Source organism: Mustela nivalis (genome assembly GCF_964662115.1).
Source record: "Mustela nivalis genome assembly, chromosome: 12".
In the NCBI taxonomy this organism is placed as follows: Eukaryota; Metazoa; Chordata; class Mammalia; order Carnivora; family Mustelidae; genus Mustela; species Mustela nivalis.
The window spans coordinates 27,572,431-27,860,788 of NC_139031.1; the positions used below are offsets into that span (position 1 = coordinate 27,572,431).

The following is a 288,358-nucleotide window of genomic DNA, read 5'->3' on the forward strand; positions in this document are numbered from 1 at the left end:
AAGTGTAGATAGGGAAGGTGGTTATAAGCTCTGCTTGTATATAAAGCAGTTTTAGTCTATTTTTTAACATTAGCTAGTAATGTTGAAGAAGCATATTTTTCTCTTTTGTTTGTTGCCTCTTAGAGTGCTTGTTGAAATTTCCCCAAAGCACAAGGATGAGTAGAGGACATCATTTTGTGATACTTGAATCAGCCCCAACTGTAGCAATCATTGTGGCACAATAGATTGAGATTATGTCAGTCATAATCCAGGAGGCTGGTAAAGTCAGATTTGTGCTTCTAAAAGTTAGCTTTGGCTCCAGGGTTGAGAGGGATTCAGGACAGAGTGAGAGGGTGAGATGTCCAGAGGCCACTCAGTACCTGAAGAAAGAGGTTACTTAAAAAAAAGAAAGAAAAGAAAAGAACATCATGTAGATATTTCTCCAGGCTACTGAATCAGTGTTTAAAAGAGGAAACAGAAACTACCCTAGACATTTTAAAAGAGAAAGACATACAAGGCAGTAGGAGCAAGATCTTACACTCATAGCTGGGGCCCATGTATTGGGAAGCATGAATCAGAAGTATTTGGTCGAGGGGCACCTGGGTGGTTCAGTCAGTTGAGCATGCGACTCTTGATTTCGGCTCAGGTCATGATCTCAGGGTTGTGAGATCAAGCCCCTCATCAGGCTCACACTCATCATGGCATCTGCTTGGGATTCTCTCCCACTTCCTCTGCCTCTACCCATTCCCTGCTCCCCTTGCTCACACTCTCTGTCTCTATCTCTTAAAAAAAGGACTTGGTCGTCCTGTCATGGTTGCTACTGGTTCTCAACTCAATTCACTGGAATTCGGCTGCAGAGAGCCACATCTGTCTCTACAACCTTGCTTACTTTTATCAGCGGGGTCAAAGAACGTAAGAAGATGGCCTCTGCCTTATCTCTATCTTCTAAATCTTGTGATTGTATTTTGAGAGTGGCCAGATAGTCAAGAAGTATGGGCAAATATATAATAAATCAGTTAAAATTACATTACAGTGCATGGTAAACAGTATTGTCTATGTTTCCAGACTTTATGGCTCCCTGAATTTGCTGGAATGTGATTCATACCCACACCCGTAACTGCAATGGAGTCAGGGGACTGTACATGACAGCTTTTTTGGTTTTGAAGTGTAAGAAGTGTTCTAAATACTATCACTGCATAACAAACTACCCCAAAATGTAGTAGCTTAAAACAGCAGTCATTTATTTTATTCATCAGCTTGCGGTTTGGGCATGACTCAGGGGAACAGCTATCTCTGCTCCAGACAGTCTCATCTGGGGTGTGTCGACCAGGAGCTGGGGGATCCCCTGCAAGACAGCTTGTTCCCATAGCTGACAAGGTGGTTCTAGCTGTCAGCCGAAAGCTCGGCTGGGGCAGGGGACCAGGACCTTGGCTTCTTTCCATGTGGATCTTTAGATGCCAGGGTTTTGTCCCAGCATGGTGGCACTGTTCTAAGAGCGAACATACCAAAGGAATTAGGCAGAGCTGCATTGCCCTTTAAGACTTAGCCTCAGAAGTCACATCTCATCACTTTCCTCATCATCACAAGTCCATACACGTTCAAGGGGAGGGACCACAGACCGCCACTGCTCAACGGGATGGGTTTCAAAAAGTCATACATGGGATGGAAGGTACTGTTGAGCTATTTTTGGAAAAGGCCATCTGCCACAGAAAGGCACCCTAGAAGGACAGTGGCATGTGGGGGGATTCTGCAAAGACATGGTAATGATCCCAATTATCAATCTTTCCTCATTGGCCTTAATTATTTTCTAACCATTTTATGTTTTCTCTAACTAGTTCTTCAAATTCTTTTTATGTCTCCCCATGAGCTTAGACCTGGACATACTGTAATGAAAAAAGGTGCAAGCTTTCTCATTTCCTCTCTAAAAAGTCCAGGAAAGGCAGGTTTAACTTCCTGAGTCCATTAAAACATTTACTTGAAGTAAATGTGCCATGAAAGTCTTTTCTAGTTTAACAAGCTTCGTTAGGAACTTTAATGCTATAGTTTTGGGTATATGGCTTCCTTAAACAAATGAGCAGCAAGGAAGACATGTCTTGCATCTGTTCATTTCTCTCTGTGTTTAATTCAGAACTGAGGCGACTCCTCTAGGCTGAAGCAGGACCATAAGAATCTGAGAGATAGGCTGAATGGCACCTCCAGAGTCAGAGAGGAACGTATTGCAAATTAGCACATTTGAGAAGTTTTTCAAAGGTCAGTCTGTGTCTCTTGTGGCCTGCTCAGAATGTGTCACCACGCATGGACTGAGCCAGAACTTATTGTTGTGTACGCGATGAGAAGTTTCCAACTCACACCCACAGCCGTTCTTAACTCCCACTTTCATATCTTGTTTTTCATTTAAAAAATGATTACTGTAAAGAAAACCTGACTATCTCTAATTTAATGCGAAGGATGTCTAATTTCTTCAAGCTGGTGTATTATGTGTCACTTATATGCGTTACCATTTAATACCACCTACTCTAACACTCTAATACTGTACTAATGAAGAGAAGACCTCTGATGCACCAGAATATTTTGCAATTAGCAAGTTAGTGGATGATACTCAGTCATTGTTTATAATAATAATAAAAAATGTGTTTTATTTTGACAAATATGTGGATTTTTCCAATTTTCCCTAAGAAGTTCACTTTAATCCAATAAATTATTAGTACTTCTGATTCTGTGTTCTATCTGCAAGTGGAATTCAATTCTAATGAAATATTTAAAAATAGATCTGCATATAAAGAGATCTTAATTTCCAAGTTCTGAATATTAGAGAAATAGTCTCAGGCATTTTATATGCTAACAAATTAGGGAGTTTTAGATCAGAAATAAGAAAATGAAGAATATTATGCTGGAATAATGAGTAGAATATGTATGTATGAAATGTTTGTATTAATTACATCTGAAGGAGGAGCTGCCATAAATTCTCAGGGAGTGTCACACTGCAACTGTGATGGACCTTCTAGTTCTGGTATATTAATTAGATTTTGTCTATGAAATGTTGACTTACCGTACATGTTACTTGCATAATTGCTTTGGAAGAGATTCTACAAGGCACCTTATTGATAAATAATCATGAAGGCAAAAAATAAATTCCATATCCCCACAAGGGGTATGTGTTCTTGGGACAAAGGCCCAGGGAGAAACAGACAAAATAATTAAGGTGACACATACTCCTGGTTCAGATCAGCTTATGATTAAATATTGTGGCTTGGGGCGCCTGGGTGACTCAATGGGTGAAGCCTCTGTCTTCGGCTCAGGTCATGGTCTCAGGGTCCTGGGATCAAGCCCCGCATCTCTGCTCAGCAGGGAGTCTGCTTCCTCCTCTCTCTGCCTGTCTCTCTGCCTACTTGTGATCTCTGTCAAATAAATAAAATCTTAAAAAAATAAAAAAATAAACATTGTGGCTTATGAGGGAAAGAATAAAAATAGGAGGACTAGGAGATAAGGTCAGAAAAGCAACCAAGAAATCAAAAGTAACTTTGTGGCTTTCCTCCCAGGGAAGGTGAGAAAGCTGCACATTTTGTTTTCTTATGCCTGGTAAAGCCGTGCTTATCAACATTATGTGATTGGTGACACTATTTTTGAGCCTTTTCCTGTTTCACTTCTCTTCATGACTGTTGCTTTAAAAGGAAAGTTAATTAATTTTCGTTCTATTTGAAGGATTTGGTGACCATTTCCTGATAGTGCTTAAGGAAACCGGAGGCTCCCTGAATTGTTGTTATTGAGCAGCGGTTCTGGAACTTTAGCATGCGTTAGATCACTGACCTTCAGCCTCAGGGTTGCTGATATGTTAGGTTTGGGATGGAGCTCTAGGATGTGCATTTCTCCCAAGTTCCCAGGTTGACTGCTCCTGCTGGTCTGGGCACATACTCTGAGAGCCATGAGTTGAAAGGAAACTTGTCCTGACCTCTTGCTCCGGGCATTCTTGAGGCCCAGTGCCCTCCTCATCAGGCAGTGCTATGCGTCCCAGCTGAGGCGAGGGACTGCCTCCCGTCTCCCAGGAGGCCTGTCACTCTGACTCCGTTTTCCTGCATTTTAGCTCCACACAGCTTTTGGATCCCGACAATTTGCCTTAACATAGGGCATCTTACCTTCTTTCCACTTGGGGATTTAAGAGTTCCTGGTCTTTGTCAATTCATCTGGCTTCCAAGTCAGCTTTTTTTTTTTTTTCCCCTGACAAGCAAATCTGCCTAATTCTAAGTCCCAGCTTGGTTCCAGACAAAAGTTTCCCAACATTTCTTGGTACATGGTAAGTAGTTAGGTCCAAATTAGTTAATCATAGTAATTGTGCAGCATCAGTGAGTTTCCTGTGTGCCTCAATGCACAGATTGGGAACATAGCTCTTTCTGCTGCTGCATTCCATCCATCTTTTTTCACTTTCAACATCCAAAGGGGACCAGTGTCTACAATTTTCTGCTACACATGCCCCAGCACAACACACAACAGACAAATGCAAGTCGATAGCAATATTTATATTTATTTTTGCAATGTCTTGGATAAAAACCATTTAAACAATGTTGGGTAAGGTGTTATTCTCATAAAAACATCTTTCAAAACAGATGTATTTCTATTTTCCATAAAAGTTAAAGTCACATGCTAAGACAGAGTTAATTACTGAGATAACATGAAAGGATATCAGGAGACTTGTAGAGTGAGACCAGGTAATGAATTACATCATTATACTAAACAATTACACAGAACTAGAAAACTGACTCAGTAGTAAAATATAAAAATCTACAATTATAAATATAAATTTGGTCCATGGAGACACTAGAGCAGTATTTACAGTAAGTATCAGATTATTTCTACTTTAGGTGAATACTGCAGTTGTAAAACATTGAATATCAGAGGGAACGGAGTGTTTTATTTACAATCTACTATATTAAAAGTTATATTTCTAGCAAACCCGATGATTGCTACAAATACAGCTAAAATTTGACACTAAAAACAAACATGTTTTCTGTAGTTGGGAATTCCTAATATCTATAAATTGAAATTTTCTGTTAAAATCAATACGAAAAAAACCCCCACAATTCCATTCTTAGAAATACTGTAAAATTCAACCATTTTAGTTTAAACACAAGAAGTGAATTACAAGAAGTTTTGCAGAAAGGCACACATTGTTAATGATGTAAATTTGGCAGCAGAATCCTATGTCATGAAAATTACTGTCAGGTGGCGGAAAGTAAACAGATAACAGAAGAACTGCAGTTTTAGAAAGAGGAAAACAATGCTCAGGTAGGGTTCCCCTCACCCCTCTCTGGGCTAAACCAAAGACTCTAAGCTCTCAGCTATATTTCCGTCGGGCAGTGCTGCGCCATTACTGTCCAGAGAGGTGGATGGATTCTCTTCCTGCCTCGTGCCCACAAGACTGAGGACCGCTTTGTAGAGAAACTGATACTGCTCCTGGAGGACAGAGAATGTGAGGTTATAAACAAGCGGCTCACTGAAGACAGACGTTTGTGAAAAGAAGGAATGTTTTCAGTCACGCTTTGGCCCTGTTCAGGGAAGGGCATTGTGTTAAGGGGTCTGTTGCAGGCTGCAGATACATAATCTACATTACTATCTCTTTCAGATGAAATTTAAAGTAGCTTTTCAGGTAGCCAATATTCATTGACCTAGAAAATTGGCCAAGATGCTTTTGGCAAAGGTAAGCGCTCCATTCTTACTCATGTCTGTCATGGACCCAGAAGGTGATGTGACAGATTACTGTTTCTGATTTATCAGCTTGAGTGTAACCCTTTGGTACGAGGCACCTGTAAGCCTTACCCATAAGCCTTACTCACCTATAAGCCTTACTCCTAATAAGCCTTACTCATCATAACTTACTCATTCTCCTTTCTCCAGCTGTGGTGAAATCCACTGGGTTTCTCTGTTTATGGAGAGGTCCCAGAAAGGACTGAACTGTCATCTCAGGGGCTCATGCAGAATTTTTTTCTCTTCTTTTTTTTACCAGACCCTCTTTTTACCAAATATTCTTCACACTCTACCAGCCTCGTCCTATGCCCTGCTGTGAGCAAACGTGAGCGTGCGCCCTGCTCTGGTCTCAGAGTAGAGACACAGAAGAATAAGGAGTTCTCTTACAGGTGCCATTTCGGGTGGTTATGGGGGCCTGGGGGTGGGGACAAAGGCAGTTGCAGAGAATGTGAGGCAGTAGTGGAAAATCATAGTGGAAAATCTATGGGCCCATGTGTGAATCAGTGCATTATTCAATGCATTCATGAGCCAGCTGGAAGTTCAGTCTCTGGAAAACAATTCCACATAGGAGCAGCTTGATATAACTCAACTGGCCTGAATGACTTTTAATAAGTGCTCCTCTGAAGTGCAGTGTGTGCAAGGGTTACCGTGCTTCCTGGCCAACTGGTCTGGACTGAATGAAGCCTTAGAGGTGGGCCCTTATATGTCCACAGACCAGGGAGCCAGAGCTGTGTCTGTGACTACTGTATCCACCTACGGGTCTCCCGCTGGGGTATTTGCATGAGGTTCCCTATGGTCTTTCCAACCCTTCTTTCTACGATATTAAAAACTTCCAAATTATTTTCAGAGTTGAGACTTGTCTTTCTTGATTGTACAAGTTTATCTTTTTTAAAAGTACCCAGTTCGCTAATAGGACATTAAAAAATGAAAAAAAAAAATTCAGTAAAAATAAAAAAATTTTTTTTAAAAAAGTACCCAGGAATTAGCCACATGTTAAGTACCAAAATTGAATTCAGCTTCAGAAAAAAAGTAAACAGTTACAATGTTTAAGTCTTCGAGATCTGTCTTCTGACTGTGCTCAGGCTTTCCAGAACTTGAACCCCGCCTCAAGGTAACTATTTTGGGGAGTAAGTTGGATTAGTCGGTGGTTCTACTGAGGGTATTTGTAGAATTACGGTGAGTCTTGCAAAAAGAGACATGTCAAATTAAAAAAAAATTATCCATCCATTTTCTGGAAGATAAACTTTAAATGTTTATTATTACTCCAGTTCCATAGACTATGGACTGATTAACTTGTAATTCAGCTCAGATACTACCTGGTAATATTTATGAGTCAATATGTGAGTTTTTTGGAAACAAGATAAAATGATTTTGGCAGCCTCTAGAAAGTAAGCAGCACTCTAACAGTGAAAGTTTGGTTCACTGTTCTTTTACTTACAATGTCAGCAAAGACTCCTGGCCTCATCAAATTGATCATCTTGGCTACCTGGTAAACATCCATGGAATTTTCTTTTTCTAGTTGGTGCATAAGGGTTGTCAGAGCACAGAAAGTTCCTGCCGTCACTCCTCCATGCCTTGAAGCAAAGGGAAGGGACAAAGACTCCATTCAGATGCATCAAACATTCACATTTGGAACTCACAAAGCCTTGACCACTTCGTAGTGGGAACACAGAAATTTTTAATGAAAAGTCTCTTTATCTTGTAGAGAACTAAGGTTTAATTTGAAACATTAGCAAGTGTTCATGATATTAGTAACGGGGTCCTTTATAGAAGTTTAATGTTTGCTTATACATTTATTTTCTTTAATATTTTCTTTATTTATTTGTTAGAGATCACAAGTAGGCAGAGAGGCAGGCAGAGAGGAGGAAGCAGGCTCCCTGCTGAGCAGAGAGCCCGATGTGGGGCTTGATCCCAGGACCCTGAGACCATGACCTGAGCTGAAGGCAGAGACTTTAACCCACTGAGCCACCCAGGCACCCCTACATTTATTTTTATACTCTGGAAGGGGCTGGCAATAAATCACAATGATCTGACAAGTTATAACTAATATCTAATATATCTATAACATGAAATCCTAGCATAGGCTTTTATTTTATTTGTTCATAACAGGAGCCTGGAAAGATCTATTGGACAGATTCCTGTTCCTGGTAAATAAAATCTGTATCAATTTTAATCCTATCTGGTACGTCAATAACTTAGAAATGTTTCTCTGGTTAGCACCTGTGAAAATCCAAGTGCCAAAACACTGACTCATCACACAAAGGATTCTCAGCGTAAAAGGGAAGAGCGCATTCCTGTGATCAGGTACCCATCTTCTGCCTTCCACAGGAGCTCCAACAGAAGTGAAAAAACAAAACAAAACAAAACAACGGACTCTATATTAACCTTGTTTTTAAAAAGCTGATCATCTCCCCTGACTGAGTCACCACAATTGGCCTAGAGCATTATGTTAGTACCAAGAAAACAATTATCTGACCACTTGGACAGTGCTCAGGCGTGAAAGAGTTGGCAGAGAGGAACTTACTCATCATGGACAATCACAGGCCCATCCCTGCTGGCAGCTTCCTCTTTGATAATACCTATAAGTTCAAAAGTTTTACTAATGGGGCTATCTGGATTTGGCCATTTGGGGCACTGGAAATGCCTCACTTCAAGTACATAATCATCCTGTAAGAAGAGAGAAAGATCAATATTTTTAGAAGAGTCTTATTGGTGAAACAGTTTATGACGAGTGGAATAACTGGGGAAATCAGGAATGACAGGAAGGTAATAAAACCGAATCACACGCACGGGGGAACAGCAGCGGTTACGGCCCATCCTCCGTCTTGGAGGGAAGAAACTGCTGTGATGCCTCATTTCCCATGTGTAGATGTAATCTCTTTTTCATTCTAAAAATAAGTCTTATTGGTGGGTTCATGATGGTAATCGAACTCTGAAACCATGTACCAAAGATGTCTCTGCGCCACTACTTGATACAAAAAAGACATCCTCAGTGTTCACATTTGTTTTAAAAATAGCATAGATCCCTACAAATACCAGCATCAGTGGAGGGGACAGTGGGATTCTATGACAGGGCGGGGAGATGCTGGCAAGGGGGACGGACATCCAGTCTGCCGGTTCGCGCATCAGGGCCCAGCCCAGGCTGCGTGGCTTTAGAGCCCTCCGACCTCCGACCCCCAGATTCCTAAAGTGGACTCAGTCAGATGCTGCACGGGAAATAAGCGACAGAACCTAAATTCTATACAGTTTGCCACTTTCAGAACTCCAGTATAGTAAAGTGCAACACTGAAATCATCTAAGACATGATTTAACCTTTCTCCGACTGGGGATACTCTGCATCTCACATGCCTTACTCCCTATTATTAGTATCTGTTAGCAATTTGCTGTATAATAAATTATGTACTGTACTAGAATTCTAAAAAGAATTCTTGACAAGGAATTCAGATTGCTGCCTTGTAGATAACCAAGAATTAGCAAAACGATCCTAGTTCGTTATACCACATGTTGTCAGAGCGCTTCTTCACTTATAACACACTGTCTCTTGGTAGAAAGCAGTAAGCTCACTTTGGTAGATAATATTTTTCCCATTTTACTTAGAAGAATTCAAGATAAAAATTTCCCTTAAAACATGAGAATTAGGATTAATGAAATAATTATTATTTTTTTTTACTGAGTTTATTCTCAATTTAAGTTCTGTCAGAACTACTCTGGAGTCAAAGAGAAATCATTGATTTCCCGTGTGTGAATGGTGCAGTTCAGTGGCGATGAATGTTAAATGATTCTATAGGATTTTCAAAATGAAAGTGAAAAGTAAGGTAAAACTGATTATTTGGGTAATCAGTTTTGTAAGAAACTAGGTTCCTTTTTATTTCTAGGGAAGACCCTTAAACCAGCATATATTTAACATACTTGAAAGCTTAAGATGAAAATTTGTCAATTATGGCCATACCTGTGTAGCTTCTAGGATAAAATCTTGAATTATAAGTTTTTCTTCATTAGACAGACATTTGTGTTCTTCAGCCATAAGAGTGACCTTAAAACTCTCACAGTTTATAGGCTCATCTTTATTTGGCCAATAAACAAACTCGTCTTCTGCCTAGAGGATTAAATAACAAAGAAGCAGGATTTTCATCACATGTTTAATAGGTCAGACTGCGAAATGAAAGGAACTGGTTGACACAGAAAATTCAACTCGAATTTTTCTTTGGATCTCAAAACATACCCTTCAAATACTGAGGCTTACACAAGTTTGATGCGGAGAATAAAATATCACACTTAAGAAACCAAACTGGTGCTTTGTTGTGTTGAGCTTAGCCCATCAGTAACAATGGTAAGTTGTTACTTCTGTAAACGATAACTGAGTAGAGAAGATCCAAGTGATTTTAAGAGCTTGGCAGCTTCCCGTGTCATCTGGAATGGTCAGTCTAACTTTAGAGCTAAGAAATAGATCTCCCAGTTAAGTATATGTGCAAAGCCTGAACAAAGTAGGCCTTTTTTTTTTTTTTTTTGTACTTCTATAGATCTCCTTAAACTGAGGGACTCTCCAAATATCCCGAGTTTTATTATTTTTTTTAAATGTAAACAGAAGCATATGGACTGACGGCATGTTGCAATTCTATTTTTTCTTCAGCAGTATCACAGAATACTTAAATGTAAGTTCATTTCAACTTACTGTTTTTAAAAACTGTCATTCAACAATGTCAGACCTGGGAGGTGACATAACCAAATGAGGCCCAATAATAGACAAGGTGCAACTCCAGTGACATTAGTTAATTAGCCGAAAAAAATTACTTAATTTGTTGGTATGCTTGGCCTTCTGGGTGTTGTGACTTGCTACTTCCTATAAGGCAAGTACCAAAAGTCACTGGGGGCGAGGGGCTTACCATGTTTTGACCATCAGGAAGCATAACTACCAGCTGGGCATTATGGTCCCATATCATCCTCCAGAAATCCTTGATGGTATGGAGAAGAGGATGCTGGGTGATGATGAATTCATTGCTCTGATAGTAACCCTACGAAACCAAAAAGAAGATAGAGTCTGGCATATGACTTTAAATGTTCCAAATACGTGTTTAAGCTAATGGACCTTAACTCAAGGGAGTCTTTTCATTTCTAGATTGTGTCGGTAAATAACAACGTGATCATTATAGCTGATGTCTACAAGGCACTCTATATGCCTCTATACACCAGGCACAGGACTAGCGTTTTCTTCCTCCTGAGTCCCCTACGTCTCACAGAAGTACTATGTGACAAAAACTGAGCCTTAAGAAGTTACATGTTGTGCCCAAGTCTACCTAGCTACCACGTCTAGGAGCAGACTTACCAAGATGGCACATGGACCACGTCTCCTACACTAGACAGAATGGAAATCCAGAGGGGGGTTTATATTTCTGTTTCCACAAGTCCCAAGGCAAGATGCCAGATCATACACCTACTGACAACAGAACCCCCTTGGTGTCCAGACACCCTGCCTTCCTCCACCGGAGAGGAATCAGGAGGCACTCTGCAGATTTTGCTGCAGAAACGTGGAACCTGGGGCTATTGGATTGGTCATGATTTCCATGCTGCTGCTCACTAAAACCATGGCTCATTGACCTGCTCTGGGTCTCTGAGTTCCTGTCCCTACTTCCCATGGTCTCATTGGACGTGGCATGTATTCAGATGCCACCACGCCCACACATCCCCCTGTTTTCTGCATGGATAGTCCTAAATAGTCTGTATTTTTAATTTTTTTAATTTTTTAAATTTATTTTTATTTTTTACTTTTTTATTGACATATAATGTATTATTTGCTCCAGGGTACAGGTCTATGCATTGTCAGGCTTACACACTTCACAGCACTCACATGAGCACATATCCTCCCCAGTGTCCATAACCCAACCACCCCATCCCTCCCCGCCCACCGCCCCAGCAACCCTCAGTTTGTTTAATGAGATTAACAGTCTCTTATGGTTTGACTCCCTCCAGATCCCATCTTGTTTCATATTTTCCCTCCCAACCCCCCATGATCCCCTGGTGTGCCTCCCAAATTCCTCGCATCAGAGAGATCATAAGATAACTGTCTTTCTCTAATTGAATAGTGCTATATGTTTTCTTTGCTGGATAAACGAAACAGTGATTTTGGCATGGGAATTACAACCTTTTCATCTGAGGCCAAGCTCTACGACTGAAAGACTGGAAATGGAAACGATGGGCACAAAACAGCCCACTAAACCCACCCACCCCTTCCTCATAGAAAATCTACACACAGAAGGAAAGGATTGTGTCTTTAGAAATCCTGGTCTCCAAATGAGCCCAGTCTGCTGGGTCAATACTTCTGCACCCCTGGGTTATGGTGGGAGACAGGCTTTTCTGAAGCTGCCCTGTCCTGGGTCTGTTCAGGGTAAATGAAATGGAGCCTCTTAGATGGCTAAGTGGACGCATTCTATCTTCTCATCAGTCCTCGATAGGGAGTTTGGTTCCTGCACTTACTGATTTGAATTGCTTGAGGGTTCTCCGGTCCCAGCACACATAAAAACATCAAGGAATGCTGTTGTTCTATCTGCCCGTACAGGTGGTGGTCTGCGGCCATTAGATTTGACTTCCGCCCACCAGTGGTGCTAACCTATATATATCTGCAGCCACTGCTTCAGGAAGCCCATGCTGGTTTGGGTTCTGGTAGCACAAGCTGGTAGGTAGCTTTCCAGTGATTCCTCTGACTTACCATGATATAGGAGGCATTGATGTAGTCTGTGCCTTCCCCACTCAGAGATGAAATGCCAACCCTTGATCTTTCCACTGGAACACAGAACATGCATCATGAACCACCATGCTCACGGCTCCATACCCCTTCCCCCACCCCCCACATTGCAAAGCACAGCTGCATGTCTCAAGTTGAGTGTCTTTGATCTGTAAGGTAGTTTTTCTATGTGTTTTACAATTTTTAGATGGACTTCAGGATTTAAGAGTCCTTTTAAACAGATACATTATCAGGCAAAATTAGAAAAATACTGAGCGAATCAATTCACTTCAAGATGTAAAAATACTGTCATATTGCCTCAAAGCTTCTATTATAAAAAAGACTTTTTCCCCCCCGATTCAGTATAACCCACCAGGGATGATGGAAGAAGTTCTGTTCTTTTCCCTGTTGCATTGCTTCAGGGCTGTAGAATAGTCACTCTGTTGTATATTTGATTGACTCAGGAGCTGAGAAAGGAAGTCAAGGAAAAATATAGATTATTTAAGTCACCCAAACACACACACACATGTGACCCAACCAAGAAACCAAGATAAGATACTGAATATGCCTATATCTGGTTTTGCAAGAATTCCTTGAACTTACTCCCTAGCACATCGATGTTCTCTACATGAGGGGAGCCAGAAGCCACACAGAACGTCCTCTAGTTTGATGTCCAGCCCTAGCAGGATCTTCCCCATGGCTTCCTCTATAGGTGGGCACTCTGCCTTCCACTTACATCTCACACTGCACTTGGGGGTAAATTGCATGAGATGTGTGTAGATGTGTGTGTGTGTATACATATATGTATATATATATATGTGTGTGTGTGTGTGTGTGTGTGTGTGTATAGTTAGATTTCATTCGTTCTTTTCGTACTCCATGTCACAAATAATCTATTTGATGTTTATTCCCCCAACTAGCAAATGTCAGGATTATTTCCAATATTTTGCTTTTCTAAACTTTGTAGCAATGAGCATCTCTTGTATGCTTCGTAACACCCACACATGGCATTAGGAGTCATCAGCATTTAATTTTTGACAGTCTGATAGATGATAAGTGGTAGACCATGGTTTTGATTTGCATTTTCTTCATTACTGTGAAATTGTGAATTGTAGCATTCATTAGCCATTTAGGTTTCTTCTTTGATGATTGCCTTTTTGTATTTCTACTTCACTATCGTTTATTAATTTGTAGAGGGTTTTGATGTCTTGAATGTAAGTCTATAATCTGTTTAAAAAGTTGTTAAGGTCTTTGTTCTCTTTAATCACAGAGACACTCAGAGCCAAATAATTTTTTAAGATTTCTGCAAATTATGTTTTTATTTAAGCAGTCTTTTTCTACCCTGATGTCTTAAAAATACATATTGATCGTGTTCTTAAAATAGTTATAAAACATTGCTATTACTTTTAGGTACTAATCCATCTTGAATAATTTTAGTGTTTGAGGTGTGGTAAGAACTTAATTTTACTTATTTCTACATGGAAACAGTCCCAATTTCCCTTACTGGTTAGTCTGTCTTTCCCGCATTGATTTATGGTGTCCTATCTACCCAATAACCCTTTCCACATATGCATGGTTCCTCTGGCTGATTTGTCTTTCAATGTTAGTGGATCATATCATATCATACCTGCATAACACATTTCTATTTTATTTTTTATTTTTAGTATTGCTTTGGATGTATTTGCTCTTTACTTTTCTAAATGTTAATTTTAAGATCACTTCATGATTTCCCATGAAAAATCTCGAGGAAATGTGACTGGTACGGTACTGATTTTTATACTTAATTTAGGAGAACCAGCATCTTCATAATATTTCCATTCAGGAAAATTGTATCTACATTTGTTGGGTCTAATTCTATGCTCTTCATTTCAGTTTTATAGTTTTTTCATCTACACATTCATTGCATCTTTTGTTAAATTTATTTTTGAGACCATAGAATTTTTGTTTCTCTTTGCTGTGGTTGTTGAATTGGCTCTTTTTGCTCTAACATTTTATCTAACAACTGATAGCTAATGAGTTACAATGCTATTGTTTTTCATATATACTTGTTGACCTGTAATGAGTTGAGTTCTAATAAGAAATATCTCACTTTTGTTTCTCTTGATGTTCTATATAGACAAGTGTATCATCTGCAAATTCTTTTCTACTTCTATACATTGTTTTTGTTTAACCTGATTTCCAGTAGAATGTTGACTAATAATGTCAGCAGCTGGCATTTCTTGTTTTTTTTAACCTATGAAAATTTCCAACTTTAAATTTTGTGTGTGACATGTATATTTTAGCCACTGTAAGATGAAGAAAGCTTCCTTCTATTTCTAACCTACTAAGAGTTTTTGTTATGAATAGCACTTAATTTTATTTACTGTGTATTCTACATCTTTTGAGAGGGCTATACAATTCTCGTAACTAAATTTGTTCATATTTTCTAATGTTAAATCTTCACTTCATTCTTGAAACAAACTCTGTGAACCCTAATTGGTCATAATATTCAAAAAGAAAAACACACTGCTGGATTTGAGTTGCTGATTTTTAAAGAGATTTTATTTATTTATCGAGAGAGAGAGTGTGAGAGAAAGAGCATGGGAAGGGGAGGGGGAGGGACAGGGGAGAAGCAGGCTCCGCACTGAGGAGGGAACCGGATCCCAGGACCCCGGGATCATGACCTGAGCCAAAGGCAAATGCCTAACCCACTGAACCACCCAAACACCCCAATATTTTTAAATAGAATTTTAGTATTTAAGTTCATAAATGAAACTAGCCAATACATTTCCTTATTTATACTATCTTTGTACAGTTTTGGTACCAAAGTTATTCCAGTAAAATAGATGGGTTTGTTTTCTACCTAGATATTTTACCCTAGAGTTTGGAATTTTCTGCCCCTTAAAAGTTTGGTAATTATTTCAGTTCAGATTTTATTTTGGAGGTGAGATTTTTGGCCAATGATACAATTTATTTAATGGTTATTGGTCTAGTTGGAGTTCTCATTTCTTTGTAAGTATATCTTGCTCACTTTTCTTAAAAAAAAATTTATTTCATGTAGGTTTTCAAATGTATTGTCACAAATATGTTCATACTATGCTTTTTAAGTTAGAAAAAACACTTCTAAAATATTTATAATTACATCTCTGTTTTTTTATCTTAATATTTATTTCTGTGTACTCTCTCCTTCATTTTATCATGAATCTGGCCACAGGTTTCTTTGTTTTACAGTCTTGACAGAACTTACATCTGGTTTTGTTTCATCTCTGTTTCTATTTAATTACTTTAACTTTCTATTTAATTTAATTTAATCTATATTAATTTAATTTAATAAAGCTTTAATTTTCTTAAAATTTTTCTGTCTCTCTCTCAGGGTGTACCATGTTTCTCTTCTCATTTTTACATGATGTGCCTATTTCATTTGCTTTTATTTTATTTATTCTCAAATGAATTGTTTAAGGCTATAATTTCTTTCTAGATACAACTTCAGTTGTATTGTACAAGTTGTGCCATGTAATGCTTCTGTTGACCTTAAATTCTAAAGATTTTATAATTGGCTCTATAATAGGTCAATTATTTAAAAGAACATTTTCATTGTCCAAATATCTGAATTCTTTTCTGGGCAGGTTTTCATGATCAATTTCTAATTTGACCGGATTAGGTGCTGAGAATAGGGTTAGCTCTGTACAGATTGCTTGACATTAACTCTTCCGCCTCCAGTAGCTATTTAACATCTTCATTTTAGAATATGTGTACAAACACCCAGGTACACCCCATGCCCATGCACACACACATACCCCCCCACCCCTTCTATGTCACACAGGGAATAGAAGCCGCAGAATTAATATTACCTCAGAATTAATAATTACCTCAGTCTCCAGCTTTGGAGCCCGTACACTTCCTGCTATCCACACCCATTTAGGTGTCCCTGCATTTTTCCCCAATCCCTCATCTTGAATCCTGCCCCTTTGCCTCTTCTCAGGATCTCCTTTCCCTCTAGTAATCTCTCCTCCCCCATGTACCCACGGCCAGGGATCTCTTTCCATTAATTTTTTTTTAAAAGTAATCTCTGTTTTATTCATTTAAAGTCAACTCATCATGTTATATACAACTAATCAATCACTGAACTCTACATCTGAGACTAATCATATACTACATGTTAATTAAATTAAATTTAAGAAAATTTTAAAAATTAAAAAATAAAATGAGGTATAACTGACATATGATATTACATTAATTTCAGTTGTCTACCATAATGATTTGGTATCTGTCTACATTGAAAAATAATCACAATAAGTCTAATAAATATCCTTTACCATGCATAGCTACAAAATCTTTTAAGATCTACACACTTAACAACTTTCAAATATGCAATACAGTATTATTAGCTATAGTCACTATGCTGTACCTTATATCCCTGTGCCTTATTTGCTTTATAACTGGAAGTCTGTACATCTTGACCCTCTTCACAACTGGCCCATCCCCTACCCTCTGCCTCCAGCAACCATCAGTCTTTTCTCTGCATCTATGAACTTTTTTTTTTTATTCCACATATTAATGGTATCATATGGTGTTTGTCTTTCTCTGACTTATTTCCCTGAGTTATTTCTGACTTACCTTACTTGCCATAATGCCCTTGGGGTCTATCCATCTTGTGGCAAATGGCAAGATTTCATTATATTTTATGTCTGAGTAATACACTACATTTTCTTTATCTATTCATCCATCAGTGGGCACTTAGGTTATTCCCATATCTTAGCGACCGTAAATAATGCTGCAGTGACCATAAGAGTGCAGGTATCTTTTTGAGTTAGTGTTTTTGTTTTCTGCAGATAAATACCCAGAAATAAACAGACATGTAACTTACTTCAAGGAACTCTATCTGTGGAGAAACCTGAATGACCAATATCTTATGCTCGCGCGTGCACGCACACACACACACACACACACACTCTGTATTTCCGCAGTTAGGCGTGAAGAGGAAAGAGTCAAATGTCCCTCTCTTAATTAAGCTTCTGGCCTCAGAGTTGATATTTCCATTTTGATCCTGGGTTATCTAACATAAGCCATATAAATTCTTTTATGCAGTTGGGGTAAGTCATGCTAAAAGGAGAATTCTGCTGAAAATGAAAAAAAATTTACATTTTTTAATTTAGAAGAAAGCTATCCTAACAACCTAATGTTTATGTTTTATACTCCTTTATTATTTATTTCTGGAAGCCAAACTTCATACTTTCTCTTTCTTCAGTGTTCCGTTGTCACTCAGATAAGTTTTGCTGAATAAAAACATTTATATCTTCCTGTTGGGAGTTTCAAAGCACAGCATTCACCTCTCATCTATCTTTACTCCTCCAAAGGCACAAGAGGTGCTGACCGATAGACACAAAATCCAAAGGAATTCGTAGTGACTAATATCTTTTATGTTGTAGCGTGGAGAGAAGATGAAAACCACCACCCTGAGATCTCAAGCTTTGTTCACTCTCCTGGGTTTTTCCAGGGTCCTTTGATTTTTTTCTAGATATTCCTTCTTCAGAAACTGGCCCTGTTTCTCTGGGAATCCTGGGAAGGAAGAGGTTAGGATATCCATTCTGTGGGAAAACCACAACTAGGCAAATCCCCCTAAGCACAGCTTAAAATCTACTTTCTGAATTCTTTGCTGACAGATTTCTGGAAGCCAGAGAACTAGGATTGTAGAAGGTATGGTATCGAACAAAATATACTCCCTTCTCTAGCTCACTACCTTGTAACAAGGTAGGTGGGAGAAATTGGGGTTGAAGAGCTATTGTTCTGGGGTGGCCTCTTCTCTAGTCTAGGGCCTTCAAGTGAGACAGAATTTTCCCCATGAGTGGCATGAACAGCCTGAGCCGGATCACTCGTTGTGAAGTGGTCTGGGTTTTTCAAAGGGAAAAGAGCACTTCTGCTCTGTATTAGGAGGTCTGCCTGTCCCTTCTGTTATGCTCTGTGTCCTCCTTTCTTGGACCAAGTTTGCCGTTGCAAACATTAATCTAGAGTTCTTGAGAACTTTTCTTCTTGCTAGTCAAAATTAAGATTCTCCTTGAAATTCACCACGTCACTTTGTTGTCCACTGTAAAGAACACCACAAAGGCACTGCACCAACTGTGCTCTGAACCCACCCACATGGTCTTGTCAACTCAAATAAGAAGATGCAGGAACACTTAATTGAATGGTAGCATCCAAGAGGCTTCCAAGAGAACTCACCTTGAATTGTTTCTCCAGCTTCGTTTTGCCTGTTGGTCCAGGAATGAGGAGCGTGTTGACATAGGCATGAATGTGGCTGTCTGGCACTTCAGTCTCTTTGCTAAGTATGGCCTCAACAAGAGCATCGTGAATGAAGACATACTGTTCCTGGCAAAACAATGACAAAGGGGAACATTATTTCAGGTTTTCTTTAAACATACTGAAGTACAAAACTTGATATTTTTCACTGACGGACAAAAAGAGTCCTACATAATGGCAGGGATGGACCCACAGAAGATTGCTTACTGGACCTGGCAGGTAATCAGATGTAGGAGAGGAAGCAGTCAGAAGACAACACAACTCTTCTCGCCCTTCATTTCTTTCCTTCGTATGTGTTGGCATTGGTGGGAAAGAGAGAAAACAATGCACTCTGCCCAGCCTTCAAACCTGCCACCTACTTCCATGTTTTGCATGAGGACTTTCCTGATTCTGTGTTTCTCATGGGTCTTCTTCTTCTGTCCATTCCAAGTCTCCTTTTAGCCAGTCCTATATAACGTACTGCACTTTTACGTACAGTTTTTTTTTTAAAGATTTTTATTTATTTATTTGACAGAGAGAGGTTACAAGTAGGCAGAGGCAGGCAGAGAGAGAGGAGGAAGCAGGCTCCCTGCTGAGCAGAGAGCCCGATGCGGGACTCGATCCCAGGACCCTGAGATCATGACCTGAGCCGAAGGCAGCGGCTTAACCCACTGAGCCACCCAGGCGCCCTTACGTACAGTTTTTAATAGTTGTCGCTTATTTCCTGTATGGGACTCTTCCCCGGTCTAATCTGACTACAGTGTCATCTCTTCCATGGAATGAAGTTTATTTGGTTTGATTATCACCCACATGGCCATTTGTCTCTGATTGTTCTCAAGCTGCTATACATACTTTCCAACTTAAATTCATTTTTATTTAGAAACAGGAGGAAAAAATACAGATATACAGACTTTTGTCCTGCATCATATACACTATATGGGCTTAAAAAGGGGTATAATTTAAGCATAACTCATACTTCTAAAATATGAAAGTGAATGTACTTACTCACTATATTCAGGAAAAATCTGAGGTTTTGCTATCAGGGAGGGGTGCTACCTGATCCACTGACTCTTTTTTTTTTTTTTTTTTTTAATCTTCTCTGTCATCAGTGTCATTTCAGAGTTATTCCCCATTTGGTCACTAAATAGACAAAATGTAGCTGGTCCATCTAGGACATATACTGCAATTACCTAGTGTCATGGGTTGAATTGTGTCCCCCCAAAAGACATGTTGAAGCCCTAACCACCCCCAACCAGGACCTCAGAATGTGACCGTGTTTGTAAACAAGTTTGCCGCAGATGCAACTAGTCAAGATGAGGTAGTGACTGTCGCTCTTCTAAGAAAAAGGAATTTGGACACACAGACAGAGAAGACAGCCCTGGGAAGATGGAGGCAGAGACGGAAAGGAGGCAGGCTGCTACCGCCCAGAACAGGCAGGGCTACCAGAAACTCAGACCGGGGAGAATCATCCTCTCCAGGTTCCAGACACAGCATGGCTCTGCCAGCACCTTGCCTTTGGACTTTTATCCCCTAGAACTGTAAGGCAGGACGTTTCCGTTGTTGTCAGCACCCCCACCTGGCAGTACTTTCATACAGAAGCCCTATGAGAGGACTCAACCCAGTAAAACAAAGTCTGGTCCATCCAGGCTTAGCGTCTTGTGACACCTCCAGCCCTGCGATAAATAGTGTCCTTCTCGTTGGGGGAGGGGAAGAACAACAACAACAAGAACAAGGATCCTTTTTCTCATACCTCGGTCTGCACCAAATAGTTTCTTTGCGAACGAATGTGCTTTAGGAAGCCAAACACGTTGACGGTTCCTTCCTGCTGAATCTGCTGCAACATACTGTCTAGCACGATGTACGTGCCCGTTCTTCCTACCCCGGCGCTGGAGAGGATGCAAAGCAAGAACCGCTTCAACGTCAAGCATTAGGTACATTTGAAGACAGGTCACTCCTGGCTATCTTGGAAATTAAGATGATTTTCTTCCCCAAGCGACTGAGCCACATAATACATAATTTAGCAATCCCAAACCAAACGGTTTCGTTGTTAAGCACAATGCCTCAAGTAACGAATTGTTTGCTTTCTAATATGGGGCTACAGGTCGAACTGTAAAACAGCCTATTTCTGTGGGAGATTTTTAATTCATTCATTCACTCCTTCGAGAGTCTAAGGTTTTCAGTAATTGCATTTATTAATCATCATATAGGATAGAGAATGCAAACATTCCGTATCAGAGCCCAGCAACTAGACACTTCATCTGAGGAAAATGAAAGCATCAGCTTCACCCAAGTCTGAAAAGAAGACGTCCTGGGTCTGTGTTGCCGGGCAGACATGTTTGTGTAAAGGTTTTCACATTAATTGGAAAAAGAATTTGATAAGGCTTTCAGCTGAAAATATCGTTTCAGGGAGATCGTGAGGAATAAAGCATAACTTCAGTCATTTCTAAAGGGCCATTATCTATGGACTTCTTCAAAGCCTCTACCGGAGGGACGGAATTCAGAGACAGGGAGTCTTTTCAAATCTCCGACAAGTAGGAAGTGCTAGAGTGGAAAATTAGCACCTGCTCCTCACAATACCCTGGTCCTCCTCCATTTGCTAAGAAACAATCCCTGACCTTCAGAGCTCTTCTTCTTGCATTTTCCTCCTTCTCTCAGCTTATCATGAGGCTAACAGATGAAAAAACTCAAGATAGGTCTCTCAAACTTTGAGGATAACTCCTGAGATAGATAATTAGAATGTGTCAGATAAGCTGTTTATCAAAGGAAAACACTTACTTCTGTAAAAACACACGTCGCTTTGATAAAAATAGTGTACATAGAAATCAGCTTGATTTGTGTGGTCAGAAAGCTTGGCACACAATCAGGAAATGTTAACTGTTATTTTCTTTTAAAGATTTTATTTATTTATTTGACAGAGAGAGAAACGGTGAGAGAAAAAAGCAGGGGGAGAGGGAGAGGGAGAAGCAGGCTTCCCACTGAGCAGGGAGCCTGATGCGGGGCTTGATCCCAGAACCCTGGGATCATGACCTGAGCTGAAGGCAGACGCTTAATGACTGAGGCACCAAGGTGCCCTGTTATTTTTATTTTAACTGAAAAATATTTGATTAAAACCTCTGACACATTTTTTTTTTCTCTTTGTCTGAAATATCCTTCTATCTCTTCATCAAATTAGCCTTGGAAATAAAGTAATTGAGTACAGATGAGTTGATAACACCTTAATATATTGGAGAGAACTCAAAAAATGAGAAAAGAATTTTGATCCCAAACTGTTTAAAAACAACTTAAAAGTATTTTGCCAAATTCTTCACCCTCTGTGCCTTTTGGTTTCTCTCATATAAACCTGACATAACAACTCTACAAGAGAATGTCCCAAGCACTTTTATCCTATGACATTATGTCGTAATAAACGTTTCTTTAATGACAAAACATTGTTCCTCCTGCCTCACACATTTAATACGTTAAAATCCAATCCAACAGTTCAACAGAATAATAAACATCATAAAAAAGTATCTGGTGCCTTGAAATGTTCAGCAATCAAACTCTGAGTCTGGCATATCATGTCCTAGCGGTCAAAGCTTTTGAAAATGGGCATGCACTCTCACCGCCCTCACTCCACGAAATCATCCTGATTTTGGTAAAACTTGTGTTCCTCGATTCCCTCTTTGTTAGCAGAAGCCACTCTGTGGGTTTTGAAACGTGGCTCTGAGACTCACCTGCAGTGGACAACGACGGGCCCCACTGCGTGGCGCTTGGCGTGGGACGCCTTTCGCACAAAGGTCAGCACGGGCAGCGAGTCCTCCGGCACCCCCATGTCGGGCCACTGAGTGTAGTGGTACTGTGTAACCACACGCCCGCTGGGTCGTCCCTTCTGGGAGCCCTGCAAGGGTTCAGAGAGCTGGTCACAGGAGCCCACGCGGATGTGCGCGCCCGCAAACACACACATGCACACGCACCGGTCCTTGAACAGCAGCCGGAGTTCGGCGGCACAGAGGGCGGTACAAAAATGCGCGGTCGCTCGTGATGGTTACTTGCACGTGTGAATTGGACTAGCCTATGGTGGTTAGCAGTTTGGCCAAATACCAGTCATGCCAGAGGTTCCCATCAGGATTTCTCTCTTCTTTTTTTTAAGATTTTATTTTATTTATTTTTAAGATTTTATTTATTTATTTGACAGACAGAGATCACAAGCAGGCAGAGAGGCAGGCGGGGGGGCGGGGCAGGCTCCCTGCTGAGCAGGGAGCCCGATTTGGGGCTCCATCCCAGGACCCTGGGATCATGACCTGAGCCAAAGGCAGAGGCTTTAACCCACTGAGCCACCCAGGCGCCCCTAAAGATTTTATTTTTAAAGTCATCTCTACACCCCATGTGGGCGTTCACAACCCTGAAATCAAGACTCGCAGGCTCTACTGACTGAGCCAGCCAAAGGCTCCTCCTTGTCAAGGTACTTTTTAGGTGTGATTAACATTAAATTAATAGGTTTCGAGCACAGCAGGTCACACTCAGTGATGTGGGTAGGCTTTCTCCAACTGACTGAAGGCCTTTAGAATAAAGACTGAGGTTTCCTGAAGAAGGAGTTTTCTTTGTGATTAAAACATAAAAATCTTGTCTGAATTTCTGGTGTGAAGTCAATTCCTTTAAAAATCTCTCTCTCTCTCTCTCTCTCTCTCTCTCAGGATGCTGGGAGGCTCAATTGAGTGTCTGACTCTTGGTCATGATCTCCGGGTCATTTAGCCCAGTGCTGGGCTCCAAGCTCAGCACACAGTCTGCTGGGGATTTTCTCCCTCTTTTCCTCCTCCCACTCACACACACACAGTCTCTCTCTAAAATAAAATAAATAAAACCTTAAAAAAAAATCTCTCTCTTGGGGCTCCTGGGTGGCTCAATGGGTTTAGTCTCTGCCTTCGGCTCAGGTCATGATCTCAGGGTCCTGGGATCGAGCCCCACATCGGGCTCTCTGCTCAGCGGGGAGTCTGCTTCCTCCTTTGTCTGCCTACTTGTGATCTCTCCCTCTGTGTCAAATAAATAAATAAAATCTTAAAAAAATAAAAACCTCTCTCTCAATGTCCATCACATACCACACACACACACATACACACACAACAACACGTTTCTCTGCAGAACTCTGATTTATGTCATTGTTTTTCTTTCCTTCCTTGTTTCCATCTGTGGTATTTTTAGTTGGAGGTGCAGTTCTCACGAGGAGCAGGAACTTTCATTTTTGCCTCACACTGACAGCAACCACCGGCACCACGACCAGTGTGGCTCCAAAGCCATGGTGGGCCCTTAGGACCACGCAGATGCCTCTGAGGATGAGATGTGGCTGTGATAAGAACTCTTAATGCCTTTAATTCTCTACCTTTTCTGCCTGTTTGCTTGTACCACCGGCTCACTTAAAAAAACACCAGATGTATTACTCAACTGATGATGTCCTTCATTTGTGGACTCACCTTTTTTATCTTTGTGTTTCTTAAAGTAAAACTCCTCACAGTATAATAGGCAAGCATTTGAACACTCTTCTGAGTGACCAGAAAGTTCCCATACTCTTCGCTACCATCAGCAGGCCAGTACTGGTCACATTTTCTCTGCAAACGACAAAGTAAAGATGCTATTTCCCTATTCCAGATGCTCGATGTAAGAGCTGTCCCTGAAATCAGCAGAAGTCTAACAGCGGGGCAGGAATGCACTCCCTCGCTCTTCCAAACAGTTTCTTTTCTCTCTATGTGAAAAGAGTTTTAGGGATTTTTAGGGAGACTGGGGAGAGAATTACAGAGCTGAAAGACTTGAAAGGATCTGGTCCAAACTTCCCCTTTCAGATGAGGAAAGGGAGGCCAGATGTACTGAGTCACTATGAAGCAGAACTAGAATCCAGCTGCAGGGAATTAAAATCTATTTCACTCTGCACTGCTTTGCAACCAGCCCCATTTTCTCACTGGATGAAGAATGCATTTAAGTAGCAGACAGCTAGGGGGCGCCTGGGTGGCTCAATCAGTTAGTTAACTGTTGGACTCTGGATTTCCACTCAGGTGGTGATCACATGGTCCTAGCATCAGGCCCTGCATCTGGCTCCATGGTCAGTGGGGAGTCTGCTTAAGGATTCTCTCTCTCTCTCTCCCCCTCTCCCCTACACCCTGCCCCCCCACTCCCTCTTTTTCTAAGAATAAATAAATACTAAAAAAAAATAAATAGCAGATAGCTTGATTTATATGAAACTTGCCATCCTACAACGTTAAGTTTCCTTTCAGCTGCCGTACTTACTAGAAAGGAATCCTGATTAGCCTTCTTAACTTCTGCTGCTTCCTGATGTTGACTCTATTAAAAGCAACTTAAAGCACTTCTGAGTACTATTTGGGGGATGAGATAATAGATTACCTACATACCCTTCCTTTCTCCACGAGGTTGGTTATCATGACGATAACTTCCACGTTGTGCTCCCATATCATTCTCCAGAAATCTTCGGCTGTGGATTTCAGTGGGCCTTGGGCAGCAATGTAAGCTTTTGGTCTGTTGTAACCCTAAAGAAACAAATGACAATCACTTTTTTACTAAATTACTGATTCTCTACCATTTTTGCTGTTCAATATATACGCTTTTAAGGACAGTACATTTTCTTCTATAAAGAGAAACCATAAAAAAGAATCCTGCAATGGTGGAGAAACTTGGTAGTACTAGCAAAGACAGCAACTCTTTAACTACGACCTTTTGGAAAAAAAAAATTTGTCTTTGCTTTGATACAGACACTCTTCTCTACACCTTTAGTCTAAGTACATTTAATCGAAGTCTATCTACTACGCGGGTCTTTAATTGTGATGCTTTGAAAGGCATCTGCGGCTCAGAGTTGGGAAATCCCGTCTCCCTGCTGGTTCTGAGCCGGGCTGATCACTGCCAGCTACCCTCCACCAAGCTCTCACTGGCACCCCAGATGCTTTACAGACATTTACCCAAATCCTTGCAAAATGGAAGCATCACCCTTGATCTGGAGACGGGGAGAAGCTCAGGGGAGTTAAGCGGCTTTCCAAGCTTTCCTGGCCACTCAGGGACAGGGTGGAATGCAAAACTGGTTCTAACCCCCAAAGCCCGTGTTGGATGTGATGCACACACTTCACCCTCCGGAAACAAGGGGGGGGCTGCCTCTACCAAATCTGCTGTATGTTTTTATGTGGTGCTCACTTCGAATTAACTGTTCCACACAGACTGAACTCGAAGGCAGCTAGACTGCGAGGTCAGGGTCAGGAAAATAACTGAGCTCCTCTGACATGCAATTGATCACAGTGAAAAAACCAGTCAACTTAGTCAGTGGTCTGTGGTCCCCGGAGAGCTCTAATAAGTCCCACATAACTTGGTATCCTGAGAAGAGCCAGAGATGATAAGGTCGATAGCTGGTTTAGTGATCACATGTTTGCCTTTTAGCCAGGACTGCCTTGGGAATCTCTCCATCAGGATTTGCTGATCATGTGCTATCGAGACAATATTTGGCTGGGAACCGTGGGACATTCAAAATAAGTGGCTGTCCTATCCCTCACATTTAGGGAGTTTTAAACCTATCCAAACATATATAAACATTCTACCTTGAACATTCATTTCCAACCTGAATGACCTCTCACCCACAAGAGGAAGCAGGGCAAGGTTCAATGGGAAATCCATTACCCATGGAATGTCCTATTGCTGATTTGCATCTTCTATTATCTATCATACAACCCATGCATTAAGCACCATGTAAGTAGAACTCAGTGGTATAGTAAACTCATAGTTCAACACAATTTCATAAATGTTTCAATTGAAGCATGCTTACGTCAACATAATTGGCATTGATGTAATCAGTCAGTTTGCCATCTTTCTCAGCAAGTTGTGCAAGCTTAACCCTACTATGATCATCTGTAATAAGAAAAAGAAAATATTTCACTATACCATGGACTACTTTTCAGCATGAAGGTCATATATGTTTACATAACAATACATCAAATACAATTAAAATAAGTGCAAATATAATTTACTTTTCATAGGCTTTATGGCAATACGGAGATGACAAAGACCAATCCTTCAGCAAGTTGTCTAATCCAGATCATGAGCATGGACTTCTGTCCAGAAAAAAACGCTTGGGCATCAAGGGAGGTGAAAAGCATGAGGGGGGACTTGAAGACAGAGATTGTGTGGCTTTGGGATGATAATAAACATATTCATAAAGGTTGGAAGGTGACATTGGCGTCTTAGATGCGTTTCTAAGGATGGATCTTGGGGCTGTGAACAGCGGAGAGCCACTGAGAGGGAGAGAAGAGTGTCGGAGGGGTGTCTCAGAAAGCTAAGGAAGGATGGCAGCCTATACACTCCCGAACTGGAGGCTGGTGGAGGAAGAGAGAGTCGAGAGGGAAGTAGAAGGGACTTGGGAAGTTTCTGTAAAGGGTTCTAGCCAACAGCTTGTTCAAGAGGACAACCTCAAAGAGCTGCTGCGCACAGTGAGGCAGGAGAATGGCTGTCCGGCGAAAGGACGGTAACTCAGGCGAACTGTGGAAATGAAAATGAGCTGAAATGGGGACTTTGAGATTAACTTCAGTTCTACAGAGAAATTATATGCATTTGGAGGAATGACATGATAAGAAAGGGAAGTGCTTCTGGAAGGAAAATTGGTAGTTTCATGGGGCAGAATTTATTTATTCTTTTCAAGAATGAAGACATGAATTTAAAAAAAAAAAAAAGTGACTACAGTCCAAACTGGGACAGTAGAGAGACATCCTGGGTTATTACTGCTTCTAGGACAACAGCAGCTCGGAGAGCAGGGAACGGCTGCAGCAACCGAGATATGGCAATGGAAAGATAGGTTTGATGCCAGGCTGACCTATTTTTTGGTGTATTTTGGTTCTAGAATTTTTAGAGAGGTATTACTGGGTAAATTTTCTTCATTTCTACAATAGGACTGTGATTATCTATGTGCCAGGTCATTTCAAGGATTAAATGAAATCATGTATTTACAGAGTCAGGTCCATAGAAGGTGTGCAACAAATGTTAGTCTCCATCCCCTTCTGAATTCCGTGGTAGGTGTTTTCTACTTAGCTTGCAGAGGGAAGAGTTCAACAACCTCACCCTGTCCAAGCAGCCGGTGAATTTTTATGTGCAGCCAGGAAAGCTGCTTCCATTGAGGAAGACAAACATGAAGCAGAATGTCCTACCAAACCCTTCTAATAAAAATTTGTGTCATCCCTGTGGAAAGGAAGCAGCAACTATCCAAACTGCTTAAGAAAATGTGATAATAAAATGGGAAGTATTCAAAAAATATAAAGAACAACAACCAACACCAAAAAACACAAAGAATCCAATTAAAAAATGGGCAGAAGACACGAACAGACACTTATCCAAAGAAGACATACAGAAGGCCAACAGACACATGAAAAGATGGTCATTGTCACTGATCATCAGGGAAATGCAAATCAAAACTACAGTGAGATTTCGCCTCACGTCAGAATGGCTAAAATCAATAACACAAGAAACAACAGGTGTTGGAGAGGATGTGGAGAAAGGGGAACCCTCTGGCACTGTTGGTAGGAATGCAAGTTGGTGCAGCCATGCTGGAAAACAGTATGGAGGTTCCTCAGAAAGTTAAAAATAGAACTACCCTATGATCTAGCAATTGCAATACTAGGTATTTACCCAAAGAATACAAAAATACTGATTCAAAGGGATATATGCACCCCAATGGTTTACAGTAGCATTATCTACAATAGCCAAATTATGGAAATAGCCCAAGTGCCCATGGACTGATGAATGGATAAAGAAAAAAATGGTACACACACACACACACACACACACACACACACAGAGGAATATTACTTAGCCAAGAAAAAGAATGAAATCTTGCTGTTTGCAACAACCCGGATGAAACTAAATTATTATGCTAAGTAAAATAAGTCAGAGAAAGACAAATACATACGGTTTCACTCATAAATGGAATATGAGGAAGAAAACAAATGAGGAAAGGGAAGAAAAGAGAGAGAGAGGGGGGCAAACTAAGAAATAGACTCTTAACTATAGGAAACACACTGATGGTACCGGACGGAAGGTGGAGGGGAGATAGCTTAAATGGGTGGTGGGGATTAAGGAGGGCACTTGTGATAAGCACTGGGTGTTGTGTGCGAGTGCTGAATCACTGTATTATACACCTGAAACCAATATCACACTGTGTGTTAACTAACTGGAATTTAAATGAAAACTTAAAAAAAAAAAAGGAGTGCAATTTCACTTTCACTGGCTTCCAGGATGGAACCAGAACTTAAATAAACAAGCTGGTAACACTGTGTTCATGGGATTCAGGGAGGCCCACCATAAGGAAGGAGAGGAGTATGAGTTTTGGGGGAGGGGCTGTAGATGGATTTCTAGAGATGGAGGGGACCATATAGGAAAATAAGAGGGAACATAAGTAAACATGAGATGCTGTAAGATGGAAAAATACGGTAAATTTCATAGGGAAAAAAACAGATAAATTGTATTAAGCGAAAGAGACAGCTGCTCCTAGGGAAAAGAGAGAGAGAGAGAGAACAGCCAAGAAAATAAAGGGAAAGCAGAAATAAAAAAGAACAACTCGCCTTTTATAAGACCCCAGGAAGAATGGCAAGAAAGGGAAGAAAAGGCTAGAAGGGAAAATAAATTCTAAAGAAAATCTATTGGGTTAGTAAATTCACCTAGAAGTAAACAGATCTCAAGTGAAAACAGGACTCGGGAATAGAAAGGACGAGGGAGACCCTAAGAACAGATTTAGAGCCCACGGGGCTTAAAGAAGTGCCTTGACTACAGTTGGAGTTTGTTTTGTTTAAAGGAGACCTGTCGTTAATTGCAGGCTGTAATTCAGTTAGAGGACTCTAATGCCATGTGCTTGCTCACACAAGCCTGATTCCCTGATCCCCAGGTCCGAGAACAGCGCTACCGAGGTCTTCTGGCAGAGGTGAGGACAGCGTGGAAGACCCTGAGTCTGGCAACGCTAACAGAGCCCGGACAGAGCTGAGAAAACACTCACAGGCAACGATATTGATGTACCGGTTCTTGTGCTTGTTGTCAGGGTGATTGGAGCTGTCTGCTGTGATACCTAAGTCCACAGTACAGCTCTGCACTTCCTGTAAAGAAAGGTACGTAGGACATTTGAACACCTACCCTTGCAGACAAAGTGCCTTAAAAATATAACATAGAAGACAACACAAACAAATCAGGCTATCCCCCAAAACACTTTTTTTTTTTTTTTTTACATGTTATAACTATTTCTTGGCTAAAATAAAATGCAGTGAAATAATGCCTTACCTGGTAAAACTCTTTCAGTGTCTAATGAGGGAATGAATGCCAAAAAAGTAAAGAAATCAAATTCCACAGCACACGACAAATGAGAAAAAAAAGCGTTCATATTAGGTTTACAATGGAAAACTATGATCATGCAATATATACATTTGTCAAATCGTAACAAAACGGAATGTTTCAAACAGTTGCATGCAAATCAAAGCTTCTAACAATTGGGAACCTTAAAATTATGTAAAAAGGAAAAACAATAACACTTTTAAAAGGGGACAGTGATATAATAATATGAATATAAAAAATGCAGATGGGAAACACCATATATTTGATGACACATTTTGTTGCATTAATCGGATTTGCTGATATCCAAATACAGTATTATTTGGCCACTATAGCACTATTTGAAACTCTGAATTAGTGACACATTTTTTTATTTATTTTGAGCAATTTTAAAGAGTAAACAGTATCCTATTAGGTGGTTTGTAACAGATTTAGAGCTGTCAGAACATTAAAAATTCTTATAAAAATTTTTAAATTGCATATACTATATCATTTTGAAACAAAATTTAGATACCATTACTTTCAACATATTTAATTAGTAGACCTCTTTTTAATTTAAACTTTGAGGGGTTCAGAAAAATTATTTCTGCCAATTATCTTTTTTAAATGAATAAAAATCCTTTTCAGAGATGTTTTCTATCTAAATACATTATGTAGGAACTTAGAATTATTTAGTATTAAGATAATAACATGAAAGCTTTATAATTTCTGAGAAAGCATATAACCCAAACGTGAATCTGACTCATCGGCAAATGGCCCAGACCTCCTATAGATAAGCTTTTCAGGCCTTTTTTGCAGTTAGCCATTCTGACTCTAGATTTAAATACAACTTAATATTATGAACCACTTAAAAGGCATAGCTTTATTAGTTATTAAGCTAATTATTAAGTTAATGAAATGTTTTCTTGAATTAGACTGTGAGTTAAAAGCAATGGAATTAAGAATAACTTTTGAGTAAAAATGTGGTTATTTTATTAATTTAATTATTGTGAACTGATAAATAATATTGAAAACGATTTTATAGTCATTAAAACTCTGAATTTGCCTTTGTGCATGTGCTATCAGCAACTTTTATTATAAATTGTCTATTTCTCCTTGTGGTTTTTAACATCTGGAAAATGAAACCCCTCCTTGACACATTCTCCCTCTTTCAATTACGATTTGTTTGATGCGAGTCTAACAGTTTTTGTAAGTTAACACGGCATCACCTACCCTCTGGTCTCTATTATGGTAAGAAAAAATAATTTGATGTTTTAAATATGTAATTCTTTATATTATTCCACTTTACTTAGTCATTACCTCATACTGCTTTCTATTTCAATGACTGAGATTTCTTTTAAGATTTAATGAATTGGCTTGGGACGCCTGGGTGGCTCAGTTGTTTAAGCATCTGCCTTCAGCTTAGGTCATGATCCCGTGGTCCTGGGATCGAGTCCTGATCCCTGCTCAGCAGAGCCTGCTGCTCTCCCTGCTTGTGCTCACTTTCTCAGTCTCTCTCTCTGACAAATAAATAAATCAAATCTCTAAAAAAAAAATTATGAATTGGCTTCTATTATTATTAATTTAGTGAAAATGTATCACATTTCACTTCTATTTCTTTTGATTTCTTAAAGTTTTCTAATTTATGGCATTTTCCTTCCCTAAACATATCTTGGCTGTTGTGACTCCTGGGAGGCAGTTGCTGGGTGCAAGGGAGAGAGTGGGACACCCCCTGATCAGGATCAGAGCTCCAAGTGCTTCGAAGAGGGAAGTCCGTAGAACACTTCTAGGTTGTGGGGGTGGTGTGGACAGAAAAGCAATGTGATGTTTCCTAGAGGGGAGGGGCTGGAGGGGAGGCTCAGGATCCCTTGTTTGGTGGAATGGAAAGTATTATGTTTGAAAATCACAGACCCAGGTCTGAATCCCAAGCCCTGCTATTTTTTAAAATTAATTAGTTTTTCATTTAAATTGAAGTAGAGTTAACATGCAGGGTTATATTAGTTTCGGGTGTACAGTATAATGATTCATTGATTCTAGACATCGCTCAAGGCTCATCATGATAAGGGTCCCAGCTCTGTCATTTTGGAGTTGTCAACTGACTTCTATGGAAGCGGATTTTTATCATTAATATGAACAGAAATAAAAATCAACTTCCAGAGCTGGGTGAAGATTGAATATAGAAGCAGTTTAGTGTGGGGACCGGCATATTAGGGAGGGCTCAAAAATGGTAACTTTTTATGTTTGTGCGGTTGTCATTGTTAACTCTGGGTTTATGATTCCTCATTTTGAAATTAACTGATAGTTTAGTGGGCCATGATAAATTTGCAGCAAATTTCTCTGCCTCTTCTAATGAAAAGCATTTTATGGAATATTACTAGAAACATTTTTACTGATTGTGCAGTTCAAATGTGTTTTAGAAATGCATATTTTCTTGAGGATAAGATGGGACTTTACCTTGAATAATATTTATTAGACCTTGCATAATAAATGCTTCTGCATTTATACTGATGTAATATTTACAACTAAGAGTTTAAATGTACTTTGGTTGAAAATCATGAAATTTAGTAGTTTAGTATAATTTATATAGTTTAAAAATTAAAAGGAGTCAGTGTTACTAATTCAGGTTAAAAGAGGAATAGTGGAATTCTGTACTTTATGGGAGGAAATTAGCAATAACAATAACTTGGCTTTTAAAATGGAAAACCAGTTTTCTAAATTATACGGTAACCATAACACATCTAAACACATAAGTGATTACAGAACTAATATTCTTCCTAGAAGTGAAAATAGTCTTTAAGTCAAGAAATAGCCTACTGTTTAATCTTTTAAATTTGCTATTTTCCATATTATTTAAAATAGGCATATTAAAATCATACCTCAAATTCTTCAGTAAACCCACTACTTGCATGTAAGTCTGCAACATGCTTTGGAAAGTGCTTTATTGGAATTGCTCCAACATCATCTAAGTAAATTAAAAAAAAAATTAGTTTGGAAAGGATAATTCAACAGAAAGGAATATGCCCCTCATTTATACAATTTATAAAGTGCCTTCTTCTCAAACAGCTTCAAAGTTCAATTATTCCTACAATCCCAAGGTAATTATAGCTTTCAATGAAACATTAAGCGACAATGATCAATTTTCCTCCAAATTTATTATCCATCATAACTTGCATTTTATAATTCTGATTTGATCTTGAATCTCTTTTCCGTTCACACTCTGAAGAAACAAGAATTAGTTTTTAACGTTAAATAATGAATACCACCAAAGTGTCACATCTTATCAAGGGAGTGCATCTTTTTTTGGGTAACTTTCTTTAACATGAGTAGGAGTTGCATTTTTGTTAACACATTTAACATGAATATGATTTCTGGGTAAAAAAAAATGTAGAAATATTTTCAATTTTACCATGAACTAGACCTAATATATAGTGTAATTTCAGTTTTATAAAATTACATAAGTTAATGTTTTACAGTTAGTCAGATGTTTACATGTGAAAACATTTCTTCCTTCTCTCTATAAATAAAACATTGATATGCAGACTATTCATTAAGGATTATGCCAAAAACCTTTGGGACTTTTAATATGTAAGATTTCAAGAACTCTAACTTGAAAATATGCTATGTAAACAAAGTCATTGGATCTGTTAATTAATTGTGAAGGGGCCAAATTATTTTACTGGTTCTGTTTTTTTCTCCTCCCCCCCTCTGGAAAGACTTTCTTAGATTAAACATATTACTGGTTCACAGTATGCAATTTCACAAGTGATTTCTCTGACAAGGAAATATCAAACACATTTCACTAGAAACACTTATTTACATCAACAGATGTTCAGCATCTAGGCCATTTAATATTTTTAAGCTTCAGTTACCAAGAATTTGTTGATTTTTTTAAAAAGTAGGCTCCATCTGTTCTCTCTCTTAGATAAGCGTACCTGAATACTAAAATTGAATTAGCCAGTTAAGCTTGAGAAACACAAGACAAAGGTGTAATTCTGCTTTCACATCTGCCTAAGGATCTTGCCTGGAAGTAGCTTTTATAATTAGACAAGAAAACAGAAATAACTTGTCACATCTAAATCATTAGCTCTTCTCAAAAGGGTCCTTCAATCCCATAGATGTTATCCTGCACCGTGAACCTCTTTTCACAACCAAACAGACTACTTTTTAGTTACAGTCACGTGGTTTGGTCATTTCTTTCACGAACTGGTCTGCAAGTGAGACTAACATAGCTTTTAGTTTCTGATTCTACATGAAAAGGCAGGTCTCTGGGTGACCTGCAGCCCAGGTGACATGAGGAAATGCCCTTGATCCCAACTCTTATGAGAAGCAAGACAGGGGCTTCTCTTGGAGTTCCTGGCCAAGGTCCTGATTTGGGATTATTTATTGATAATAATTACCGATATGGGACTTGGGGTGATAGCATGTTAATTTGCTTACCCATGCTGACGGCGTCTGTAGACGAGGTATGAAGGGGAAGGGAACCAAAATGCAACAGACACCTGAGAGCTGCCCACCTCAGAATTCTGAAGGTGTTAATGAGAAAGTGTGCTGTACTAGAATAACGGTACAGAGTTTTAAAATATTCTAGAAAAACAGAAATAAGTGGTGGCTAGGCTCAGAGTGCATCAAAGAAATAAGCCAAATACTTCTAATTCCTATGCCCCCCTGAAATTACACAGAAAGTGCTTCTCTCTCTCTTTTTTTAAAATGTTTTTTAAATCATAAGATTTCAGAAGATAACATCCTGTGGAACTTGGGCCTCTACCAATAACATATAGAGTCTCAGTCCATTTAAAAAGACTTCCTTCTGTTTTCCCTGGTTCGGTGGTTTTCTGTGTCTTTGTTTTATCCTCTACCCTCCAGAGCTTCTTCCGTGGTTCACATATTTCTAGGCAGTTCCTTTTTTGTTACTACTTTTCATTCTGAAATGTTATAAAATGTTAATCAAATAAGTGTCTGTGATCTTAGCAGGGTGAACTCGAGGGTCAACGGATGTCTTAGTCAAAATGACCCTGGCTAATTCCTCAATATTGTTAACCAGGTAAGTTCTGCTAAAAATAGACAGTCTTCAAACTGTTTGACATTGTGACTTTCAGAATTTCAGGCAATTACACATTCTTTGTGCGCTCGTGTTTTTCTTCTACTCTCACTATTTTATAATTTTTTTCCCCCTACGGTAGTTAAGGAAACTCTTCTCACATAAATTCAGATGATGGGAAAGAAACTGAGCTTTATCCTTATCTTTGTTATTTTGTCCTATGCAGCCTTACTGCATTGGTTTAGTCTGACTGTCATGGTTCCGGTTTCCACTAAAATACTAGAAATGACTGAAGGTCAGCCTTATTCCTAAATAATATTTTATTGCTATGTTTATGGTTAACAGACTATACCTGAATATTGAGTTATTTTGCTATATCATCTATATGGTTAAGAATGTTCAAAATTAATGAGAATAAGATAGAAACCTTAATGCCTGGTACATGGCAGTAATAAATGCTTTGGGCACCTGAAGTATTTACGCATCTCCTTCAGAGCCATTTGCAAAGTATTTCAGTCAGGACAAACCTTCCTGCATTATCCTTTTCACTCAACATCTAGCCGCTACTGCTACTCGTGGTCACACCTGAAGCTATTACCTGAAATTGGAAAGATAGGTGTTGGAGGTGTGGATATTACTCGAGGAGATGTGCTGTCTTCTAAATAAAAGTGTGCAGTCTGGAAGCATTTCCTGGAAAGAAAAAAAGCAATTTATTTACTAGCTGCCATAAGACACCTTCTGAGCTGCTTGAAAATTATGGCAGAAATTGCCAGAATTAAAACATAAATGGAAAGCTATCTCTATTTTACAAAACACGAAGTATTAAAGACTTTTATGATCTCCAAATGGATCTCAATTCTACATGTGTCAGATGCCACCGTGTGAGGAACTATCAGACATGCTGAAAGCAGAGATGGCAATTGAAGTTGTAGTTGGTTGGCACCCAGTGAGATTTTGCCGGGCTAAGGACACTTCAACACCTTGGTTACTCTCCCACCGTTGTGACCTACCAGTGTGTCCCACCACCTTGGACTGGACTGGAGTGGAAAAAAGCCTAAAGCTTTTTTCATTCACTATTTAAGTGACTCTACCTTTTTGAGCATATTCAGCTGCTAGCAAAAGGTAGCTATGACTATGCAGAGATGTAATTCCACAGTGGTAATCTTTTGATGGAAAAGGAAGACAGCTTTGCACTGTGAGTATGGTAATGCAGTAACGACAGAACAAAGTGAGGAAATAATGAGCCTATAACCAAAAAGAGGCGTGATTTTCTTTCCAACAGATGCTAGCCTTGTTGACGAGGGTTTTGAGAATGAATATATTGGGAATCAACGACAACTATGACCTGCAATGTCACCTGAATCTATTTTCATTCAGATAATAAGAGTAACATCTGGTAAGAGCACACCACACACTATTGAGAAGAGCAAAGAACCAACTGCTGCTTTAAACTAATGCAAACCATACTTAATTAAAAAAATTTAGATAATTAGAACTGCTAATGACACTCTTTGATGTGGGTCATTTAATTTATTTGAAATATTATTCACGAGTGGTTAGGCTTAAATAGAAATATCTGTTTGGGTAAAAATGCCAATCTCCTTTTCCATTTAAGATTCAAGCTACAAGATATTTATTCTAATGCGCTTTAACATAACACTTGTTCTTACAGGACACACCTCAATGGTAAAATTCTTTCAGTAATCAGTTCCCTGCATAAAATTCTTCAGTGGCCTCACCAGGGAATTAGAATGATATTTGATTACTTCAGCGAGGGTTATAAGACCCTCCGTGACTTGGTCCCCCACCTACATCGGGGTGTCCTCTCCTAACACCCCCCACTTCTAGGCCCAGGCCCACACTGGTCCTCTGTTTCTCCGTCTAAGAGGACCCATCAGTTCACGTTAGGGCCTTGGCTCTTGACATTCCTTCTGATCACCTGCCTCCTTCCCATCATTTTTGCACTAGCTCAAATGCCACTTCCCGTGACAGTCCTTCCCTGACCATGTTGCTAAAAGTACCAGCTCATGCCTCCATGTCACTATTATCTTCCCTTTTGTCGGCTTTGTGTCACTTATCGCATTCCAAAATTCCCTACTTATATATTTGTCTGACATGGTTTTAGTTGCCCTCATCAGAATGTAAGCCACACGAAGGCAAGGGGCTTTGTCTAAACGCAGTGTTAGTCTTCAGTGCAAAGAGCAGTGGTAGGTGCCCCCCCCATCTGAAAGTGGTTAGGTGCCCCAAAATATTTGCTCAAGGAGTTCACTGCTATAAGTATGAGTAGTAAAAAATTATGTAGTTTATTTGTAACCTTAATATCACAAGCTAAAACAACAACAACAACAACAACAACAACAACCAAAAGCAATGATGTGTGTTGTAAAAACCAGCCCTCTGCTGTGATCATATAAGCCTTTGAAAGAGGATACAGATAATCAAGAGAACATAGAAACGTCTTCAAGAGAGAACAAGTGGTGTAGGGGGAAGATGAATGGACGTGGCATCAAGTGTCAGAGGGACCTGAGCTAGGTCATCCTGGAAAGTGGAAAGAGTACAGCAGACTATGAAGAACGGGATGGGCCACAGGTCTCATGATAAAGGAACTACCCAGCTGGAAGTCCGCGTTTGAGCATAACTGAGACAGACCGGAGCAGAAACTACAGTTTGGGGGGCGGGGGGCGGGGGACTTGGTTTATCTGTGCAACCTCCGAAGTAGCAGGTCCTGCCACACCGATAGGAAAACACTGGGTTTGATACTTCTCTTAAGATCCCAGTTAAATCTCTTTGATTCCTTTACAATGGGGTCACACAAGCTGGTAAACGGGTTTCTGCTTATTTTTCAATGAATCTTAAAGTGGTAAAATGTCTTAAGGGACCGAGTGCAAGATCACAGATCTAAGAATCTCTCTGACATAGGAAGATTATCGCCGGTGACAAGGACCTCGCTCCTGTATGAGTCATCTTTAGCTGCTAGATATTTCTTTTTCAGACTAACTGAAAACTCGTTCTAAGTACCTCTAAGTGGTACCCAGAGAGAAGGCCTTTTTTATTCCACTGTTATGCCTCTTACTTGTTGATATTTTTTTTGGTATCAAGCCAAAAATCTATCTCCTTATTACATTGATATATTGGCTTAAGTTCTGTACTTGACAGATTTTTAGATACTGGCACCCAAGATCTTTCAGTACTTCCATGCTACCTAGCTATGGCCCTCACCTGTCTTAACTTTCTCCTTGAAGTTTACGCTCCAATAATACAAACAAGTTGTAGATCACTGAACATGCCTTGTCCTGTCCTCACTCAGTATGTTATACCCTGCTTTAAACATGGTTCTCCTGACCAAGACGCTTCACTCGTGAATATGCCAGGCAAACACCATCCCCCTGAGATACCAGCTTGGCGGTATCTTCTCTGTGAATAAGCTTTTCATTTCTAAGTAGCCTCCAGCACTCCGGTTTCTCTCTTTTCACTTCACCCAACACAAACCTCCACTGCTTTACAAAGACTGTTTTGAAAAGTATGGTTAATTAATCCAAGGTTGACCTTTGCTTTCTGAATTCTATTCTGAATTCTATTCTATTCTATTCTATTCTATTAATTTAAAAAAATTTAAATTAATTGTTAGTTAGGGTTATTATTTTGCAATATACTTGTTTTGTGCCTGTATACTCATTATGGTTTTTAAAAGATGGGCCCATGTCTTTTGATTCATGAAAATCAAATAGTGTATGCTCCGTTTACAGTACCAAGAGTACAAGGGGTTAAATGTTGAATGATTAGATGGATTTCCAGGAGTAACTAAACCCCATTAGCCATAGGCTATTCAGCTGCATCCTAGACTTCTTGCCTACTTGGGCCTCAAATGGGATAACGTAAAATCTCAAAACATTTGGAAGGGAGCGGTGAAATATATGTATCCAGAGGAAGATGGATGGACGGATGGATGCATAGAGAGAGGATGGGTCAGAGAAAACGGAAAGAAGGCAGCACCTCACAGAACAGAAAAAGGTAAACTAAAACTTACAGGCATTAGGGTTTAATAGATTTAATATTCATTGTGGGACCTGGGTAAATAGCAGCTCTATTCTTTTTTAGTTATATAAGCAAGTATTTGTTGGTCCAGCAACTAAGTGGTCCGTTGGTGTTACTTGTATTAACAAGCCACCAAAGAATGTTATGAAATCATACCAAAAAATCTGTAAGTGGGAAAAGTTAAAATACGTAGCATAAATTCTTGATGAAGGTAAAAATATATTGCTTCCGTGTATTGTATTGTGCAGTTTCACCTAGGAAGGGACTTTCTAATAGAGACAGCATGGTACTGGTAGGCCTCCATTCTGGGTTGGTGGCTCTCCTTAGAGACTCATAAATTCAAATTTAAGATCAAGAGAGAACTCATATTGCTTGTCTTCCCACTTCCCAAAGCCAATTATTGCAACTGTCCACATAAAGTTTTTTTCAATACTGCTTTTCATAGAGTGCTATTTTGTTGATTATACCTTTGGTGTTTTTTAGGTTCCAACTATTTAAAAAGCTCTCAAAAGTTTGTCCTTTGTCTTCTTTAAAAAGAACTTTTTTGACAATATTCCATATTGAAGTCATTTTGCAACTTAGAAACTTAACGATTTGGCTCATGTAAATTCTACCTTAAAACATCTGGAAAATAATTTCAAGGCATATTATTTAATGTATGACAAGATTCAATATCTATAGTCCATCTGTTCTGTATAAGCAGTGAATGTCTTCACGTCTATGTGCTAAGTGTTGATAACTATGTCTCTTGCTAATTATCACTCAGCCATGATGAAAAAAGTGATGACTGTTTTAAACTTGTAGACATAGGTCCTATCAATCAATGTTAATCTGATTATTTGATTTACACCTTTTCATCACAGTAAGTACTTAAAATTAAAAGCTAGAAATGTGTAATTATAATTCCATTTTTTGTATCCTTATACAATTATAACCATATTTATTCTTTATGCTGCGTTCATCACAGAAATCCTAAAGAAGGGCTGACTGCAATCTTAGACACGATCTAATGAACCCTCCCGTGATATGGTAGAGAGAGGAAAACCAGTTCCTAGGTGGCTAAGTGACGTGCCCACGATCATAGAACTAATGCTGGCAGAACTGGGAAAGGGACTCAGATTTTATCACCTCTCGTTCGTTCTCAAAACTTAGGGGGCCAGCTCGAGTTAGGTAAAGAGACAAAAGACCCATTATATCACCTTTTCTAAGAAATTAGGTTAGAAAAACATTTAAATATATCAGCTCGGGAAAGACTCATAAGGACTGTTTACTCCTAGGACTTCTGTTGGTATGCCATTCTGTTTTGTAACTTTTCCACAGGCTGTTCTTTCCACCAAGGTCTAAAGCATTTTCTTACTGGCTAGCGAAAGCATATGGGTCTACACCAGAATTTGAATATCTCACAAAAACCTTGAAGAATGCACTAACATTGTCATTTTGTGTCACCAAGTAATATCCCTGGTGGATTACTGATCTAAAAAGTTACATTTTGAAGTGAGTTAATTTCAAATGAATGTGCCAAGGGCAGTTATGTTAAATTTTAAATAGATAAGTAAACAAGTGACAGGTTTTATCAAACTGTTTGATAGAGAGATATAAAATATACACATGAAATCATCAGAGTGCTCATATTTTAAGCTAATGCACTGAATTCAAGGTACAGAAAGTGTTATTTGCAAGGAAAAGAGAAATATCTTATTGGCGAAAGTCAACTTAATATTTTCAACCAGTAATTTCTATCCTTTTTTTGCACATAACACAGATGAGGTGACCCATTATGAATAAAATATAAAAACCATTACAGATTTTAATTTTCCATGAAATACCAAATCATATTAAGTAAGACACTTTCAAATTTGCAAAAAATAAACTTGAAATACTAAGTAAAAAAGATTAAAATTTTCATTCTAATTATTGCAACATTATAACGGCAAACCATCTGAAATTGTTATTAGAAATTTATTAGAATACCATTTTTAATGAAGCATAATTTGGGGTTTTTTTCCAACTTATTTTTTAAAATTAACTCTAATTCCAATTAACTTCAAAAATTGGTTTGGCAGGGAAAATCATATGAGATAGAAACCAGAAATCTGAACAAACACAAAATCAGTGTTGGTAAAAAGTTTGGCCAACAAACTTAGTGGGGAGTAGGGAGAAAAGCAATATGAATTCTTGTTGAAAAAGCATTTATGGATTGTGTACGGGGTTCATGCTACTCTGCTGAGCACGGAATCTTCCATAAAAAGAGTCACTGGCAATTATAGGAATCAGTGAAGAAACCAGCTTTGTTTGCATCACGTTCTACACAAAACGGACTCCCAACTCATGTATGATAACAAAAGTATGATCTGTTCTCTGTACTCTGCAGTTTACTCTTTTCTGTCAAGGTAGTCAGAGATGAAATACAGCTGGTCATGGAAACATTCTACCTTCGCCAACCAATGTCCAACCACATGCAATGACATGCTCCAGATCTCACTGTCTCAGACACACCCCGCTGCCCCCTGCTTTCCATCCTTCCGGCCTGCGGTGTTTCTGCCCGGAAGGCTGGTCTCCTTTGTCTCCGCTTTCTGAGTCCTACCCAACTGCGGCTGTCTTCTGGGACTATCAAGATCCCTTGTTCTCTGACTACTGTTCCCATTAGCATTTTCATTGATATAGTATGTTATAAATTTTTCATGGAAAATTTTCAATAGCATAAATTTCCCAGCCATAGTGACTCTCATTCACTCACTCATTCATTCATTCATTCATTTTTTATATTTCCCATAGTAGTCAACATTGTACTGCACACATGGGAAATAGTAAACACGGTAAATATTTTTGAATAAACTGAGGGAATCAATTTTAGGATAACACATAAAGAGTGTCTTATGAACTCATAGAAAGATGTTGCAAAGAAAGGAATTAATTATAAAACTTCTGAACAAAATTCTCTTTTAAAACATAGGAAGAAATTACTAAGCTATGATTCCTTATATTGTCATAAAGTTTTTGTTTTCTTAGAGACAGTTATAATAGTTCTACTGACTTTCATTGTTTCCCCAGTAAACTCCCTAATTTGCAGTGTGTTCTGCTTGTTATGGGAAGGGAAGCTTCTGATGGGTGCAATTTTCTTTGTCCTTTAAATGTCTTAATAGGATATCAATGATAGAAAAGCTGTATTTCATCCCCAAGGCAAATTATAATTAATTTTTAAATTCCATGCATCTTAATAGAGCCATCAACTTTATTTTCTCATTATATTCATATTTTAATTACTTGATTTTCACTTTTATGTAATCATAAAATGTTTTTGGTTATCAGTATGAGGTTTGATGTGATAAAATCCTATTATAAATAAACTATGTTTTTACTATATCAAGAATTATGTTTTCTGAAACAGTAACTTTTGAAATTATTAACAGCTGGAGCATTTAGGCTGAGAAGCTTAGATTTACGTTAAACGTCATGATAATGTCTGAATGTTAATGAGATTAATATGAAAGTATGCTGCCAAAATACTGGATTATATAATAACTGAAGCCAGAGTTCCTCCATTTTAACTTTGTTTCACGGAAGTATGAAGAACAGTCAAATCTTTTATGTCTCTGGATTTACAAAATCACCTTATTCATAGTTAAATTAACAGCGCTCTCAAGTAAAATGAATTCTGAATACGCTTTGAAGAACTTTCAGGTAAAAAACAGGCAAAATCTAAGCTTTATGAAACACAGGTCTAGAACAAGCACTCAACTTACCTCCAGTAGATGAGAATACCCACAAGAACCACTAGACAGATAAAAGTCAGGGCTGACACGATCACAAGGGGTATAACTGCCTTCTTCTCGGATTCCAGCCCCTCAGCTAGACCAATACGAGACTCATGGCTACTATTACTGGCCTCTGTAGTCGGAGAAAATTGAGAGAGTTGATATTTAAGCTTAAGAAAAAGTCACAACATTTTTCAACCGAGCAATTGCAACCTTCATTGCTGTTGCTTACCTTGACAATTTCAAAGCTATGACACAAAGCAAGTCTACAATTACAAGCCAGTTTAAGTAAAACAAAGTATAAAAGGAAGTCAGGCTATCAGAGCAGAGACTGGCATCTAGGTATGGGTGCTGTGGCAAGAAATGAGCATAAAACTGCCTTGAAAAGCTTGCTTAAAGGAAAACAGAACTACTAAAATAAGAAGACTGCCCAGTTTTTAAATAAAATGATCAGGAAAAACAATGCTACTTACTGCACCATATATAGTTTTGGTTTTCCAAACTTAATTTTAATGTTTCTACTCCTCCAATTAAATAAGTAGTTCGGAGCAATTAATAATTTATTAATAATTAATGAATAATTTCACAAAGAGGGAATCTTAGGATAACCCTTCTTACATTAGGATAACCATTCAACCCAGAACACTATTAAAAACTATTAAAAACTTAAACGTGGGTTGCTTTTGCAGAGTCACTTTGAATACCCTTCTTATCAACTATTTTTCTCTATCAAAAATAATACTATTGCATGCGAACTGAAGGAATACATAGATGGAAGGAAGAAATTCTTTCCCAATATGCAAGTGTAAATTATGGAAAAGGTTAAATTCTGTCTTTGGGTAATTTTGAAGAGAACAAATGACTGTTTTTGTGACCAGTTGGACGCATTATCATGCATTATCACACGATATCAATGATTTCAAAATCATTGCAATGGGCGCCATTTTTCCAGGTTGCTCAAAAGAGTTTCAGAACTTCAGATTATCTGTGGCTGGTCACAATGCTTCCCTTCTCCTGTGAAGCGTGGGCAGTGGGGAGCCCAGACAACTGGACATCAGAACGGCTCTGCCACAAGATGCTGACACTGCGACAAAGTGCTCTTAGTGTCTGCAGAAAGTCGGGAAGAACTACCTAGTGCCCCCATGGGAGTCTACACTGCTTTCTAGGCTCCTGGCACATGAGGTGCTTTTATACCAAGCTTCTCACTTTAGTGATAGGAGACAAAGGGAATCGGTTTAATTTAAAGATCTAAGGATACATTTGAGAGTAACAAATTCCTCAACACAACTCTGAAGTATATCTATCGGCAGAGAACTTAAGATTTAAAATGGTAGCTTCCTCCTGAAAAATGAAACAGAAAAGGTCAAGAATTTAATCCACTGATACATTTCTTGTGACAAATGACACCCAAATTTCCCTAGACATTTGTTCTCAATGACGGATGCATTTGCTAGAAAACAGTAGAATCCAAAGCTGTGATTAAAAATCATAAAACTGAATAAAAAATGGGAATATTGTAAATCATCTGCTCCCTGAGTTGTAGTTAGTACTCTCGTGAGAGAGACCAGACTTGAGCTTCTATTCTGTCAGTCAGATGCTCTGGTCATTACGCACTGCGATGAGGCTCATCTAGATGCCTAAAAACTCTGATGGTAAAAGCACTGAAAGTTTCTTTATAAAATTTAGGAAAGCATCTTGTTTCAATACATAACTGTCTTCACATTTTTTCTATTAAAATGATTGTTACCTCAATGGAAATTCTGTGGCTAAACAATGAACTAATTCACTTAGTAAAGTCCCGGGCACCTAGAAATTACAAATGGTGGTTAATATCATTATTCTTGAAATGTGGTTCCCAGAATATTGCCATCGGCATCGCCAGGGACTTGTTAGAATATTGCCATCGGCATTGCCAGGGGCCAATTGGGGCCCCATGCCAACCATCACAAAGCTGCTGAACAGAAACTCTGTGGGTCAGACCCAGCAATCTGTGTTTTAACAAGTCTTCCAGGTGATTTTGATCCACATTCATGTTTGAGAACCAATAATGTACATTAATTTACATACAAAGTGAGCTTATATAGTTACGGTGGTCTTCAGTGACCACAAATATTTATAGAAATATGTATATAGGTATATATGTGTATATATATGCATGCATGCATGGAGACACATATACCATTTGTGTATATGTATGCACATACACATATATGAGATAGGTCTGATCATATATGTGACATATATAACACGTAACATATGTAACAAATTACCATATATATCACACACACTATACACATGCACTATATACACACATGCACACAACATAAACTTGCAACAGACTTTACTCGTAAGTTCTCTGGGACATCTGATTTTAAAATAAACCTTTTCACTGAGGAGTTAGAATGATAAACCCATGGTAATTACATATTAGGAAACCTAGGTTTTTTATTCAAGATGAGATACCACATGAAAGTATAGATAATCAGGGGCCCCTGGCTGGCTCAGTCGGTCGAGTATGCAACTCTTGATGTCGGGGTCATGAGTTCAAGCCCCAGGTTGGGTGCAGAGACTACCTTAAAAAAATAAATAAATAAAAAATAAAATATATCTCCCCAAATTAAAAAATATATATTCATAAAAAAGGAAGTACAATCAACTGGTTGCTTTACATACTGTAATGAGGAACAACTAGTTGTACTGATCTTTAGAGTCATTAGCTGAGACTAAAAGACCTATTTCAATATGGTCCAGTAGCTATGTGGATAAGACAAGAATCTAGTGATAGATGATCAGTAAACAAAGTTAAGATTAATTGTTTAAAATACATTTTTAGAATAAAACAGTATAATTTTGGTATGACAAATTAAGCATTATGTATATTTTATTGTCCTCGGTAACGAAAGCAAAGTCTCAAGAGACAGACACCAATAACACATGATTCCAGTCTCAGTTTTGTGTTACCTGCCTACAGGACCTAAATCAAGTAACTTAGTGTCTCGGGTCTCAGCTTATGCATTCATAAATTGCAGATACCTGTATTTGCCTTATCTATTTTGTTTTAGGGAACATGTATTGTAAATTATCCTACATTCTAGAAGTACATAATAAAATAATAAGTTTCAGAATTAGTCTGTACGCATTTGATAAAGAGCCATATTCCATTACTTTGTAAGAGAGAGTACAGATGATTTTTTGTAGATACAGTTCTAAAAGCAGGCAAGAATTCTTCCCTAATCTTGTCTGATCTTAGTTATGCCGTTAATTATGTTACCTGATGATACTGGAAATTTATATTCCTACTGTTTTTCTCCTCATCGGTGGGAGAACATACTCTTAATAATTAATCAAGTTAGTGCAATGATAAGAGATCACAAAGTTTGAATTCATAATTCTAGGGTTGGCATTTTGCAATATAGTTTCTCCGTAAAAGCATAACGTAGCAAGGATGCAATGATGATATCACTACCTAGTAAGACAGAAAAAAAAGGATGAATTCCTGATATGTCTTTAAAATAAATCTAATAAAAATAAAAAAAAACAGTACTATAATTGAAGCCAGATAATAATTTATGTATATGGCAACACTAATGAATATAGTGACCTGTAGAATCATTACTCGTTCTCACATATCAGAGTGTGTTTAAACTGAAATGCAATGTTAAATAGGATCAAGTCAGAATGTAGAAAAACTTCTCTATCAAAAGGTACAAACTTTTAATTGCTGCTGCACTGACTGAAGGAAAAAAATACATGACTAACAGAAAGGATGGAAATAACAAAGAGAAAAATAATCCTAATGAGACTGATCTCTCTGATCTGGCTTGCACATATCTGCTTTTATGCAATATGATTGCAAGATGTTACCTGAACCTATCTTTTGACTTACTATGTTAAGAATGAAATGTTTTCATTGCTAAAGAATTCCTTAAAATTTAATAAAAGCATATTATAAAATTCTTATGATCAAGTCAATGAAATTATCTAGTATTTCCTATGCCTAATGGCACTGAATTGCCCTTTCCTCCCCATTGGCATTTAAAGCAAACATCTGTAATATATAGGTTGCAAGGAATCTACTCGAAGAAACATCTGGCCAATAAACTAATTTGCATAAGATACATTAACAAATGAAATGCATGTCTACAGAAAATGTTCTAGTGTTTTACATCTTGTCATACAATACCTATACAGACTGCATATTAATGACCATTATCTAACTTCTTAGAAAGGTGTATAAACACAAGTACGAAGTAGAAAGTATCTTGTTAGTTCACACTGCCCTCTTTAGGCAACATTAAGATAATCCAACAAAGACAACCTACAAAAATTAAAACGTTCTTTAAAAAAAAAAATAAAAATTTTACCACTAACTCTCAAAACTCAGCAACAGAGCTTTTTTAAAGGTCCTCAGGCTTAGGTGGATAGGCAAATTATCATACCTTTACTGTGGGGTGGGTCAGAGAGGTGTTTGTGACATATTACTTATCAGAGTTTAATAATCCATTTTATAATTCAATGAAATTAGGTTACAACTTATTTTAGAACATAAGTGACTATAAAAATTAAAACTGTCTCAGAACAGCACACTCCAATCTATCATTTAAAAAGCAGTATATTAAAAATGCGTTACGCACACATAATTGTTCCCGCGTGTAACTAGCATCTTGCAGAATATGAAAAATTGACAATAAATAAAAAGTGTTTAACTAGCCACTAACCAAAACGTGTTGAATATTCACAATGAGTAAAATCACACTTTAAAAAACTGTAAATGGCCTTGTTGAGTGTCTTGATGAAAAAAACAAAGTGATGTGCCACTTTACCAAATTTCTCCTTCCGTGATTTTTCTATTTTGGGGGAAGAAAACCACCACACCGTGGTCTATCCCTGGGATCCGTAACTAACCTGCCTCTGAAATGTTGAATACGTCTGAGTGCCTGCTAGTCACAGTCGGTGTTGAGGACTGTGGGGATCCGGGAGTGATTTCTGAGTCAACTGCTTCCAGGACCCCATCCACATCTCTTTCATTAATGTCTGGAAAACTGAAATCTGTGGAGGTCTCATTATCATTCAGGTTATCTGAGAGAGCTTGCCCTGATCCACTCTCTTCATCACTTGCAACAATGGCCCACGCTTCAGATTCTGGAGTGAAACGAAGCAGGGCATTACCCGTCTGAAGGTCACTGTGCTGTTTTCCATCACTGGGCTTTTGGGGCAGCACCTTTGCTGGTGGTGATTTATCGGGACTCCTGTCCCTCTCGGTCTGACTGGCTGAGAGGACACCTGGGACTTTATTTTCTTCTTCAGAATTTTCAGATAGTGAATATGAGCTTGGATTATTCTGATCCACAAGATTGCTCTCTTGGGTGTCTGAATCATTCATGACCTTTTCCTGCGATTCTCTATAGGAGGAGCACGACATACACTTATTTAGGGATAAGCCGTCTCTAGCTCTGTCATCATAATCATCATCATAATCATCAACATCACCATTGTCACCACCACCCACCGAATCAGCGTCAGATCTGGCACTCTGAATCAGCTCAGAAGTTGTCTGAGAAGGGAACAGCGACTTGGTTGTGGGGACAGAGGCATCTTCGACGGGAGGAACCGCTGGAACGGAAACATACACACTTCCTAAAGGGACAGGACGAGCGGCAGTTACGGGTGTATCAGAGACAACGGCTGGGCTACCAGCTGACACCTCGTCAGTGACAGACCCCTTGGTGGAGGTGAAATCATCATCGGGATACGTGGGCTTATTTATAAGTGTATCTGGTGGCACATCAATCGATAAAACAGGAGTAGCAAACGCATGCCTTCCTTTCGGGAGAAAGGCCTGGTTCATCTCCAGATCGGCAGTTGGGAACAACTCAGGTACCATTTGCTGGGAACTTTTGCCGTCAAGCAAAACTGGTTCAAAGTATCTCTCACTCGCATAAGAAATGGTTAAACCTTGAGGTGAAGCAGCGTGTGCGCTAGAAGCAGACAGTACATGGGCAACAGGCACAGATGTAGCGAGCAGCGTGTTCTCGCTCCAAGCAGAGTTGGAGGCCAGGAGACGCAACACCGTAGAACTAACGGGATCGACCTTGGGGGTCTCGATCGATTGTGGCTCGCTAGGCAAGGGGGGCAGAGCGGTTTTAAGCAACGAGTCAACACCAGAAGCCTGAATGGAGGGCTGCAGCAACACGTCAGCATGGAAAGGAGCCGAGGGCTCATGAAGGAAGAGCTGAGTTGAAGCAGCTAATGTTTCCCTAGAAGCGGGGTCAGAGGAGCCTGGCTCTGAGCTCGCACTGAGCGCAGGTCTAAGCAAAGTGTCACCGAACGCTCGAGAGGCGGCATGGGCAGGTGGAACCGAAAAGGTATTCTCCGGAGCTTGACTAATTTCATGCTCAAAAACCTTAGTGGCAGGAGGAGCGACAGACCCTGGAAACAAGCCCTTTGTGCTAGAAAAGGAAACGGGGGATTCTTGTAAAGACGTGGTCAACTTATTTGGGGTATCATACAGGTCGGGCAGGGCTGTGCTTTCCGGAGGGTACACCAGCTCACTGAAAGAAGAAATCTGCAGTTCAGTCTCATTTCCATACATTATGTCACTTTTCGAAAGCGGCTTATTCTCATCACCAAACACAGATGTTGTGTATGTAAATTCAGCTACAGAAACAGGTGAAGACACGTTAAGGGCTGTCAGGCCATCTGTGTCCGGTAAAAGAAATTCACTATCGGAGGAGGCTGCGGACCACTCCCCATCCCCGGAGGGGCCGGGAGGAGGTGGCAGCAAGGACGCGGTCGCGGTCGGGGTTATGAACGAAGATGGAGGCGCCGGAGCGTGGCTAGGGCTGCTAAACGGGGGAGCCGGGAGAGAGACACCCACAGAACCATGCACGGGGACTGCCGAGCTGCGGGGCACCGTGAAGAAGTGTGGGGAGCCCTCCTGACTAGATAAGGCACGGGAAGGCTCAGGCCCCGAAGAACGTGCATGCACCGCGACATCACTGCTGGGTGGTTCGGCGTGAGAAAACATAAGCGTTTGGTAAAGGACACCAGATTCACTACCGCCAAATTCCAAGGTCTCCGAAGCAGCGTGAGCAGTGGGCTGATGTGACGTCACATCAGAACATTGAGCAAGGCTGGCCTCTAACAGCAAATCACCCTCAGCCACCGGCAGAGAAGCATGCAGGGACAGCTTATCGCTCGCAACAGCTGAAGTAACTCGTGGGAGGAGCTGAGAAACCGTGTACAGGTGCTGAAACAATTCACTACTGAAGGAAGCAGAGGAAAATGGAAGCAAAGGCGCACCATCATAGGAAGACAGGGTGGAGTCAAATGACATACCGACACTGGGAAATACAGGCGTAGCATGCAAGGCCGAATCACTACTTGAAGCAGCGGGGGTAGTGTTGAGGCTCTGATTGTCAAGCAACAAAGGGGTGACTAGAGGAAAGACGTCACTACTGTAGAAAGGTTGAAGAGGTGTCTCACCATTGTACACCGGTTGAGTCGTCTGCGACTGTACCAAGCTGACAGTGGGGACCGAGTCCTGTTGCGCAGAGGATGGAGTAAACGCGTGAGGTGTTACCTCAGTCGGGAAGTAGGCAAAGGTAGAATAAGGTGGCATCTCCAGATCCGTGACCCGGGCACCCTGTGACACCAGCGGGCCCGGAGATGAAGACTCAGCTGTCTTCTCAGGTTCGTCGGTACGTATCTCGGTGTAGTTAGTCTGGAGAAGGCTCTCTCTGCCCGATCCAGCGTCGGCTTGTGTTACCACATCTGTGGTGCTAACAAACCACACGTTTCCGTCAATGGAAGGATCCTTCAGAGATTCTTCCGAACCCGAAGAGGCTGACCCTTCGGAAGCATTTCTTGTAGATTCTGGTAGAAGGACATCGTATGTGATCGCCTCTGGGTTTTCGGAAGAAAACACATACCCGTGGGATATGTTCTCAGAGAGGAACGGCATAGAAGAAGTTGCCGGACTGGAGCCCGAAGAATCGTCAGCTCCTGTATCGAGCTTGAAACTCGTCAATAAACTCTCATCCTCACTGATATCAGTAGATACTTCTTGAGATTCTGTTATAGAAGCTGTATTTAAAGATTCCACGGTCCCAGTCAAGTTCATTTGTGGAACTCTGAGAAGAGTTTTCAAGCTGTCATTTAAAGAGGCTGCACTGCCTTCCAGAGGGTGAGGTGGCATTTTAGTCACAGTCCGAGAAGTCAAAGTAACATCTTTCTCGGGGGCTAATCCAGTGACTGGTTGGGAAGTGGAATCTAAAGATATGTTGGGAATATGACCCTTCCCAGAGAAGTCACTTCCTCTTGTTGGGGACCGGTTAGTCTTGGCCTCATTGTATTTAGTCCCTACGTGATTGTAGTTTGTTGTAGTAGGAATCTGGAGTTCCTTTCTCCTTATTTGGTTTGAGGCACTGTCTCGGCCAGGATTCACAACAGTGTCTTCTCCAATGTCTTTTCCTTCTTCTTCCTCCTTTTGAAAGGCAAACAAGATTTAATGGAACATAAGGAAATAAGAAAAAAAGACTTCTTAATAAAGCTTATACTGCATTATACTGTTCATCTTCACTTGTGGAAACTTCTCCTCATAAAGCACCATCCCACAGAAGCCATGTCTCTATCCTATAACCTTTATCATCCACGTTCTACAGACACTAGTTTTCATTAAACTTAATGAAAACTTCCTATTTATGACTGTCTTTATTTTAATGCTGTGAAAGTAATTAAATTAGTAGGTACCACAGCTTTGAAAGAAAGGTGCATTATAATTTATTTATTGATAGTGTTACTTAAAATGGTACTTATTTTGTATTATGTTTCTCTGTTCAGCTCACCCAGCAACAAATTGAATAGCAATTAGCTTCTCATAATATGAAATGAAACAATTTATTTCAAAGATCTAACGAGCTGCATATTCAGAATATTTCACTGTTTACATTCAGAATAAATCGTTATTTTTAACCCCTCACAATGGGATTAATGTCAAAAGGAAGACTTAAGACTAGAAGAAGTTTTGGTTTTTCATTTTGTTTTAAATATTTTCCACTCTGGGGCTACTGGGTGGCTCAGTCCTTGGATATCTGCCTTCAGCTCATGATATTGGGGTTCTAGGATCTAGCCCTGCACTGGGCTCCTTGCTTGGCGGGAAGCCTGCTTCTCCCTCTCCACTCTCCCTGCTTGCCTTCCCTCTCTTGCTGTGTCTCTCTCTCTGATAAGTAAGTAAGTAAATAAATAAATAAACAAAATCTTTTTAAAACGTAATAAATAAATGTTTCCACTCAAGACATAGGCAGATATTTTATTATAGTTATTTTTTATTTTATTTAAACTCAATGAATTAACATATATTATTTTTTAAAAAAATTTTTATTTATTTATTTGAGAGAGAGGGTGGAGGGGAGGAGCAGAGGGAGAGGAGACAAGCAGATACTGATCTCAGGGAGCTTGATCTCAGGACCCTGAGATCATGTCCTGGGCCAAAACCAAGAGTCGGACGCTTAACTGACTGAGACACCCAGGCGCCCCTGTGGGCAGACATTTTGTTAAAGACAAATTGTCAAAGTATGCTTCTAGCACTAGTTATTTAATTTTGCGTTTTCCTTAGAAACACCATTCAGGTGACCCAGATCTTCTGGGAACACCTTTCCCTGTAATGGCCCAGGAGCGTTCCAGCTAAAGGTCAGTCAAGACCCATGCTTTCTGCTCTTTTTTTTTTCTTTTTTTAACTGTGCATTTTATAATACATCTAATCATATGCTTAGAAAACTAAACTACAGGGGTGCCTGGGTGGCTCAGTGGGTTAAAGCCTCTGCCTTCGGCTCAGGGCATGATCTCAGGGTCCTAGGATCGAGCCCCGCATCAGGCTCGCTGCTCAGCAGGGAGCCTGCTTCCTCCCCTCTCTCTCTGCCTGCCTCTCTCCTACTTGTGATCTCTCTCTGTCAAATATTAAAAAAAAAGAAAGAAAATGAAACTGCAAAAGATACCAAGACATGGCATTTTTAGTCCACGTGGGATATGATTTTGCCAGTTCGCTTGCACTGTCATTGATCAGATCTTTTAAAGTCATGTCTCTTAAAAGAAGAAAGCTGACAGAGTACAAATTAGTAAGAGCTAAACCAGTATCACGGAAAGAATCTGAATCTTAAACCATGTTCAGATAACTCTCAGAATCCGATGAAGATGGGAATGCCTGGTGGCACAGTCGGTTAGGCGCTCAACTCTTGGTTTTGGCTCAGGTTGTAATCTCAGGGTAATGGAATCGAGCCCCACACCATGCTCTATGCTCAGTGGGGAGTCTGCCTAAGACGCTCTTCCTCTGCCCCTCCCCCCCCACCACTCGCGCATGCGCACTCTCCCTCTTTCTCTCTAAAATAAACAAGTCTTAAAAAAAAGAATGTGGTGAAAATGATGCACCATTTATTAATGCTACCTATGAAGTCACGTGACCTCATGTCAACATTTCAAGAAGAACAGATCATTCGTTCTCTATGATTACTTTATACATACCTGAAACCACAAATATTTTAATGTATACTCCCTACATTTTCTTACAGAGTTACTGTGAATCTCTCTTCCACTATGGTTTTGAACTGTGTCACACCCGTTATTCTTCACAGCTTCCACTTAGAAAATTTTACTGTAAGTCCTTGATCATGCTGGAGATACTTTTTCCTTCAAAGTAATGCATTTTTATTTGAAGGCAATCTAAGAAACATCCCCCAAACTATTCACTTCCAAATTCAGTTTTAGCAACCATTACAGATACATTCCAGGAATCTGCCAACCTCCATCATTCACGCCTGCATGAATCAATGGTAGTGACTAGTATTATGGACGAAGCATTTATGCCCTCCCCCCAGTCTGTATGCTGAAATCCTATCCCTCAAGGTGGCAGTAGTAGAACTGGGGCCTTTGGGAAGTAACTGAAATTAAGTGAGGTCTTAAGGGTAGAGACTTCATGAATGGGATTAATGTCCTTATAGTCAGAATCATGAGAGAGCTTGCTTCTTCTGCTCTGTTCTCTGCCATGTGAAGATACTATGAGAAGCTGTCAGTCTGCAACCTGGTGATCATTTCTGGGTAGACACCTATCCACATGCACACACACACACAAAGATACCCTTAGCTGAATTTTGTGAACTCTTGTTGAAGGGTAGATGGCTCACTTTGGTAAAATAATCCTTTGCAGGAGGGAAGTGCCATAAGATATGTAAATTATTGAGACAATTATACATGTGAGAACACAGTCTAACTGCCATTTATTGCCAGATGGAAGCATTAGTTACCACACTCTGTGACCTCATGCACACGTGTACATATGCATACATTCATACGACATTAAGAATAGCACCTGGATTTAACATATAATCTCAGTTAGGATGAACAGTACATTTTGGCTGAGGATGAAACAGAAGGTGCATCCACCATATCTTCTCTATTTTAAAAACTAAGACGATGTTAAAATTTATAAATATTCTTGAATACCTACATATAAGACATTATGCTAGCAGCAGACACTCATCAGATGAATAATCCAAACACAATTATTTATATTGAATGGGCAAAAGAACATATACAACTTGTATTTGTGCTCATATTTATTATCAATCTGTCAATCATTAAAGTATTTATAAATAATCTGTAGAAATATTAAGAACTGGTTAAATATTAGTCTTTCAGAAAAAACTTGAACACTGAAAAAATTCTAAATTATAGATTTAGTTTATAGCTATAATTATCTTTAAAGTTCATTTTTTTCATCATCATCACTTTTTTGTTATTTTTATGATTCTATCAAAGTCTCTTCCAGTTCTTCCAGGGAAGAATCCTGTGTATCAATTACGTGTCCGTCTACAGAGCTCAGCAACTAACCTTACGATGAATAATGCATCACGAACTTTGATTGATGCAACATCTGAAACTTAACCAATAACTGAAAAAAGACTTTTTAATTTTATAACATGTTAATATAAAAATAGCTACAATACCTTGACTATTTCTTCAGTTCCAATTAATTCAGGGAAGAGGTCAAGTTCTATGAAATCAAAAACAAAATTATTAAAATGTTTATCCAACAATTCCAACCCTGCAGGTTTACCTTTGGATGGAAAGGGGAGAGAGAGAGAGGAAAAAAAAAAAAAAAAGCCTTGTTAGCTTTGAAAATACAAAATCTCCAAAAATAAAAATTTCAGATTTTAGGTTTCAATATTATTGAATACTACATAACACACCGTTACACATAGCTATCTGAAACTGCATTCAAAACCTTCATCTCTATCCTCGACTCCAACTCCCTTCTCCTTCCCCCTCCCCTCTGTGTGGGAGTAAAGCTAAGAAGGGAGAGGCAGACAGGCTGATATTACTGAGTATAAAAAACTGAAATAATTTTTCATCAGTGTAGAGCTTCATCCTTAGCAGGGCTGATAGTTCGAGCAATGCCAGGGATTAGGGAGAGAATTGACAGGATTTAGGGGCGCCTGGGTGGCTCAGTCGGTTAAGCATCTGCTTTCGGCTCAGGTCATGATCCCAGGATCCTGGGATCCAGCCCTGCATTGGGCCCCCTGCTTGGTGGGGAGCCTGCTTCTCCCTCTCCCCCTACATGTGTGCTCTTTCTCTCTCTCATTCGCTCACTCTTTCTCTCAAATACATAAATAACAACAACAAAAAAGAATTGACACGATTTATTTTCTTGTTCAGCTACTTATTCCTTCAGTTCCTCTTCTGGTTGAGGGTCACATGAATCTGGGCTCACGCTAATATATATGTACACAGGGTGTCACACCAAATGGACAGGAACGACTGACCAGAGTCACTCCAGGCCCTCCTCCCCAGGGAAACTCAGTAGTGCTGTCTACGCAAACAACGCATTGGCCAGGATCGTTCAAGCCTGCAGTTCCCAATGACCAGAATCAGTCTATCTCCAGGACATGGAGATCTCAGTCCTGAAACAAAACCTGTCAGCAAATGTGAGGAAAGATTAGGAGCTGGTTCTCTCTCCAACGAGGAATCTAGACCCGATGCCAAATTACGGAGGGGCCCACGAGAGAAGCACTGTTTCTCATGCCTCATCCGGGCTGCAATGGCTTCAGCTTGAGCTGAGCATTATTACAAGAAAGCTTCTAAAGCATCTCACTCCATCTCCAAAATTCATGCTCTTCACTATCCCAAGGCTGCTTCTGTTCTAGGCTTTATACCTCTAAGTATCCTCCCGGGAAATGCATAAGCTCTAAAGTTTTCAAAGTGAATTAACATGAAATGTTGATCACATCCAGGCCTGTTTTGTAACACAGGCTTCCTTTCTTTCCTTTATACCCCCCACCCCCCCACAATAGCCAAACTGTGGAAGGAGCCAAGACGTCCTTCAATAGACGAATGGATAAAGAAGATGTGGTTCATATACACAATGGGGTATTACTCGGCGATCAGACAGGATGAATATCCACCATTTGTATCAACATGGACGGGACTGAAGGGGATTATACGGAGTGAAGTCAAGTCAGTCAGAAAGAGACAATTATCATTTGGTTTCACTCAGATGTGGAACATTAGGAATAGGATCACAGGGCAAGGGAGGGAAACCGGAACGGGAAGCCATCAGAGAGGGAGACAAACCATGAGAGACTTTAGACTCCGGGACCCAAACTGAGGGTTATGGGAGGGAAGGCAGTGGGAGGATGGGGTAACTGGGTGATGGGGATTACAGAGGGCACGTGTGGTGATGAGCACGGGGTATTATATGCAGCTAATGAACTGTTGAACACTACATCAAAAACTAATGATGTACTATATGTTGGCTAATGGAACATAATAAAAAAATAAAAAATAAAATAAAATATACATACAGAAAAGTTAAAAAAAAAACCACAGACGTTTTTGAGTTTATTTTTATCAGAAAATTTCTAGGCATTAAGAAATGTAAGACCCTAAAAAAAAAAGAAAGAAAGAAAGAAAGAAAGCAAGAAATATAAGACCATCATGTAGTCCTAAGCATGGATTGTACTTAGAGGAGTCAAGAAAAATTGAGAAGTGATTCACCCTCTCAGGAGAAGTTAGATAAAATTAATACCTTTGACTCTTCAGCTATCTCAAAGTTACTTACCCTGAACAATGTTAATTTAGCCCTGAGTTAAATTTCAATACTCTTATTTTTTTTTCTTTCTTGTTAAAACCAACCATGAAAGAGTCTGGATCCTTTATTTGGATCATTAATGTTCTCCATTTTCTATTTTTCATGCTCTTTATTCTTTATGTTTTAAAATTAAACTGATTTCAATAGTTTTAAACATTTGTGTCTCTATAACCTCCAAGGAAATCAGTACAGGCGAGTTTAAAGACGGGATGGATGCAGTGAAACTGTAAAAGACAAACAAGAACCTTCATATGATTTTCTATAAACTACAATTAGAGAAGTTCATGGACATGAAAGCCTTCAAATTCAGCCTGTAACACAATGCATAATTTTACTGAAATGCTTCTAAATGGAGTCACACCTTTTCATGTACTTTTAAAATATTTTAATATTAATAAGGGCAAGTCTTAACAAATATTTGCTAGTGATACTTATATGATACTGTCAATTTTTCTCTGTGGGAAAATAATTTGTCTTTGTGGGGAAAAAAGTCTCAGTGATAATCCATTCTCTTCAACAGGCTTAAGGAAATGTTTTAAAAATCAAAAACAAGCAAGCATGGGGCACCTGGGTGGCTCAGTGGGTTAAAACCTCTGCCTTCAGCTCAGGTCATGATCCCAGGATTCTGGGATCGAGCCCCACATTGGGCTCTCTGCTCAGCAGGGAGCCTGTTTCCCCCTCCCTCTTTTTCTCTGCCTGCCTCTCTGCCTACTTGTGATCTCTGTCTGTCAAATAAATAAATAAAATCTAAAAAAAAAAAAAAAAATACAACCAACCAACCAAACAAACAAAAAAAAAAACCAAGCAAGCAAACCATGATCTAAGTTTACCTAACTTCATATTTCTAATGGGCAAAAACATTTTCTTACTGATTGTCAAGGCTGGGGTAGGGTATATATAATTACCACACTGAGGACAGACTTCCTTTTCTTTCTATATTCTCAGAGTATGTCATTGCATGAGATCTATTTTTATCCCTTCACCACAGCACAAACTGACTATAAGGATTTGGGTTCTTATAAGTTAGAATATATGATTTTACCCAGTCATTTCCCCTGACGAGTATCAATGAGTTCTACAAAAACTAGCTTTACTGTTCACCCCCATAAGAAGTGAGACAGAGGGGCAGAATGTATGGCTCCAAGCAGTCCTTGGGTCCCTCTTTGCTTCATGGCACTGTCATGGGTAAATACCCCAAGAGTGGATGACTTCATATCTATAAGTATTAACCCACTTTGAAGGATCTTTGTTTTGGTTTCCAATTTGATTATTCAAATTGACCAAAATTCTGGGGTTGCCCTGGAATACTTCTTCCCCATTACAGTCCAAAAATCTGCTCCTGGGCCTCTTCAGAACAATTTGGAAATAAAATAATTTTAGAAAATGTTTCCTCTCTCCCTGGAGATTCTGAGGTCATATTTCTAACTCAGAGAGTTCCCAGCACCCAAGGTGTCGTTTTGGTGATGGGCACAAGATCTCATGGCCGGCTGCTTCCTCACAAAGAATTGGTGTTTCAGTAGCCACTGACCTGATTCAGGCAATACTGATACATTATGTTGTTCAAAATTATACTAGTTTACAGTCTTCTCGTTCACATTCTCAAAACAGACTGCAAACAGGCTATAAAATGTCCAACAGTAAAGATGGTTAATATTTTTTCTTTCTAGTGAACACTTAAAATTCACGTTAAGTGTGATAACTGAACAAAAGCAATTGGTTCATTCTGGTTTTGGAGGCACATGTAATGTTAAGTTTTCTAAAAAGACATGTTAGTCACACAATAATATTCCATAACACAAAAAAGCAACACTGACGTCGGTTGGCAGGCAAGGCTTATTTAATTCAAGGAAGCCAAGTTTCACAGTGCAAAAGGGCAAAGCAATGTAGACTGCAATCTCTTCAAACTGTGATTTCAAATATTATATAATAACACCCACAGCACAGGATGGTACAGCAGAGCAAGGACAAATGTATAGTGATTGAACAAACACAACTATAATATGACTGAAAAGCACACAACAACAGAAAAATGTGTTGATCTAATTCACCATGCATTTAAATTTGACACATACAATTATCAAGGCCCTACAACATGTACTTAAATAATTTCCTCTATAATTGTATAATAACTAACTCAATGCAGAAATGACACAATTATTTTAGTTATAATGAAATAAATATATTTATGAATTACTTATTCATAAATATAATTTTCTACAAAGAATATACATTTCAGTTTAACTTAACAAGATTTCCTGGACAAAATCAAATTGTTTCTTAATATAAATTTATGCATGTATTTGAAAATGGCAATTTGTAGTAATGTTTCATGGCCACTAGTCTTATGGTGACATTGCGGTACACAAGTGTAATTAAAATGCACAAACAACAATCAAATTAGCCCAAGTTAAACTCACAGTTTGGAAGGTTGAGTTTTCTTTCATGGATATGGATTAAAATATTTGAAATCTAACATTGAAAGAATGAGGCACCTATAAAATGACTTCCTTCATTTCTTTTTAACAAAAGCAAAAAACTACATACAGTATTTAGAAGAAAGCTTATCTGAAATAATAATAAATAATTCAATAGGATACATTACAATAGTACTCAATAGTACTAAGTTAATGAACAACATGATTAACGGGATGAAATGGTACTAATAAAAACGATGAAATAAGCAGCAAACTCAAAGGCTACCTATATCTCCATTAGCCACATAAATCATAAAACTCACAAATCTTGTAGGTATCATCACACTAAACCACAAGAGAGTACTTTGGTCGAGATTTTTACTGTGATATATTTACCACAGAAACAATATTTAAGATAATGTAATTTTAATAACAAATTGGAAATATATGAATTGAAATGCCATTACCACCTTTTATATCAGGAAAAATGAGTTCTAAAAGAACAAATGTCTTCTTTATGAAAAATAAGAAGACCCCAAATATTGGGTAAGTTGGCTTTTGACGGAGGGCTTTTTGGTAGAAATAATTAAGGACTAACCTATGTAAGTTTTTAACATTAGCTTGGAAGAGGAATATCATAGTGGAACATCAAATCAAATACCATCTTTTACTAAAACATCATTACTGTACAAAGTGCTTTAAGGGACTGAGATATCCCTGGAGATTAAATGCTATGCCCAAATTCATATCTCATAATAAATCCTCATATCTGAGGACACAACAGTGTCCTCAGCCTTTGAATAAATGGAAATCAAGTTACAATGTTTGTTATTACATATAAATGCTACATATGATACAAGGATGTTGTACTTTGGGCCAATAGAGACTCAGTTGGACAGGAGCACTCAGAAATCACTTCTGCAGAAAATAAACATTCAGTCTGTTTTTCTTTATGCAATAAGCATCTCACCAACATAAAAAGAGAAAAAAATTCCTAAAGTTTAAAATTCTGACAGGGTGGATAGAGTCCGAAAGACATGCCACAAATAGCTAGAAGTAATTATTTTTTGTAAACTCCTGGGAAATTGTTTTATGGGCAGAAATGAGAGTGGTATAATTAAATGACAGTAGCAAATTAAGTGAATGTATTTAACATAATTCATACCCTAAAATACACAACAGCATTCACGGGGATTTTTATACGCCAGATTTCATCAATTCACATATGACATTGGCCCAATATAGTCAACGTTGCTCTGTTAAACACGTCATTTTCTGGGTGGATCCATGTGGGGAACTTTGGGGAGGGAGGACAGCCAGTGGGGGTGCACGGTATGGGATAGCTGCTAACGGGCCAATAAACTGGGTGCTCAAGTTTCCATAAGATTTAGAGCTCACATTCTGTTTAACAATAACCTCTTTCTGAAAATCAATGCTAAATAAAAACAATACATTATACCCAGGTCATGAGGCAGACCCTACGAAATATTAAATAGTGACACTGCCATCATGATAGTCGTAATAGTCAATAGCCATCCACATTTTAATCTGGGAAATATCTGGGCAAGTTTTGCAGCCTACAGTTTAGGAGGATACATAATCTATCATCTAATGCTCTGACAAACATACTTTAGCTTAAAAATTTAACTAGTGAGAACACCTCAGTTGAGGTAATCCATGAACAAGCTTGTAATGGAGTAAAGTCCTTGCTGTATCATAGAGACCACAAAGGCTCATCAGCATACCAGTGTTTTCTTCAATACATCAAACTGGAATAGGCTTTAATTAATATATTACCATCCATTAAAAATGTATAAAAATATCAGTGAGTTGACTCATGGTATGATAGGATGACCACAGAATATTTACATTTGTGTATGCACGTTTGCATGTATTTATGAATATGCATAAGCATGAGGTCTATATGTATATAAATATACACATATACATACATATACATACATACATAATTCCATTCTCTTACCTTAAAACTGTTTATGCTAACAAAAGGAAGGCTTTAATTATATACATTTGTAAATTGTCAAATTATCATGGTCTGCACTTTCTTTAATTATCGCATAAGGTTTTAGATCAAAAGATTTTCCCATAATACTTATAGAAAAATGCATGCAAATAAAATACAATTAGAAGCAACATCTTTGCTTCGCTTTGTGAAACAATCCTGGCAAACCAACTAAGAGGAAAGCACTCTAACCCCTTCACACAGAATTATAGAAAGTGGGTGAAAATACCTAAGATACACATATCATTTAAAAAAAAGAAAGAAAAAAGAAAGGACCCAAGACAAACTATTAGATGTTTTATATAGATATGTCAAAGTACCTCACATGATCTTATGATCACGTATATACTTACTACAAAATGCTTTGGGGGCTGAAAAAGGAAATGAACACAAATGAAATCAATTCTTCATTATCAAAATAGAAGTCTTAACATTTACATGGGTATTTTCACTTGATGACCATTACAGACATAACAACAGATTTTGCTGTTCTTATTTCACAAACAGAAAACGTCAACATTTAGAATAAATTTACTTATTGTCCTGCACCAGATCTTTTGAATGAAAATGGTTTCCATGCTTCAAAAAATTAGCTGATGATCCAGACAAAAAAAAAAAAAAATCATTTTGCCTTCTGGCCAAAACAATACAAATTCAGAGATAAAGCACCATTGTATCCTCTAAATAAACTAGCCTCAATTGATGTAGATATAAAGGCATAACAGGGGACTTACCTGGGTCATCAGAAGGCATGTCAACAATAAGCTGGTCACTGTACTTTCCGTATAAGCCATTAGTGCAAATGGCTACTATCTGAAGCACATAACTCATATTGGGTAGTAAATTATTGAGAATAGCACCCTAAAAGAAAGATGTCAGTAGTTATATTGATGTGTTATTCTCAACAGGACACTTACATAACAGACATCTGAATTTAGAAAACATTTTCTCATCTGTTAATGGAAAATATATTTTATTAATCTAAGAAGAACCACAATGTTGTTAAATTGAACTTGTGATATTTGCGAATTAGGCTTTTGTTTGTTTGTTTTTTTTGAAAAATCAATTTTAGTTTTAGAAAGTTTTATTTTTAACTAGAACTCATCAGATTCTTAAATGAGTACCCTAAACTACAAATTAATATCTTAGACAAATAAACATGTACCATTTGCAAAGGGCAAATGTGAAAAATACAATGAAAAACCAATCTATCTCTTTGTCATAACAATATATAAGCCAAACAGTAATAGAATTATTATTTTCTTAACATCATTATGAAATGAAAAAAATCGCATATTCTCAAAATTGCATGACATGCATAGTTCATAATATCTCTGTTCTAGACACCTGGATTAAAAAGTAATTAGGCATTTTATCAGTTTTTTCCATACGATATTCAACACCATGGTATCAAGGACAGTTTTTGTTTAAATGCAGGTTCCTCGGCCTTGTGGGACTCCAGCTGTGTGAATGCACAGTTCAGTAACGCCTTTGGCCTGCACTGGGGCTCTCCTAGGGCCATACCCAGATAAGGTGTTCTCAACTAGACCCCAATCTATGGCCAATGTTTCCCTATCAAGACAAAGTTTAATACTGAGATAATCAGGTCACAGAAGGAACCTGAACTTTTTAAAAAAGTTTTAATTTTAATTCCAGTTAGTTAATATACAATGTTAGTTTCAGGTGTATAATACAGTGATTCACCTGTTTCATACTGTAGTTTATTTTCTTTAGTGTGTGTGCGTGGGTGGAGAGGAGAAGGGAGTGGATCAGATTCCTTTGGAATCTGCCTCAGATTCCAAAAGTTCCAACTCAATTGACTTCACATCTGTTACTTGGGAATTTGTTGCAAAGAGTCCCCTACTCTATTTTCTCGTGCTGATAGAGTATGGTGGGGCAATGATATATGACAGTATCAGAGCACTGAGATTCCAGGTTCAATTATTTCCACAACTGTGAGATCACAGTCAAGGTATTTAACTGTTCTCTGAGTCCCTTTATTTGTAAAGAGAGACTACCCTAGAGGAACTCTAGGTCCTAAGTCTTGTATAAGTGTCTACTCTATAATGCTGTTGTTGGCAAAGCTGGGACCTTTCTGTAACTGAAGACAGATAAGAACCTAGTGTAATTCCCTGTAAGTTTTGACCTAATTTAGTATAGTTTCTGCTTCCTCTCCTCTGCACTGGAGAGTTTCACACAAAGTTTAGGGCAACAATATGTAATCATTTCTAATTTTTACCTTGAACATTAAATTCTAGTGCTATCAGTACATGATATAATTAAAGTCTTCTAAGTTTTTTCCATGGAAATTAAACCACAATGTTATCAATACACGAAACAACTGATCTTCGTAGTTACCAAGTCTTGATAGCCATCTGTCAAAAATTCATGCTTGGTTTGGTCTTCTCCCTCTAACTGCTGGTACAGAACCGCAAATTTCTCAATCATGGTGTCATAAACTACTCGAGGTCTCTCCCATGTAACAAGGAGGCTGGTATAATTCTCTGGGTCAGCTTGAACATTTTCTGGTTCTGAACTGCAGACTTCAGAGAGAGACAAAAAGTCCAGTTATTATTACAATGTCAGCCTCTAGCCTTTTAACAAGGAAAAACACATATTCTACGAAAATTTGTTGTGTTTTTATTTTAACAGAAGGTGAAAAGTTAACACTTCTCCAATATGGAGCTTTTGCTTATGCCATTTCGTAGATCTGAAACACTTCTTCCTTCCCTCCTTCCTTTATCTGCTTCCTACCTTCCCATTCAGGAAACGTCTAGGTCGAATGTTCCCTCCTGCTACACATGCTCTGATCAATGTGAAGTGAGCTGTGTCATTTTCAACTGTATGTTTTGCTTTAACACTACTATTGCATTAATTGCATGTTCTCTTACATTATTTTTTCCTGAACAGGTCCTGCGTCTTGCAGCAGGTTATAAACAGAAGAGCCACAGCTTTTTATTTCTCTATTGTTTAGAACACTGTCTTGAATACATTTGGCATGCCAATTCAAAGGGTATCTTCAATTCCATGATGTTTTTATTTCTCTTGTTTGGTACCTGACAGGTATCTTTGGCTCAGGATGAAGAGCATTTAAAATTATAACACAGGGTCTATTGCCAAACATTATGTTGTTTCAAAATCCTGGAAATAATGTAAAATTCTCTATCAGAGAAAACCATACGAGAACAACTAAAACTATCCTTTCTGTATGTTTTGAAACTGCGGACAAAAATCCCACTTTGGCATTTTTAAATAGATTAAGCAATTAATTTTAGGAAATTAGGAGATTTGTTTGATCTGAAAAAATACTCTGAAAATCGTTCAGGGACTTCTTACAGCAAATTCAAGCCCATGCTGGGAATCATGCCAAAGATTTAATACCATCAAAAAGAGTATTCTGATACTTTCTGAAATACATTCATACTGTGGTAATTTGGGCTAATTATGAGAATGAAAATTATAAAATTTTATGATATTGTGCTAATGGAGCAAATCAATAAGTATAATCTTTTCATAGGCCAGATAAATTGGCAAAAGAGAGGGAGAAAGTTCTCTAAAGCTAAAGATTGATATGCTCACAGAGTCTAAGCTTTGTTTCCAGGAAATTCCTGAAGTTACAAAGACACTACATGAGACCATGCAATTAACGTAAGTCAACCAATGGTCAACTGCTAAAGACTCAGTGAAAATACTGCAACAGCATCATCAGAATGGGACCGAAAAGCCTTTTGTCTATACTAACTTGTAGTTTCGCTTGTGAACACAAGAGGGCAGCCAAAACTAACAAGTGACCTCGTCAACTGAAACTTAAATTGTATCTACAGTATTTAATAATAGGAATTTTAGCCTATGTATGCTATGCCAGCAATGGTATATAAATGTTCCAGAAAAATATAAATATATATACTTTAAATAATACATGTATAATCTTATATGAATTAGAGACAGGACTATTCACTGTAAAAACTACGGGTTTTTTAGTTTGTTTATTAAGGATTTAGGGTGAGGTGTTTCTTTCGGCGTAAGAGGATAATTCTCCCAAAACATGAATTCTTCAAGAGGCATGAATGTAGAATAAGAAAATGCATTCTAATTTAGGTCTAGACTACATCGTCGTCACTCTGTCCAGTGGCCCTTCTTTGGTGGCCACCAGATGGCAGAAGATCATCGAGCATCTCAAAAGTGAGCTCGCTACTCACGTGAGCTATATCATTGGAGGAACAGGATTGCCTCAATCTTGCTTCTAATGAACCCCGTGCTCATTTTTAGAAGGTTGAAAGCAATTCTGGACAATATCATTTGTAGATTTTGTCCTACAAAAGTCAATCCCTCTTTTTAGTGAGTAGGAAACTATCTTAAACTATCTTAAAATGCATTAAAGTTTTATGCATGCACACAAAGCAAAAATCTCTCGAGAAAATATAAAATTATTAGCTGCAAAAATACCCAAAGAACTGCTGCCTAATTAGCAGAAAATTACTTTGGTGGGATGTCTGTGTTTATTTCGCCTTAATAGTTGAAATCAGCAGATGTTTCAAATTTTAAGAATCAGCATTAATATAAAGTAGGGCTTTAAAAAGAAACTTGTATTTCCTTGTCACTGAGTTATTATTCCTTAGCTTTCTGCTTTATAAATATGTTAGAGCTTACAGGTAATTTGTTTAATAGTTGAGATTTCACATTTTAATGAGAAATTTACTTTTTTAGATGTTTCTTTTGTGATAATCAATAGCTTAGCAACATGTTATAAAATGGCAGCTGAATTTTATCTTTTAGATGCTAGCTGAAATAGGGATCTTCCAGAAAAAAGATAATATACTTCAGAACGTATTCAAGAGAAATACCGGTACTTCTGTATATTGTTTATGATCTTGCCAAAGGGCTGCCTTTCTATAAGGTAGGAATGGATTTTTTAAAATAATAATCTAGTTCATTTCATATACACTACTTGGTGTTCATACAAAAAAGTGGGTAATGACCGTGGAATAAGTTATTAATTTGTACTAAATTTTCCAGGTTTACCTTATATATTTCTTATTAAAATTTGCTTATCATATTAGAAGGATATATACTCTATACATCACATCATCTGGACTGAAAATGAAGGAAGGCTTTTCCAGATCAACATTTACTCAGACACCAAATACAAGCTACTGAGTGATATAATAAGACAGTAACAAAAAAATAATTTCCTTGATTATGGGGAGTTCAGATCCATACTGAGTCTTCATTTCTTTCTTTAAGACTAAATCCCATGCCCTATTCCTTTCCACAAGCTGCACGTGATCTGGGTCACAGTGATGGATTTTTTCAAGAACACTGGCCAAGAAGGAGAATCTGGTTCCTGCAGCCCTTGGCAATGAGCCAGGCTGTGACAAATCTGGGGTCCATGTCAAGTCACACAGAATACAAGTAAGTGCCTCAGTACAAATGCAAAGTCTGTTCACATGGAAAGAACGAGTATGTAGTTTTCTTTTTAAGGGAGCTATAAGTGTTCTGACTTCAAAACCGATTTTTAACATTCAATGCTCATCTCCTTGGTTCCAGGCACTCTGGACATACAAATAAAGATGGCACTGTTCTTGCCTTTAGGAAACTCAGTCCTATGACAGCTGCTAACCTTTAAATTTAGTAAGCTATTAAATGTAATGGGTGCTTTGAGTTTCTATGTCCTAGACCCCATTCTAAAAGAATGCAAAAGAAACTTGTAAAAGAAATATGCCATTGAGACCAAGTTTGGCTGTGCTTTCAAAATTACACGTTTTTGCCACTTAAGAGTTGTAAAAGCTTCACACACTTGCAGCTGATACCAGGTCATGTGTTTTCTCATGACTTCTGCGAGCTTAAATGGAGAGTGAATGCGCCGCACAGAGGAACACGCAAGACCTGCAGAGCGAGTACCAAAGACTGAAGCACTGAGTGTTAAAAGGGAAAAGGAAAACGTGGAAAAAGAAAAGGAAACTAAAGAAGGAGAAATACAGATGAAGAGTATAGACAACTCCAGCTGTGACAAGTCTCTCAGCCAAGCACAAAAGTTGATGCTGATGGCCAAGGGAGACAACAAGGCTCTTTCCACCTTTGCTGTTCTAAGTGCCTGGTTTAGAGGAAGGACAGATTGCCTGATGGAGAAGGTCCAGCCTTAGCTCCACGGACTAAGGGTTAGACTGTGGATGCAGCTGAAAAGACAAAATGGTGATTCTTGGGGAGTGCCAGAGAAAAGGTCACAATTACCTAAGATGTCACTAGATTTTACCCAATTAGTTCCCAATGAGCAGATGTTTGGTGCAGTTCAACACAGCCCAAGACAAAAGAACTCTGTGATACACACTGATAAACCCACCATATCCTCCTTTGAGGCGGACGAGCCTTACTTCAAAAAATACTGAGACAGGTGTTTTGATGACTTCGTTACAAAGAACTTGAAGATTTACAGACTCAGAAGACAACCAATATTAAGGTCGTGATTTCCCCTCAGGCAGCAGCAGATCTTAATGAAACTACATGTAAACATTGCCACAAATGTTAAAAACAATAACTAGAAATGATCCGCCATTGATCTGTACCTCTCAATGACTGCATTACTCACTTTAGACAAGTAGCCAAAAGGAATCTTTCAGACTCTACCTAATTCAGTCAGTCTTTTCTAGGGACACATTGTAACTTCATCAACAAAATATACAACCGTCTAAGAAGTAAATAATCTTCAGGTCGCTTTTCTGCATGTAGTTGAAGCACAGTGTTAACATTCACGTGACCTTAACGAATGCTACTTAAAATTACTGACCTTCAAGAAGGTGAGTCTACTGATGTTTAATTCATCATGACATTTTTCAGGAAAGTACAGAAAATTTCTCGCAGCTCAAATACAATATTAGGCTACAGGGACACTCTTTCATGCAAATCTGTCTTGAAAAGCATTTTATATATTTTTTTTAATTTTTTTTTTTTTTTTAAAGAAAGTTTGCACTGGGGCACCTAGGTGGCTCAGATGGTTAAGTGTCTGCCTTCGACTCGGGTCATGATCCCGGGGTCCTGGAATCGAGTCCCGCATCAGGCTCCCTGTTCAGTGGGAAGCCTGCTTCTTCCCTTCTCTCTCTGTCTCATGAACAAATAAATAATATCTTGAAAAAGGAAAAGAAAATTTGCATTGGATATATTGCAAGGCTAGCAAATGAGATCTGAACTGCATTTATGATTTTATTCAACAAGCAAAAGCCTTAAATATGGAAAACTGAATGACACCCCCAACTTGCTGTGATTGCTTGCCCCCATATGTATGTGCACACACACACACACACACACACACACAAGTGTGTATATACACACATTATATTAATATAGCTCTAAGTCTGGGACACATTATGTTTAAGGGACTGTACTGCTTTGCAAACTTTAGCCCACTTAAACTCCACAACAAAGTGGCCTTTTTAACTCTAATTTTATAGGTGAAGTAACTTGACAATTTTTTAATACTTTATTTATGTATTTGAGTCCGTGTGCCTGAGCAGGGGGGAGGTGCGGTGGGAGAGGGAGAGAGCTTAAGCAGACTCCCTTCTGAGCGCTGAACCCGAAGGGGGGGCCTCAATCTCACGACCCAGAGATCAAGACCACAACCAAAATCAAGAGTCAGATGCTTAACCCACTGAGCCACCCAGGCATCCTATAACTTGACAAATTTTATTTAACAAATAAACACTGGCCAGCAAGGTTTGACATCAGAAGTCTACCAGACTTCAAAACCCAGAGTCTTCCCCGCTGTGCTGCAGGATGTCTTTGCTTCTTAGTGGGAGAGACTTGCTAAGAAGGCAGCAGGAAAGCATCTGGTACCTGGGAAATATGGGATGACCTTGAACTTCACCTACTTTACACTCATGCTGTGTTTTTATGGTGATTCACACATGCTCCTCATTATCTAAAAGACAGTTTTTTACTAACTCCTTTAAGGTTCTGTTAAATTCTGTGATTCTTAGAATGGTCAGTGTCCATTCCATTATGCCAAAAAGAAATGTCTCTAATAAATGGCAGCTCTACATAAAAATGCAAAAATAGGGGCGCCTAGGTGGCTCAGTTGGTTAGGTGACTGCCTTCAGCTCAGGTCATGATCCCAGAGTCCTGGGATCGAGTCCCACATCAGGCTCCCTGCTCCACAGGGAGTCTGCTTCTTCCTCATGCTCTTTCTCACTGTCTCTCTCTCAAATAAATAAATAAAATCTTTTTTAAAAATGCAAAAATAGAGGACTGAAGTGCTGGTAAAATATGCATTCATTTCCAAACACTCATTGAGTTCCTGCTATACAGGAACATTGAGTTCATTGAGTTCCTGCTATACAAAAATGAATAAGGCTTAATCTCTACCCTCAAGAAGCTTACATAGACATACAGACCTCACACGGTTTTTGCAATTATTTGCAATGTTTTTTGCAAAATATATTTTTCCACAATGTATTTACTGAAGGCTGAATTGTGACAATTTTCATGTCACCCCTTCACTCCCAGTCAAAATGAGGATGCTAGATATTTATAAAATCAAACTATATAAATAAAACTTGAGTGTCCTCAAAATTGAGGAACTGGTTTAGTAAATTCTTATGACAATACAATGGAATACTACACAAAATTAAGAATGGTGCATAATATATTTGTATCATCGAGTAAAAAAATCAACAAACATATAGGTAGTAAGTCTCATTTCTGTGAGATAGAAGAATATATTTTTGATTTAAGAGAAAGTCCTAGAAGGATATTCACCAAAATCCTTAGAGTGGCTAGGTCTGAGTGGTGACATTACAGGGAATTTTAATTTTTTCCTGTGTGTTTTTCTGTGTTTCATGCCTTTTTAATAATGTTCATGTAGTAAAAACTTATTTTCATATTAAATTTAATAAAGATTAAATCCTGAACATAAACACAATTCCTTAATTTTTATTCTCAAATTTAGTCCCCAAAAGTAGAAGTGGGATAATGTATCTATTAAGAAGAGAACCATCATAATATACCCATGGCAAAAGATAATAAAGATTTCTTGAATGTAAATCCTCATGATGGGAAAACTAAGAATTCTATCGTTTCAGTTTGTGAAAAAAGCCAATGTCTTTTCTTTTTCTTTTTTTTAAGGTAGGCTTCATGACCAATATGAGCCTTGAACTCAAGTCCCTGAGACTGAGTTGCACGCCCTACCAACTGAGCTACGCAGGCACCCCTGCTATGTTTTTATTATATGAAAATGGATTCTTTCTATCATTCAGTGAGTATTTGGTGAATGAGAGCATTATGTTAGCTCCTCAATGGAGGTTAAAGACTTATTTACTTCTTCCACAGGACTTAGTGTCCGATGGAGGAGATGAGTAAGTAAATGGACAATTGTCATACTGTGGCAAATGCTATGCACTTCAGATGCACAGAACATGACACGACACCAGACGAGCATCACTGACTTTGTCCTCTGTGGCCATGACCTTCATGAGTGCCCATCCCTTTTGATGAGGATGGAGATAGACTCAGAGATGGTCTCAGACAGACTCAGAGATAGACTCGGTGATGCAAAGTTGGCTTGAGTCTCGAAGAACGAGGAGGAGGCAAGCAAGTGGAGACAGGTGGGAAGAACATGCCATGGCAAGGAAATAGCACGTAAGATGCTGGTCATCCATCTTCAGAGGACATCAGACAGTTCATTCGGTACAAGAATAGGAAGCTCGTGGCAGAGAATTAAGCCTGACTAGGAATAGGCCTGAATAGGAAGTGCTCTGCAGGACCAGGCAACGTTGAATGTTTGGATTTCATTCTAGAGTCAGTGGAAAGCCATTGAAGAGTTTTAATGAAATACAATTGACAAAAGTACATAGCAAATAAAAATATTTATTTCAGGGCTCTTGGGTGGCTCAGTAGATTAAGCCTCTGCCTTCGGCCGAGCCGAAGCCGAAGCCAAGCCGAAGGCAGCGGCTTAACCCACTGGGCCAAACAGGCGCCCCAAACAAATTTATTTCATTTGCTACTTGATCTACTGTATTTTCTAAAAGGAGATGATTAAGTGTAGCTGGGTTTTTTTCCCCCCTAAACAATTGTCTATTATTTACCAGACAGAATATTATAGTATTTAGTATTGCTGGTAGAAATACAATGAAATGTCTTCACTTTGAGACAATTCAATTAGAAGTTTATGGTCATGGTAAATGTAGCTTAGTCATCACTGCTATCTTGTGCTCTGTTTTGTTGTTGTTGTTAAAGGATAAATAATTCTCACAAACATTACATTGAAATAATAAAAGCATGCTGTTTTAATGCTAATCTTCAAAAGCAGATGACTATTAGATTAATATTATAAATGGCCAAGAATTCACTGTACAGCTGAGATCAAAGAAGCCCATGTCCTTGGAAATATTTCAAGTCCACAAAGCAAAGGCCACTTCGCCTATTTCTTTCATCAACCAGTACACGCTCTGTGTAAACCAAAAAGGAGAAGTCAGTAGATGCATCTGATCGTGTCCTCTGGACATTTTCAAAGGCTTCTGACTGTGGGTCAACTTCAAAAGACACTGAGGGCAGTGTGGAGACTTGCCCCTCGTGTCCTCTCCAATGCTTGGGCCTAACAAACTTCTTTTCCCCTGAAGAAAAACTGAAAAAAAGACTCCCTTTTTATTCATTAACGATTCAGTGTGTTTGCTCTCAATCACTGCTGCGTGTTATACTCTCCCCTCAGAGCTGCCCACATAAAGATAAGGCTTTAAAACCTCAATCATGCGCCAGAACTCAGCTCAAATGTCGTTCTCTCAGACAGGCTCTTGCCCACCCCAAGCAGAAGTGATCTCCCCAAACTCTGCGCACCTCTGCCCCTTATTCATTCATTTCCTAGAGCTCTTAGCACAAACACCATAACGTGAATTTGGAGGTTGGCATAGGTGGCTTTGCCATCTATTACTATGTGTTTTAAAAAATCACTTTCCTTACTGAATCTCAGTATTTCTCACCTGCAAAATGGGGTTATATGTGTGGGGAAGAACAGCTTTATTTATTCATTCATTCATTCATTCATTCATTCAGAATCTCAAGCAGGCTGCATGAGTGCAGACCCCGCTGTCGGGCTCAGTCTCACGACCCTGAGATTATGACCTGAGCCAAAACAAAAGTGGGAGGCTTAAGTGAGAGAGCCACCCAGGCGCCCCCAAGAACAGTTGTTTTTATTTCTATTTTTTAATGTTTTTTAAGGATTTTGTTTATTTATTTGAGAGAGAGAGAGCAGAGTGAGAAAGAGAGCACGAGCAGTGGGGAGGGTCAGAGGGAGAAGGAGAAGCAGGGAGCTCACTATGAGGGTTGATCCCAGAATGCAGATTTTACTGTCTGGACCCTGGATCAGGACCTGAGCAGAAGGTCACTTTGCGGATCGAGCCACCCAGGTGCCCCAGAACAGCTGTTTTTAAACGTTATTTTATAAATGTGGTAACTGAGATTCAGAGAAGTAAAACAGCTTACCTAAAGCTATAAAGCTAATAATCAAATTTTTCTAAAAATCTGTTTTCTGTATTTTCCATTATTCTGCAATTACTTCCTATAACACTGAATCTATAAAAGTGTTAGAAAAATTATATTTCAATACATACCTGCTTCATGAATCTCTTCCTTTCCAGTATATGAGGAAAACACCTGCCTAGAGAACTTGTACTGTTGTTCTCGAAAATTATTTTGTAAGTAGTCCATCAGCATGACATAACCAGACTGTTGCATTGTAAGAACTTCACAAAAAACAGCCAACTGGAAAAAAGATCATTTAACATACAATTTAACGTATCTGCTTCAAAGGCATCTGTAAGTGCTTTAAAATAGATATTCAGTAGTAAACTTAGAAAATAATTATTTTTAAATTGCTTCAAATTTCTGCATTTGTTTGAAATTCCAAGATTACCTGGCTTTCAGAGATGCTAACTGTATCTTTAAAAATAATCCAGTCAACAGTGTCTGTGCAGGGAGGCGATGTCAATGAGCCATTGTAAGTGTAATACTTGTCGGTTGAGTTTGGTAGAAGGTTCAGCAATATGAAGGGATCTAATGCAGCCTGTTTCCCTACAAAGAAGTAAAAACATATATCTCAGTTGGAATCTCAATACTGGAACTTAGAAGTTCAAAGCTTCTATGAAACAGAGACATCGGTTTTGTTATAAATTTAATAAATGAAATTTTAAGAATATTTTAGATATATTCAAAAATAGTGATAAAACCAACATATTCTGAATTTCCTTATATGTATAGGGTTAAATGTTTCAACTTTACACTAGCAGGAGGCTGGAGAGATTCTTTTCAATACAAAAGATATTCAGAAAAAAAGATATTCAGAAATCATATAACCATCTTAAGAGATACAGTAAAATCATTTGAGAAGACTTAATATTGGTTTGAAGAAAACAAAAATAAAACCTTATTCTGGTGAAGATTATCTTCCAAAGCCTATAATAAATGATATATTTAAAAATGACTTATGGGGCAAGGTTTCCCCCTAGAGATATAGAATGAAACAAAACAAAACAAAACAAAATCCTGCTATCACCATTTCTTTTTTTTTTTTTTTTTTTTAAGATTTTATTTATTTATTTGACAGATCACAAGTAGGCAGAGAGGCAGGAAGAGAGAGGAGGAAGCAGGCTCCCCGCTGAGCAGAGAGCCCAATGTGGGACTCGATCCCAGGACCCTGAGATCATGACCTGAGCCGAAGGCAGCGGCCCAACCCACTGAGCCACCCAGGCGCCCCGCTATCACCATTTCTAATTAACACTGAACTGGAGGACTGGGCCAGCACAATATAGTAAGAAAAAGAAAAAAGTCATAAAGATTGGATATGATGAAATGATACCATTGTATTTTAAAAATACGTGATTGTGCATGTAAAATACTGAAAAGAATTTACAGGCTTAGAATTAGTAAATTTATTTAGTAAAGTCACTGTACATAAGATCAATATACCAAAATTAATTATATCTCTATGTACCAACATCAATCAGTAAAAAATGAAATTTAAAACAATATATCTCATAACAACAAAATATCAAATACAAGTAAATCTAACAAATGATGTGTACAACATCTAGATTGAAAATTACGAAATTTTCTTGAACGAATTAGAAAAAAACCTTAAAATGATAGGAAATGCCAAGTTCATGGATAGGAAGATTTAGTATCATGAAGGTGTTGATTGTCCCCAAACTGATTTATGGAGTCAACAAATCTTATCAAAATCCCAGAGACTTTTGTACATGTACGTATGTGTGTGTATTTATTGACATGCTGATTTTAAAATTTAAATGGTAATGGAAATAAAAGTTAAGACAATCTTGAGCAATAGCAAAGTAACTGGAGAACTTTCATGACAGGTAGGGAGATCTGTTATATAAAACTATAGAGATCATGATAATGAAATATTCATGCAAAGATAGACAAAGAGATTAATGAAAGAGAATAGGGAACCCAGACCCATACCTATATGGTCACTTGATTTAGGACAGGAGAAATTATTATGTAGTTGGAATGGAGGGCCTTTTTAGTAAAGTGATATATCAATTGGATATCCTTATGGAAAAAAGAGAATCATGGTTCCCTACTTCACAAGGTCAAAACAGTGAGTTCTAAATAGATCACAGATCTAAACGTGAACAGAATATTAAAGCTTTTAGAGGAAAACAGAAAATTCTTTTTATAACCATAAGGTAGGCTGAGATTTCTGAAATGGCACACAAAAAGTGTTCATCGTAAAGAGAAAAGTGACAAACTTTAATACATGATAATTAAGATCTGTTTATCAACAGCTACTATTAAGGAAATAAATGGTAAGATAAAGAGTGGAAAGCATCTTCTAGATACAATATATAGGATAATAAATAGATTTTATTTATAGATACAATAATATTTATTTTCTATCTTGTATCCAGAATAGAAAATCCCTATTAAAAAATTAGTAGAGCTTTCCTACGAAGGCCATGTGGCCTTACACTCTGAAACAGTCTTTCTCCTTAAGTCGTCCCGTATTTGCTTTTGGACCTCTCCCGAGGCACTTTTCAAAGCACTGTCCTCTCGCCACTTAGCTTTTTGTGCACCAGCCCTCACTCGTCTCAGCAGCAATCAGCTTGCCAGCGAGATCTGGGTGTAACTCGTTTTCCTGTTCTATCTAGTCCAATGCATGTCCTCTGTTCCCTCCAGGAGACTTAAGTCATTAAGAAGTAGTCTCTGAATCCAATTTAATCTAGCTTTAGCGGGTGGCACCGTGCAGAGCAGTTCTGTTAGAGTGGGCAGTTAGTCCTGACCAGGAGGGGCCTCCTCCGCCCAGGGAACCACCCCATCCCTCGCACACCAACCCCTCGCGCTCTACTGCACAGACGGAGAAGCAGGACACACCTGCTACAGGGACCGCCTCAACTAGGAGCATGCGCACTTCCGAAAGACCGCCTCCGCTAGGAACCCTGACGCTATTATAATATCGTTATAACATCCTTTGCATTGCGGTCCAGGGTTGAGCTTAGGCGCTCAGGGGAAAATGATTAAACGGTGGGGAAAAGTGGGAGCAGAGGAAACCAAGTAGGGTCCACGGGTGGACGGATAATGATGAGATGGGAGGGAGCGAGGAGACCCGATAACCCCCCTAGAAGAACATAGTGAGAAACTCAGCGTGTTTCCACCCATCCTCGGGTCAGCCCGCTCCTCTGCCTCAGGGGTGTACTGTCGATTTTTGCGAAGTGAAAAACAAAACTTTGCTACTTCAAAACTCTCTCGGGTCTCTTGACTGAATTCTTTCCCTCAAGAAGACAAGAACTGCGACATTCCAGAACCCCCTGCAGGTTAACACTTGCATCCCTATTCGAATAATCTGGGGAGATTTAAAAAACAAAACAAAACAAAACAGAACAACAAATCAGTGTTCCAGACCCCACCCCAGACCATATTAATTTAAATCTCCTGCAGTAGGGCCTGGGCATTTACATTTTCAAGAAAGCATCCTCTGTTGATTTAACCTTGCAGCTAGCGTTGTAACCCCAAAGTAGAGGGAAGCCTTTGGGATATGTTAGTCTTTTTGAATCCACTTTCCATATTATATTATTTTAATTTCAGCTCTAAACTCCATGAAGATTGGACATATCCAGAAAGCCTCAAAGAAAAGAAAAATTCCATTTTTCTACAACCCAGAAACTCTTGAAGGAAGGAGGGATGCTGGTAATAATTAAAATTATAGATAACTGCTTTCAGTCTGAATTTAAAAATCTGCTTGGCCGAATTGATAATGTCATGTATATACAACCTAAATCTAATTTTAATCCATTAGAAAATTCAGATTATGCTCCATTTCATGGATTAATTAGTAACTTCCAAAAGTCTGTCCCCCTCTCTTTTTAATCATCCTGAGATGATCAGAATTCAGACTTGGATTCAAGTTCCCTGAAACTGAGAAAAATATTTTTAATACGTGAATGTTTCCCATTTTCAGATTTATGCTTTTAATATGTGAAAAATGTTGTGATTAAATAACCTCTTTAATCATCAGTGTGCTACAATTGTTTCTTTTTTCTGCTGAAGACAAAATTTATCCTACAAATGTTCTGTGGAAATGTGGATGTGGAGAATACTAATTAAGTAAGGACCCAAACATTGACTCACTGCTAAATTAGGCGGGAAATGAAATGACACCAGGAAAGCTAGAGGCCAGAAAAGGGAGAGGTGAGACCTGAATAGGGATGGTGAAATAGAGAATTTTCTTGAAATGCTAACTGTTTTGTATCTTATTTTTAAAATGTCATTTACAGGGGCACCTGGGTGGCTCAGTGGGTTAAAGCCTCTGCCTTCAGCTCAGGTCATGATCTCAGAGTCCTGGGATAGGGCCCCGCCTTGGGCTCTCTACTCTGCGGGGAGCCTGCCTCCCCCCTCTCTCTGCCTGCCTCTCTGCCTACTTGTGATCTCTCTGTCAAATAAATAAATAAAATCTTTTTTTAAAAAAATGAAAATAAAATAACATGTCATTTCCATACATGTCCTAAATGTCTGTCTTCTGACTTGAATAACACAGGACTTTTCAGTTACAGTAGAGCTTTTTGATTAGACTCCCGTCTTCCGTGAAAATTGGAATAAGATGATTTTTTGAATCTGTGTCTAGCAAAAACGTTTGCTTCATCTGAATCACCTCAGTACTGTGAGCGAACACAGGCTAGAATCACACCTGACTCGATGCTGCTGAATTGTGATCATTCAGTCACTGTTCATTTGAACGTACGCTGGTGACTAACCAGTCAGTCAGCGCTCCCCTTTTATAGGTTGCTGAGAGCAGGAGGGGGAAGATGAGTGGGGAGAGAGTCAAGGAGATAAAGACGAAGACCACAACAGGGTCAAGCACCTGGGATGAGCCACTAAATAATTAAAACCAACTTTTACTGTGGAATTTTAAGAAACAAAACAGAGCATCTTAGGGGAAGAGAGGAAAAATAAAACAAGAAGAAACCATAGAGGGAGACAAACCGTAAGAGACTTAATCAGAGGAAACAAACTGAGGGTTGCTGGAGGGGAGGAGGGCGGGAGGGATGGGGTGGCTGGGGGTTGGGCATCAAGGAGGACATGTGATGTCGGGCGCCTGGGTAGCTCAGTGGGTTAAAGCCTCTGCTCGGCTTGGGTCATGATCCCAGGATCCTGGGATCAAGCCCTGAATCAGGCTCTCTGCTCAGCAGGGAGCCTGCTTCCTCCTCTCTCTCTGCCTGCCTCTGCCTACTTGTGATCTCTGTCTGTCAAGTAAATTAAAAAAAAAAAAAAAAACCTTTAAAGGAGAACCTGTGATGTATTGAGCACTGGGTGTTATATAAAACTGATGAATCACAGACCTCAGAAACCAATAATATAGGTTAATTAATTGAATTTAAATTTTAAAAAGTTTTTTTTTAAAAAGACAACTCTTCCTACTTAGGACAATAAGATTTAAGATGGTGCCATGTCAACGCCGTCTGAGAGGGCTTTTCGGTATACAAATTCCTGGGTTGAATTTGTAATTAAGAAACAACCAGAGGGGCGCCTGGGTGGCTCAGTGGGTTAAAGCCTCTGCCTTCGGCTCAGGTCATGATCTCAGGATCCTGGGATCGAGCCCCACATTGGGCTCTTGCTCCACAGGATGCCTGCTTCCTCCTGCCTCTCTGCCTAGTTGTGATTTCTAGGTTGGAGGGAGGGAAGCAACGGGAAATGGGTTTGTCTCTTGGAGAGGAATATAGGAAATGAGTAATCAGCCCACACTGGAACGAGACAGATTTTGTAACCCTGATGATGGCTGAAAGTGTGGTTTGTTGAACAACTCACGTTATATGGAGAATATGAAGCAGGGTTTGGGAGTTTTGCTACAGTTCCGCTGTCCCTGCCTACAGAGAAGCTCTGCCTTCAGTCCCCTTGGCTCCCAGCAGCAATGGCTGAGGGCTGATACTGGGAAGCCTTCCGTTTATTGGGCATGAGCGGATTTTCTAGACTCTGAAATAGATTTAGTCTAAGAGCTGTCAAAATAGAAACATTTACCTTGAGGAGGACTTATTTAGTTTGTCCAGATCGTATCTAACAACCACTCAAATCAAACTGACACTAATACACATCTCCACAATGTGGTGGAACAACTCTGTGGGCAGACCAGGAGCTCGATCTGGGCTCCACTCACACTGACCAGCGGTAGACGCTTAGGTGTCCTCACCAAATATGTCACAATATTAATTATTTAGTGGGTGAGGTGACACACGGGGAGGGTTATTCTATCTTCTGGTGAAAGAGGAGGAAGAAGTTGGTGCACAAGTAGCAGGGTGGGGAGACAGAACACAGAGTGAAGGCAGGCCAGTGAGGGTGTGTTCCCAGGCAGGCGGCGAGACTGTACGTTCTGCTTCGACGTGCAGACCCAGGCTGGAGGCAGAGGCGCGCTGCCGGCCATCCAGATTCTCAGCGAGGCTGTTCAGTGGCAGCAGGGGCTCTGATGAAGTGTCTCTCTCAATGGCTGGCAGAGAGTCAATATTAACAAGTAAACTTTAGCTGAAGAACATGAGCAAAGTGGTTCTTCAGCTCACACGATCCTCAGAGGACCCTTTTAGAGAGCCCCAGGAATCACGGAAGAAGCCTCGAGAAGAAGGGGCCACGCTGCCTCAGCGCCCCAAGTCGGGACTAACGAACCAGTGTTAACACCCCTCTCGTTGGGCCCACGGGCTGATGTGAGGCCCGGGGACATTCAGGCTTCATATTTTACCCCAGTTTCAGTGTAGGAATACAAGCCAGCTGCCTTCTTTCAGTCTTGGCAGAATCCACTTTCTGACTAAACGAGGGAAAGAGTAAGTTGTTTCGGCATTCAGTGCTGAGCCTTACAATCTCATGGACGGAGGGAGAGAACGGCTTCCATCTTGTGTCGCTTGTACCTTTCATAAAAACCCGATGAGAGCAGCGCTGCGTGAGCTCAGAAATTCCTGACTTCTGAAAAGCTCTGTCAGTTAAGGTCCTTACATGTGATCGACAAAGATGAATCAATCCTAGACCCGGCTTTCACTTTCCAAAAGGATCTATATGAATTTGGTTCCCAATTTTAGGAGTTTGCAGCTTCCTGGAGATGAATAATCCTTATTTTGTTAATAACTCAGGGCCACATTAATACTGCGTATGTGGATGCTTATGAAAGATAAAATAACAATAATAACAGGTTTGCTGTCTCTTGCCAATGTTGTTACAAGCATTTGCTGTGGCAAATGACAAGATCCATGACATAGTAGGCAGAACAGTATCAGAGCACATGGCATCTTTTTTCTGTGTAAGTGTTCGCCTTCTTCAAAAAACCCCTGTCATAATGGTAAAGCGAAGGGACTATGGAGGAAACCACCAGGAAATAAGTTTTCACTCGAGTATCAATTCTCCTTTCACTTTAAGACATGATTTTTATAAAATTAACTGGTTTCAGATTATAAATTCGAGTCTTTAACAAATGGATAGTGCAGGCAGAATCGATAAACACATTTAACTTTTTATTTTGTTAAAGATCTACTTATTTGAGAGAGAGCGTGTGCACATGTGCATGTAGGCAAGTGCAAGGGAGGCACAGAGGGAGAGGGAGAGAGAGAATCCTAAGGAGATTCCTCGCTGAGCATGGTGCCTAACGTGGGGCTCTATCCCAAGACCTGAACTCATAACCTGAGCCAAAATCAAGAGTGGACGCTTAACCAACTGAGCCACCCAGGCACCTGACATAGAGAAACATATTTTAAATGCACGATGTAATTAGATTATTTTCAAGAATAAAACTAGAAAACTTCAACTTCCTACTTACATTAACATTTTATGATTTTTTTTTTTTTTTTTTTTAAAGATTGACAGAGAGAGATGACAAGCAGGCAGAGAGGCAGGCAGAGAGAGAGGAGGAAGCAGGCTCCCTGCTCAGCAGAGAGCCCGATGTGGGGCTCAATCCCAGGACCCTGAGAGCATGACCTGAGCTGAAGGCAGCGGCTCAACCCACTGAGCCACCCAGGCGCCCTGACATTTTATGATTTTTACATGACAAAAATTTCGGATAAAATGTTCTTTAGTGAGACATGTATAAATTGTATAAAAAGATGGGTCCTCTTTGAAAAGGTCCTTCCTTCCTCCTTTTGGAATTACTGATTTTTGTAATATAATAAAAATTCATATGCATCTGAAACAGAAATCTGGAAGAAAAAGATTTCTCCAAACAGCTTACCAAAACGACTAACCCTCTCAACTCCATCAATAATTGCTTTGTAATCCAAATTTTCTTCTAATCCAACCTATTAAAGAAAAGAGACACTCTAAGAATGGAATAAAATATTTGATTAACTCTTCAATAAAATGAAAAGATTAGTGAATTCCATTTTAAGTCTCCAAAAGTAAAATCCTCCCAAGGCATACTTTTTTTTTTTTTCCCCACAGCAAGATAAAAACAAATAAAGAAAAAACAGCTACCTTTGAAGTTTTCCACTGCGAAAAATACACTTTAAAAATGCTGATTCCCAGTCTCTGCTCTATATCATTATGATGTTTTGCATGTACACATAAGCAAATCTGCGCACTCCCGGAACCATTTGCTCCAGCTGGAAGTGACGTACCCAATTAATGAATGCAAGGGTCCCCTTTTAAAAACACACCAGCCAAGGAGTGGTTCCGTTTGAAAATGATCACAACTTATTCCACCTGCGAGCACTTGTATTTGTTAAAAAATACGCCTTGTTATGTCACATCGTGTGATTAAAGAAGGAATTAAGTTAGCATTAAATCTATATATAATGATTACCTCGAATAAAATGGATAAAGCTCTTAACTTCCCTTTTCCTTTTACTGCTTCCTCAAAACTTGAAAATCGGTCCGCATCAAAGCAGTAGATCTGCATCTATGAAATATAACAATGATAGCTTTATCATACACAAAGACATCACAAAAGTCACCAAAGAGACAATAAAATAATTTACCAATTCAGTAAATACTATTTGAAAAATTCTGTAAACTGTATAATCCTATATTCTGTAGAGTTTCAAAATATTTTATGAATTCCATGTATGTACAACTGTACTTACTATCACTTATCATCCTCAGTGAGGAGGGAAATGCAAAGTTAGACACATCTGGGAGAGAAATGGTCACTTTGACATTACCAGGGCATACTGGGGTAGTAATACACTAGAACAATTATCTAATGTTATAAATTCTCAAATGTTATTTTAACTATTTTGCTGGAATTCTTTCAAATACGGTTTCATTCTTTGATGGGACACACCTCTCTTGAGGGTCTGAGTTACCTTTTTTGGACATTATCATACTGCATTCGTTTTTGTTTTTTTTTTAAAAGGAATTTTTTTTTTTTTAAAGACTTTATCTACTTATTTGACAGAGAGAGATCACAAGTAGGCAGAGAGGCAGGCAGAGAGAGGAGGAAGCAGGCTCCCTGCTGAGCAGAGAGCCCGCGAGATCATGACCTGAGCCGAAGGCAGCGGCCCAACCCACTGAGCCACCCAGGCGCCCCCGTTTTTTTTTTTAAAGATTGATTTATTTATATATTTGAGAGAGCACGAGGCAGGGCAGAGGGAGAGGGAGTGAGAGCGGATGCACCCCCCAGGTACATGCTATTAATAGTGAAACTCGAAAGGAGTTTCACTTGGTGTCTTTTTAAAAAGATACCAAGAAGAATTTTAAGTTCCTTATTTTAAGTGTCCTCTTCTCCTGCCGGACTATATTCCTTGTTAATTTCTACTTCAGCCCATGTGTCTGTTGACAATGGCTCCTACTCTCGCTTATAATTCGGTGCTCCCCATGTCATGAGCTTGGAAATCAGATAATGTAGCTAGTTAGGAGAATAATTAAGGGGAGAGCAGAAAGCCTCTGTGAAGACCAATGTGTGGCTGGGGGGCTATGACTGCAGAAACAGCAGGTGTTGGGCAGCTGTGAGAATGGCAGTGGCTCCTGCCTTGGGTGATCGCAAAGCCTTTTCAGAGAAAGGACTGCTCAACTAACCCCTAAAGGATAAGCAGCATAAAAACTGAATGATGAAAAAGCAGAAGAGGTGAATGTATGTTCAAGTCAGTGGGGCCAGTAGGCCAGAAAGAAGAACTGTGGGAAGCGGGAAGCAATTGGTTGTGATTGCGGCTGAGCACGTGGGACAGAAGAGGAGACGGGGCTGCAGGGGCCCCGCCAGGAAGCCCATGAGATAGTCCCAACCCTTTGCTCTTGAGAGCAACAGAGAACACTGGATGCACTTCGGTTAACAGGAGCGGGAGGTGGCAGGCCTTTCGGGGAAGAGGGCTCAGAATGGAGGAGAATAAGACTAGAGAGAGAGGGAGACCAGCTGGGGGACATTTAACAATCTAAGTTAGCGACGAAGGTAATTTGAACTTTCTTCTGCCCTCCCACATCATTTAGGAGCAGAACTGAGAAGACCTCCTTGTAGGATGCAGGAGACCAGGAAAAAAAAAAAAGACCAAGTCAAGGATATCCCCGAGTTCTGCTGCTTGCACAATTACATGGAGAGAGTTTAAAAAAGGAGAAGCAACAAACAATCCCTCTTAAGATTCAAGTTCTTGAGAACTTGAGAGGCTTTTTAAATAAGAAAAATATCTGAGGTTTAATGCACAGATTCTGTACCATTTATTTGGCTGGTTTAGGGCTTTTCTTGTTGTTAGGGTTTTTCTTGATTTTTCCTCTTTGCTCTCAATAAGTAGTATTGTGACATAGCAAACTCCCTGAAGTGACAATGTTATATGTTTAATGGATTGACTTCTATTTCTTTGACAAACCAAATTTGATAAATGTGCTTTTCCTTAAGGATATTTAATATATTGAAAAACATAAATTTATAAACTATAAATTTGAATGTGCTTATTCACATCAAAAATTTTTAGTCCTTTAACAGATAATTCACTTGTCTTATTTTTATTATCAGTAACTATTTTGACTATAAAAGTAATACAGTTTCATTATAAATAATTTCAAAAACATGGGAATTTTAAAGGATAGGAGAAAAGGTACCTAAAATGCCATCACCCAGGGAAAAATCACTACTCATGTCTTCTCGGTTTCCCTCAATTATTTTTACAACAGTAATAATTCCCTCTCTCATTTAATCCTCATAATAACTTCATAAGGCAGGTGCTACTCTTATGTCAATTTCACAAGCGAGACACGGAAGCTTAGGTCAATTAAATATTTGTATAACGTTACGTCTATAATACCTAAATGGTGAAGTCAGTATTCAAACCTAGACCATTCAACTTAGACTCTGGACCCTCAGTCACTATTTAATTAGTTTTCACATTTCACAAAATCAGAGTATTAAATACTGTGCATACTATTTTACATCCTGCTTTTAAAAAGCAGTAATATCTTAAAAAAGAAAAACCCATTAATATATTTTGATGAATTTTTGTGTAAATAAATTATTCAAACATATGGTTTTTATAAGACCTGTAATATTCCATCACAATGGAATTTAAAATATATTTTTATTTTTCAGTAATCTCCCAACCCCGAGATCAAGAATAGCAGGGTCTACTGACTGAGCCAGCCAGGAGCCTTTCCATCATAATGTATTTATAATCATTTCCTTTTCTTTCAACTTTTTGTTATTTTTGTAAATAAATCTTGGCACATACATTTTTGAGCATGTCTTATTTTTTAGACTAAATTGTTAAAAGTGGAAATGGTGGGCATTGGGAATGAAACATTTAAAGTTCTGGATAAAAACAAGCAAATTACCAATTTAATACTCTTTCCACACATGTATGAAAGTGTTTGTTTTACTGCATACTCATTATTTATTAGAATTATATACATGTATATAACCAATTTTAAAGTTGAAAAATGTTCTCATTTATTTAGCATTTCTTTGATTCTCCAGTAAATTGATAAAATTTCCCCTTTTTTCCCCTCCTGAGCTGTGGAAGGAATTTCATTTATTTCTTCAGTCATCAGCATTTGCTGGTCAGATGTCTACAGGGTGGCCCTCTGAGTTGCCAGGAAGTGGAAAATCAAGTATGATCGTTATTGAGTTTAGTCTAATGAAAAAGGAAGATGCTAAACAAGAAACAAAATATAACTATAAATTATAAATTGGATTAGAAGTTAATCAAATTATATGCTACATAAAATCTCAATGATTTAGAAAATGAAACAGTGGCCAGTGGAACCAGGGACTTACCTCAAGTGGAAACTTCTGTCCTTCTAAACTATGTTCCGATCCTTCAGAAGACGTGTTGCATTTTCCCCAGTGGAAAGTGATCTTGCTTGCTTTGAACACCACTTCTGAAACTCCTCCACTGAGACGGTAGTCATTAGTGAGATTAATTTCCACTTAAAAGAAAAAACACAAAGTTGTATCTATGCTTCAGAAAATCAAAATTATAAATTTCAACTAAATTTTCTCCTATCAAAGATACACTAAGAACGTCATTTATTTGATAGATAAGTAACATAGTAATAATAAGTAATCATAATAATAAAATAAATACAAAAGAAGTCACCATTTGGAAGCTGAACTTGTAACTCTGCAAAATACATTCTGTGTATCTTATTGCCCCAAATATAAACTAAAACAAACTTTGATTTGACTCTAACAGCAGAAGACGCCAGTCCACCTGCCCTCTTCCATTTGGTGTCCTAAGACTGCCATTACCCCAGAGCTCTGCTTTCCTAAGGCATTTATGGTAGTGAGGGGACACAGCAAAGAGAGAAGGAACAGAATAGTGGAGGAGAAAATCATCTCTTGGGAGTGCCCCCCACTTCTCACTTTCAACCCTTCCTACTCCTTATCAGGCAGGTGTTTTCGTCCCATGTCCTGATCCCTACAAGCAAACATCATCCCAGGCTTCATCAGGTTCTGGAACTTCTGTCCCACACCGTGGCAAAGCAGGTGGGACATCCATTCTCACTGATGGGTCTTGGCCATGTGATGTTTGGCAACTCAGAATCTTAAACTCTCCTATTTGAGTTCCACAGCAGATATTTTGACTTTATTTTACAAATGATCTAAAGATTAATGTTTCTTTTGAGAGCCTTATGCTAGATTTTAATGTCTCTCCATCAGATTTAAATAGTCTTTGTTCTATCAGGCAGGAACCACTTGTTTCATTAGGGACTGAATCCAACACTGCAGCTAGCTAGCTAAAGGTCTAAACTTCCCTCAGTAATAATAACAACAACAAGCACAACAGCAACATTCATGGGTCACTTCCAATGTGCTATACTTCACACAGAGTACTTTACATGTGTTAAAAATTTGATTTTTACAGAACTTCACACAATGAAGGAAGAGATACCATTATAGTCTATGTTAATGATAAGGAAACTGAATCAGAGAGAGCTTAAATAATTTGCTAAAGTTTCCACAATTCATAGTTCCACTTTAAAGTGCCAGTAGTGAACCTAAAAAGCATGTTCTAAGGATAAATTGACCTTGACCACACTCCACTAAGAAAAATAAAGCAGAGGTTACACACTTTACATCTTTGTAACATCCTTCAAAACTGGTAATGAAAATGTCAAGATTTGGGACAACATGCTTTTATGAATTTAATTAACATCTTACAATATATAATAATTTTATTAATTATTCATTCATTGAGAAACAATGAATGTTTATTATGTATCAGGAACTGATATAGAAAAATTCTTAGCCTTATGGGACCTAAAATGAAATTACTACATTCAAATAATTGCATTACCAAAATATCAGTAACAGAGAAAGAGTTCACTAATGATAAAACCACTCAACATAACTCCTATTATAACTTAGAATATTTTTCTTATGAGTTTGTTTTTATTCTATAACTTCCTGATATACATACAATTTTATTTAAAATATGGTATCAGAGAAGGAATGCTCTTTACTTTTCAAGACTATTTTGTCCCTCTACTGTTCACTGGAATTTTTTATGGTATTATAATTTGCATGTTTAGAAAAAAAAAGACAGTCTTTTTAAAAAAAGCAGTTACAGAGTGCTTCCCAAGGACAGTATATAATTTTAAACTTTCTATATAGAAATGCTACTGATTTCTTTGTTAAAATTTAATTATAGATGATTGCCTTTTTTTGTACCCTAGTATTGAATGTAGCATGACTGCTGAGCAACCAGAGCCAATACGTTGTCCAAGAAAAGGAAATTCTGATTAACTAAGTGATTTAACCAGAGATGGAAGATATAAGCTGTATACTGCATTATCTTTACCACACCCTCTGGTGGAGGCATCATTATTGTTTTATTATTGAAGAATACGATGTGATGACTTTGGTCATTTTATTCTTATACACATTTTCAAAATGTTATCGAAACTTCCCATTTACTGTGTTTTATTTGGTTTCTTCTACCTTTAGCTTCTATGCAGTTCATAGAATATCACACAAAGAAAATGAAATGAAATAAAATGAAGGACATGAAAATGAAATGAAACTGACATAAACATACTGTAAGCCCAATGAAAATATTAAAGTCACAAACAAAATGCAAACAGTTTACCTGTTTTCCCAGTGTTATGAATGAATGTGTTTTCCAAAGACGTTTTATCCCAACCCTGAAATTTAAGTTTCTTTAGATTCACATTGACTTGGGTAAGATCTTCATCGATATTGATAGGAGACTGTTTGGGGCTACTACATGTTGGGTATTTCTTTCCCCAGTTTTTTTGATTCAGTGCTCCTAAGGAAAGGAAAGAGTAAGAAGTTAGTTTCTTAAATTACTATGCAAAAGCTACATTTTATATTATAGAGTTGCTCATATGTTCCATAAAAATAGATACAATAGTAGAAAAAAATGGAATCTCTTTGAATCAGTTCATTAAACAAATGTGCATGGGTACGGGTTCTGGGCTCTACTGGGATACACTATAAAAAGAGGACTAAAAGAGAAGCTATGTCAAGTTCAGGGTTCAACAATGGCTTTGCTTAGCCATCAGACTCTTCCAAATCAACAGAAAGCCTAACGGCTGTATCAGGTAGTTTGGATGAGCCCAGGTTCCAGATTGAAATGTGTCCAGATGGCAGGTGTTAAATTCTGACTTCCTTAGCACTCTCAATGGGAGTAGTTTCCTTCAGACCTTCTGTCACCCCTGCCTTTCAATGATCTGGTTTAACTGTCATCTGCTCAGGGACTGATTTATAAAAACATAATTACCATGCTCTCCTTGAAATATCTCCTCCTCCTCTCTCTCACTCTTTTTTTTTTTTTTTTTTTTTGGTCATGAAGTCTACCAGGTTTTATGAAACAGAAAACAAGGTTTCTATAAAGATTTTGCCTATGCTGGGCGCCTGGGTGGCTCAGTGGGTTAAGCCACTGCCTTCGGCTCGGGTCATGATCTCAGGGTCCTGGGATCGAGTCCCGCATCGGGCTTTCTGCTCAGCAGGGGGCCTGCTTCCCTCTCTCTCTCTCTGCCTGCCTCTCTGCCTACTTGTGATCTCTCTCTGTCAAATAAATAAATAAAATCTTTAAAAAAAAAAAAAAGATTTTGCCTATGCTGAAGTAAATTTCCACCTGTTCCACAGAATGCACCGTCCTTTAAAGCAAAGCTGCCCTGTGCTGCCTTTATTTCATGCTACCTGAAATAAAGGTTATGAAATGAAGGTTATCTCTTGTAACCTTGTCATTGGATATGACCTTAGCTAGAGCCCAAGCAACACAAAGAACAGGTATGTTTTATTTAAAAGTCTTAAACTTTTCTCTTTCTACATGTCTCCCGCGATCCCACCCAAGAACAGGGTGGTAGCAGTTTTTGGCTTATCTCCCTTTCAAATGCTTCTCTTTTAGAAAATGGGTCTGGGTGGGGCGCCTGGTTCAGTCAGTTAAGCTTCCACCTTCTGATCTGGCTGTGATCTCAGGGTCCTGGGATCAAGCTCTTCCTCCAGGCACACTGCTCAGCAGGAAGTCTGCTTCTCCCTCTTCCTCTGCCCCTCCCCACCACTCATGCGGTCTCTTTCACTCTCTCTCTCTAATAAATAAAATCTTAAAAAACAATAAACAAAAACCAGAAAATGAGTGTGGGTAAAGCCACGATTTTACATGGTTAATGTTTAGAGAAATTAGAAGTAAGCCTATCTTCCACAAAGCCCTAGACTCTGCCATCTTGTTTTTTTGATAAAGGCTTCAGAGAAGATTTTCACTTCCATGCAAAGTCTCATAATGTGACAAAGTGAACTTTGCATAATTTAGCCCAGGAAAGAAATGTTAATTAGTCATGCCATGAAATGGCCTAGATAGCCAAGAAAAATGAGGTAATTCATCTCCTTGTGAGCATCTACGAAAATCAATAGGTGCTGAAAACTCATTTTATTTTAAAATCTAGCTCTATTCCTAGAGAGAGCTGGAATGTGGTATGCTTTAAATTTGCCCAGGGGTGCATATTTTGGCTTCCAGGAACAGCTTTAATGATTTGAGTAATGATATGTTAATTTCACTGTAAAGAACTCTGGCACGTGGGAAAGAAAACACTGTTTGCTTCACTAATGTCAGTGCAAGAGAAGCGGAGAAACCACACATGCACCAACAAGACCCTTTGTATTGCTTACATTTTTTTAATGCGCTGCAAGAAATTTTCAAGGACCCTTAGGAAGAGTCTCATGGTTGTGGTGCCACAAACACTGTAAAGTGTCTAGTAACACTGCATATGATTAATAAGCCTGCTATTTCCCACATCATTTAGTGTTCATCTCTGTGTGTGTTCGAATCTGGCATATCCCCCACTAAACACCTGGATTTCTGCCCTGAAGTAAACTCCTCCTACGATCTCGGTCATCCTCTGAACATGAAAGTCATCCCCGTGCCTCTGGTTCCTTCCCACCAAGCCCTTTTGGGTTGACTCTCAAATTATATCCTTATCAGCCAGCTTCTCATCCCGACTGTCTCCAGCCTCGTCCAAGCCACAGTCCCCGTGAGCCTGTCTCTGTCTTGCTATCTCACAAGCATAATCATCATCACCTAGGAGATTGTTAGGGAGCGTCAGGCCTCCATCCTAACGTTGCTAAGTCAGAATCTAATTTTAACCGGATCCCCAGAAGATTCATATACACATTAAATTTTGAGAAGCAATGGCTTAGACATCTCCAGTGCCTTCTAATAGGTCTCCAGCTTCTTCTCTGGTCTCCCATCTCCAAATCCGTTCTCCACCTACATGGTAGGCAAAATTCTGAGATGCCCCTGGCCAACTCCCACACTCGGTTGTACAGGTCCTGTCTAATCTCTTCTACTCAAAGGTGGGCAGGCTATGAATATAATGGGATAGTCATTCCTTTAATTGGGTTACGTTATATGACAAAGGTGATGGGAGTCCCTGCTGCGGATAATGTTCTGTTACAGAAGGCTCAGTCACAGCAAATTGGAGACAGGAGAGAAAGATTCAAAGTGTGAGAGATTCTCCTGCTGGCTCTGAAGCAGTAGGCGGCGAGGCTGGAAGAGGGGTACATATAGCTAGGATCTGAGAGCGCCCCCAGGCTGACAGCCCAGAAAAACAAACATATGTCAGTTACCGAAAGACAAATGCTGTGTGAGTCCGTTTATATGAGGTAGCTAAAGTCACCAAATTCATAGAGAGAGAAAGCAGAATAGTTACCAGGAGACAGGGAGGGGAAGCTGTTGAATGGGTACAGAATTTCAGATTTGCAAGATGAAAAGGCACCCCACACAATTTGGGGTGCCTGGGTGGTTCGGTCGGTTAAGCGTCTGACTCTGGATTTCCTTTCAGGTCATGATCTCAGGGTCGTGAGATTGAACCCCGAGTGGAGCCCTGTGTCAGGCTCCATACTCAATGGGGATTCTGCTTAAGTTTCTCTCTCTCTCTCTCTCTGCCCCTCCCCCTGCTTGCACTCTCTAAATAAATAAATGAATAAATAAATAATATCTTTTAAAACAATAAAATAAAAGCCACTGAATTTGTAGGAATTTGTTATGCAGAAAACTAGTACAATTAGTATCTACAGTAAACTTTTAATATATATATCAGATCATGTGTCACTTCCTGATCTGGGTCCCTCTAATACCTTTCATTCCACTCAAAAGAAAATATAAGCTCCTTACCAGGACCAAGAGGTTCTCTAAGATACCATCATTCCTATTCTCTCCCATCTCATTTCCTAGCCCCCAGCATTAATCACTCTGTTCCAGTCACACAGGCTTCTTTTCTTTCCCTGGAGCGTGGGAAGCCATGGTTCTTGGTACTTGCTGTCACTTCTTCCAGGAACACTTCCTGGACTGCTTTGCCCAACCCCCCAATAACCCCCCACCCTCCCCACAAGGCCCACTCACTCACTCTCCCACTTCTATCAGGTCTTTGCTCAAATGCATCTCTTCAGGGAGACTCTGTCTGAACGTCCTGCATAAAAAAACACTTCCCTCCCTTGGTCATTCTCAATCCTCTCTCTTTATTTTTGTTCTCTTAAAATATTATGTTTATTTATTGGTTTTCACACCCCAGAAGCTAGAAATAAAAAAAAGCCTGGGACATAGTACATGTTCCATAAATACTGGCTCAATGCCTAAAATCAGACAAATAAAAAATGATCATTGCTTTTGTTTCCTAAGTGTAAAACCTCAAAGAGATCTAACATGAAATGTCAACAGAAATAAATAAACAATTAAAGAAACATTTCTAAATGTAAGTCATATTTGACCATTCATGACATGACAACTTTGTGGGCTGGTCCTAATAAACTTCAAGGTCTGTAAATTTAGACATTTTATATCCCAATAATGCTAAGTGACTGGATTATGTTTGAAGTGTATCAAACGATTACACTGAGTGTGGACCCAGTTTAACACACCAACTAGATCACGGTGCCAAGGACAGTACACATTCAAGAAGACTCCTGAAGGGCAGCGGGGAAGTGGAAGGGCAGGCGAGGGCAGGTTCGGACCAGGAATCCTGCAGGCTGGGACGAGGCCCCGGGAACCCCACATTCACCTCTGGGTCGCCCCCAACCTCGGCGCACGCCCACCTCCCAGCCCCTCTCCCCAATCAGCCCTCTGTCCTGCCAGCCCCTTCCGCGCTCCGCTGCCCTCTCCCCCCACAGGCGGCCTGCCTCCTTCTGAACCCCTTACCTTTCCATTCTTAGGGCTGCCTTTAAGAACAGGGTCACCCGCCTCATGGCACTGCCCCCACTGGGTCTTGACTGAGTCATCACCCCTCCCACCTGGCTTTCCTCCGACCTTTTCCTTCTCCAGCACTTCCCCTTCCTCCGCCCACTCAAAAACAAAACAAAACAAAACAAAAAAACCCAAACAAACTAAAAAGAAGAAGAAAAAAACAAAGACCTTTGAATTTTTGTGATTAAAAGACCAAAATGAAAAAAAAAAAAAAATCCAGAGTTTTTTCAGCAAAAGTCTGTAACACAGAAAAAGTTCATAAAAATAACTTGAGGTTCTTCTTGCAAAGGACTCTAGAAACAAGGTTGTTTCAAATTGTTATAAGTAGAGAGCTAAACGAGGTAAACTAATGAAGTGTTAAAATTGTGCACAAGAATGAAGCATAGATCAAAGAAACACTAAGTAGATTTTACCTATCTTTAATAATGAAATATTAGATTAATCTTATGCTTAAACATTATTTTTTAAATTTCCAAATTAATAGGTTTAATGTCACAACTGGAAACGTCAGCGGTTAAAGGCAGGTTGATGTACCTGAGGAAGCAGGTGTACAGACAGAATTCATTAGAACTAGATTGTATCCACCTGAGTGTTATTAGCAACTATTGTGAAGGGAGAAATTAGGACTCACTGTGGTTGCAACAGAAGATTATCAGGGTGATTACCCATAAAGAGGACTGCAGAGTATTAAATGTCAGCTCTAGACAATTAAAATAAATTACTCATTCACATACCCATGCATTCTTTCATCCACATATTGCCTCATCTGAATTAGTATCATTCCTATAAATTTCCTGTTGCTTTCCTCTATGGGAGCACTTCACAGACTGTATTTTGTTTGTTAATTTATCTAACTCATGTATATGGTATTGCCAAACTTTGAGTCTGGCACATAGCAGAAATAAATAAAATGCTTGTGATATAGTCCTTGTGCACCAAATGAATATATTCAATATTTACATTCTGTGCCTTCTCTATTCCAAACAGAATGGAAAGTAATTCTAAACTCTGTGGGAGATCTGCAGGAGTTCACGTTTGTTTGATGGTCTGTTTATTCTTGCATTCCAGAAGGTGGGGGCGGGGGGGGCCTGTGAAGTCTGAAGTAGACAAATGCCTAAAGGAGTAGACAGGATGGAAATAAATGTGAGATCAAAAGCACATAATGGAGGCGTTGAGGGAAACATAGAATATTGACAGGCAGAAGGAACCAAGATCAAACCAGGGTGGTAGAAAAGTTCGGGCAGTGCGCAGAAAGAAGTGAACCATCTAGCTTTGTCCAATGAGCAAGCGTGGACATCAAGCAATTCTAGAAGGAGAGGAAAGGCAGATTGATCAATTGTCCCCGGATAGGCCAATGGAAAGCACAGAGACTGAGGAAGAGTCAGGAGCTCAGAGCTGCCTTATCAGAGAGATTAGATTAAGCCAGCAGGAAGGCGGGAAAGGAAAAAACAGAGACACTTCTTAATCTGGGGCAATTTCAAACGCATCTTCTATTGTCTTCATTTGATTCTTACAGAATCCCAGGGCAATGGACTGAATGCCCCAAATTTCGTGTTAAAAATTATAACATGATCCCCAGTGTGATGGTACTCAGAGATGGGGCCTTTAGAAGCCGATCAGATCACAAGGGCAGAGCCCTTCTGAATGGGGTTAGTGCCCTTATGAAAGAGATCCCAGAGAGATCACTCACCCCACCCTGTGAGGTTACTGTGGAAAGACAGTGATCTAAGGAAGCAGCCCTCACTAGCGCCTTCATCTTGAACCTCCAACCTCCAAAACCATAAAAAGTAAACTTACGTTGTTTACAAGTTACTAGTCCCTGGTATTTGTGATAACTGCCTGAGCAGCTAAAACACCTTGTTATACTTATTTGTCTGTCTCTTAATCACACTGTAATTTCAGTACCTTTCTTAGAATCTGGCACTTAGGGATTAAATAATTGTTTCTCGAATGAATCCGTACTTCAGATAAGATCTCTGCAGTTACCTACCCTTTGGTGTTCTTGTACTACACATCTTGACCAATGAGCTCTCTAACTTGAAACACAGTTTTTTTTTTTTTTTTAAAAGATTTTATTTATTTATCAGAGAGAGACAGGGGGAGAGAGCGAGCACAGGCAGACAGAATGGCAGGCAGAGGCAGAGGGAGAAGCAGGCTCCCCACTGAGCAAGGAGCCCGATGTGGGACTCGATCCCAGGACGCTGGGATCATGACCTGAGCCGAAGGCAGCTGCTTAACCAACTGAGCCACCCAGGCGTCCCGAAACACAGTTTTAAATACATTCTGTGTAGAAAAATATTAGTCCACCAGTACCTGGTATAAAAATATCAACTGAAGAAAACCAAAGTTTAAAATAAAGAGGAATGAGTTAAAAACAACAACAACAACAAAAAGCCAATGCAGGTTTTTAATATTTGGAGAAGAAAGTAAAAAAGGGATGAAAATGAAAGGAAATTCAAAGAAAAAACCATTTTGCTTTCTTTGTGCACTATTCCTGTTGAATCCTACCTTCCAGTATCAGAAAAATGGATAAAATAATTTTAATACATATATTTATAATAATTATAGTATTGGGTAAAGTATTGAGCAGAGAGCCACTGAAAATTCCTAGAAATGATAAAAATCCCAACGTTTACTTGTTATTCTTTAAAGATTTATTTATTTGAGAGAGAGAGAGAGTAAGTGAGCAGGGGGGTTGAGGGCAGAGGGTGAGGGAGAGAGGGGAAAGAGAGAATCTTAAAAGACTGTGCTAAGCACAAAGCCTGAGCTGGGGTTTGACCTCAAGACCCTGAGATCAGATCTGAGTTGAAACCAAGAGTTGGACACTTAAATGGGACACTTTAACCCAGGTGCCCCCCAACATTTACTTTTTTTTAAGGTTACCGTAAACTGCTGATGTTTACCAAGATTTGAACAATAGGACACTTAGAACTGATTCTTTAAAGACCACAAAATTGTTAATAAAAATATATACTTCTTTTAATCTTAATGAATTACTTTTCTAGCCCAGTTTTGATGTAAGAAAATGTTTGCATGTCTTCATATTTACATATAAAAATATTAATGAGCCGATAGAAATGTAATATTGAAGTGTGGAGTGTGGTTAGGACTGTAGCATCTATTATTAATTGCCTTGAATTAACTCCACTCGAAATTCCACACACTGTAAGTTGCAGCTTTATAAATTACTAGGGGCTTCCTTCCTATATGCTAAAGAATCTAATAAAAACCAAAATATAAGTCACTGAAATAGTATAAAGCTATTGGTAGTGAATGACTTGGGTCAAATATCAGTTAAATCCAATATAAAAATGAAACAAATCAGTGTTATTATCAATGAAAATTCAGTACAGAACTTAGAACTCCAGCACAAAGGAAAGATGATTTATTTAAGGAGACACTTTTCAGATGCTGCAGTCATCTGCTTGAGAAAGGGGGCTTCCTCAAAGATAAGAAACAAGAACATACCAGTAAATGTCATCACATAAACTAAAAGCAAAGAAGGATGTCTGAGCTAACTTCCCATGGTGGAAGCAAGAATGAGGATGCATTTACATGCACACATTAGCACGGCTGTTTCTGTTCCTGGCCAAACAGAGGTTTTCTGGGGCTCCCAAGAGCAAAGCAGTTGGCGAATATAGATAATGGTTGTTATTAGAACTGGACTGAAAGCAGATCAAATGCAAACAACTTCAGAATGAGAAGCTGTTTAGTCAAGACCTCATTTTCCTTTCTCTTCTGTCCTGATGGGACCCTCACATCAGGATAGCAGAAAATCTTGGCAAGCCTGGTCCTTATATCCAGTTGAGACATGTCAGGGAAGGTAGATACCAAGTGATCTAGAAAAATGCTAGCACAAATGTTCCTTAAGCATTAAAATATTTAAGAAAATAGATCCATGAATACAGAGAACAAGCTGGTGGTTGCCAGAAGGTAAGGAGTGGGGGAGACGGACACAAAGGAGGGAAAGGGAGTAGGAGGTTCAGCCTTCTAGTAATGGAGGAAGAAGTCACGGGTGAAACATACAGCACAGGGAATATAGTCAGTGGTATTATAATAGCACTGTATGGTGACAGATGGTAGCTTGAGCATAGCATAACTTTTTCTTGGAAAAAAAAAAAGAAATTATTAACTGACGTTCAGTATAAATAGAGACAGAAAGATCAGAAACTTCCTTCAGAGTTCTTGTTTAAAATTTTAGGACTTCTTCAAGTTAGAAAAATCCAAAATTCACAAACAAAAAACCCTAAAAAACAATTCACAGTAAAAACTACTGCTCTATAATGCAATGAACAATAAACTTGGGTTTTTGTAGACCACAGGGAAAAGATAAAAATAGAAACTGGAAAGATCTAAGGACACTGACACAGCAAAATACTATTACTCTTAATATAGAAGAGTAAATACTATTACTCTTAATCTGTGGTGGGTGGAAATGAAATCGATAAGTAGAACAAGAGGATGCTGCTCATAAAAGGTCACAATTAACCACTGCTTTAAGCCGAAAATGAAATAAATCCTATAAAGAAGTAAAGAAGAATTTATTTAAGGCAAGAAATTTGTTGGGGGGGGGGAGGTTACAAACTGATGCAATAAACAACTAAAAGCAGGATGTTGTGTTGAGGATTCAGGAATATTTTAAAGGATTCTTATTTGGAAGTGAGCAAAAGAGAAGGGCAAAGGATGACAACTTCCAAAATTCTGACCAGAGCACACTTGGGTGGACAACGGTACCGATGAAGTTCTAGAACCTAGGTGAGGTTTGGTGGGCTGAGGTCTGGAGCCGAAGACCAAGAAAGAATTCTTGAGACATCTTTGGTGCAAAATGGTGGTTTATTAAAGCACGGGGACAGGACCTGTGGGTAGAAAGAGCTGCTGCCCTGGGTTGTGAGGGATGGCAGGTTACGTACCCTGCGGTTGGGGGAAGGGGAGGGAAAGGGAGGTTTCAGCGGAGCTTTTGTATGCTAAAGAGGGCCTACTAGGTGTCCTTATCAGAGGTCTGGAGGCTTGGTCAGTGTTGTCTTTTGGCAAGCCATTCACATCAATCTAGTTGGGAGATTGCTGTCTTACAGGATTGTGATCTCTGCGAGGTAACTATATGGCGGTCAGGCTGAGGAATGTTACACATATTACCGAGGGGAGCGGGTGGAGAGGGGGTGCAAGGTGCCAGCTTTTGCTTTGTCCTCAGTCAGCCTCCTGCTCCCTCATCAGCACCAGTCAATGTGGGTTGTGAGAACGGATGGAAAGAAAGACTTTGCATCTGGTTTTGGGCCTACAGACTTTGCGATGCCCACGGATGTTCATGAGGCAATAAAAAATAGGGGTCTGGGAGCCATTCAGAGGACTAGAGGTAGAGGTTGAGGAACAGCATCATTTTGAATTTTTCTAACTTGAAAAAGTCCTAAAATTTTAAACAGGAACTTTGAACTAAGTTTCTGATCTGTCTGTCTCTATGGTGGTAATTTAATGGATGTGGATAGATTTCATTTTGAGCTGACAGGTGAAGAAAAGGATCAACGATAAGACCCTGGAGAGCGCTAACACTGAAGGAGCAGAAGGGGAGGGGAGAGCAGCAAAAGATATTGAGGATGAATGGCCCGGAAAAGAATTGCGAATTTAGGAGAAAAGGACGTTGGGAAAGTCACAAAGGATCGTTTCAACAATGAGAGATTATCCCGAAGTAGAGATCATAGCACCTGAGAGCCCGAAGGATCATGATTGAAGAGTAACTACTGGATTTGGTGATTTTGTTTAAACTGCAAATCTCATATTCCTGGAACAAAACAACTTCAGTGAAATGATGGGCCTGGAATTCAGACTGCAGTGTGTACAAGAGTGAATTGGAGGTGACAAAGCAGAGTTAAGAAAATGCTTTCTAAAAGCTTCCTGTGGAGGAAAGAACAATCGTCAGGGTGCATCCGGAGATGCAGGGGTGTGTGGAATGGATTTTAACGCAGAAAGAGATTCAAGCATGCAGATGCGTGAAGGGGATACAATGATTACAAGAAAGAGTTTGAAGTTAAGGGAGGTTCGTGATCAAGGTCCACGCAAGGGGAGAAGATGGAGGAGAGGCAAAGAAACAGAAAACAATTACCAAAGAAATACGGATTTGTATCTAAGAGTTTAGAAATGCGAAAAAGAGAAGTCTGATAGTTCATAGCACAGAGCTTCCGCTGTAAAGCATGATCACATCACATGCAAGGAAAAGAAGCGTGGGAGTGGAGCCCGCTTTTTAGAGGCACCACACACCAGTGACCTTACCTGTAACCGGAATCATAATCTCTCACTCTCAGGCTGTGCAAACTGAATGAGATACTATATGTGCACGGACTGGAGGATATATGAATCTCCTTACCCCCTTTCCCTATTTTCTCAAGAAAGCTGTTAGGGAGATAGGATCATCCGCTGTGCGGGGAGAGCCAGGGAGGGGACTGGGCTGGAGGAAAATCGTGGAGAATGCAATAATGGGCAGATAAGACTGATAGAAGGCACCCACTGGCTCTGCTGATGGGGGAGGCCATGAACTTGCAGTAGCACCCCTCGAAAGTGTGTTCCTGTGTGTTTTGTTTTCCCAAGTTCAGTGGTCCTGATGGGCAAGCACAGAGACTAGGGAGCTGCAGTCCTGTAGTGGCCAACAGGAGCATGGGTGAGAAGGAATCCTCAAGGTCAGAGAACCAGAAGCTCCACCCGCCCATCTCAAGTCTGATATGGGGAAAGGTCATTTTTTAAAAGATTTTATTTATTTATTTGACAGAGAGAGAGATCACAAGTAGGCAGGGAGGCAGGCAGAGAGAGGAGGAAGCAGGCTGTCCGTGGAGCGGAGATCCTGATGCGGGGCTCGATTCCAGGACCCTGGGATCATGACCTGAGCCGAAGGCAGAGGCTTTAACCCACTGAGCTACCCAGGCGCCCCAGGAAAGGGTCATTTTTAAAATAAGCTACTTGACAGTTACAATCACAGCATCTTCTGCCATCTTTCATTTTAAGTTAGAAAGTGATAAGAGTGACAAGAAGTCCCATGCTACAGTGTTTCTACTGCGATAGGCTGGTATGGAATATTTAACTAATTAAAATCAGGAAAATCCTTGTTGAAATGTAACACTGACCAAAAACTGTGGGAACTTCTTGTTGCTCCTTCATCGCTTCACAAGCCACCACTTCTCAAAGAAAGAAAAGTCTGAGGGTTTAGGTAACTCTGTGATTAATGCTATGACCTTTATATTTGCCTGATCCTCTCCAAACCAGTCCCCCGTATAACATTCAGGATTGAGACTGAACGCAATGTAGGCTGATTAATTGCACGATTTCTGTGTAGCATTTGTTGTTAACGAACTGACCTCAATGTTGATTGAGGAGAAACTCACAGAGCGAGATTTCTCTGTTGCGATAGTCTGGCTACTACTGATGACATCACAAATGCAGAATCAAAAAAAAAAAAAAGAGCCCCAGAAATTACTCCTTGGTTTGCAATAGAAGATAAAAAACAACAACAACAACAAAAACCACAACTCTTTGTCTTTTTCCTACTTTTGCTGTGAGGACCGGGGGTTCAGAGTTGAAGTCTGAGGCATGGCTATAACCTGATATCCATCTATTTGTGATAGAGCTCCAAACCAATTTTCCTATAGTGTTGTTTCACTCTTTTGGTTAAAGAGCATACTGCCTGTAAGACCAAAGAAGCTGCCTTACTTCCTGTACAAAACCATCAGCTCCTCCTCTCTGTATGCTATCTATCACAAGATACTCTCAGAAGTCAAATCTCCCAGATGTACCATCACAAGCAAGGACTAAGAAAGAACCTGTGGGTAAATACCATAAATCCATTGTTCCCACCAGGAATTATCTCCCGTCAAAACTTCATTCCATTTAATACCGCTCTTATTTGTTCATTTGTTCACTCATTCATCGAATATTTATGGACTGTTTGATGTTAGATAGAAAATAAGTCTGGTAAAAAAAATAACTCAAGAAGAATACCATCATCAAGAACTCATGTTCCAGGAGAGCCTGGGTGGCTCAGTCGGTGAAGCATCACACACTTGGTTTTGTCTCAGGTCATGATTTCAGAGTCATGAGATGGAGCCCCGTGTCGGGCTCTGCACTCAGTCCAGAGTTGGCTTGAGATTCTCTGCTTCTCCCTCTACCTCCTTCCCCTACTCACATGCACGTGCTCTTTCTCTTTCTCAAATAAATAAATAATAAACAAACAAACAAATAAATAAAATCTAAAAAAAAAAAAAAAAAGAACTCCAAGTCCTAGTTAGGACCCAAGGCATTTCAAGTATGAATTAGAATATCTAGTAAGTACAAGAGCAGAGATATGCACAGAATATTCCAGGGACCCAAAAGAGTTGTTCTGAACGAGACAGGACCAAAGACAAAGAAGGCGTCCTGAATGACAAGATGCCTGAGATAAGTCTTAACCATGGGCTAGTATTATCAAATTAAAGGTGGGAAGAAAGTTGAGAAGAGGGAGCAGCATGAGCACAGGAAAAAGAAAGAACGGCTATTTCAGAAGAGCAGTAGGGGGTTCTACGTGCTGACAGGTAAGGCACAAGTTAGGGAAAGGAAAGAGGTTAAGGTCAAGTACATGTAAAGGCTTTGAATGCCAGGACAAGGGGGTTGAACTTTCTCTGCTGGGCTTTGGAAGGGATTTAAGTTGCAGGTGGCATGGTCTTATTCAAGTCGTCTTAAGAGTCTGCTTGCTTTTGGCAAAAATTCCCTTTCCTCAGTCTTGCTATATTGTATCATGGTCCTTCCACAGCAAGGGAAAGGACTCTACAGACAGACACTCTTAAGGATATTATTTAAGGGAAATGACAACTCAAATGTATTTCTTCACAAGCAATTTGTAATAAACAGTCCAAAGGGAGAGCAAACAGAACTTCTGAAATATAAAAGAAATAGATAATGAAAAATATCACCTAAATTAAAAGCCTGAAACAAGAAAACAAAAAGTGTGTAAGTGACAATGAAACCAAACTTCTCTTTTAAGAGCAAATTTATTGCTTGGTTCTTAAAATCTTAAAGTTGAATCATAATTTATAGTGGTTTTTTAAAAACATGGCATCAAGCAGCTTGTGAGACTGACAGAGACTATTGCTATGTTTCCAGCCTTTCTGTTTTCTCAAATCTCCACTTATTTTTTGATTAGTCTCAGTCAGGAAACTCCTGCAAAAGAACAAAAGTCCAAACACCAGCTCTTTCATTTTTTTTTTTTTTAATGTATTTCTTACCGATGATGTTTAAATAAAAAAATTTTTGAATATAAATAATTCCAGTCCATGGCAATTTGTAAATCTGATAAAACAAGCTGGCAACCAATTTACATTGCAAAGAGATTTACTGCAATAGTCGATTAAATTAGCAAGCGTCCCTGTATATGTAAAAAGGCTAAAGAAGAGAAAGGGTTTTAACCTAGAAGGTATGAGTCCCTGCCAAGGGACTATCAATCCCAAATAAAGATAAAATTGTCATGCAAAACAAGTATATTTGATTTTTAATAAATTGATTATTTAAGGTTTTATCTCTTATGCAAAATAAAAGAAAACTGCATGGATTCAAATGTATCTTAACTTGGGCCCAGCCAGTGGAAGATTCCTTAACAACCTTTCCAGTAATGACAGATTCCAGTAGATTTTCTTCTTGGATGAGCAGGTTCCTTGCCCTTGGTTGATTGCATAGTGCTGGACCAAAGGAAGGGAATCAGGCACAGAGACGGGAAACCCCTTGAGAAGGTATAGAAGGCCTATAGAGAGTTTAAGATTTCCAAAGGCAGTGGAAGATGAGGGAATGAAGAGGCAAAATGGCTTTGAGTCAGCATTACCGACATCTCTGAAAGGCTGGAAGGCTCTAGCTGACATCTGTTTTAGACATTTTTAACTATCTGATAATGAAAGACGGCCTAACTTAAGAGCAAGGTGCAAGTCAACAATGCACTCTCAGAGGAGCCAATTCCTGTTTGCTCTGGTTTAGTTCATGCAATACCACATCTTCACAAATGCTGCTACCAAATAATAAACACCAGTTCTAGAAAGTATTCAAGACAGTCACATTTAAGAAGTTCTTCAAATAAGTCACTCTTTCCCACTGCTCAAACACCAAACTTGAAGAAGTTTAGTAATACCAAAAGTACTGCATACAAAGCATTGTTTTTCTTCAGGGGTTGGTGGCAAAGAGGTTATAATCATCCCAACTCTAAGAAGCCACTGCTATTCCGTGTTTATGAAATCTAACTGGGAATTTCAAAGAAGTTGACATTAAGCCATATCTCTATAAAAATTGACAAACAGCCTTAGCATACACATTTATTTTCAACCAGTTCACTGTAATTTCATTTGGTAGAACTCTAGAACACCAAATGAAGAAAGTCTTCCAGATCTAAGACCTAATTCTATCACAACTCATCATGTCTTTTACTGAAACACTTGGATTTTATAATCTTCTAAATGAAAAATGTACTTTGTGATTTAGTCTTCTCTTCAAGGAGCACCATCTAGGACCTTGGTGGGTAATTGGAAAGTGAACGCTGGCCACAAATACATTTCTAACTCCAAGTTGACTTTCTGATCCAATGCTCTGGACCTGTAAGGGCTTGCTACTTACTGTCTGTTACTTTTTCTTAATACTCTAGATCTGAAAACAAAAATACGAATTTTCCTTCACTGAACCTAAGGTCTAGAAGACATATAGATAAATCAATGCATTGAGAATTACAGGTGAATCTAAGAAAGACATTAAATAGCATCTGTTCCCTGGAGTGTCAGGATTGGTTTAGGATATTGAGAGTAGAAAGCCGAGTGTCTGTTCACTAAAACAGGATCACTCCAGCTTTTCAGTCCCCCCAGATCACCAATCCCCTTGATAACCAGAGAAGACAATGGGGTTTCCATATCTAAGTGGAGCCCTCCTGTTTGGGATCTTACTTTGTTTCTTCAGCTGCATCTGGCACTGGAGGTCATCCATGCCCTGCTCTGCCACATCTGACTCTCATGGTTTCTGATCAATCCATCACAGAATCTCAGGATTGGGAAAAACCACCTAAGTTCAATTATCCGATGATTGCCTGAATCCTCTATACAACACTCTTAACAGGTTGTTGTTGTTGTTGTTGTTTTTGGCCTCAGCTTAAATGCCTCTGATGTTGGACTCTCTTGATCTCGCCCAGCATAGCTTATTCCAGTTTTAGATTTTTTTTTTGATGCTAGAAGTCATTTCTTCTATGAAAGTAAGTTCCTCTCCAAAAGTAATTTCTCCCCAAATTGTATCTACTGGGGGAGCCAACAAAATGTTTAGTTATTTTTCCACCCAATGGCCTTGAAAATATATGAATAGTGACAAAGAGACAAATAGTCTCGGGAGCTTCATCTTTTTCATGAGAGTCACACTGCTTCACATGGGTCAAGACTCTTCACTAACTCTTCCAAATACTCTCCGATTTGTCTACATTTCTTTGTAAAGCTTCGCAAATGGAGCAGGACACAACATTCTTTAGGGAATGAAAGATGGAAATATAGATGGGTTTTTTTTAAGCTATAAAAGGTAACTGAACTTTATCATAGTAATACCAATAATGATTTACTTTTGTATGATGCTTTCTTTGGGAAATAGCATAGTTTAAGGCTGAAAGCATGGGGTCTGAAGTCAGACTTTCTGGGTGAAAATCCAGTCCCCAGCACTCACCAGCTGACGAATCCCAGGCAGGTTTCTCTACCATTCTGTTCATCAGTATCACCCACTTAAAAATATGGACCATAATAGGATGAGGCTCATAGGATTACTAGGAGGCTTAAATGAGCTCAGGCAGAGGAAACCATTAGCACAATGCTTGACACAAAATAAGGGGTTATGTACTTTCTCCATTTTACCACACTCCAATCTTCCTCAACCATACACTCTGTTTTTGTCCCAGTGCCTTTGCACTTGCCATGCCCTTGCCTGAAACACGCATTCCCCTGTGCGTCGCTGGCTGGCTCCTCCTTTCTTCAAATCTAAAGCTGAAATATCCCCCTCTTGGAAAGGCCCTCCCACTTCGGCTAAGCTCTTACCTACTTACTTACTTTGCTGTGTTTATTCTTTTCATCATACTTCTCATACTCTGCAATTACCTTGCTTACTTAGTTGTTTTTCTTTCCCTAATAGAATGCAAGCTTAATCAGAGCAGGTACCTTATGTGCTCTGTCAACAGTTCTATTTACAGAGACTACTACCGACTGAACGCACTGATGAGTATCACCTACAATTAGTACTTTTTTTGGTATTTGTGAGCATTTATCATTTCTCTTAGTTCTCAGGAGTGCTCTCTGCAGCAGGCAGATTAACGAATTCTTATTTTAGAATAACTAAAAGGTGCAGCAAAATGCATTTCACAAAGGTAAGGGGAAATGTGGTCACTACAATGAATAAATCCACTAAAACGCTCCAAATATTTCTAAGCAGCTACAGAGAATCCAGATCAATGGAGCATAAAACTCCATTTCATGTGCCCCAGTCAGTCGTATTAGGAAGTTTCCGTATGCAGATGAAAAGAAAACACTTATTTGGAACCCAGAATGATAATGTAACCGTGGCAGATCATTTTAATTTAGTCTGGATTTCGCCTGACAAACAAAATTCTTCGAACAGAGGCTAAATAACAAAGTCTTAAAGAGTTACAAAACAAGTTCTCACTGCAACATCCTGTTTTCATTTATTTCGGTTAGAATCCTTGGCAGATTTGAATAAAGGGCCGCTCACATTAAATGACATATTTTTGAGGCTCCAGTATTATTTCCTAATCCAAACTATTTCTATAGAAAAATCATTAAATTTAATGTAGAATTACCAATTCAATTATCTTTGTTTTTCAATTAAAACTAGACGGTAATTCAATAGTAGAAACTAATTGAATTTCTGCTTTGGTAGGCACACATTTGCAGGCTCTATGATATTATTTTTCCCTTTTTTAATTAAACAATTAAAAGTTGCATGTATTTCAAGTGAAAAGAGCAACACGAGTAAAACAGCAAAAGCCTCCGTTTTAATCTTCCTCACCAGCTACTCCTCTTTTATTTTTTATAATTTATTTTCTTCCTGGTACAAAAAAACGTGGTCTTCTTAAAGTAAGGAGGGACAGGGCCAGGGGGGCAGAAAGGAACTTTTAAGTTGGGAGGGGCAGAGACAAAGGAAGTTTCCAGAAGGATTTTTGTATGTTAAAGGAGACTCGCAGGATCCTAGGGGCCTGGCTATTGTTAAGCGAAGACTGCTTTTTGCTTCCAGCAAAACATTAACATTTAGACAGTTGGGAATCTGGGGAGGAAGGTCGTACTCTGCCTGTTTTAAGTATTTGTGAATGGGCTGCACGTGGTAAGGGAGTTTAATTTTAGCTACTTTTCCTTTTGTCTGTTCTTCTCATCATTCTCCCCTGAACAATTCTGACCTGTACATCTTTAAGGTCCTGGAGACTGGAGAGTCTTAACTTCTATATTTTTCCTGCTGAATAGGGGTCCAGAGATGTCTCTATCTATGGGTCAATGTTGTTCAGCTCAGAAATATATATATATATATATACAATATATATATTATATATATATTTGGAGTCACCAAAGCAAAGGCAGCTGAATCCAAGGTAGACAACACACATGAACTTCTAGCACCTCCACCTATTTTAAAAGTTAAGTCCCATTAACTGGTTGTGGTTGAAAGACCCCTCCCCTAGAAGATAGATAGGATAACTAACCGCTTGTTTGCTTTTCTGTGAACCGCTGGCTTTTAGGCGTAAATTAGGTTATTAATTGCTTATTAATTGCTCTTTTGCCCTTCTGTAACTGCTTGGCTTATAGAAATAATAGAAGACGCCATGATGGCATTCCTACCTTCCCCCTTCTTGTTCCCCCTCCCTGCCTCTCTCCTCCCGAGCGCGGGCCCTCAGAACCAATCAGCTTGTTCCCCCTTCCCGCCTCTCTCTTAGCGCGCACGCGCGCGCGCGTGGGTCCCCAAAGCCAATCAGCAAACTCCACGTATGCCTTTTTCAAAAGTTCTGTCAACCAATCAGTTGCGCCCCACCCAAAACTTGTTTGTACCTGTCTATAAAAACCCGGCACCACCCCAGCCGGGTGTGCTCAGCTAGCAGGAGCTGCAGCAGGCGCCTGCGTAACAATAAAGAACCTCTTGCTGATTGCATCCAGTGGCAGTGTTGGATTCTTGGGTAAGGGGATCCGCGGGTCTTTCAGTGGTATAACCTTTTTTTTCTTTTTCTTTCTTTTTTTTGGAAATAATTTTAAACTTAACAGAAAAGGTTCTAGTACAGAAAGCATTTTCTTTTTCTTGAACCATCTGCAAGGATGGTGCCTCTGTGGAGATGCCTTTGCCTCCATTGTCAGGTTCTGACACCCACGCAGGGCTCCCCTCGCCCTCACGCCCTTCTAAACGTGACCTTGCTCTGACATTCCACCACAAGCCACCCTTAGTGTGGACATCCGCCTCCCTCCGTGTCATGGAATATCCCATTAATGCCAAGCCACCACTCAAGATGACACCTTCCTCACCCTATGTGGGTTCCCACACCCCACCCCAAGTAGCCTTCCTATATTATACTCCGCCCTGGCCAGTCCTCCTTCGTGGGAGCCTTCTTCATCATGCCTGGAGTCTGGCACCTGGCTCTGGGCCACCATTGCCCATTCCTCCGCCAAAGGCATTTGTTTTGCCTGGCTTCTCCTGATGGCTTTAAGACAGAAGTAGTCACATGGAAGAAAAATGAAGGAAAGAAGAGAGGAGTAGCTCCAGATCTTTGCCCATGCACTTATATTGCAATAGGTGTGTATATACCTATAATCATTTTTCTAGATAAATGAGATCATGTTAAGTATGTCAATATGATGTACTTGTTGTCTCTCAGTACTAATGTCTCTGAGATCACTGCCACATTTTTTTTAAAGTGGCTGCATGGTTTCCACAGGAAGAATCTGCTGTAATTTATCTTACAAACACACACACGCACATACACACACACACACGCACACAGTATGGTCACCCCCTCTTCTAGTCTTCGACATTTTGACTGATTCCAATTTTCCTCATCGAAACCCAAACTTCAATTAACATCTTTTCCACACCTGTATTTTTAATCTCACTATAGAAATCTCATCACATTAAAAGAGTGACGAATGTTAGAGAAACTATAAGGCAGTAATAACTTCTTTGATTTATGGCTTCTAGAAAGCCACTCAAGCATGAAATAACAAGCAAAATGTCCAATCTTGTCGGAAAAAAAAATGAAACTATTCTTTTATCTGGTATGATTTGATGGGCACAAAAAGGCTCGCTGATCAAAATTATCCCCTGCACAAACTGACACATTGCCTGAAATTCTCATGAAATTATTCTTCTAAGGATTCTACCTATAAAGGTAATCTGAAGGGTAAACATCTTCCCTGAAAGGGCTTCCATGAACGCATGAGTTCTTAGTAACATACCAGAGTGAAGTTCATCAGCCAGAAAAACAGGATCTGAGAACAAGTACTGGGAGATGGAATTGTCACAGGCAGGGTGAGCCAAACATTAGACCTTTTTTTTTTTTTTTTTAAGATTTATATTTGAGAGAGAGAGAGAAAGAAAGAAAAGAAAAAAGAAAAATGAATGGATAACAACCTTACTAAAAAGAAGTCCAGAAATATTTCTATCCAATTTAACAGTTTTGAAGGTAGGACTAATGTGTATTACCAACAGCCAAAAAAACGTGGAGAAAGTCATTATTAACAAGAGAGTTTAGGAGGGCTAGAACACTTTATAATTTGAAATTTGAATTTGAAAACAAGAAAAAAGAAAGAAAACAAGAAAGAAGGAAAGACGGAAGAACTGATAATCTTGTTATCACCAGGACCCAGGACCTTTGGGAGCCAGGTAATAAAAAGTGATTTTAAAAAGGTTATGAGAAAGAATGTTCCTTGCAAATTGCTTGAGATGAATGTGTCTAGAATGATTCAAGGTGAAGAGATCTTGTAGCCAGACTCACTAGTGAGGGGATTCCCTGTGGACCCACGTAGGCCAGGAACTTCCCTATGCAGGGAAAGCGGCCCCTGTCTAGATAAGCAAAGTAATGGAAGCTGTATTCGCCGTTATTCAATGCCCTCACATCTTTGCTGATACAGATAGCGGGTTTTGAAACTAGCACTATTATGTAATATGACTATACACTGAATGGAAGCCATCACATTTCGCATCAGTGCATCACAGCTGGAGAACTAAAGCGCTTTCACAAATATTAATTAGTTTAAGTATATGACTCTTACCATTCCTCCATTCACTCCACCAATTAAAACACTGGAAGGAGAGCACAAGATTCTGGACACCCCCAAAGGAAGAGTTCCCAAACCAGCAGCCCCAGGATCACCTGGGAAGTTGCTAGATGTTCAATCTGTAGCCTCCGCCTCGGAGTTACTGAATCAGAAATCCTGTAAGTCACACCCAGCAATCTTATTTTAGTAAGCTCTCCGGGTAATTCTGATGCACACCAAAGTTTAGAAACCACTGTTCTAGATTACAGACCATCAACACTTACTGCTCCCTTTACTCCTCACTGTTGCAATTGCTGCTTTGGTGATTTCATTTTCAAAGGAGCAAAATGTAAAGGCTTAGAAGCACTCCAATGGAGAAAATAGAATTCCTTACTAATCCAGCACTTTATTGTTACAAAAGTTATTTTTACTTGACGTATGTTCATATACTGTGAGCAAACATGCACTAAAGAACTATCTGTGATAACTTAGCATGAATCTTAACACCGGGAAACACAATTTTTCAACGATTATTTAGAACATACAATCTAAGGTACGTGAATTTTCAACATGTCTTCTAATTAATCCTACTATAGTCCAGATGTGGTGAAAAACTTGCATATATCTGGCAAAGTTTAACATTTATCTGGCCAACAGCTGCTTGCTGTTTAATTGCTTAACATTAGGAAATTGGAAAGTGGTATGATTGTCTACTTAAGGCCAAATATTAATTAGGATCAAATAAATATAGTTCCTTAGATCTCTGTGGTATCTAATCTATATAACTCTCTTGCAGTGATAACTCATAAATGATTAAACAAAGGCCAGATACATTAGAGGAATTTGCACAATATGCCAGAACTTAATTTTCTACTCAATTACTTTTAAAAATGTTGATGGCATAAGAACACATCAATAGAGCTTAGATTTTATTTTAAATCCAGCTTTCTTTCTCATGCTTAAACATGAAGAAGCAATCACCATAAATGGAAGAAGTAGGAGACTTATTGTAATTTCCTGAAACATGCACATTTTGGGGGGTAAAAGATCATACTTAAAAGTCATAGAACCTTCTCTTCTCATCTACTCTGAAGCCACATAAACACATCCCAAAATGGGATGTGTTCTTTCTTCATTATCTCCACAGAAATTAGAGATGTAATTATTCTGCTAAAAGGAAACAATGGAGGCTGTTCTCTAAAGACGAACTGAACTGTTCTCCTTTCAAAAGAGAATGAGCTCTTTCATGTCCATTGAGACGCACTTAGAAAATGGTGCACTGGGGTGGGGAGTACTTTGATCTACAGGTCAGCAACATCGCAGATCAATTGGGAGAAGAATTTGAGCTCTAGGGGTGGGCGACCGCTCTGAAGAGAATTTGGAGGGCATATCAAGGCTACAGGTTACCTGCATAATTGTTCTGACTTAAAAAGCAAAACAAAAAAACTATACTTTCTGGAAAATGATGTAGAAAATGGGACCGAGCTGGCAGGGATTCAGACAGTCAACTATGAGAAATCGATTCTCACTGAACGGGAAGAATGATTCCAGATTGTGAAATGAAAATTATGTGGCATAACAGAGAAGAAACTCAAGTCGTGTGATCCTTGAAGCGCCCTCTGTGGAACCCTGGCGAGGTGAAGTCCAGGGGAAATGCAAATGTACAATCGTATGACCATTTTTCTAAGGCAATATCATCTCTTTCCACATGAATTATAATTTATCTTCCCTTTCAGGGTACAGATGACTAACACCGTATTTCTGCTATTACTGATAATGTAAAGAAGAGAAAGGAAAGAGGTTCACCTACTATGGTCACATAGATATATAGGCCCCTTGGATACATAAACCATAAGACCTTTACAGAGTGAGGAAATACGGATGAGAAGACTTCCTGCAGGGCAAACCCGCTTGTTAACCCCCGTGGAATAAAAATTAATTCAAATAGATTTATGTTATATTAACTACACATTTAAGCTCTCTTTTCTTCAGCTAGATTATAAAACGAGCACACGTTTGGTGTAGACAGGCTAGAAGATATGGACGAGCAAAGAGATGAAATAACAGGCTCCCACTTTTCAGGAGTGGCTGCTCTTCAAACATTCCTTGAAGAGTGACACAATTCCTTGAAAAGACACACACACACACACACACACACACACACACACACACACACAAGAAAAACAACAACAAAAAAGACCATATCAAACACAATGGCTCTGGGGTCAACATTTTTTAATATCTACGCAAAAGTTCAAAACTCTAACAGCGTCGTGCTTATGTTATCAGCCATATCCCTGAAACAAAGGAATGAGATGCGCCCACGGGCTTCTCAGGAAAGAGCGCTGGGAACCAAGACCCAGGTTCAAGTAAGTCTTCTGCTCACTTGGTGCTTCTGGGCAAGAGACTTCATTTCTCTGTTTCTACACTTGCAAAATGTAAACTCTGTCTTCTCAGCTTTGTTCATTCATGCCATAAACACTGACTGCCCATGTTCCCTGTGTTAGGTACTCAAAAGGAGGGCACAGGGATAGTTCACAAAAGTGATGGATACCCACCAGCCCTGAGGGGCAGAGTAATCAGGAAGGCTTGACATCCTGAAGGAGGTTACGGAGGTTTGTTATTCAGGCAAAACAGGGAAGAACAATTAGAAAGACCTGCTTTTGGATAAAGAAGATATGGTCCAGGGCGCCTGGGTGGCTCAGTGGGTTAAGCCGCTGCCTTCGGCTCAGGTCATGATCTCAGAGTCCTGGGATCGAGTCCCGCATCGGGCTCTCTGCTCAGCAGGGAGCCTGCTTCCCTCTCTCTCTCTCTGCCTGCCTCTCTGCCTACTTGTGATCTCTCTCTGTCAAATAAATAAATAAATAATCTTTAAAAAAAAAAAAAAAAGAAAAAAAGAAAAGAAGATATGGTCCATATATACTATGGAGTATTATGCCTCCATCAGAAAGGATGAATACCCAACTTCTGTATCAACATGGACTGAACTGGAAGAGATTGTGCTGAGTGAAATAAGTCAAGCAGAGAGAGTCAATTATCATATGGTTTCACTTACTTGTGGAGCATCAGGAATAACATGGAGGATATTGGTAGATGGAGAGGAGAAGTGAGTTGGGGGAAATCGGACGGGGAGACGAACCATGAGAGATTGTGGACTCTGAGATACAAACTAAGGGTTTTGGAGGGGAGGGAGGTGGGGGTTGGGTGAGCCTGGTGGTGGGTATTAAGGAGGGCAAGTATTGAATGGAGCGTTGAGTGTGGTGCATAAACAATGAATCTTGGATCAATGAAAAAAAATCAAATTAAAAAAAAAAATAAAAGTAAAGAAAAGCCTGGTATAGCAACAGGCAAAGGGTAAGGAGATTATGGGGGATGGATGTGTGGGCTGGAACCAGATCATAAGAGCCACTCTAAGCTAGACTAAAGAGTCCATTTTTCATTCTGTATGAATGACGGGGAGTCAATGGAAGGGATTTTAAAAGGAGAGTAATATCACCACAACTGACGTCAGAAAGGTAATAGTGTGATGGATATAAACCTGATAGCAAATAAGTTTCTGATACTATAGAAGATTCGTCTGACTTTCGAACCTTTATTGATCCCTTCATATGTGCCAGGCACTGTTTTAAGTGTTTTGTATATACTACCTCATTTCATCATCGCTGCGTGTTTTGAGGTGGGTACTATTATTATTTCTTTTTACAGATGGGGAAACTGACAGGAGGGAAAATCTATGGAGTCCAGATCTGAAGCCAAGCATTCAGACAGTCCAGCCCTAGAGTGGGTCCTTCATCAGACACACTAGCAAAAGAATCCCCAGTGAAACCTGCTTCCTTACAATGTGGTCAGTCCTACAACCTTTATTTCACTGAGAACTCCCTGTGGAGTCATGTGATAATGCTGATTAGTCTTGTCTGCTGGAAATTCCCACTTGGATTCTGAAAAGTCTCGCCTTCCTCATACCCACCTCTTTTGGTCTCTCTCACTAGTTCCTCTTCTTTGGTTTATTAACTAAAATGTTGTTGTAAAATCCTGTCTAATATCCCTTAACGCAAATAAGCCAGTAACTAAAAATTTAAGTATCCTCATTCAAAATACAGTGTACATTTTATTACCCAGAATTTTGGATAGGATAAGGATACCTTAGCTTGTCCTTAGGATATCCTTAGCTCAAGGATACCTGAGCTAAGTCAGAATTAGTTCTAAGAATTTTGTCTTATCACACCCTTAGTTTTCTGTCTAAAGGCAGGAAGAAGTTTACATATTTTCCCCTCACCTCACAGGTTAGCAAAGCTGCCCCTTTACCTGGAATACTCTTTCACCCCTGTTGGGTTAGAACCCCCTCACACTTTATCTCAATTTCGAATACTTTTCTTTGGGAAGCTGTCCCTGAAATTCTTTTTTTTTTTTTTTAAAGATTTTATTTATTTATTTGACAGACAGAGATCACAAACAGGCAGAGGCAGGCAGAGAGAGAGGGGGGAAGCAGGCTCCTTGCTGAGCAGAGAGCCCATGTGGGGCTCCATCCCAGGACCCTGGGATCATGACCTGAACCAAAGGAAGAGGCTTTAACCCACGGAGCCACCCAGGAGCCCCATCCCTGAACCTCTTAAGCTATGTAGGCGTTCCTAGACCTTGTGTCACCACCATCTACCACTAGGCATTTATCATCCTTTGTAATCATTGTCGTTGGGCATGCTTGTGACTGTTCATTCTTCACGGCATCCCCAGAGACTGGCACAGTGTTTGGCTCATGTTATAATCTCAGTAGTAGATAATTAAAAGAAGTGACCTCAAAACTTTAAATTTTCCTTTACTGAAGAATATAGAGTCTATTTCAGGTAGGGGGCAAGTCAGGGAAGTGATAAGAAACTGACTCCTTCACATTCTAACACAGTTTAACTAAACCTAAAAATCTTCTCAAGGATATGGGAGTGCACTATATCCATAAATGTAACTGATCTTCTAGAACAAACTTCTGGGGTTTTGAAAATGAAAAACTACATGTTACCTATAAAAAATTGCTGCAAGCGGCTCTTTCTTCCTAGGGATGCTTATGAAATATGAGAGGTCAGGAAACACTTATGAAAAAGCTAGATTAGTCATTCCCAGTTTAGAGAATATCTAGCTGGGCATATGCCAACTTTTTGAATTTGCTCTGATGCTGATTCTGGGTGGCTCTGCTTATTGCTTCTATTTCCAGGTAGCAGAGGGCTTTATAGTACAGCCTTTCCTGTTTTCCAGTAGCTATTTCTCATATACTAGAACTTTCTCTGACCTCACACCATGGTATAGATTTTTTGTGTTTCCCTATCTATTGCAAGAAAGATTTGGGTTCTCTAAAATTGTGTTATTACTAATCACGGTTCCTCCCAGGTAAAATTAATTCTGTGTCCTAGTGAGACTGAACAAATCTGGATAAAAACTACCTTTTACTGGGCACTTACATATGAGGTCTGCTTTAGGAATAGAGATACACTGAAGAAAATAAAACTATGCTCTAGTCGGAGCCTTGTTCTGTTTCCTCTACACTTAGTTACTTAGACTTGGTTACAATACCAGAAAGATAATCACAAACTATTATTAAGATAAAAGCAGGTCTCGGAGCAGTACATGTAGTAAGAAGCCATATAATGTCAGAAAGGATAAAATTAGGAAGGACAAATAGATACTAAAAATTAGAGATAATTCTCCTTGTTGAATATCAGGAAGAGATTTCTCCCCTTCCTTTTCGTAGAGCATTGACTTTACAAAATTATCACTGTCAGAAGTACTTTAGCCTCTCCTTAAAATATATAGAAATCCTTCTGAGAACTTGGTATGTCTTTTGTCAGCTTTATGATCCAGGAATGTCTTTCTCAAGGACTGGGGAGCCGTCTTTGATGAAGTGTAAACGTGGAGGATGATAACACCCAATCTCCTAGTTTCTTTGGAAAGGTAGGAGTCTAATTTTGGCAGGCGCCTTGTTCCAAGTTGCAAAGCTACCTGCTATCATAAAAATGTGAGGTTTGCTTTTCTTCCGGAGAAAGCCAGTAAACTAACCCATGTAGCCATTCCAATTACCAGGTTAAAATTAGGTTAGGATGAACTATGTGTGACCAAAGTTGCTGTCAAGTCTCTTCTTGAGGAATAGTCATTGTTTATCTGGAAAACATGTATATAATGGGTTGTATCTGGTTGGCTATATAAGGGGGTGAGACGCCTTTTGTTTCTGCAATCTCTTAGTGGACTGTCTTAACGCGTATCACATTCTGGTTTAATGCTTATTCAATAATAAAACTGTTTTCTTTCTCTACTATCTTCAAAAAGAACATTTATGGGTTGGGGGATTTTGTTTTTAATTGTATTTCCCCAACAGAAGACATTAATAGCAGTTATCTCTGAAGGATGAAATTCTAACTACCTATCTAAAATCTATATTTACCTAAATTAAAATATTTGTATGTTTAATATATTCACACACATACATTTTAAAATATTCATATATATATTTGTTATATTGACATCATATTTATGTTTGTGAATATATATGTATACATATTCATGTATTTTAAATATTTATGTGTAAGTCAATGTGTATTTTTATACAAATTACATAGATATGATATTTTCTTAAATGACCATGTATTATTCTTTTTTTTTTTTTAAGATTTTATTTATTTATTTGACAGAGAGAAATCACAAGTAGATGGAGAGGCAGGCAGAGAGAGAGAGGGAAGCAGGCTCTCTGCTGAGCAGAGAGCCCCATGCGGGACTCGATCCCAGGACTCTGAGATCATGACCTGAGCCGAAGGCAGCGGCTTAACCCACTGAGCCACCCAGACGCCCCTATTATTCTTTTTTTTAAAAAGATTTTATTTATTTATTTGACAGACAGAGATCACAAGTAGGCAGAAAGGCAGGCAGAGAAAGGGGGAGAGAAGCAGGCTCCCTGCTGAGCAGAAAGCCAGATGCAGGGCCGATTCCAGGACCCACTTAGCCACCCAGGGGCCCCAGATCTTGTATTATTCTTATAATCAGAAATAAATGCAGTGGTTTTCACCGGGGGAAAGAACATATAGCAAATTGGCACTTTAGGTATTCATTAAGATAATGGCCCAGAACTCAAGACTTCGTAGAGCTCATCGCTGGGGGAACCTCATCAGAAAGTCATCTAGAGAGTCCAGTCGTGCTTGGTGTCCTCAGCAGGGGTACCGTCTCCTCTTTCTCCATTTGTCATCACAAGTTATTCTGTTAAATTAGAGACCGGAATAGCATTCGCTAAGGGAATAAAGTTTAGCCCATGTAGATCAGAATCTGATTTTTAAGTCCAAGGTTGCTGCTCCTGGCTCCAGACCATCGGTTGCCATCCTGGCCATGGCAGCCACTTGACTGGACTGGATGGCTGCACCCCGCTGATCAGCCCCCTGTGTCGGCCTGGGAATCCCCAGGGTTCTCCTCTTCTCATTTCAAGCTCTTTGAGAAGGAGCCCGCAATGGAGTTGCTAGGCCTCTGTTCCCAGCCCAGTGACTACAGACATTTAAGAGCAAGGGAGGCTCTGGGTGGAGAGTGGCCCAGCAAAGCAACCAGGAGCATCACAGGGAACCTGGAACCCGCTCTCCCGGACATGGCTCTGCTCTCAGCATCTGCTGCCAGGTTTCCTCCCCAGTCATGATAACTGCCTCTCAGGGGCTCCCTATGGCCTCTCTTTAGGTTCTGGTGTCCATCCGGCACACCTTCCCTAGGTTATCAGACACTTCTTTGAACCCTAACTTTAAATAGGCTTCGAGTTCCCTTCCCTTTCCCCTGAATCTGAGGCTTATACAGTTTGAGCAATGACCCTGAGCAGTTGTCAAAAGTGTCCCAGGGTTGCCTGGGTGGCTCGGTCGTTAGGCGGCTGCCTTCGGCTCAGATCATGACCCCAGGGTCCTGGGTTTGAGCCCAGCATCGGGCTCCCTGCTCGGCGGGAAGCCTGCTTTTTCCTTCTCCCATTCCCTCTGCTTGTGTTCCCTCTCTTGCTGTGTTTCTGTCAAATAAATAAAATATATTTTTTTAAAAGCGTCCCAGAATATGCTATGATAGTTAAGAAACTCCTTGCAGTCTACAACAGTTCACAGGCTGGCATGGCAGAAGCCATGGAGGACTTGTAGGATTCTGTGCATTCCAGCCAGGAAACATGCCAGTCCTGCAGTCCAGGGATGCCTTACCCAAACAAAACACACTTCATGGTGAAAACAGAAACTTAGGATTCATAGGTAGCAGGGTAGAGAAACAACCATATAGATATATTCAAAGGAAAAAGGAAATAAAGTCAATGAATCTTAAACAGATCTGAATATATTTCAAGGTCATTATTGTAATTCTGTGCTTCAGTCATAAAAATATAGTTCACTTTATAAAAAAAATCCTTCTGCATTTAAGAAATGAGTCACCTATTTTTCATCTTTAAAAATCCTTGGTTTGAAGAGTCAGAATTACCATACAGAAAAAAATAAGAAACCTTAAGTAAGCCTTGCACTTTGCCTTTATTGAGTCATAGAATAGAAGGGTGACAAAGGCCACCTTAAAATATTTGTAATGGTATTTTGCCTAAAAGTTGAAAACATTTAAATGAACTTTGTGTGACAGCACAAACTGTAGCCTAATCTTGGACTTTTTTTTTTTTTGAACCATGTAGTCCTCTCTTTTCCTTTTCCTTTGCTGAAAGATGTGTTTGATGGACTAGAGCACGCCAGAGTAGAGAACACAGAGTGAGGCAAAAGAAGTCCAGAAAAGAGAAGGTGAACATCCAGGCACACACCCAGAAGTCTGCACACAGAGAGAAGGAGAAACAGATTTTCTCATTCTGAGCTGCTAGATGACGTCCAATGCATCCAACTCTACTAGACACTGTCGGCAGGTGCGGCTAAGAGTCTGCACCAGAGAATCTAGGCAATTCCAGCTTTACTCGCTGGGAAATACTCATGAGTATACAGTTTTACTATTAGATAAATTTAGCAATGATTATTTAATTGTGATGCTATTCTGCAGCCTTGTGTATTTTTTTTTCCATTCTATACTAAGTGAGAGTTGCATAGAAATAAATTCTGAATTTTACATCATTTAACTGAACTCTATTCAATTTTTGCAGTGAGGCACGCTCTACTTACCACATTTAGCCTAGTGAAAGTTTGCCCAGAATATAAAATCTTTGTTAAACTTTTAAAAATATACAGATGATAGGAAATACCTGTCTCTAATATACGCATTCAAGCCAGTCAACTCCTAAATCCTCTCATGAGATTATCAGATACACCCAGACTTGTTTAATCTGTTTAGGCTCAAATTAAGACCCTGTCAAATCATTATCACTTGGATTTGTAGTAAACATGCTCAAGGAGATCTCCTCTGACAATGTGAAACAGGTATCTGATTTATGTACAAGGACATTAAGCCCTACATGTAGTCCTAATGTCCTAGGCTTTCCTAGGCTTTTAACTGGTAAGAAAACTGAACTACACAGCAGTGGTGTAGCCAGATCTGTTGGGATGTTAGTGATGTCCAGGAAGTCAGCTGCAAAGTGCATTCTGTGCTCTGGTTTGAGGTCTGTGACACCCCCTTACCTCCACGCAGCTAAGCAGCCCTACATTCTGACTACTGACAACACAGTACTGTGGTTCTTGTTAAGCTAGCTTGCCCTTCTCAGAAAACTAATCTACGTACATTGAGAACATTGGTTTTGACCAACTTATAAAAAAATTAATACCATCCAAACAGCATAGAGTAAGATGTGAAAATCTCCCGGCTTCAATGGCCTTCCATAGTCCCGTTCTTCAGGGGTCACCCATGTCAACAGGTTGGTGTGTCTCCTTCCATTCCTTTCTTCTGTGTTTGTATAAATACATGGTTTTTTACAGAACTGACATAATGCTATGTGTAGAGTTCTGGAACTTGCTTTTTCACTCCTAAGTTGGAAATGAGACATGAACAGTCTGTTTAATATAATGAGTGCTGAGGGGTGCTTGAGTGGTCCGGTGGGTTAAGCCTCTGCCTTCGGCTCAGGTCATGGTCTCAGGGTCCTGGGATCGAGCCCCACATCGGGCTCTCTGCTCAGCAGGGAGCCTGCTTCTCCCCCCCTCTCTCTGCCTGCCTCTCTGCCCACTTGTGATCTCTGTCTGTCAAATAAATAAATAAAATTTTTTAAAAAAGAGAGAGAGAAGTAAAACACTAAGCCTAACTATATCCAAAAATAAGTGCCAAACATCTAATCACATTATACACCACCTTATATTACGGCTCTTTTGTTTTCCGTAAGTAGTATCTTCTAGTCTATATACTTCTTGGAATGGAAATACTATTTAGACAGAATAGTCTATTTAAGGAAACAGAATAAATTCAGTATTTAAAGCCTCTTGCACTTTGGTATATTCAGCCCAGCATCTAATAGTGACTCCCGTCTAATAGTGACTTCCTGCTTTCACCCCATGCGACTCTTCAGCTAACCTTTAAAAGGTGTCTAGACTTAAGAACAGTTGAGATACATCAATAGAAAATTTTCAATTTCAAGCTGCTTTAATGTATGTTGGAGAGGAAACAACAGAATATTTTTTAAGGTCCAGGAACTAAAGACTATATTTCAATAGAGACTACTTCTAGGACGAAGTGGTAGAAGTCCCTCCATTTGAGATGATCTTACTGCTTGAAGTTAGAAAGGTCTAACAACACAAACAGAAGGCAAATGCATTGCCTTTGAGTATGACTGACAGAAAAGATCCCTTTAGTTTTAGATGTACAACACAGTGATTCGACAACTGTGTACATTACACTAAGCTCACCACAAATGTAGCTACCATCCCTCACCATATAATGCTATTACAAACCATTGACTATCTCCCCTGGGCTGTACCTTTCATCCCTGTGACTTATTCCTCCTTACCAGGAGGCCTGTATCTCCCACACCCCTTCCCCCATTTTGCCCATTCTCCGGCAAATTTTAGCATCTCATGTAATTGCGGGCTATGTGTTCATGATTTCAAAAAAGAAACCAGAAAAAGAAAAACCAAATGACTCATTTTTTTTCACTGAACTGTCTTTTTTTAAGCATTGTCACAGAAAATTTAAGGTTAATAGGAAGGAAATTCATTTTCTGAAATCCTTAAATTAAATGCAGTTACTATGGAAAGAACTAGATTTTAGTGCTGACATTCCCAGATTTATAATTCACTCTCTTATAGCAGCGTGACAAACAAACCTTGCTCACCTTCCTGTAATGACTTTAAAAATGGGATAGTCGGCTGTATTTACCAACCCTGTCATTTCCCAGCATAATTACAGCATACGTCCCAAATAGAAAAGTTGTTTTTAACCTATGTTAAAAAACACAACTGAATGAGTAAATACCTTCTCCTCCCTTTCCAGCCACTGTTTCTCCGCCCCTTCAATAGCCAGAGAGGATCTGCATTGTTTCTTCACCTAATTGCAAAATCCTACACAAACAACCTTAGCCGTAATGATTCCATTTCAATAATGTTGGCTATTTGCCGTGTATTTTTAAATGGCTTAGGGTAAAGCCATGAGCTCTCTTACAGACAGATGTTATGATTTTCTTAGTAATTATTATTAATCGAATAATACATGTGCAAATATTCAAGGGTAAGTCCTTCCTTCTGAGACTGCAGCTAATCTGACAAATTTAAGGGATAACAATACCGCAAGAACAGAAACACAGAGCCCAAAACGTAAGCTGTTACGAACAGATCTTGGACGAAAATCTGGTCAAAACAAACTTACTTGGGTCATTCATAAAATTACTTAAATTTAAGAATCTTAAAACTAGTCGGTTAAGTGTCTGCCTTCAGCTTAGGTTATGACCCTGGGGTCCTAGGATCGAGCCCTCCAATTGGGTTCCCCGTTCAATAGGGAGTCTGCTTCTCCCTCTCCCTCTGCCCCTACTCCCTGCTCATGCTCTCTCTCTCACTCTCTCTCAAAGAAATAAATAAAATCTTTAAAAATAAATTAATTAATTAAATAAAATTTAAAAAGAATCTTAAAACTAATTTATCCTGAAATTTTATACAGTTAATATGGTTTTTCATTTTCTAGGTGGAATAATAAGTATAGAAAAAAAAATACTATCAAGCTTTGATGACTTGTATTAAAAAATAAAAAGAGATATTAAATTTATGGCAAAGCATCCACATTTTCAATGCCTGGCTTTCTTGTGATCTGCTTAGAAGAGATGTGTTCATTTGGATAATGGCTTTCATTTGTTTTCTTTCTGACACTCTAAGAATTCAGACAAAATAATTCAACCATGCTCACTTTGGGCTAAGCAATTGTAAAATATCCTCCCCTGAAACTCTTTCTAGTCTCTTCCTAGGATCCTCAAATATTCTAGGAACGAATAATCTTCCAACCCAGCAAGAAGCACCAGCGTAAGAAGAGCAATCCATTCTTTAAAATTCTGACAAGCTTTCACCCTCACCTCCGTTCTGGAATATCCCCTCTTGAGACCTACAATCTCTACCCCCTCCCCCGCCACCAAATGGCACTTCTTAATGAGTCCATCCCTTTGATCACTAGACTGTCCTTTAAAGGAGCTAAAGCCAGGAGGCCCCAAGTTATAAGTAGGAGGATGAACCTGATGATGAAGCAAAGAATTGTGACTTGTTTATGCACAGACCCATCTACGAAATCCTGTTTGCTCCAGAAGCATCATGTCCAAACACAGCTAGTCCATTAAAAGGAAGAGCCCTGTGGCCTCCTCCTAAGATACACTCAACAGCATGTGCCTAACCCCCCTGGGAAGACTGCTGTCTTCTCCTGACCTGATGGGGCACATCCAGCGGCTCAAGGAGACAGGGCTGCCAAAAAACCCGTGCCTCTACCACTCCACATGTAGGCCCTTGCTTGGGGTGGTGAGAACTCTAACCCTCCCTCTTTCTAGGTCCACTTTCTAGTTCTAGGTTTGGGGAGAATGGAAGATGCATAAATAATGCCCAGGTCATGACAACAGCAAGTAATTTCCAGGAGAACCACGGTGCTGGCCATTGTGATACCATCTTCCATGGTTAGGCATGAACTCCAAGCCTTCAGAGTCTTAACTAATACGATTCTTGTAGTTATGGGGGGTCAAAAATTAGCTGTAACTCCAAGAAAATACTAGAATTTCTATTTTGGATAAAAAGAAATACAAAACAGGTTATAGTTGTCAGATAGAAAATTACAAAGTATATATGATATATATATATAACACTTATCTTTTATTATAAATATTATTTATATTATATATGAAAGTACATAAAATTTGCCATTTCAATGATAATCAAACAGAACAAATTAAAACAAAGTGTCATTTTTTTAACCTATCAAATTAGTGAAGATTTTCAAAATGAAAATCATTAAATCCTGGTTAGTATTCAGTGGGGCAGCCACTGACTTAGTATAATCTCTCTAAAATGCAATTAAACCATAGTATCAAGAATGTTGAAAGCATTTATTTTTTTTTCTGCTTAGTAAGTGCCTACCAAAGATTCTCTAATAAACAATAAAAATTAAAATAATATGTATGAAACATGCAAATAACACACATCTAACTATTCATCCATTTGTCATTGTTTATCGTAGCTTAAATATCTAAAAATATAGATGCTCAAAAATAAAACATTTATTCAATGGAATATTAGGCATACCTTAAGGATTATGACCATTAGGAATCATCATTGAAATGAGGAAATGTTCAAAATAATTTCTAGAGTAGAGTGGATACATAATTCTACATATAAGATATACAAATATAATACAATAAAAACTGGCCTGAAAGGAATATTCCTTTTTTCTTTAAGTGAAGAGCCATGAAATGAATAGTGATTTTTATTTATTTATTTGTTTGTTTGTTTATTTATTTATTTATTTTGGTGCTTGTATTTTCTAAATTTTCCACAGTGAATATTTACTACTTCTTTTTTTTTTTTTTTTTTTTTTAAAGTAAGCATTCTGTGCAGCATAGGGCTTGAACTCACAATTCTGAGATCAAGACCTGAGCAGAAATCAAGAATTGGACATCGAACCAACTGAGCCACCCAGGTGCCCCAACATTCACTACTTTTAAAGCAAGAATTAAAAGAGAGAGAAAAGAAATGCATGCTTATCTACTAAATCCATTGTGCAGCTGCCCTTCATTTGTAAAATAAAGTCCAAGTTGGCTAGGCTCAAGTTAAAGCCCCTGTAATCCCGTCACATCAGCCCAATCGTATTTCTAATGAATACCCAACTCTGTTTCATAAGGTCACCAGGCTTGTCACAGGCCATCTAGATTTGCCTCAGGCTCTTCTTATCAGGCCTAGAGCTTCTCCTCTGCTATCCTAATTCTTGACTGTAGCCATTTTAGGCCAACTTCAGAGATTCATGATGCTCTTAACCAAGTTTGGCAATCATACAAAAATCATTTTGGACCCTGATTTCCAATTAATTCAGCAGAAATAACTTAGAAGGAAGCCCTGTGGAGAACAAGAATCTCATCAGTATTTGTTAAATGAATGAACACAATCACTACTGTGATCATAACAGCAATGGCAAGTAACACTGATTTAGAGCTTTGTATTGATAAGAAGGCACTATGTCAACTCCATTGATCTCATTTAATGCTCTGAACAATCCTCCATTTCACAGATGAAAACACTGAGCCTCAGGTAGGTTATGTATATTTCTCAAGGCGGTTAGGCCAATGTTGACTTGGGATTCAAATCCAGAGGTGTCTGATCCTAATATGCTCTACACTACCAAATTTGCTAATAATGGATGGTCTACTAGAAATCATTTTGTCTATAATATATTTTTATTAATTAATCTAACTGAATATCCATGAAGCTAAGTAAAAATGATGTGTTGAATTACAAAGTTCTCTTTTACACATAAAAAGATACCAAAACAATAAAAATTTCTATCGAATCTCAATATATGTTTACCTGTATAGGACCAGCCAATCTCTTCAACAAGTTTTCTTTGTTGTCTGTAGTATCCATAAGCCCAATCTACAACCAAGAAAAATCAATTGATCAATGGGTAGAAAAATATAGGTGTCCAAATTAAAAATACATCAGATGTCCAAATCATTCATAGCACAGATGCTCCTGAATTACTATCTCCCATGTCACCTTCCCAATGACTCCTCTCAATGCCAACCACCATCACTATAGTCTCTGTTGTTCCTGTTCTCATAGTTAGTAGTATAAATTTTAGGGGACACATTTAAAAAATCCTGAAGCTAAGTTGGGGACAAAGCAAATATTCGGAGGAAAGCAGGAGCAGACTAGAGGGGGTTAATCCTAAAGAAAGATGGGTCAGAAAGAACCATCTGTCCTATCTCTAAATTTTTCTTACAGCATTCCCTAAGTCAAATATCTGAGATCCTGTTGATTAGAGATACTTTAAGGTTTACAAACCAAGTTTGAGCCATCAGTGCATCTAGGATACCCAGATGTTTTTTCAAAATTTGTTTCCTTTTGCCAAAAAGTGAAGTTAGCCACTTTGAGAAAATGAGAATTTAAATGTGTAAATGCTGGTTGGGAGAAAGGCTGTGTTAAACCGCGTAGGTGACTTTGTCTCTTAGAGAAACCCAGATGCCCAAGTGAGGTAATACAGTGGGGAGTGCAGGCATCATAAAAGTGGATGCCTCAGGACCCCAAGAGAGTGATTCTAGATCAGAACATAGGGCAAGTGAGACAGAAAGGAAAATGGATGGAAGCCAAAGTTTTACTCTGCATAATTCAAAATTTTGCCAGGAGCCACACCCACACTCAAGAAATTGGGATGTGGTAACTCGTCCTCCTTTTTGTGCCGTTGCCTGTTAAGCCCAGGCTGTACTAAAACTACCACTCCAGTTCAGCTACACTGTGGCAAAATAAATCTTTGTGAGCTAGATTTAAAACCTGATCACTGTTGACAAAACATTCTGTAGAAAAGGCTGCAGAATAACTAGCTAGTTTACAAATAAAGGTGTAGAACATTATTCATAAATGGAGTTTCTATCAATATAGCTTTCATTTGAATACAAGAATTTTAAACCAGATCATGCTATCCCTATATTTAAATATAGGTATGATCTCCCTCATCATTTGGGAAAAGAAACTCTCTATTTCTTCTTATTCTTGCTACACAGTTGCTTTCCTCTGTACTGATAATTCTCAATTTCAGGAATGCAAATATCCAAGGACACTGCAGAAATTATTTTCCATTCACCCATGTTATACACTCTCTGATTAGTACAGCATGATAATAAATAACTGCTAAACTATTTCATAAAAGCTAGAAAGCAGATATGCTATCAGAAATACATCTTCTGAATCTACAGATAATTCAAAACCAAAACTTACTTTTAAGTAATAAGGATTTTCTTTTTGTTGTAAAACTTTGTTCATAAATATAGGTAAATATTCTATTGCCCGTATAGCACATTACAGCATATATTTATTTTTATAACATCTTTATTGAAATATAATTTACACATCTTACAACTCTCCCATTAAAGTATGCAATTTAATGTTTTTCGGTATGTTCACAGACTTATGCAATCATCACCACAATTTTAGGACATCTTCATCACCCCCATGAGAAACTCCACAACCTTTAGCTGCCCCAAGCCACCCCCAATACCACCCCCATGTCCTACGAGTCTAGACAACCACTATCTACTTTGTTTCTACAGATTGGATATTCTAGACATTTCATACAAACAGGATCACACAATACAGCCTTTTGTGACTGGCTTCTTAAATTTAGCACAATTAATGTTTTCAAAGTTCATCCATGCTATAGCATATACAAGTAATTCATCCTTTCTGATTGCCTAATAGTACTCCATTGTATCATAACCAAGATGCTCTTAACGTTTTCTTCAGCTTGATTAAACTTTGAGCAGGCTTCTTCCTGACTCTAGGCCGCTGGTCCCCCTTTCCTCAGAGCATTTAGTTTAGAAAACTTATAACTGTACATTACCTTCTCTGCCTCTTTGAGATGTAAATTTTTTTTTAAATAGCCACATGCCAGTTTTACAACCAGAAATGTATTACTCAAGGACATGGGAACCATCTCTTTGACAGGAAATAGGACCCTTATGTCCCAGTTTCTGTGTAAGGGTACCTTACTCCAAGGTGCAAAAACTATCTCCTGTAATGAAAATATGAATTTATATTTCCTTTGGGTAAAGCCAATTAGCAAAGAAATGGCCTATGACCACCTTCTAATATCATGCCTTACTGTTTCATGGAGGCTCAACATCAGCCCTCAAAAAATTTACCCTTCTGAGCGCCTGGGTGGCTCAGTGGGTTAAGCCATTGCCTTCGGCTCAGGTCATGATCTCAGGGTCCTGGGATCGAGTCCTGCATCGGGCTCTCTGCTCAGCAGGGAGCCTGCTTCCTCCTCTCTCTCTGCCTGCCTCTCTGCCTACTTGTGATCTCTCTCTGTCAAATAAATAAATAAAATCTTTAAAAAAAAAATTTACCCTTCTACTTCATCAAAGTTGAGTTCTGACTCGGTTCTGTCTTCTCTCCTCATTGCAACAACCCTGAATAAAGCGTCCCTCTTGTTTAATTTTCTCCAGTGAAATTTTTGTTTCGACAATGGATATACCACATTTTATTTGGCCATTCATCAACTGATGGGTACGCGGGTTTTTTTCTTCTATTTGGCTGTTATGAATAATACTATTTTTTTTAAAGATTTTATTTATTTATTTGACAGACAGAGATCACAAGTAGGCAGAGAGGCAGGCAAAGAGAGAAAAGGGGAAGCAGGCTCCCCGCGGAGCAGAGAGCCCTGGGCTCCATCCCAGGACCCTGGGATCATGACCTGAGCCAAAACCAGAGGCTTTAACCCACTGAGCCACCCAGGCGCCCCTATGAATATCACTATTAATATTCAAGCCTATGTTTGTTTTTCTGCTTAAAAAGTAATATTAGGCTCATAATTTATATTTCAAATACAGTTGTCACATAAAATGATAATCATTTAAGGTTAAATTCTGGGAGCAAGTGTTTCTTCATGATCAAGAAATATACACAATTAGATGTTAGAGAGGGCTCAAAGGTCATTTGACTGAGACTTTACCAGTCTACAAAAAAATAATTCCTAGAGATAAGGTAATTCATGCAGCCAAAATGTAAATGGTTTGTACAGCTAGTAAGTGAAAAGTGGAAGCAATAAGGGATGACTCTGGCTCCTATTTCAGGGAGCCTTCCCCAATATTAAGGATCCCTGACAATCTTGACCGATTGGTTACTCTTTTAAGGTGCTTTGCCTGAAGAGGAACCCTTATAATATGTATGCTTTCAAGAGAAACAAAGTAAAACAAAACAATACAGTGGCCTGGATTTTAACCAGAAGAAATTAACTGAACAAATAAATTATAGAGAATTGATTATATGTTTTTTGACCTGGCTGTGAGTTGAAATTTTCCTCTGAAATTTTGCACTGGCCAGAAGGAAAACATGTATTGTCATTTATTATATATTTTAAATATAAATATTTCTTAAAAGCGAGACATTTTTGTCAAACAAGTGCATTTTGAAGATCAAAACCTACATTTAACAACTAATCCATTGAAATAAATAAAACTGTAAGCTCTTGTTTTAATGATTTGGTCTAAATGATGACAGCAAAATATCAGCAGATTTTAGCTTTCCTTGTAGGGCTTTATCGCTACACAATGAGCATTTGTCCTTGGTTTTTAATTACTTACATTAAGAAAGCTTTATTCAATACAGGATTCCCAGGTGTTGGTAGCTCTCTTCAATTCCTTTATGTATTGTTCCCTTAATTGTTACTTCAAACAATCTGTTGCACATTCATATGCTAATTACATAGTCCTTGGGCGTGAGAGAGTACCCCACTTTTAAAATTCTACTTAGAGGTCTGATAGATGAGATGTGATAGCTTCAATGAACAAGAAAAAAGAAGCTAGCTTCACTTTGTTGTTGTTGTATTATATACTTTGAAAACCAGTAAATCCTATATAAAATAAAACTATCAAAGTGCTTACATGTTTTTAAATCAATTAAAATGATGAAATATAGAATGTTTTTTGTGGTTTCTGTGAATTTTAGTTTCTTTCACTTTCATGTTTTGTTTCTTTCAATTTAAAAGTATTTGCCAGGTCTGTTCTGGCGTGAGTGTTTTGTAGTGATAAAACTCAAAAAGAAATTTCAGGAATGAATTGTACGTGCAATGTACAAGCAAATATACATTATTAAATTTCTTAAGGCTACCCTAAAATTTGTTCTGAAAAAATATTCTTCATGAAGTGGCCTTTTGATCTGCTACCAAAATTAGAAGAAATCTCAGGCACCCTTAAGTGTTCCTGTTTGAACATATTCCATCTTATTCCTACCTTAAGCACCTACAGATATGCAAATATGCGTGTGTGTGTGTGTGTGTGTGTGTGTGTGTCCTTTATTTTTCCTTACATTCAGATAACGGAATTCAAAGTCTACCACATAGAAGATATAGATTAACCTACTTTTTCCTTTCCTTTTTTTTTTTTTTTTTTTTTTTTTGCTCAAGTTCTCTTTAAAACAACAGCAAAAAAAATCTGGATGCTTACTTCCTACTAAAAATATCATTATAAATATTTTGAATTATAGGGGCTGCTAGCTGGCTCAGCTGGTGGAGCATGTGACTCTCAATCTCAGGGTTGTGTGTTCAAGCCCCTTGTTGGACCTCGAGACTCCCTAAAATTCAACAAAAATTAAAAAACAAAAAAAAATTTAAAAATTTTGAATTATAAAAATGCCTCTGAATTTGCCCTAAAGAAAGTCTCTGCTTCATGTTGATTAATAATTTCACAGGCATCCTACTCTATAATCTAGAGTACTCTGAGTACAGAGTACACACACACACACACACACACACACACACACACACACACACATTTTAATGCTATAATGTGGCCAAACATGACAGTGAGAAGAAATAGACTGGTCCTCTGAAAAAGAAACTTCAGGTAGAAATTAATCACAGATAACATTTGAAGATGAGGATTTAAAACTAGATTTCTCAAGATGGACTTTCCTGTCATAAATGATACTTGCATATTTCACTAAAGAACTACAGAGAACGAGAAAAGGATGTTAGTTGATGATAGAACTCTGGCAAGGCAGAGGAGAAGGGGCAGAATTAGAGATGAATTTTTAAAGTCCTTGAATAACACTTTGACAGACTTGCGGAGAAGGACAGAAACATTCCAGGTAGAGGAAAAGCATGTGCACTAACAAGTGGCAAAGTGTAGAACCGAAAGTTTGAGGTGCCAGTTGGGCTCTCCTGTGCAGTCTGTATATAGGTCATCAGGGACTTCTTGGTGACAGCTCACCAAGATACAAGGGTGACATCAATTTTCACACTTTCTGCCTTCATCCTCCTGTTGCCTCTTAACCTAGATTTCTTTTGAAAAAGGAAAGGAGATAGTCTGCTGAATTGATTAAAAAAAAAAAAAAAGTAGTGTGTCTATTCATATTTAAGTATATTTTCAAAATTTTAAGGAAGACTATTGAATGAATGAATGAATGAATGAATGAATGAAATTGAGGGAGAGAGCTGGGGATGGGTGGGTGAAGAAAGGTAAGCAGTTGCTGACCACTTGGGAGAAGGGCTTGGAAAGCCTTGGAGACTGTTTATAGTGGCATCAGAGCAGTTATCATCCACGAAATCATTTGGTACAGACATGCCCAAGACTGAGGTGGCTGTGATGAAAGAGGCTGACAGCATGGCAGTCACAACCGTCTCTTACTGAAAAAAAGCTGTAAGAGACCTCTCTCAGAGAACAAAAGATAAAACCAAAAATAGGCATTCCTTTACAAAGAGAATCAGCTTTTGATTGAAGAACCCATGTGGACACAGAACCTGGCTATGGAAGCTTCTTTACTTCTGCAGATATTCTGTTGCAAATGTTTCCTTGGGTTTGATAGGAGAGCTAAGTTTAGGATCCAAGTGATCTCACCCAAAACCTTGTCTGGTGAATGGAGGCAAACTTTCCAAGTAAAATTATATCTGTCCATGCATATAGGATAGAGTCTATACTATCACACCAGGCAGATTTGTCCTCTATGGATTTCCCTGTCATCAAATGTTAAGCATTAGCTTGCTGTCAAACTGTGTCTTAATAGATCCTGTCTTTACCTATCTGGAATACACACTTTTCTCTGGTATCTATGCAAAGACATTTGCAAAACATAATTTAGCTGATTATGGTAATTCAAAGGACAGGCTTGTTTAGGACACAGTTACAGCTCAAGCATATTTACTGTTAGTCACTTCAGATACAACCGAATGTCATAAAAACATACTGCTTCTAAAACAGATGCATTTAATTTCCCCCAAGTTGTTTTCTAATGCCCTTTGATTTCTAGTGTTCGAAGAAGAGTTTTATTGGTTTTCTCCCCTCCACCAAGGATTAAAAATAAAAGTACTTTTTACAGTCTCGAAACTTAAATTGTAACTTACTGCCAAAGACAACAGCACGTGAAATCATTGTTAAGGACAGGGAATTCTGGGAAGAGACGAGTTTCTAGAGTCCAAGTGATTTATTCAAGGATAAGGTTAAAGAGATGAAAAAAGTAGGTGTTTGAGGCACTATATGAACAAAAAGTCGAATGGAAAATTATCAAAGCAGATGGAAACACTGAGCATATGGACGATGTAAGAAAGCAAAAGCCATTTCTTCCATATGCTTGTTTTAATAGTCAGACATCCAATTAAATACATATTTCTCATAGGACTGAGGAAGAGCTTAGAGGCAAGCAATTAGATTTTTATTGTCCTTTAACACTGAAGAGGTGTATGCTTTCACAGAGAGGATTTGTAAGTTGACAGGATGTCTACCAAAACCTATTCAAAACTTCAATGAAGCTCAAAATTTTTCACAGGCTTGTCTTGGAAAAGCAGCCGGTGTTTTTTCTCTAATACTTAGATATATGTGTTGACCTGATGTGATTTTTCTATATTCCTAAATTGAGGTATTTTCTGTTACAAACATTTTAATAATTTGGATCTTGATCACATGAGCAATAATACATGCCTCTTTCAGACAAATTAGAAAAACAAAGATAAGCAAAAATAATTTTGAAAATCATATATAATCCGGTCTCCTAAAGGTAACCATTCTTTACCATTTTTTACATATGTATGTTTTTCTGGATGTTAAAGTATGCACTATAGAAAATTTACACTTTACAGAAATTGTATTTTATCATTTAATTATTTGCTGACCCACATTTTCTATCTAATGATAAATCACTGATATCTTCTCAAGTTAATAAATATGGTTTCCCAGCATCATAAGAGTTTCATTTAAATAATTCTCTGCTTTGGGATATTAAAATAAAAAGTTGATTTAATCTTAGAAAATTTATTCCTTAGCCTTAAATGATATGAGGAATGAAAGTTCCCATTAAGCTAGTATGAGCTTTATGTAGACAATAAAGTCTGTAGGAGATTAAGGACCACCTTCTTCTCCCCCTATCAATCTTCTCCCACAACACCAAGAAAACACTAAAATGGCACGAACTCATTGCTATAGCATGGCAGTAAATTTACTCCACCGGAAGAGAAAACCCAGTTGTTGATAAAATAGTGATGATGGCCGCAGAGACAGAAATAACAACGTGCGTAAAAACAACTATTAGAAAAAGAGCTAAAAATACTGAGCTAGCAGACAGCCAAATCTGTATATGAAAAAGCGGATAAAAGTGGATAGAAAACATGGAATTTATCAAATTACAAAAATAATGTGCCATTATATTTGTTATGTATTATTATATTATTATACTGTTATATTATTACCCATACAATAATAGTGTGCTCTTATTTGCCAATATAACTAATGTTTCTGTTGTAAAGTCTTATGTCCTTGCACTTTCCCTGAAATCTGGAGCACGACAAGGATGTCTGTTCCATAGCTCTATGGTTAGGATCACTTGGAAAGTTCTGGACAACTGGCATGCTAAAATAACTAATTAGAGAATATGATGGGATTCCATTAACATTACTCTGAAAAGCATAAAACACCAATAAAATGCATAAATAAGCAAAAATATAAACTATTATTAATATACAAGAAAATGTGAATAAATAAAGAGACCCACCCCTATCCTTAGATGGGAACACTAAAATACGGGGAAAATATCAGTTCTTTCCATATGATGAATATATCGGTCAGATCTCAATGAGGTATTTTTAATTGGCAAAATTATTCTATAGTTTATATACAAATCTAAATGTAAAACAATACACAATAAGAAAGTTTAGAAAGAGTGAAAAAATGGGGCTTGGTTAACCAGTTACTAAAAGACAATCTGACAGGCAGATAAATGGAACAAAGCATAGAGCACTAAAATCGGACCTACGATAGATATCAGTTTAATCCAAGATAAGGGAAATACCATGGTCAGATAAGGAAAGTATAAAGGTCAACCAACATTGGGGACACTGGTTATTTGGGGAAAAAATCACACTTCATACATACATCAACATTAAGTCCAAGCAGATTAAAATGACATAAAAAAGGACGCACAAAACTACTGGAAAAAATAGAAGTGAATGCTTAATTTATTGTTAAATGGGGAAGACCTTTCTTCACACAAACAAATCATAAGGAAATATTTATAGCTTTGATTAACCAACACTCAAAACTTGTGCAGAAAAAATCTTAATGAACTGCAAATTACAAATGTTAAGCTATTGGTAACTGCTAAAACGCATCAAATAAATACGACATAGTACAAACGTATAGAATTTTTACAAATCAATAAAGGAAAATATGCAAGCAGATAAGCTTTAAAAATGCAGACATATTAATTAATAAACTTATAAAGAACTGTTAGACTTTAGTGGATATCAAAGAAACAGATTAAAATGGTACTCAGATAGTATCTTTTCCAGCTATGAAACTGGCCAAGTTTTATTAGTGTAATTTATTTTTTTTTAATTTTCAATAATGACCAAAATATCTTGAGACATTCCTTTATCGAAAGGTGAAAGTAGGAACTAGTATGGAGTTTCTGAAAAGTAAGCTGTAGCAAAAATTATCAAGAGGCTTTGCTTCATACACTTTGAAACAGTAATTTCATTTCCAGGAATATGCTGTCAAATATTAAGAGATGAGAACAAAGTGTCATAAACCAAGATGTTTACAATAGTTTAAGTAAAAGTCAGTAATTGGAAAATATGTTCATGCACAAAAAGTGGGGGAAGTTTAAATAAATTACATACTGTTCACAATATGAAATAACATAAGTTCATTAAAATTATGTCTCAAAATACTATAGATGTGGAGAAAGTCACATGATATAAAACATTACCAACAGTTATGATACAATTTTAAATCTATTGTTTGTTCAGAAATGCAAATTTCTATGTGTAGTGCCATTGGGAGTGGTTTTTACTTTTTTTATAAGTTCTTATGCTTTCAATGTATCTTACCAATTCATGTTAGTTAAAAATTAAAAAAAAATTTAAAGTGTATATGCACTTCTAAAGGAATATCTGATTCCACAGTCAAATAGATTAGAGACAAATATATAAACATTTGAAGACGGGGTAAAGAAAAACTTAAAAATCCATTTTCCATTTCTTATTTCTTAATTTATTTATTTAGAGTAAATGTGCATGTGGGTGAGGCAGAGAGAGTGGGAGAGAGAGAGAAAGAGAGAATACCAAGCCGACTTCACACCCAACCCAGAGCCCAGGGTAGGGCTCAAGCTCAGAACCTGAGACCATGACCTGAGCCAAAATTAAAAGGGAGATGTTGAATCCATTAAGCCACCCAGGTGGCTCCATTTTTTATTTTGGATTTTGCAGTAAAAGCTTCTCCTATTCACAAGAGACTGCATGCAGTAGTTAGTATTAACAACATTTTAACTTAAGTTTAGGAAATCATAGCCAAGTCTACATATGGCTGAGCATTTTGGCTCCTAAGAAAATGAAACACAAGAGCCGTACATTGTCTAATGCAGCAAACTCACAGATCATCCTATAGGCCGTGATGATCAGAGTGAATGAATCATCTATTTTGGGGTAAACCTTGAAAAAGCCTTATTTTTATGGGGCGCCTGTGTGGCTCAGTGTGTTAAGCCTCTGCCTTCAGCTCAGGTCATGATCCCAGGGTCCTGGGATAGAGCCCCACATCGGGCTCTCTTCTCAGTGGAGCCTGCTTCTCCTCTCTCTCTGCCTGCCTCTCTGCCTACTTATGATCTCTGTCTGTCAAATAAGCAAATAAATAAATCTTAAAAAAAAAAAAAAGAAAGAGACTTATTTTTATTTGTGCCTTATTTCTAAAACAATGTTCTTTTGCTAAGCTAAAATTAAGCCCATATAAGTATCTATCCATTAAGCAGGCAAATCTGGTAACTTTATGGGTTGGCAACCTATTCTGAAATAGGTGTGGATCCTATGTTATAATTGATTTCTACGTAGCTATGTCCCGACAAGGTCAAAAAATGTTCTTGACTACTTTGCAGGGTATTGACTGAAAATTCATTTTTGTCTTTTAATTTTTTAAGACTTTGTTTTAATGCTCTAGGAAAAGAAAACTTTTATTTACAAGAAACATATTTCTTTGAATAAGCAGACTGATATTTTTAAATGGATTTTTCATGATTTAAAATATTTTCAATTTGCCAATATATTTTATAAGCGAACTAAGCCACATGCCATTGCTCATTAAGACTACTCAGGCTTTCAAAGATAAATCAGGGTAAGCATGGTAGATCTAATTTAAACTATAAACAATTATCAGTATTTGGTGTCTCTTTTCACTAATTCTTATGGTCAGAAATCTAGACTCTCCCTTTGAGTCCAGACCTAGGACAAACAACTGTCTATCTACAACTATAAAATGGTAACAGCTTTCTCCTGTTTGCTAACAAGGATACTGTAACAAAAGATAGGGCATATGTTAAACCACTTGCACTCTTCGTAAAATACGTGCTTATATTCTCTCATATCACTTCTTGAATTTATTTTTCAAGTATTTCCTTTTTCTTTCAAGAGTGAAGCAAAATTAAAAAAAAAACACTGTGATGTTTATGTCATATGGACAGCATATGCTTGTTCAGTTACCAAGTTATTTATTTGTTTACTGTTGTTGTCTGGTTCTTAGATGATACTATTCTTAAAGATACTAGTCTTAAAGATAGGTAAGGATCCTCAGTGCAGATGGAAAATACAACTCCCTATATTCAAATGTTGAACTGAGTTCTCCAAGAACAATGTGAATGGTGAAAAACATAATATTTAATTTAATTTTTAAAAAATATTTTATTTATTTATTTGACAGAGAGAGAGAGACAGCGAGAGAGAGAGGGAACACAAGCAGGGGGAGTGGGAGAGGAGAAGCAGGCTTCCTGCTGAGCAGGAGCCCTATGTGGGGCTTGATCCCAGGACCCCAGGATTGCGACCTGAGCTGAAGGCAGACGCTTAATGACTGAGCCACCTAAGCGCCCCATAATATTTAATTTTAATTAAACATAAAGAGACTACCATCATCTAATTTCCTAGCTATATTCCAAAATGAATACACTTTTAAAAGCAAAGGTTTCAGAATATTTATATTTTCCTTGTTTCATAAGACTTAAGGCAGTTTAAGATCATTTTTTATTTAGAAGTTCATATTGTTTACTTTTTAAAGAAGTTCATTTTATTTTATTTTTTAAAAGGACTTTTTTTTTAAGATTAAAAAAATTTTTTTTGCAAGAAAGAGAGCAAGCATGCATGAGCAGGAGGGGCAGAAAGAGTGCCAGACTCTCCGTAGAGCAGGGGGCGTGAGGCAGGACTAGATCCCTGGACTCTGGGATCATGTACAGAGGCAAAAGCACACGCTTAACCGACTGAGCCACCCAGGCCTTCAAGTTCTTCATTTTAGAACCACCATCCCCAATACCAATTTTAAGGAATTAAATGCTTTGATAACAACCTTAATTTACTGACTTTTAATTGATAAGCAGTCACCTATATTAGTTACTGATTTTGTTCATAACTGTATGAAGATGATTACATGGTTGCTTTTTTGGTATAGATGTTTCATTATCACTAGACTATCGGGTGATAATTGTTATGCATCTTCTTTTTTTATGCATTAATTTTTTTTATTTTTTACAAACATACAATGTATTATTAACCTCAGGGGTACAGGTCTGTGAATCACCAGGTTTACACACTTCACAGCACTCACTGTAGCACATACCCTCCCCAATGTCCATAACCCCACCCCCTTCTCACTGCCCCCCCCCACCCCTCAGGTTTGTTTGTTTGTTTGTTTTTGTGAGATTAGAGTCTCTTATCGTTTGTCTCCCTCCGGATCCCATCTTGTTTCATGTCACGCATCTTCTTATTTGTTGTGTTGTAAAAGTTATTTGAAGTGAGTGGAAACTGTGGAAATCCTAGTGGCTGAACTGACTGGCATAATGTAGGGGTGTTCCACCTGGCTAGCAGGATCAGTTTTTTGGCTTTACCTTCTTCTGCTTGATACTTTTATGCCCTTCACCCTGCTCCTTCCACTCCCACCAACACCATGCCTCTACTCTTTGTAAAGCATCCCCTACGTGTTCTCTTATCTTTCTCATGTAGATATGTGGATTCTCCTTGGAAACTGGTGTCTCCACGATGCTCATTCTGGGAACCACCAAAGTCTAAAAAAGAGGAGTCAGTTCAACCATCAATCACAACACACTCGTCTTCAAGTCTTGCCCTGGTGACCTATCCTCACCAATGACACTACTGGGTCTTACTCGACCACTGTTGCAAAAGCTTTTCCCAACTTTTGCCTGAAAGTTCTCTGCAGCGGCAGATGCTCAAAGATGCTCATTAGGTTGCCTAGATGGCCCAGGTTCATTGCACTCAGAGGAACAGTATTTAAAAAGCATTCCTGTTAGTACATAATTAATAGCCTTGGAGAATGCATCTCATTAGTTACTTTTTATACACAATCACAAATGGCTGGCCAGAGGTTGGAAGTTATTTATTTTGGAGCAGTTAACTCAGTTGGAATGAATATGTTTTCTCTCCAGGTTTACCTTTCTGTTTGTGAAGATGTCAAGAGACTGAACAAGTTAATGCGGTGTTTTCAACCTGGACAGCAACCAGGCCTCTGCTGGCATTTCGCCCTCAAGTTACTGGGCCACTGGGACACCTCAAGATAATTAACATACTCCTGCAGTGTCTGATGTGCTCACCGTGGTGGTTAAATGAAAAAGAACATCCTACAACAGATCAAGGGTAGGACCTCTGTACCTGAAGGGAAAAGAAAAGGTGTTTTTCTTATTGAAGAGATTTAGCCTTGGATTTACATATGATGTATCATGAAGGCTTGAGATATTGAAATAAAACTTGTGTTTCCTTTAATATACATTTAAACACCTAAGTGACTTTACACCTTTGTGACTTTTATAACTTTTGCCATTAATTTCACTAACGACAAATATTTTTTTGGTGGAAAACATTTAATTGGGTCACCTCTCATTTGTCTAGCCAAAACCATCCTGATTTAACCTTGGAAATAAAATCTCACGATACCCATTTTGTGTTCAAGGGAATGATATTTTACTGATGTCTTAATTTTTGCAATAGAAAACAATGGAGTGACTGAACAGATCTCTGATTATAAAGAAATGCTCCACATGCTACTCCAAGTGTAAAGCATAAACATGGGGGATACTCGGGTGGCTCAGTCAGTTAAGCATCCAATTTTGGATTTCAGCTCAGGTCATGATCTCAGGATTGTGAGACCAAGAGTCCCATGTCTGGCTCCACACCCAGCCTAGAGTCTGCCTGAGAGTCTCTCTTCCTCTCCCTCTGCCCCTCCCCCCTCAAAAAGATAAAGTATAACCATGGTAAACTTTTGCCTAAAAACAATACTTTTCTCTTCTCCCATATTTATTATTTAAATGGTCATACTGACTGAATATGGCTTATAGAAAGAAAAGTCAAGAGCAGAATAATCAGTGACCTTGTGTCTTTAACATGTGGTTCTAACATTTCATTAAAGATTTTACATTCACATTATCTAGTTGATAGCTACTTGCCTCCTGTAATGCCTCAATGTCTCCAGTCAAGGGTGGCTCTCCCAAAACAAAAAGCTGGTTTTCCTTTGTGATACTCTTAAGGGCTGTGTATCGTAGGGAAAAGAGATAGGTATGGGAGACGGGGCCAGAAGAACTCAGAATATAAACCCTGGCTTTAAAAATTCCCAGCTGTGGACCTTCGGAAGAGTCATTTGCCATCTCAATTCCTCTATTTGAAATATAAGGTCCTCCTCTATCGGTGAGTTTAGAATCAAATGAATTAATTGATTAATGAATTAATTAATTAATTAATTAAATGAATTAATTCAAATTAATTAATTTGAATGTGTTTATAAAGGATAAGACTGTATACAGACATAAACAAAAATGCTTTCATCTGGGAAGTAAGCTGAAATTATTTACAAATAATTTTCTAAAATGAACAATGGTTATTTAATGTATTGCTAAGACTGGAGTGTTCTCTATCTTTTCTTTTATGTCCCATGTGAGATAGTACCTGATTACATTGTTTAAAATGGCTCTTGTATTGCTTACCGTCTCTGTGGGCAAGCCAAAGTTTCTAAGTCTCAATTCCTACACCTACAGAATAGGCATAATAATTATATTAACATATGCTTGGAATAAAGCACATATAGCCATTAGTCCGTATACATTATGTTAATATACTATATTAATTTATAATTAATTAATATATGTTAGATATGTAATTATACATATAAGTAAGTAATTATATATATATATTTATTATATATTTGCATTTCACTTAGAGTTCATTCTGCTATTGCTTTTCTCCCCCCAGTTTCAGCAATTTCACCGATTCATTGTTCTCTTTGCAAAACAACAAGCTTAATTTGCCAACAAATAGGGAGTGGCGAGTCATTTTACATGAAGACATTTTCAGGAGTATGTTCACTGAATTTCAATACAAGTAGAAGAACACATTTTTTCCGCTATGTTAATATAGTCAGTTTTACTCTGTAACATACTCAATCTAGTTGAAAAGATCCAAAGGAGAAACAATCAATAATATACTATTTTAATTTAAGTAAACTGAAATCAATTCATTTCAAAAGATGAATAGTTATAGAAATAGCATCGGAGCAAATGAGTACATTGATTCCCCCTTATATCACATTTGCAATACCTGGGGTTTAGATTTTGACGTTCTCTCTCTCTCTCTATGGGTGTGTGTGTGTGTGTGTGTGTGTATAATGAATCCAGAAGAAAGTAAGAGTCACAAAGACTATCCCACAGAAAAAGATCTAATATAGGAAACTATCTAATGTGAAGGCAAGAAATTCAAACAGCATCAAAAAGTGACAGCAGATGGCTGATGAAGTTGACCGAACAACCATCACAAATCAAAAAGAGAACCTGAAGAATAGTAATGGACTCTTCCATGACATGAAAAATGACATTCATTCTTCAATGGTGTCTTAAGGAATTATTACAGCTGAGAATACCCTTATAGATGTCATTTGAAAAGTTACATTACATTAAAGATATTTTTAGCAAAGTGGGAAAAATCCATTTGTATCTTAGAAAGGCTTTTAAATCATAAACTGGGGAGATTTCTAAACAAATATTTTGTGTTTTAGAGGATACACATTAGTTATTTAAAAAATTCAGTTCTGGAGAATGCCCCATTCCACCAGAATGATGCCAAATGGAATGTCATGTATAATTAGCAGTTAGTGACTTTTATTAAACTCCATGCACTAGGGTTGCACAGTTTAAATAAAACAGGGCCTCCTGACAAACCATAAGTGACTCTTAATCTCACAAAACAAACTGAGGGTTGCTGGGGGGAGGGGGGCTGGGAGAAGGGGGGTGAGGTTATGGACATTGGGGAGGGTATGTGCTATGGTAAGTGCTGTGAAGTGTGTAAACCTGGTGATTCACATACCTGTACCCCGGGGGTTAAAAATATATTATATGTTTATAAAAAAAAAAACAAAAAAAAAACAGGGCCTCTTCAAGGGAGGCCACAAATTAGCAGCATAATGTCTAAAGTTCTTTAACACATCATTCAAACTCATGGACAAGAAAATCGAAATTATTGAAATAATAATTATTTTATTTTTTATTTATTTTTTAAAAAGATTTTATTTATTCATTTGAGAGAGAGAGAGAGAGACCATGAGTAGGCAGAGAGGCAGGCAGAGAGAGGGGGAAGCAGGCTCCCCGCTGAACAGAGAGCCCGATGCGGGGCTCAATCCCAAGCCCCTGAGACCATGACCTGAGTCAAAGGCAGAGGCTTAACCCACTGAGCCACCCAGGCGCCCCTGAAATAAGAACTACTTTAAACTACTTTTTTTAACCTCAAAAAACCAACCAGCTCACACAGTCAGCTCCTTCAGTTTTAAGTAGTATCTATGTACCTCCAACTAACTAAAATGTTTGCTTCACATAACATTTAAATGGAAGGAATATTTCCTATGAGGATGGAATGTCCCAAAGCCTCTCTGGTATCAGAGCAAGACGCATTGGCAGGCCAAGAAGTCTGGCATTTTCCAAGGACATCCCAGCCACACTCCTTGAGACGGTGCCCTCGCTTTCCACTGAAACCCCCTAGTTATCACAGTGAATGAACGGTTCCCTCCTGATCAAGGAGTGTCTGGTGACTTGTGGCGATGGTCCACAGAGGAAACCTGTTGGGAATACCATCACCCTGACACAGTTTTCCTATCCCCCACACAGCCCCATCCGTCAGCAGGAGACTGTGGGCAGTGTATTGTGTGTGATGCCCTGGTAGGCCTTGCTTATCCATCTCTCCTCAAAGAGTGAGAGACGACCCCCAGTTCCCTGGGGAGGAACAACATCGAATAGGAACCAAGATTATCTTATTAGTCCTTTGTATAATGTTGCTCTTCCCCCCCCCCCTTTAAGATTTTATTTATTTATTTGAGAGAGAGTGAGAGAGAGAGTACAAGTTGCTTAGAGGGGCAGAGAAAGAGGGAGAAGCAGGCTCCTTACTGAGGAAAGTGGGAAAGCAGTGGAAAGTGGAAAAGCAGGAAGCCCAATGTGGGGCTCGATCCCAGGACCCCAGGATCATGACCTAAGCCAAAGGCAGATGCTTAACTGACTGAGCCACCCAGGCGCCCCTATAATGTTGCTCTGAATGCCCAATCCACTGAATTATTTATGGAAGACCTAGCAGCAGTGCTTTAAGATACAAGAAAACCTCAGGGTTTTTTTTTTAATGTGTCAAACCAGAACGGTGCCTGGCATATGAGTAAATAAACACATGAAAGTTATAAACCTCACACACAGGGGTCAGTTTTACAGTTTGGAGACGTACAGCAAGGATCCTGTAACAACTCTTCAAGAAGAAAAGGCACTGAAGATTTTATTCCATGGATTTCAACAATCCTGTTATGTTCTGATTTTAATCATTATTGTTTCTTTGGGTCTCTAAAACGTCACTGACCAGCAAGGACGTTTCAGCAAAAAGGATAAAAAAAGAAAGATTAGTAGATGATTTATGATTTTAATGAACTTGATTCTTTGAATTCAAGGCATGTCTTGAGGATTTTTCACAAAAGCAATTGATCCTTTTCATGGCTTAATGCCTCTGTAACTTCCTGCACACAGCTAACAAATTGCCATGGACACACACTCCCATGCCTTTCACACTCGGTGGGTCTCCAGAAGTTTACATTTGGGTACAAGAAGAAAAAGCAGTGGATCTTTTCTATGCATGGAGCTTACTTACTTAGGACCTTAAACGATTTGCACCTTTGTAAGGGACAATGCAAAATCACTACCAGAACTCTAACGTACACTCAAAATTTTTTCTACGCAAATTTTTTTAAAAAGTGATGTTTTAAAGATTCAGATAATATCAACCAACCGCCAACCAATGATTTAAGACAGTGGTAAACATAAATGATTTCACAGGGGTATAACAACCTGCAGCTAAGAAAAGCAATGCCAGGTTTTTACTTTTTAAAAATAGGCACTGTAGAGAGAGGTAAAGAAGATAAATACACAATTTTAAAAATAAATAGAGTCTGTATAGCTGGATAATTCCGGCAACAGTGCCAATGTTTTCAAGCAATGGAGGTGGATTACTTTCGTCCGAACTTTATGAATAATTTCCTGAATGTATTGAGTCTGTGTAAATAAATTCAGGATTCTTTTGGTTAAATATTAATAATTTGAAATTCCGCTCAGTCTTATCCTATTGTACTGACAGTATTCAATGAAAAGGAAATGAGAGAAAAAGTTTCCCCGTACCTATTGTGTAAGGTAGAAGAATTCTTATTCTCTTTGTAAGTAATCCCAAAATAAACTTTCATTTTACATGCCATCTGGGTGGAGACATTTATCAGATTAGCACAGGGTAAATTTAGCATCACTTTATCAAATTTATATTTGCCAAATAAATGAATTAAATGATTGTAAACATGAAAAGTGTCAGACACCTCATTTATTCCAGGCATCTTGCTGGTGATACAGATGAACACGCTTCAGGGTCAAGGCAGAGCTTATCAAACTTTTTCATGCCATGACTCAGAGAACGATAATTTTGCAGTGTGCAGAAGTAGCACATTAGAACTGAACAGATGAATATCAAGCACACTCATCACCTGCTACAGGTATGGCGGCATCACAGGTGGGAAGCACGGCACTAATACCTTCAAACAACTTACCTCAGGGCCTTTGCTCAGCCACTTCTCTGCCTGCATATCTCTACTGTCTCCCTTCTCTGTCTCCTTTCCCACACCCAATCCTCCTCATCCTTCATGGAGCATCTTAATATCACTTCTGCGGAGAAGTTCTTCTATGAGTCCTACACAGTCTTTCTCACAATTATTACTGAACAATAATTTGTGTAATAATTTTTTTGATATTTGTTTACTGTGCCAGGCTGTGAACTCCTCGAGAATTTGAAATGCACCTAGCTTGTTCTGGTGTATGCTCAGTACCCAATCTAAGCACACAGTAGTATTCAAGAAATATTCACTGGGTAAATAAACTACAAAAATTTAAGATTTACAATCACAGAGGAATATTCCCTGCTATTTGTAATTATTACCTCTCTTTAGTCATCAATATTTTCCAGGGACTGTGCTAAGTCTCTCCCTTTGCTATTTGGTGCTGACCCAGCGTCCTGTTAGCACCGAGAAAACAGAAGCCATTGCATAGGAATTTTTGCAAGTTCCCTTCTCTCCACTTGGTAACTAGTTTTTAGCTTCACTCCTAGACGTCTTTCCCCCAGAGGAAGGTGTCCCCACACTTTCCCATCCTACTGCCTCCTACAAAATTTCTTGAACCTTTCTCCCTCTTTACTGGATTGTTTCCTTGGGCTCTTAAAACACATTCAAATCTGGTACCCTAAAAATTTCCCTTCCCTTGGCTCCTCTTGACCAAACGTACTAAGCATCTGCTCTTGCATATACTTTTGTAATGGCAGCTGTCACCCTCTTTCAATGAATGTATACTTGGCTCTATTTCTTCTGTCTGGTGATTACTTGAAGAGCAGAAATCAGTGAATCCTTAGATCCTCTCTGTACCGGGCACAGAATAAGTGCTCAATACATATTTAACACAAATTATTTTTTTTTTAAATCCCTGCATAGAGAATTGAGCAAAGCAGTGCTAAACACATTATCAACGTTATAAATATCCCTTATTTTCTGTTTCCCGTACTTAACTACTCTCGAAGAACAGTGGATACAACAATGATAACAATATGCAAACTTTGCCTTGTCATTATTTTCATGGAAAATGGCTACTATTTAAAGTAAATATATAAAATTTAAAAATACATATAAAATTTCCTTCATACTCGCTCCAGAGTTGGCAAGTTTTTTTTTTAATTTATCTAATATTTCTATTCAATTATTGAAATCCTTCATTATAAACTAGTCCTTTATGGATAAAAGAATCTTTGTGTTCATACTACTGGAAAATGTTTCATTATAGTTTTCTATTTCAAATATAACATGGAAACAGACATTTCCCTTTCCAAAATAGCTCTATTTTTTATTACCAAGTCTTTAATAGAGCTTTAATGAATTTTACCATTAAATTCTTTCTGTGTGGATTTGTCACTGAGATAATGATAGTGACTGCTTTCCAGTGGTTGAGGTGCCTAAAATATTGAATAGCTTATCGAAATATTGAATAGCTCCTTAAAATGAAAAGTATTTATGTATGTGTGTATATAAGGGTTTATACACACACACACACACACACACACACACGGGGGAAGATGCTTTTTCTTATAGGATGTATGACACATGAGATGACAGATCTTAGGTCCTGAAAGGGACAGTCATGAAGAAAAGCTACAATCAGTTGGTTGTGAAAACAACTGTGTTTATATTGCAAAACACTTGAGAATGGGATTACTTCCCCTGTAACTTTTTCTTTTCACTTTGAAACTTCTTAGAAGCCCTTGGCAGGGGCTTGAAAAATTTGAAGAGGCCTTGAAAAGTTTACCACTTTCCTACCAGCCCCTGCTACCCAGGTTCCAGAAGAGGGAGGTTCCAGAAAAGGGAGGGACTATGAAAGGACAAGAAAAGGAAGAAGTTAAGAATCAGAGATAGTGGGAGGGTTGCTGCGTATATCTGCTCAGGGTGTGCATGAGAATTTAGGCAATACTCTGTATGTTTTCAAGATAGATCATTTATTCTTTATTTTAAATAATTTATTTATTTATTTATTTATTATTTATTTGGCAGAGATCACAAGTAGGCAGAGAGGCAGGCAGGGGTGGGGGCGGTATGGAGGCTCCCCGCTGATCAGAGAGCCCGATGCAGGACTGGATCCCAGGACCCTGAGATCATGACCTGAGTGGAAGGCAAAGGCTTAACCCACTGAGCCACCCAGGTGCCCTAGAGCATTTATTCTTCATATGAAAGAAAACCATAAGGTATATATACTAGCTATCACTATCCTTGGGGCAAAAAACCCCACAAAAACAAAAACAAAACGAAGGAGTTTATTTTATTAAACTGGCTGATTATAATGTAATCACATTAATCCATAATCAGTGTTTTCATTTACATAGTCAAAATGAAAACAGAATCTTTTTCTAATTATCTCACAGTTTAATAAATCAGTGTAGGTCATAACTGTGTATACAATTATCAAGGAATGTATAGGCTTTCTTCTCTAAGCAAATGTTATAGATGGTTATAGGTAATAATTTGTTTCCCTAAATTGTCATCAATAAGAACTGACCCTTTTAATAAAAAAGGCCATAATAAGTCCAACCTTTCATTAACCTGAGGTATGAACTTTTACTTCCTAAAGCAGGAAAGTCATCATCTTTGTAAAATACATCCAAGCTAAATAGATTAAGAAATGTATTGGAAAACTTTTGACAAAAGTTTTTTGTTGTTATTAGCTAAGCTATTATACCATTCTTTCATTCCAAATTCAGAACTTCCATGGATTTAAGTAAAAGTTAATCTTTTTTTAATTTCTTTATTTTTTTTATTTTTTTAAGATTTTATTTATTTATTTGTCAGAGAGAGAGAGGAGCGAGAGCGAGCACAGGCAGAGTGGAAGGCAGAGTCAGAGGGAGAAGCAGGCTCCCTGCGGAGCAAGGAACCCGATGTGGGACTCAATCCCAGGACGCTGGGATCATGACCTGAGCCGAAGGCAGCTGCTTAACCAACTGAGGGAGAAACGGACTCCCAGCTGACTGGAGAGCGCTCGGTGTGGGGCTCCATCCCAGGACCCTGAGATCATGACCTGAGCTGAAGGCAGACGCCTAACCAGCTGAGCCACCCAGGCGCCCCATAACTTAATTATTCTTATTTCATTTCTGCATGGTTATGAATGTTGTTCATTTTTAATAACAAATATTAGTATTTTGGTATTTTACTCAGGTATTTTCTCTCACAAACTTGCTGAAATTTGGTTTTAGACATACTACATATTTTCCAACAATTTTGTCAATTCCATGTTCAAAACCTATTTCAAATTACTTCTCTCCACTTACCTTGCCTCTATCCAGACTCAAACTGCCACCATTGCCTGTGAACTACTGTAACTGCCTCCTTACCAGTGTCATTTGTTTTGTCCACCCCTCCATTCTTTCTGTCCTGCCTTCCTTCAATCTCTTCATTTAGTCAATGGACTCACTTACCCAATATATACTGATTGCCTGCTGCGTGCTGAGCCCCACACCCTAGGTACCCGGGATACTTTGGTGGAAAACCAAACAATCAACCAACCAACCAATCAATATCCTGTCTTTGCAGAGCTCTCATTTTAGTAAGGGGAGGCAGAAAGTAAATAAAGAAAGTTAGTCATATAGTATTTAAGAAGGTGGTAAGTGCCCTGGAGAAAAGTATTAGAGCGGAATAAGGCAGATGACTGAGCAGATACAATTTCACACTGGATGCTCAAGGAAGGCCTTGCTAGAACATGCCATTCAAAGACTTGAAGGAGATGCGTGAGTGCACCTGCAGATACCTAAGGGGAGGGCAGTCCTAGCATTGGTGCAAAGCCCCTAAGACAGGATGCTGCCAGGGGGATCTGAGGAACAGTAAGGAGCCAGAATGGCTAAGGCAGAGAAAGGGCGGAGAAGAATAGTCAGAAATTAGGATGGGTGCCTTGGTGGCACAGTTGGTTAAGGATCCAACTCTTGGTTTCAGCTCACGTCATGATCTCAGGGTCGTGAGACTGAGCTCAGAAGTCTTGGGAGTCTCCCTCTCCCTCCGCCTTTCTCCCTCCCCGCCGCACACACACTCGCTCTCTCTCTCTCCCTCTCTTTCTCTCAAATAAGCAAATAAATCTTTTGAAAAAAAAAAAAAAGGAATTGAGCATGAAAAGACAAAAATGGCCTATTCTCGCCTACTCTAAAAATTTCCAGCTGTTACCACAGTTAAATTTTTTTTCTTAAAAAAAAAAACACCTGATTTTATCAAGTAATCCAAAAATGTAGTTTAAAACCTCAAGTTCTGAGAATGAGAAACAACCCTACTTTACCTCACTCAACCTCTCGCATCTCGTTTCCCTGAGACCACAATTTTCAACTCTTACTATTAAAGGTTTCTTTTCCTTTTTAAAAGTGCCCGCAGTTCTTGGTCATGAGGCTTCAAAGAATGATGAGGTAGACCAGACCAAGAGTGGTGGGCAGCAAAGTTAAATTTATTGAATGATAGCACAAAGTTTATTGAGTGATAGTACAAAGCTTTCCAAGACCCAGGGGGCCCGAAAGGGTTGCCACCGTAGTTTCTAAGTCTAGGGTTTTTGCGGGGCTTGTTGGTGGACTGTTTTAATCAGATTAACCCTCCGTGCACCTGTCATCCAATCAGGTTTTTGCCATCTACCTATAACCTGGGCTCCTTCCAGGATGGTGTAAAATCCTTTTAAGGGTGGTTCTCTCTTAGGGCTGGGGAAGAGGGTGGCCCTGGTCCCTGTCTGGCTTTTTTCCAACTAACCTTCATCATTACAGCTATCTCTTATGTAATTTAACTTCATAATTTTGTCACAGTTTAACTGTGATTTCTTATCTTATAAATTTTAAGTATTATATATTGGCTTTTTATTCTGATGAAAGTTTTTTTTTTTTTTATTTTGATGATGTGTTTATCTTCCAATTGAAATACTCCCCTCCATCCTCTCCAAACTGGCGCTATGGAGATCATCTTTTAGAATATTCAGCATTAAAACTATGTAAATACTGATGACTGCCAAGCAAAGTAGTGCACTATGATTACACTTTCTAATCAGCTGTTTCTTTCTCCTGCAGTTAATGCCTTTTGAAAAAATTTTCATTCATTTTCTCAGTACCAATTGCTAATTCTCCCCAAATCTGTAAAATCTCTCCAGATCACCAAAGCACCTATAGATTTCAACATTGTCTGATGTGGTCAATGAAGTAGGTCATACAGTATTTCTATTTTTTCCTTTGAAATCCCTCTGTTCCAAATGATGGCACCACAGATTGCTGCCCACTCCGCATCCTCAGGTTTTCCTTCTGATCGCTCTTTCATTGGTTACACCCCTGGTCTCCTGAATTTTATGACTCCCCCTTATTGATTCATTCCCTTGTTTTTGGTGGAGTACTGAAGCACATCCTCCAATGGCTTCCAAGAAAAAAATACACAGGATAAAAGTTTTGACTGTTAGTTTCTTTTAGAAATCACAGGTCGTTCTGAATGATTGGGTCCCATATTTATATGGTTTTGTTGCAGCCTGAGGTGGGGAAGTAAGGAGAAGCATCCCTTTTTTAAAAAATTTTTTTTAAAAAGATTTTATTTATTTATTTGACAGAGAGAGAGAGAAAGAGAGAGAGATCACAAATAGAGAAGCAGGCAGACAGAGAAAGGGAAGCAGGTTCCCCAGCGAGCAGAGAGCTCAATCCCAGGACCTCGAGATCATGACCCGAGCTGAAGGCAGAGGCTTTAACCCACTGAGCCACCCAGGTGACCCAAGGAGAAGCATCCTTAACAGCAAGCCTAGTACCAGGAATCACCTTCTCTCTCTCCCTCCAGGACTGTCCTCACAAAGGCTAGAAAGTAATGCGAAGGATGGGGGGTGATAATTGACCTCAGTCGGATCTGTTCTCTTTATATGCCCTGGGGAAGGGGCTGCCTCCAGCTGTTGGTTTTCTATAGAACATGGAACTCAAGCAGCTTTGTTTCTACCCAGTGACAAATATCAGCAATTCCCTGGCAAAAGGAAATGTCTTTCTCAGCATCTTATTGCAGAATTCAATGATCTATGGTGTCTTTGGCTAAATTAACATGAAAGTATATACTAAAGCTCAAATCAGCAAAAGATCAAGTGTTTTAAAGCTAGATGCATCTACAGAAACATAGTTCACTTCAAAAATCTTTAAAGACACTAAATAACTTTAATAAGCAGCAAAAAATGAAATTATTTTCAATCTATCAAAGTCAAGCTAAGTACCAACCTGTAGTTCTTAGGTACATTAAAAACTGAAATATTATAGATTATATAATGTAGTTATTTTTCTAAGTAGTTGAGCAAATTGTGCTTGCATTTATTAAAATAGCTTTGACATGAAAGTTACATTTCCTTCCTGAAGTCAGGTTCTCATTATTTATGACACCAAACCATAAATTGTAGAAATTATAAAATTATTCCTCCAAATTCTAGAAATTTTAGAAGCTATCCTTCCAAACTTATAGGAACAAAATTATCTGAGTATCTTCTATTATTATGTCATTAAAATTTTATTAGTAAAGAATTAAATTACATTTCCTGCTTCATGGGAACAAAGAGTTAAAATTATTTGTTGTGTTAAAATGGATAAAAAACTGTTAAATTTCAAAACAATTATTATGTTACCTATGGTCATCTAAGAACATAATGAGGCCACAAAACCAGTACATGAAGAAATATAGGCGTGCTTGGGTAGTTCAGTCCAATGAGCTTGTGATTCTTGCTGCTGAGGTGGTGAGTTCAAGTCCCATGCTGGGTGTAGAGATTACTTAAATAAATAAAATTAAAAAAAAAAACAAAGATATAATACATAGCAGGTGTTCTCTAAATATCAGTTGAAGAAATGAATAAATGAATAATAAAATAAGCAGAAGAAATTAAATTCAAGGTTTCGCTGAAAGTTAGTCTGAAATACATTAACTACGTTCCAGTCTTTAAGTCACAAAAGTAGGTGTGTGGACCTTAAGAGTTTGAAGAAAAAAGGTAAAAATGGAAATCCAAATGAAAGCCATCCTTCGACTACAGATTACTTTTTCTGTATTATTCTGTTAAATGTGTATGCATTAAAGCCTTCACTGATAGATCTCCAAGCTTCTCATTCTGTTGGGCATGTTTAGAAAAACGGTGTGTTGATCTTTCACTTCCCCCCTGAGCAGGGGAAAAGGGATTTGGGGAGATAAGGGAGGGTGAGTCATTTTTCAGGTGTCCCTCTCAAGTGGCTTCCTGCCTGTTGAGGACAGCCCAGAAAGAAGAGAGTGGGATCACTGTTCCAACGCTTAGATGGGAGGAAGACAGCAGTCTGAAACCAGGTCTCCCACATTAAGGATCTGTGCAAGCCCTCAGAAGCCTGCAAAGCAATGTACACTTGCCCCAAAAGAGATTCAGCTTTTGGGCCCCACCCATGGGGGCATGGAGAATGAGCAACTACTAACAAGGAGAGGATTCCTAGAATAATCCTTTCTTTTTCCTCCTCGGTGATTCTCAAATTAGAGCAGTGTTCAAGAGGGAGGATGGGAAAGGAGCTAAAGAGTGGATTAAATCTCCTTTTATCCTTCACATTTTGCAGGTCTGAGCTAAGGAATGAGTCAAAGGTGGGGTTGGAATTGAGTTTGAAATAGATTTTTTAAAACAGAACTGGACCTTTAAAAACCAAGAGTGACCAGAAAATTGTGGAGCCTGCCCAAGATGTCATTATATGATGGGAAAGTGAAATTCAGCCTAGCCTACTTGGACATAATGACGCGATCAAAGAGAAACATGCCTTTATCTGTACGCCACTGAGTTGATACTCAAGAGTTACAAATTTACTCCAAAATGAACCACAGAACCTTCGCTCTCCTTCAACTTGTCTCAAAATCTAGTGATCTTTGTCGGTTCAAAACAGAAATCTGTGCTTTAACAACAGGAAAAGTCTATCATAACCATTTTTTTCATGGTTAAAAAATATGAGCATGATAATGACTTTTTAAGTAAGTGAACAATATTGTAACTGATCAGTGGTAACTAGAGAAGTCCTAGCAAAGTCACACCTGCCAGGAAAAAAAAAAAAAAAAACCACGTATGCATTCTTATCAAATTAATACATTCATTTTTAAAAACACCATTCAATATATTACAGGATACTTAGCCACAAAGAACAGTTGCCCAACCTTAATTAAGTGATGCTAGCATAATTGCACTGTATTAGTAGAAAGTATGCTCAATAGTACTGTTCTGTTGTGGCAAGGGACTGGATAGTCTGGTTCTCCTCGGTATTCCCAGCACTGAGTCCCAGAGCCTGACACAGAATAAGTGCTCTGTATGGAATGAACACACAGAGCATTCAAAACAGGGAATCTACGAGAAGCTGCTCTAGTTGTTCTTTCTCCCACATTAATAAGTAAATCTGCTGATTTTTCTACGTGGTTATGGAATTTAGAAGAAATACAGAAAGTGATATTCTAAGGTTTTTGCTTCACTGTGGGAATGCAAGAAGGATATTACAAATAAATCTTTATAAATGAACAAAATAAAGAAATGAATAATCACCTTTTCGTGACACTGAATTAGAAAAGGTGAAAGAAAATTTAGGAGGACAAATGACAAGGACAAAAGAATCTTTCAGGCTCTGGTGTGCATTACAGAATAATTCCTACAACAATTTCAGTAAATAAAGTCAAAGGCCAAGTAACTGATATTTTCTAAAAACACTCCCCTGCAATAAAAATTATTCAAAAGCCAGGGCACCTGGGTGGCTCAGTGGGTTAAAGCCTCTGCCTTCCACTCAGGTTATGATTCCAGGGTCCTGGGATCGAGCCCCTCATGGGGCTCTCTGCTCGCTGGGGAATCTGCTTCCTCCTCTCTCTCTGCCTGCCTCTCTGCTTATTTGTGATCTCTGTCTGTCAAATAAATAAATAAGATCTTTAAAAAAATTTTTCAAAAGCCTAATTATAAAAAAATTCTGGTTTAATTTGTGAAATATTTCCTTCATCAAATTTTAGAATATACTAACCAAAACATTTTTTTGGTCACTCTACAATTCCTTTATATTCACGGAATCATTTAAAAAGTGATCTATGTTTTCTATTATATCCTGGGAGAAACACACAGAAAGGATTTTAGGGGCTCATTGTTCTGTTTTCCCAATTACTAACGACTTCAACAAAGAACATCTCTTTTTGTGATAATATTTACCTAAATTTAGCTTTTATTATATTGCTCAGGAACTTTACATTACATTGCCTCATCCCTATTTTTAGTTTTGCTTTCTCACTTTGAGTAGGTTGTGAACATGAAAATAAGATTACTGGCATGCGTCATGTCTTTGCCTGAATTATGGAAGGGACTTCTTAAAATACTGCTCTCTGTTACTACTTTCATTCTTAAGAAAGACGCATTACTCAAAATCTAAGGGCATTCACGGTGGTAAATATTAGAAACAGAGAATGGGATACATACACAGGGCTATACTGAGATCCTCCCTTCTCCTTGAGCTCAGACACTTTGGTCCAAGCTCTCCTACTTACTAGCTACATGACACTGGGCAAGTTATTTGACCTCTCTATACGTCATCTTCCTTTGTGAAATGGATACAACAAAGCTTTTGGTCTGTCATTAAAGTGAAATTATATTTAAAAAAAATGAAAACCACTTAGTAGTGCCTAACACGAGGGTCATGTGCAAGAAACAGTGGTCATCGTGCTTACTATCAGACCTTACAGGTAATGATTTCATCATCTTCATTTTGTATCTCAAACACTGACAATAGTGCCTCTCAAAAAAATAAACACACCTTCTGGTGCTAGGTATATCCGTATATTCCCATGCCCTTTCACTAATGCAAAGACTGAGAGCAGGCAGAGACATCTAAATGGTTTGTGGCACAATGGCTTAGCCTTACCTATATCCCAGAATGAACCAACGTATCAGGCTATCGGTTGTTTTTCTCTACAAACAGATACAGATACTCCCCACATATTTTTGACAATTCAGAATCATTCCTATGCCATGTGGTGAGCTAGTCTCTGGCACCAAGAAATTCATAGCCCAGAACAAGAAAAGAAATGTACAATTATTATATAATGGGATCCAAACAATAGGAGGTACATCAGAACCATACGATTTCACAGAAGAGGCAGTGACCCTCTTGGGACACTGAGAAAGGAATCAGAGATACACCATGTTTGTGTCTGTCATGAAGGGTGAGAGGCCTCTCCTGGGTTGTCGTGGTTTTCTGAGTTGCCAAGGCTTTGACCTCGTTCATATTTATGACTGTGTGGATCTAGTTTCATTTCACCCCTTCTATTTACCCTTTCCACGGTCATGTTTCTTCCTTCCTTCCAGGTCCTAAGCCTGACCTCTGCACTCTGTAAACCAAATACGGATTCTTGACACTTGTCTCTCAGGTTTCAGTGCTTGTTCTTATTTCCCATACCCCCTCAGTGAACTCAGTCTTATCTCTACCCAGACTTTGCCATGAGAGTATCTATCGACCAAGCTTTTTCTAGAATTTTTTTTTAAAGATTATTTATTTATTTATTTATTTGACAGAGAGAGAGAGAGAGAGATCACAGGTAGGCAGAGAGGCAGGCAGAGAGAGAGAGAGGAGGAAGCAGGCTCCTTGCTGAACAGAGAGCCCGATGTGGGGCTCGATCCCAGGACCCTGGGATCACAACCCGAGCTGAAGGCAGAGACTTTAACCCACTGAGCCACCCAGGTGCCCCTAGAATTTTCTTCAGAAAATGGGTCTGGGTCTGTTCCAAGATCAGTGCAGGTCCCAGTATTTACCCATGGAGATGGGTAAACCAAACAGATGTCACTGTGGTCACACAACTAGGTCCTGAGTCACAAATGATATTTCTGGAATTTGCCTGCATTTAAAAGCTCTCTCTTATCTCAGGTCCCAAGTGTGGTCTTCAATAAACCATGAATCCTTATGCTCCTTATGCTCCATGTAACACTACTTCAGGGGATCGGTCAAGCTCCCATTGAAAGCTGCTCCACAGCCTGGGCCTGGCCTGTACAGAGTTTCAGGGCTTTCCAGCCAGATCTGGTCCTTGCCTGGGCAAAGGCCTGGGTCTCCATTGCCCCGGGTCGACAGCCACCACCATCTCCCAGCCTCAGTTCCAACTCCTAAGAGCTCCAGGATCTGAGCTCTCTCAGAAGGGAGAGAGTTGAAAGAAACTAGATCAAGTTTCTAAATGATCATTCCATTCAAATGAAATCTGAGCTTTAGGTAACTTTGAAAATAAAACAAAACTTCACTAACATCATGTGAACTTGAACAGATAGCAGAATTTATCATCTACATATTCAGCATTACATGTAAAATATTGCCTTCTGATTGTGTCTTCAGACAGCCTTTCCTCTTGTGTGTGTGTATATGTGGAGTGAGAGAATTGTAAGGTATCTCTTCCTCTTCTTATAAAGATACCAATTCTGTCCAAAAAAAAAAAAAAAAAAAAAACCATAAGAAAGCAAGGCAGATGTAGAAAACGTATTTAAGAGATCTGGAAATCATTTATGAATAGATTTCTAAGCATTGGAATTTAGACACATTTTGAGTCATGGCTGAAAATAAATGGAATCAATTTGAATCAGGCTGCGAATTGCAATGCCTAACAGGATTTGCAGAGAACAGGAAGAAAAATGGAGATACGTTCTCAACCCCGCTGTTTCAGTCCAATGAAAGCCAAGAGTACTGAAGGGCCTTTGAGGCTAAGAATTTTTAATACTCTGGAACTTGAGGGGTAAGACAAGCTGAAAGAGAGAGAGAAAGAGAGAAGAAAGCAGTGATGACAGGTTTTATCTAAGACAATTTAAGATACAACAATGATTTGCATCTTTACAATAACGAATAAACAGAAGCATTAGACTGGGTTTCTGGATTCTTTCTGCAGTGTCACCTCCTAGCAATTCCTCCTGAATTCTCCTGAGCTGTTCAGTTCTACTTCTCACACATAGACTCCGCCTTAGTTCTCTTCTAAACCTAACCAACCAGAACCACTTGCCAACAGCTCCTTTGCACTCTTTGGTAGATTATAAGTATACAAAATACTTCCCTTTGTAGCAAGATGTGCTTCTTCTTTGAGGAACGTTCACCTTGTTCTGATGAATAAATCAGTGGCACTTCTTGGAAAGACTTCTCAATTTACTCAAAAGAAACACATTAAAAAATATTCCTTCATCTACCCAAACGGAGTATGGTGATAAAATTGAACTTGCCACTATTAAGGAAGAAAAACACTATGCAAAAAAACAAAAACAGGGGCCCCTGGGTGGCTCAGTTGGTTGGGCGGATGCCTTTGGCTCAGGTTGTGGTCTCCAGGTCCTGGGATCGAGCCCCACATCGGGCTCTCTGCTCAGTGGGGAAGCCTGTTTTTCCCTCTCCCTCTGCCTGCTGCTCTGCCTGCTTGTGGTCTCTATCTTTAAAAAATACAAAACAAAACAAACAAAAACAAAAACAGTAGAGGTTGACAACAAGCTGCAGTTTCTCATGCTCTGGAAATTACTATTTGAATATGCCAGAGATGATCGCTATTACATGTATAGTATAATTACTCAAAACAGCAGATTAAAAGACTTCCAAGAACTTCCTTTAATTGCAGAGACAACACATTCTGAAATGTATGGGAACAATACCATTTTGGGATTGAGGGAAACATCTATGTCCTGCTTCTTTTAATTTGTCTCATAACAACACCACACAAAACGTGAGAAAATCCATCAAATACTTTCACGGTTAACGGAGATCTTCTCTGGAGGGAATTCAACAGGTAGGGGGAAATCTGTGAGAGCTGCACATATTCTTGGATGTCCCTGAATGCTTAAGTAGCTCACTCTTTCAGTACCGACTCTACACATTTTCAGCTATTACTTTCTGCTATTACTTTCTTTTTCTTTTAAATATTTTATTTATTTATTTGACAGACAGAGATCACAAGTAGGCAGAGAGGCAGGCAGAGAGAGAGGAAGGGAAGCAGGCTCCCTGCTGAGCAAAGAGCCCGATGAGGGGCTCGATCCCAGGACCCTGGGACCATGAGCCCAAGGCAGAGTCTTTAACCCACTGAGCCACCCAGGCGCCCCTGCTATTACTTTCTCAAATATACCACTAATCAATGTTATTTTCCCACTTACTGAGGAAAAAAATTCTTTTTCTCCTCCTCCTCCTCTTCCTCCTCCTCTCTCTTTTTTTCCCCTTGATCTAAGTCAACCAATGGTACCATAAAACCCAAGGGAAATGACAACTGTTTAAAAACTCTAATTGAATACTGAATGAGTAATAAATGCAGGAAATGGATAACTTTGCCTTATACCTACCATCATGCCTCTTTGTATTTCTGGCCAACACAATTGCTTAGTGTTTGTGGATCACTTGCACTTTTTATCCAATGAGCAGAAACATCCACTGCACGTTGCTTGTGAAAGAGGCAGAGAAAGACGGTGTGCACAGCTCAAGAGGAAGGAATACTGTGAGACAGGCAGGAGGAGGGTGACAGGTTTCCCTCTGGGTGAGGAAAGTAAGGAAGACCTTGTAAGCTAACTAAATGGAGGGATCCTGGTGAAATACAGGTGTAAGACAGGCAGTGACAGAGACACCAGACTGTGCGGTGCTCCAGGGCTATCCCTCTCTCCAGGGAGAGAGGAATACACAAAGGGAGGTAGAAGAATGACAATGACAAATGTCCGTACTTCCAAAAGCACCACGGCAGCAGTAAAGCCTGAAACCAGAAGTATCTATGTAAAAAACTCCAGATTCTGGTTTTGGAAAAAAACAGTATTCCATTTTTTTCTCCAAGGGAATTAGTGCTTTGAACTGTGTATGCTAAGAAATTTCAAACATTAATTCCTATCACTATTATGAGTAAAGCCATGTTTACTGATGATACAGGGGTTCAAAGTAGAAGTTTTGGAATCAGCAGAACTGGGTTCAAACCTTAGGTCTGCCACCTTCCAGGTATGCATTTAAGGGAGCTAAAGATGTATAAGGTGAAGAACAGCAGTAATGTCTATCACAGCATTATAAATTATATGAGAAACACACAAAGTGTCTGGTCCCATGTATGTCTCAAAAATTGGTTATTATCAATAATGAAAATGTTAAGCTGATGTCTCCCTTCATTGGCAATGCTGATTATTAAATAAATCGACTGCCAATTTGGAGATTAAGGGAAATGAACTATAGAGAAAAAAGACTGGCTGCATAGGTATGGAGCAATGAAAACATTCCACCCCAAAGAGCCTATTGCCTCAACCCCTCCAACATACTACCTGGTACTTACACCAATTACAGAATTATCATTGCTAATGTGCTTCTCTCTTAAAGTGTATGTATGGCCTTATTAATTTTGGTTATTTACAATTAAGCATATTGATCAGGTAACCAGTGAAGACATATGCAACCGAGTAGTCAAGAAAAAGAAATACGAGACTTCATAGGGAAAAGAGGAAGAACAACTGACTAATTAGGAAGGCCAAAACACTTGGCAAGAAGGACCCAGAGAAGGTGTAGCAAGAGTGGACCCTGGCCTTCCAAGCGCAGCCTGAAGCATTATATATCTGGTGGGGGGGGGGGGAGAATAAGTCAAGGGTGAAGAAAGATGCTAAGCTAAACTTCTTCTTCTTCTTTCTTTTTTTTAAAAAGATTTGTCTGGGTGTCTGAAAGACCTGGTCTTAGAAATTATTTTCTTAAAACTTTTTGGTATGCAAACTATAGATTGCCAGTTCTTTGTATATCCTATCCTCAGAAAGTCCGTTTGTGTCCTCATGAAGACTCTTGAATGAGAAAGTAAAGTAAAGACCAAGAGGTCTTTACTTCTGCAATTAATCATGTGCAACACTAGAACATTCATGAAAGTACAGCAATGATACACTTAATATAACAACTTCTCACACAAAGCCTTCACTCCAACATGCAATATATAAAAATCTCTCATCTCTGCCAATAGCTCACATTTCCTTAAAATACTATTTTTTAATATATCTCTCAATAAATACCTAAAAAAAAGAAAAAGAAAAATGAGCACTGCTATTTTTGTTGTAAATGTCGGAAAGAATTCTAATCAGTTTATGGATCAATCCCACCCAACATGTCAACTTCTTACATGTCCCCATTTTCTTTTTTTTTTTCTTCTTTTATTTTTTATTTTCAGCATAACAGTATTCATTATTTTTGCACCACACCCAGTGCTCCATGCATTCCATGCCCTCTATAATACCCACCACCTGGTACCCCAACCTCCCACCCCCCGCTCCTTCAAAACCCTCAGATTGTTTTTCAGAGTCCATAGTCTCTCATTTTCTTACACTAGAATTCTAATACCTGTCTCCAAAAAATACCATCTGATTATCCTACACTCGCAGACTCTGAGTGGGGGGCAAAACAAGACAGACTAGAGGAGTACAGCAAGGAGACACAGGTCTTGTTTATTTTTCTCACTAGGGGTCACAGCCAGACTTGTGTTAGGCCAATGACTTTTTTTATGGGACCTAAAGCCAAGAGTGCATCCTCTGTTTTCAAAGAGAAGTAACATAACTTTTCTAAGCATTTAGATCTCAAAACAGATAAAGATATTTAAATTAAGGAGAGAATCAACTTATGCAAATAAAAGACATATAAGAATATATTTCACTTCCATCCACATTCTAGGAGATAGGTATTATTTTTTAAAATAATTACCAAATTAAAATTATTTGGTAATAATTTGGTAATTATTATAAATTTTAAAATAATTTCCAAAATATTTACTTACAAGAGGGGCGCCTGGGTGGCTCAGTGGGTTAAAGCCTCTGCCTTCAGCTCGGGTTGTGATCTCAGGGTCCTGGGATCGAGCCCCACATTGGGGTCTCTGCTCGAAGGGGAGCCTGCTTCCCTCTCTATGCCTGCCTCTCTGCCTACTTGTGATCTCTCTCTCTCCCTGTCATATAAATAAATAAAAGCTTAATAAATAAATAAATAAATAAATAAATAACTTGCAAGAAGAGTTGGCTATAATGACATTTAGGGTATTTTTCGCTTTTAGAGTCCATTCACTTTCAGAATGATAAGTCCCAAAATTAGTCTAGAAGCTAAATAACAACAATAATGAATGTAAACAATATACTCTTCCCCCCCAAATCCAATGGAGTATATCAAGATCCAAGGATATGGGGGAAAATCTGATACAGATATATATATAACATAAAGAATTCTAGTACTCTGTTAGCAAAAGAACAAACTCTTAATGGGAAAAAGAGCAGAAGATCTGTACAAAGACAACACAACAAAAGAAAACTAAAATAAATAATAAATACAAATGTGTTTAACCTTCCTCATCAATAAATAAATGTAAACTAAAACAAAAATAGGACTTTTTTTCTTTCTTTTCTTTTTCCTTTCCTTTATTATTATTATTAATTTTTTTTAAAGATTTTATTTATTTGACAGACAGAGATCACAAGTAGGCAGAAAGGCAGGCAGAGAGAGAGAAAGGAGGAAGCAGGCTCCCTGCTGAGCAGAGAGCCCGATGCGGGACTCGATCCCAGGACCCTGAGATCATGACCTGAGCCAAAGGCATAGGCTTTAACCCACTGAGCCACCCAGGTGCCCCTATTATTATTTTTTTAATCCCCTAAATATCTAACCACAAAGGGACCCTCTTATCCACTATTGACAGGAGCACCAAATGCCGCCTGCTTTCCCAAGGGCAGTTTGACAGTCCGCATCAACAATTTTAGACATATGCACACCTTTGTGGTGGAACCTTTTCTTCCAATAATTTACCCTAAAATAGTATTTAGACAGTAGCTATTAGGACTTGGATTCAGAAGTCAGCTAGTCCTGGATCTGAATCGCATTTTAATCAGCCATTTATTAGTCTGTGAATTTGATTAAGCTATTTAACACCTCATTTCCCTTTCTATGAATCCTACACAAGGCTTACTCTTCTCAACTTCCTTACAGTCTTATCCCTGAATGAGGATAAAGAAGGGTAGCTGCCTAATAGGATTATTACATTCAGCTGAGAAGACGTATATAATCTATTAGCATATTATCTAGCACCTGATAAATAGAAAATCTTGCTTATCATTAAGATGTTAATATTAAGAAGGGAATGGATATGGAATTATGAGAATGTTCATTAATACATTGTCATTATGGCAAAAGAACTGGTCAGAACACAGTTGAATGAAATACTGTTTTGACGGTGATTGTCAGTTACCCCCCAACAATCATTCTCCCCCCTCTCCTAGTAGCAAAATGTTTTGCTGAGCATCCAGCCATCCAAAAGACACCTTAAATGTTCAGGTCTCCCTTGTGGAAACATAGGTATGTTTGGCAGAGTAAATGTTCAACTTCCATACTGTATCCTTAAAGGAAAAATGCAGACGATGCCACTTCTCTATTTGCCTTTCCCGCCGGCTGGAACTCCCACGTGGCTGAGAACCACCAGAGACACAGGGAAGAGGATAATCCCCCAGAGATGGTGGAACAAGATGAAAGGACTCTGGGCTCTGACCTTGTGCGGCACCGACCATCTCTAATGACCGGACATGAAAGAGCCCCGTCAAGTCTGCACTGACAAGGACAAGACTGATAAGGACTCTTGTTTGGGTCCCACAGTCGCTTGGGGTTTCTCTTGCATAATAAAACTATATTCTAACTAATTCAGCAATTTAAAATCACATGGCAAATTATCCGCTATATATTAAATTCAAAAGGCACACACCATTTGTATAGGGCAAACTTGTTTGTTTGTTTGTTTTTTTAAAGATTTTATTTATCCATTGGACAGACAGTAGTAGTAGACACAAGTAGGCAGAGAGGCATGCAGAGAGAGAGGAAGGGAAGCAGGCTCCCCGCTGAGCAGAGAGCCTGATTCCGGGCTCCATCCCAGGACCCTGGGATCATGACCTGAGCCAAAGGCAGAGGCTTTAACCCACTGAGCCACCCAGGCACCCCCTAGGGCAAACTTGTTTAAAACACATGCTTTCCTCCTTCTTGCCCTCTCTGTGTGTGGTATGTGTACGTATGGACATAGAAGAACGTCAGGAAAGAGGTAAACTAAAATGTTAAAAATATTTATCACTGATGGAATTATGGGGGACCCTTGTTTGTATATATTTAGGCAATTTCTGAATATTTGCAATGATAATTTCATAATCACGAAATAGATATTTGCAAAGAACAAGGAAACTCACTCTCATGCAGAAAATATTATACACTATTGAAAGGTTAGCACATTTTGAAAAGTTTTAAAATGATAATTATCTTTATTTTCGGCAAATCCCAAGTGCCTTATCAGAAAGGCTGGATTGTTTTCTTGGGTTACTACATGAAATTTATACACACACGTATACACACATTTATGTGTGTGGGTGTGTATGAGAAATGCTTGTAGAACTCCATGACTTACCAGGCAGAATGACTTTGCCTTTCAAATGGTGACACAGAAAAGCCAAATTTAATACTTGTGAAATAACCATGTTAAGTATTGTGCTACAGATACATGATTTTTTAAAAGATTTTATTTGAGAGAGAGAGAGAAAGAGCACAAATGGATGGAGGGGGCAGAGGAAGAGGGATAAGCAGACTCCCCATGATTGGGGAGCCTGACTTGGGGCTCCATCCCTGGACCTCAAGATCATGTCCTGAGCTGAAGGCAGACACTCAACTGACTGAGCCACCCAGGCGCCCTGCAAATACATAATTTTTCATGTATTTAAATATCTTGACAATGGAGAGATGATACATTCTGCAGATCTAAGTCTCAACCAATCAGACGTCTGTGTCCCCTCCTCTGACAGCTGGCATTAGGTTCTGAGGAAACCAGGGTGCCCCACTCCCAGCAGCCCTGCCTTCTTTTCCAGCCATCAAGTATGCAGTTCTGTTAGAAAAGGAGGGGTCTTTTGTGGAACTTTTTACTCTTTTCTCAGAAACACTAAGGGCTATCATATTAGAAAGCATGTTTTGTAAGAAAAGGTTGCAATCAAGTAATTTCATGCCCATCCTGGTTGTCTTTCAAATGTGAAGAAAAAAGAGATTTTAATGTATATATCTAGGTACAGAAGACAAGTCACCCAAGTCTCCTTTAAACAATGACATCCAGGAGGAACCCAACAAAGAATGATAAAATCATAGTATAAAACAACAAAACTGTAACCTCTGAGGCATATGAAGTACTCATTCCAAATGTATCTTAGCTCTTTGCTGAACTAAATTATGAAAGCCTAAAAAAATGAAATGTTCTATATTTAAATATATTTACTTGTATATTAATAACAATGTTCTATATTTAAATATATTTACTTGTATTTTTGACACCAAGTACCAGTGACAGAGAAGTGGAAGGAAGCGGGCTGGGGGAGAGGGAAACAGGCTGTTGGTGGTGGGGAATGCATTTCATGTCTGCTGTGGTGAAGGATTCAGAGCAACAGTTTTTCTCTGGCCAGTCAGAGAAGAAAAGGTTTTAAAGCATTCTGCTGGTTACATGAAAGAAGAATTTAAAATCTGACCCAGGAAAAGATAAATGCGAAGTCTAGACAGTGCATAAAACAAAAATCAGAGAGGATGTAGACCATGAGGGCACATAAATATGATAGAATGATACAAGGTGAAGGAAAGATGTTTAAAAAAAAACCTTGAGATTTCAGATTAAGTCAAAATTGACTACATGATATGTAAGGGTCGTTTAATGGAAAGATACATGAAATGTGCACAATAAAAGAACAGCTTAAGAATATGGCAGTCAGGTGCACCTGAGTGGCTCAGTGGGTTAAGCCTCTGCCTTCAGCTCAGGTCCAGATCTCAGGGTCCTGGGATTGAGCCCCACACGGGGCCCTCTGCTCAGCAGGGAGCCTGCTTCCCCCTCTCTCCCTGCTTGTGATCTCTCTCTCTGTCAAATAAATAAATACAATCTTAAAAAAAATACATGACAGTGCAAATGAAAGAATGACATGATGGCACCAGCCAAAGTAGAATTCAAGGAAAATCAAACGAGACAAAACAAAATAGGGGTTGTGTTATTTATTTATTCATTTCACAAATACTCACTGAGCTCCTGTTCTGTGCTAGGCACTGTGCTAGCGACTGGGTCCGGAGCGAACAAAGACACAGACCCTCCTGAGGCTTACTAAGGAGAAGGGATAAAAAACATCCTTTAGGAAAATACCTAAGTGTTAAGCACAAGGAAGAAAATGAAAAGGAGGTAGACAGAAGGCATCTGGTAGGGGGAGGTGATCACAAGCTTACAACAAAGTGATCAATAAAAAAGTGACACTGAATGAAAACCAAAGAGGGTAAGGAAGTGGCGTGTGAAGAACTAGGGAAGGGCATTTCAAACAGAGGGAACGGCAAAAACACAGCCCAGAGGAGCAGCAAGGAGACCAGTGAAGCTAGAACGAGGGTGTGGAGCAGGGGAGGCCGTGAGAGAATTAACAAGAGGCCAGGTCATTCACGGCTTCATGAAAACTGTAGAGATCAGGACTTTTTCTCTGAATGAAGCAGGAAATTGGGGAGTGACACAATTTGACTTACATTTGAACAAAACCACCCTGGCTGATTTGTGAGACAACGTAGCGGGGCCAGTGGAGAGCTAGTGAATCAGCCCTGGTACGAGGTGGTGGCAGCTTGGACAGATGGCGGTGGTGGCTGGAGAAAAGATAATCCAAGAGACACGTTGAAGTGTGCCCATGGATGAGAGGTAGGCTGTGAGAGAGGAGGAAGAATCCAAAGGACTCCAAGATTTTGGCCTGAGCAACTAAAATGTGAAGTTGTCATTTGCTGAGATAAAGAAGCCAGAGGAAGTTAGGAACTGCAGTGGAGGAAGAGGGGGAGATCAAGTTAGGGCAGGCTGAGTTTGAGCAGGGGACAGTTGGCTATGTAACCGTGATTCCGGCAGAAGTCCTGGACTAGCAATACAAACTTGAGAATCACTCACGTACCAACTATAGGGAAGCGATAGCAGTGTGAGTCATGTAGACAGAAAAGAGAAGTGTCCCAAGGAATGAGTCTCGGGGACTCCGACATGAAGAAGTTAAAAGATGAGAAGGAACCAGCAAAAGTGAAGGAGGTGGCCAGTCAGACAGCCAGGAAAACCAGGCAAGTGCGACTTTCTGGAAGCCAAGAGGACAGAGCGTCACCAGAGACAAAGAGAGAGTTGTCAAAAGTTGCTCAATAAAATGAGCACCATGAATACGGACTATTGGATGTAGCAATGTAGACAGCCTGGTGAGATTAATGAGAACAGTTGTTTGAAATGGTAGAAACAAAATCCTGTTTAGAGAAGGTTCAAGGGCAAATGGGAAAAGAGCAAATAGAGATGGTGAGTAGAGAAAACACTTTTCAAAGGTTCAGCTGTCAGTGGAAGGAGAGAAACAGGAGCAGAAGTTGAGAAGATTTTTGTTAAATGGTAAAAACAATAGTATGTGAACAAACACCCATTATTTTAACCACATTTACTGATTAATGCGTATTATCATATGTTAAGCTAATAATTTGAAACCAACACTTTAATTGTGAATGGATATAATACAAAAAAAGAATAAAGAATTCTTTTTTGGATTCTTTTGGATTCATATGGAAACATGTGAGCTTTAGCTGTAAGCATTCACACAGAGCCTGGCGTCAGGATGGGAAGAAGTCCTTCCAGAGTCACTCACAGAATGCTGCTTTTGCCCAGAAGACAATTTCTTTCTTTTTTTTTCTTTTCTCTTCCTCCTTTTTTTTTTTTTTTTAAAGATTTTATTTATTTGTTTTTGAGAGAGAGAGAGAGAGAGAGCACGAGCAGGGATGGCAGGGAGAGGGAGAAGCAGACTCCCCGCTGAGTAGGACTCCATCCCAGGACTCTGGGATCACGACCTGAGCTGAAGAAAGATGCTTAACCAACTGAGCCATCCAGGTGCCCCAGAACACAATTTCTTACCAAAAACTTCTGTAGTCAGAGTATGCTTTTCCAAAAACATAGACTACACATACTGGATGACTAATATTACTTCCAAAGAACCATGACTGTAATGGCAGATTTTTTTTTTTTTTTTGGCCAGGCTTCTCATACTGAATGTTTCACCTCATTTTAAATAATGAAAATAGTTAAAGTCTCCTTAAACAGCAGAATGAAAATATAATATCCCTTAAAAATTAATGTTAAATCCACCCATTTTTTTGTCTGTGCTTCAATAATTTAATTCATTTCCTATATAATTGTATTTTAAAATCTGATTCTCCCAAAGGAAGTCCCACAAGAATCTTAATCACGGCTTACGGCTACTTGTCAGTTCTTCATCAGCTCTCACATTGCTGCCTCTAGCTATTATACAATAAAATATTAGCTTTTTAAACTTATAATAGCCTGGTTAATATTCTACCAAGCATCGCTATTTAGCTCAACAAACACCTTCTTTCTTCAGCATCTTCTAATCAAACATCTGCATATTATCATTATTTTTTTAAAGATTTTATTTATTTATTTGTCAGAGAGAGTGAGCACAGGCAGACAGAGAGGCAGGCAGAGGCAGAGGGAGAAGCAGGCTCCCTGCTGAGCAAGGAGTCTGACATGGGACTCGATTCCAGGATGCTGGGATCATGACATCAGCCGAAGGCAGCCGCTTAACCAACTGAGCCACCCAGGAGTCCCTGCATATTATCATTATTTTCCTCAGATGTGATGTTTTCTCTTAATTTCGTATTTCTTCAATTATAATGATTCCATTTTGTCCTGGAGATGTTAAAACAAACATTTCAAAATAATTTATTATTTTTTAAAATATTTTATTTATTTATTTGACAGACAGAGATCACAAGGAGGCAGAGAGGCAGACAGAGAGAGAGAGGAAGGGAAGCAAGCTCCCTGCTAAGCAGAGAGCCTGATGTGGGGCCCGATCCCAGGACCCTGGGATCATGACTGGAGCTGAAGGCAGAGGCTTTAACCCACTGAGCCACCCAGGCACCCCTCAAAAAATTTAAGTCATCTGTGATTCAATATTAGTACAATACGCACTAAGTTAAAATAATGACCTTTTTGTTCAGTATCATGATTATGTATTTCCTTGCATCTTTTGTCCTATTCTAACCAGGACTGGTTTTCCTGAATTGGGTTTCTCACCCTTCTTATCCATAGAATTGGGAAGTCAAAGAAGTCTGTGTGAATAATTTTTATCTGCCTATTAGTCTCCTAAGTAAATTATTTTATTGCATAGAATGCTAGCTTCTATAACATTTCATTAAACCTTTGCCCCATTGTGACTCTTGTTTTTATCCATCTATTTCTTCATAATCTCTTCATGTTTTGCCTGTCTTATTGTGCCCTCTCCAACTACGCTGCCAACGAGGCCAGTGGTCCAAAGAGAACAAACTCTGATTCTTGTCACAAGACGTAGTTTTAGAACGTCCCTCTTGGTCCCCCACAGGGTAGAGCATAATTCTGCTTTTCTAGCATTTTTTTTTTTTTTAAAGCTTGAAGGTATCAAGAATACTGGTGTCTTTTCCAAGGAAAGTAGCCTTACTCTACAGATCTGCTGCCGTTCAAAAATGTTGATGCATTGGATCCACAAGAAAAATTCTGACAATGGAGCTATTGACAGCGACAGGTAACCAGCTGCTGTGAAATACACATACAGCGCTTTCTCCCAGCTTGAATCAAACAGGATCTCACGTTATCTCAGATCTTGTTCTTGGTAAAAAAATAAATAAAAGAAGGATAAAAGGAACTGAGAGAAATGCTCTTGGCTGGCCCAGGCTGGAGTGTTGGAGGGATGAGGAGGTGTTAGCGAGAAGGATCCGGTATCTTTTTGTTTCATGAAAACCCGGGCTTGACAGGAAACATAGGGAAAACTTAGCCACAGAAATGGTGTATCCACTGTGCAGGCCAACCAGTAGATTCTCCCACCGCTACTCCGGATAAAGAAACTTATAGTTCTCTTTCTCTCATGTTTCTGGCCACAGTCATCTTTCTTCCCTTTTTCTGTATTCACTATTGTACTCGATTCCAATCACTTAATTTTCTTTCTTCAAAGTCTGAATGCCAAGAGGAAAAGCCCTTAGGAAGTTGTCCATGATCGTGTGCCAATTCAGTTCAAAATCTATATAGACTCTTGGACCTGTTAAAATGAGAATGTAATTTGATTGACCTACTTTTAGTTTACCATTTTAAAATAAGAGGGATTGAGTGAATTTGAGGGTGAACTGAATTCTAATTCCAAATGCTGGAAACGCGATCCCAAGTTTCTTCGGCTAAAGAGGGCTGAGGTGGTGGCAACACTTCACATTGGACAGGACAGATCCTACCGGATTTCCTGTTTTTGAAAAGTGACTGCGTTGGAAGGTACTGCATTTACTGATTTATGATGTAAGTATTCACTGAGCACCTACTATGTGGGACAGGGGTCTTTAGAGCCCAGTGCATTTCTTTCTGAAGACAGACTCCTTCAGGGAAGAGAGCTATGAAAACAACTGAAATATAAGGTGAGTGATGCTTCCCCTTTTCTGGCAAAGAACAGAGATACACTAGTGAAGATTTCACAGCAGGGGTGAAAGATAAGGGGGAATGCAAGGGACCACAAGTCACCAAAGAAAAAGGAAAGGCTTGAGCCAAAATGAAAGGAGGATAGATGTGGACTTTCAGGTCAAGCTAGACAGGTAGGCAGAGTTCAGGTTTTGAAGGACCTTGTATACCCTTGTAAAGAAATCAACTGACATCAAGGATGACATGAACCTATGGGTCCTTCCTAATGATGAGTAGAAACAACACAAAATCCCAACCATTATTTTCTTAATGGTTTCCATGGATGGAGACCCTTATTCCTCTACTGTGTTTCATTACTTGTCAGTTTGCAGAAGAACTTCTTTCTGACAATTACAGGGATATACCATGTAAGAGGAAAAGTCCTTCTCCTAAGATGCAAGTTCCTAAAAGCATTCCAATATCCAATGCTATGAGTTTGCGAAAGCCTTTTTTTCCCCTTTAGATTTATTTTTTTTTAATGTTTTTAAAATTTAAATTCAATTAATTAACATATAATGTGTTATTGGTTTCAGAGGTATAGGTCTGTGATTCATCAGTCTTATATAATACCCAGTGCTCATTACATCACATGCCCTTCCCAATGTCCATCACCAGTTGTCCCCTCCCTCCGATGTGCCCCCCCCCACCTCCAGCAAACCTCAGTTTGGCAAAATGCCTTTTTAACATTGGCCTGAGGCAAGCAATAGTTTATGTCAAACACATAATAACTATAGTGTGTTTACTGAATTGTATACATTTTGGCAAGAGAACAGGCTGGTAAGGATTTCCTAGGTTAACAGGGATGTGTCTGTGCTGTTTTCCTGGCTCTGTACATGTGTGTGGATGATATTTAATAAGATGCAACTTTCCAACGAATTCGTGTGTATAGGGTTCACAGGTAACTAAGCAAGAACATACATAACATGCAAAAACTCTCCGTTCTTTACTATTGAATACCACAGTAGAATCTTGAGAGGGTTAAACAGTGGGACCTTAAACTCCAGTCTAAAAACCCTAACTGGGATTATATGTGAACATATTTTCTCACTGAAACTGCACAGTCTGGCATACTGGATTGTAAGCAGAATGCAATAAGCAAGCATAATTACTTCCACACAAGAAAGTCTATATCAATCTTTTCTTGATGACCTATTTTCAGTGCATTTTCTCCAGTAATGCAGTCACCCAAACAAATCTCCAGCAGACTGTGTACTAAAGTCTCAAAGCCTCACATAAAAAAAAACAAAAACAGAAACAAAAACAAAAAACCAACAAACTAACCAGCACTCCCCATGTATCTTTAAAGGAAAACTGGGTGACTAGGGGTATACTTGCTCTGCCTGCATTCAGAGAAGACCCAACCTGTCTCACAGGAAAAGGGTTTTTCAATGCCATGATCATTAGTGCAGAGATTATCAGGCTACAGAATTTTGAATCCTCACCTGCTTGAATGCCATTGAGTCTAATACGACTTAATCTCTCATCATGTTTGTAAAAACTAAGTTGTTTTATTTTTTCAAATTGACAGATGCTGTAAAACTCTAATTAAAATATGTAAAGGGTGGGTGGGGAGGGAGAGGGGAAAGAGAGAGAGAGAAGCTGCAGCCTTGGAAAGCTCCTGCCAGACAGGGAACTGGAATACTGTTTTATCATTTTGGGGCGGGGGTGGGGGGGTAGAGGGGTTAGTATAAAAATTTGAATAAATTACTGAGGAACAAAGAAGCATCTTGTGTTTTGTTGATTTCTTCTGCCAAGAATACTAAATAGCTAAAATGCAATGAAAGGTTGGGAAGAAAATAAATTGGAATCACAGGCAAGAAAGAAGGCTGATGAGACGGACCATGCCATCTCTCTGGTGGGATGGATGGCGCCCAGATTGTGCTGTGTCTTAAAGGATTTCAGGGCAACATGTGCTAGTCATTCTTGGCTAATTAAAAGTGATTTCATTTTATCCTTTGTGCTTCTTTCCAGGAATCCATGTTGCAGACAGCACTGACATCCCTGTCCAAAATTCTTGTCCCATTTTGATAGACTTTTCGCCAAGAATCATATGCATATCGAGTCATTCTTTGAAATATTAGCACCACGAGTTTACCTTTGTCACAAAATAGCTGCTGCCACCACCAAAATTAAGCCTCAATTTGGGACAGAATTTCACTATGGAAATTATGTGACATTTTCATAGCAGTAGGTGTTGAATTGAACACACAAGAGGAGTGTTTTAACTTGCACATTTTACTTGAACATTTTGCTGCTTCCAGTATTATTTTGAATGTGGTAGTGTAGGGTAGTGAGGAGAATGGTTTAAAGCATTTCAGATTAGAGCTGCAAAATCCAACCAATTTGGGGATTCAAGCTTCTCTTTGAGTGAATAATCTAAAATGAGTAATATAGATGTATCTTTTTGTTTTTGCATGGAGCAAAAAAAAGGAGGCGTGTCTGAGAGAGAACACAAAAGAGGCTTCAATCATTGAACAAAACAGTAAACGTTCCATGTTCAAAAGGTGGAAGTGATGCTCATATGCTCACAGAGACATTTTAAAGATGAATTTACATCTTGGCCTCCCCTAACGACTTTCCAAAGACTTAAAATCTGATTCACAGAGTCTAACATTTACTTCATTATTCTCTATTCTGGTGTGCTCCCACCAGTGTTCATTTAATATCTGTAACCAGATTAGCTCCTCGAAGAGAAAAATCCAGTGAAGTCCAAGCACAGTTTTAAGCACACAGTGGCTGTTCAATCATCTGGTGAAATAAGTTTCACTGATCTCACCCAGACTCGACCTCTTTGAAGAAGGACAGCACTGGATTCAGCTCACAGAAGAAGCAGACCTTCCGCCTCTCCTTTCTTTATGTTGGAGGCAAGAAAGAGTTAGGTCAAAAACATCCAGGACAATCTGCACCATTAAGAGTAATAATTTTCCCAAAGGATTTAATCTTTTAATGCTCAAAATAAAGCATAAAAGCACTGAGATGTAGAAAAACATACATATATATCCTTATTTATGTGTGAGTATATATATATGCATATAGATACAATAAATAATATATGCATATATACATGTAAATATATAAAAATACTTAAATACATATTTATATTTTGTTTATATTATATATTTGCATTATATATGTACGTGTGTGTGTGTGTGTGTGTGTGTGTGTGTATACAGATCACATGTCATTTCCTCACTCTGAAAGCCAGCAAAGGAAACTACCATAAGCAAATATTACTCATTAAGAATCTATTTAGGTCTATATATTAAATACAGAAGTCTTGCATCCAACTTCTATATAGCATAATATAGATATGTGTCTTCATGACACAAGTTAATACATGCCAACATTTTTATTCTTGACAGCTACCACTTTATCCCTTTTCTAAATTTAATGATTTGTTAATTTATCACTTCACATATCCTTAATATACGTTAAGAGACATAAAGTAAATAACAAAATCTGACTGCATTTTTCACAGATTAAAAAAATTGCTAAAATCAATTTTAAGAATTCTGGGAAGCCTATTCTGTGGATTATTTTCATTGCACTGCTTTTATGGAAAATACAAGTTGCAGGCAATTTACGAACATACCAGTTTATGCAGTGGGAATATGATACCTTCAAGCAATCTGAAATTGTGGATATTAAGAAAGCCTATTTATTGGCCGGCGGCTGATTGAAATGCCTCAGTGGTACCTGCTGCTCATTTTTAAGAGCACAAATACAAGAATTTTAGAGGTGAAGTAAATAATTTTGATAAGACTTGATAAAATTAGGCTGGCACTATGAATATACTCAAGATTCCTCACAAACTTAGGGGAAAAAAGGTTGGGTTTTTTGGTGGTGGTGTTATCACTAAGACCTCTACTAAAAGAGATAAAAACAGATCATTGTAAGTGGCACTATTTCTTCTTATGAATTCTCAAAGCCCTGAGTTAATCAGTTCAGAAGAAATGTTTAGCTTCAAATCCTTCATCTTCTGGTAACAAATCTGGAGTTCTACCATTCAGTAAATGAGCAATCTTCAAGCTACCCACCTCTATTTCTCTCTTTTCTTCTCTCCCAATCATCAACTTCTGTAGGACTTTCACACATTTCCTGCCTCTATTTTTCCTTCCTGGATTATTTCTTTGACCCTAAGTGGTCCCTGCTACACCCTCACCTTTCCAGGGAAGACACTCCCTTGAAGACTACCAATGACCCGCTCTCCCAAGAGTGGCACCAACTCCCAGCAATTACACCAACTTCACTAATATCAAATGGGATCATGCATTTCAAAGTATCTGTTAAGCACTGAAGTGTTATATAAAGATGATAGAATTAAGCCTCCAAATGATCCATCACATTTCCCTTTGACTGTCACACGGTAAAAGCCTTTTAATTGAGCTTCCTGAGACCCAGTCTCGCTGCTCTAAGCCATCCTATACTGATACTTCAGTTATCTTCCTAAAATAAAGAGACCAACTCAAGTCATCCCATGACTCAAAATGCTTCAAGAGTCTCCCACTATGTACTGGATAAATTCCAAACTCCAAACCCTTCAACTAGCCATAGGAAATCCTTCCTACTATTTGGTACTTTTCCGCTAGTATACACGTCTCCCAATTTTTGCCTCCTTCTAAAAAGCACCCTCATTCCCAGTCCATGCTTCTATGTATACTGTTATTTTTGCCACTAATACCCTTCCATGCCTTCCACCCTACTAGTGCCATACCCAGCCACCCTGCAAGGTCTACATCCAACCCCATCTCCTCCTAGAAACCTTCCCAGAACGCAGTTAAATCTTGTATCTACTACATAACCAAAAATGACTCTGATTCTAACAAATTCTACATGGAGAAAGAGAATAAACAAGACAAGGGGACAACAAGAATATGCATCATTGACAAAATAAAAGCTGTCATGTGCCCATGTCCTGATAAATGCCAACTGCCTCCCAATTCAGAGTCTGGTTCAGTTATTGTCCCACGTCCTCACAGACTCCCATCTTTGGACCAACTCCAAGAACGCCTGGCCTCTTGAAGTTTCTCTGGCTTGCAAAGGCTATGAGGTCAACCACTGTAGTCCATACTCCTCCTTCTAAGGTTACCCTGAAACTGAAACTGCCTTAAGAAGAGGAGAGAGGGATGGGAAATCTTCCAGGGCCTTTGTCCTGTGGCACTAGCTTTGTTTTAGGACAGCATGAAACTTGCCAGTATCTCTACCTTAAGACAAATGAACTAAGATTAGCAGTATCATGAGGCTGACCTAGAATGGTGGTTTTTCAGACTTTGGCTGTACTCTGTAATCACCTGGGAAGTTTCAAAAGATATATTCATGTTTGGGCTCTGCACTCACGCATATACTTGATCCAGGGTGGAGCCTAGACATCAGTATGTTTTAAAAGTTTCCCAGGTACAGGGTCAGCCTGGTCTGCTATAACAAAATACTGTAAACTGAGTGGCTTAAACAATGTTCGTTTTCACAGTTGTAGAGCTAAGAAGTCCAAGATCAAGGGGCTAGTTGGAGAGAGCTCTTCCTGGCTTACGGATGGCTACCTTCTAACTCTGTCCTCGCATGAAACAGAGAAAGTAAGCTCTGGTCTCTCTCTTCTTACAAGGAAAGGAATTCGACCATGGGGACTCCACTCTCATGACCTCCTCTAAAGCTAATTACTTCCCACAGGCCCCACCTCCAAACTCCAGACACATTGGGTGGTAGGACTTCAAAACAGGAGTTGGGAGGGACACAAACATTCAGTTCACAACACCAGATAATTCCACAATACAGCCAGGACTGTGAACCACTGACCGAGATCAGTGGTGATCAGTTTGTTTTTCTGCATTGAAACAAACACAACAACCATATTGCACGTGCAGTATGCTCCTATGGGCAGACCGAGAGTCTGTACAAGGCATGTGTCAGGGGAATGGGGAATGTCCCTTTTATATATCCCATTCCAGAAATCCAAGAGGGTGAAATCACTTTCAATTTTCTGATGACAATGTGATTGAAAACCATGAGAAAAATCTAGAAAGTTCTTTATATCTGGGCAGGATTTTGTTATGATAATCACACAATCAGGACTCCAGTGGTGATCATGATCTCTGCTTTAAAAAAAGTCATTTTATTTAATTTTCTTTTAAAGATGTATTTATTTTTCAGAAAGAGAAAGAGAGCGAGAAAGCACAAGCAGGGGGAGTGGGAGGCAGAGGAAGAGGGAGAAGCAGGGTCCCCACCGAACCTATACTCAATACGAGGCTCGATCCCAGGACCCCAGGATCATGACCTGAGCCAAAGGCAGATGCTTAACTGACAGAGCCACCCAGGCATCCCAGAAAAGGTCATTTTAAAATGGCAACATTTTCTTTTATTCCTATTCATGGTATTGAGTTGATCACTTCAGAGGAAAGGTCTAGAATCAAGCCCTATCTTGAGTTAAATATATTAGAGCTTCAGAATTTAAGAAACAAGCGGTCCAGTCAGTGACGGTGAAAGAACAGAAAAATTATGGAGTAAATGTTAACAGGAAAAGCAGAGAAAGAGAAGGAAAGAATAATACTCCAAGAGTGGAAAGCTATCTGTAGTCATTGTTATTGATATTTTAATAGAAAACCCTTCTTTATTGCTAATTAATAAATTATTCTTTACAAATATATGAAGACTATATTTCCAAGGAAACTTGTAAAAGCTTTATCTTTCTCCAATGTGTACATAAATTGACCTATGCTTACTGAATGAGACCAGAAGGTTCACATTAACAAGGACCCTGAATAACTGAATTTACTCTAATATCTCTGCCAAGTATCAGAAGGAAAAACCCCAAAGAATCCAAAGCAACCTGCCCACTTTAACATATTAGAATTTTTAGGAAGAAGGAAATGTTAACCCATACTTTAAAAATCGTATTAATTACTCGGATGCCCAGCTGGCTCGGTTGGATGAACATGTGACTTGACCTCAGGGTTGTAAATTCAAGCCACAGGCTGGTGTAGAGACTATTTCAATCAATACATAAGAACCAAAAGAAAAGAAAATAATGTCAACTATGAAGCTCCCCAAATTATATTAACACAGTAAAAATATTTTAAAATAATGGTATCAAATAGTATCAGTCTCCTCTTTATCAAACTCTTCATCAAGATGCTGAGCAATATGGAGTGTTGTTGTTGTTTTTTTTTTTTAATTTTTTATTTTTTATAAACATATATTTATATCCCCAGGGATACAGGTCTGTGAATCACCAGGCTTTCACACTTCACAGCACTTACCAAAGCACATACCCTCCCCAATGTCCATAATCCCACCCCCTTCTCCCAAACCCCCTCCCCTCAGCAACCTTCAGTTTGTTTTGTGAGATTAAGAGTCACTTATGGTTTGTCTCCCTCCCAATCCCATCTTGTTTCATTTATTCTTCTCCTACCCCCTTAAGCCCCCATGTTGCATCACCACTTCCTCATATCAGGGAGATCATATGATAGTTGTCTTTCTCTGCTTGACTTATTTCGCTAAGCATGATACGCTCTAGTTCCATCCATGTTGTTAATCTTAGATTCATACTTAAAGAAAGTGAAGGTGGAATAAAGAAGGCATACACATATACAATCCCCCCAAAGAAAGGAAGGATGGTGAGTGAGAGAAAATAAAGCAAATATCCCAATAGAAGAGCAAGTCTTTTTTCTGTTTTTAACTCCTGTGAGGATTTCTAACTCATCCCATTATCTGTTCCGTTTGCATTCAACTCAGTTCAAATATTTGTTGAACGTCCACATGCGGGGCTAAGCTAGGCGCAGCACATCATCTCCGTGATTAATGATAAAACTATAGACACATTCTAAAAGCATGTATAGCCACATGATAAAACCGCACTTCCTGTCCCTTGTCCAGTTTCCAGAACTGTCTTGGGCAGTTGACTGACTGAAAATACAGTCTGCATGGATTCAAGACACTTCGTTTCTCATTACTGACCAGCCCTTAATCCCCACTATCTTATCCTCTGTAACAGGTGAACATGTGTGCACACATGCACTGACCTGATGCCCTGCCCCCTGGGACATAGCCAAGCTTCACCGGTACCAAGACATCTATAATTAAATGTCAAAATTGCTCCTGTCACTACACATGCAGTATCAATCATGGGGACTTTATTTTCCATGCAGAGAGTTCCCGAATCTATGTGATACTCATGTGCATTCATGGGACAATCAAAGAAAGAGAAGCCCTGGTGCCATTAGAAGTGGCATTAAAGATGGATGGGTCAAGGTGAATGCGGACCTAACTCAAAAGATCAGGATAAGAATCAGAAGCAGGAAAGACCAGAAGAAACTGGCTGATCCCAACAGCAAAAAGGTCCTGCTAAGAAGCTTCACAGACTTCTCTATGATCTTGTGCATTAAAGATTTATTAAGCATGGTCTGTAGGTGCTAAGGCCAAGAATACTAAGTCCAAAGATGAATGAAATAAAGTCTTTGCCCTCATGAAGCTAGTCTAGTGCGGGAGACAGACAGATACAACAAAAACAATAGAGTGAATGCTAGAACAAACTGTGGGACATGAGCTGTGAGGACAGAACCCTCACTCCTGAACTAGAAGTCTGAGTCCATAAAGACCACCAAGCGGTCACTGAATTTTCTTCTTCTATTGCTGCTCTCTACCCAAGGCCACCAGAACCTCTTTGTGGTTCTTATATGGCTGATGCAATACAGGACAAAAGTAATGCAACACTTTAAATAATTTTAATGACTTTAGAAGCATTTTTCGTTGTTGACAACTTCTCGTCAGTACTAACACTCAACATTTTATCCACTTTTTTGTGATTCTACAATAGCTGTTCAATTGATGTTCTGCAGTGGTAGAAATGTTCTCCACACCATGCAGTGGCCACAAGCCACATATGACCACAGAGCACTTGAAATGTGGCTAGTGTGAATGAGGAACTGAATTAACTTACTTTAATAAACTTAAAATTGAACTGTCACATATGCCTAGTGGCTATGGCATTAGAAATCATAGTTCCAAAATATAAGTATTTTAGAATTTTGAAATATGATCAAATAATTCTGCCCTTAATGCCTATAACAGTATGTTATACATGTCTCAGAAGAATTACAAACGTGGATAAAAACTGATTTACTTCATAACCTGAAACTGGGCTAGGGCTCACTCCCAATAAAACATTAAAAGTTGAAAGCACAATCTAAACATGTCTATGTCTTGTTTAAATTGACTTTGACTTTCACCACAGGCTTTCTTGATGAAGTGGGAAACATTCTAAAATATTTGAAAGTTAAGATATTTAACACATTAAGAGATATTTCAGAAAGCCTGTTATTCTCAACTAGTTCTAAATGTAGAAAGTATCTTAAAAGTGAGATTTAAGGAGGGTTTTCACTGTGGAGATTGAATCAGATCAGCCGGACTGGAGGCATGATGAATGTTAGGACTGCTTAATTTTTACTGCCTAGCTGATGTTAGGCACTCAGTAAACACGTAACAAGAGTAGTTAGAATACTATGGACAGGAACGTGCTACATCTGGATCCAGCTGGTTAAGTGACCACACACATTTGTCAGAACTTTCAAGATGGTACACTTTCTAGAGTAAACTATGCCTTAGTTTTTTTTTTTGTTTGTTTGTTTTTGTTTTTGTTTTTTAAAGGGGGAAAAACAAAATATGGGAACACACGAAGAAAATCATGAATAGAGAACTGCAAGAAAGCCCATGGAATGGGCAATGTAGCATCACATCTCTTAGGAAGCAAGCTAGTAAATTCCAAACAGGAAACTGGTCTCCTAGGAAAGAAAAGAGAAAAAGGTTCAGGCTCGAGAGTCGGAAGGAATGCATAGACTAAGATAGGCTGTGTGAAATTCGGTAAGCCATTTGACTTTTCTGTGTTTCACTTTCCTCAGGCATAAAATGTGTAAAATGAAGACACCTACCTCCAACAGTCTGGGGGAGAACGAAATGAGAAAATTGTACATAAAATATTCAGCACCTGGCAAACACTGAGTAGATGGTAAATGGAAATAAAACACAAGAGGAGCTTGTGTTGACCAAGCCCTTCTTTCGAGATCGTCTGGTTTTGAATGAGGGGGTTCCGTTTCCTTACCACAGTCTGAACGGTTGGTAAACGGGTGGTCAAGCAAAGCGACCAGGTTAGACAGAACTCAAAGCTTGTTGGAGTAAGGGGAATGGGGAAACACAGATCATGTTTCCAGAAAAACCTGAATTTCTGCCAGAAGCAAAATTCCCACAACATAAAATTTTAAGCACGTTCCCAAATATTTAGTGCAGACATGAGAACATAAATGAATTCGTCAATGAAATGATTTATCCTGGCAAACTTCCCTAAGTGAAAGCAAGTACAGTCTACATAAAAAGGACAGATGAAATAAAGAAAATTGCTACTCTGCAAATCAAAAGTAATTAATTTTCTGAATGGAGACTAGTTATTACTTGGGGAGAAAAAGCATGAATATTTTCTATTCCTGGTTACAATTTGTTTTCAGAGAATAAACAGACCAAGCTGAGAGTCACAACATTTTGGATTCTGATGCTTCCATACTCAAGACAAATTAAGCAATTAATTCTTGCAAAAGAATTGGGTATAATTTGTAGTTAATGTGTTCCTTAAAGCAGTTTAAGATATGACCTAAAAGTTCAGAATCTGATTCATTACATATTTCACAACAGTGTTTAAAGACTTAAATTTAGTGTACCTTGCAAGGCTATAACACCCTTAATTCAAAGATGCTGAATTCTCATTAGTTGAGAGAAACTGTTCTTTAAAAGCTCTTAAAACACCTACCTCTCCTCTATGACTCATAGTTAAGCCTCCTTACAGGAAAGCCACTGCAGTTTTTCCTATTACCTGTTCAGTGGGTCAAGATTAAATAATGAGAGTTGCAATGCCATTAGATTAGTTCTCCACCTAGTAGAAAACCTCTTAATTATTCTAAGAAGGTTGAAATTCCCTTAGGGAATTATCCTGGAGTCATCTTCAATTTCTCCGTCTCTGATTCAGCATCGCCTTCAGCTGAATAACATTCAATGTGTCTAACTCATAGAATTTTTTAAAATATTATTAAGTTGGGTATCGGAAATCAAGTCCACTATAAAACCTCGTTAGTAATCCAGAAACTTTGTTAACATTTAAATGCAAACTAGCTCAGCAGTTGTCAAAGTATGGACTTGGACCAATGGCATGACCATATCCTAGGCATCTGTTAGACAATGAGATTCTGAGGCCTCATCCCAGACTACCGAATCAGAAGCTCTAAGAAGTGGGTTCCTAAATTCGTGTTTTAATAAGTTCTCCTGGTGATTCTGATGCTTACTCAAGTGTGAGATCCATGATCTAGCTCGTTCTGGCGAAGAGTGTTGAGACCACAGGCCAATCCACACAGAATTACCCAAACAGAAGGACCCAAAATATATTTAACCCCCACCCACAAAAACAAAACCAAAAACAATTTTGTTCCTCTTTACTCTCCAGTTATCCTTGATATTAATCTGGAAAGAAAGGATTTGTGCCAGTCCGAATACTTTAATTATTTTTTCCCCATTTGGAGAGTTATTTGAAAGAAACAATTGGTCTATATGTCCAGTTCAAAACATCAGGACATTTTAAACACAAAAAGTGGTAAAGTCATTAACTGCTAACTCATTCTTAATTGCTAACAAGGAACACCTTAGTGAAAGCTGCAACTCGTTCCAGGATAATGATAAGCATGGCAGCCTAACGTTCATTTAAACTGTCTTGGAGAGCTCATCCAACATGGTACGTCTCAGTTGACAGACCTTTCCTGAGCATTTATTACCTGTACCAGGCCACCTCATGAGCCCCAGGAATACTGAAGATGAGCAATAAATATATCTACAAATGCTACAGTAATTGTTGAGGGAGAAATAATTGAAATGGAGGCTGCATGTTTTATTTGTAGATAATATGCTTCAAAACACATTATCTTGAAATCAAGAGAGTCAAGTGATTTGAGATGGACAAGGCCCTTTGGTCAACATGCGGGCAACAATGTAAGAGGCCAACTTTGTTAAAATGGAAAGGGATACACAAAAGTTGTCACCTGTCAGTCATACACACACACACACACAAACACATTTTGAGTTCTAATACAGGCTTATATGCAATATCATTACATAAACCTGTAATACTATTAAACAATTTCATTCTTTACATTTAAATTTTATATCATCAAAGCATTAAAGAAAACACCCAATAAATCAAAATCTGTATAACCAAAAATAATAGGTTATAAATAATGCTTTATTGAGAAAAGCCTTTGCAAACCATGTTATACTGGAATGGAATATCATTCAGCCACAAAAAGGAATGAAGTACAGATACAGGTTATAACAGGGATGAATTCTGAAAACATTATGCTAAGTGAATGAAGTCAGATACCAAAGGCCACATATCGTATGATTCTATTTATATAAAAATGCTCAATAGGCCAATCTACAAAAAGAGAAAGCTTAGCGGTTGCCAGGGCTGGGGTCAGAGAGAATAAGGAATGACTGTTAATAGATTTTCTTTTCCGGGTGATTAAAATGTTCTGTAATTAGATAGTGGTGATGGTTGTACAACTTTGTCAGTATATTAAAACCCACTGAACTGTATACTTGAAAAAGATGAGCCGTGTGCTATGCAAATTATAGTTCAATTTTTTAAAAATTCACAATATATTCAAAGCAGTAGTTTGGATGGCATACAAAGCAATATTCTCTGGTTTATATCTGTACTATGGTGAGATTTATTTTAAATAATAATCCAAATAACGAAAGGATCTGGCTTCCTTGTTAAAATACATCTATAACAGAAATGCCGATTCAACAGGTGTGTATTTGACGTGTACAGCACTTCCAAAAAATGTCTTCCCCACTCCCCCCGCCCCCAACACCCCAGATTCAACTCTGTGGTTTTAGAGAAAACCAAGACCAGATTCTCCTGCTAGTCTTAAATGTCAACCTTGTGTATCACATCACCCCTGAGTATTTTTGTAAAGCTTTCAGAATTTAAATTATGTCCATGTATCTGTGTGTCGGGGGGCGGGGTGGTGGGGCTGGTGGCAATTATCACCATATTTGAAATGTAACTCTCAATAGTTAGACGATGAGGATGATTTCTTCTTGTAAAGCTTACTGTGCCAAGAGCACCACCATCTATATTGAATAAAAATGTAGGTTAATATCTACAATGAATAATCTAAAATTAAAAAAAAAAACCTGGGATCCTCAAAATGAAAAGAGTGAAAAATATGTGTATTCACAAGTTAAGATACATTTTCTAACTTTCAGGTCAATACCTCCAAACCTATTATAGTCCATCGTAATAGAAAATCTTCATGAAGGAAAAAAGATTTTTTTAAAATAAAATGTCAAAGTCCAATATTACAATCCTTCTGGAAAATAACTGGAACACTTGAATCTGCATTCCAGGTAAATAATTCTGACTGGCTGTTTCAAAGCACAATTTCACTACTGAATGTGTAACCTGGAAGGTGGTGGAGGAAAGACGAATCCATGAATAAACACATCAACCTGCAGCTTTCCTCTGACTTTGGCAGCAGTGGCAGAACACTGAAAGAAATTTTGATTGAAACTTTTTTTTTTTTTTTTTAACCTAACTGCCCAGACTTGAATGTGACTAAATTAAAAGTACAGGAAAACACTGAAAAGTCAGGTTGGTGCTTGTTCCTGTTACTACCTTTTGGGAGTGCGTGTGTGCGTGCGTGCGTGTGTGTGTGTGTGTGTGTGGGTGGGTGTGTGTAACTCGCATAGGGCACGTGTATTTTTCATTCAAGCTCATAATGAATCTAAAAGCAAAACATTATCTAAGACGTAGCCCCGCACCTTGGTTGTAGTTCTCTTCTTCTGTGTACCTAAAAGGCTCTTTTCACACTTTGCAAAACAGGAGAGACAAGAGCTGTGCGGACAGCAACCGAGAATGAGAAGCCGCTCTCTTCTGGCCCAGCACCCCGCGGGCGGACAGAAGGTGGCGGAGGTGCGAGGTGGGGAGGGGGTGCGTTCTCCCAAGCCGCTGACACCCATCGCGGCGCCGCCAGCTCCGTGGGATCCTCAGCCCACCGTGCGTTTCCCCTCCTTGCTAGATGGCGGCGGCGGCAGCAAGCACCTAAGGCTCTCCAATCCCCCCCACCGCGTCCCAAACGATCCCGGAGATGAAACCCCACTGAGGTCTGATCACTCACCCAGGCGGCAAACACAGAAGAGCTGGATACAAGCGAGGAAGCGCTTTAGGATTAGCATTTCCAGACGGTCCGGGGGGCCCCCACCACGCGGCTGCTCAGCTTCTTGGGGTGGGGAGGGAGGAGGCGCGAAGGAAGTGTTTTCTTCTCCAGTGTATAGATTGGTGTGAGATTGTGTGTGTGTGCGTGTGTGAGTGTGTCTGAAAAAGAGAGAGAGGGAGAGAGAGAGCGCCAGCAGAGGGACTGAGACGGAGACGGGAATAATTGGAAGCAGGACGCGCGGTGGTCGCGGGAACCCGGTGCCGCTACCCGAGGCGCATGCGGGCGGGCGCGCGGGAGTTGGTCTCCTCTGCCCGCTGCGGCCGAGGTCTGAGCGCTCCGAGCGGGGCGAAGCCGAGTGCCGGGGGCGCGCTCCGGCCCGGGTGTGCGCGCCGCGCCGCGGCTCGGCGGGGGCGGGGGCGCAGCACCACGCCGCTGGGAGCGTGCAGCCGGCCCGGGGTCGCGCGCGGCGGGCGGAGGGGTGCAGGGGTACGGCTGTTGCTCAGAGTCCCAGCCCCAGAGTAGCGTTTTACGTAGCGACACCCCTCCCCCCGCCTCCCCCGGTCCCTGCCCGTGGCTTCGCTGCTCTGGAGTTAGTGGAACCCGCTGGGGTTTAGAATCTTCGCGGAGAAAATGTCTCTTCATTAAGACTCCTTCACCCTTTGGGAAGAGAAGAGGAGGCCAGACCCCCATTGTCCCGCACAGCCAGAGATTGACCTTTGGGGTTCACCCCTGGAATTTTTTTTTTTTTTTTTCATTTTATTGTTGTCCTTCCTGCAGATGCTAAGTGGGTCCAATCAGCAAGTGGTGGGGGCTCCTGGGTAAGCTGGGTTCCCCTCTCGGTTTTCTTTCTTTTACCAAATCACCAAAGTAGTTCCAAACCCCATTACCTCTGGGGTAGTTGACTGCAAATAATCTCCCGCCCTGATTGTGACCAGTGAGACCCTGCCCCCTCCTCAGGCTCCAGTCAAACTGTCGTGCTGTGCACAGCTGCTTGGAGGAACTTTCAACTCTGTGAATGTTCCTCCCAGAGGGCACTACCCAAGTAACTCCTCGCACAGGGTTGCACGGAAAGATTTTTTAATTGCGTGATTGATGGATATACACAAGAACTATAACACCTGCGTTCTGCTGCCTCAGAGCTGGAAATGTCACGCCGTATTGCTTGTTTCTATAGTGGTTTCTCTAACTAGACTGAACTCCTTGATGGCAGGGAGTTCGCGTTATTCATCATTCTAACCCAGCTCCTAGCACAAAGGCAAAATAGTCAGTAGGTGTACCCTAAATGTTTGTCGGAGTAATCTGAAGCCTAAATGAAAAGATAAGACAACGGGTATCCTCCGTGAGGCTGACTGCCCAGAGCCCTGAAAATCTGTGTGCTTTTCCGAGCTTTTCATTTATATATCCTTTAGGCGTTAAGTACATTTTTCTACTTATGTGAGACCCAATTTGGAGCCTTTTAGGAATCCACTGTAAGGCATTGAAAGTCAGGTTCTGGAATTATCCCTTATTCTTAGGAACCATTTGATGTAGGTTATCGGTACAGTGTGTACTCCTGTGTCCTGTTCTTGGTTCTAAAATAGTATTTCAGCTTAAATATTTAAAGAAAGCTTATCACACACAAAATTGAGTTCTGAATGTATTTGGAGTATTACTACCAATTCTCACTAATATACACAGCCTCTGAACACTAGTTTGAATGTTCAGAGCTAATGATGTCATTTGCTGTTGCTTCAGGAATTGATTACAGCCATGTAATAACAAATTTCAAATCTGTCTGGAATGTTTATTCAGGAGTACATCTAAGTACTAAGGAATTGAGCCTTGATCTTGTTTTTCCCACGAATTATCATAAAAATGCTGTAACTTTTCTAAGCGTTATAATGGGGATTGATGATTGCTCATGTGAGTTTCCACCTAAAAAGAAAATTTTTGCTACCATTAGCAAAAAGTGTAGATATAAACTAGAAACGTGCTGAGAGCTTAAAGAAAGCGTTAACATGAGCTGGAGTAGGCAGAGAAGGTTTCCTAGAGATGTGTAGTTAATCGAGGAGGACAAGCCAGGAGAAAAATTGATGTGCATGGAGGTGGAGATGGAAGTGAAAAGCAGATATCATGTGCTATAAAAACAGTGTGAATTAAATTTGAGCAGATTGAGTGGAGTCAGACTATGGGAAACACTGATTTCCTAGCGGAGGAGATGGTATCTGAAGTAATAAGCAAGAAAGAGCCATAGGAGAAACTTCCAACATAGGAGAAACTTCAGATATTGCTTTAGGGGCTGACTTCAAGTATGAATTACTCCATCCCTACCATAAAGGAACACACAGTCTAATAGGAAAAAAAGATATTGCTACTACAAAATGTCTCTGTGGAGGATTGCCAGGTAAAATACAAGATGCCTGGTTAAAAGTGAATAATTTTGTAGTACAAAACAATTTTAGCGCACCATGATGCACTATATTTACTTAGTGAAGTTCCAAGAACTTCAGTTGTTTAGAAGGTAGGCTTGCTCAGGGGCATGCATGGTGTTCCAAGTGGTCTCAATGATCAAGTCTATGCTAGCAGCCTTCCAGAAGAATCCAACAATAACAAATATCCTCCCATCTCCCCTTACTTGGTCAAAACGTCACATCACTAATCACTGTTTTGAGCTAGATCACAAAACAAAGATACTGCTGAAATCAAGGCTATCCTGGTAAAAGGGGCAGGTAGATCCTGTGGTTTCTGCTAATTTCATTCCCATATTTAAAAAGATTGTTATTTACCTGGAAAGGCACAAAAGTCACCTTGGGGAGTGGTCAAAGTGCTATTAAGGTTTGTACAGGGAGAGGAATGGCAACTAATTCCACGTGACTGAGTGATGATGGAAAATGGACTTGGAGGACCAACCAATGTGGATCTGATAGTCCTGGGGAGGGTGGTGGAGTGGGAAGCTCCAGAGGCTCAGGTCCTTAGAAAATTAGGTCACTGCAACAGTCCAAGTGTGGGAGAAGAGAAGGTATCAGAAGGGTGGGAACAACAAAAACATACTGTATCTCACATTTCACAACTTTATTGGGGGTCATGATCATTCTGGAGTTGTGTTATGACACATCATAGTCAATATGCATTAGCCATTGTGAGTTAAAGTTATAAACCTGTAAAACCACATGGCTTTATTCAGAGTTTAGATTTATTTATCTTTTTATCTGTTTTTCCATATATCAACAGATAAAAATATGAAGATATATATCCTATAAGTTTTAAACATAATTGTATCTTTTAAAAATATATATTTATACTCTGTGCATGGCCTGTGTGGGTGTGTGCACGAGTGCTGGTAAAGTTAATTTACGTTATGCTCTCTCATGTCAATCACTTCTCAGTCCTGAGAGTTTGTATTTACATGCAAGCATTTTGCACATTCCTGGGACATACTTTCTTCCCCTCAAACAATAACAAACCAGGATACAATCAATATGATGGTTGCATAGATGAATGGAAATCTTGCTTTTTGAGGGTCTCATCTGGGATTTTTTAGTGACTTGCATCCAGAATCAGCCAGTGGCAATTCATGGGAGACTTGTTCAGTTCTTCAGTTTTCACCATAAACTCCTTAATCCTCCAATATGCAAATGAAGATGTGGATCTTCTAGGGGGGTCTTCATCTTAGTTTTTGGCTAGAGCTGTGGTTTTCTCAGGTGTAGCCAAAGTTTCAGCTGGGCATCCAGTGGTCACAGGCATAAAAGAAAGGTTATGTCCATTTCCATTTGCTGCACAGCCACAGCTGTAGCCAGAAAGAGAATAGCAGGTGTGCTGTTTCTCATACCAGTTGGCTAAAGTGGTAACTCTGGTGGGTCTGCAACTCTGGCTTCACTCTTTCATAGTACCACTAATAGTTATTTTGTTGAGCTATGCCAACAAAATAAGCTACAAAGTAAATATTTATATCTATCAATATCAGTTCTTTTAAATTCATCCTTTACATTCATTCATTCATTCATTCAATACATTTTTATTGTATAACCATTATGTATCAGACATTGCTTTAGGGGCTGACTGTTCAAGTAAGAATTACTCCATCCCTACCATAAAGGAACACACAGTCTAATAGGAAAAAAAAGATATTGCTACTACAAAATGTCTCTGTGGAGGATTGCTAGGTAAAATGCAAGATGCCTGGTTAAAAGTGAATAATTTTTTAGTACAAAATAATTTTAGCACACTATGATGTACTATATTTAGTGAATAATTTTTGGTATAATGAATAATTTTTTAGTACAAGGTAATATTTTAGTTCACTCCATGCACTATTTGGGACACATTTATATTAAAAAATTATTATCTGAAATTCAAGCTTAATTACTGGTGTCTTGTATTTTTATTTGCTAAAGTTGACCATCTCACTTTGATGTATCTGGGAATTGTCTAATGTAAGAGCTAATCATTTGTGGTTGTGAAATGTCCAGGTTTCCCATTAGTTTCCTTACTCTACAAATTATTTCCAAAGTATCTCTAATATGAATAAAGTTAGGGGCAGATGGGCAAAGAAGGAGAGTACTTTCTCTGCAGAATCTGCTTAGCTCATAAATTCAAAAAAAGTGCTAGGAAACTAAGAATATTGTACAGTCACTAAATAAAAAATGGAATTAAAGGGGAAGTAAAGTATCTGTGCTTCTTATACTATGGTTGTAACAAGTTGTTCCTGTTTGACTCACATACATTATTGCGTATTTTTATTCATTGTCACTGACAAATATATTTGAGTCGACGTAATTAGGTTGGATTGCTTAAATGCTTACAGGTTGAGAAAGTAATTGTTACTTGTTTTGAAGCAAAAGACAGTTTCTGGAATTATAAGATGTTTGTCAGAAGGAGATCATGTTACTTGAAGCTCTATATTTTAGATTGTGTAGATAGATTTACCTTGTGTTTGGTATCTTAACAGATTTTGTTCACTCTGATAGACACAATGGCATTTACTTATGGCAACTTATAGTGAAATTTCTGAAAAGAGTTAAGAGTAATTTTACTTTCTGTAACATAGTCAATCCTTTTATTTGGATTTGGCCTACTAGTAACTTTCTACCTAATAAGCAATTATTTCCTACCTGCCCGATGACTCTCAGGAGTTTAGTTAGATGGCCCATTTCTGCCTTTTCCTAGGCTGAAAACTGGTAGGAGGCTACTTGGTGGTAAGTTTAGAGTTGAGTGTGATGTGGTCGTCTGAGTCCATTTGAAAGAAGCATAACTATGATTAAGAGAATACCATAGGTATACTACGTACTTTGCCTTTTAGTGTCTTATTTTGATCGACTACAAAATAACTTATTGTGTGCAAAGTATATAATTCAGAGATTAAAATTGTAATAAAAATACAAAAAGGTAGGAATCATTTTTTGTCCATGTCAGAAAGATTTAGCATAGTACAAGATTCAGCACAATTCTTCCTCTGTATATTAATAGAATAATCTTTTTTCATATTTTATGTATTCTCACTTTAAAATAGTTTAGAATTAAAATTATAGTCAAAACATAACCATACACTTTGAAAACTACTTGTGGATGAATATTGCTTAAATGTAAGTCAGAAATGTGCCATGTTGTTAATTGTTGGTTGTGTTAAGGTAATTGTTCATTGTACTCTTTAGAAGACATGATTCCTCTTCTGCACTGTGCTGGTCCTATGATGACTGATATTTCAACATCTACAAATCTGGCGCCCTTCTCCCTACCTCACAACCATCCCTATTATGAAACAGCATAATCATATTTTTCTTTTACCCCAACAACATCATCTGAACTCCATTATTCAAATAAGTTCCAAGGGCATGTGTCTTCAAATTTGTATTACATTACAAAGACCCAGATGGTTGAATTTAGGTTTAAAAAACCTAAATGCTACTTCGATTTCCTTGCCATTTAAAGGTGAAAATGTACTTCCCCCTACCAGATATAAGCATGGGATTTCAAGTCTTCCAACAAGCTTAATTTAAAATCAATATTTGTCTGCTCTCTGGGTCTTTGAAAAATCTCCAAGATGGTGTTAGAGTAGAAAGCAAACATGTAAAACAAGTTCTGCAGATCAGAAAATCAGCACTGGACTGGGTCATTCATATGAGCTGCTGTATTTCAAATGTATAAACATTTCTGATAATTAGTCATTTAGGTGTTTCTTGCCTATCTCCAATCAAAAATAATGTAAAACCACTCTAGACGATCCATTATACTTTTGACATTAAAAACCACTTTGTTTGTCTATATTTTTAGCCAAAATATGATCTCTTTTTAAGAGCCCTCCATTTGATTTTAGGGACCCAGAACAAATCTCTTTCCTTCCCTTCCCTTGTAGAAAAAAATTCTGTTTTCCTCTAAACCCAAATAATGAGATTTCCCTTCTCTTTATAAACTTGATCTGAACCCCAACTCTTCTGGAGCCAATGATCCATCATTTCTTTGAATCTCTGTCTCCAAGTTTATTCTTCTCATCAAGCTATTAAACTATTTTTTTCCTAAAAAAAAAAAAAATCCTTTACTGCATGTCTCATTATATAATTATAGTACCAGGTGTGTCTTCCTTCACAATTTTCTTGTAAGAATAGACCATAATCATTATCTCCATTTCCTTACCTTCCAATTTCTCTTGAAGCACCAACATTAGGTTTCTGCCTTCCTTATTCCATTTATAGTGGTCTTTAAAAGGTAAGAAAAATCACATTCTAATACCTTGCAATTACAGTGCACCCCAAACTAAAAACTCATCGTTCCTCCCCAAATGGTATTTTCTAGAATCCACAAAACTGAAAAGTCTCCTTAGCTGTTTTTCCTCACCTCTCCAATCTAATCAGTCACTAAGTTCCATAGCTTACTCTTAAATTCTATTCTGTTTCTATCATTGTTGCTTCACATAATCAGTGGGGCTGGAATTTATAGCCAGTGATTAATAAATGTTTAAATATATGAGCTAACTTGTCAAAGAAGGACAGCTCTTAGGCCAGTTCTACCAACTGCTTCTCGTGGCTGCTTATAACGAGGTTCCAGAAAGTTCCTTGATGTTCCCTTGTCAGTTCCTGGTCACTAACTTAGACTAACCCTCAGACTAAGGAGGCATTCCCCTCTCCCTTGATGACAGACTTAGACTTTATATGTATTTGAGTGACTTAGAACTTACACGGGTAGTTTTTGTTCTTCAACTGACAGTGTGGCTAGAAGACCTAGAACACCCCCAGTGCATTCCTAGCCTATTATAATCTTATCCTCTCCTCTTCCTTCACAATTAACCTCTCCGCTGATTCTACTCAAGCAGAAGACCAGCCTGCCCTGAGAACTTCAAAATTTCCCCAGTGTTTCCAGTGGCAGTATTTGGCCTTTATTTATTTTAAGTTTGGAGAGTTAAAAAATATCTGTATTTCTGGGCTGTTGCAAAACCCTGACATTTGCCATTGGCCATTCCCGATAAGCATGCACTTTTACTTGCATTATTTCTAGACAGCTTCTTCTGTTCTAAAGAACAGAAATAGGAATAGAAGCTGAGAAGTCCCATAGCCCTAGAGGATTGTCTTATTATTCTCATAAGAAAGGATATAACTCAGGTAAAGTGCAGTTGAGAAGCTGGTGTAAACATAAATCAAAGTTCTAGAAAACTATGATCAACCCTCTACCGAATCTCCTTTTAACCCAATAGTGATTATAGCCACACTAACATCGTACCTAGGTGCTGAGCATTGCCGTAAAGATGCTGTATGTAACTGTTCAATCCCCTAGCAAAAGGTGTGTGACATTACCATTTTTCTAATCTCATTAAAAAAAAAAAAACACGAGGCAAAATTATTTGTCCAGTCACATAGATTGTAAGTGACAGACCTCCGGCATGAACTCATATACTTAATTATTAATCTACACCACCTCTCCCTGAAGACAATCAAGAGATCCTATGCCAAGTAACTCCTTCCCACACACAGACCGGTGCCTTACATGGCCAGAGACGTGTTCCTACCTTGCTTTCTGGATACACAATACACTCCACAAAGCTTGCCGCAAGTCAGTGTCAGTAACATGAACAACGTGTGATGTGAGAGCACATGCCATTTCAGGAATTCCAATGTGCTGTTTGCCCAAAGACTACTATTAGGCACCTGAGTGGCTCAGTCGGTTGAGGGTCTCTGCGTTCAGCTCGGGTTGTGACGCCAGGGTCCTGGAATCGAGTCCTGTGTCTGGCTCCTGGCTCTGTGGGGAATGTGCTTCTCCCTCTACTCTTCCCCCTATTCAGGAGCTCCCTCTTTGTCTCTCTAAAATAATAAATAGGGGCGCCTGGGTAGCTCAGTGGTAAAGCCTCTGCCTCCGGCTGGGGTCATGATCCCGGAGTCCTGGGATCAAGCCCCGCTTTGGGCTCTCTGCTCAGCGGGGAGCCTGCTTCCTCCTCCCACCCCCACCCGCCCCTCTCTGCCTGCCTCTCTGCCTACTTATGATCTCTGTCTGTCAAATAAATAAATAAAATCTTAAAAAAAAAAAAACAAAACCCAGAAAATTAAAAAAAAAAAAAAAAAAAAACCAACCTATTATTAGCGTGAGAAGAATTCAGTAACTCTCCCTTATCTGCAGTTTCTCTTTCTGCAGTTTCACTTCCCAGCCATCAACCGGGGTCTGCAGATGGATGATCCTCCTTCTGACGAATCGGCAGAACGTCAAAAGAAGCCTAACTTTACGTCAGGACGCTCGGTCATTACCTCGCCTCGTCTCGTGGAGGCGATTTATCATCCCTCGTCGCAAGGAGGGTGAGTACAGGGCAGTAAGATTTTAAGAGTGAGACCGCATCCACGTAACTTTTATTACAGTCTCTTATCATTGTTCTCGTGGCTTATTACTTATTGTTGTTACTCTTTTTACTGTGCCTAATTGATAAAATAAACGTTGTCATGGGTGTGTAGGTGCAGGAAAAGCCTAGTCTAGGTAAGGTTCAGCACTGTCCAGGCACCAGGGGGCTTGGACTGTCTCTCCCGCCGAGAAGTGGGGATTGCTGTACGAGCTTGTTTCTCTTCGGTTACCTATGTAGATTGATTGGGAACTAATCCCTGCAGAAATTTGGGAAATCAGTGTAGGAGAACTGAGCAGAAGGAGACATCAAAAGTAGAGAACAAGGGAATATCATTAGGAACTTTGTTTTCTAACCCGAGGCAGGCCCCTACCACCTGGTAAGTTTCCAAAATCTTACCAGAAAACAGATAATGACAGTAATATTTATCCTCTTGACCATTAACTCTATGTTAAATATTCTTGCCTGTACATTATCTTTACTCACTCCCAAACCCCACAAATCAGATGTCTCGTTCCCCATTTTGCAGATGTTTACCAAGGCTGCAAGAATTTAGCATTACTCAGAATCAAAGAACTTGTGGTAGTAGAATTGAATGAAAAACTGAGTTTCTCTGGTTCCAGTGTTTGTGCTTTTTCCATTACCCTACTTTGAATTGTCAGTCATAGGAAGGCATCTTTCTCAAGAAATGGTAGCGCAATACTTACTGTTATCACCTAGTGAGGATTCGTGGTGCAGACAGAGTCGACAAGATTCTTGCTAGCTTTATATTCCAAAGAAACTGGTTCTTTATCGCGTTTATGCCTGTACCTCTTCATATATGTATGTCTGACACACAGAAATTGGAGGATTGATCAAGCACATTTTTAGTAGGGTGAAGAAAGGCCTATGGATAGATCCTTTTGTAGTTCATAAATGTGATGATTGGGTGATGGGGTATTCATGGTACTGTGTGACATATGCCTCCCTCAAACCTTGTTACCACCTCTGCACATTACCAGTTTGATGTGGGAAAAAGAACAAAAGAGAGAGAGAGAAGAGAGAGAAAGAAATGCCTAAGGGCAACTTAAGATGAAAACCAAAATGGAGAAATAGGTTATGCATAGTGAGTATATCAGTCAGGATGGGCAAGGTTATAATACAGTCACAACAACAAAAAATTAAACTCTCTGTGAACAGACAAAGCTTTGTTTCTTGCTCACCTGAAGCCAGTTGAGGGTTGTCTACCTGTCCAGGCTGTCTGCCTTGAGTGTTGTTGTTTGACAGTCCAGTCTGCTTTGAGCTTTTGCCAACTGCTTCTCAACATGCATTTTCACAATTTCAGGGAAAGAGAGTGCTGGTGGGGCCTTGCACTGCCAACTTAAATATCTCAACACAGACATGACGTGTATCACTTCACTTCCAGCCCATTGGCTCTCCAATCTGCCTAGAAGGAAAAGAGAAACAAACAGGGGTGTGTAATAGAGATGTCTCCTACACAGAGCAAAATTTGGAAAAGAGAAAGAGAAAGAAAGAAAATAGAGAACATCAGTAGAGTATACTGTTTTATGATTGCATAATGCCTTGATAATTGTTTTTTCTATCTTAGGTTCTGAATGTTGAAAATTATTCTACAGTCTTTCAGGGCAAAAGTACATACATCTCCACTGTTAAAGTTGAAACAGTTCACCAAATGTTAACCTGTACCCTCCGTCACTCTTTGAGAAGTTGCTGCATCCCTGAAGGCTTTTTGTAGGAGGTTGAAGAGGTGGATGAATAAGAGTAAAGAGACTGACTATGACAGCAGAGCAAATAGTTTGTATTGCAAAAGCAAATCACTTCTCTGATTCTTTCCTACTTTTTCTTTTTTACCTTTGAAATGAAAAATGTTGATTCCATTTATATACTTTAAGATCATGAAGGCATGAACTCATTGCTTGTATTTATAACAGCACCAGTCATTCTGTCACTGCTTAGAAAATGAAAAATGATTCCACCACTTTTACCTGGAGCCCCATTTTTTTTTTTCATTTTACAGTGAGAATATAGTTTTAAAGAAAATGGTTGCTAGAAATAAGAGCCTGAGGAAAGAACACGGTCCTCCAGCTCACTTGGGGGGTGTCCTTTTCTTCTCTGTTGTACTCCCCAGAGCTAATGTAATCTGAGTGACATACAAATGGAATTGGCTTTCCAGTTTCATATACTTGTAACAGGTTGTTGAAGAATATAAACTTATCCAGGTAAAAATATAAGAAACTTAAAATTTTTTCACTGACTGGGTACCTGGGTGGCTCAGTTGGTTAAGCCACTGCCTTCAGCTCAGGTCATGATCCCGGAATCCCGGTCCCGCATTGGGCTCCCAGCTCCACAGGGAGTCTGCTTCTCCCTCTGATCTCCCCTCTCATGCTTGCATGCTGTCTCTCTCTCTCTCTGTCTTTCAAATAAATATAATCTTAAAAAAAATTTTTTTTCACTAATATTTACTATGCTATAAATTACTTTTTCCATCTCTTACTGCATCTTTGTCAGAGTCTGTAAATTTTCCAGGCACTTTCTTTTTATTTTTTATTTTTTAAAAATTTTATTAACATATAATGTATTATTTGCCCCAGGGGTTAAGGTCTGTGAATCATCAGGCTTACACATTTCACAGCACTCACCATAGCACATACCCTTCCCAATGTCCATAACTTAGCCACCCTGTCCCTCCCCACCCCCAGCAACCCTCAGTTTATTTTGTGAGATTAAGAGCCTCTTACGGTTTGTCTCCCTCCTGATTCCATCTTGTTTCATTTTTTCCTTCCCTAACCTCCATGATCTGCTGCCCTATCTCTCAAATTCCTCATATCAGAGAGATCATGTGATAATTATCTTTCTCTGATTGACTTATTTCACCTAGCATAATACCCTCTAGTTCATCCACATCATTGCAGATGGTGAGATTTCATTTCTTTTGATGGCTTCATAGTATTCCATTGTAGATATATACCACATCTTCTTTATCCATTCATCTGTTGATCGACATCTAGGTTCTTTCCATAGTTTGGCTATTGTGGACATTTTGCTGCTATAAACATTCGGGTGCACATGCCTCTTTGGATCACTACATTTGTATCAGGTACTTTTGTTTAAAATCCTGATCAAGTCTAGAGCATCAATATCTTATGGATTCAAAGCTCTTCTTCTCCAGGGATAAAGTCGAGTAACTTGATGGTAGTGTATTCTTCTTACAGGATTTTACTCCTAAATCGTGTAAAAGTTCTGAATCTTCTGGGCTTGGTTTACAGATCAAAGTGACAAATCTCTCCCCATTTGTCTGTATGAATACACAATCCTCTAATTGTTTTGGTTTTGTTTTTGTCACTTTTCTGACTGTCAATGGTTGGCTGTCTATGCTTTATGGAGAATATTCAATCTAAGTATTGATGGTTAGCCAAATATATGGCTTCTTTTGAGCTTTTCCACTACAAAATTTTCTTTTGTGTTTGATCTAGAGTTGTCTCCATTTTTCCCCTTTAAAGCACACAACCATTGGTCTACCTTTGTGGCTGATTGACTTACAGTTCATTAGCGGGACTCTCTTTCAGGTGAAGTACTAGCAAGATAGCTGAAGTGCATCTACCTTCTGAATTGTTCATTCTGTTCCTAGGTGTGTTTTTTTTTTTTAATTTATTTATTTTCAGAAAAACTATTCATTATTTTTTCACCACACCCAGTGCTCCATGCAATCCGTGCCCTCTATAATACCCACCACCTGGTACCCCAACCTCCCACACCCCCGCCACTTCAAACCCCTCAGATTGTTTTTCAGACAATCTGTTCCTAGGTGTGTTAAGTGATGATAAGAATAGGTAGTCCTCCAAAGATTTTCACGTCTGAATCCCTGGAATCTATGGCTATGTCATGTTACGTGACAAAGGGAAATTAAGGTTGCAGACAGAATTAACGTTGCTGATCCCAATTGACTTTAAATGAGAGATTATCCTGAATTATCCAGAGGGATCCAATAAAATCACAGAAGTCCTAAGAATGGAAGAGGGAAGCAGAAGGCTGGGTCAGGGTGGTAAGATACGAGGACATGCCAGTTTACTAGCTATGAAGGTGGGAGAAGAAGGTTCTGAGCCAGGGAATGTGGGTGACCTCTAGAAGTTGGAAGAGGCAATGAAATAGATGTCTTCCCTGGAGACCTCAGTAGAGAAGGTAGCCTACTGACACTTTGACTGTAGTCCAGTGAGACCTATGTCAGACTTCTGATCTACAGAACTATAAAATAGTAAATTAAAACTGTCAGTTAGTTTTAAAGCACTAAATCTGTGGTTATGTTTTATGGCAGCTAAAAGCTAATACACTAGACAAACCTTGTATTCTTGCCATGCCAGTGCTGCCAGCAGTTCCAAACAACTCCCTCCTCTTCTATGAGCCCTGTGCTCACTTTCCTCAGCTCAGGTGGCAAAAGTCCAGACTAACAATTCTATAGCCCAGGTACCTGTCTATACAGGGAACCTATTGCACGGTCCCTTCACACAAGCAGTGGTCTTCTTTTTATATACAAGTTTATTCTTTTCCTAAAGTATACATAAATGGGGTAAATATTTTATAAAGCTCTTGCCCAAAAGCACAGCAGCCTCTTGCTGTCCATACCCTCAATATTTGGGGGCAACCAACTTTAATTCATTTAGCTATTCTTTTCATAGTCATACCTCCAAGTGACATGCTTATACTGCTACTTTTTGATCTTTCTGTATCTGTTGACTTCCCATAATGGAAAACTTAAATATACTTTATCTACATGTTTGCCCACTATGCAGAAACTTTCCTTCCTGCCGTCCTCCCAAGAGGGTTATGTTATAATTTTGCCTTAATCGTTATTAAGAATTTACATTGTTACGATCATGTAAATATTCATGTAGTATACCACGATTATTTTCTTGTGTAAATCTTCATAATTTCTGGAATTAAAATTGCGTTTTCTATTTATTTTTTTATTTTCCATGTACACATTATACTTCCTCAAGTTTTTGCCAAGTACTCTTCCAGTACTTTTAGACACAACAAGGGTTCTATTTTTAGTATTTTTGGAGAAAACACCACCATAAACTGATCTCCTTTAATCTGGATTGGTTGTTTCCAGGTTTTTTCGAACCATTCATCCTGAATTTCCTTTCATTATCTTCCTGAGGATTCTTGGCACCTCTGGCTTATTGCCTGATCTGTTTCCAGGGTCCACTATGGAGTAAGTGTGTTTAGGAGGCAATTTTTGAGGATTTTGTGTATCTAAAAACATCTCTACCCTTGTCTTGAATGTATTTTGTTTGGGAGTTGAATTGAAAATAATTTTGGGGGCACCTGGGTTGCTCAGTTGGGTAAGCGACTGCCTTCAGCTCAGGTCATGATCCTAGAGTCCTGGAATCAAGTTCCGCACTGTGCTCCCTGATTGTCGGGAAGTCTGCTTCTCCCTCTGACTCTCCTCTCATGCTCTCTCTTTCTCTCTCTCAAGTAAAGAAATAAAATCTTAAAAAAAAGAAAAAGAAAATAATTTTTGCTCAGAATCTTGAAGTAATTGCTCTATTTTCTTCCAGCCATCAACAGTGTTGATGATAGGCTCCCAAAGCCATTCTTTTTTTATTTTTATTTTTATTTTTTTTGAGTAATCTCTACACCCTCTCCCCATCTCTCCCAAAATTTAGACCCTTTTTAATCTTTCTTTCTTTCTCTCGTCCTTTCTTTCTTTTTTTCCTCTTTCTTTTTCTCTCTCTTCCATCCTTCCTTTTCTTCTTTCTTTGCTTCTTCTTCTTTTTTAAATTGAAAAATAATGTATCTTCTCTTGGTGTAGCTCTATTTTGAGCCCATTGTCTTGGCACTCAGATCTTATAATTTACAAATGTTTATTTTTCTGTATGTAAAGTATTTGAAATATTCCTGATGATTACCTCTCTTCCATTTTCTTCCATTCTTCTGAATTCTCATTATTTGAATATTGACCTTCCTAGACTGACAGTCCACTATAGATTGAATATTTGTCTGCCCCAGAATTTGTATGTTATAATCCCTAGTGTGATGGTATTTAGAGGTGGAACCTTTGAGCAATGATTAGGTCATGATGGTTGAGCCCTCAGGGATGGAAATGGTGCCCTTTTATGGCGTTGAAGAAACCAGAGCGCCCTGTTTCCCCAGGTGAGGTTACAGGGAGAAGAGGGTTGATCTTTGAACCAGGATGCTAGTCCTCAGTACACACCAAACCCGCCAGTGCCCTGGTCTTGGACTTTCCAGCTTCTAGATTTATGGGGAATAAATTTCTGTTTATAAGCCTTCCAGTCCATGGTATTTGTTATAGCAGTCCAAACAGACTAAAGTACTCTCTAAACTTTATTTTCTCTCGCCCCTCCTTTCTTCCTCCCCCCTCTCTCCTTCCTCCATTCCTCTCTTTCTTCCTGACTTCTCTCCCTCCCTCCTTCCTTCTTTTCTTTCTTGAGAGATTTTGCTTCCAGGGAGATTTCAGCTCACTTTCAACTCGCCATTTGCGTTTATGGTTTCTCTTACCATATTTTTAATTCTCAAGGGCTCTTTTTGGCTTCTAAATATACTTTAAAAGTAGCATCCTGTAATTGCTTCATGAATGCTGCATTTTACCATCTATTTTATCCTCTCCAGAAACTAAAACCTTCCATTATCTACCAGGTTAGAGAAGATACACTAACCTGAATATATGAAATAAGTGAGAGGATTTGAGATTCTAACTTCTTCTTAAACAGACTTTCAGCCAATCTGCTATTTTAAAAACCGTCTTTCCCCTTATTTCTACCAGTTGGAAGCATCTGGTGCTTCCAGCTACTGGAGTGTTTTCAGGGATCAGCATGCAAATTGGTTGCTTATTGGCTTTCACCACTGCCAGTTTAGACTACAGCTCTCTCAGGGCTGGTAGATGCATTAACATTCATTCTGATTTTCAAATTCTGAGTTTTCTCAATTTGCTTTTGCAATTTTTTTCCTCCTGTTTTCTTTGTTCTCATGGTATCATTCCTTCAAAAAAAAATTTCTGTAAACCATTGTTTAAGTAGGGTTTTTATAAGGAGTAGGATAAAGATACATGTTTAGTTGACCATATTTAACATCTTTACTTGGGATGGCACCACACATCTTTATGAACAATTCACTTAGAATCATCCTCCCAATTCTTATCACTTGACTTGGGGGTGGGGAACGATAGTACAAAGGAAGAAACCCCTCTCTGTTTCTATAGCCTCTTAGAAAATTTGTGTTAAGGGTCTCATTCTAATTTTTTTGTTTTGTTCTAGAATTTTCCATTTAAGTTTCGGCTTTGCATGTTAGCTAAAATTCTGAGATGGCAGGGAAAATGCCAGTCAATATCCTATTGTATACTGAACTGGTTATTATTTCTTTTGTAAGAAGTCTTTTCTCCCCTAAGTTAAATTATAGAGTTGTTCTGAGTAATCAGTTGGTAGTTAATTTGTTTGGAGATCTTTCACCTGTGCCTTTTGATTATCTTGTATCTTTGGCCTTAAACGTAAGAGTAGGAAAAAATTTTTTGTTTTTATGCTCCCACAAACTCATGCAGATCTTCAAATGTTGTTTACATGGGGATAAGAATGCATATGTCATCCTAAATGAAGATCTGATTAGGTATGCTTCGTAACATGTGATTGTGTGATTTAAAGAGTGGAAGTATTGAATTAGGACTTGTAGGAAAAGTACTTGCATAAGACTTTAAATCAAATCAAAGAAATCACACTTACTATATTTTGAAGTATTTCATTTTTCATTTCTTACCTTTTAAAAATGCTTACTGGTTTAGGACAGTTTTAATACCTGTTCTAATCCTTTGAACATGCACACATACATCATAAATTCTCAGGACGTAAGGTTAAATGGTATCATAATTAATGGTTTATAACTCTGTAAATCACTTCCCTTTTTAATGCTCTCTGATTCCATTTAAGGAGCTCACCCTAGACTGTATTTCCAGCAATAATAATTTTTATTCGTTGTCATTGTCCTTTTATATTACTATTTTTTAAAAAAGATTTTATTTATTTATTTGAGAGAGAGGGAGAGATCACAAGCCAGGGAGAAGAGTAGAGGGAGAAGGAGACCCCCCACTGAGCAGGGAGCCCAACGCAGAACTTGATCTGGGAACCTGGAATCTTGACGGAAGTTAGTGGCAGACACTTAACCAACTGAGCCACTCAGACATCCCTCTTTTATATTATTCTATTATTATGAAGTAAATTCAAATGTGAGTATATTTTTCTAGATGATGGAAAATAGGTTATTGATCTATTAAGTTTTACATACAAGGGTTTCTTATTTTTTCAATTTTTTCCCCCTTTTGACAGTGGTAGTGCTGGGTTTTCCTCAGTGACAAGATTATCCAAAAGACAACTCCATTGCTTCTGTGCCTAATGCCTGGAGTTAATTTTCACCCTTCATTTTGGTCTTACAAGTTTACTGCAAGTGTGATGTTGGTTGAAGAAAGATTTCCTCATCTTATATATCTTGCACATGTCTCCCTTTTTTAAAATTAACATATAATGTATTATTTGTTTCAGGGGTACAGGTCTGTGAATCGTCAGTCTTATACAATTCACAGCACTCACCATAGCACATACTCTCCCCAATGTCCATGCCCCAGCCACTCTATCCCTTTTTTCCCCTCCCCTCCAGCAATCCTTAGTTTGTTTCCTGAGATTAAGAGTCTCTTATGGTTTGACTCCCTCCCCAGTCCCATCTTGTTTCATTTCTCCCTCCCTTCCCTGACCCCCCGCCTCTCAAATTCCTCATATCATGGAGTTCATATGATAACTGTCTTTCTCTGATTGACTTATTTCACTCAGCATAATACCGTCTAGTTCCATCCACGTCGTCACAAATGGCAAGATTTCATTTCTTTTGATGGCTGCATAGTATTCCATTGTATATATATATACCACATATTCTTTATCCATTGATCTGTTACTGGACATCTAGGTTCTTTCCATAGTTTGGCTATTGTGGGCATTGATGCTATAAACATAGGGTGCATGTGCCCCTTCAGATCACTACATTTGTATCTTTAGAGTAAATACCCAGTAGTGTGATTACTGGGTCCTAGGGTAGCTCTATTTTCAACTTTCTGAGGAACCTCCATACTGTTTTCCAGAGTGGCTGCACCAGCTTGCATTCCCACCAACAGTGTAGGAGGGTTCCCCTTTCTCCGCATCCTCGCCAGCATCTGTCGTTTCCTATCTAGTTAATTTCAGCCATGCTGACTGGTATGAGGTGTATCTTACTGTGGTTTTGATTTGTACTTTCCTGATCTTGCTCATGTCTCTTGACAATATTTTACAATATCATTTTTTACAAAAATTTAAATAAGTTAGTACTATTCTAATTCAATCATAGTAAAATAAAGTAAAATTGTACTGTGCTGCCGTAAATTGACGTAGGGTGCTTACTTAGCAAGGTGAAGCTTCAATCTTTGTCAAAGGTGATGACTGCATTTTGTAGGCCGCCAATCAGGAAAGAAACACAATGGGAGCAAGTGCTGACTTTGTCTGGAATTGAGCCACTTTGCCTAAAGCAAAAGGGAGAAATGACCTTGAGCAGAGTAGTGTCATTTAATGAAGGTTTTTCTTCATGTGCAGTAGTCAGGAGGTTATAAATTAAAGCCTGATGTGGGTTTTGAGGTACAGAGACCCATCAGAACTTTGCCATTTGCTTACTGTGTGACCTTGGGTAGATTACTTATCTAAACCTCAATTGCTGCTTTGGTAAAAAAATTTATATCTCACAGGATTCTTATGAGGACTCAGTGAGATAAGGTTTGTGAATGTCCTTCGTAAATCTAAAAATTCCATGGAAATCCAACTTGCATTTTAGGACTATCTAACACAGTGTCCAGTACAGTATATACTCCATAAATAGTAGCTTTCTTTATCCAAGGAAGAAAGATAAATGCCCCATCAGTAATGAACAATTATAAGGTATCAAAGAAATTCCAGCATAGCATAAACATTTTTGGGGGGGGAGGGGAGACAATTACATGGAAGAACCTAAAGTTTATATAATTATCGTTATTATAGAAAGAGGGTAACTATGCACATATGGTATACATGGCACAAGCGGCCTCCCCTTTTCATAAAAATAAGTCTAAATAAGTGAAAATTAACAGGAGAAGTTCAATAGCTTAGATGAGCATGATAATAATAATGGTGAAATTTAAGCTTTTTAGGAATAGGAAAGAAACTTAGAAGTCCCCTCTTCTATATTTCAATAAACTGGTATTATGCAGAGATCTCATATAAGTAACTAGTTATTAAGTTAAATGACTAAGTTACTAAGTAATTTATTAAGTTGGTGATAAAACCAGAACTGAAACAGGAATCTATGGATCCCTTAGTCCTCTTTCTACAATGGTAGGCTGTCAGTTCTATTGTTTCTGATTTCATTCACTTGACAGGACTTTAGAATGTATTAGTCACTGGCGAACATTCTATTATTAAACATTTTCTTATTAAAATGATAATAGATATTTTTCCTGAACATGCTAGTTCTAGAAATTATGCTTCCCAAAAAGTTCCCATTGATGCTATACCGTGCCTCATTGGCTCTTCCTCGCCTGCATGACTATGCTGGATAAACGCAATTGTTGATTTCCTCACAGCAGCAATGGGTCCTGTGGATGATCTCCCTCTGCATATATTCTAACCCCTTATAGCACACAGAAGCTGAAAAGCTAAAGACTGCATTTCTCAGATTCACTCAAAGCTAGAATTACACTATCTGATAACCTGAGGGAAACATCTTTGGAAGTGAGTGTGGGTAGGCATGTGCTCTTTCCCTTATCACCGGTGCGGATAGCAGCGCAGCGGCATAATTCTGGGACTGGCATCTGTTTGGGAAGTTCCCCGTTGCACAGATGCCTTATTGAATCAGAGGCAGAAAATTTTTATACTTTACCATATAATATTCATAACTATTATGTTTGCTTGATATTTCATGAAGTGACTAAATCATAATTTTATTAAAAATGTCTCCATTGTGGGTTATTAATTGATTTCTTCCAATTTTTACTATTATGAATATTGTTGGAGCATAACTCTGAATGCGTAAAGTTATCTCCAGTAAAATTTTCACTCCTGAGGATACATTAATAGATATGAGATTATGAGCTGAAGGGCATGCTCACTTTTATAGAATTTTATTAGGAAGAGATGCCTGTAAAGGGGCTTCTTCTGGGCAGAGGACACAGAAATGGATGGAGGTACAACCTGGAAGAAATGTGGTCTTATTTGAGGCAGGACAGCAATTGTTTTGTCCTGATTTCATCCACATACCTACAGGCTGAGAAGACTCTTCTCTATGGAACGATTCCAATCATGTGCTGACCCTGAGAAGAAAAATTAGCATCTACAGTCATTTATAGAGGTAGATTCTATATAGCTACTTAAAGAACATGTGATTTTTATTCAAGTATGAAAATTTTGAAATTTCCCATTTTAAATCATTAAACTTTCCCAGTTTTCCTTAGTAATGTTCACTAAAATAATTTGAACGAATAGGGATGTGTTGATGATTGGGAGCACCAAGGGAGGAAGCAGGAGACTATGCCACTTTTCAGAGCCACACTCGAAGAGCACAGCTTAAGGGTGGGCCACTTGGTGAGGTGAGCTGGCTGGCCCCTTCTCATGTGTGAACCTGGGATCTAGTGTCTCAGTCAGGGGTGTCTGGAGATTGAGAGCTCTTTTGTGTGAATAGCCAAATGGTACCTAACAGCTACACTCAATGTGACTAAAGTCTGTTAGCTATATATGTATATATCTATATCTATATCCATATCTATATATGTATGCATATATATATATGTATTTGCTTTGTTAACTCTAGTATTCTTAGCTTAATGATTGAGTCATTTTATATCTATCTTCATGAGATTTTTTGGCAGAACTAAAATGTCTAAAGTAATATTTAGCACTAGGAACATAAATAAGTTCAGTTGCAATTTATCTCTAACATAGTTAACACAAAATAAGACCCAGCAGCAGATAAAAAGCTATCAGATTGAAAAAAAAAAATGTTTACATAACCATTTGTCAACTCAACTGAATGTGTGTATTAATCACTTGTTTTGTACATTGTTCTAGATACCCTGGGGATGGGGGGAGAAAGTAGGTACTAAGAAGTATGAGAGGTATCTGTCCTAGCCCTCAAGGAACTGTCAAACTCTAAATTAATGAATACCAGCCAGGTGGACATTAGGTGAAACATATATTGTGTGAGTATACATGTGTTGCAGTTTTGCTCTCTGTAAATGTGGGTTGGAAGTGCTGAAGTCTCTAGTACAAACGTACACATAAGCAAATGGGACATCTCTTCAGCTATGGTTCTTATAACGCTTATGTTTAACATATTCTTTTTAGATGTGGCTATTGGATATACCCAAGAATGTGCTCTTTTTTATTATGGAAATAGATTTTTGATTGAGCATTAGGGCACTCTATTCTGTCTGATACGTTGATTTTTCAAGCTGTCATACAGGGTAGGTGAGTTGCAAAATATAATGATACATGCTGACGTTGTAGGTGAACAAGAGCAAGTTTAAATGTGTGTTGAAATGATTTTAGAGCAAATTTCACAACGTTAATTGTCCTTCAAAGTAAACTCTTTTTGGAGTCAAATCTAACAAAAAAATTGTCATCCAGCTATTATATAAAACAAACGTTGGGCATCTGGGTGGCTCAGTCGGTTAAGCATCTGCCTTTGGCTCAGGTCATGATTCCAGGGTCCTGGGATCGAGCCCCCATGTCAGGCTCCCTGCTCAGTGGGGGGGTCTCCTTCTCCCTCTCCCTCTCCTTCTGCTCCTCCATCCCCACTTGTGCTCTCCTTCTCTGTCTCTCTCACACTCTCAAATAAATAAAATCTTAAAAAAAAAACAAATGTAAACTCAATCACAATATATTACTGTGACATAAGATAACACTATATACTGTAAGCATAAACATTTTTTGGTAAATTAGACTATGTTATATAAACTGATAATATTTTTCTCATCTTTCATGAATACGAAAAATTTGGCAAAAAATACAGAATAATCCTGATCCACTCAATCTCATAAATAAAGGTAGGTCCAGGTTTATAATATATATTATCTTTAATATACAGAGGAAACACTATGTACTTCCATTATATATATAGAGGAAACAGTATTATCTAAAAATTTATTTTATGTCACTATATTTTATACAGATGAGAAACCTCATGTGGTAAAATTATATTTTTAGAAAATGACTGTTATTTTGTTTTACAAAATTTATTTGAGAAATTATCAATTAACTGTTAATTTGATACTCATTAAAATTTTTATTCTGAAACTGTTGTCTAAAATATCCATTGAAAATAAACACGCCTATCTCCAAAATAGGCAGTATTCCTTTTAATTCATTTAGTTGCTTTTTCTGACAAATATAATGAATTCTGAAACTGTCCTCAATATAATATGTTTTATTTATCATGTAAGGCTTCATTTTTTAAAGGGATATGATGAATTGAAAATAATACTTGGGCAGGAATTGTATTATATCTGATATTAACTACCCTTAAAGTCTCCAGTTTATTTTTGGATTTATTATTATTGAAGCTTTAACTACTTACAGTTAAAAATGGGATGAACAGAACTAAATTTTAGTAGAGTCATCCTGTGCTGAAAGTGCATATTGTGGTTTGTGTCAATTATGACTTATACTGACTTGCTTTTGAGAGAAACTGAAGAACGTGCCAAATATGGCAATAAATCAGTGTGGATTAGGCAATCATTGAAATTTCAAAAGTCTTCTACACCTTCTGCATCAGCCTATATAATCTCACAGAATGAGAAAGTAAGTCATTGTGCCATAACGTAGTGGTATTTTATGTCTTTAAACACAAAATTTGTACTCATGTGATACTTTATTATTAAAGAAGAAATACAAGATTCTTAAAGTTATTATAATACAGAGAAAAAGAGGAGACACTGTTTATGATTCTGTACACAACTAGGAGGAAATGTAAATTGTGCTCTGAGACTAGGGAACAATTGTTGTGTCCTGATTCTTCCATGCACCTGTAGGCTGAAAAGACTTCTCTTCCTGGAATGATACCAATCAAAAGTAGGGGCAGGAAGGATGGGGGAAGTTTGGGGAATCTTGGGTGGAGCAAAAGTGGAAGATCAAGTTGTGAAATATTCTGTGAAAATAGCTTATCATCTATATTAGCTATGTATTGCTGCATAACAAATAACCCCAAAATTTAACAGCTTAACTCAACCAACATAATTGTCTCACATAGTTTCTGAGGATTAAGAATTTAGGAATGGCTTTGCTGGGTGGTTCTGGCTCAGGATCTCTCAGAGATTATAGTCAGACTATTGGCTGAACTCCAGTCTTTGAAAACTTGAGTGGCATTGGTAGATGAGCTTCCAGGTTCATTCATATTGATGTGACAGGAAGCTTTATTTCCTCACCATGTGCTGCTCATGATGTATCTTCTGTCAATGCAAGTGATCCAAGATGGAGACTGTATACTTTACACTACTTGCAGAATTGGCATACCTTCCCTTCTTCCACAGTCGACTGGTCACACAAATCAACCTTAATAAAATGTGGGACATGACTACTTAAAGATGTGAATACTTGAAGCCAAAGTTCATTGGGAGTCATCTTCGAAGGTGGCTACAATCACCTTCCATTACATCCTTCATTCCCTCACTTATTTATGCATTCACTCATCTGCTAACACTTATTAAGTCTTTCTGTGTTCCACAAACTGTGTTAGATCTTAAAGATAACCAAGATAAATGTAGTTTCTACATTCAAGGAGACAAAGAAGCACCAGATATTTACAATGATTAAAGCTATGTTAAGGAAGCCCACAGACTATCTCATACACTCCCATAGTATTTTATATTTTCCTTAACATAACTCTGGTTCTTGTCTGACTCCATAAGTGTAGAGAGCATTCCTACCCCAACGAATATACTTCCTCTTCTCTGACGATTTTCACTTCCATTCCACCTTTACTACATGCTCACTCCGTGCACATCATGGAGATTTTCTTCACCTAAAACCTCTCCAACCTTCAAAAGAGCTAATTTAAATCATCTGCTCTTTAATCACAACTGATTATGTCCAGCTTCCTTATTTAACTAATTGTATTGAAATTGTGCTTAAACACTATTGTGATTTCTAGTCCATTTATCCCCATATTTTCTTCCCTCTATCAGACTTCTCCTGTCTCCTCTTCCCTTTCTATCCTCTTCACCTCTGCAGTCCATCATTTTAATTTTGCTGTTGCCAATATCCCAAAGTCACTTCCCTTTATTTGAAACAATGCCAAACTAGGATGAATCCAGTTATCTATTTCTTTATGCTTTCGGGTGACAGCTAGAGCACTGTAAGAAAAATCCAAAACAGGGGGTGTAGATTTCATTATAAATTTATAATAATCAAATTCAAGTGTATCCCAAATATGCCAGAGACCTGATCTCATTTTCCAAGTCAGCTTGTTCTTCCATTACACGCTATTCCATTCCTTTTCTATTCTTAAATATCTGACTTGTCTCCACCCTAACCCCCTCAACTCTCAGCAGAAAATTTCTAGGGAGAAAATAGAACCCACCCTCTGGAGCTGATTCAGTTTCTCTCTACTTTATTTCCAAATGTAGTTCTAGCTGCACTCATTCTGTCTTCCATTTCTCTTCTTTTAATCAACTGTAGAAAAAGAAGCTTAAAATTTCAAAAGATAATGGGTATTTAATGAAGGAAGAATCTGGAGGAGAGGAATTGGAAAACCTTTGAGTTTTATTTGGTATGATTTTATTTGGTATAATATCAAAATAATTTTATTTGGTATAATTTTAAAGCTCCCATTTTAAATTAGAAATGAGCAAATCTGTGATCAAATCTAAGGCGTTACAACTACATACAGGCTTCTGCGATGTTTTTATGGCACCTCACCCCACCTATTTCCTTCTTTCTCGTTTATCAGTATGACTATTTACAAGCCTATCTCCCTAGCCTCCTGCATCCCCTTATTGAGGGGAGGGTCTGACTGAGGAGAGGGCCTTACAGTGACTCAAGCCCTTAGAAAGTACAATTTATGAAGCCAGGTTGTATGAGTGAGGTAGAGCTGTAAAGTCTGTGAGAGGAGTCAAGCAAAATGATGCAGGTTGAGAAAATAGAACCTAAATACAATTAAAAAAAAAATTCTAACTTCTCCTGCCCCAAAACCCAACAATGAAATGAGAGAAGTAATGGGGAAATGAGGAAATAAGTTGAATCCTATATTAATTACTAAAGACAAGGGCTTCAACTGCAGCAAGTTAGTGGATTCAAATGCCTGGTCTCAGGAACTATTTTCCAAATTATTAACAGCATTGCCCTCTATCCCAATATGAGGGTTCCTCCCTTTCTTCAGTGGAAGGTATTTGCTACAACTCTCCACACATTATTCATAACACTGGAGTCAGTTTCAAGAAATCTCATTTAGTCTCTGGTTGTATGACTAACTTTATAGATGGTCTCTCCATAGGTCCAGGTGACACATGAAAGGTAGGTATTTGATGATTTGTAAATATCTGTAGTGGTAAATATGTTTTAATTTTTTGCTGCTCTTATTGTTCTTTCTTTTTTTTTTAAGATTTTATTTATTTATTTGACAGACAGAGATCACAAGTAGGCAGAGAGGCAGGCAGAGAGAGAGGAGGAAGCAGGCTCCCCGCTGAGCAGAGAGCCCCATTCGGGGCTCGATCCCAGGACCCTGAGATCATGACCTGAGCCGAAGACAGCGGCATAACCCACTGAGCCACCCAGGCGCCCCTGTTCTTTCTTTTCTTTGAGTGAATTGAATAGGAAAACTGGAGTTAAGGGGAACAGCCCTCTTTTTTAAAAAATTAATTTCTTTTCAGCACAATAGACTCCATTGTTTATATACCACACCCAGTGCTCCATGCCATACGTGCCCTCCATAATACCCACCACCTGGCTCCCCAAACTTCCCACCCCTCCCCTTCAAAACCCCCAGGTTGTTTTCAGAGTCCATAGTCTCTCGTGGTTCATTTCCCCTTCCAATTTCCCTCATCTTCCTTCTCCTCTCCATCTCCCTATGTCCTCCTTGTTATTTGTTATGCTCCACAAATAAGTGAAAACATATGATAATTGACTCTCTCTGCTTGACTTATTTCACTCAGCATAATCTCTTCCAGTCCTGTGCATGTTGATGCAAAAGTTGGGTATTCATCCTTTCTGATGGTGGCGTCCATAGCGTATATGGACCACATCTTCCTTATCCTTTCATCTGTTGAAGGGCATCTTGGTTCTTTCCACAGTTTGGCGACCGTGGCCATTGGGAGCAGCCCTCTTTTTGTTCTGCTTTTTGGGAATGGGTGCACTCACATGGTTTCACATGTGGGTGTATGTATGTGCTGAGGGAATAGGTCTGGTTTCCTCTTGCTATTACATTTCTCCCACCATCCCCTCACTTTCAGGGTTTCTTCTCTAAGACAGTTGGCCAATGTTATGACATAGAGTTAGCAAAGACACAATATTAAGAACTATTAGGTCCACAAAAAAGTGAATTATAGGCACTAAAGTCTGATAAGACTCATAGTTTAAAAGGCAATATGGTAAAGAAACATGAGAAATAATAATTAAAAAAAGTGGAAACCTGGAGAAGTACTTGCAGTGAGACAAAATGGCAGCCTAATTGGTGAGCATTCTTTGAAAAGTATTGAAATCCAGATCAGGTCTAATGAAAATTCAGAGGCATCAAATTCTGAAGCGATTGATGTAGTGCTGGAGCACTTGGGTCCTCAGTTGGTTAGGCATCCAACTCTTGATTTTGGCTTGGGTCATGATCTCAGAGTCGTGAGATAAAGCTCTCCCTCCCCTGCCCCCTTGGGCAGCATGCTGAGCATGGAGCCTACTTAAGATTCTCTCTCTCCCTCTCTCTCTGCCCCATCCCCACTCCCTCCCTTAAAAAAATGATGTAGTGCCAGTTTTTATTATTCATTAAAGAAAAAATGCTATATTATGAACACAGAGAGTATTTATGTTACAGGATTTTTGTTCCCTTATAGCCTATGGTTCTCCATCATGCCACTTTGAAGAATAAAGAGGTAGACCAGATGAAGGGTGGTGGGCAGCAAAGCAAAGTTTATTGAGACTGGTATAAAGCTCCCAGAGAGGGGTGCCTGGGTGGCTCAGTGGGTCAAAGCTTCTGCCTTCAGATCAGGTCATGATCCCAAGGTCCTGGGATCGAGCCCCACATTGGGCTCTCTGCTCAGCAGGGAATCTGCTTCTTCCTCTCTTTCTGAATGCCTCTCTTCCTCCTTGTGATCTCTGTCGGTCAAATAAATAAATAAAATCTAAAAAAAAAAAAAAAAAAAAAGCTCCCAGAGAGGGAAGGGAACCAAGAGGGTTGCCATTTTGGCACTTAAATATAGGGGATTTTATAAACTCTTTCAGTGAACTATCTTAAGCATTCTGAGTGTGGGCCCCCTTTGAATTGACTGCTAAGGTGTGCCAATCAGGGCTTTGATGATCATGTACCCATCTACTTATTGGATTATTGTTCACATGTTGATTGACTTTTGGACTGATACCTAGAGAGTAACTGCCTCAATTTGTGATAGTGACCAATATTTTATGGTTAAATGTTATGTTTCAAGATGTTTTGCAAAAGTTACTTCTGCAGGGGCTGTGAGACAGGATGCTGTTGTGGCCTTGTCTAAGCTGTAGAACAGGATGCTAGTGCAGTTTTATCTTAGCTGTCCTGGCTATTTTGCTTTCTTGTTGGGGACCCTGACCCTGACTACGTAAGTGCCCAATTGACCTCTAACATTTATTTGGATTATAAAAGAGGACACTTTGTAATGCTTTATTTTATTTTTAAAAAGATTTATTGATTTATTTTAGAGAGAGTAGGGGAGGGTCAGAGAGAGAGGGAGAGAAAGAGAATCTCAAGCAGACTTCTTGCTGAGTGTAGAGTCCCCCCACAGGGCTTGATCTCATGACCCTGAGATCATAACCTGAACCAAGTATCTTGAGTATGCCACCCAGGGGTCTTTGCTTGATTTTATTTTTAACTGATTTTTACCTTTTCCCTTAATTATCAACATTTTGAATCCTGAAAACTGTTCTCTGTCAATAAATCCATAGTTGATGTTGAAAGATTTTTCATTCATGCAAAATTAATCGTATAGTAAGTAATGAATCATTTTAGAAGCAATGTTAGTACAGCTCAAAAACAAAACAAAACAAAATACAGAGTTGAACTCAACAGAGATAGGTAAATTTCAGATGCCAAAAAGGGTTGAGGGGGATCAAAACAAAGCACTAAACAGGTGCCCATACCAACGTGACTTATGGGATTTGGAAGGTAGAGCTAGAGTTTTAATTCTAATGTGAGAAAAAGAGGTAGAGCCAAGGAAGAAGGTGAAGTGGGGAGTGGGAACTGACTTATTCTTTAAAACCCACAATCTCTGATAACAGCCTGCTACTATTCTCTTCCTTGTATCCTCCAGGAGGAACCTACCCCTATCCCATATTATATGGGATAAATCAGTGACTGTTACTGAGTAAATCTTTTCTTTCCAGAGGAAAGGAATCTAGTCCAATTATATGGTCCCCGTAGCAAGGGTAGAGCTCAGCATAAGGCCGTATTTGTCCCATGAGAAAACTATCGAGTCCTTTCTTCTTTCCTCCTTCTCCCCCATTCCTCCCTTCTTTCATTCCTATTATTTTTTCATCCTTTTGCTCTCAGAATAGCACATATCCCTGATTGATGATTTTAATCTAAAATCAATTCCTATATGGCACAAGCTTGAACATAATTTATGATTAAAATCAAATGTGGAGATAGTGATGCTTTATACCTAGCAGCTTAAGGAATAGCAGGAGTGGCCCTACTAGAAGATTTGAAATCAGAAGAAGTTAATATAAAAATGGGTATAGGATTTATGAAAACCCTGGTATATGGACATTTCCATAATTCAAGTTCTGTGGGATTCTCTCTCTCTTTCTCTCTTACACACACACACACGCGCGCGCACACACACACACACACACAGAATTGTTATGCTTACAGTTAAAAACTACACATACCATAACAAGAACTACTATAGAGAAAGTTACCAAATTTTGAAAATAGGAGGGCTTTTACGACAATAACCAGAAATATGAGAACAATTAATTAGAAGTACGTTAAACATTATGCCAGTGTAGATTATGGGGTGCTTCTTGTGACTCAACCCACTAGCAACCAATCCTCCACCTGCCAGATTAGGTACCTATATACTCATCTGTGGAGGTGTCCAGTGCTGTGGAAAGTGGGGGTGAGCTCTAGCCATGTGGCTATGAACTTTGGCCAGAGTAAATCCAGAGTCTTCTTAAGAAAACTGGCTAGATTTGTGGATGATTTTATTGTGGTACAGTCAGGTGACCCTGAAGTGATGGTCGCAGTGATCAATGAAACAAAATCTTCACACTCTGTTCATGTTTTTGGTGGTTGGCAATAAAAAGAAAGCTACCTCAGTAGGTGTCATTTCCACGTACTGTCTTGGAAGAGAGGTTGGTTTCTCTGACAAAGAAATGGTTACAAGTGAGTATTAGATGGTTCAAGTAAGCATCTTTTTCCAGATGACTAGTTTTATGAAACATAATTCTTTTGTAATTTTTTGCAGCAGATGGAATTAATGAACCTGGTGTGCTATCAAACAATGGAGCTTTTGTAGCCCTCTTGTTATGAGAGATTTCTTGGAATGGGTATTGTTGGAGTGATATAATTAGGAATGATTGATGGAGAATGTGTTAACATAATGTAAACACACACAATGTTTTCTCATACTTTAAAACTGATGGATTCAGAAGCACCAAAAAGTCAGATTGCTATGTTGAAAGTATCTGCAAAAAATGTAGTGCATCAGGACAGGATTCCTGCCAGAGCATCAGAGTGGTGGTGAAGTCTGCCCAGTGAATAGTTTAGGTAAAAGAAAAATATAGAATAATAAAGAAATTTTACTCAATTTCTTTGAGTAAAAGAAATTGGTGTTACAAAACAGGTAAGTCAGACATTATTTACTGCTTTCTGAGAAATTGTGAAATACAGTCACACACTCACCTTGGGAAGAAAGATTATTTCACCTTAATTTTGAACACTTAAAATTTCCAGAGAGAAAGCTATCAAGAAGATACTATTGGATAGTGAGGATAACCAAATGAAATTTTCTAGAGGTCATTCCATATGAATGGAATCCTTTAATATCATTTTACAAGAGGTTTTTAGAAGTATTATTTGAATGACTACAGAAGGTATAATGGTTGAAATATGACAGCACTTAAAAATATAAATTGTCAGGTTGATATGTTTAAAACTCTTCATGGGTCAGCACTACTTTAAAGAAGACAATTGCTGGCACTTTGTGTGGTCATATTTGATTCATTAGAATTCACTGTGAAGTCTAATCTTATCACAGTAGCTATAAATGGGATAAGAGGTACAAGTTTTATGTTGCATTATGAGGTCCCTACTTATATAACTAATGAAATTGATGAAGTCATTCATGTAAGTAGAAAAGAACTTGGGCATGGTGCTCTCACAGATAAAGCTTTTTATATTGTTATTCACAAAGATACTTATTTTCACTATGAGAGTCACAGTTGAGGTCCTTGAATGAAATGGACCATCCCCTAAGCAGTGTTCTCCAGTAGAACTCTCTTTAATGATTCAAATGTTCTTTATTTGCATTGTCCATTATGGTAGCCACCAACCACATGTGACATGTAGTTCCTGAACTCTTGAAATGTGAATATCTGAGAAACTGAATTTTTGGTTTAAGTTATTTATGTTTAAATTTGAGTTTAAATAGCCACATGTAAGCAATGATTACAGTATTGGGCGGTACATGTCTATGTCATTGGTCTACATTGAAAGTCTAGATTAATGAATGCGGGGATCCTAGCTTTGTCTGCTCTTGCATATGTGGCAATATGATTAATTACCAAAAACATTCCTAAGGACAGTGAAATAGGAGGTTCTCATTTGTTTATAGAATTAATGGAAATTGAAGTTTAAAATGAGGTGATACGGATTTTAAAAGAGCTGACATCCATAAGGGAATAGCTGAAATGCAACCCAATATTAAATTTCCAGGGGCATCAATAAAAATTTAATGGAGGCCATTTAATAAGCCTCAGTAGGAAAAGAGAAGATATAACAGGTAATGAACAAACAATTCAAAGCCTCAGGCATCTAAAAAGTAAAATAGGCCTGTTGTGAAAACTGTCCAGATTCCATTATCAAAAATGATCCACGGTTTTTAAACCAAAGAGATATAATTTTTAAAACTTTAAAAATTTTAAAAAAGGGAGTAACTATTGATCAGTTGGGTGGAGAAACATTTTCTGTACTTGAATCCCCATATAGTGCCATCCCTGAAGTAAGAGACCACATTTCTGATGTCTACAAAGATAACCAGAGGCTGCAGTTAGAATCTGAGGCTGTCTCCATTGACACAGTAACAGGCACCAAAGACCCTGGAGCAGTGACAAAGCTGTATCCACCAATGACTGTAGTACAGTTTTACAAGGTCCAGTGAGGTCAATAGGAGTAAATATCCCACTGTCTTGCACTCAGAAATTGACCAAAAAATCAAGGTGAAGAGATTGTGGATGTTATCTGGTTGATGATAAAACGAAGTATTATTGTAAAGTAATTGCTGTAACTCCTATCAAAACTCTAAATGATAAATTAAAAATATAAAAAATTGAATTAAAAAAAAGGGAAAAAACCTCTCAATGATAGGAAGTTGGCAATAGAAGAGACTATTTCTCAGCTATTATTAGCTCTTTTTTTTCTCATGATTTCTTAATTATAGCATAGAATTCACCACATCAACAAAGATTTCAACATTTCAGGAGTACTTTCTAGTGTGTGGGTTTATATACAAAATAAATATGTAACAAGTATTTTATTAAAAGTAAAATAGAGGGAATTTAAAAAAGAAACAAAAGGAAAGACCTGGGCAGTGTGAAACTAGAACAGGAATATTTGGAACATAGTGATGAATTTCTATAAATGAAAAATAATATTTAATTAAAAATAAACAATGGGTGGTTCACAGAGCAGAAAGAATAACTGAAAAAAGTGTTAGCAAATTGTACAATAGGTCAAGGAAATTTCCGGGGCGGGAGGCGGGGAGGAAATACAGAGAAATAAAGGGATGGAAAAATATGACAGATAGGTCAAGAGAAAAGAGAAGTTAACCCAGTTTTCTTTGAAATGATGTGTCCTCATCTAATGTCCAACACTGTTTTCTTAGATGCGAGCCAAAAGAAAAAATGATCTAATAAATCAACATTTCAAAAACAGAAAAGGCAATAAGCTGCTATGAACAAACATTAGTACAAAAAACAAATAACAAAGTTAGACCTTCAAGGAACCAAACATAGTAGTGATCAGAATATATTACAAAACAATTTATGAATGCATGTTTAAGGAAGTAAAAATAGGAACCCACAAAAATAAGCAAGCAATAAGATTAAAATAACAAAACAAATCTGAAAAACAAACCAGAAATTAAAAAATATATATATAATCACTGAAACTGCAAGATAGAATTGAAGAAATTATTAAGGATTCAGCAAAGAGAAGGAAAATAGAAAGGACAAGTTAGGACATGTGGATAGTAGGATGAGAAAGGGTTACATACATCTAATCAGAGTTCCCAAAGAGTAGAAAATGCAAGAGTGGGGAGAAGTAATATTTGAAGAGATAGTGGCTGATTATTCTCAGATTGAGGAGAAATGAATTCTCAGGTTCAGAAAGCACCTCAAATCCCAAAAGGATCAACAAAAATAAATCCAATTCAAGACATATTTAGCAAACTGTAAAACTCCAGAGGTAAAGAGAAGATATCAAAACACCTGGAAAGAGAGCCTACCTATGAAATGTCATCTTGATTCACTAGAGGCCTCTCAAAAGCAATAAGAAAAAACCAGAAGACAATTAATAGTACCATAATAAGGCTTAGAAAAAGACCTATCAACATAGAATCATATACTCAGCAAACTATGTCTCAGGATCAAGGAACATTTCTTCAAGCAAACAAAAAGCGGAGTTAATTTCAAGTGTTAGAAGAAACGATCACAGAAAGAAGAAAAAAATGTATCAGACTAAACAAAGTCTAAGTTGCAATTAAGAATGAAAAACTAAGACATTTTAAAACATGTGGGTTAGCCACAAATTATCAACCATAACAATGTCTAATTTGTGGGGTTAGTAAACAACTAAATAAAACTTGTTTCTGGACAAAAGTACATTAGATAGGAGCTGTGCTATGGGAGTTAAAGCCCTACATGTTAGATATATGTTAAAAAGAAGGTAGGCACTGGTTAATTTTGATCTTGTTAAGTTAAATATGCATGTTACTTTGTAGAATATCACTAACAATGAAAATAGAATAACAGTCAAGTCAGTACTGGAGGGAAAATCTTATTTGTGAAAAATGCCATGAGAAAGCAAGAAGACATGAAGGAATGAATATTATATATATCAGTATTTATATCAGTAAATACAAAAGTTAAGGTTAAGTATATCAGTACAAGTAAATGTGAGTTGGTAAACCTCCCCTTCACGCCCACACACAGAGCTAAAAGATGGTTGGTTATATGTTATATACAGAAGGTCTGCAAAAACCTGGAGGTCACAGAAGGTTGATATACTGTTAAAGATGGTCATGTAAAGTGAGGTATTTCTCTTTTTTTCACCCATAAACCATTCAAAACAATGAGGAAAATAAAAACTAAAACTACAAATACCAGTTTGCTCATTTCTTCTAAATGAGGTAGCAACAAAGATCTTAAGTTCCCAAAGTGGAGCGAAAGCTGGCAAAGCAGTAGTAAGACAAGGAATAGGAAGCAGGGCCGCCCAGCAGCCAACCACAGAACGTTATGAAAGACATATCCTATCCTAAGTCCCTTATTGGCTGCAATCAGAATGTGCTACCCAAACTGTTTTATGACTTTTATGACTTCCTTGCAGTCTCTTCCAAGGGGTAGAAGATTCAAGGTTAAACCGGGAACCATGTGATGATGAAGTCACATTTCTAGGAAGTAAGACTGTTTCTCTAACCTCAGTGGGAAAGCAATTATTATAAAAATCCAACATTGTGTATCTCCACTGGAGTCATAAGGAAAATTCTTGCTAGCCTAAAACTCTTTCCTTTCCCTTCCTTCAGTGCAGGATTACCTAGATAATTTTCAAGGCCCGATGCAAAATGAAAATGTCAGTCTTTTGGTTGGAATTAAAAATTTTATTAAAAAATTTAAAAATACTCTGCTTGGTGTCAAGCAGAGTATTAAACTAAGCACAAAGCCTTTCCATGCAAAGGATGTTGTACTACTGTACATGTTGTATATCTATGAAATCTTGCCTCAATGGAACTCTTTTTCTTAGAAAAAATCTCACCTCCTTAAAATATGAAATAAAGACGAATCAGCAGAGGATTTAATTAGAGATACTACCACAAAATGGAAGGAAGGACACAAGAAAACAAATACACAAAAGCAAAACCTTCATCAGAAACTTGTTATGAAATACTAGAAAACTGTCAAACCTTCACCATGAAAAGCATAAGAAAGAAAACTGCCACTCTGTGGAAGAGTATGGGAGAAATGGTGAGGCACTGGATAATGGAAACAAATTGGCAAAGTGAATGAAAACAGTGAAATAATATCATGTGAATCAGTGGTTCTCAAGCCTGGCTGTCTATTAGAATCACCTGTGGAACTCTTAAGCCACACCAGTGCCCCAAATCCTTATCTGTGGGTTTTTCTTTAATAGTTCTGGGCTGGAAACAGACACATGAAAAAGTGCTCAACATCACTCAGCATCAGGGAAATACAAACCAAAACCACAATGAGATAACCACCTCACACCAGTCAGCATGGCTAAAATTAACAAGTCAGGAAAGGACAGGTGTTGGCGAGGATGCCAAGAAAGGAGAACCCTCCTACACTGCTGGTGGGAAAGCAAGCCGGTGCAGCCACTGTGGAAAACAGCATGGAGGTTCCTCAAAAAGTTGAAAATAGAGCTACCCTATAACCCAGCAATCACACTACTGGGTATTTATCCTAAAGATACAAATGGAGTGATCCAAAGGGGCACGTGCATCCCAGTGTTTATAGCAGCAATGTCCACAATAGCCAAACTATGGAAAGAACCTAGATGTCCATCAACAGATGAATGGATAAGGAAGATGTGGTATGTACATGGAATATGATGCAGCCATCAAAAGAAATGAAATCTTGTCATTTGCAATGACATGGATGGAACTGGAGGGTATTATGCTGAGCCAAATAAGCCAATCAGAGAAAGACAGTTATTATATGATCTCTCTGAAATGAGGAATTTGAGAGGCAGGATGGAGGGTTGTGGGGGGTAGGGAGGGAAAAAATGAAACAAGGTGGATCAGGAGGGAGACAAACCATAAGAGACTCTTAATCTCACAAAACAAACTGTGGTGGCTGGGGGTGGGGGAGTAGGGATAGGGTGGCTAGGTGACAGACTTTGGGGAGAGTATGTGCTATGGTGAGTTCTGTGAATTGTGTAAGACTGATGATTCACAGACCTGTACCCTTGAAGCAAATAATACATTATATGCTAATTAAAAAAAAATTCTGGGCTGGAGCCCAGTCATTGGTACGTTTCAAAATCTGCACAGTTTACTTTGAAGTACAGCTGGTGCTTATAGCCACAACATAACCAAAAGAAAAATTAGAAGGCAGGAAAGGAGATGATCTAATAAACAGTAGGAGGCAAAGGCGAAAGAAAATGGGAGCTGATGTCAATGCGCCAATTTCTTTATTTTTATTAGCTGAAGATAATTATAAGCCTATATACCAGTTAAGGTATATATATATATCAGCACAAATACAAAAACTAAGAAAGCTATTAAGGTATTAAAATTACCTAAAATGAGTTGGAGAAAGAAATGGAGGGAGTACAGTTAAGATATATTAATAATTTTCAGAAGGAAATTTAAAAATATATTACCCCAAATGAACATGGTAAGTCTAATACATAAAGTTATATAGGTAACAAGTTATGTAGAACAGAATGTAATACTTTTCAGTTTTCAGGAGAATCATATACCAAAATTAAGAAAACAGACAACAGAATGAATAATTAGGATACACAAACTAGAGAAGATGTCAAAGAATTTAATAGGACTTAGACCACCATACTAAAGTGATTAAAAAGTTAAAAATAAAAGAATGGGTAAAGAAAATCTAGGCAACTACAAATAAAACAAAAAACAGATATTTTCAATAACAACTAAAGATAATGTAGGTAAGGATAATTTAACATAAAATGTGCCAATTTATCCAAAGAATTATAAGAAGCTCTTCGAAAGATACACATACCCATAAAGCCTAGAATATTTGAAAAAATGGAAATGCACTGCCATGCTCTAGATTACAAAGATGCAATTTGTAAACATGCTAATTCTCCCTGAGTTAATAAATAACCTAAATCATAAAATGCTAGTAAGAAATATCAATAGGTCTGTGCTCAGTCATGATAAATAGAACCTCCTTTTGTCCATCACAGCCTCTGGTCACATACCCATTCTCTTTACCCCCACCCTTAAGCCCCAAGGATAAAAAATATTCAAAGATCCAATGTTTTAAAATACAGACATTTTGGGGCAACTGGGTGGCCCAGTCGATTAAGCATTCCACTCTTGATTTTGGCTCAGGTCATGATCTCATGAGTTGTGTGATTGAGCTCCATGTTGGGCTCCGCTCTGGGTGTGGAATCTCCTAAAGATTCTCTCCCTCCCTTTGCCCTGCCCCCCTACCCCCAATAATGCTCACTGGTATTCATTATTTAAACAAATATGGACATTTAATTAAACCACTATCATCTGAAAAAAAAAACATAGAAGACTAACTGATAAGCAATATTGAATAACTGCAAGTTTACCTCTTTACCTTCGACCCACAGACTAGGAAGGCTAGAGGATTTTATACCATTCTTTTATGGAAGCTGGATCAGGTCTCTATAGAAAGGATCTAAAAGCAAGTAAAATACAGTTGCTAACTGAACATAATGAAGTAAATAAAAATAAAAGCAAGTAAAAATACAAAGATAATTCAAATATGGAAATGCAGGCAAATATTTTTTTGAAAAGTAGGTGAATATTTTAATACATTTATAGCTAATATATTTCATATGCTAGATTATAAAAATTTTATTTGTGTGAGGCTCTAGGAAACAGTAGGCCTTTTTGTAAGAGGACTAAAGGAAAAAAATGACAATGTTTAATTTCATATATTGTATTCTTTGAGTTGATTTTCTATAGTCTAAAAATATTTAGCTTAACTTAAATTTTTCTTCCATAAGTTAGGTTTACACTGATTTTCCTTATTGTTTATTATTTTTTCATGCATACATTCAAACATTTGAAGGGAATATTTTTATGGTTGCTCCTGTGTTGATTCTTACAGACTAGGGGTAGTAAAAGAAAAAGTTATTTCTCTACTCACAATACTTCTTTCTTTTTTTTTTTTTTTTTTACTCACAATACTTCTGAAACTATCTGGAGTTAGTGCAGACTCCACAGGTTAAAGTGAAGAGTTCCACAAGATTGTCCCCCCACTTCAGAAACCACTTGAAAGTTCAGACCTCTGACACTTCTGACCTACTGACTATAAGTCAGGGGTTCCCACACCCCCTTTCTTGAGTTTGGTAATTTGCTAGAACAGTTCACAGAACTCAGGAAAGTACTTTACTATTACCAACTTATTAAAAAGAGTATAACCTAGCAGCAATGAAATGAAAGAGAAGTATAGAGTAAGCTATGGGGAAGGAGCATGGAGTTTCTATGTCCTCTCCTGGCATGATACCTTCTCAGCATTTCATAGATCCACTTTGCCTGAAGCTCTCCAAACCACTTAATTAGGTTTTTTTTTATAGAGGTTGCATTACATAAGCACGACTGATGAAATGATTGGCCATTGATGATTACGTAAATCTCCAGCCCTTCTCCTGTCCCTGGAGATAAAGGGTTGGGGCTGAAGGTTCCAACCCTCCTATCACACAGTTGGTTCCTTTGGCAACCAGTCTCCATTTTGCAAGAATCACCTCATTATCATAAACTCAGGTATCATTAAGCAGGGCTAATCATAAGTAACAAAAATGTCCTTCTCATCCTTATCACTTGGGAAATTCTAAGGGTTTTGGGAGCTCTGTGCATGAACAGGGGACAGAGACCAAATATATATTCTCTTATGTCACAGATTGTTAAAAAAAAAATAAAAGAAGGCAGGGCTTAGATATTAAAGAAACATATAATCGAATGCCAAAAGATGGGACAGAAGGAAGAGGAGATGACCTACGTGAAACTATTGGAAAAAATTTAGAATCTAAAAGAGCTTACTCTTCAAATCAATACATACATATGTTAAAATTTATGTGTCAAAGTTAATTTATTTACTTTAATGGTATATTTAGGGGCCCCTGGCTGGCTCAGTCAGTAAAGCATGTGACCCTTGATCTTGGGGTCATGAGTTCAAGCACCTTATTCCCTGTAGAGATTACTTAAAACACGCTAAAGGTTGTTTTTTTTTTTTCTGATACTGAAAAATTAATCAGTAAATTTGACTGCCTTTTTTTAGTACCTAAAATGCAATCTGTTAGTTTGTGGGTGGAACTTGTTATTATTTTATTGTGTCATGCACTGACCAGCTGTTAATTTATATTAAGCCAGGTATATTTATTTAAAAAGAGCAAATTACTCAAAAAATGATCAGAAATATTCCCTACTTGTTCCAATGAAATTCTATCCTAGTCTTTCTGTTAATTGCCCCCTGGCTTTGTACACAATGACAGATGGAGTCCATGGCCGAAAGGAAAAATGCACTCATTCTAAAGGCAGTTTTATCAAACATTCTCAAAGAAAAAAAGGCATAAAAGGAGAATTTGAAGGCAAAATCATGTATGTATACATTGCTCTTTGTGAGTCAAACATAAATATTTAAAAAGTATATAGACAGAAATGAATACTTTCCAAAGCACTCAGTCTTAAGTAAGAAAAGACAGATTTTTAAATTGATAAGTTATCTATAATTCTCTGCTTTTTAACAATTTTATATTCTCTTGGTTCTTAGGTTTGTTATTCTATTAAAAATCCAGTTCGTTTGAGCTACATATTTTTATCAAGTTTCTTGTTCTGTGTTTGAGGAAAAAAGTACCCTTTGCGCAATCCAACCTTTTTACATTAAAAGATGACTAATCATGTCCTCTTCTTGTTCACACTTTTCACTAGGCAGATGAAATGTTTTGCAAATTTAGAACATATGCACCATCTGGCTTTGGTGTGCATAATTCATACACTGAAAGGCAGTGAAGTTACAAGACTAAAGGGAACACATTGGGAGGCAAATAGAACTTCATTTTTCACAGGCTGTGTGAATCTGGGTGAATTATTGACCATTTTGGTCTTTAGTTTCCTCATCTATAAAATGAAGACACCAATACTTATTTACAGAGCTGTTGATATGGATTAAATGAAATAAGTATAAGTAAGGAATTAGCTTAAAAACACGACAGACATCTTTTAGAATTGAACATAACTAGTGAGTGGCAAAGTTTTTACTTATGTGTAAAGAAAATAATATCATTAATTCTGTTAAAAACTACTTAAAGATGACAGTTTAGGTGATAGAAAAAAACTTTAACATTTCGTGAAGCTGATAGCCTCCTTTTGAAGAAGTGCGAAATGAGGCCCTTGACAAGAAGCTTTTATACAATAAACAATAAAGAACAAGGAAGAGAAAAATAGGAAAATATCTGATTGACAGGGGCCACATAGTCAACCTAGTTTGTGATGTGTCACCCTGAGAGGAATGGCTTCCTCCTAGGCCTAGAAAGTTATTTCAACAAATTGAAATCTGTCCTATGGAAAGAGAATTTGTTTCCTAGTCTGATATCTTTTATGACTTGTTACTAGTTCCCAGAATGACCAGTAAAGGAACATGTGCTGTGGGTTACATGGGGAATGTCAGTTCAATTTTGCAGACAATTAAAGATCTGGGGAAATATAGAGGCTTTTAAATTAAAAATGAAAAATTGTTTGAAAAATTTACTTAATTTACCAAATATTTGAAGATGTAGACACCAAACTAATAGAAAGTTCTTGTATTCTGCCCTTTTAAACCACAGAAACCAGAAATGGAGCTCTCTAATGAGACTAGAAAATGTTAAGTTCAATATTCAGAAAATTTTGTAGTTTCTTGTATTTATTTTAAAGGGATTGTTTTCATATAATGAATTTCTGTTCCCTCTTTGAGATGTGCCTGTGGTCTCAGGGCTTCTTTCTGATTTGAGGTTCTGGATAAATCAATGATTATGCATATCACTTCAATTATTAAGGACCCTTCTTTCCTGAAGAACATAATGCTAGTGCTGATTTGAGGGCCATCATTTGTTTTTTGTTTATTTATTTTTTTAAAATATTTTATTTATTTATTAGAGGGAGAGAGTGTGCAAGTAAACTTGTGCAGGGGGAGGAGCAGAGGGAGAGGGAGAAGCAGGCTTCACCCTGAGCATGGAGCCTGATGTGGGGCTCAATCCCAGGACCCTGGGATAATGACCTAAGCTAAAGGCAGACGCTTCACTGAATGAGCCACCTAGCGCCCCCATTTTTTGTATGTTAAATTATTCTGCCTACCATGATCTTCGTAGATTCTCCCAGACAAAATATCTCTGTAGGGTGTATGAAAGGTATGAATTGGGCTGGACAAAAGACATTGAGTGATTTTCTCAGGATTTGCAGCTATATTGACTATTAGCTATAGCTATATAGACCAGTACTGTCCCCAAATACACAATGTAAGCCACATATGTAATTTCAAATTTTCTAGCAGCCCTATTTTTAAAACTAAAGACAAACAATTGGAAATAATTTTAATAATATATTTTATTTAACATGACATATCTAAAATATCATTTCAACATGCAAGTAGTATAAACCATGTATTGGAGGTATCTTCATTCTTTTTTCATACAACATTTTCAAAATCAAGTGCTAAATGGCCCGTTGCAGCAACTGCCTTCCATTTTGGACACTACTAGGAGGATGTATGGCCAATCTGACTTAAGGAAAATGTGGCTGCACAGAGAAAGATATTCTCATTCTGCAACTCATGATTGGTGATGACTTTTATTTTCAAACCACTTTCCAAAATATACAAATTGGGCAAAGGATACTTAATCTAGCACATGGTACTTCAGCTCCTTAAAATTCAAATTTGACCACCTAGCGATCCCTAGCATTCAGACCAAATATCAAATATCAGTGTAGTTTCCAGTTGAAATTTATCAGAAAGAAAGATGGATAACCTAGGCTGGAAAAGAGTTCAGAAAGCAAGCATAGCTGTGTTTAAGTATCTTAAAAAGTCTCAGAAGACAACCAACACAAATGCTCTTTGTTCCAAAGAAACTAATATATATTTTTAGAGATTTTATGTATTTATTTGAGAGAGAGCAAGAGAGAGAGATAGAGAGCACAGAAGGAGAGGGAAAAGCAGAGTCCCTGCTGAGCAGAGAGCCCCAGGCGAGCACCCCAGGCCAGGATGGATCCCAGAACCTTGAAATCTCGACCTGAGCTGAATGTAGACACTTAACTGACTGAGTCACCCAGGTGCCCCCCAAAGACACTAATATTTTAATGTATATTGAGAACTCCCTTGTTTTCCTTTAAATCTAATGGCAGAATCTTAGCATGTGCTGCAATTGACTTTTTTTTTCCATCCCGAGGGGAAGTTCTCAAAGTACCCAATTCCCTCACTCTGTAATTGTAATTCTTGTGTCTCAGTCTTCTTCTGGAAAGAGCCCCCCACCTAAATGTTAGGAAGTCATTAAGAATTCATCTCTATTCAATCTTTCAAATCTCTGCCAAGATTGCCAACAGAGTGCCAAATGGCTCTTAGCTGTTTGTCGATCTGAGCTGAGCTGAACAGTCAGGCTTACACTAAGTCTTTATTTCTCTCAGGTTCTGAGTGATCTGACTTCCCATCAGATTTAATTCTGATGGCTTTTATTGGCTTCATTAGTGAAAACAGTGGGAAAAATGAATAACAACGATGAAAAATATCTCTGGTGGATTCATACTACTACTAACGTGGATATTTCATTTCTCAATGTTTGTCCTTGTCACAATTTGCAATTTAGTGTCAGCTGGGTATTGAATTTTTCAACAAATACATTTCCCTCTTTTGTGAAATTGTGAAATTAAAATTATATGGAAGGATATAACATTAAATAAGACAGTTTGGGGTAGTTTCACTGCTTCATCATTAAGAAAGTATGTGATGTCAGGGAGATGAAAATTGGACATAGTTTGTGTTTTAGCACAATATAGACAATTGGTATTAAGATATACTAAGGTGTGCTTTTCTTTATAGGCAATCTCCGTGTTTTACAGGGTTCTGAAGAATTATACCTATGACATGTGTTATTCAAAATATAACTCTGAAATTGTTCCTTCTGCCCTATAAAAACAAGTCATTACAATCAAGCAGTGTTTGCCCTGTGAATTTATCAAGCCACATGGACCTTAATGACAGATGACCTAAAGGTAAGTGACAGTTCACCTTACGGAGCTATTTAGAGTAAAAAAAGACACAGCTTACTACAAGCTTTACCTAGTCTCCTTTTAATTTGTGTTAAGTCTCAGCATAAAAATAACTTGAATAAATGCCCAAAGGGTCATAGTTAGAGATGACATATACGAAACATTTTTACATTTGAGGACTATAGAAAGGAAAAGAATATCCAGATAACTATGAAGGTATCTTGTATATTAGGAGTGTATCTTTCGTTGAACATTTATATGCTTCTTTTGAGTGGCCATTTTCATTTTATTTGTCAAAATAAAAGAAATGAAATAGATCTCTTCATCATATTATATCCTAGAAATTGGATATTGAGTGTTCTGAATATATTAAAGAAGATAATTAAAGAATGGAACAACTAGCTTGAAGTTGCCCTTTTTCGTGGTTCTTTATAAAAAGAGGAAAAAATAAGTCATTAGATATAAAAGGCAAAACCCTTTAAAACACTCAACCAAAAAATGGAAATAAAAACATGAATATATGTGTGTGTGTGAAAAGTCTATGTGTATGTTATATATACATGTACATTTTTACACATACATCTACATGCATGCATACATGTGTTTGTGTATCTGTATCTGTGCCTTTATCTGTATATGTATATTCCTCTCCTCCTATAAAATAGCACAAATAATGCATCATGGCCCAAGTTGAGCACTTTATGTTTTGTAAGGTCACTTTTTATGTAGATTGCTTAGAAAATTACTGTTTGCTTCTCTTGTGTGACTTCCATGAAATCAGCATTCAGCAAGCCCGGCTTCCTGGCAAACAACGGAACATTCAGCTAGTATGTGAGGAAAGAGACCTCTCCAATGAGAAGGGAGGGCAGAGAGTGGGAAAAGTGGCAACTCTGGTACAAAGGAGCAAAGAACGGTGATTCACAAGGAGGCTGGGAGAACGTAGCCTGCCTCCATGCCCGCCGCAGTATAGATCCCACAACTGGCACTTACTTGGCAGATAATCCACCAGGGCACCGACCTTGGCAGCTTTACAGAGGTAACCTTTATGTGAAGAGGAACTGTTCTTCAACAATGTCTCCAATATGCTTGCCACAAAAATTCGCTCTTTTTTTTTCCTAAGGAAAAGGGGGACATGCATGGAAAAGCATATTTTATTTTTCCATTCCCCCTTTACCCCTGTTTGCAGAGGCAACCTTTATGGCTCACTGTGGAAAATTTCCTCTATGCCCTGTGTGTTCATTATAGTCCTCAAGTTCTTGTAAATGACATTTAATTATAAGACACAATGACAATGGCTTTTATTAGTTCACTGCATTTTCTTTTCAGTTCAGGGCCGCAGAATAGCTAGTTCTCCCTAGTAACCTTTTGTGTGAGTAATTCTTTTAGGCAGTTTCATTCCCAATGGGGCAGCCTCTACCTAGAATGCTGCCTTCTGTCCTAGTGTCCTTTCTTTCAACCGCACGCCACATTATTAAAGTGACCGTGATGGTGGCCTTCTTGCTTCCATTTATATGTCTATCAATTGCCTGTAGTCTATTGTTCTCAGTACTCCTGTACTGACACTCAGAGCTGCCAAAATATATCTGGTACCTTGTGTTTGAAAAAGAAAGCCCTGTTCCAGAGAGCTCAAGGAAACCTCATACTCTCGCAATTAGAAGCATTAATGCAGTCGGAGGAAACAAAAATGAAAATCTAACCTTGTCTTTTGATGATCACAGAAATACCAGGAACAGTTCCCACAGTGGGGGAAAAATATTTGAGGAGTTTACATGCCTGTACATGCATAGCGTAGCAGGCAGCCAGCTGAGACTGGTGGTGAGCCCATTCAGAAATTTCAAGTCATAGTTCCTTTGGGAATAATGTGCTATTGTGCCTGCCAGTTCTAAGTCAGAAAGGCCTCTTTCCCTTACAGCTGGCATCGGGCTTGGTGATGAATCACTTGCCTCTTTATATTTTTGCTCTTCTTATTTTGTTGGAGATTACTGGCCATGATTGACGGATGGCTCCATGCAATTGGTAAAAGCAGAAAATAGCTGCTCTAGAGTAAAACAACAGGAAGAAAAAGGCAATATTAGACTTCTGCCTTAGGTTTGCAGCTAAGTCAGTCAGTTATGTTTGCCCAGGAGTGGGAATCTAGTTTCCTATTTCATCCTTCAGATATTATTGTCTTTACTCATAATGGTCAGATCATGCTATAAATCAAGGAGAATAGTTTCCACTAAACTAGCAAATACCTTTAAGCTAGACTAAAATATGATTCCATTTTGAAAGGGTGTTTTGAAGTATAAAGTAAAATTATAATATATGTCCACTTTCAAACACAATTCATATAACATTATATGCTTTTTATTTTTAGTATTTATCATAATTTTAATTAGTCAGTTACTTAGTCATTTGCTTATCAACAGTCCTTCATCTGAATGAAGCCCTGAGAGGGTAGGGACAAAGCCATCTTGTCCATTCCTTATCCCCATCATCTAGCACATATGAGGTGCTCAAAAAACATTTCAAATCATTGGTGAATAACTAATACAGGGATGTATAATGCAAGGTCTCACTATATTATATATTTCATCATGAAAGATCAGCCACATTTATACGTTTCTATGTGAATATGAGGAAGAGGAAAGAGTTACAAGGGAGGAAGAAACTGATACAGAATTTTGGGGGAGGAGAAATTTATCTTAGTGGAGGTTAGAATAGGTTACAAGGCAGGGGGATGGTGTTTGAAGTGGGACTTGAAAATAGGACAGCAAAGTGAAAAGTGGAGGGGCTGAGAAGCATGGATGGATGATTTTAGGTAGAACAAATTATATGAAGCAGAGGGCTGATTTATGGAAGTTGTTGGAAATCATTCTGGAATAGTGACCCTAGTCAACTGATCCACAAGTTTGTCAAGCTTTGTGTAACAAACCAGAGGATTAGACTCTGTGTAGTTAGAAAGCGAGCCCTGAAAGTAAGGCTTTTCAGTGAGAAATACCATGATCAGAGTGAGGCCTTGGGGGGACCAGTCTGAGAGCAATAGGAAAGATTTGTGGTGGTAAGAAGGAAGTAAAAGGTCAAATTAGAATGCTGTAGTTAAATACCAGAATGTAGATTGAAAGAGTATTGATGGAAGAACTTTTGCATTTGGGAGAGTGATGACTTGGAGGTTGTAAACATTAGTTAAGAGGGCAATAATGGTGCTGCTCCCAGAAGCATGGAAAACCATGGGATGAACAAGTTTAGATGACAAGATGATGAATTTAGTCTCAGTCATGTTAGAGGCACTGATAGGCCATTTGTTTAGAAGTTTGACAATGCAATGGGCATTTCAGAGTTTAAAATCTTGGGAGAGCAGTGCAAGATAGTGGGTAATATATATCAACACGAGGAGCCCTGGATAGATCAAGTGGATTGGAGGTGGAGGTCACTGGAGATAAGAAGATGAAGTTTTTTAGGGGTGAGTGGTGGAACTTCACCATACACAAAGAATGGTAATAGGCCTTGAAGGGAGAGAAGAAAGTATAATTTTTAATTTCGTCTCATAAGAAGTTTATAATCTAGTTAGCTAGTTAATCAAGTTAAATGTCATTTATTTAATTGCTGATTACTTATAAACATGAAATAAGCACCTGCGTTGTCCTAGGTATAACTACTATTCTCTCCATTCAGAAGTCTGTTGTCCAGGCTATTTATTTCAGTTATTTCAACTACTCCTTTTAAAGAAATGTGGTGTCAGATCCTTTTTCCTACTCTCATTCTCCCTCTAATTTATCATTTTTGCCTTTTAGTGTGACGTAAAAATTGTATGCAGAGGCAAGCTGATAAGCAAAGGTTAAAATATGGCTATTATGTCCAGTTGCAGAATTCCTTAGATCAGGACATTATCTTTTTATTAATGCATGTGAAAAGTCCTTTTTTTTGCCATTTTATGAAATTATATATATACATATGTATAACTTTTTAAAATTGTACATTTTATGGTCATTATGGAAAAATTAGGAAATAAAGATAAGGGGGGGAAAAAAAAGAAGTAACACAGATTTCCATACCCTCAAATTCCAGTTTTTAGATACAGAAGAGTCACTTTGCCATTTAACTCAGGTGTTTGTTAGCTTCCGTGTCCAGCAGCTGCAGGACGATGGGACTGAGGTTCCTACTCTTTCGTAAGCTATTGAGACTCCTGCCCCTTCTCAGTCCATCAGCTGCTACTCGTGCCTTTCCTTTCACTGTGCTCCAGGTCTTAGATCTTAGCCCTCCTCTCAGATCTAGGCTGCTGTCACAGTCTGCACTGACCAGCTGCTCGGGGATCAGGGTACTGGCCCTGCTTGCTTTTGTACTGGGGCGTTTCCCTGCATTGAAGAAATTGCCAGCAGCCCTTCCGTGGGGTCTGTTGGCAGTTGCTCTTTCTCCATTAGGGTTTGGGACCACTGCCACTCTTTTCTACAATTAGTGCATTTCCTCTTTGCATCATATGCTACCCTATGGCTGTCTTGTGGTGAGGTCCAAGCTATGAGAAAATGTTCCTAGGGTACAACTAGCTGCACTCCTTGTCATTGCACAGGGAGCTTCAATGCCTGCTTTATGACTCTTTTTGCCATTTCTAATTAATGACAATTTGAAACCCAAATCATCCTTCCAGGAGACACTGACCTTGAGCTTTTCCTCTGATCACTTTCTTGCCTCAGGGTTTTCACATTGCAGTTTGCTTCCACTCCCAGGAAAGTTGCTAGCGGCATGGGCTCCGAAGGCCACCTTGACTTTTTTTTTTCACCACCTTAATGGAGAAATGTCTACCTCATTGGAGGTCAGATGACTCTGACTCCCTCCCTCATCTGGTGGGTAAGGCTGGTCAGAGGGCCCATCAGTGTCCTTGATAGTAAACCCTAGACTTACTGTCAGTTTACCCCACCATATCATTAGAATACTTGGGGCGGTAAGAGCCTGAAAGCTGCATTCAGATAGGCAAAGCCAAATATAAATTTATCAGGAATTTACCAGCTGAAAATTCTAAACTGATTCCATGTAGAGCTATATTCAGGGACTCAAATGACAACTTCCAGCTTCCAGAGTCTCGATTCTCTTTGCACTTGAGCAAAAGCAATCTATAAACTTTACTCTCTTAAGCCTTTTTGAAATCCTGTTTCCGCACTGTGTCGTTTTAGTTACCCAATCTAGATTTTTGTTATCTCTAGATTCCATCAGCACTCTTCTTTATCTTCAAGAAAGTTTCTGATAAAACTCCTGGACAATGCAAAACCAAGGCAGTCTTATTATAGTCTACTAAGGTCTTATATGTCGATATCAAATTATTAGAACTTTAGAATCTTTGAATTTTGGCGTAGGAAATCAGCTCAGAATTAAACAGCCCAGGTGCTTTTTTTTTTTTTTAACCATTTAGGAAGCAGACCCATATTTGGTAAACAGTAATGTTTACAAGGTCACACAGTTAGAACAATAAAGATACATAATACTACCGTTATTTTTATTTAATTCCATTCTTATTTTTCTCTCCAGTTGTTTTATCTAAAATTATATCATTGGAGGATTCATCACACATCACTGAAATCAAGCAAATTTATGTCAGTGACATTTTCTTTTCAACACGTCAGCAAAAACGAAATCAGTATGACACGCCTTATTTTCGAGTGTGCTTACAGTAGGTGTTCAATTTATTGATTCAACCTACATTATCTCTCTATTTTATGAATATAATTAGAGCTCTCTGGTATATATACTCTGTTTCCTAGCTTGAAAATCATTCTCCTTTATGAATACTGGAAACAAAATTAAGTTGGATGGGACCTTGGTATCCAGTAACTTTTCACCTGTTGATGATGCAGGAAACTGTGCCATAGAGAGATGAAATGATGTGCCCAAAGAGGAAGATTGAGTCAGTTGCCTTTTCTTTGTCAGCTGTGACCATTACGTCATATTCCCTGAGACCATTTCTCTTTCTTTTTATTTGGAACACATCTTTAAAGTTTTCTTTGTTGTATTTAGAATTTTTGAGCCTCCCGTTGTTCAGTGAGGACTTTGGTCTTCCTGATACTATTCATACAAATTCACACTCATCTTTTGCCTTAGCCTTGGTTGTGTGTCCACATTCTGTTGATTGTCCTAGTCTCTTTTAGAAGGTTTCTTTTTTGGAAGTTTCTTCTCTCCTTAAAATTTTAGAGCATTTTAAATGATTACTTAATTAAGATTATTTCCCTCAAGACCATTCCAGACTATCCCTACTATCACGAATCCTGTCCCTTGATAGCAGCATGTTTTTTTCTGTTAACTTTGGAAATACACGCTCCTAAACTCCAACAGAACTTTCCATTACTGTTATTTGGTAAGAATCACTGTTACCTAGTCTTTTGTGGCATTTCAGCCTCTACTCAATACTGTTGCATTTCCACATTGTCAATTTGTTCTTCATTGATGATTAAGATTTGGTAGAGAGTCTTTCTTCCTCTGAGTGGACTCACAGTTGTCTGAGGGAATCTTTTACATTTCTGATGTCTCCCAGCAAAGCCTGAGACTCGGTGTATAAATCTGTCCAAGTCAGCAGTTCAGTATTGCAAAGCCTGTTTGACTGCTGACATAACCCATCTTTTCCACAATCAGCTGTTTTGATAATAAAGATTATATACACACACACAATAAAGAGGATATGTATATATTTGTAATAAGGAGGATATATATACACACACATATATATACACATGCGTATATATATGTGTGTGATATATACATATCCTCTTTATTGTGTGTGTGTATAATACATATATACACATGCGTATATATATATGTGTGTGTGTGTGTGTGTGTGTGTGTGTGTATTTTTTTTTTCTTTTTGTTTGTGTTCTCTCTCTCTAGCTCTTCTGTTAAATCAGGCTGGGAAAAATGGATGTTACCTCTTGAGCTCCATCTAAATTCACAACCTGGGAACCATGTCTGGATACATTGAATACAACTCCCATGCCTGTGGTGGAAGTGTGTTAACCTTTCACTGTGCACTTCCCTAGAGATGGGTCTGACCAGGGCTGGAGGAGTTCATGAAAGTAACGGGTGGTATGGCAGTAAAATGAAGAATGGAGGTCCTATGTTGGATGGAACAAGGATAAAGAGGAGCTAGCAAAAGAAAGAAAGAGGGAAAAAATAGATGGAAAGTGAGAGACAATACAGGAACTTAACAGATATAATAATCATACAGTAAGTTTCCCCAAATAGCTTCAGATATGTCATAGATTGCACACAGGAGGAGTTTGATGGTGAAAGTCAAAGAGTTCTGAAGGTAGCCAGAAAGTATATTGGGACAGTAGGAGGGCTGATCTTTTTTAAGATAAAGGATACTGATGGGGGAGGGAGTCTATGAAAAAAAGGGATGGGAAAATGTTAGATAGGAAGGGTTTGTGTATGTGTATGTGTATCTTCTGAGAGAGAGAAGAAAAGCGATTAGAGAATCCTATGTCAATGTTTTGTAAAGTAATTTTAAAATTCAGATTCCTCACTTGGCTCTGGAATCTGTATTTTAACACACAGATGAATTTTAAGTACACTAAGATTTAAAAACTATTATCTAAACAGGTTGAAAGAAATTGGATTTACCGTGGGCAGGTAAGGGAGCAACTTTAGATAAAAGGTAAATCTCTGAAACTAGTTGGAATGTTGAGAAGATAGAAATGTTTACTATATGGTGAAGTTTAAAAAGGTATAGGAAGAGGAGGGTAAAAAGACTTGCATTGCTTTATGTTGCATGGCTTTTCACTTTTGTTATTTGTTTAAGGACAGAAATAATTTTCTGTATGTATTAGCCTCCAGGCTATAGATATTTTACTTCTGTTCCATGACTTAATCCTCAATAGTCCCTCTATATAGTAGACATTATCATTCCCCTTTTCTCATTTTCCCCTTTCGAAGAAAAAAAAAAGCAACCCACAAACCAAAGCTCATAGAAATTCAGTAACATGTCAAGATGACACATCCAAGTAGTGGCAAAGCCAGGGTCTGGTCTCAGGTAAATCTGTCTCTCATCTCTAGCTTCTTTAGCATAGGGTAGAGATCACCAATTTTTTTTTTTTTTTCTGTGAAGGGCAAAGGAGTAAAGATTTTCAGTTTTGTGGGTAACTACTCAACTCTGCCACTGTAGTGTAAAAGCAGTAGCAGAAAATATGTGAACAATGGGCACTCCTGGTTCTAGCAGAACTTTATTTGTGGACACTAAAGTTTGAATTTCAAGTAATTTCCATGTGTAAAAAAATCTTCTTCTTTTGATATTTTTTTTAACCATTGAAAAATGTAGAAACCATTCCTACCTTGTAGGCTGTGCAAAATGGGTGGTAGGCCAGATTGAGGCCACAAGCCATCATTCGGCTTGTCAGTTCCTGGCATAGGAAGGACACTGCTTGTCAAACTCATGCTGTCCGTAACAACTGTCCAAATGTAGGAGCTGAGATTATCCAATCAGTGTAAGCACTAAGGCTTAGAGTATGAAGACCAACCCTGAGCTAATTGTTCTCCAGAGGAAAACTATAATTCTGTGTAACTTTTGTATAATTTTACGTCTTTTGAGCCTGGCCCAGAAAAGGAGAGAGCAGACTACAATGAGTATCAGACTGTCTGTCATCTGCTTGTCTTTCCACATGCATTTTCCATGCTGCTCTGCAGCTGAGGAGGCTGACCTGATGGGCGCCTTCTTACTCTCTGGTTTTGGGTTGGGGATGGGCAGTGGGGAGCATCAGGACGAGAGGAAAGGGAGGGAGGAGAGTACCGTTGAGGTCTTTCGGCCTCAGTTCCTTTCCTGAACGTTTGGTGCAGGCTGGATGTTTTCTCTAAGGCCTTTGCTCCCTTTTAAGTGTCCCTGTTTGTGGGACACCTTCTGCCCAGATTCGAGGAACCACTTCTCCTCTCCAGTTCTCGTCTAGGGAAAACTGTGTCTTTTGCAGCTAGCCATGGGATACTGAGCTGTCCCTCGTATTTTCCCTTTTCTTCTTCACACCCTTGTAAATAGTCCTTTTTTTGTTTGTTTGTTTTTGACTATTTATTTATTTGACAGACAGAGAATACAAATAGGCAGAGGCAGGCAGATAGAGAGGAAGGGAAGCAGGCTCCCTGCTGAGCAGAGAGCCCCATGCGGAGCTCGATCTCAGGACCCTGAGATCATGACCTGAGCCAAAGGCAGCGGCTTAACCCACTGAGTCACCCAGGCACCCAATAGTCCTTTTGTTATTCTCTTCCCGGATCACACAATTTGAATGGGAAGACCCTGTCAAATACAGAGGGCGGCAACTGGGTATAACATTTCTGTTTTGGAGGCTTCCCCAGCGTATCTCATCCTTTGTGTCCACTTGTACCCTAATATATTCTTAATAATCTTCTTGAGGTTCAACTGACACACAATAAATGGCACATAATTAAAGTGCACATTTTAAAGGTTTTGATATATGTAAATACCCATGAAACATCACCAGAATCAAGATAATGAGTATATTCATCACTCCTAAAAGTTTCCTTGTGCCCGTTTGTAATCTCTCCCCACTGCTCTCTCTGAACGCCTCTGCTCCATCCCTAAGTAGTCTACTTTCTGTCATTAGAATTCATTTACATTTTGTATAATTATATATATGCTATATAATATATATAATATGTATTATATATAATATATATATTTTATATGTATCAGGAAACCTCTTTTATTTTCTTTTTGAGAGAGAGAGAGAGAGAGAGAGCGAGAGCACCCGTGCATGTAGTGGAAAGGGGGCAGAAGGACAGAGGGAGGTGGAGACAGAGAATCTTAAGGAGACTCCTTGCCCGGCACAGAGCCCCATGGAGGTTGACCCATGACCCTGTGATCATAACCCGAGTTGAAATTAAGAGTCAGATGCTTAACCAAGTGAGCCTCCTAGGTGCTGCAGTATGAACTCTCTTTGTTCTGGCTTTTTTTCCTTAGCATTATCTATTTCTTGTAATATTTTCAGTCGTTGCATTACTGTTTTTTGCCTGTACATGTCATCATGTCCGTTTGCCTCTGTTTAGATTTCAAATTCTTCAAGGAGAAGAATTGTACACTAGTCATTGCTACACTTGTCATTGTACCCCTAGAACCTAGTACAGTCCCTGTCATACAGAAGACATTCAGTAATTATGGAAGGGAGGAAAGAAGTGAGATATGGGGTGGCAAGTAGCCTCTATCCCCTAAGCTGTTTGCCTCTTTGGCAAAGAAACTTCTTTGCCAAACACTGACCTTCTTCAGTCAGTGTTTAATAACCTCTTTGTAGCTGAAGGCTGTCAGGAGGACTGGCACTCCATCAGAAGATGAAGTGGATGAGTTTCTTACTCCTTTACATGGGTTCTGTGGTTCTGCAACCCCTCATTCTCCCTCTCATTCCCTCTGTGGGTTCTAGAAATATATCTCAGTTCATTGTGGTATATGAATGGCACATCCAGCACCGGTTTCTCATGTCCCTGTCAGCGGTGGGAACCAGTGGGGCGACTTCTGGAGAAGAGTGAAGAGGTTAGACAGTGCTGAAGCACATAGAGTCTTGCATTTGTGCTTGTGAGTTTTGGTAGGGGTGTGTATTGCAAAGACACATACAGTCACTTACCCAAGAGAAATAAACACATAGCTTCTTTCTCTTTCATTCTGGACTACTTCCGTGGAGTCTGAAGGATTATGAGGACCTTTATTATTGAGAGCTAAATTGTACATTTCCTTCCGTTTAGGTTTCTGAACTGCAAGCCATTGGGCTAGATTCTGCAGGACAGCACAGACCTTGAGCAGAGATCAACTTTGGCTTTAGGCTAGAGTGAGCACAAGAACTGTTTTGGTTAATGGGATGAAAATCCTGTAATAGAATCTTCCCTCCTTCAGATCTATGACGTTGGTGAATCTTAGCCTGCTCAAGTTTGGTGTAGTCTGGATAAACCCTCTTCCTCTATAATCTCTACTCCCAAGGGTTTTCTACACTTATTAAAGCCTTGCCTTTATTCTGGGACAGAGGTAGACAAAGAGAACCTTTAATAGGATTAAAAAAGGGAAGCAATTCCAATTACCTCTTCCCTCTCTCTGTCCATGCTCCATGGTCTTCTGTTTTCACCCCTTTAACAGAGTCAAGACAGAGCTGGCACTAATTATTTACACTTTAATATCATTGAGTTTCATAGGCAAGCCCAAGCTTGCTGGGACAGTGGCCAGCTTACCCCCAAGGGACCCTGGTGCTGAAGGAATATGTGTAGCTTAAATGTCAGGCTATAGATTTCAGCAGTGCTGCCTCCGGTTCTTTATAATTACAGTGGATATAATAATTTATACAAGGATGAAATAGATTTGTGAGCTGCCCTAGAAATTTAAGCATGTATAACATATTGTAGAAGTTCCCTTCTATTCTGCTTTGGTAAGAGCTGTTTATTGGTTTGTTTTCCCAATCAGGAATGGATATTGCATTCTTTCAAATGCTTTTTCTGTCTATTGAGACAATCATGTGTTTTTTCCTCTTTTGGTTGTTGGTATAGGGAATAATATTGATGGATTTTTGTATATTGAATCAACCTTGCATTTCTGGAATAAACGCTATTTGGTCATCATGTATTCTCATATTTTGTTCTGTTTGATTTGCCAGTATGTTGCTGAGGATTTTTGCATCTATATTCATGGGGAATACTATGTGGGATTTTTTTCCTCTGGTATGTTTTTGTCTAGTTTTGTTATCAGAGTAATATTAGCCTTATTTAGAAGAGCTGGGGAGTATTCACTTCTTCTCAAGTTTCTGGAAGAGTTTGTGTAGAAGAGTGATTTTCCTTCACTGTTTGGGAAGATCCACCAATGAAGCTGTCTTTAAGTTTTCTTTGTGAAGTTTTCTTTGTGGAAAGGTTTGTAACTGGAGTTTTTTTCGGTGGGAAGATTTGTGACTATGAACTCAATTTCTTTAATAGACATAGGGAGGCTATTCAGGATATTCAAGCTTATTTTGAATGAGCTTTGTTTTGGTCTCTTTCAGGTTATTTGTCCACTTATCCAGGTTGTTGAATATTTTTTAAAAGCTTCGTTTATTTTAGAGAGAGAGAGAGAGAAAACGTGAGAGGATGTGTGGAGAGGGGCAGAAGGAGAGGGAGAGAGAGGATTTCAAACAGACCACAGAGTCAGACGTGGGCTGGGTCTCACAACACTGCTGTCATGACCTGAACTGAATCCAAGAGTTGGACCTCAACTGGCTGTGCCACCCAGGCGCACCTGAAGCTGTTGAGTTTGATAGCATACACTTGTCCATAATATTGCTGTATTATCCTTCAAATATCTTCAGAATGTGTAGTGATCTCCCTTCTCTCATTCCTAGTGTTTGTTATCTGTGTTAACTCACTTTTGTCCTTTGTAAGTCTGGCTAAAAGCTTATCAATTTCAGTGATCTCAAAAGCCAGCTTTTAATTTTATTGATTTTCTCTATTGTTTTTGTTCCCAAGTTTATTGATTTCCTCTCTGGTGTTTATTATTTCCTTCCTTTCATTGAGCTTGTTTAACTTGCTTTTCATTTCTAATCTTTTTAATTGGAAGCTGAGGTCATTAATTTGGGACTTTTTCTCTTTTCTAATATAGCATCTGGTACTAAAATTTTCTTCTAAATACTGCTTTACAACAGCAAGCCACAAATTTTTATATGCTTTAATCAGTTTAACATTTCTAATTTACCTTTTTTTTTTTTAAAGATTTTATTTATTTATTTATTTGACAGAGAGAAATCACAAGTAGATGGAGAGGCAGGCAGAGAGAGACAGAAGGAAGCAGGCTCCCCGCTGAGCAGAGAGCCCCATGCGGGACTCAATCCCAGCACCCTGAGATCATGACCTGAGCCGAAGGCAGAGGATTAACCCACTGAGCCACCCAGGCGCCCCTCTAATTTACCTTTTTATTTCTTTTTGATCCATGGGTTTTTTAGAAGTATGTCTAATTTTTAAATATTTGGGAATTTTTTCTAGAGATTTTTCTTTTATTGATTTCTAATATACTGCTATTATGGTAAAAAACATATGACTTGAATTCTTTTGAGTTTTGGGGGACATTCATTATAACCTAGAATATAGTCTGTGTTGGTAAATATAATGTGTACATGTGATAAGAATATGTGTTCCATGGTTGGGTATCATGTTCTGTGAATATTAGTGGTGCCAATTTGGTTAATAATGTTCAGAGTTACTGATCTGCATCCTTACTGATTTTTTTTCTACTTGTTCTATCAATTATTGAGAGGAGGGTATTGAAATCTCCAACTACTGTTATGTTTGTATCTATTTCTCTCTGCAGCTCTATCAGTTTTTGTTTCATGTAGTTTGAAGTTCTCTTATTGTACATATAAATGCCTAGGATTATTATGTCCTTTTGACGAATTGACCTATTTATCATTATGAGATGATTTCTTTATACCTGGCAGGATTCTCTGTTCTGAAATTTGCTTTGATATTGATACAGCCATTCCAATTTTCTTTTGGTTAGTGTTAGCATGGTATATCTTTTTTTTTTTAAGATTTTATTTATTTATTTGACGGAGATCACAAGTAGGCAGAGAGGCAAGCAGAGAGAGAGAGGAGGAAGCAGGCTCCCTGCCAATAGGGACTCGATCCCAGGACCCTGAGATCATGACCTGAGCCGAAGGCAGAGGCTTAACCCACTGAGCCACCCAGGCACCCAGCATGGTATATCTTGTATCATTCTCATACTCACCCTATTTTTGTTCTTAAGTCAAAGTGCACTTGTTATAGGCAACCTGTAGATGTGGTTGGTTTTTTGTTTTGTTTTTAATCCAGTTGGAAAACCTCTGCTTATTAACCAGGGTGTTTAGGCTGCTTATATATTTTGTGTTCATTAATGTGTTCTAGTGTAAATATATCATCCTGTTACTTGCTTTCTATTTGTCCCACCAGTTCTTTAGTCCCCTTTCCAACATTCTCTGTCTTCTTTGGGATTAATTGAATACTTTTTTGTGATTAATTTTGTTTCATTTCTTGGCTTATTAGCTATGATTTTTTGTTCTATGATTTTAGTAGATGCTTTATTATACTTTAACTTTAAATGCAATACCATTTCACCAATAGTATAATAGGGCACCTGGGTGGCTCAGTAGGTTAGTGTCTGCCTTTGGCTCAGGTCATGACTCAGAGTTCTGGGATGGAGTCCCACGCTGGGCTCCCCGTTCCAGAGGGGGTCACTTCTCCCTCTGCTCCTCTTTAGACTCATTCTCTCAATCTCTCTCTTTCACAAATAAATAAAATCTTTTAAAAAGTGAAATAAATAACATCTTTAAAAAAAAGAACCTTTTGTTAACATGCTTCCATTTCTTCTGTCCAACCTTTGAGCTAACACTAACATAGATTTACTTTTATATGTGTTATAAACCCCTTAATACACAGTTTTTATTTTTGTTTAAATAATCACTATCTTTTAAAGATCTTTCCATAATGGGGGGAAATTTTCATTTTTTACCCATGAAGTTATAGTTTCTGGTACTCTTCATTTCTTGGTACAGATTCTCTTCCCTCTGGTATCATTTTGTTCTGCCCAAGGTTCTCTCTTTAACATGTCTTGTAGTGCAGGTGTGCTTGTGATGAGTTCTTTCATCCTTTTTATATCTGGAAAAATCTTTACTTTGCCTTTGTTCTGAAAGGTATTATCTGAGTTTTTTCTTTCACTGTAATAAAGATATTGCTCCACTGTCTTCTCACTTGCATTGTCTGTTGTCTGATGAGAGATCTGTCATTATCCTCATCTTTGTTCCTCTTAAGTAGTGTGTCATTTTTTTTTCTCTGACTCTTTTTAAGTTTTTATTCTCACTGGTTTTGAACCATTTAATTACAATGCCTTGATGTGGTTTTATTCCTCCATATCATTCCTTGGGCTTATTGAGTTCTTCAGTCTGTGAGATGATAATTTTCATCAAATTTGGAATATCTTTAAGCATTATTTCTTCAAAAAAATTTCAGTCCCTTTCTCCCTCTCATCTCCTTCTATGACTCCAATTACATGTATATTGGGCTGCTTAAAATTGTCCCATAGCTCTCTGATTTTTTTTTAACCTCTTGCTTGATTCCTTTTTGCTCTATAAATTTCATGTTTGATGGTTTCTGTTGCCATATCTTTAGTATATTAATCTTTCCTTCTGCCATTTATTCCACCTGGTGTTTTTTAACTTCTAGAAATTTGACTAGACTCTTTTAAAAATATCTTCCATGTCTGTACATAACTTTTTGAATACATGGAATACAAGTATAACTTGTATTTTTACTGTTTCTGTTTGATAATTCTAACACACTTATCAGTTCTGGGTTGGTTTTCCTCAGTTAATTTATTTCCTTCTTATAAGTCATATCTTCTTGTTTCTTTGCATGCCTAGTAATTTTTGACTGGATGCCAGGCATCTCAACTTTACCTTCTTGGCTGTTAGATATGTTTGTATTTTTACAAATATTCTTGAGCTTTGTACTGTGACATAGTTACTTTTTTTTTTTGAGAAATTGATTGTCTCAGGTGTTGCTTTTAAGATTTGTTAGGGACCAGAACAGTGCTCATTCTTAGGCTAATCTTCTTCTATCACTGAAATAAAAACAAAACAAAACAACTGTGCATATTCTACCAGTGTTTCTCAATTTTTGAAAATTCAGAGTTCAGTACAACTTCTTGATCAAGATGCTAGAAAAAGTATCAAATAAAATAAGGCTTATGTCTTCTCTTCACCCCCTCCCACATTCCTTTGATGCTGTATCCAAAAAAAAAAAAAAATGCGTAGGAAATATCAAATACTTGCATAACAGTTTCATTTAAGGATTAAATAGATGAGTGGATATAAAAATTCAAAGCTATTCTGAATTTTAAGTGGGAAAACTTTGGAATATCAGACATATCAGTAAATCATGATGATGGCTGGCAAATATCAAAGGTTTCTGAGGACTGATATGGAGACTATTATGTAGTGGATGGGATGATTAGGAGGGAGGTCAGTTCGATTATTGACCTGTGATCTTCAATGATCTTTGAAACCGAGGGAGAGATAAATATCTTAGGAAGTGTCTGTAGAAAAACAACATCTAACCTCCACATTATAACTTATAAGAAAAATCACTTCTTTTTGTAGAAAGAAGAGGAATTTATGGCAAAATTGCTAGGGTGGATTGGTTATAAGCTTGGAACCTATTTTTGGGTCAAAACTCTGGAACATAGTCTAGGGATGAGTAAGTGGTTCCTTTTGACCTAATGTACTACTAAAAGTTAAATTTTATTTTTAGAGGTTGTTCGTTATCGTATTAGGAGAAAAATCTCTTGAACTTTGGCTGGAGAAAATTATAGAATTGAGAAGAAACGATGCTTGTTGGAATGTTTGGGGACCTTACTTCATGACATTTCATGTTTTGAGCACTGATAAGCCTTTTATCGTGGTCACTTCTGGCAATTGGATCCTAAGGTTAGAAGCATGGAGAAAGATGAGCAGTTCTGTGACATATTCTCAGTGACAATTCAAAATGCAGATGAAAATGACTCCACATAACTATAATATATAAATGGTATCCCAGAACTTGGTGACTGTAATAGTGATTCTCAAAACTGTGTTGCATGGAATCCTAGGAAGCTCCTCCTAGTGCTTCCTAGGGGTGGGGGTTGGGGTTAGAAATATTTTCAGTCCCTCTGAGCTTATTCCAACTAGTAGACTATACCTTTATATATTTTAAAGATGGATATTCTGTGAAAGCTTTCATTTCAAAAAAGTTTTTACCTTTCCTGGGATTAATCTGAGAATTATTCTTTCAGAGTTAGAGAACCAAAATAAGTACTTGAACTTACCCCCACCCTTTCTTTAATATTTTATTTATTTATTTGACTGAAAGAGAGACAGTGAGAGTAGGAACATAAGTATGTGTTTAGGAGAAGGAAAGCAGGCTTCCTACCAAAAAGGGAGCCTGATGTGGGGCTTGATCCCAGGACGTTGGGATCATGACTTGAGCCCAAGGCAGATGCTTAATGACTGAGCCACCTAGGTGCCCCTAATTCCTAATTAATGAATTATTATGGAACTCTGTAGCTTTTATATATCATTCAATACTGGTTGATGCAAAAGAAGACAAGAAATATTTAGGATATAGATAAATATCTATACTTTGAATTTATAGATTAAAAGAAATTATTCCATCATTCTGTAAATTCAAGATAATTCTTAAATTCCATGTGTATTAATTTTGATTCTCACCTTAACAAGAAAGCAAAGATAGGCACACGCTTATTTCCCTGTTGGCTTTTACCAATTTAAATGTGTATGTCAAAATATTTCTGGGCCACCAGATGATCCTTTTCTAGTTACTCATATAAAAATGCTATATTGACTATGAACAAACTAAAGATTCTTGGCCTGCTTGAAGAACCTGATTTTATGTTTGGGAATATACTGATGACAAAAAGGAGAGTCAATAAATCTAGAAAAGATGTAATATGCCTCACATTTTGTACTTATTTAAATGGGACAAGTGTAAAATATAATGCTTACTCAACCACAGGCTTCATCTAATATGGGGCCATGCTTCTTTAAGTGCCAACCCATGATAAAATAAAAAGATTGCATGAGAATGTAAATCAATTCAGTACATCCCTCATTGAGAAAGTCTTAATGTGGAAAAAGAAAATGGCAGCTGGACTAGATACTGTGCTTATTGATTGCTATGGACTGACTGTTTATATCCCCCCCAAATTCATATGTTGAAATTCAAACCCCTAAGATTATATATAGTGTTAGGAGATGTCTTTGGGAAGTGATTAGATCATGAGGATAGAGCTCTCATGAATGGGATTTGTGGTCTTAAGAAAGAGGCCCAAGGAAACTCCTTTACCACTTTAGCCATGTGAGGTCACAGCAGAAAGACAATTGTCTAGAAGTGGGCTCTCACCAAATTTCCCACTTCTCGATCTCAGACTTCCAATTTCCAGAACTGTAAGAAATAAATTTCTGGTGTTTCTAAGTTACCCTGTCTATGGTATTTTACTATAGTAACCTGAACCGACGGAGACAGGAATAGAGTTGAATTACATTCTGACACAAGTTTCTTATCTCATCACGTAGGGATAACAAAACCTTTCATAGACAGGAAGCTGGTCTTCAGACAGCACTTTGAATAGCACTAATATAGGAAATACCCTATGTCCCTTGAGTTATCTTCAGGTTTATGTATTAATACTTTGAATAATGACCTTATAAGCAGTATTAAAGAATGAAGGGTTTCTTCTTGATAAACAGTGTGATGGTAGAAGCTTGAGAAAAAAAAAATATATCAGGTTACAATGATAGAGGTGACGTGTAATTGCATAAACAGGCTTGCTATGAGTCAGAGCCCACTTAGCTCACAAGGATCTGCTGGCATAGGAGAGAATATGATAATATCAAGAGATTAGAGTGCCAGACATCACACACTATATTTGTGTTAAAGTTCTAGAGATTCAGAATTTAATTAGGGAACTATCTAAAGAGAGGCAGTATGGCTTGGCAGTTGTACATGTGAGTGTGGTTGAAACTAGTGACCATACTACCCCGTTGTGCAAATTTAGGTAATTACTATAACCTCACCATACCTCAATTTCTTTATCTATAAAGTAGGAGAGATGATCATCATACCTACCTAATATGGTTGTTGTAAGGATTAAATAAAATATTCATGTAGAGCACTGAGCATATAGCATACTTAATACATCTTTGCCCTTGTTATTCTTTTGTATCAAACTAAAGTACATTTTATAGTATTTGATTATACTCTAAAATGAGTCATAATGTCCTGAGTATTGTTGAGTAAACAGGAGGACAGTGCATTCTATGGGGGGCATCACACTAAGTTTTAAAGTTTACATAAGGATATAAATTTATTAAAGGTGATAAAATTCCACAGGTACCCTTGGTAAGCTGAAAGCTGGAGAGAAGCAAATGAATGTGTTTCAGATTCATTAAAATCCCGAACATTTCCAGAAACAAACACAGATTCTTCCTTGAAATTTCCTATTTGACCATATCTGGAGTCACCTAGTAAAAATCATTCATAGGTCGCTCATCTAAATCCACTCCTGTATACTTTCCTAAAGGTTGCAGTTTCAGGAAAATGGTCTGTTTATTCATAATAACAATTTCGTCTGTATCAGAAGAGGGTCTTACCTTAGACGAAAACAGCACTCACTGGTAGAGAGAAAGAGTATATAATGTCATTTAAGTTAGGAACTTGCACCATGGAAAAGGAATCCTTAAACATAAATTCCATGGTATCAGAACAGTGGTTGGTAACTGTAAAAATACTCATTCAAGGGTTAATCATGAAATGAATAATTACTGAATCACTAAAGAGGAAAATACTGACAACATTGACTAACCTTTAGTTGGTTCCGTTGGGAGGAGTCTAGTTGGATCAGTTCTTGGGGAAAGCACTTGAAAACCAGGGCATCGGGGACATTTGGAGTGACTCAGAAACTTCACCTGGATCTGTGTCCTAATGCTGGGTGAGGGGAAGGCTGCTATAGATTGGAGAGGTGTGATTACATATCAACATCTGTCCTTAGTTACTACCTTTTTACTGTGACTTACCATGTGACCTCCAATTATTATCTCCATACGTTCTTCCCATTAAGAATTTCACACGGCCACCTCTAATGACTTTTTACTGTAGTCTTCCTAGTGTCTTTTCAGAGATACCACTTTGGGAGAATGTGCTCAGGAATGTTTTCTCTCTAACTTTATTATACTCTGCTTACATGTCACCTCTTCAAGGACTTCCTGGCTCCTCTCCTTAAATATCACTCCCTCACCACCTCCCTTACTCACCCTGTTCCTGGGTTCTGGGGCTTCTTAAAATTTTATCAGTACCCTATGTTATTTCTGGTCTGTTCATATAACTTAAGTCAAGTCCTCAAAAGTACTAATTCTACGCCTGGGTGGCTCAGTTGGTTAAGCAGCTGCCTTCGGCTCAGGTCATGATCCCAGCGTCCTGGGATCGAGTCCCACATCGGGCTCCTTGCTCGGCGGGGAGCCTGCTTCTCCCTCTGCCTCTGCCTGCCATTCTGTCTGCCTGTGCTCGCTCTCTCCCTCTCTCTGATAAATAAATAAAATCTTTAAAAAAAAAAAAAAGTACTAATTCTACAAAACAAAGATCTATGATTTCAAGATCCAGTGCTTTTAAATCTTCTCTGAACTCCGATTCTTCCTCAAATGTGTCTCTTTTATGAACTATGTTTCTTCCTAAATTTATTTCTAGGGCTGTTCCTCTACTATATGTGGCAGATGTCTTGCTATAAATGGGGTCAGAGGGGGCTTGGCAGGAGACTGCTTGAGTTTCTGTGTCAAGCTGCATAGCTGTTCCTGGTGTTTAAGGTCTCTATCATTGCTAAAGAGCTGTTACATCCAGTTACATAATGTTTAGAGGCACACGTCTTCTAAATCCGGTTCTACAGCTATTGACAGAAAAGGGTGGGCAAGAGTTTGCCTGGGAGCTGGCTGCTTGCCTCAACTAAAATTGTCCAATTGGCACTTTCTGATGAGTCATGGAGAGTCTATGGGGAGGGTGTTCACATGTCATTGCTAAGGTTACTGAAGCACCCTGCCCTCTGAACATATTTTCAGCAGAGCTGGTTCTGTAAAGAAACAGAGGAGGCAGCTCCTTTGTTTAATCTGAGGGCCTTCAAAAGGCCAGCATGAATACAAATTTGATTCATATTTACTTGATCTGAAATTCCTGCCATTAGTTACCCTCTGGATATACATATATCTTAAGTAAATAAATATATATTTTTTTCCCTCTAAACACCAGAGTTACAAATTAGCTAGCTGACACATTAGCAGGGGTTAGTCACCTGATCAATATTTCATCACACTTCTCTTTAGTCAGGGGAGCTCAGGTATCTGACATGTAGATGAAGAATGGCAGTTTATTATGAGAATTAAATAAGACCCTGTATGTAGAGCACGTGTCACTTAGTGCTGAAAAAACAGTAGTTTTTATTATAGAAGAAAAAAAACAGAAGAAATGATTTTTAGATATCTAAGGCAGGCTGAAAACAACCTTTTGATATTGTTCCACAAATTCTATGTAATTGTTATGAAATCCAGAAACATTACTGCTACAAACGTGCTCCTGTAGTTCCAGAAACTCTTAATCAGAAGGCCTAGGTCATTTTCTTTTTATCTGTTCTGAATCTAAAACTATTCATACTGAGATGGCAATGATTAATATCAGATTAGTCTTCGCAGTTGAGAAGAGAACAAAAATACCAGGAACCCTTCAGAAGGCAGGTGCGCAGTGGTGAAAGCTGGTTTCCTCTCCCTTCCGCTTGAGACAGTCTCCTTTCCCATTTGACTTAGCCCCAGGGTCTTTACTCACTGAGGGCCCTGCCCATTGACTCCGTCAACTCTGGATTTCCTGAATGCTAACAGTTCCTCAGATGCTCCCGAACTGAAGATTCACATTTACTTCTTATTTCAGGAGAGTTTTCAATTCCCTCAGTTCCATTATTGTTTCTCCCCATGCTATTTTCTTAAGTGAAGGCACAGGTAGAATGAGTAAACCAAATGCTTCAACTCTCAGAGAATTTTTTGGGATATCAGTGTGTGGGGGTGTTGATTTTCCTTTTGACTTTTGAAGATTTAAAGCAACAACAGGGATCCAAAAATTCTAATCTTTCTGGAACTCTAAGTTCATCAATTTGCTCCCCTTATGTAGACTTTGTAACCAAAAGAATTAAACACATGCCTTACACAGACTTGGTTAGAGAAGGAAAAATAGGTTCTTACAGGCCACTGAATGGAGTCGGACTTCCCATGAGAGACAAGATCCAGCTTCCACTGGAAATCACCAAAGCAAACTTCCTCCATCAAACTTATGATGCCGTAAGCTCTTCAGAGTTCTGACTAGAACATAGGAGACTTGGTTTCTTTTACATCAAGTTCTTGTCCCTACGCAATCACTCAACCTCTGAGACTTGGTTTCTTTATTTATAGAATGAGTATAATTTCCACATTAGCTATTTTACCAATTGTTGTAAAAATCAACGGAGATAACCCAGGACTTTTATTGAAGAAATATTATGGAACAAGGTGTGTCGGATAATCTCCTGGGCATTAAGGGTATAACAATGAGTAAGACACAGTCCCTTCCCTCAGATAGGAAATCCGACATATAAACAATGGCCGCTTATCATAATAAGTACACAATAGAGATACAATAGAAACCCATTTACCCATTAGATTAGGACTGATAAAAGGTTGGTTATCCAAAAAAATTGAATTTAAGTAAATATCATATGAAATGATACATATATATCTTCAACTCAGCCTGTATAAATATACATTTATTGGTCAATCTTTTAATATTTTGTATAATTCCTTTTAGTATGACTCTACAGAACGAATTTCTGACTTCCCTTTCTTCCATAAACCATAACCTATAAGACATTCTATATAACTCCTAGTAATTACAATTTTCTTAAAGTAAAATGAGATTTTAAAGATACTTGGAAAACAGACAAACTTAAAAAGACAGTTACAGAAGCCTGTCATTTTTTAATGCTTTTTTCCCCTTAAACTTTTATTATTGTCTCACCCATATCTAACTCAATAGAAGTTTTTCTTAGAGGCTTGCCCACCAGGTGATTTGGTTTTCATTTCATTCATAATTTACTGGCTTACGTACTACATACATAATGGCATAAAGAAGTTTGGGAATAAATCAACTGCTTCTTGGTGGGATATGCCTCCTAGTAGAGGCAGAAGGATGTAGCCACACTGGAGAGAGATCACTGGTCAAGATCTTTGATTAGTAGGCAGTGGACAACTGTCTATATCTTTCAGAGGGAGTGAAAAGGATGTTGGTGAATTCAGCTTGCTGCTGCAAGGTTGTTAACTACAGATAAGAGACCTTCACCGTAAGTGCGAAGTGCTTTGAGAGCACAGTGGAGCTACTGATCATTTCTGCTTGGATCTAGTTTGAGATGGGTGCCACAGAGAACATGACATTTGTATTCAGATCTTAAAGGAGCTGAGCAAGTTACAGAAAACAAGCAGATGAGGGGTTGGAGATGGGCAGGGGGACTCTTATAGCATGGAAACAGTATGTGGAAACCAGAGAGGGATGAACTATGGAAAATATATTTCAGCCACCCTTTCCTAAAGCCCACCTGGGAAATGTGGCCAAAAAATAGGATGCCTGAGAAGTGAGCAGATAGGTGTGATATTAATTTTTGTGTTCAGTCTTTCTCTCTTTCTTTCCCTTCCTCCCTCCCTTCCTTCCTTCCTGAAGATTCATTTATTTATTTGAGAGAGAGAGTAGGAGCAGGGGGAGCAGAGGGAGAGAATCTCCAAACAGCCCCCCGCTGATCAGAGCCTGATTCAGGGCTCAATCTCAGGAACCATGAGATCATGACCTGAGCTAAAACCAAGAGTCAGATTATAAACTGACTGAGCCACACAGGTGCCCCTCAGTTTTTCAATGACTGAACTATTCATACTGGATCACTTAACTTTTCTGAACATTCAGCTCATTTTCATGTCATCTTGCTATTAAAAATTTCTGAACAGGTTCATCTACCAAACCTCCTGGCATTGATGAGAAAGGGGGAAGATTAAGAAAAACAAGAAAGGCATACTCCTTGCTTATAGGACCCAGGGAGCCCCACTGATAGACTGAGGAGGTCAGAGTCCCATTTGTCCTCAGGCAAAGCTTGAGTGCAATCTTCTACCAGTCATCCTGCTGAGAAGGTTGCAGAAAAGGTGTCAAATAACACTCGGACTGTTTTAAGGCTGAGTTTTACCCACCAAGCATTCCTTTAGCGATCATGCATTACCTAAGTAAAATCTTACTCCTTTCCAATACAAGCTCAGATGTCACCTAAACATGGACTGTGCTTTCCCTGTCCCTTAGTCCAATATCATTACGTATTTCTTTGCCCACCCATGGCGTATTTCTTGAACCTCTGTTAAAGCAGTTATTTCATTTTGTCTTGAGTCAAGGGCTTCTTGGTACAAATCTGTATCTGCCAAGAAATTGTGAACTTCCTGGATACTGGATCTTTACTTGTAAGACTACTTACCCCAACAGCTTCTTCCACAGTAACCAGTGGTTTCACAGTTGAGTACTTACTTGCTTAAACTGCAGAAATGAAGCTATGAAAAGGGGTCTTGTAGCCTGGAGGAGGAAACCAGTTGCATTTGTGAAACATGCTCCTAGAAATGATTGCAAGAGTTGGAAAGAGTCCACATACAAGGAAATTAGAGATCTGGAAAACAAAAACTTAGAGAACGATCAGGGAAACTGGGATCGTTTAGCATGGAAATGGAAGGATTTAGGGAAGCTAATAAAAGGTTTTAGTTATATACATATAGATATTAAGCAAAGGAAGATTCCCAGCTGTTTTCTGGTCATACTGAGGGTGAAACTAAGAATACAATGTAGTTTGTCCAATGTTCTTTTACTTAAGTTTTCAACATCAGGATGTTTTCTTTGTCCACAGTGTGTCCATGTAACTTTGTATAAACAAAGGGAGAGATGACATTTTATAGGCCATTAGGATTTTTTTTTTTAAAGATTTTATATTTATTTGACAGACAGAGATCACAAGTAGGCAGAGTGGCAGGCAGAGAGAGAGAGAGAGAGAGAGGGAAGCAGGCTTCCTGCGGAGCAGGGAGCCCTATGCGGGGCTCGATCCCAGGACCCTGAGATCACGACCCGAACCGAAGGCAGCAGCCCAAACCACTGAGCCACCCAGGCGCCCCCATTAGGATTTTTTTAAGCTGGTATGTGAGAATACAGAATGACCAGTATCTGGGCCATTGTCCATGTGTCTGAAATTCGTTTAAACATTAGTTGGTGTTACATTGCCTTTCAAGGATCTTCTAGAGTGCTGTTCTCTGGTCTATATGCAGGCCCCCCTCCCAAATGTATGCTCTTTATGTACATGTAGCGAATGATCATGATTAGATTGGGCCTGGGATGACGGTGCTCTGTCCTCATGACACCTTATGGCAATGCTGGTCTGTATGAGGAAGAGAGAAATCCAACAATGTATTATACAGTTATCCAGGATATGGCAAAGCAAACTTCAGAACTTGCTCCACCTGTCAGAATAAGACTGGCCACTCTCTTAGAAATTTAAGATAATGGGAAGAAGGAAGAATGGGGTCACCATTTATTAGCTGTTCGGTCAGCCTGTACTGGTACCCAGTGGAATAGATGTTACTGGAAAAATCACTTAGACCAGAATGTGAAAGTTACTTTTCACGGGAACATTAATTCTGTCTTAAGGAGCAATAATTGCCCACAAATACAGTTTTGCTATTAAAATGGGAGTGAAGGACCCAGACTTATTTGTGTGGTGGTTGTCTGCAGGTATGTGAATTACATATTTACTTGTTGTCAGAAGACAAAGCCTCATCGATGTGAAAGAGATAGAGGACCCCAGAGTTAGCTGAGTGCAGAGAAATCATTTGCATAAATACTTCTCCCTACCCTAGGGCAGATTTGCACCTCATACTAAGGAGCCCTAGTGGGAGGATAAGGAGAGAGAGGATTATTTCTTTCACTTCCGCAGTAGCTTGACCTCACTTTTCCCTTGAATAAGTGACTCTGTGGTAGTGCCAGCATTCATGGCTTTCCACAACCTGATTTGTGCAGAGAACCACAGCGATTTTCAGTAGAATCAGACCCCAGCTGAGTAGCATTCTGCCCTTTTACTTTTTTCCCAGAACTGAAGAAATACAAAATGGCCTGGCACTAGACACTAAGAACAAATGCACTTCTGCACTTCTCTTATTCCTCCCAGAAGCATATTAAGGATAACAAAAGAGACAACACATTATTTCTCCCCTCACTTAAGACTCATTGAAGCACACCATTTACTATCTGAACGATTTACAGATCATTTTGGTTTCTCAGATGGCAATTAAGGTCAACATTCTGGTAATTATTCCCTTTTAATGGAAGTAGCTCTATCCTTTTAGATTTCAATAATAATCAGAAAACAAATCAAAACAAAACAAAAACCCTCCCAAACACCCTAGGACTAATTAAATTAAAGCAAAGGAAAATTAGCAGTGAGTCCTTTTTGATTCAATTTGCGTTTTCAAATTGATGAACGGTATTCATGAATGTTTTAAGGCTCAATTTAATGCATATTTTATCAACTTTGAATGCATCACAAATTTCTCTTTTATCCATTTAAAAATAGTAAAACTGAAACTGTCTTGCCAATATTTAAAGGGATATTAGTTCTCTCCTCACATATTCTGTCTAGTCTTGTGAGAGTGGCCCATTGTGCCCAAGGACAACGGTTTCTTTGCAGTGCTGAATCTTAGACACTAAAGGCAGCCTCTCTTCAATGGGGTTACTACAGGGGAAAAAGGAAAATTTCAGTGCATCATAGAAGGGACAATCTAATCCTCTTTGCTAGTACATCTGCTCTGGCAGTTTTGCTCTGCAAATCAAAAGACATCCCATTAATTAAAGTTCCTTTTCCTTTCATTTTTATTCAGCTTGTGAAATGTGACCAGTATTCACCAAAAAAAAAAAAAAAAAAAAAAAAAAAAAGTTTCAGGCCACTTTAGTCACAAATATCCATCCGAAGGGTGAGCACTTTGATTTGTTGTCTGGTTTCCGCTTACTGTTCCTCTTCATTTTTTTTTTTTTTTTTTTTTTAAGAAGGAGCCCTTCTCCTTTGGCAGAGTGCAATACATTCAGAGAGCTTTACAAAACAAAGCTTTCAGCTCTGAGTCAGCAACAAACTCATCTTTGTTCGTGTGGTTCTATTAAGGAAAGAAGGCCAATTTTATGCAGGTTTCTATGGCTGGCTTCACAAAGGCATCTCTCTGTGTGCGAGCTCTCTGGCAGGAACAGCCGACTCTGAGATCATCGTTCTCAGTAATGACCAGCTGCGATGATCGGAGAAAGAAAATCATAAACTGGTTTATATAGTGATTTTATTAAGGAGGCTAAAATATAGATTCATTCACTGGTAGGCGCTTAATAAAGGCAGCGCACTGGATGGGTTCACATGGACAGCCCAAGGCTTCCTCTTTTTCCTGTATCACCAAGCACACTTTGATTGGATATTCACGTCATTTGTCTGGAAGAGGAAATGAAGCTTATTTGCATTTCCCCGGGTTTCCCAGGAAATTCCCAGGAATTCTTGTCCTTCATTCCATGGTATTTTCCTGTGTGTGGGATTACATTAAATTATAATCTCACACTGCGTCTCCAGGTACTGAACATTTGTTTAACGACAGAGGTAGGACCCTGGTAAGATTTCCAGTTTGCCCACAGAGAGATGGACTAAGACTTCTAAGACAACATGGCAAACATTTAGAATGAACAAAATAGTCTCATAATCCTGATCCAAGCATTTAAAAAAATACATCAACATAACACTATTTGTCACGAAGTTTAACAAGGTTGATTTTGGAGATACGGAACTACATAAAGCAGTCTGTGCTAGTGCTACTATCTTAAGACTGTTCTATGATAGGTGTATACATATTTTGACTTAAAATGACTTAAAAGAAAATTTTGACTTAAAATGGACTTTTTTGGAAAAAAATTGATTTAAAAGAAAATTTCCAGATTAAATAAATTTCGGTTGGAAATTCTGGTCTTAACAAAATGAAACTTCTAACTGCAGGACTTCTCAGAATTACACTAATGTTCACTGTCATTTTTTAAAGAAAGATTCCTTCTCTCCCTACCCCCATGGAACTCTCCTTGGACTCGTAACCCAAAGATCTCACTTCTGGGGAAATACTCCCCAAAGCCAGTGGGATGATTGACAACCAAATGCTTCAAAAGCTTAGGTTATCCTCCATGAAGTTTGCAAGAGAAACCTCAGACATTAATGTTAAGATGGGTATATCAAATATTTATAGTCAGATGTCACCTGAAACTGGCTGTTCAGAAATCAGTTATGGTGTGAAATAAGAGGACACTGTACCTTTTTCGCCCCCAAAATGTTGACTTTCTTTTTACAGGTAGAGCCTTAGGAGATCTCTACTTGTTTTCAGATATACTGGTTGTATGACTCTCATTTCTGAGGCTTTATGGCAAAGAAAAAAGAGCCATGATGAAATACAAATAGGAAGCTGGGGCTGCTTAATTACCTGGAGACCTACCATGTGCCATGTTGGTCCTTCTCAGTTCATGGCCACCAATTAGAGATGCCAGACACATAGTTTTCCCATATTTAAGTATGATTTAAGTATCTTTGTCGCTGTTAAAGGAGAACTGCTAGCAAAGACTTTTTTTATTCATCCTTTTAGTTATTTTAAATAAGAAATATTTATCTGGTGCCTGCTTCATACCAGGTACATTGTAAATAAGGCAGACAAGGTCCCTTCTCTCCTGGAGCTTACTGGCTGGAGGGGAGAAAGGAGAAATGCAATGTTTTATAATTTGTAATCATGCCATGACTTGTTCATTTTCCCAAAGTGATTCCTGTGCATTTCAAACTGAATGGGTGAACAGAAATTACTGATATTTTGAAGAATTAATGCACTGGAGCCCGAAGCTTGCCTGACCCAGGAGAGGTCATTTTTGTAGGCATTAGGCCTATACTTTATTGTTGCACACATCTTGGATTTACTGTGACTGTACTGTGGGGTGGAAATTGATGATGGATAAAGATGGGTCTTTTTTGAATAATCTGCCAGAACTCCTGAGCAACTGTTTCTGTTTTTTAGTCACTGATGAGTCACGGTTCAGGGGAGATAACAATCAGTGTGCCAGTTGATGTAAAAAAAAAAAAAATGAGGGTGATTTCTACCTTGGAATCCCTGATACAAGTCTAAACTTTTCTCAGGTCGGAACATAAAGCCTCAAGGCCCATGCCTCAGTACTCGACATAGGACAGCACATAAAGGATGTTTCTGCACTCTTGAAGCAAGTTGGGGCTTGGTTTAAGGGTGTTTTTCTTATGAAAGAGGGAAAGATAATGGCTGAACTCTGGAGTAAGACAGTGATAGGGAAGCTGTGATAAAATGTTTATTGTGCTTGCAAACGTTTAATCTACAGGAGTTAATTATAGCCTCCTCATAGGGAACCTATACAACCTAATTAGGCAATGCAAATTTAAAAAGTCAAGGAAATTACTTGATACTAATTCAGAATGCAATTTAGAAAAAAATATATATATATTTAATCGAGGCTTCTAGCTCCTAACTATGGGTGTTTTAATGTATGTTTCTTCACCCTTTTCTATTGTTTTAATAAATAAAGCAGTCATTTTGTGTTTTTCCTTTTGTTGTTTTCAGTGTTTGTCTCTCTGTTCTGTTTCTGTATATTTATCTTTTTTTTGGATCCAGATTAATCTAGACAATTCTACTTCATTTATTTATTTAAGAAATATTTATGAAGTATCAGCTAATGACTAAGCATTAAGGATAAATGTTAAAAAAGAAAAGGGCGTGTGTGTGTGTGTGTGTGTGTGTGTGTATCTTATCTTGAAAAACCAGAGTCAGCTTTATGTCATCTGTAATAGATTATCAGAGGGGACTGTAAAGTAGTTTGATATTTTCGTATATCCAGTACTTAGTTCAGCTGCCATATATCCTTTAGGTTTTAAAGTCCTATACCAAATATCTAAATCATCTCAATTATTTATATGCATATTCTGAGTATTATGAGTAGTGGAAATACCATAAATATTATAAGTTGTATCATAAATATTATAAATAACATTATGACTTCATATTTTAAATATATTATTATATTTCAAAGTTTGAGCTCATAGAAAATGTACTCTTTTTAATTTTTATTTATTTATTTTTAAATATTTTATTTATGTATTTGTCAGAGAGAGAGCTCACAAGCAGGGGGAGGGGCAGAGGGAAAAGGAGAAACAGGTTCCCTGCTGAGCGGGGAGGCCTCTGCGGGATGATCCCAGAACCCTGGGATCATGACCTGAGCCCAAGGCAGATGCTTAATCTACTGAGCCTCCAGGGCATCCCAAGGTGTACACTTAAAAAAAAAAATTATTTGTTCTGGGGGGATGGGGAGGGGCAAAAGAAGAGGGAGAGTCTCAAGCAGATTCTGTGCTCAGCGTGGAGCCTGACACAGTGCTTGATCTCATGACCTAGAAATCAGGACCTGAGCCAAAACCAAGAGTCAGCTGCTTAACTGACTGCTCTATCCAGGTGCCCCATAAAGTATATCTTACATTACGTTTTTAATATAGGAATTACACACATGTAAAGATGACATGTTAAAGATGACAGCCTCTTATTTTTCCTGTTTTTATTTTATATAAATGCATATATTATGATCTCTATTTTATGTGGTATATCAGGTAGCAACTCTCTCTCCTCTTTAGCTTTTATGGCTTCATTGCCCCCACATACTATGTATTTTTTTTTTAATTTTATTTATTTATTTGACAGACAGAGATCACAAGTAGGCAGAGAGGCAGGCAGAGAGAGAGGAGGAAGCAGGCTTCCTGCTAAGCAGAGAGGCCGATGTGGGGTTCAATCCCAGGACCCTGGGATCATGACCTGAGCCAAAGGCAGGGGCTTTAACCCACTGAGCCACCCAGGCACCCCCCACATACTATGTATTAAGTGATAAAAAGTACTTAAAGCACTAGTCCATGCAAATGGCTTCTTCTCCCTCACTCACCAACCTCTGTACATCTCTGAGAAACTGCACTGTCATTTGTTTGGAGGATTTTAAATGAGTAAAAAATTAACATCACTCAGGGCACCTGGGTGGCTCAGTGGGTCATCTCTTCAAAGATGGCCTCCTTAGGGAGGAGAGATTTAAGTAATGTCCTCCTCTTTGAGGAGAGATGTAAATGATGTCTGAGACCAGTGCTTTTGGTTTTCTGAGGAAGAGCATTCCAGACACAAGCACCTTTAAGAGCAAAGGCTCTGAGGCAGAAGCAGGCCAGGTATGACTGAGTAACCAAAAGGCAACCCATAGGAGCAGGGTGAAGGAGGAAGAAAGTAGTAGGAGATGCACTAACTATGAGGCAGTTCACACTTAACACATGTGAGACCAGGGGCAAAAGCAAAAGGAGGCCCATATATGACATGGCTGAATATTTAAAGGTTATAAATCAAGCTAACATACTCTTAAATAAAACATGTCCTAGCTTCCTTTTTTAACCTTTATAATACCCAGGAGTCCAGGTTTAAATGTAGAATTCTTAGATTCATTATTCCAGGTTGATGAATAAGGAATTGGCCCCTGTCCTTGGTCTGTCCCCTTCTCTTTCCATTTTCAGCTCTATTCTATATCCTGAGATATTATGTACACATGGACATCCCAGAGCATTGCCTCCAAGATCCACTCTCACCCCTGCAAACAGCTGCCTCTCAGCCACCTCTTGGGTCTATGTCTTGGATCATATACAAGAATAGATGGCAGACTTAGAGGCAAGCTGGCAGTTACCTGAGCAGGGAACTCTGGGCCTTTAGGAAAACCAGGGTGTGTTCTGTAAGTGGGCTGTAGTCTCCAGTTATGCACATTCCATTAACTTGTAGACTCCTCATCTGGTGTTGGGCAGGTGGGGGCAGCAGGTAGTATAGGGGGGAAGAAACCAAAATGGCCCTCTAAGGCATATACAGTAGGATGGGTTCTAAGGATGGTACCAGGAGGCTTTGTTGGTCTTGGTAAGGATTTGACTTTTTATGTTAACAGAGGTGGGAAAACACTGAAGTGTTTTACTTTTCATCTTCACAGTCTCACTCTGGCTACAACTTAGAAAGTAGCCTGGAGTAGGGCGAGAGTGGAAGGAAGGAGCCCAGTGAGGATGCTCTTGTAGAGTTTTAGACGGGAGATGGTGATCTCTATGGGTTCTTAAGAACAGTCATTATTTACTGATAAACAAAATGCCCTCCCACTCTTCAAAGCTCTTGGAGTCTATAGAAAACAGACTGTTCTATGGGAGAGAATAAAAGTGAGAAGTGAAAACTTTGGCAACTAGACAGTTTACCATTACATTAGTATGTCCATTATTCAGCTGTCCTCACTAACGTAATTTTACTATTTCACTGTTTTTATCAACATGACTTTGTTATTTCAGGAAACCCTTGCTCAAGAAATATAATTTGCAAATAGCTTTGTTATCTGCTCTGAGAGCTACCAGAAAACCAAATTAAATAAATATCAGATTGCTCAACTTTTCCATTGATAGCATCAAATGATTTTTACTCTTCGAGACTCTTTGAAACCCTCCTCTAGAAAACTTCACCTTGCTGTTTTCACCAGTTCTAATCTATTATATCATGATCCTTACACAGTATCAATGAAATTCTCTGTGTTGAAAGGCTGTCTTAAACCAGTCTCAAAATCTCATGCATCTCTCAACTTTGAACTCAACCCTCTCTCCACAACACCCCCCACATCAGAAAGTCTACAAAAACACTGACAAAGTAGTGTTCTCCTTTATCTCATGAAGAAGAAATTCAGCTTTGTCTCATCAAGAGATTATTTTGGTGATGTCAATAGTAAGCTGCTCTTTGACAATCTTGGAGGCCCATTGAGATCTGATCAAGACATCACACTTCTGCAACCCAAGATTCTCGATCTAGAAATAGAGTAATCCTTTGAGACTTCTTGAACTTTCAACTTGGGATATTGCTTTGGGCCCAACTTCCTATTTCTGTTTTTTCTTTTTTTTATCTTTTTCTTTTCTTTTCTCACTCTCTCTCTCTCTTTCTTTCTTTTTTTTTTTTTTCTATTCTTTTAGATCCCCAAATAGTGACTTGACTTTGTCTTTTAGGAATAAACAAAATACCCTCCCACTTTTCATAAGCCTCTAAAGGAACTCTCTTATTATTTAATCAGACTTGTAAACCTCCTATTCTTTCTGGAACTCTGCCTTGTTACTGCAGCATTGTGATATATAAGAAATACATGTTTGATCATTTCTTATATATATTTGGTCATTTCTCATATATATTGATCTTTACCCACTGTTCCTGGCTCACAATAACACAAACTCTTGGAATTTCCTGAGAGATAAGAACAATGGGAACATTGTTGTATTTGTTTTTTTGTTATATTTGGTTTCTTGTCCTCAGTTCCTGAAAATACTTCAGAGCCATAAAGGTGAAATGGGTGTCTTATTATTAGTAATAAGCCCTTTTCCATACAACTGGGTTATACTTATGAGGTGACTTTCTAAAGCACCTATGGTTGGGGGTTGGTTGCCAAGGGGACCAACCATGAATAAAGTTATGGTTGACATGCATATAGTACCAACCAAGATGGTAGAGGCCTCCATTAGTTTAGCTTCTGTGGCTATTGCCCTTGGACATCATAAGTAGGTGTTTGTCATTGAGTCAAGAGGGACTATAGTAAGATATTAGTTCTGATGATTTTGATGAAATTTAATTTGAACACTAGGCCAGCTCTAGGCCCTCTCCCCTTCTGGAAATTGGGGGTAGGACTGAGAGTTTCAACCCTCTATTCATAGTTGAGGTGTAATTGACATACATATAGCTGTACATATTTAATGTATACAATTTGATGAGTTTGCAGATAAAGCAGTAAAAAGATCACCATAATCTATGCCATAAACATATCTATCTCCTCCACAAATTTCTTCTTGCTTTATTTATTTTTGTGATAAGAATACTATATAAAGGGATGCCTGGGTGGCTCAGTGGGTTAAAGAATGCTGTATTAGATCTACCTTTTAAGCAGTTTTTAAGGATGTATTGTTAGCTATAGGCATAACTGAAAATTTATAGGCATAATTGAAAATTATAGGCATAATTGAAAATTTATGCTTTTGACCAACATCCCCTCCACCCTGCCCCCAGTAACCACCTCCTATGAGTTTGACTATTTTAGATTCCTAATATAAGGGGGATCTGGTGGTGCTTGTGTCAGAACTGAACTGAATTGTAGAATATCCAGCTGGTGTCAGAAAATTTCTTAGTGTGGTGCAAAAAAACCCACACATAAGAATTGGTGATGAGAATCAGAGTCCTTATCTCAGTTTAACTTCTATAACAAAAATAACATAGACTGGGTGGCTTAAACAATCAAAGTTTATTTCTCACATTTTTGGGAGCTAGAAAATCTGAGATTAGAGTACCAGCATGGTCAATTCTGATGAAGGCTCTCTTCCTGGTTCCATACCGCTGCTTCTATTTGTATCCTCACATGTGGAAAGCAGAGAGCTTTTCCTAATGCCATTTACTGAAGAGACTATTCTTCCCCTATTGTATATACTTGGCACTCTTGTTGAAGATCAGTTGATTGTTTATGCATGAGTTTATTTCTGAGCTTTCTGTTCTGTTGCATTGGCCCAGTAGATTTTTAATATGTTCTGGTCATTGCTTATTCTCAGGATTTTTGAAGCATTTTCTCCTTGGAGAGCTAGAAACAGTATCAAAAATATTACTTAATTTTGTGTTCCTGACCTAGGAATTTCTAATCTATCTCTCTAGTGACAAGAGTACCTATTTTATTGTGACTGTTGTTAAAAGCTTTGCAAAATCCTGCCACTTAGAAACTTTACTGTTCATTTTGCCCCCAAGCTCTAGAAAAGGAAGAAAGAACAAACAGAACTGTAGAACTCAAACTGGCAAATTTCTCAGAGACTCTCAAACTTCTAAGTCTTAAGACATTCCCATTGAGATCAACTCTCTCTGGGATTCATTGATGGTCCCATATCAGTTAATAATGATTGGCTCATATATCTAAAACTTCACTTGCAATTCTGGACTCCATTTAATTAAAAAAAAATAGTCCAATATTGCAGGAGATTCAGGGAATACATGCAGTATTTTGATCAAGAGAGTTGAGCCATCTTTTCTTATATTCCTTCTAAACAATGCTAGAATGATCTAAAACCTGAGATCAGGTATTCTAGAAAGAGTCCAGTTGGTACTGTTCACGACTAGCAAAACAATTCCAAGTGGTGGATTCTTGGATTCATGTCTCTCAAATAAAGAGGCACAAACTATCTTTGAATTGCTAGAAGATGGTCCTTAGCAAAGATCTCAAGATGAAGATTCTTTGGATAACTCCAGAGGCAAACAATCTTCAGAAGGAGATAATTTAAACTCAAGCTCTCTAGGCCAAGTAGATGACTAGATGGTATGTAGACAGCTTTCACCTAAGATTCACAGAATAGTACTGTAGATTATAATGCTTTAATGTGCATTATTTTGTTCTTTATTTTTCTGGACATTTTATTTCCTTTGTTGCTTATATAAAGCTTTAACTAAGTTATTATGAGAACCCTATTCCTAATTTTAATGCTTTCCACTTTAGTCACTCCATTATGTGAATCCCATACATGGCTACAATTTGCTAATAAGCTTATGCATAGGACTGAAGCAATGGAAAACACACTTCTCCATTTGGAGCCACCCAGCTCCTTTGGTACCAGTTCCTTATAATAGATCCACTGGTTTCTGGGGTAACTGTACTTTACTGTTAGCTAACATTGCAGATAGAAAACCCACAACAGACCAGAGAGTGAGAAATCTAAAACCCCATATCACATTGTACTTAGAAGAGAAAGTTCCTGTCTCCACTGAAACAATATTCAGTGATCTTTTGTTGGGCCTCCCTTTTAAAATTGAGCTTACACAAAAATAGAACTGAGACAAGGGCTAGAGTACAGATGGTATACATTGGAAGGCCAACTAATTTTCAAAAAACTTCAAAGAAAGACATACTATTTTTCTTTTGCTTTATGTCCACTTAAGGATCTCAGTACTGCAGATTTTTGCTTGGTACTAAACCATGCTTGACAGATAGTGCCAAATTTTACAACACTGACAATCCATTGGGGTAGACTGAATAAAAACAGATCATTGACTGGCTCCCAATGACTGGTATTAGATTTGCATACAAAGGATTACTCATTTCTAACTGCCAACTGGACAGAGACTTGTTATATTGGTAATTTGATTCCTTTCTTTAGGATAGTCTTAGCATCACTTAGGGACCATTTTGGCCCATCATTTTTCTCTTTTAGAAAAATATCACCGTGTGCTTTAAAATAGGCTCAGGGAATAGGAAGATTCCAACATGGAATGGTTTACAAAGTAGCTAAAGAACTAGAGAATCATCAAGAGAAGTGCCACTTGAGAAGTTCATTAAATTGGACAGATGCTGGTTCAGAATGGAGCCTCTTTTGATATAATATTGGCCAGTTGAAAGGGAAAATGTGATTTTTTAGGTTAAGTGTGTTGTGGTAGATCCTTACAGACCTCTTTGATATCTTCACTTAATCATGAAAAAGATTCGGGAAAGAATAAACCATAGGACTGTCAGTTTAGCTAATAAACTTCTATCTGGTATGTGGGCTCTTTGGTTTAGGGATGTGATATGTCCTCTGTCTAACTTGAGCATCTTGTCTCCTGGCTGACAAGTGAATTATAAACTTTAATCATTATTATTCCCTTAATACTTATGTGGTTCTAAAGTTCAGATGTGTGATCACCAGATGTTGTGAATATTGTTGAGCAATCCCTCTGCCATTGAATGACCCAACAAATGATCTTCCAACAAAAAGAAAACCTGACAGCCATCCTTGGAAACATGAGACAGTATCATGGTAACTCAAATATTGATGAGAATTTGGACTGAACATATCCCCGGATGTTAATGAACCCTTTCATAGTTCAGGCTGAAGAATGACCACACAGTGGGACAGTAAGAACTGAAACCGTGTACATACATATTGCTTATGGTCTACATAGACATGATTTTATTTGGCTGTCTTCCTTAACTTGACTTCATTTGTTCTTCATCAGCATGAATTTACTATTCCAGGGAACTCTTAATCTAGGAAAATAAAAGACACAGGTAACTTTATAGTTTGTTCAGGGACTTTTTGGGAAAAACATATAAATAAACGTCAAACTGTTAAACCGCTTAACAGCATTAAACAACTGTATACTTCCCTAAACTCTTTGAAACTCATACTTCAAAATCTTCACCTTGCTGTGTCCACCAGCACTAAATTATGTTGATCCATATCAAACCTAATCCAGCCCGTTCATTGGCTATCCGCCTTAAAGCAGGCTCCTGATTCTCATAAATATCCTGATGTTTCTGTTCCCTTTCCTGAGATACTACTAAAACTCTCTCAGGAGTGTGCTCTCCCTAACTGTGGTGAGAATACACTCAGCTTTATGGTATCTGCAGAGATTATATAGATGTAGATCCAGTTTTTTTTTTTTCATTTTTAGCCATACTTTTTAGTTTTCCTTTGAACTTCTCGATGACAATTGAAATTGAGATCCTTTTCAGAGGTGTATGAAAATCTGCATCAGTACAAATTAAAGGAGAGAAAAACCAAAACAATCTATAACAAAAAATTAATAATAAAGTAAAATGAATAATGATATAGTATTAAAGACAAAGAAAGAATAGCAGCTAGTGAATGCTGTAATGACTAAAAGCTACACTGACAACACACTGATAACAGTGTAAAATTCTGCTAGAAGATCTCAAGAATCTTAACTACATGAAGGGATGTTCCCAGTAGGACTTTACAACATTATCGAGCATAGCACAGCATCTAGGCTTCTTCTTCTTTTTTTTTTTAAATTAAATTTATTTATTTAACAGACAGAGATCACAAGGAGGCAGAGAGGCGGGGGTGGGGGGGTGGGGGAGGTAGGCTCCCTGCTGAGTAAAGAGCCCTATATGGGGCTCAGTCCCAGGACCCTGAGATTATGATCTGAGCCAAGGGCAGAGGCTTAACCCACTGAGCCACCCAGGCACCCCACATCCAGGCTTCTTAACAGAACACTGCATTAAAGCCTTTAGAAAAATTTTATAAATGGAAAATATGAATAAACTTTAATACTCACTTAGTAAGTTTCTAAATATTGAGGAGGCCCTCTGTATCAGTCCTTGGGTTATACTTGGAAGGTCACTGATCTAAGACTTCATTCCCAAAAGGAAAACCACTGGGATTATTTTCTCAAGAGGCAGATTTATTAATATGCTTTCTATATCTGTAATTAATAAAGTTGAATCAATATGCTCACCTTGGAAAAAATGTCCTAGGTTAGGATATCCAATAGCAATGTATGTTTAGAAGGTACTAGCTATTTGTATCCTATAAATACTAATAGGAATGACCAGTTTTATATTTAGAGGACTTACTTAAAAAATATAAAAAGAAAATAGCAATAATAAGCACATTATCAGTTATGTATAAATTTCTACTATTAACAGACACTGATAAGGGTTTGATCCACTCCCAAACATAACATTATTCTCTTGGGAAGCTAGTTTTTCCAGCAAATTTAGCTGCATAATGATTAACAATATATTTATATAAAAGAAAATTTTCTTTTACTCAGTTTCCATAACGGTGCTGCAGGTTCTATAGCTTGGCCTCTAACAAAGACAGCTTGGTATTTTGAATTTGCTTTAGGATTGTTAAAATGGAGGCAAACCAAATTTTTTTCTTAAAAGAAAAAGCAACTTAATACCTTCAAATAAATCATAATAAAAATGTCCAGTAGTTTCTTAATGAGCTTCACTAGAGTTGGTTAGTGTGAACTAACTGCCAAAGACATTTTTTTTCCAGAAATAGAAATTAACCCATAGGGGCCAAGCTCCAGTCTGAGGCTCTTTCCCAGCTTGTCTTCCTAAAAGCCTGACCTGAACTATCAAAGCAAAATTTATTTTCATTATCCTTATGAGATCGTCTCCAATGGCAGTCTAGCATTACTATTTGTAGCTCACTGAGGACTCAAGATCTCCCAGTGAATAGTGTGCTTAAATATGCTATTTAAAAATCAGAAAATATACTTTTGGTATAAGCCATTTTGTAAATTTATAGGTACAAGAGAAAGGCAACATAGTATTTTTTGTGAAACTGGGCGATTTTGTAAACTGCACCACGGTTCTCTAGAGTACGTAAAGGAATTTTGCTTTACTATCTGAAATATCTCTTGGAAATGTTTCTCTTTGGCTTCAGCCAATGTCTTGCCACAGCTGTTGTATTATAGGTACTCCTGGAAGCTGGAGGACCTAAGAACTTAGTACCCTTTGCTTGCCTAGTTCTGAGGGTATACGGTCCCAGATGCCATGCTGATGGTGGACACGGAGAAGTTCAAGAAAATAAACAGGGCAAACAAAGAGTCAAAATGCTTGGATGTTAGTCTGGAAGATGCAGACTGAATCTGTGGATGCAAAAACGAAGGCTGCATAGCTGTCAGGCTGGCCTCCTCTGCACAGTGAGGGATAAGAGGAAGTGGCGACAGCTTTGTAGAGACACGAGTCCAGTAGTCCCTGATACCATGTTCTTCTGCAGCTTGAAAATTGGCTTATTTAATAGTGGTGATGATCACATTTTAGGCAACTCGGAAAAGGCCTGAAGCTTAGTAGAAGGCCAAGACTAGGAAAGAAGAAATCATCTAAAGAGGATTAAGGTTCTGTTAGTTCTTTTGTTTGTTTCAACTAAGCAGAAGTAAATTTACCATGCAGCTTATGAATTGAAGCTTCAGGGTGCTTCATCTGGTGGGTACTAGGGTTTCTGAGAGTTATTGTGAGTTTCAGGTAGAGGGAGGAAGCCAGGTTGCCAACAGGATTATTTCTCTGTTGGTATCTCTGGTAAATGGCCCAAAAGATCTCCAAAGAAAAGGACTTGGATCTGCATCAATTTTTGGTGGTTTATTTTCTAATTCTATGTAAGTGTCCACATTTTTTCTTATTAATACAATTTTTATTTGTCTTATCTCTGTCAAACCCTGAGCCTACCACTTTCCCCAGGTTGCCTGGGGAGGTATAAGAAAAGGAACATACAGGTTAGATGAGAAGGGAAGAAAGACCTGTGGAAGATGTAGAGGGCTTCATCACATGGTAAAGAGGTGTTACCAACATCAGGCAAAAGCATCCCGTGGCCTTCAGGAGGGCAAAGCCCAGAATGATGTAGCAGAACTGTTGCCCTAGAGGAGGGTTGCTGGCATCACCAGTGATGAAACTCCCAGACACAGTCCCAGGCTCCCAGACACCCCCAATTCCAGCACCAGAGCCAGCCACTCCTACTGTGCCCCAGCTCCAATGAACTTGGCTGCTCTGTCACTGTTTCTTGAAATGGCACTGGTTTGGAAGCTAGGAATAAATGAGGTCAGGGTATGTGGGTCTTGCCCAGCTTCTGAGGCTCTGATCTGTCAGTGTCTCTGGTAGCTTTAGCACATTGCAGGCAGTGATGGGTTCAGCTGCTGAGAGGTGATCCTGGCTAAGAAGAAGGTGAAGACTCCCTTTGCACAAGCATTTATTTTCAGGGGATGGGGATGGCAGGAGAGCTGCTTGCAGTGCAGGGAAGAGAGAGCTAATGTCCACTTTTGTACCTAATACTGTCTTTGCATTTCTTTCTTTTCTTTCTTTCCTTCCTTCCTTCCTTCCTTCCTTCCTTCCTTCCTTCCTTCCTTCCTTTCTTTCTTTCTTTCTTTCTTTCTTTCTTTCTTTCTTTCTTTCTTTCTCTCCTTCCTTCCTTCCTTCCCTCCTTCAGTTTATTTATTTGTTTTAGGGGCAGAGGGAGAGGGAGACCGAATCTCATGCCAACCCCAAGCTAAGCATGGAGATTGTGTGGCTCCATCTCATGACCTCAAGATCACGACCCTGAGATCACAACCCCCGCTGAAACAAAGAGTCAGCCGCCTAACTGACTGAGCCACCCAGGAGGTCCCGCATTTCTGTATCTCTTTGTGGAGGGTCTCCCAGTGTTATATGAGCTTCGGCCCAACAAAATCTGGATTGACCCTTATTCTGTAGTTTGTTCACAATTTCATACAGGCAACAGGACTCTTTCTGGACAATTTAGAAATACACATTCTGTAAACAAATGGTCGTTGGAACACTGTAGTGTTTGCTACTTAGGTCAGAGTGATTGCCTTAGAAAGACCCATTTCAGAGATAAGGTAGGAACAGAGCAGAGTTTTCCAACATAGGACTGCCTTCTAATAGTTCTGATTGCACAAATACTGTTACCTGCTTTTCTAATACATAGCTATTAAGAGGTGAAAAGAGAACCCGTTCATCATATATATTATGTAAGAGAAATGAGAAACCACACTAAGAGGCAGCAGCTGGACACATCCAGTTCATTGACACTTGAGTATGTGGCCAGAGCTGTTGGGGTCAACGTGGAGTTCATAGGTTTATTGCCGCTGGATAAGTACATGGTAAAACTGACAAAGCAGATAATTTAAGGGAAGCCAACAGACCTGTACAATGAAAGTATACAGAAAAGAGTCTAGAAACTTAATAGGGTAATTAAAATGTAACACATTCACTGAGGAATTGTGATAATTTACTTTAAGAACATTTTTTAGAACCCAAAGGATTTATTTCCATGACAATTAGTTGGAGTCTTAATTAGTTTAATTATGTAAACAGTTCAATTGTATAAAATAAATATGCCATTCTTGCTTTCAGCTTAAAATATCTTTTTCTTTCAGAAGTTAAGAAAATTACACTTACGTGTTTCTAGAGAATTTTATAATATGGGAGTGGAGGGCAGATAAGGTTTTGGTTTTGGTTTGCCTTTGAAGATGGAAGAGTTGATATTCAGATCATTGATGTTATAATAAGGATGGTTTTTGGAATTTTCATTTAACGCAACATTATTAAATATGGAGAGTGACTTTTAATGCTCTTAAAAGCAAGAATTCCATGTCCTTATATGTTTTGTCAACATTTTTTTGAAAGGGTAAAATATATTTCCTCTGACAGAGGATACAATATGTTAACAAACATAAAAAAATTCCCCTCCTTGAGGACCGCACTCATTCATGCATTCTGCACCTAGTAGGTATACTCAATGAATAGTTGTTGAATGAAGGAATTATTTTAACTATTAGATAATTCCTTCTAGAAATAAAGGGCATAATTTAAGTGACCCAATTATAATTAAACTTCAAAAATGACTAGTGCCTGCTTTTGCATGGGAAAATGATTTTTAAGAGGAGCTTTTCAGACTCTTGAGCATTTTTTTATTTGAGGAGGGTTTTTAAAATATATCTTTTTATTCCTAGCTACCGACATAGTCACTGTCATATAGTAGATGCTAAATAAATGTTTGTTGATTTCATGAATAAAGGAAGCATTTTAAGTGTTAGTCCACTCATCTGAAATTATACATAGTTTGTTTACATTTAGGTTGACAATTTATTTGAATAATGATATGGGATTGCCAGCAACATATAGAGGTTATTTCTGATGACTGCTAAGCATGAGACCATCAAGGAAAATAAAAAAAATAGGCTGAGAGTAGAGGAAATTTTATAGTCTCAGGAATGACAATGCTATAGTAATTATATGGCTAAAGATAGTAAGTATGGCCAGTAATAACCATGGGTCAGTAAGAAGGACAAAGAAGGGAATTTGGGGTTGTGAAAAAAACACAAGGGGGATGATTAAGATACATGTGGGAAGTGAGCATTTACTTGATGAAGGTAGAGCAGTGGTATGTCAAAGAATAATGAGACATTTGACTGGAAAACATGTGGATTGTGGACTCCATTGATGAAGGGTTTTAGATGCCAGACTTAAGAATTTAGATGAGATGTCATAGGCAAGAAAAAGAGATTCCAAGAGACTGGCAGGATAAGAGAGGAGATGAAAGAGATAATGCTGGCAGCTCTATTAGCATAGAATGGCAGGCTCAGAAGCCAGAGGCTTAGCATATAGTTGAGGGCCTGCAGCAATCCCCATGAGATGAAGGTCTACTCTAGAGAGGTTTCTAGGGAAAGGAAAAGGAAGATACAAATGCAGGGGTGGAGCTGTGGGCAGGACAGCATTTGAATTACTTGGGGGCAGATTCAGGGGTCAATTACAGGGGTGAGGTCATGTGGCTGGATTTAAGGCTTACTTACATTTCAGATGTCACATGCTCCGTGAGACATGGCCTCTAACGTAGATGATGGGAAAGGATGAAATGTTAAGACGTAAGTTGTAAACTTTCAGAATTACCAACATTAAGTGTGATGGCTGAAAACGGCAAGAATAGGTAATATAGAGAATCCATAAAAAGAGGAGAACACAATATTAAAGTGGGCTTTGATTGACCTTGCAGGATGGGTCAAGAAGAGAAGAGATGGGTAAGAGTGAAACTATAGGGAAATAGGAATATCACGTTTTCAGAGGAGAAGGAAGATTTCAGGGAAACAGTGACCAAGTGGGTCAACTGTAGTCAAGGAAACCAAAAACAAAGCTGGGAATGTGAAAGCTCAGGGGAAATTCATTCATTTGGGGGCAGAGGAGAGGGAAGAAATTTGCTTTTCTTTTTTAAAAAATAAATTATCTGATATTTCACTGAAAAATTTGAGGGTGGACTTTGTATTTCAAAGAGATAAATACTCATTTTAATATGGGGGTTATATAGTGATGTACAGTCTTGATTCTTAGAATATTCCTGCTGAAAGCTATATGGCTGAAAAAAATTGGATGATTATAATTCTCAGAGGCTAAAGGTAAGCAGTTCAACCCAATTTCCAGCTGGAAGAATTAACTATGCTTTTACCTTTAGGGGGATCAGTCTTGTTAAAGAGTTGGACTGTTCTTAGTGACTTGATACAGAGCTGATGGATATGTTTCACTCGTCTTGCTTAGTTTTCAAAGGGCTGGAAGTGGAAAAGAGTAAAGAATCTAATCTTGTGGAAAACAGATAAAAGCTCATTTCTATGCTTACCTAAAATACATAGAGGAATGTGAAAACAAGTCAGAAGTTAAAGTTGACACTTAATTCCTGGCTCTGTGACTTTGACATTCACAGAGGAGGTAAAACAAAAATGAATTTCGGTTTTTTAAATAATAGGAGTCTATATGCATTTCATGACAAACAGTAAATTATGTTTAAATACATTTTTATAATACATAGTAAAACACGAGTTCTTATTAACTGAAGATTTATGGTCACTTTTCTTACCCAAGCTTATTGGTAATGTAGGGCTAACAAGGCTGAAAGCTATTTGCAGTTAACTCTTTGCAGTACCATTGTGAAATACATACTTGATGGTGCTCCCTGCTTATATAGGTAACTGGTTTATTAAACAGTTTCACCCTGGTGAGGTATAAGCATAAAATGATTTTATTTGTTCTCCAATTGCTGTATTCAACCATGCTCTGTTAAATCACTCTTTCTAGTCCTCTTAAAATTAACTTAGATTTTTTTCTGTAACTTTTCATCCATTCCAAGATATTAAAATATCTGTTCTATTCTGTAATGATGTAAGTTCAGCTACATGGCAAATTAGCACAGTTCCTCTCTTTAGGTCTTGTGCTTAGAAGTCTAAGGAAACAGCCCTGTGGAGATATGTATGTATGTGAGTCCTGTTCTTTCATTTCTTCTCCCTTTCTAATTCTGCTCCATCCCTTTCTGGGTTTACTTTTCTCCTCCTACACTGGAAACTGGGAAGAGAAATATCAGAGAGGCCAAATGTTTACACCTGCATTCCGAGACTGGTTCTCTTACCTGGAGTGCAAGTGTGAGTTTTTAAAGAGTTCTACCCGGTTCCTGCTCTAGATTACCTCTCATATTCTCCTGTTGCTGTGGCGTGCTTGTTCATATTATTAAAACAACTCAAGCATGGATACCCTCTTAGCAGTTTCTATCTGAGCAGTGCGGACTACTTCAGTAGAGTCCCCCTGCTGCTGTCTTTCTCCATTTCATTTTTTTTTTTTTTTTTTTCTTAATAAACCAGGTAGGCATTGAGGGCAGATCCCCAATTTGATTCAGTCTCCACTTTTTTCTCTTCACGTGGCTGGAAGAATGGAACTACCATCTACTCCCTTTGCCCTTTAGGCAAGAGATGGCAAGAGCTCTCTACCCACAGTGGCTAGCTCCCTAGATCCTTCATCATCAGCTTTTGGCTTCTCTTCATCCTGTCACACCCTTGTACATTGTTCTTTTATTAAATCCCCTTCAAAACCTAGTAGAATGGGCCATGTGTGTTTTGTCATGGCTCTGACTGAAATGAATAAGAAGCACAATCTCAACAGCTCTGTACTATAAATACTTTAAGGCAAAAATATGATTTACACATATCATCTTGTGAAATTTGCATATGTGAATGTTACTAGAGAGAGAGAACTTGAATAGGATAACTTGACTATTTTACTTATTTATTAATTTACAGAGAGAGAGCATGAGCAGGGGGAATACTGGAGGAGGAGGGAGAAGGTGAGGGAAAGGACCTCCAGCAGACTCTATGTTTAGCGCAGAGCCTAAGATCCGGAGATCATGACTTGAGCTGAGATCCAGAGTCGAGCCCTTAACCTACTGGACCACCCAGGCACCCCTCGAATAGGGTAACTTGAACTAAAATCTCAGCCCTGTCCTATATAAGCTCATTTGTAATGTAAGTAAATGCATGCCTACTTCATGAAGTTGACATGAAGATTCAATGAGATAAAGGAATCACCTACACATATCATATTCAGTATTCATTCAACATCTGCATGATGAGAGGTATTAAGTTCTTTCTATACCATAAAGTATCCTATAAATACAAATTAATTTAACTCTTAATCTGATATAGAAGAGCTATCTTTTAGCCATGAAAACATTCCTCTTTGTATAGAATGACCAGACTGTATGAGGAAGACCAGACTAGAAGTATAACTAGCTCTTCTTAGAGTTCTTCGTTTGGTTCACTTACTGTAGAACAACAGCATCATCATAAATATCCAGTTTATACTCTCTGGGAATGAAATTTAGCAACACAATATGTTTTAAAAAATTAAAGTTGCTGGGAACTTATTTTTATATATGAGAGCAATAAAAGTAAAGAAAAAGTATAAAAATAATCCAATATAGACTGTTCTTAAAAATGCCACAATTAAGAAGTGAAAATACAGGGCGCCTGGGTGGCTCAGTGGTTAAGCCGCTGCCTTCGGCTCAGGTCATGATCTCAGGGTCCTGGGATCGAGTCCCGCATCGGGCTCTCTGCTCAGCAGGGAGCCTGCTTCCTCCTCTCTCTCTCTCTGCCTGCCTCTCTGCCTACTTGTGATTTCTCTCTGTCAAATAAATAAATAAAATCTTAAAAAAAAAAAAGAAGTGAAAATACATCAATTATATTGGGTCCCCAGTACTTAAAAATTTTTAAAGTAAAATTCAAATGTAAATTTATAGTTAATATTTGAACAAATATTCAAGAAACTTTGGTTAAGGAAAGAATATTGTACTGAGGCTTGGAATTTAAATCTATTTCTGCCATTAACTGGCTATTGACCTTTAATCATTTAATTCTCTGAGGTCTTATTTCTAGTTCTATGGTTCAGTTAACATATTTTTATGACATATTAATTTAAAAACAATATATTTAATACTCCCAAACTTACTAATTCAATACAGGTGAAAAAAATGCACTAAACTCAGTGCTACTGTGGGGAGAGAATAGAATAAAGATGTAGTTCTGCCTTCAGTGAGTTAGAAGGAATAAAATGTCATTGCCAGTAAGCATTAAATAAATTCTGTAACTGAGACTAATAAAGTACTTAATGAAACTGCTAGAAGGAGCATTTTTTTTTCCTACTTGAGGAAGGAAATGACATTGCAGAGGAGATAGGTTTTATAGATCAGTAATTCTAGCTGAAAATTGTCTTATAGAAAAATCTTGCATTAAAAAAAACATTTCCTCAAAACTATTTGTAGCCTTTTTTTGTGTGGGGGGTGGGGGATGAAAAGAAAATATTAACTTGGAAATGTTTGATATCTGGTAAAAGTGAGTATTTGTTTTTTTCTCTTAATAGATTTTGATTTAATGCCTGACAAGTCCATTAGTTCATTAAAATAGTTTTTCAGAGTTAACACCAAAATGGAGGCTTCTGCTTTTCCTGGTCACTATTTCACCAACGATTCTAGCTCTGCACTTCAAATATAGGGGAAAACACAGTTTGTGCATAGCTGCCCGAGGCCCCTTACTTGATGAACTTGGTGATATATCAAGACCTGCAATAATAATAATAATTTTTTTAAAATGCTCAAATGTTACTGTGCCACGGTGTTAAGACTCTAAGTATAAATGATAGCCATTAGTATCAAGGGTTCTATATTCAAGTATGTGATGTAATTTCAATGTTTGGAAAATTTTTAAATTCCAGAAGGGAAGATGATCCTCTTTAAAATTGAAGTATATTTAAAATACAGTATTATATTAGTTTCAGATGTACAACATGTTGATTTGACAATTCTATATATTACTCAGTGCTGACCATGCTAAGTGTTGTCACTGTCCTGTCAACATAAACATTATTACAATATTCTTGATTATATTCCCGATGCTATACTTTTTATCTCCGTGAACTTACTTATTTTATAACTGAAAGTTTGTACCTCTTAATTCCCTTTATCTGTTTTTCCCATGCCCTCACCCAGGTTATCCTCGAACTATAGGTTTTCTTTAGGATGCCACTTATATGGGTCAAGTATATGATGTGATTATATGATACATATATTTATAAATTAATCTCTTGGAGTTGCAACTCAACTTTGTTATGTTATTACCAGTTTTACAAAATCACAGATGTACTTATCCTATATTTGGAATTACATTATAATTGTACCAGAATAGCTACCTACTTAAAAAAGAGATATGTGAAGTACCCTTGTATAAAGGGAAAAATAATATCTAATTTAATTTTGAATAAGTGCATACTTTATACATTATTTTGTGCTTAAAACAAAGACACACTGACATGATCATTAAATTTTGAAGTCTTAGAAAGCCCTGATAAGAGCTTTCCTATTTCAAATAGATGACAGCTGGGCAAAAGTGGTGGTGAGGGGGGTTATTGGTGTGTGTGTTTTGGAGGGGGCCTCATAGATCACAGCCTTCCCTCTCCCTCCCTCTGGGAAAGAACAAACAGATATTGCCAGTTTATCTTGTCTCCACCTACTACCCTTCAAAAAGAGAAGAGTACAACTCTCTTGAGTGAAGCTGTCCTAGAGAAAGGCTGACTGCCTTCCTCTGGAGGGAAATGAGATGTGCTGGGAGCATAGCTTGGAAGAAGCCCTTAGAAAGAGGGAACTAGTTCATAGAAAAGAGGGAGTCCTTTTGCTCTAAGAATGTGAGAGGTACCTGGGCATTTCAAAGTGTTAAACAAAGAGAGACGGGATTACAACTAGCATTATTGTGAACCACACGCTGAATTGCTTAATATTTTCACAATAAGCTGCTCATGATTAGAGCTTGTGTTTAGGCCGATGCTCTACTAAATCACATGGACTATGGAAACAAGTTATATATATATATATAATATGTATATTATGTATATGCAATATATATATATTAAATATGTAAGATATATTTCCATTTAATAAAGGAAGAACAGTCCTTCAAGATGCATGACATATAAGTGTTGGCAATTAGTGTGAGGAATCGTCTTCAGGAAGACAGATTTATGGATAGCAAGGTATTTGCAGAAAGAATCTCTTTGAAAAAGGATTATTTCATTTACATTACAGCAACACTACAAATTCTTTGTATTTCTCTAATTTGTTTAATTTCCTGTATTTCAAGTAGTATTCTGTATAATAATATTCCAGCACATGAAATAATTTGGGCAAACTCATGCAATTTGCAAATTTAAAATTTGGCCTAAAGCAAACTCTTATGTACATTTCCATTCTTTAAAAAAAAAACCATAATTATTAATTATTAATTTCTGCAGAATGTATTCCCTTCCTCTGGAAGACCTAAATTATTAAAATTATAAAAATTACTACAGATATAGCACATTTGTATAATTCAGTACTGCAGAAAATGTGGAGAAATTTGCACACTGATGGGAATATAAATTAAAGGATATGAATAATATATAACAAAAACTTTAAAATGGTACAAATCATTTGGCATAACCAATTAAATTCTAGAAATTTATGCTAAGGAAATAATTAAGCATGAACTTAGAGATTCACCCACAAGATGTATTTATTACTTAAATAAAAAAATTATGACAAGAAACAAGTAACAGATTAATAAATATGCCAAAAATATATGTATTATACAACAGAATTCAGCCACTAAAAGTATATTATAGGTAATTTTGGTATGTTTTTAGCGTGTAAATAGCACATGAATAATTTCCATATAAATGTTTAAATAGTAAATAAATAGAGTAAAAAACTAAAAGCTCAACTTACTATTTTCAATAATGGTGTTCTGGGAAATTATGACCAACCTTCCCACTAGGGACATCTATGAAGCCTACAAAAAAAATTTTTTTTAAACACCTTCAAAGTATGAAAACCTTAACAAGATGGTAAGGATTTATGGAACCAGTTTCTAATATAGTTCCTAATAAAGAAAGCCAAAAGACAGTGGAATAAAAAATCTCAATGTACTGGCAGAAAATAATTTCCCATCCTTGAGTTCCATACTGAGAAAACATATTTTCCAGAATAGAGGCAAGGAAAAAAAAAAGACAATTTCAAGAGAAATTATAAAAATCTGCAAGAGAAATTATAAAAATCTGCTTTCGGCAGAAGGAAGATTATCTCAGATGGAAATCAGAAATCTAAGAGTAGGAAAGAACACAACAACGATGGTAAATATGTTGACATATATAAATCAGTATGAACTGTATGTAAAAATAATGATGCTCTGAAGTCTCTTAAAATCAAACTGAAATCAATAAAAAATGACAAGGACTTGAGAGGGGAGTAGGAGGGAACTATTGTAAGGAATTTGTCCAAAAGTAGGGTAAAAGTATTAACATTAAGTTTATTTTAGAAGATTGATTTATTTACTTTAGAGGGGAGGGAAGGACAGAGGGAGAGGGAGAGAACCCCAAGCAGACTTTGCACTGAAATGGAGCTCAACATGGAGCTCGAGCTCACCCTGAGATTACAACCCCAGCCTAATCAACTGCACCACCCAGACATCCCTTAATATTAAACTTTATAAGTTAGGAATGTATGTAGAAATTTCTAGACTATGAATTAAAAAACCAAGAACTGTATATATAACTTCCCCAATAAGAAGAAATTTAAGATATTAAAAATGTATTTAAAAAGAAGGAAGATGGGGCGCCTGGATGGGTCAGTGGGTTAAGCTTCTGCCTTCAGCTCAGGTCATGATCTCAGGGTTCTGGGATCGAGCCCTGCATCAGGCTCTCTGCTCAGCAGGAAGCCCGCTCCCCACCCCGCCCTGTCCTGCCTGCTTCTCTGCCTACTTGTGATCTCTGTCTGTCAAATAAATAAGTAAAAACTTTAAAAAAAAGAAGAAGAAGAAAGGTGAGAAAAGAAATAGAGAAAGTGTGATAAATGGAAAGCACAAAATAGGTTAGCAGACTTAAAGCCACATGAGGCACTCGACATTAAATGAAGAGGACTGAACGTTCCTTAAAAGACATGTTGTCTGACTGCATGGAAAAAAAAAATTACAAATACTAGGTTATATCATATGGAATTGTTAATAGCTGGTAATTTTCTGACCACAGGAATTACAATTTCATTTGATTCAAACTAATAATGTCATTTGGAAGAGACACATATAAACTGTTAGGACAGAGAAACATTTAAGTTAAAAATAAAAAGGAAAAGAGCTGCTTTAAGATAAAGCTGATTTATCTGTATTAATCGACAAAATGGAATGAAAATGAAAAAGCATTAGCAGAGACAAAGAGAGTCGAGAATGATTAAATTTCATTTCAGTGAGATCTCACAATTTATAATTTATAAGCACCTAAATATGGTAGCTTCAAAATACAGAAAACACAATGGACAGAAATACAAAACAGACAAATCTAAATTATAATGGGATACTTTAGCATAAATTTCTCAGTGATTGAAAGACAAGCAAAGAAAAAATCAGTTAAGAAATCTTGCATTTGTATCTTCTGATTGGAGTAACCTAATCAGTAAATAGACTAAGGGATGGATATAAAACATTGCATCCAACAACTTCTATATGAGCCCTCGGGGTACAAACCAAAGGAAAAGTTAGTGAACTTGAAATAGAGCAATAGAAACATCCAATTTAAAAAAACAAAACATTGGGGTGCCTGGATGGCTTAGTGGGTTAAAGCCTCTGCTTTCTGCTCAGGTCATGATCCCAGGGTCCTGGGATCCAGCCCCACATCAGTCTCTCTGCTTAGCGGGGAGCCTGCCCCCCCCCTCTCTTCCTACTTGTGATCTCTGTCTGTCAAATAAATAAACAAAATCTTAAAAAAAATAAAAATAAAATAAATAAACAAGGGACACCTGGGTGGCTTGTTGGTTAAGCATCTGCCTTCCTCTGAAGTCATGATCTCAAAACCCTGGGGAGTCCCACATTAGGCCTCCTGCCCAGTGGGGAGCCTGCTTCTCCCTCTGCCTGCCTCTCCCCCTGCTTGTGCTCTGTGTTTCTTTATCTCTCTGATGAATAAACAACTCTTAAAAAAGAAAAATAAAGAAAACCCCCAAAAGATACTTACCAAGGAGTTAACAGATAACCAATAGGTAACAATTATTGCCTTTTTAAAAATTTTTCCATATTGTCAAATTTTCATGAAATATTTGCTGAATGGTTTTTAAGTAAAAGCCATATTTTTCATTCACCAATTTCATTCACCAAAAAACACAAAATAAGGGACAAATTATTCTAATATTTAAGTGAAACACTATCTTTCTAAGTGTGAGGCAGAGATAAGCTATATAAGAATCATCTCAGCTTTCTATTTTAAAAAGGTTATCAAAGCTTCATGCCAGACCTACAATCAGAATATTTGGGGGTTGTGCCTGGGAATCTACAGGTTAATATTTTGACATTCAAGTTAGAGAACCATGGAAATAGAAGGAAAGTGAAGATGGTTAAAAATAGGAATGCTAGCAATAATCTCAATGATTGATGGTTATAATAAATGCCACGTAATCTCCTTCACTCTAATCCACTGATATGGCAAGATGAGTCAATTGTGGATATAGAATCTATTATTTTGCTGTCATATTCTCAGAACATTAGAGGTTGGTTCTGTCGTTTCAGAAATAGAACCCCATAATGGAATTAATTTTGGCATTCACAAATAGTGGTGATATACTTAGCTTTAATTTATATACCTCTGAAGCCATGACTTCAAAGGGTTACTACTTCAAGCATACAGAGTTAGACATTTGAATGATCAAGTCCTTAACTATAATTAATTTAGTTATACACTTGCATATTCCTGAATCTGCCTAGCTAAAGACTAAATATTATGATTTGGAATATATTTTTGAGTGAATTGGAGGGGATGGTATTTTTAACAGAGGCTCTAAATAATTACCACTAAAAAATAATGTTTCCAATTTCTGGTAAAAATAAAATCAATAAAGCTCAGTAGTTTGATAGGTGTCTATGAAGATTACTAAGATTTCTTCCACTTCATGCTAAGGAAACTTTGCCAAAGTCCAGTTGAGAATAGCTTTTATTTTGTTGGAAAATTCTATAATTCAGGTGAATAGAGTCAGATAATCTCAAGTGTAGGAGACTGCATGGTGCACTACGCAGCTTAGCAGAGATACTGTGACATTGTACTTACGAGTATTCATTCTAGGAATGCAAACTCCTACAGCCACTTTGGAAAACAGTATGGAGATTCCTCAATATATATGATGTAATATTCCTCAATTTATTTATATATATATATATATATATATATATATATCATATATATGTATACACACACAGACATAAACACACACATATATATGGTGTAATATTACTCAGCCATACAAAAGAATGAAATCTTGCCATCTTCAACAACCTGGATAGATCAAGAGAGTATAATGCTAGGTCAGAGAAAGACAAATACCATATGATTTCACTGACATGTGGAATTTAAGAAACAAAACAAATGAACAACAACACAAGACTCTTGAATATAAAGAGCAAACTGATAGTTCCCAGGTCGGGGGTGGAGGTAGGTATGGGCAAAATAGGTGAAGGAGATCAAGAATCCACTTATGATGAGAACTGAGTAATGTATGGAATTGTTGAATCACTGTATTATATATTTGAAACTAATAGGACACCCTATCTTAATTATACTAGAATACTTTTTTTTTAAATTTTTTTATTTTTTATAAACATATATTTTTATCCCCAGGGGTACAGGTCTGTGAATCACCAGGTTTACACACTTCACAGCATTCACCAAAGCACATACCCTCCCCAATGTCCATAATCCCACCCCCTTCTCCCAAACCCCCGCCCCCCAGCAACTCTCAGTTTGTTTTGTGAGATTAAGAGTCACTTATGGTTTGTCTCCCTCCCAATCCCATCTTGTTTCATTGATTCTTCTCCTACCCACTTAAGCCCCCATGTTGCATCACCACTTCCTCATATCAGGGAGATCATATGATAGTTGTCTTTCTCTGCTTGACTTATTTCGCTAAGCATGATACGCTCTAGTTCCATCCACGTTGTTGCAAATGGCAAGATTTCATTTCTTTTGATGACTGCATAGTATTCCATTGTGTATATATACCACATCTTCTTAATCCATTCATCTGTTGATGGACACCTAGGTTCTTTCCATAGTTTGGCTATTGTGGACATTGCTGCTATAAACATTCGGGTGCACATGCCCCTTTGGATCACTACGTTTGTATCTTTAGGGTAAATGCCCAATAGTGCAATTGCTGGGTCATAGCGCAGTTCTATTTTCAACATTTTGAGGAACCTCCATGCTGTTTTCCAGAGTGGCTGCACCAGCTTGCATTCCCGCAACAGTGTAGGAGGGTTCCCCTTTCTCCGCATCCTCGCCAGCATCTGTCATTTCCTGACTTGTTGATTTTAGCCATTCTGACTGGTGTGAGGTGATATCTCATTGTGGTTTTGATTTGTATTTCCCTGATGCCGAGTGATATGGAGCACTTTTTCATGTGTCTGTTGGCCATCTGGATGTCTTCTTTGCAGAAATGTCTGTTCATGTCCTCTGCCCATTTCTTGATTGGATTATTTGTTCTTTGGGTGTTGAGTTTGCTAAGTTCTTTATAGATTCTGGACACTAGTCCTTTATCTGATATGTCGTTTGCAAATATCTTCTCCCATTCTGTCAGTTGTCTTTTGATTTTGTTAACTGTTTCCTTTGCTGTGCAAAAGCTTTTGATCTTGATGAAATCCCAATAGTTCATTTTTGCCCTTGCTTCCCTTGCCTTTGGCGTTGTTCCTAGGAAGATGTTGCTGCGGCAGAGGTCGAAGAGGTTGCTGCCTGTGTTCTCCTCAAGGATTTGGATGGATTCCTTTCGCACATTGAGGTCCTTCATCCATTTTGAGTCTATTTTTGTGTGTGGTGTAAGGAAATGGTCCAATTTCATTTTTCTGCATGTGGCTGTCCAATTTTCCCAGCACCATTTATTGCAGAGGCTGTCTTTTTTCCATTGGATATTCTCTCCTGCTTTGTCGAAGATTAGTTGACTGTAGAGTTGAGGGTCTATTTCTGGGCTCTCTATTCTGTTCCATTGATCTATGTGTCTGTTTTTGTGCCAGTACCATGCTGTCTTGATGATGACAGCGTTGTAATAGAGCTTGAAGTCCGGAATTGTGATGCCACCAAAATTGGCTTTCTTTTTCAATATCCCTTTGGCTATTCGAGGTCTTTTCTGGTTCCATATAAATTTTAGAATTATTTGTTCAATTTCTTTGAAAAAGATGGATGGTACTTTGATAGGAATTGCATTAAATGTGTAGATTGCTTTAGGTAGCATAGACATTTTCACAATATTTATTCTTCCAATCCAGGAGCATGGAACATTTTTCCATTTCTTTGTGTCTTCCTCAATTTCTTTCATGAGTACTTTATAGTTTTCTGAGTATAGATTCTGTGCCTCTTTGGTTAGATTTATTCCTAGGTATCTTATGGTTTTGGGTGCAATTGTAAATGGGATTGACTCCTTAATTTCTCTTTCTTTTGTCTTGCTGTTGGTGTAGAGAAATGCAACTTATTTCTGTGCATTGATTTTATATCCTGACACTTAACTGAATTCCTGTATAAGTTCTAGCAGTTTTGGAGTGGAGTCTTTTGGGTTTTCCACATATAGTATCATATCATCTGTGAAGAGTGATAATTTGACTTCTTCTTTGCCGATTTGGATGCCTTTAATTTCCTTTTGTTGTCTGATTGCTGAGGCTAGGACCTCTAGTACTATGCTGAATAGCAGTGGTGATAATGGACATCCCTGCCGTGTTCCTGACCTTAGCGGAAAAGCTTTCAGTTTTTCTCCATTGAGAATGATATTTGCGGTGGGTTTTTCATAGATGGCTTTGATGATATTGAGGTATGTGCCCTCTATCCCTACACTTTGAAGAGTTTTGATCAGGAAGGGATGCTGTACTTTGTCAAATGCTTTTTCAGCATCTATTGAGAGTATCATATGGTTCTTGTTCTTTCTTTTATTGATGTGTTGTATCACATTGACTGATTTGCGGATGTTGAACCAACCTTGCAGCCCTGGAATAAATCTCACTTGGTCGTGGTGAATAATCCTTTTAATGTACTGTTGAATCCTATTGGCTAGTATTTTGTTGAGTATTTTCGCATCTGTGTTCATCAAGGATATTGGTCTATAGCTCTCTTTTTTGATGGGATCCTTGTCTGGTTTTGGGATCAAGGTGATGCTGGCCTCATAAAATGAGTTTGGAAGTTTTCCTTCCATTTCTATTTTTTGGAACAGTTTCAGGAGAATAGGAATTAGTTCTTCTTTAAATGTTTGGTAGAATTCCCCCAGGAAGCCATCTGGCCCTGGGCTTTTGTTTGTTTGGAGATTTTTAATGACTGTTTCAATCTCCTTACTGGTTATGGGTCTGTTCAGGCTTTCTATTTCTTCCTGGTTCAGTTGTGGTAGTTTATATGTTTCTAGGAATGCATCCATTTCTTCCAGATTGTCAAATTTATTGGCGTAGAGTTGCTCAGAGTATGTTCTTATAATAGTTTGTATTTCTTTGGTGTTAGTTGTGATCTCTCCTCTTTCATTCATGATTTTATTTATTTGGGTCCTTTCTCTTTTCTTTTTGATAAGTCGGGCCAGGGATTTATCAATTTTTATTAATACTTTCAAAGAACCAGCTCCTAGTTTCGTTGATTTGTTCTATTGTTTTTTTGGTTTCTATTTCATTGATTTATGCTCTGATCTTTATGATTTCTCTTCTCCTGCTGGGCTTAGGGTTTCTTTCTTGTTCTTTCTCCAGCTCCTTTAGGTGTAGGGTTAGGTTGTGTACCTGAGACCTTTCTTGTTTCTTGAGAAAGGCTTGAACCGCTATATATTTTCCTCTCAGGACTGCCTTTGTTGTGTCCCACAGATTTTGAACCGTTGTATTTTCATTATCATTTGTTTCTATGATTTTTTTCAATTCTTCTTTAATTTCCCGGTTGACCCATTCATTCTTTAGAAGGATGCTGTTTAGTCTCCATGTATCTGGGTTCTTTTCAAACTTCCTTTTGTGGTTGAGTTCTAGCTTTAGAGCATTGTGGTCTGAAAATATGCAGGGAATGATCCCAATCTTTTGATACCAGTTGAGTCCTGATTTAGGACTGAGGATGTGATCTATTCTGGAGAATGTTCCATGTGCACTAGAGAAGAATGTGTATTCTGTTGCTTTGGGATGACATGTTCTGAATATATCTGTGATGTCCATCTGGTCCAGTGTGTCGTTTAAGGCCTTTATTTCCTTGCTGATCTTTTGCTTGGATGATCTGTCCATTTCAGTGAGGGGAGTGTTAAAGTCCCCTACTATTATTGTATTGTTGTTGATGTGTTTCTTTGATTTTGTTATTAATTGGTTTATATAGTTGGCTGCTCCCACGTTGGGGGCATAGATATTTAAAATTGTTAGATCTTGTTGTTGGACAGACCCTTTGAGTATGATATAGTGTCCTTCCTCATCTCTTATTATAGTCTTTGGCTTAAAATCCAATTGATCTGATATAAGGATTGCCACTCCTGCTTTCTTCTGATGTCCATTAGCATGGTAAATTCTTTTCCACCCCCTCACTTTAAATCTGGAGGTGTCTTCGGGCTTAAAATGAGTTTCTTGGAGGCAACATATAAATGGGTTTTGTTTTTTTATCCATTCTGATACCCTGTGTCTTTTGACAGGGGCATTTAGCCCATTAACATTCAGGGTAACTATTGAGAGATATGAATTTAGGGCCATTGTATTGCCTGTAAGGTGACTGTTACTGTATATGGTCTCTGTTCCTTTCTGATCTACTACTTGTAGGCTCTCTCTTTGCTTAGAGGACCCCTTTCAAGATTTCCTGTAGAGCTGGTTTGGTGTTTGCGAATTCTTTCAGTTTTTGTTTGTCCTGGAAGCTTTTAATCTCTCCTTCTATTTTCAATGATAGCCTAGCTGGATATAGTATTCTTGGCTGCATGTTTTTCTCGTTTAGTGCTCTGAAAATATCATGCCAGCTCTTTCTGGCCTGCCAGGTCTCTGTGGATAAGTCAGCTGCCAATCTAATATTTTTACCATTGTATGTTACAGACTTCTTTTCCCGGGCTGCTTTCAGGATTTTCTCTTTGTCACTGAGACTTATAAATTTTACTATTAGGTGACGGGGTGTGGGCCTATTCTTATTGATTTTGAGGGGCGTTCTCTGAACCTCCTGAATTTTGATGCTCGTTCCCTTTGCCATATTGGGGAAATTCTCCCCAATAATTCTTTCCAGTGTACCTTCTGCTCTCCTCTCTCTTTCTTCTTCTTCTGGATTCCCAATTATTCTAATGTTGTTTCATCTTATGGTGTCACCTATCTCTCGAATTCTCCCCTCGTGGTCCAGTAGCTGTTTGTCCCTCTTTTGCTCAGCTTCTTTATTCTCTGTCATTTGGTCTTCTATATCACTAATTCTTTCTTCTGCCTCATTTATCCTAGCAGTGAGAGCCTCCATTTTTGATTGCACCTCATTAATAGCTTTTTTGATTTCAACTTGGTTAGATTTTAGTTCTTTTATTTCTCCAGAAAGGGCTTTTATATCTCTTGAGAGGGTTTCTCTAATATCTTCCATGCCTTTTTCGAGCCCAGCTAGAACCTTGAGAATTGTCATTCTGAACTCTAGATCTGATTATATTACCAATGTCTGTATTGATTAGGTCCCTAGCCTTCGCACTGTCTCTTGTTCTTTTTTTTGTGTTGAATTTTTCCGTCTTGTCATTTTGTCCAGATAAGAGTATAAGAAGGAGGAAGTAAAATACTAAAAGGGTGGCAACAACCCCAGGAAAATATGCTTTAACCAAATTAGAAGAGATCCCAAATCGTGAGGGGGGAGAAAGGGGATAAAAAGAGGTTCAAAAAGGAAGAAAGAAAAAAAAAGAAAAAAGAAAAAAAAGAATTAAAAAAAAACAAATAAGAAAAATATAAAAAAGAAAAAATATATATATTAGATAAACTGGTTAAAAAACGTTACAAAAGAAAAAGGTAAAAGTTAAAAAAAAATTTTACCAGAAGGCAAGAAAAAAAACAAAAAATGAAAAAGAAAAAAATTAAATTAACTGCAAGACTAAAAAAAAATCACAGGGAAAAAGCCATGAGTTCCGTGCTTTGCTTTCTTCTCCTCTGGAATTCTGCTGCTCTCCTTGGTATTGAAACTGCACTCCTTGGTAGGTGAACTTGGTATCGGCTGGATTTCGTGTTGATCTTCTGGGGGAGGGGCCTGTTGTAGTGATTCTCAAGTGTCTTTGCCCCAGGCGGAATTGCACCGCTCTTACCCGGGGCTGGGGTGAGTAATCCACTCGGGTTTGCTTTCAGGAGCTTTTGTTCCCTGAGCGCTTTCCGTAGAGTTCCGGAGGACGGGAATACAAATGGCGGCCTCCTGGTCTCCGGCCCAGAGGAGCCAAGAGCCCAGGGCCCCACTCCTCAGTGTGCCCTCAGAGAACAGCGCCCAGTTACTCCCGTCTGCCTGACCTCCGGCCACGCTCCGAGCTCACCGAGCCTGCGACCGGTTCAAGGTAACACCGAGCTGTGAGCTTACTGTGGGCTCTGTCTCTGTAGCCGGCTTTCCCGTTCCAATACCCGCAAGCTCTGCGACACTCAGACACCCCCAATCCTTCTGTGACCCTGCGTGACCTGAGGCCACGCTGACCCCGCGTGGGCTTCGCTCCTGTCTAGCCTCTGGAGCGATGTCCCTCAGCGGAACAGACTTTTAAAAGTCCTGATTTTGTGCTCCGTTGCTCTGCCACTTGCCGGGAGCCGGCCCCTCCCCCCGGGGTCTATCTTCCCGTTGCTTTGGATTCACTTCTCTGCCGGTCCTACCTTTCAGAAAGTGGTTGTTTTTCTGTTTCCAGAATTGCTGTTCTTCTTCTCTTCGATCTGCCAATGGATTTTCAGGTGTTTGCAATCTTTAGATAAGCTATCTAGCTGATCTCCGGCTAGCTGAAGTAGTCTCAGCCTGCTACTTCTCCACCATCTTGACTCCTCCCCCTAGAATACTTTTTTTAAAGCTTTAATTCTGGGGTCAGGTCTGGAATCAGTGTTAGATCCCAGATCTATTAGCTATGTAATACTGGGCATTTTAGTTAACTTTTCTTTTCTTTCTTTTTTTTTTTTTTAAAGATTTTGTTTATTTATTTGACAGAGAGAGATCACAGGTAGGCAGAGAGGCAGGCAGAGAGAAAGGAGTGGGGGGGAAGCAGGCTCTCTGCTGAGCAGAGAGCCCGATGCAGGTCTCGATTCCAGGACCCTGAGATCATGACCTGAGCTGAAGGCAGAGGCTTTAACCCACTGAGCCACCCAGGCGCCCCTGTTAGTTAACTTTTCTAAAGCGTAGTTCCTCATCTGTAAAATAGAGCTTGCTTTTATTTATTTATTTATTTATTTATAGGGTTTTTTTGTTTTGTTTTGTTTTGTTTTGTTTTTTGAAGTGGGGGAAATGCCTGGGTGGGTCAGTCATTAAGCATCTGCCTTCAGCTCAGGTCATGATCCTGGGGTCCTGGGATCAAGCCCCACATTGGGCTCCCTGCTTGTGGGAACCTGCTTCTCCCTCTCGACTCTTCCTGTCTATGTTCCCTGTGTCACTGTGTCTCTCTCTGTCAAATAATAAATAAAATCTTGAAAAAAAGGGAAAAAGATGTAGCTGACATGGCTAGAGGATAACAGACGAGGGCTGCAGTGACTGACACTGGAAGGGAATTCTGGGGAAAGACCAGACGGTTCTCAAAAATGTGATGATATTGTGATGTTGTGATTGTGTCGTGATTGTTGAGTTATATGTTTACTTGACTAGTCTAAAATCTTTCCCTAAAAATCTTAAAAAAAAAAGATTTTATTTAATTAATTAATTATCCAGAGGGGGAGAGAGGGCACAAGCAGGGGGAGAGATGGCAGAGGGAGAAGCAGGCTCCCCACTGATCGAGGAGCTCAATGTGGGATTTGATTCCTGGACCCTGGGATCATGAGCTGAGCTGAAGGAAGATGCTTAACCGACTACACCACCTAGCTGTACCTACAGCTTATATTTTTGGGCTCAAAGAGATGTTTACAATATAGCAGAGTGCGTGATAAACAGTAAATGCCTAATGGATTATTGCTAAGATCAGTAAGTATTAGCACATCTGTATCAGGGTTCACTAGAAAAACAGAACCAATAGGAACCTACATAGATTCGTTACGGTATAGATAGATATGTGACATATCCATGATATATATATAGATGCGTGGGTGCCTACGTGTGTGTGTGTGTGTGTATTTATGGGTGGGAAAGAGATTATAGGAATTGGATCATGTAGTTATGGAGGCTGAGAAGTCCCATAACCGGCCATTGGCACGCTGGAAGAACAGGACAGGGATGTGATTCAGTCTAGTCCATAAACACAGATGTGCAAGGGCAGGAGAAGATGATGTCCAGCTCAAGCAGACAGCAGATTTATCCTCCTACACCTTTTCGTTCTGTTCAGTTCCCCAAGAGATTGGATGATGTCCCCCTGCAGTGGTGAGAGTGATCTTTGCTCAGTCTGTGGATTCCAGTGCTCATCTCTTTCGGAAACACCCTCTCAGACACACCTGGAAAGAATGTTTATCAACTATTTGGGCATCTTTTAGCCTAGTCAAGTAAACATATAAATCAACAATCACAACATCACATTCCCATTTTCCTTTTAACGAAAGCGCATTTACGTCTGTGATAGTTTTTCTTACATATCTGTCTTAAATGCTTGTTAGAGTTCTTCATAGGGAGAGTTCTGTATATGTTGGAAGAAATATTTTGATATGCATCTTGGGGTGATGGTGTGAGACCTGCAAGGGGCGTTTTTGAGAACCATCTGGTCTTTCCCCAGAATTCCCTTCCAGTGTCAGTCACTGCAGCCCTCGTCTGTTATCCTCTAGCCATGTCAGCTACATCTTTGTCCCTTTGTAAGCCTCCCCTTCGTTATCTCAGCTCCTGGCATCCGACTCTACCTATGAAGTGAAATTTGACTTTCTTTTGGTGTCTTTAAATTTTACTTTCATTCCCAAACTTGATGAAGGTTTGTTCTTGAATCCTGCTCCGTTTAGAAAATGTGGAACTATTCTAAATTTTAAATAATTCTCCTCATGCATGTGGTATATAAAATATTCATATTGAAGTATACATCTACATAAACAGATAGTACTCAACTGACAATGTCTCAGTGATTTTTTGACTTTATGATTATGCAGAAGTAATATGCATTCAGTAGAAGCCACACTTCAAATTTTGAATTTTAATCTTTCCCAAGCTAGCAATATGTAGTATGGTATTCTCTTGTGATGCTGGACAGTGGCCAGCCATAATTCCCAGTCAGCCACCCAGCCATGAGGGCAAACTATGATCCACTTATAACTCATATTCTGTACCCATCCAACCATTCTGTTTTTCACTTTCAATAAAGGGTTCAATAAATTATAGAAAATATTCAACACTCTATTATAGGATAGGTTTTGTGCTAGGTGATTTTGCCCATCTGTCAGCTAATGTAGGTTTATCTGGTTGTAACCCATCATAAATCTAGGATGATCTGTGTATAAAGTCATATACATCCACACACTATACATATATATTCATTTGGCTTTACAGGCATGATTAAGATAGGTAGATTTAAGAATACTCTATAGGATTAATACATTGCTTTGAACACCCCTAATAAAAGGCACTGGGACTGTAGCAACCCATGGGGAGAATGACATGTCATCAAAATAACAACAGTAACAGTCTATAAAAACATCTTTTTTGTCCCAGTTCTATTTCCTTACCACACTTCATTATATAAAGTTTAGTAGCCTACATCAAAGCTCATTCTATTAACTGTGAGTGAGTGAAACAAATCAATCAGGATTTTATTCCCCACTGAGAGTGACATGAGATGACATCACTAGAGACGCTTCAAAGACCCATGTGGTTGATGAATTAATGAAGAAATGGTAATTATTACTTTAATCAAAATATGGCTGTTTATTGTTCAGCCCATTCATACAAATCATGACACTTGTGACTACCAGTTACTGCTAAGTGCAAAGAAATAACAAGATTTTATTAATGTTAGCATCTCCCAATCAGTGGGACATATTACAGATAATAACATTAGAAACGTCACTTCAGGAATTCAAAATGCCCCTTTACTCAGGTCCTCTGTAGGCTCCAGAAGGGTCATTCTGGGGAGGACATGCACAAAGTGTAAGGCTACAGAGAGGAGCCACAAAGTGTAGAGGACATGTGATTGTGGAAGAAGTTGACAAAACACTTCATTTTCCTTGTGACCAGACTTACTCCCAAATATGCAAATAGCCATCATTCTTGGGAGGAATTCAGCCCTCTCAAGGCTTCTGTCAAGAAAGTGTGTCCCGGCTCAATTTCTAAGACCTCAGCCACCATAGCAGTATCCTAAAGAGCTGTGGATCATCCCCCATGGGAGTTTACATCCTTGCTATCAAGGTCTTTCCTGCTGGTGTTCCTCTGATTATACCTCTACCTGCCTTTAAGACAGTGTCTACTAAACGGTACACTCATGGTCTCTTCAAGTGTGTGCTAAGCTTTACTAAAACCTGAGTGAGTTTAGGGTTATTAAGCAGACTGATTTATGATGTTAATTGCTCATTGTCTATTCATGTGTGTCTCAAAAGTGCTCCCAATGCATCTGATGGCCTCTGGAAGCATTTCTGGGTGCTTCCACTTGATCCTACTTGTTATGATTTGCCTGTTCTCCATTTCAGTCCTTTCCTATGAATACCCTTGCCATGGCTCTGAAAATCCTGGGACAAGGTTTTGGACTTCAGTGCCCGTTTACTTAAGAGCAGAGGTCAACACAATCCAATACATATTTAACCCTAATCTAGAGACTCCAGCCTGGGCAAAATTCTGGGTTCTAATCACACTATTAATCTAATGCAAATTCTCATCATGTTTTCTTTATTTGGCTCAGATATATTTCTATGGACAGGAACCTCCTTCTGTACTCAACTTATTTTATTCTTCTTTCTGTCCCCAGAGATCATGGCATATTCACATTCATTTCTAGACTAACCTTCCTTTATTCTCTGACCTCAGACCCTGGAGCAGCAATATTATGTTGAGTCAGGGATTCAGATACCCTTTTCTGAGTACTCGGGCTCATATGATAATAAGTTGTATCACAAAGCCTTAAGATGAGGAATGATGCAGGAGATGAAGATGAAAACTTCAGTGGAATCCCTCCTCTGTAGCACCCTGACTGTTTATATTGACAGACCCACCCTTTTTACTCATAGGACTCTGACTTGCCTCTAGATGACTTAGTTTGACCTTGGCTACTAGCCCTTTTCTTCAACTTGTTCTTGCCTCTGACACTCAGGCTACCTCTTGAGTTCTGCATTTCTAGACCACAAATAAGAACTTGTTTTGTATTGGTCCTTTTACCCCACAGCTAAAAAAATTTTTTAAGAGTCAGAGTGACCTGGGTTCAAAATCACTCTGTTTTTTACTAGCTCAGGCAATGTAGATAACCTAAACCTTATGAACTTTAGTTCTCTCATACGTAAAATAAGGGTGGCAATGGGTAAGTTTTAGGGTTTGGGGCATTAGCAACTCAATAAATGGTAGACATTCACATTATTATAGTCATTTTTATTACGATACTCTGCATCTCTATCTACTACCTTTAATTTTTTTTTTTTTTTTTTTTTTTTTTACATAGTCTCCACACCCTATGTGGAGCCCGATACAGGGCTTGAACTCAGGATTCAGAGACCAAGACCTCAGCTGAGATCAAAAGTCAGTTGCTTAACTGACTGAGCCACCTAGGTGCTCCTCTCCATTTACTAGATCCAGAGACAGTGTTCAGTCTATTTCCTCCTCTCACCATTTGTTCTCTGCTGACCTCCAGTCACTTTTATAATATTATAAAATTATAATATATTATAACAAATAGTTTTGGGTTCTCATTTTGGGAATTCTGTCCTCAAATACCCAGACTTTTCTATGAGGGCTTACTCACAGTAATCTAGCTTGGGTGATTTTGTGTCCCATTTCCTGGTATAATCCTGGTAAGTATCATTTGTTTTGGTATATCATTAGCATACCTCTTTTGAATTCTTGTACTCCATTTTTAAATGTGGAGTGGGGCCTCCACACATATTCAACCAATGCTTTGAGACCAGTTGGATGTCCTATAATTCACCTTGATTCTGACACTACATAGCCAGAGATAGCATCAGATTCCACAGGTTGAGGAACACCAGTTAAAAACACAGGTGTCACTTACGCATCTGACCCACTGGCTATAAATCAGAGGTTCCCACAAACCCCTCCTCAGATTCAAAATAATTTTCCAGAGTGGCTCAGAATTTAGAGAAACATTTTACTCAACAGATCACCAGTTTATTATAAAAGAATATAATTTAGGAACAGCCAGATGGAAGAGAAGCATAGTGTAAGGCATGTGGGAAAGGGCCCAAGCTTCCACACCCTCTTCAGACTCACCACTTACCCCACATGTCCACATCTTCACCAATGCAGAAGCTCTCCAAACTCCATCTTTTTGGGTTTTTATGGAGGCTTTGTTACATAAGGATGATTGCTTTACTCATTGGCTATTCAACCCTCAGCCTCCCTCTCCCCTTTCCAGAGGTTGGGGAGTGGGAGTAAAAGTTCTAACCTTCTAATCACATGGTTGGTACCATTGGCAACCAGCCCCCATCCTCAGGCCCTTTCCTGAAGTCACTTCATTAACATAATGAAGGACACCTTTATTGCGCTCCTCATCAAAGGAAATTCCTGGAGTTTTAGAGTCTCTGTGCAAGAAATGGGAACAAAGACCAAATACATATTTCTTATAAATAATAATCACAATATCGGTCCTATTGTCAAAGTAGTTTAAAATAATATGAGCACTCAACGTCAAACAGACCATGCCTTGGTTCTGAGCTCTATATTTCTTTTTTCTTTTTAAAGATTTTATTTATTTTCTTGAAGAGAGAGAGATCACAAGT

The 288,358-nt window shown here is 38.4% G+C and overlaps 1 protein-coding gene across 5 annotated transcripts; it reads right to left on the reverse strand.

Annotated features, from left to right (window-relative positions):
* Positions 1–4,478: 4,478 nt before the first annotated feature.
* PTPRZ1 (protein tyrosine phosphatase receptor type Z1) lies at positions 4,479–181,130 on the reverse strand. Of its 5 annotated transcripts, XM_082692235.1 has the most exons (31): positions 180,577–181,097; positions 123,159–123,224; positions 87,371–87,550; positions 85,057–85,208; positions 81,664–81,759; positions 81,094–81,160; positions 73,297–73,454; positions 72,995–73,145; positions 63,759–63,943; positions 62,135–62,261; positions 54,823–54,869; positions 50,309–51,308; positions 47,729–47,965; positions 42,812–42,956; positions 35,632–35,723; positions 32,872–32,957; positions 29,969–29,989; positions 29,691–29,787; positions 26,481–26,563; positions 25,069–25,203; positions 24,139–24,273; positions 22,405–22,568; positions 20,442–20,577; positions 18,635–18,781; positions 12,810–12,903; positions 12,422–12,495; positions 10,602–10,730; positions 9,668–9,814; positions 8,243–8,385; positions 7,157–7,292; positions 4,479–5,427 (listed from the first exon to the last, which is right to left on the reverse strand). In XM_082692235.1, the coding sequence occupies exons 1-31, from the start codon at positions 180,632–180,634 to the stop codon at positions 5,287–5,289; spliced, it is 4,629 nt and encodes a 1,542-aa protein (XP_082548361.1). In that variant the 5' UTR covers positions 180,635–181,097; the 3' UTR covers positions 4,479–5,286. The 5 variants fall into 5 exon arrangements, with proteins under 5 accessions (XP_082548361.1, XP_082548362.1, XP_082548359.1 ...); XM_082692236.1 differs by lacking the exon at positions 47,729–47,965 and having other exon boundaries at positions 180,577–181,130; XM_082692233.1 differs by having other exon boundaries at positions 47,729–51,308; positions 180,577–181,116.
* Positions 181,131–288,358: the final 107,228 nt, after the last annotated feature.

What these genes read in the sequence shown, in the direction of transcription:
- PTPRZ1 (XM_082692233.1), bottom strand. Translation starts at nt 180,634, where the DNA reads ATGCTAATCCTAAAGCGCTTCCTCGCTTGTATCCAGCTCTTCTGTGTT. An exon ending in GATTGGCTGGTCCTATACAG is followed by an intron (nt 87,551 to 123,158) that starts GTAAACATATAT and finishes TCCTTTCCTTAG; the next exon opens with GAGCACTGAATCAAAAAAAC. An exon ending in GTACATCAATATCGTTGCCT is followed by an intron (nt 26,564 to 29,690) that starts GTGAGTGTTTTC and finishes TTCTTATTACAG; the next exon opens with ATGATCATAGTAGGGTTAAG.